This window comes from Phyllobates terribilis, unplaced genomic scaffold, assembly GCF_046119375.1.
Source record: "Phyllobates terribilis strain yellow unplaced genomic scaffold, ASM4611937v1 Scaffold_13__5_contigs__length_258822181, whole genome shotgun sequence".
NCBI lineage: Eukaryota > Metazoa > Chordata > Amphibia > Anura > Dendrobatidae > Phyllobates > Phyllobates terribilis.
In genome coordinates, this window is record NW_027362773.1 from 186,701,954 (window position 1) to 186,990,311 (window position 288,358).

General features: G+C 45.6%; 1 protein-coding gene across 2 annotated transcripts; it reads right to left on the bottom strand.

Annotated features, from left to right (window-relative positions):
* Positions 1-10,802: 10,802 nt before the first annotated feature.
* Positions 10,803-201,011, bottom strand: GNAO1 (G protein subunit alpha o1). Of its 2 annotated transcripts, none has more exons than XM_073659088.1 (8): positions 200,519-201,005; positions 196,155-196,197; positions 126,724-126,865; positions 71,738-71,898; positions 54,496-54,624; positions 46,437-46,566; positions 29,654-29,807; positions 10,803-12,860 (listed from the first exon to the last, which is right to left on the bottom strand). In XM_073659088.1, the coding sequence occupies exons 1-8, from the start codon at positions 200,634-200,636 to the stop codon at positions 12,673-12,675; spliced, it is 1,065 nt and encodes a 354-aa protein (XP_073515189.1). In that variant the 5' UTR covers positions 200,637-201,005; the 3' UTR covers positions 10,803-12,672. The 2 variants fall into 2 exon arrangements, with proteins under 2 accessions (XP_073515189.1, XP_073515190.1); XM_073659089.1 differs by lacking the exons at positions 10,803-12,860; positions 29,654-29,807 and adding exons at positions 36,114-37,201; positions 38,635-38,788 and having other exon boundaries at positions 200,519-201,011.
* Between the last annotated feature and the right edge of the window lie 87,347 nt (positions 201,012-288,358).

A 288,358-nucleotide genomic window follows, 5' to 3' on the forward strand; every position in this document is an offset into this window, starting at 1 on the left:
TAACATTTTTTTTTTTTATTTCATTAAAATACTTTATTCTGGCCGTGTCTTGTATTGAAAAGGCGGCGATAACTTTACTACGTAGTTAGTAATGGGGGCGTCTTCTAGACGCCCTCCAATACTAACCTGGGCTTCACGTCAGCCACCAATACAAGGCTGACATGAACCCCAACCCCATTCGTCACCGCTACAGGGCATAGAGAAGAGCGGAGGCTAAGCGCTAGATTTGGCGCATCTTTTGGATGAGCCATTTCTTGGACTGCTGAGGGGTGATATTCATGGCCCCTTCCCTGGCTATTAATATCAGCTCGCAGATGTCTGTTTAGATTTTATAAGGAGACCCCACGTCGGTTTTTTTTCTGGGGTCCCTCTGTAATCTAGCCAGTAAAGGCTAAACAAACAGCTGGTTATAAAAATGACGCGGGAGCCCACGCCATTTTTTTTTTAAATTTTAGGCTCTGTGCCCACGATCCGGACGTAGCAGCGCTTTGGATGCATATTTTGTGCTGCGTCCAAAACTTTACATTTTATTAAACGCAGGTAAATACGCATGGTTTAGTGAACACATGTGGATTTACCGCATTTGATACATTCTAGTGGTCAAATGTCTGTTGCAGAGACTAGCGACTCCGCAAGAGAATTTGACATGCTGCGGTCCTGAAAGACGCGCTGCATGTCAGTGTCCACGGGTGATTCGCAGCCTCTGATGCACGCATAGTGGACATGGGAGTTCTAGAAATCCCATCCATGATACTGTACCATCTGGACACTGCGGGTTTGACGCTATATAAACACGCAGAGTCAAACATGCAGCGGCTCCTGATTGTGGCCACATACCCAAACTCACCTGCAGCATATCAATTTCTGTAGCGGACACGCTAGTCTCCGCTGCAGATTTTGACTGATTGAAGTGTCATTATAGGCGGTGGATTCACATGTACCGACAACAAGTGTGGCATTAGAACACCGCATTTTGGACGCAGCAAAAATACACTATCCAAAGCGCTGTTGGGTGCTGATCGTGGGAACGTAGTGGCTGAGCTGTTAATAATGGCCATGGACCATGTTTGCAAATGGCACCTTCCTAGGCTAAAAATAGCAGCTCACAGCTGCCCCAGAAATTACATGAATGGAAATGCTAATGACATTGGGCGAGTGGGATTAGCTGACACCTAGCTCTTTTGTTTGGTGATGACAAGGTGTCAATCAGACCCTTTAATCACCAAACCGAATGAAAGTAAAGAGTTAAATAAACACACACAGAGCAAACACTTTATTTGAAGTACAACAAACACTTTAATCATTTAAATTAACCAATATACTCACCCCAGTTCTGACGGTAATCCAAGGGTTTAAGCAATGTTCCACCAAATAACTTTATTTAGCTCCAAAAAGCATTCATTGATGTACAAAAACGCTTCAAAAACCGCATTAAAAAACACGTAAAAACCGTGCGGCTTTTCCTGCCAAGGAGATGCAGAAACGCTCAGGAAATTTCTGCTTCAAATCCTGACCGTGTGCACATAGCCTGAAACATTCTTTCTTTCTCTCTCATTAATCTGGCAAAAAATATGGTAATCCTAATTGACCTAATAAGGCTACGTATTAAAGAATTTGTCTGTTGTATTTCAAATAAAGTGTTTGCTCTGTGTCTGTGTTTATTTAACTCTTTAATTAGGTTTGGTGATGAAAGGGTCTGACCTTGTCATCACCAAACAAAAGAGCTAGGTGTCAGCTAATCCCATTCGCCCAATGTCATTGGCATTTCCATTCATGTAATTTCTGGAGCAGCTGTGAGCTGCTATTTTTAGCCTAGGAAGGAGCCATTAGGCAAACATGGTCCCTGGTAATTATTAACAGCTCACAGCTGTTTCGTTAGCCGCTATGTCCCCACGAACAGCAAAAAGCAGCGCTTTGGACATAGCGTATTTTTGCTGCGTCCAAAACGCTGTGTTCTAATGCCGCACTTTTGTTGTCGATACATGTGAATCCACCGCATATAATGACACTTTAATCGGTGAAAATCTGCAGCGGAGACTAGCGTGTCTGCTACAGAAATTGACATGCTGCGGGTGAGTTTGGGTACGTCGCCACGATCAGGAGCCGCTGCAGGTTTGACGCTGTGTGATTATACAGCGTCAAACTCACAGCGTCCAGATGTTACAGCATAGTGGATGGAATCTCTAGAAATCCCATGTCCAATATGTGTGCATCAGAGGCTGCGGATCACCCGTGGACACTAACATGCAGCGCGTCTTTCAGGACCGCAGCAGAAATTTGACCACTAGAATGTATTGAATGCAGTAAATATGCATGGTTTAGTGAACACATGTGGATTTACCTGCATTCAATAGGATGCAACATTTTGGACGCAGCAAAAAATATGCGTCAAAAGCGCTGCTACGTCCAGATCGTGGGCACAGAGCCTAAAATTTAAAAAAAAAAAAAAAAAAAATGGTGTGGCCTCCCGCATCATTTTTATAACCAGCAGAGGGAAAGCCAACCGCTGTCGGCTGATGTTAGCCGGGGAAGGAGCCATTAGCCCAAGATGTTCCCTGGCTCTTAATATCAGTCCACAGCTGTTTGTTTAGCCTTTACTGGCTAGATTACAGGGGACCCCAGAAAAAAAATTGACGTGGGTTCCCCATAGAAAATCTAACCAGAAAAGGCTAAACAGACAGCTGCAGGCTGATATTAATAGCCAGGGAAGGGGCCATGGATACTAGCCCCCTCCACGGCTTTTAATATCACCCCTCAGCAGTCCCAGAAATAGTTCATCCATAAGATGCGCTAACTCTGGTGCTTAGCCTCCGCTCTTCCCACTGCCCTTTAGCGGTGACGAGTGGGGTAATGGGGTTTGGGTTCACGTCAGCCTTGTATTGGCAGCTGACGTGAAGCCCAGGTTAGTGATGGAGGGTATCTAGAAGTCGTCGCCATTGCTAATCACGTTGTAAAGTTATCGCCGCCTTTTCAATAAATACACAGCCAGAATAAAGTATTTTAATGAAATAAAAACACACGGTTTAAAAAAAATAAATAAATTATTGCGCAGTCAGTCCCCGAAGCCTTCGATCTTCTGAAAAAAAAAAAAAGTAAAATAACAAACAACCATATCCCTCACATGTCCACCATCATGACGCAGTCCACGATTACCGCGAGCGTGCTCCCAGCAGTGTACCGCCGGCTGCGGGGCTAAAGATATCACCAGGGACCGAGAACCAGGACACCAGAGGGCGCCGGACAGGTGAGTATAGTGTTTTTGTTTTTTTTTGCCTTTTTTAACTGTGTGGCATCGGGCTCAGCTGAGGAGACTACTTCTCCCCCCAGCTGTGTCGCTCTCGCTGTTATCAGCGGGAGCGGCGGTCGGATGAGAGGAGTAGTAGTCCTCTGCCGACCTGGGTACCACCCTCAGCGCGTTTCCGCTGCAAATTCGCGCCCATTGCCTTTAATTGAAACGCAGCAAATCCACAGGCATAGATATTATACCTGCGGATTTGCTGCGGTTCAATTCAAGTCAATGGGCGCAAATTTGCGGAACAAACACGTGCACAATTGACATGCTGCGTTTTTTTTCACAAAAATTTCTGCATCATGTGCACAGCACATCAGGATTACCATTGCAATACCTGGCAGACTGATTACATAGCGTTTCTGCGAGGAGAAAACGCATCAAAAACGCTATGTGTGCACATAGCCCAAAACAGGAAAGGTTTATTCTGATTTCATGTCAGATATTGAGAAAAACATGTATATGTGTCTTTTTATATAGTGTACAGTACAAACCAAAAGTTTGGACACACCTCATTTAAAGATTTTTCTGTATTTTCATGACTATGAAAATTGTACATTCACACTGAAGGCATCAAAACTATGAATTAACACATGTGGAATTATATACTTAACAAAAAAAGTGTGAAACAACTGAAAATATGTCTTATATTCTAGGTTCTTCAAAGTAGCCACCTTTTGCTTTGATGACTGCTTTGCACACTCTTGGCATTCTCTTGATGAGCTTCAAGAGGTAGTCACCGGAAATGGTTTTCACTTCACAGGTGTGCCCTGTCAGGTTTAATAAGTGGGATTTCTTGCCTTATAAATGGGGTTGGGACCATCAGTTGTGTTGTGCAGAAGTCTGGTGGATACACAGCTGATAGTCCTACTGAATAGACTGTTAGCTGCTTTTTTCTTGCCATAATACAAATTCTAACAGTCTATTCAGTAGGACTATCAGCTGTGTATCCACCAGACTTCTGCACAACACAACTGATGGTCCCAACCCCATTTATAAGGCAAGAAATCCCACTTATTAAACCTGACAGGGCACACCTGTGAAGTGAAAACCATTTCCGGTGACTACCTCTTGAAGCTCATCAAGAGAATGCCAAGAGTGTGCAAAGCAGTCATCAAAGCAAAAGGTGGCTACTTTTAAGAACCTAGAATATAAGACATATTTTCAGTTGTTTCACACTTTTTTGTTAAGTATATAATTCCACATGTGTTAATTCAGTTTTGATGCCTTCAGTGTGAATGTACAATTTTCATAGTCATGAAAATACAGAAAAATCTTTAAATGAGAAGGTGTGTCCAAACTTTTGGTCTGTACTGTATGTAAACTTCTGGTTTCAACTGTATGCATGGTGTTACAGATCTTGTTCTTAGTCTGTTATTTCTGTCTGACTGTAATGTGGCCTCCTCACAGCGGTCACGCTCCTAACCAGCGCATGCCTGCAATCATGGAGGGCATCGCACATGAACACGGAGAACTTGCTTGTTTGCACTGCAGACTTTGTGACAGCGTCGTGACGTGTATTATTAAATAGAAGGTTGTTATATTCGGGGGGAAACCCCTTTACCTTACCTTGACATGGTATCCAGCAGCTAGGATTCTGACAAGTATCTTCTATGCATGTCTTATATCTTAATTAAAGAACAATATCAGGAGTGGTACAAAATACACATTCAAAATGTAACGATGATATATATATATATATATATATGATACTCAATATGTGTCTATATGTAGGGAGAAGTCCCCATTATAAAAGTGCATGTGCGGATTATATTATATAGTGAACGATCGGAAAAAATACATGAAAGACCAAACCGAAGAAAAATACGACAAAAAGGTCAATAGTAATGGTGCAATATATTAAATATTTGGTCAAAAAAATGGTGGACAAGGGTGGGAAAGAACCAGAAGATAAGCGAGTGCATAATCCCCTAGTGGCATATAGATCTAAAAAATCAAATTAGTAATCTTATATGCCACTAGGGGATTATGCGCTCGCTCTTCTTCTGGTTCTTTCCCACCCTTGTACACTATTTTTTTGACCAATCAAATCTACTATATAATCAGTTTATCCCGTCTGTCTGTCCGTCCAGGAAATCCCGCGTCGCTGATTGGTCCGGCCACGGCCAATCAGTGACGCGGGATTTCAGAACAAGATGGCGGCCGTTAGCGGCTCATCTGCCGCACGGAAGTCAGCGGCGATGCAGCCGGGAGATGACGACGCTAAACGGTCATCTCCCGGCTGCTCGCAGCGGAAGGACCTGCACAAGCAGCGCCGCTCCCCGGTCCTCACTAACACGGTTCGCTGATTGCGGCCGCGACCAATCAGCGATATTGGCGCGAACTTTAAAACACCGCTTCTCTGATTGGTCGCCGCATACATATTCTTGAATACCCGATGCGTTAGAATCAGGCCACCATCTAGTATTTCATATTTTGCACCATTACTATTAACCTTTTTGTCATTTTTTTCTTCTGTTTGGTCTTTAATGTCTAATATCTTAATATCCAGCGGGGTCTAAGCACCTGCAAAGTCAAAGACAGGTGTTTAAGATTCTCCATGAGTCTATGTAGGTTGTCCTAAAAGCATAACCTTTCAGAGTTGCCAACACTACTTTTTTAAACTCTTTAGAGTAGCGCAGTCAACTATTTTATTTTATTTTTTTTTAGGGATGGATCTCCAAATAACAAAACGTAGGTCTTTAAAATTTTCCATGTACAGTTATATGAAAAAGTTTGGGCACCCCTATTAATCTTAAGCTTATTGTTTTATAAAAATTGGTGTTTTTGCAACAGCTATTTCAGTTTGATATATGTAATAACTGTTGGACACAGTAATGTTTCTGCCTTGAAATGAGGTTTATTGTACTAACAGAAAATGTGCAATCTGCATTCAAACAAAATTTGACAGGTGCATAAGTATGGGCACCTCACCAGAAAAGTGACATTAATATTTAGTAGATCCTCCTTTTGCAAAAATAACAGCCTCTAGTCGCTTCCTGTAGCTTTTAATGATTTCCTGGATCCTGGATGAAGGTATTTTTGACCATTCCTCTTTACAAAACAATTCCAGTTCAGTTAAGTTTGATGGTCGCCCAGCATGGACAGCCCTCTTCATATGATCCCACAGATGTTCAATGATATTCAGGTCTGGGGACTGGGATGGCCATTCCAGAACATTGGAATTGTTCCTCTGCATGAATGCCTGAGTAGATTTGGAGCGGTGTTTTGGATCATTGTCTTGCTGAAAGATCCATCCCCTGCGTAACTTCAACTTTATCACTGATTCTTGAACATTATTGTCAAGAATCTGCTGATACTGAGTGGAATCCATGCGTCCCTCAACTTTAACAAGATTCCCGGTGCCGGCATTGGCCACACAGCCCCAAAGCATGATGGAACCTCCACCAAATTTTACTGTGGGTAGCAAGTGTTTTTCTTGGAATGCTGTGTTTTTTTGCCGCCATGCATAACACCTTTTTGTATGACCAAACAACTCAATCTTGGTTTCATCAGTCCACAGGACCTTCTTCCAAAAAGAAATTGGCTTCTCCAAATGTGCTTTTGCATACCTCAGCCGACTTTGTGGGGTGCTTGCAGAAACGGCTTCTTTCGCATCACTCTCCCATACAGCTTCTCCTTGTGCAAAGTGTGTTGTATAGTTGACCGATGCACAGTGACACCATCTGCAGCAAGTTGATGCTGCAGCTCTCTGGAGGTGGTCTGAGGATTGTCCTTGACTGATCTCACCATTCTTCTTCTCTGCCTTTCTGATGTTTTTCTTGGCCTGCCACTTCTGGCCTTAACAAGAACTGTCCCTGTGTTCTTCCATTTCTTTACTATGTTCCTCACAGTGGAAACTAACAGGTTAAATCTCTGAGACAGCTTTTCGTATCCTTCCCCTGAACAACTATGTTGAATAATCTTTGTTTTCAGATAATTTTGACAGTTGTTTGGAGGAGCCCATGATGCCACTCTTCAGAGGAGATTCAAACAGGAGAACAACTTGCAAGTGGCCACTTTAAGTAGCTTTTCTCATGATTGCATACACCTGGCTCTGAAGTTCAAAGCTCAATGAGGTTACAAAACCAAAAAAAGTGCTTTAGTAAGTCAGTAAAAAGTAGGTAGGAGTATTTAAAACAAGAAAATGATAAGGGTGCCCATACTTATGCACCTGTCAAATTTTGTTTGAATGCAGATTGCACATTTTCTGTTAGTACAATAAACCCCATTTCAAGGCAGAAACATTACTGTGTCCAACAGTTATTACATATATCAAACTGAAATAGCTGTTGCAAAAACACCAATTTTTATAAAACATTAAGCTTTAGATTAATAGGGGTGCCCAAACTTTTTCATATAACTGTATACTACTATATGCCTGTACATTCTTTTATGTAGTTGGTTTCTGCAAAAGACTTGCATCAGAAGTATATCCCGAGAAATGCCGCAAACACAAGGACTATATTCTCGATTTAAGGCAATTGAAAAGTATGAGGAAGACATGGCTATGTTCTTACACAAACAGCATCACACTAGTAGAAGGCTTGTGTCCGGTATCGCGGCTCAACCCCATAACTTCTCCGCAGCTGATCTGCAAAACTGGACACAGACTAGAGGCAGGTGAGAAGCCATGTTCACCAATTCTGGACAGCTCTTTAGGGTACAGCATCCGTTTAAGGGTTAAACAATGACGACATGGTTAGGTTGGCCTTAAGTTAAGACTGTTCGCCCCCCTCCATACACAGGAACGATCAGCGAGCCGAGTGGCAGTAAATTCTAATGGCAGCAGCTGATCTCCGCCCCCAAGAAAAGGAAATTCAGCAGGAGGGATCCTGCTCTTCTCCAACATCTGGTAGGAGATTCTGAAGGCCCCAATACACAGTAGCTGGATGGACTATTCTGAAATCGGCGAGTTTTGACAACTTTTATCTAATGTGTATGGTGGTTAAAGTAAACTAACCCCGTGATCAATATTGGTTACTTTTGACTAGTCTGGATCAGGTGTGTACACACTTTTTTTTTTTTCAAACTACGATTATTAAAAAAAAACAATAACAAAGGGCTGTTTGCAAAGGTTCAGCACCTCCTCTGTCTGATCAGTGAAGGGCAGGGGAGCAAGGCCAAGGCTCCTTCATCGTGCTGATCAGCAGGGGTTTCTGACGTAGACTCCTACCAATCCAACTTAACCCCCAGAATAGGCCATCAATAAACCTATCACCATAGTTTAAGCACCAAAAACTGCCACCATAACTTTATACCAAATGGTAAGATGCCCCTGTATAACACGGCCATTACAAAGACAGCAAGTTGTCATCTATGCAAACAAACTGCATTAAGATGCCGATCACTAATCACAATTCCTTAAGACTACATGCTCTAGTCTTTTCCATTTTATGGACAGGAATAGTGTATGCTGCATCCTCCAAGCCCAAACACATAAGCTAGTGTGAACAAGGCATTTAGCAGGAGAGAAAATTGTATATATAGATAAGATAAAATATAACTTTTAATCATATGTATTAAAAGGCAACATCAAAAAATCAAGGACTTATAAAGTGCACGTGCTCAAAAACACAACCAGTGCTCAAATAAAAAATGGTTTGATCTCACCACTAGTAGTACACTTCGGGGAATAGATAACCAGATGTCCAGGAGAAGAGATTTGTATATCATCTGCTATGCTTCTCATGCCCCTGTCGAAAGGGCAGTCCCCAAGTTTAAAGCTATATACAAAAAAGCCCACCAAAATGAGATTGTCCCATATGTAGGAGTAATCCCTATGCGTTTCCTCCTCTGTATAGAGGATTCCTCAGGGGATAAGAAATCATGGGTAATGGTTCCTGCAGTGGCAAATGAAGGCCCTTTGTGCACTGGAAAAGGATCCATCCATCATCATAAAACCCTCTGATAAAGGGGGGGAACATTGTGATGACGGATATACAACAATACAGAACCATATGTGTCTCTTTACTTAATGACCAATCTACGTACGCCCGGGTTAGAGATAACCCTACGGGCAGATCTATTGAAACTCTCAAGACTATTCTCAAGGCAAAAGATGATGAATTGATTAGTAAGGAGGAACTCTCTTTCTTGTTCCTTCTGCATCCGGTCTACCTTTTACAGATTACCCAAACATCATAAAGGTCATACTCCCCTTAAAGGTAGGCCCATTGTGTCAGGTATTGGAAGTGTGGGACATAACGTGGGGATCTATTTAGATGAAATCCGTAGACCAGAACACTTCCATCATACATCAGAGACACGCTGGACCTCCAGAGGAAGTTGGATGGTATTCCTATTGACCCGCAGGTGATCCTTGCCAGTATCGACATCGAGGCATTGTACTCATCTATACCGCATGACCAGAGTATTAAGAGTATCAAACACTTTCTTGAAGCTAGAGGTCAACAATATAGACTGCACAATGAGTTGGTGGTAAATTTTTTGGGGGGTTTATTCTTAATAACTTTTTCACTTTTGATTGCAAGATCCTCCACCAGCTCAGGGGCACGGCTATGGGCAGCCTGTGTGCGCCCAGCTATGCCAACCTGTTCCTGGGCTGGTGGGAGGATACCATCGTGTTCATTGAAGAATTCAAGGAGTATACTGGGTCTATTGACCTATGGGTTAGGTTCATAGATTGTTTTTATACTTTGGAAAGGGACAGAGGACACTTTTCGGTCCTTCATCGGACGATTGAATGAGAATACTATCGGACTGCGGTTCACTTTTGAAATTAACCTAACCAAACTATCTTTCCTTAATATTCTGATCACAAAATCTGATAAGAGTGGACTCTTTATAAACAACAGTGTATCTTAAACTGACATCCACCAACTCTTTGCTAAGATGAGATAGCAATCATCCATACACTCCCAAAAAAAAAAAAAAAAAGGGTATTCCAAAAGGACTTGGGCGCCGTTGTTCAGGAATCAAAGATTTTAAAACCAAAGCGAATGATTCACGCCAAAGATTCCTGAATAGGGGTTACCCTGACCAGGTGATGAGGGAGGCTTTCCAGCATGCTTTGAGACAGGATAGAGAGAAATTATTGGTGCCAAAAAAGAAAATGATTCTCTCCTACTGAATACTCTGATACTTTTCAGAGTTACCTCAAGGTTGGTTATATCACCGTACCCTATTGCGGTATTGTGTGCAGTGTGAACAAGGTCATGGTGGGCGATTGCTAAATGCTAGCTATGATGTGGTTAGGATATGCGAGCACTTTACTCCCAGTGAGATCTGCCAGCCATGGACCAGTACGGTAAATGTTGGGAGTGTTGGAGTGGCTTCCCAGAATGGCGCAGGTTTGGTAAAAGAGCAGAATAGTGGAGACAGATCTGTACAGACAAACATTCTCTTTATTTAGCTACATACGAGTTTCCATTAGTTAACGAGAGTGGCTGGCAGCACCAAACTGAGCGCTCGTCAATACAAAGAACACACTCCAGCTTCATTTCTCGCTCATTTATTGAATCATTTAAGTTTTTTTGTTTTTTTTTAATCATTGTTTTTTTTCCTTTTAACATCTGTGACCGCTCTTCTTCAGTTTTGCAAGTGAAATGGTGAAGAAGTCTGACTTCTAATCAATAAAAGTAGAAATGACAAAAAGGTTTGGTCATGAAAACTGTGGATTTAATGTAAACACTACATTCGATTAAATTTGTTTTTTTTTTTTGTGTTTTTTTTTTTATTTTTTTTTGTTTTTTCCACTTTTTTTTTTTTCCATTTTTTTTTTTCCGCAGCACAAACATCCCACATGAGAGGAAAAACACCATTCACTAAAAAGGAAGGGGGGATTTGGGAGGAATGAGAATGGGGGGGTTGCGAGAGAAGCAGCACTAAGCATTCACTTGGGAACATAAAAAAGGAGACTGAAATTAAAGAAGCCTATTTGTCATACATGGAATTGAGAGCAAAATATCCCTATGTCGGCAGCTGGAGGTTTAGTGAGAGCTGTGCTTTTTCTATACAAACCCAGAGAGTTCATGGTACACAGTCCAGAGCAAGGAAACTTTCACAGACATCAAATCTGTACATTTCTATTACCCCGGAAAGTTCTTCATATTTCCGGTATTTATATATATAATTTTTTTCTTATTATTATTTTTCTACATAGGGCTTTAAAGTCCTGAAATTAACCCAATTTCATCTAAAACAACATGGATTCCATGATCCCCATTCGTTGCCGGAGGCTGAGCAGACCTCTCTGGCAGTGAAGGGGTCGTAGACGATTAAAAAAATGCCTCTTTACAATTTCGGTGCAAGAACAAAAAAAAAAAAAAAATCATCAATAAGATAAGGGGGGTGTCATTAAGCTACAAGCACGTGGGAAAAATAATAAGAACAGGTTAGATTCTTCTAAAATGTACAGACTCAGCTAAACCAGATTTACAGCATCCTATGCAGCCACTAATTCAGTGATAACATTACACATCAACTTTAAGGAAGGCTGTGGTTTTTTTTTTTCTGTTTGTTTTTGTTTTTTTTAAATGTTTTTGTACATTTTTTTTCTATTTTTTTTTTTTTTTTTTTACAAAGGCCAAAAGGTCATGCTACCAGCAGAACGTCAATTTCGAGGGTCCGTAGAGCAGTGCGGAGAAAGGAGGGGACGGTGGAGGGGGGGAGAGGTATGGTCCCCTCTTGAAAATTGCAGACTATTCCCCCCCTACTCCGCAGTTTGGGTTGGCACTGAAACCTTTTTCAAGACAAATAAGGGGCCCGCTACTTTGCTTTGTACAGACTAGAGGGGGCAATCCCTGATCCCTCACAGACCCTCATACAGTTACAGCACCCACACAAAAAAAAAAGAAAAAAGCTGAGCGCACTGTCCTGCAAGTGTCACAAACACTTCTACCTGGTTTGGAAAATCTTGATTTTTTTTGTATTTTTTTTGCATTTTTGCTGTTTTGTTATCCAAGAGCTGAACAGAAAGGATATACCAGTGATATTTTAATTAAAGGAGGTGCGGAGTGCGTCCGTACAGAAACACACAAATCCTTAAAAAAAGGATGAAAATGGATGAAGTTCCCTTTATCAATGATCGACTCCAAACCGCTGCAGTTCTGGAGAGAGATTGAAATTGCAACTCAGACTCTCCCAAAAATGAAGGGTTTTTAATATTGTTATTATTATTATTTTTTTTTTTTTTAAGAGGGCCCTGAAGAGTCTTACAAATTAAAGACTCCTTTTTTTAGGGGGTCGGATGTGCAGAGCTGTCGGGAGATCCGTTCTGTTGACAGCTCTTTGAGACAAACTAAAAAGATTGGTTTTATATATATATTTATATATATATATATTTGTCATGTTGCCTTCTCAGTTAACCAACTTGCATTTATTTTCGTTTCACCAGCAGATAATTTGCTTTTACAGAGGAATCAGTACAAGCCGCAGCCTCTGAGGTTGTTGGCAATGATGATATCGGTGACGGCGTCAAATACCACCTGGATGTTATTCGTATCTGTGGCGCAGGTCATGTGGCAGTAGATCTCCTTGTTAGGCGAGCGGTTCTTGCTCTCAAATTGTGCTTGGATGTAAGCGGCTGCATCGTCATATGTGTTGGGACCTGAACGAAAGAGAAAATAGGAGAAAATCAGAAACTGGAATTGTATCCAATATCCAGATATTAAATATACCATATATCATAGTCTATATCCACATCAGACTGCTCTATAGTCCTGCAAGTGAAATGAGATAAATCTGTCTACCTGTAGCCACCACTAGGGGGAGCTTACTGTCTACAGTTGTATTCACATGCAGGAAACTGGGGGGGGGGGATTGCAAAGGGAAAAAATATATTTCTTTTATTGGGGATGAGCTTGTGTAAACTTGCAATCAAAATTTTTCAACCTCCAATGCAAATTAGGTTTTATTAAAAAAGTTAAGACACTTTGTTCTTGTTCAGTTGGTTTATTGCAAACAGCAGAAACTTTGCACATTTTGCTAATACACTGAACATCCTGTACAAATGAAATCATTTTGATTGCAACTGTGCTTAGCTAAGGCTTGGTTCGCACTGGATGTATACACTCGAATTGAAAAATCTATATTCACAGAACAAAATCACACCAAGGATCATTTCAGAACCTTTTCCACTTTTATCATCTCCCAAAATCTGTACAAATCCATTGAAAAACATTTTTTTGGGATGTTGAATGAAAAATAAAGAACTAAACTAATATTGTTTCGAAACACTAAAATGCTCGGGTACTCGTTACTCGGGTCAAGGAAATCGTAATGTTCGACCCTAGTACAATGTATGTCAATGGGAATCCCGAGCATTTTTCTGGTGCCCCCCCTTCCCCGGCGGTCTGCAGAGAGCCTAAAAATTGGTCAATTCGATGAAAACCGTACTGAAATGACATGGGAACAGCATGGGGAAGACCCCTGGAAGCATCTCTGACTCACAGGTCACTGCTGTGAACAATGTTGTCAGAGGTATTACTCCACTTTTAGGGACTCACAAAAAATATACAAAAACAAAGCTAAAATGGATTTTCCTGGAAAAAATGTTAAGAAACATTCTTTCCAGGGTAATAAGTTGTATAGAAGGCAAAATAAATAACCAAAAACAAAAATGCTCCTCCACACCTTGGGCTATGTTCACACGTAGTGTTTGTCATGCGTTTTTGTACTTCTGCATTGCTTTCACCAGTAAATGTAATTTTAACATTTCATAACTATCTGGCCATGTGGTGTGTGAGGCATGATCAAACACAGCCTGTTTCATTTATGAAAGAGGGACTCTGAAAGTCACAAAGCCAATTTTTACAGGGTCATTAAGCGGCCCTACTATTGTTAGAGGGCCATCAGGCAGTCCTTACTATTGTTAGAGGGCCATCAGCCAGATATGCTTTGCATATCCGTATATTGCTATTGCAATATAATATATCCATCTGAGGTGGTCAAATTTACTTTTTTTTGTATATATTCTGTACTGTTTGAAACTTAGATGTCCAGCAGGCGGCCCTCACAATTTATAAAGTGCCAGCAGACGGCCTCCACTATTTTTAGAGGGCGAGCAGGTGTCTTGAGGACAAATGAGACCCAGATAGAGTTTTTTGGTAATGCACATCATTCAACTTTTTACTGTAAATGGAATGAGCCCTACAAATAAAAGAACACAGTACTTTTAGTCAAATATGGTGGAGGTTCAAAGATATTTAGGGGTGGTTTTGCTGACTCTGGCACAGGGTGCCTTGACTGTGTGCAAAGCATCATGAAATGTGAAGATTCCCAAAGAATTTTGGGTTGCAATGTAGTGCCCAGTGTCATAAAGCTGGGTTTGCATCCTAGGGCATGGGTCTTCCAGCAGGCCAATGACTCCAAACATACTTTAAGAAGCACCCAGAAATGGATGGAAACAAAACACTGGAGAGTTCTGAAGTCGTAATTCCAGCTCCAGTAGCGTCAAGTCTCCCACCACTTCCTCTTACATACAAAAGCTACAAAGAAACAGAAATTAATCAAACTTAAAAAAAATGTCCTGATTTAATGTGTCCATTTTCTATCAAATTTGAAAAATTTCTGCCAACTTCGATGAATTTCTGTCAACTTTGATTAATTTATGAGTGCAGATTACCGTAAAAATTATGAATCAGTCAATGAGTGCATGGAAAACATCAATCAAGTTATGTACTGGGGAAGATATGTATGTGACCACAATATGAACATTCATTTCCAGCTGATGATACCTAGCTCCTGTCCCTATTCTAAAAGCAGCCAACAGCGGTATCAATAGGGAACAGAATTTTTTATTTTTTTTTGCAGCACACAGTATAAGGCAATAATCACTGGGTGGATCCGTGCAATACGCTATCCATATTGCAATAGCTCACCCGTACACGTATTTCAGATAAGAGAGGTAATATTGTAGAATAAAAAATAGACTTTACTCAGCTAAGAAAAAAGGTGTTTTTGGGCCGTTGCAGCACCAAACTGCAGGACCTCAAGCAACTCTGCCTGTTTTGATGAATTTCTGAGTGTAGATTTTATTAAAAAAACCTGAATCTGTCAATGATTTTTGGAAAAAAAAATCAAGTTAGTAGACCGTGTAAGAGATGTATGCAACTAGAATGAACACTCATTTATAGCTGATGATAGCTGCATTTAGAATAAGGACAGGTGCTAGGTAACAGCAGTATCAATAGGGAACAGATTTCTGTTTTTCTTTGCTTGCAGCAGCAAGAGTATAAGGCAATAATCCCTCTCTGGATGTGTGTAATACGCTATCCATAGTGTGAGTCATAGTAGAGGGCCTCAATAAAAAAATATTTTCCATTATTAAGGAGTGGGTTTCCTAGACTGGTAATGCCCATGCACTAAGTGCATGGGCTGAAAAAAATTTACCCCTGGTGGGGTATACATATACATTATATAGAATGTTAGAGGTAGGCCTCTAAAACTAGTTCCTATGGGCATCATAAACACCCTTAAAAAAAAATATTATGTGGGCATTGCATGATGGTTACCATGGTGATATGGTGGAGGAGGATGAGGAGAAGGACAACATAAAATAGACGAAATTCTGTGAAAGGGTGTGAAGGGTTGCATGGGAATAGACCCTCCAAAAATACCACTGGATTTGAGTTTAGGTTCCGCTGCTATAATCCGGTGGTGTTGAGAAGTTAGGCCCAATCCAGCCCTTGTTCATTTTGGTAAGAGTCAACCTGTCAGCATTTTCAGTTGACAGGCGGATGTGCCTATCAGTTATAATACCCCTGGCGGCACTAAAAAAACTGCTATGACAAAATGCTAGCGGCAGGGCAGGCCAGGCCCTCCAAGGCGTAGAGAGACAGTTCATGCCACGTGTCCCGCTTGAATACCCAATAGTTGTAAGGCACAGAGGAATCAAAGAGGATGCTGGTACGGTCGCCAAGGTACTCTTTCCGCATCTTCAAAAACGTTTCATTCCTTGTCAGAATACACCGTGCACCAGGGCCTGGGCGCTGGGAGGGTCTGAGAAAACTGTCCCAGACCTTTGGCAGTGTTCCACTGCCTCTGCTGCATCTGGTTTGTGTCTCTCTCGCCTGTACTTCTTTGTTGTCCAAGGAACTGTGACCTCTGCCGCCAGCGTTCTCAGATAGGAATTTTTTTTAATAATTCTTCAACAATGGCCTTCTGGTATGGCATCATTTTATTAGACCTCTCCGCCACTGGAAGGAGAGATAGAAAGATCTCCTTGTAGCGTGGGTCTAGAAGTGTGACCAATCAGTAATTACTGTTGCCCAAAATGCGTATAATGTGAGGGTCACAGGAAAGCCAGCAGAACATAAACTCAGCCATGTGTGCCAGACTACCAACAACCAAGACTTTGATGTCCCCACCAAGAGGACAACGGTCCATGTTCTCATCCTCGTCCTCCCCCTCTTCAGACCATCCACGCTGAACAGACGGTATGAATGTGGTGTGGGCAGTACCGTCTATAGAGCCAGAAACCAGCTCCTGTTCCTCCTCATCACCCAATTCGCGTTGAGATGAGAGGAGGCTGGACTGTGTAGCATCACCCTGTATAGTTCCTTGCTCCATCTCATCATGCTCGGCCTGCAATGCCTCCTCTTTGTGAGCAGCGAGCTTTTCAGTAGACAGGGAAGCGGTGTGGTGATGCTAATTATGGCGTCATCGCCGCTCACCATCTTGGTAGAGTCCTCAAAATCTTGGAGAACGGCACAGATGTCTGACATCCATGCCCGCTCATCAGCTCTTAAGTGCGAAGGATGACCGGAATACCAACGGGTGTTGAAGCTGGTACTCAACAACTGCCCTCTGCTGCTCACAATTCCTTTCCAACATAAGCAACCTTATGAGATGAAAGCTGCAAATGCTGCTGAAGTACTGCCAGGGAGGCAGAAGCTGTAGCTGTCTTTCCTAAATGGGCACACACGCGGCATACTTTCACAAGCAGCTCAGGCATATCTGGGTAGGTTTTGAGAAATCGCTGAACCACTAAGTTGAGCACATGGGCCAGGCATGGTACATGTGCGAGGTTGCCAATCTTCAGAGCCGCCAGCAGGTTCCGGCCATTGTCACACACAACCATGCCTGGCTGTAGGTTCAGTGGTGAAAGCCACAGATCTGCCTGATCTGTTACAGCTTTCAACAACTCTGCAGCAGTGTACGTTTTTTCACCTAAGCAGATAAGCTTCAGCAGAGCCTGTTGCCGCTTGGCCAAAACAGTGATGCAGTGCTTCCACCTTGCGACTGATGTGGTCATTTCGGAGATGGAGGCTGAAGAGGAGGAGGTGGTGCAGGAGCTGTAGAATGTGGGGGCAACCCTGATTGACCCAGGGCCCGCAATCCTCGGCGTTGGGAGGACGTGTTGCATCTCAGGGTCCAACTGGGTCCTGGCTTCCACAATATTAACCCAGTGTGCCGTCAGGGAAATGTACTGTACCTGGCCACAAGCACTTGTCCACATGTCCGTGGTTAGGTGGACCTTCCCAGTAACTGCGTTGGTGAGGTCACGTGCTTGTGTAAGGAGGGGATGGCACACCGGGAGAAATAGTGGCGGCTGGGGACAGAGTACCGAGAGACAGCTGCTGCAATAAAGTTTCGGAATGCTTCCGTCTCCACGAGCCTAAAAGGCAACATTTCCAGTGCAAGCAGTCGAGAAATGTGGCAGTTTAGTATTGTGGCCTGTGGGTGGGTGGCTGCGTATTTGCGCTTGCGTTCCAAGGACTGGGGTAGGGACAACTAAACGCTGCGCTAGGATAAGAATGTGGACGCTGGCAGTGATGGTTCAAGTGTGCAATGACAAGTGCAGGGTGGGAGGCATCTTCGCCTGCGCCATGAACAAAGGATTGGCGTGCACGCAAAGCAGTGGTGTCACCCGCCGACACAGTCTCTGGACCCTGGCTTTAAGCCCAATTAGTCGGGTGCTTTGCTATCATGTGCCTGAGCATGCTGGTGGTGGTCAGGCTGGTAGTTTTGCTGCCCCTGCTGATGCAGGCTTGGTCAATCTTGCAAATGGCCTTTTTTGGGTTAACCGGATAGTCTTTAAAAAAAAAGGTCTTCCCGAGTCTGGCTCTAACAGTTGGACTGGCAACTTCCCTCGTATTGGTGTTTTGGATAACAATTGTCAGCCTTGTGTCTGGCCACCCCACTGCTTCTTCCTGCCTGTTGTGGTGCTACGCATCTCTCCCCCCTCTGCGCTGCTGTCCTTGCTATGCGTATCCCCTTGCCAGGTTGGGTCAGACCGACTGGAAGCATTATCTTCTATCCAACCAACAACCTTTTCAGACTGCTCTAGCTTCAAAATTGGTGTTTCGCGGCCCCCTGGACAGTGGGACAGAAAGGTAGGGTGACATGATGTGGGTGCTTTTTGTGCACCCTCAGCAGGCACAGTTTCATCTTGCCCACAGCCTCGGCCCTTTCGTGCACCATCAGCATCAGGTCCACTTCCCCGTCCCTTACCACGCGACTTGCTCATTTTAAATGGAGTTTAATATTTTGCAGCTTGAAAAAAAATTTCACGGTTATTACTGCAGTAATATTTGATCACGTCTGATGACAATTTCTTTTAGGCAGTGAGGGTATAGCGATGCTGTTGGTCACCGACCACATGTGAATATGTTTTCAACGCACGACTGCCACACTTTAAATGGAGTATAATATTTGTCAGCTTCCAAAAAATTCAGGATTAATACTGCAGTAATATTTGACCACCTAAAATGATGAACCCTATTCTATACTATACTAGGACTTTACAAACTCTGCCTAACTAGTGCTATCAGCAGGATTAATATTCACCAGAATGAGCCCTTACAAGGACTGTTAGAGTAGATTATTATTAGTGGTGTGGAATCCTTGTTTAAAAAAAGCGCCAATTCTCTCCCTGACTCAGAAGCAGCTCTCCCTACGCTGCCTGTTTCCGGGTTAGACTGTGACGAGCATAGGGTTCCGGGTCTTATATAGACACGATGATGCTTTGCAGCCAGCCAATCACTGTAATGCCACAACCAACATGGCTACGGCATTACAGTGACTGTCACGCAATCCCTGCATATTAATTGGCTGCCTAAAATGCACCCAACATGCAGGGCAGGGACCCGAGCTCCTGCCCGAGAATTTCAAAGTTACTCGCCGAGTAACATCTTGAGCACTGTGATGCTCGGGCAAGTCACAAGTAGTGACGAGCGCACGCTCTCATCACTAATGCACACCCTTTGAGAGTAACAGTTATTTTAATTTTTATTTCATATATTAATAGTACACATGAAAATAAGAAACTTTATAATACACAGTTAGGTCCATATATATTTGGACAGATACAACATTTTTCTAATTTTGGTTCTAGACATTACCACAATGAATTTTAAACAAAACAATTCAGATGTAGTTGAAGTTCAGACTTTCAGCTTTCATTTGAGGGTATCCACATTAAAATTGGATGAAGGGTTTAGGAGTTTCAGCTCCTTAACATGTGCCACCCTGTTTTTAAAGGGACCAAAAGTAATTGGACAGATTAAATAATTGTAAATAACATGTTCATTTCTAGTACTTGTGTGAAAACCCTTTGTTGGCAATGACTGCCTGAAGTCTTGAACTCATGGACACCACCAGACGCTGTGTTTCCTCCTTTTTGTTGCTCTGTCAGGCCTTCACTGAGGTGGTTTTCAGTTGCTGTTTGTTTGTGGGCCTTTCTATCTGGAGTTTAGTCTTTAACAAGTGAAATGCATGCTCAATTGGGTTGAGATCAGGTGACTGACTTGGCCATTCAAGAATATTCCACTTCTTTGCTTTAATAAACTCCTGGGTTGCTTTGGCTTTATGTTTTGGGTCATTGTCCATCTGTAGTATGAAACGACGACCAATCAGTTTGGCTGCATTTGGCTGGATCTGAGCACACAGTATGGCTCTGAATACATCAGAATTCATTCGGCTGCTTCTGTCCTGTGTCACATCATCAATAAACACTAGTGACCCAGTGCCACTGGCAGCCATGCATGCCCAAGCCATCACACTGCCTCCGCCGTGTTTTACAGATGATGTGGTATGCTTTGGATCATGAGCTGTACCACGCCTTCACCATACTTTTCTCTTTCCATCATTCTGGTAGAGGTTGATCTTGGCTTCATCTGTCCAAAGAATGTTCTTCCAGAACTGTGCTGGCTTTTTTAGATGATTTTAGCAAAGTCCAGTCTAGCCTTTTTATTCTTGATGCTTATGAGTGGCTTGCACCGTGCAGTGAACCCTCTGTATCTACTTTCATGCAGTCTTCTCTTTATGGTAGATCTGGATATTGATACGCCTACCTCCTGTAGAGTGTTGTTCACTTGGTTGGCTGTTGTGAAGGGGTTTTTTCTTCACCATGGAGATTATTCTGCGATCATCCACCACTGTTGTCTTCCGTGGGCGCCAAGGTCTTTTTGCATTGATGAGTTCACCAGTGCTTTCTTTCTTTCTCAGGATGTACCAAACTGTAGATTTTGCCACTCCTAATATTGTAGCAATTTCTCGGATGTTTTTTTTTTGTTTTTGCAGCTTAAGGATGGCTTGTTTCACCTGCATGGAGAGCGCCTTTGACCGCATGTTTACTTCACAGCAAAACCTACCAAAAGCAAGCACCACACCTCAAATCAACTCCAGGCCTTTTATCTGCTTAATTGAGAATGACATAACGAAGGGATTGTCCACACCTGTCCATGAAATAGCCTTGGAGTCAATTGTCCAATTACTTTTGGTTCCTTTAAAAACAGGGCGGCACATGTTAAGGAACTGAAACTCCTAAACCCTTCATCCAATTTTAATGTGGATACCCTCAAATGAAAGCTGAAAGTCTGAACTTCAACTGCATCTGAATTGTTTTGTTTAAAATTCATTGTGGTAATGTCTAGAAGCAAAATTAGAAAAATGTTGTCTCCGTCCAAATATATATGGACCTAACTGTATGTTATCAAAGGAATCTGCTTCTTTCTCAGCCAGGACTGATCACTAATTTTCAAAATTCTAAATTTACAGGTAAAATCTGTATTCAGTGAAGACAGATTACTACATTACTTAGAAAGAAAACAGTTGCTATGATAAGATTCTATGTAGACTGTAGGGGGAAGGAATTATAAGCAGCGTTCTTCCCTCCTTCCTCACTCCTTTATTATACATAGTCTTATCAGTTCCAACTTTCATCTCCGATCTCAGTAATGTAAAAATCTATCTACAGTGAGTACAGATTTTACCCGTAAATATCATAATGACAGTTGTTCTTTAAACTAATAGTTTGTTGAAGTCCCCTTTGAATTTATATCATCATTCAGTCTTTTTGGGTAGGAGTCCATGAGGATGCCACATCTAGAATTGGCAATCTTTGCCCACTCTTCTTTGCAGTAGCTGCACATCTGTCAGATTCCGGGGGCATCTCCTGTGTACAGCGCCCTCTTCAGGTCACCCACAGATTATCAAATACTATATAACATGAGTGTAAATGTGATTGGCTAATTCAGAACACAACATCATCCCCAATTATAAGAGGGTGTTCACACTTATCCAACCAAATTATTATTATTTTTTTTCTCTTGTCAAAATGATTTGTTTGTTTCTCAGTGAATATGAGTGCCATTAAAAGGTGGAAAAAGCTAACGAAAACCTGTCATTTGAACCACTGTACACCTAAAACATACATTTTCCTGTCTGTATCATTAAAACCTAATTGAAATAAATAAAAAAAAATACTTTTTGCTTATATATATATATAATTTAGAGTCAGTGATATAATATACATTGAATTTCAGATGTAACTCGTATGGCACGTGCTTGCATATGTTTATGACATATACATTATACGTCTGCACATATCGAAGTGTGAACCTGGCCCAATACTGGTTGATCAGGCAGCAATATCTGCAGGTACATAGTATATATCACACTCAAAGCCTCTATTAAGAGTAAACTTTAGAAGAAGACAATAAGAAAATATGAAACTTAAGTTGAATGTTGATTTTTGTCCTTTTCAAGGACGATTAAGATCTTATCCAACCATTCATCATCAGATGATTAACAAGCATTAAACTGTGACATTAATAAATTAGGATTAATTACAACGCAGAGTAATTGGAACGATAATATGGGTTTAAAAAAAAAGGTAGAGATAAGATTTCCAAGACAGCACTGCTGAAACCTCCTTATAATCATGTAACAGTAACTAGCTGTTCCTGCCCCTTCTCTGATGTATGAAGTGCATTGGGGCCGATTTATCAAAGGGTTTGAGACAGTTTTCTGGTGTAAAACACTATAAAAATATTAGCAGTTGCGACTTTTGATGTTTTCACGCCAGTCCTGGTAGGCTCCACCAAAGTGGGGGAGCATGGGTGGACAAGGTGTGGCTACGCCCGCCAACCAAACTCATCCGGAGAAATCCACATTTGTCTTAATATGTAAATGAGAAGTTAAGATCTATGGGCCGGACATAGATCTCCCTAGGCATCTGCATCCAGAGGTTATTTCAAATGAAAAGGGGAGTTACCAGTGTGAGACATGTAGATCAGGTGAGCAGACTGTCAGTCATTACATGTCTCACACTGGTAACGCCCCTTTCATTTAAAATAAGCTCTGGAAGCAGATTCTTGGGGAGATCTACGCCCAACCCCTAGGCAGTGTCTCAATATCTCAAAGACCGTGAAAATTAGCACTAAATAAAAAAGCTGGGTAGGTGGAGCATTAAATGGCAAATGAGGTTTAACGAGGAGAAATGTAAGGTCATACATATGGGAAGGAAAAATGGAAGTCACCAGTACTCACTGAATGGGAAATCATTGGGGAATTCAGAGATGGAGAAGGACTTGGGCATCTTGATTGATAGCAAACTAAATTGGAGTGCCCAAAGTCAGGCCGCTGCTGTAAGGGCAAACAGGGTAATGGGATGTATCAGAAGAGGTATAGCTGCAAAGGATGAGAACATTGTTCTTCCACTGTACAAAGCACTGGTCAGACCACACTTGGAATACTGTGCTCAGTTATGGGCCCCAATATATAGAAAGGATATAAATGAGCTTGAAAAGGTACAAAGGAGGGCAACAAAATTAATAAAGGGAATGGAGGGACTGCAATACCCAGAGAGGTTGGCAAAACTACGACTATTCAGCCTGGAAAAGAGAAGGTTGAGGGGGGACATAATAAATGTGTACAAATATGTTAGGGGACAGTATAGAGATCTTGCCCGGGATTTGTTCAAAAGGAGGGATATTACGGTAACAAGAGGGCACTCACTAAGACTGGAAGAGAAAAGGTTTCAGCACCAGCATAGGAAGGGGTTCTTTACGGTAAGAGCAGTGAGAATATGGAATTCACTGAGTGAGGAGACGGTAATGTCAGATTCACTACACCAGTTCAAGCGGGGACTGGATGCATTTCTAGATACCAGGCAGATTTCAGCATATACTTAAAAATAAAATAAAATAGTAGGTTGATACAGGGATTTATTCTGACTGCTGGTTTCAGAGTCGGGAGGGAATTTTTCCTCAGGTGAAGATTGGCCAAATCATTTGGGGTTTTTGCCCTCCTCTGGATCAACTTTAGCAATTACAGAACTAACAGGTCGAACTTGATGGACGCAAGTCTTTATTCGGCTTTACAAACTATGTTACTATATTTCTAGAAACGTATGGCGGATTAAAAAAAAATAGTAAAAATTCAGGGGGGTGAATAAGAGCCAAAAGAGAACTGCACACTTTTGTATGTGATAACAGGTTCTGTGTAAGGCCAACACCCATCTTGAGAGCAAAAGTAGAGGTGGCCCAGTTTATTTTCAGAAGTCCCATAGAAGTAAATAAAGAACCATGGGCGCCTCTCCATCCACAGCAGCACAAGATGGGACCCTGTTCTATTGGATGCAGGTCCCACCTCTATCATATATTTTTCGCATATTTTGTGAATACCTCATTAATGTCTGACTTGAAAATACCTTTATGCCAATTCATCTAAAATCTACGTCCAAAAATTATCGACATCAAAGAATTAGATTTTTTTTATAATTTAATTATATATTATCTTATAATTAATAATTCTTATTTTTTTTATTGCTGGAGAACATCATTCATTTTACCACGCAACTTAACGGGAAACAAATTCCAAGTGTGGTGAAATTGTGAAAAAAATGCAATTCTACCATTGTTTTGCTCTGGTATTGAAAAAAAAAAATGGCACCATTTTTTGAGACGTGTAATATTCTTTTTCCGTCCATTCAGCTGTGCAGGGGCTTGCTTTTTGTGTGCCGAACCAACATTTTTATTGATACCAATTGGGGCACAGGCATCATATTAATCAGTTTTTCTTATTTATTTAATTTTTTTTACGAGGAATTGCAGTGACTTAAAAAAAAAAAAAATCTGACTTTTAATTATTTTTTCTTTTAGGCCCTTAACGTATATTTTAAATAATTTTATATTTTGATAGTCCAGAATGTTATGAGCACAGCAGTACTAATTATATTTTGTCTTTTCTTTTTTTTATTTCTTTATTTAAAACTGTGAAAAGGTTGATCTAAACTTTATATTTTTAATTTTTAAAACAAACAGCACTGCAGTATATTGTGCCTGTGGCCGAGCTTCAGAGGGGTACCAAAATAGAAAAATGCAAATTCCACCTTTTTTTTTGCTTTCAGTGTGTGGTAAAAATGACGTGGAAACAAAATTAAGCAAAAAATGTGGTCACGATGCCCTGTTAAGGGGGAGGGGGCCTGCTGCTGACACTGTTATAGGGGTAATGTCCCCCAATTCTGATAATATCCCCCATCCTGGTATATATGCCCCCCCCTTCCTATTATACGTGGCCCCCATCCCCATCCTGATATGCATGGCACCCCTCCATCCTGATATGCACGCCACCTCTCCATCCTGATATGCACGGCACCCCTCCATCCTGATATGCACGGCACCCCTCCATCCTGATATGCACGGCACCCCTCCATCCTGATATGCACGGCACCCCGCCATCCTGTTATGCATGGCACCCCTCCATCCTGTTATGCATGGCACCCCTCCATCCTGATATACATGGCACCCCCATCCCCATCCTGGTATGCATGGCACCCCTCATCCCCATCCTGGTATGCATGGCACCCCTCATCCCATCCTGGTATGCATGGCACCCCTCATCCCCATCCTGGTATGCATGGCACCCCTCATCCTTATCCTGGTATGTATGGCCCCCTCCTTATCCTTATACTGGTAATCCCCATCACGCTGCACATAAAAAAAAATAAACACTCGTACTCACCTTTCTTCTTTCTCCTCCAGCGCTGCATCCTGTCTGCCCACACTGTTCTCGCCTTGTGAGCCGCGCATGGCGTCACTGCCATGCGCGGCTCACAAGAAGAGATCAGCTGCCAGAACTCACTGCTCCCCACGCCGGGACTGTGTGCGCGGGGAGCAGTGACTTCATGTTTCTTAATAGCCGGCACACAGCGTAGCTGCAGAGCTGCTCCTGCTGCTGCCGGGCAATCGCGTGTGCCCACTATTAAAGGGCATGAATATTCACCCCCTCTATACGCCCATGGGAGTGGAGAGGGGGTGAATATTCATGCCCTTTAATAGCGGGCACACGGGATTGCCTGGCAGCAGCAGGAGCCACACTGCGGATACACTGTGTGCCGCTATTAAGGAAAATGAATATTCACTGCTCCCCACGCCCATGGGTGTGGGGAGCATTGAATACTCATTTTCTTTAGCAGCGGGGACAGTGTAGGTTGCAGCAGGCAGCCTCCTGTGCCCCGCTCCTCCGCCGCTACTGCTCCCCCCCCACACACACACACACACACAGTGTATGTATATATGTATGTATGTATGTACAGTACAGACCAAAAGTTTGGACACACCTTCTCATTTAAAAAATTTTCTGTATTTTCATAACTATGAAAATTGTACATTCACACTGAAGGCATCAAAACTATGAATTAACACATGTGGAATTATATACTTAACAAAAAAGTGTGAAACAACTGAAAATATGTCTTATATTCTAGGTTCTTCAAAGTAGCCACCTTTTGCTTTGATGACTGCTTTGCACACTCTTGGCATTCTCTTGACGAGCTTCAAGAGGTAGTCACCGGAAATGGTCTTCCTAAAATCTTGAAGGAGTTCCCAGAGATGCTTAGCACTTGTTGGCCCTTTTGCCTTCACTCTGCAGTCCAGCTCACCCCAAACCATCTCGATTGGGTTCAGGTCTGGTGACTGTGGAGGCCAGGTCATCTGGCGTAGCACCCTATCACTCTCCTTCTCGGTTAAATAGCCCTTACACAGCCTGGAGGTGTGTTTGGGGTCATTGTCCTGTTGAAAAATAAATGATGGTCCAACTAAACGCAAACCGGATGGAATAGCATGCCGCTGCAAGATGCTGTGGTAGCCATGCTGGTTCAGTATGCCTTCAATTTTGAATAAATCCCCAACAGTGTCACCAGCAAAGCACCCCCACACCATCACACCTCCTCCTCCATGCTTCACGGTGGGAACCAGGCATGTAGAGTCCATCCGTTCACCTTTTCTGTGTCGCACAAAGACACGGTGGTTAGAACCAAAGATCTCAAATTTGGACTCATCAGACCAAAGCACAGATTTCCACTGGTCTAATGTCCATTCCTTGTGTTCTTTAGCCCAAATAAGTCTCTTCTGCTTGTTGCCTGTCCTTAGCAGTGGTTTCCTAGCAGCTATTTTACCATGAAGGCCTGCTGCACAAAGTCTCCTCTTAACAGTTGTTGAAGAGATGTGTCTGCTGCTAGAACTCTGTGTGGCATTGACCTGGTCTCTAATCTGAGCTGCTGTTAACCTGCGATTTCTGAGGCTGGTGACTCGGATAAGCTTATCCTCAGAAGCAGAGGTGACTCTTGGTCTTCCTTTCCTGGGGCGGTCATCATGTGAGCCAGTTTCTTTGTAGCGCTTGATGGTTTTTGGAACTGCACTTGGGGACACTTTCAAAGTTTGCCCAATTTTTCGGACTGACTGACTTTCATTTCTTAAAGTAATGATGGCCACTCGTTTTTCTTTACTTAGCTGCTTTTTTCTTGCCATAACACAAATTCTAACAGTCTATTCAGTAGGACTATCAGCTGTGTGTCCACCTGACTTCTGCACAACACAACTGATGGTCCCAACCCCATTTATAAGGCAAGAAATCCCACTTATTAAACCTGACAGGGCACACCTGTGAAGTGAAAACCATTTTCGGTGACTACCTCTTGAAGCTCATCAAGAGAATGCCAAGAGTGTGCAAAGCAGTCATCAAAGCAAAAGGTGGCTACTTTGAAGAACCTAGAATATAAGACATATTTTCAGTTGTTTCACACTTTTTTGTCAAGTATATAATTCCACATGTGTTAATTCATAGTTTTGATGCCTTCAGTGTCAATGTACAATTTTCAAAGTCATGAAAATACAGAAAAATCTTTAAATGAGAAGGTGTGTCCAAACTTTTGGTCTGTACTGTGTGTATCTATATCGATTATATATATATATATATATATATATATATATATAGATAGATATAGATATAGATAGATATATACACACACCCCCAACATTCGGACTATAAGACGCACCCCCCATTTTCCTCCAAAATTTTGGAGGAAAAAAGTGCGTATTATAGTCTGAAAAATACGGTTTGTATAGATATTTCACAGGTTTTAAAAATTTTGAACTTTGTTGGGGAAAAACAAAACAATGAATTGCTTTGTGTTACCATTTTCTATGAGCTTGTTTTTGCGTATTGATATTATTATGATATTTTTAGGTAAATACAACATTTTAATCACTTTTTAATGCATTTTGCAGGTCGTTGCAGTGATGAAAAGAACAGCAATTCTTAACTTTCAATTCTCAATCTTTACACCATTTATGTTATGGCCTAAGTACCATATTTTTTCGGACTAGGGGACGCACTTTTTTCCCAAAATATTTGGGAGGAAAATGGGAGGTGCGTATTATAATCCGATGCTTACCGGCAGGTTGCAGCAGCGGCGGAGCGGGATCACAAGAGACATGGTACGTTCCCCAGGAAGCTGGCGGCAGCAGAAGTGGGGCAATGCTGCGGACCCTGGGTGGGAGGAAGGGTTGTCCCAGAGGTGCGATGCTGCGGGCCCGGTGTTGGCGGGGAGGCAGAGCCAAGTGCATTGATTTCCCGGCGGTGGACTTCAGGAAACTGGCCGCTGGGAAAGCAGGAAAGGACCATGCCTCCTGAGCCTCACGCTCCACCGTCGTCGCCCACCAGGTAAGATACCTTAAATATGGACTATAAGACAGACCTCCATCTTATAAAAAACTTTTTTTTCCGATTTTCCTCCCCAAAATTTGGGGTGCGTCTCATGGTCTTATAGTCTGAAAAATAAGGTGATTTTATAATTTCATAGATCAGACTTTTTTGGATGTGGCTATGCCACTTTTTAGTCCCTGTAAGACACTTGAATCTGCAATTGGTTAATTGCTTCTATAAAGTACCACAATATACAGTATGATACTATATAATGAAATCACCAATCTCCTGGAAAGCACGGCCACAGGGAATCGGTAATCAATAAAATAAGAAATCCCTTTATTCTTGAAAATAGAGAAGATTTTTAATAACTAAATTACAAAGATGCGTGGTTTTAGAAAAACTATGTATATTACCTATTTATGATGAGATCGCCCCTTCAATGCAACATTCGCTCTAAAAATTGCTCTCTGCAGATGTATAATTGCACGGCAGCAATGTCTGCAGTAGAAATTATTGGCCAATAGTCTATCAAGTCTGTATAGAAGTTTTACTAAATCTTTAGCACTAGGCCTCGTCACAAATATCTTAGAATACAGATGTGCCCAATAAAAAAGACTAATACAGCACCAGTAAAGTAGATATACATAATAAATTACTTTAATGGAAAAAATCAGCAGTATATAACCAAGAGCAGAGAACCCCTTAAAGCAAATATGTCACAGTTTTTGCCACCTAATCTGACAGCAGCATAATGTAGGGGCAGAGATCTGGATTCCAGTGATGTATCACTTACTGGGCTGCTTGCTGTAGTTTTGATGAAATTACAGTTTTATCAGCAGAAAATTATCACAAGAGGACTAGTAAACCTGCTGCTGTGTAGTCCAACCCCGCCCCCACCACTGATTGTTAGCTTTCTGTTTATAGGCAAAAAGCCACCAATCAGTGGTGTGGGCGGGGTTATACACAACTCAGCGTTCAGAGCACTGCTAGATCTGCAGCAGATAAAACAGATTTTTATCAGAACTACAGCAAGCATACCAGTAAGTGACATATCGCTGGAATCAGCAACTCGGCCACTACATCATCCTACTCTCAGATTACATAGTATAAACCAGGTGAAAGATTTGCTTTAAAAGTATATCTCCCAGTCATAGTCTTCCCAAATAAAAGCAGTGTACTTCTCACCTGTGTATTCTGGGAAGCAGATGGTCAGAGGAGACTTCTTAATCTTCTCGGCAAACAGGTCTTTTTTGTTGAGGAAGAGGATGATTGATGTGTCAATGAAGAACTTGTTGTTACAAATGGAGTCGAAGAGCATTAGAGACTCGTGCATTCGGTTCTGCAGCAAAGAGGGAGGAGAGGCAGGAGGTGAAAGACAGAAAGAAAAGGAGAAAAGGAGTTAGGCTGAGGAGAGAGGAACGGTTACCAGCGTAAAACAAAGAAAAAGGGAAACATTATTAGAGAGTTTGTTTTTTTCAAGTTTATGCCAAGAATTTTGCATTTAGTGTGCGCAGGGTACAAGTGGAGACAACCCAATACACCGAGAGCAATAATTTACAAAAGAATGTAGTGATAGTCATAAAATAGAAACCAAGGAGGAGATACTGTACTTTGTAATGTAATAATAGTCATAAAATTATCAACCAAAGAGGAGAGCTAAGGTTAGTAATGTCTATAGACGTTAAGAGTCGCCGTAGACGCCGCAGCACATTGTTAGGAATTATCGGAATAGGACGTAAACAGGGTCAATAGTGGCTGTTCTCACGATGCCAAAGCACATAAAAGCCGCGGTGGCAGACAACACTGGACAATAGCAGATATGTTATAATCGGCGATTTCGACTCCTCTACACCTAAGTTTTTGATGTGTCTGTAATGAAGACAATGATAGAGATTACGAGAGTATAGGAATATCGCAAAGGTAAAAATACAATCTTTGGTGTCAGGTACCATCAAAATTCATCATTTTCTTGGTACAGAAAATATTAAAGGGAATTTATCACTTGATTTATACTGCGGTATAATACATACACTACCCATCCAATTCATGTCTTACTAGAACAAGAAGCTTATTAATAGCTATTCATTTTCCACTATAAAAGCACATAAAAGTGGAGGAAAGCCGAACAGGTGCCTACAATCAATATGAAACAGTCAATAAGGAAATGACATCCTAAAATAACCCATGTCAATAGGGGTGGAAACAAATAAGATGAGATGTTACTAAAAGAGGTGCATATTGCAGGTAGTCACTCTCACCTGACGCGCGTTTTGCAAAGGTGCTTCATCAGGGGGTGATTCAGAACCCAGTGGCTACCCCCAGACAAAGCACATACACTGTGTGCAGAATTATTAGGCAAGTTGTATTTTAGAGGATTATTTTTATTATTGATCAACAACTATGTTCTCAACCCAAAAGACTCAAATATCCAAGCTTAATATTTTTGGAAGTTGGAGTGTTTGTTTTTTTTAGATTTGGCCATCTTAGGAGGATATCAGTTTGTGCAGGTAACTATTACTGTGCAGAATTATTAGGCAACTTAATAAAAACCAAATATAATCCCATCTCACTTGTTTATTTTCACCAGGTAAACCAATATCAGTGCACAAAATTTAGAAATAAACATTTCTGACATGCAAAAACAAAAAACAAAAAAATTAGTGATCAATATAGCCACCTTGCTTTATGATGACACTCAACAGCCTTCCATCCATAGATACTGTGAGTTGCTTGATCTGGTTTCGATCAACATTGCGTGCAGCAGCCACCACAGCCTCCCAGACACTGTTCCGAGAGGTGTACTGTTTTCCCTCCCTGTAGATCTCACATTTTATGATGGACCACAGGTTCTCTATGGGGTTCAGATCAGGTGAACAAGGGGGCCATGTCATTATTTTTTCTTCTTTTAGACCCTTACTGGCCAGCCACGCTGTGGAGTAGTTGGATGCATGTGATGGAGCATTGTCCTGCATGAAAATCATGTTTTTCTTGCACGATACCGACTTCTTCCTGTACCACTGCTTGAAGAAGTTGTCTTCCAGAAACTGGCAGTAGGTCTGGGAGTTGAGCTTCACTCCATCCTCAACCCAAAAAGGTCCCACAAGTTCATCTTTGATGATACCAGTCCATACCAGTACCCCACCTCCACTTTGCTGGCGTCTGAGTCGGAGTGGAGCTCTCTGCCCTTTATTGATCCAGCCTCTGGCCCATCCATCTGGCCCATCAAGAGTCACGCTCATTTCATCAGTCCATAAAACCTTTGAAAAATCAGTCTTAAGATATTTCTTGACCCATTCTTCACGTTTTATCTTATGTTTCTTGTTCAAAGGTGGTTGTTTTTCAGCCTTCCTTACCTTGGCCATGTCCCTGAGTATTGCACACCTTGTGGTTTTTGATACTCCAGTAACGTTGCAGCTCTGATATATGGTAAAACTGGTGGCGAATGGCATCTTGGCAGCTTCACGCTTGATTTTCCTCAATTCATGGGCAGTTATTTTGCGCCTTTTTTGGCCAACACGCTTCTTGCGACCCTGTTGGCTATTTGCCATGAAACGCTTGATTGTTCGGTGATCACGCTTCAAAAGTTTGGAAATTTCAAGACTGCTGCGTCCCTCTGCAAGACATCTCACAATTTTGGACTTTTCAGAGCCCGTCAAATCTCTCTTCTGACCCATTTTGCCTAATAATTAAGCACACCTTATATAGGTTGTTGATGTCATTAGTCAACACCCCTCCTCATTACAGAGATGCACATCACCAGATTTACTTAATTGGTAGATGGCTCTCAAGCCTATGCAGCTTGGAGGAGGACAACATGTATAAAAAGTATCATGTGATCAAAATATTCATTTGCCTAATAATTCTGCACGGGGTGTATGTGAAAAGCGGTTCAGCTGAAAGTAGCTACATGGGTCTCACCTCTTATTATTACTTGTTTCCACACAGCTTGGCATGGGTTATTCTTTATTGACTGTACACTATTACTGAATCCCACTTAGGCATTGATTGTAGGCATATTTGTTTGGTCCCCTGGCAGCCACCTGTTCTGGTTTCCTCCATGTTTGTGTTTTTAACCTTTTCTATATTCATAGTGCTTTTATAGTGGAACATGAATAATTTGATTTTATTGCCCAGATCTGAGGTCAGCAGCACATCACCCCAGTTAAACAATACGTGCTGTGACAACATAATGCTGTATAGGGACAGAAGAGTCGCATTAATGACCGTTCTGTTCCCATTGGTTTTCGTCGGGGTTAACCTGGTGACAGATTCCCGTTAAATCTGATTTTTGGGGGTCGGGTCTGCAGTGTCATGAACTTATTATTGAGGTTTCTAGACCTTTCTTTCTCTAGATAGAAAGAACATATTAAAGTGAAGAGCTTTAAGTTAAATCTTTAAGGGGAGAAACCTTAAAAGAAGAATCAAATCTCCCTGAGACGGTATGAAATCCTCTCCCTGGAGCTGCCCCTATATAATCGCCCTGTTCTAGTCTAGTAAGGAGATATCACTGTGGGAGCCAAGACATCGCTGATTGATTAACATGCAGCATTCTGCAGCTTAGGACACTGTCAGCGTCTTGACCCGCTGCCCAGCGACGACTCGATATCAATGCAGCAATTGTGGATACGCCCAAACTAACCAAGCGAGAGCAGCTTCTGGGCAACATCAAGACTTCTCTATTAAGTAGATGGGATTTCCATTAATAAAATGCATCCTGCGAATGACGCGGGTCCTGGGCTGTGCTACTGAGAATTTTCTGGATTGCACATTCAGCTCTGGGTGCCATCAATGGCAGCTGCTTAAAAATAACCTGGCACTAGGACAGGGCTTTTTATGCATGCACTAAACATCAAAAATGACAAACGGCCTGATTCGGTGTGGTCATATGAGACTGCAACATGCACTTTATGACTTCTCAAAAACAGTAGTCACAGACTGCGTCACATGATGCAGTTCAGAACGGCCGATTGGCTGAGAGAAGTCACGTGACTCCACAGAATTAGGAATTTCTTTGCCACTATCATTTTTTTTAGAACTTTGAGGGGTTGTATAATGGTATCCCATCAATACCTATTAGGTTCTCTGACTTTCTGTTGGGTTGTCCCATTTCAAATATTAGTAGCCCATAGGCTCGGTCTGCATTGGCAGAGCTGCTGCGCTCAGTGATTGGCTGTAGTGCTGTTGCCATGATGTTGATGGTCTGCAGTAGCGTCAACAAGGTATCACTGGACCAGGAAGGGTAGGTAAAAACTCAGTTTATTTTATACATGTGAGCCAATGGGCTAAAAATATTTTAAAATGGACAACCCCTTTAAGCGCCATGGCCTGTTTTTCAGTTTTACTATTAAAATGTATAGTATTATTACACAGTACAGCGATTGCGGGGATGAAATATATGGGTTGTATTTTTGGGTATTTTACGCTCCACCCCCTCCCCTTTTCCCTTGCCCGGCATTAGGCATAACACAATATACAGTGGGTACGGAAAGTATTCAGACCCCTTTAAATGTTTCACTCTTTGTTTCATTGCAGCCATTTGGTAAATTCTAAAAAGTTCATTTTTTTCTCATTAAAGTACAGTCTGCACCCCATCTTGACTGAAAAAAACACAGAAATGTAGAAATTTTTGCAAATTTATTAAAAAGGAAAAACTGAAATATCACATGGTCATAAGTATTCAGACCTTTTGCTCAGACACTCATATTTAAGTCACATTCTGTCCATTTCCTTGTGATCCTCCTTGAGATGGTTCTACTCCTTCATTGGAGTCCAGCTGTGTTTAATTAAACTGATAGGACTTGATTTGGAAAGGCACACACCTGTCTACATAGGACCTCACAGCTCAGTGCATGTCAGACCAAATGAGAATTATGAGCTCAAAGGAACTGCCCAAGGAGCTCAGAGACAGAATTGTGACAAGGCACAGATCTGGCCAAGGTTACAAAAGAATTTCTGCATTACTCAAGGTTCCTACAAGCACAGTGGCCTCCATAATTCTTAAATGGAAGAAGTTTGGGACCACCAGAAGTCTTCCTAGACCTGGCAATCCAGCCAAACTGAGCAATCATGAGAGAAGAGCCTTGGTGAGAGAGGTAAAGAAGAACCCCAAGATCACTGTGGCTGAGCCCCAGAGATGGAGTAGGGAGATGGGAGAAAGTTCCACAAAGTCAAATATCATTGCAGCCCTCCACCAGTCGGGCCTTTATGGCAGAGTGGCCCGACGGAAGCCTCTGCTCAGTGCAAGACATATGAAAGCCCGCATAGAGTTTGCTCAAACACACATGATGGACTCCCAGACTATGAGAAATAAGAGTCTCTGGTCTGATGAGATGAAGATAGAACTTTTTTGTGATAATTCTAAGCGGTATGTGTGGAGAAAACCAGGCACTGCTCATCACCTGCCCAATACAATCCCAACAGTGAAACATGGTGGTGCCAGCATCATGCTATGGGGGTGTTTTTCAGCTGCAGGGACAGGACGATTGGTTGCAATTGAAGGAAACATGAATGTGGCCAAGAACAGAGATATCCTGGGTGAAAACCTCTTCCAGAATGCTCTGGACCTCAGACTTGGCCGAAGGTTCACCTTCCAACAAGACAATGACCCTAAGCACACAGCTAAAATAACAAAGGAGTGGCTTCAGAACAACTCTGTGACCATTCTTGACTGGCCCAGCCAGAGCCCTGACCTAAACCCAATTGAGCATCTCTGGAGAGACCTGAAAACGGCTGTCCACCAACGTTCACCATCCAACCTGACGGAACTGGAGAGGATCTGCAAGGAAGAATGGCAGAGGATCCCCAAATCCAGGTGTGAAAAACTTGTTGCATCATTCCCAAGAAGACTCATGGCTGTACTAGCTCAAAAGGGGGCTTCTACTCAATACTGAGCAAAGGGTCTGAATACTTATGACCATGTGATATTTCAGTTTTTCTTCTTTAATAAATTTGCAAAAATTTCTACATTTCTGTTTTTTTTCAATCAAGATGGGGTGCAAAGTGTACTTTAATGAGAAAAAAAATGAACTTTAGAATTTACTAAATGGCTGCAATGAAACAAAGAGTGAAAACTTTAAAGGGGTCTGAATACTTTCCATACCCACTGTATCTACTGTATTTTGTGTGCTCCTTTATTAAAGGGGTTGCTCCCTTCAGAAAAAGATGGTGGTAGTTATAACGAAACTATTACTTACCCTCCCCAGATCCAGTGTCGGCTCTCCACCGCTGCACAATCTCTGTGGTTGCTCTGCAGTGTTGACTTTACGTCAACAGAGCTGCGCCTAATCAGTGAGCTCAGTGATTGGCTGCAGTGCTGTTAACATGACGTTAGCGCTGCAGGCCAAAAACAAAGGGCAGTGGTGGAGAGCTGGTGCTGATTCTGAGGAGGGTAAATAGTTATAGCTCATTATTTTTCTGAAAGGGCACAATTAAGGGTTGTAGTTAATTAGGTGTTACAGAATAGTATCCTGCGTAGCCCCGAGGCTCATCTATCAGTACACAATATTTTACAAAGAAATAAAACATTACAGATTACACCCCCCAGTCCCTATAAAAACTAACAGTACAATCGGCAGAACATCCATCCATCACCAGAAACACCGGAGGGCGCCGCGACTATTACACACAGATCACTCTCTTCAAAGTGTAGTGTTTTAAAACTTTATTAACATACACAATGGCGGGAATTTCACAAGGGTCCTGAAATTCCGCACATTAAAATAAAATAAAAAAAAATTATAATAAAGTCATAATTGGCAGCAGTTTTAGAGGGGAGAGACGAGATCATCCATCCTAATCCTCTCGTAAATTTAGAAAAAGGGACGGAGATTTGTGCAAGCGCAGGTATCGATACGAACCACTAAAATTTATTAGATCACAACTCGCTGGAGCAAGAACCTAGGAATCGACAGAGCAGAACCCAATGGAGAATTTGGCACGTAATTTAAAAAAGGAAAAGGGATGGTTTATGGGACCGTGTGGCACAAATATTGAGGCCATATTTAACCCTCCCAAATATATAAATAGATGAATACAACTGTACAATTAAATACGAGGCCCATTTACGTGAAGACGTTCACAAGTAGCCATATTGTTATGATTATCAATCGTTCATTCTGCGCACTACAGGCAAAGCCATAAAGGTTTTTGTTTTGTTTTTTTAACACGTTATTGCCACATTGCATTTTTATGCTTTCGAAAACCGCTCAGTTTTGCAAAAACGCAACGTTTGAATGACAGTTATTTAAGGAGATCTTCATGACCGATTATCTCGGATTGAGATCTGGGCAGTAGTCGTTGCTTCTTGTGAACAGGCCTCTAGATAAAGTGGTTCTTGCATGGAGAGTATCTAAGTACAAGGCACAACGTCAACTCTGAATGACCAAGTGAATGGACGTGGCTGCAGCGACATGTCTGCGCAACAAGCCAACAAACACTGTGGGCATCTAAAGCATGTACGGATATGGCACCAAGGAGTCCAGAAAGGAAAAAAAGAAACCTCTCCATACATGAGCCCACCGGGCAATCATTTCATAGAAACCGCAGATCAGTACAAGCCACAACCACGCAAGTTATTGGCAATGATGACATCTGTTACGGCGTCAAACACAAACTGGATATTGTTGGTGTCGGTAGCGCAGGTGATGTGCGTATAAATCTCCTTGTTCGGAGACTTGTTCCGGCTCTCGTATTGATGCTGAATGTGGGCTACACCCTCAGTGAATGAATTAGGACCTGCAAGAGAGGAGAGAGCAGCAGGTTTCTTCATCAATAGGTTCCATCACACATAATCACGGAGCATATATAGATAGAATACACCATGCACAGCTAAGCGATGTGATCGGAGGAAGCTACAAATGTGCAAATAAATCATCTGTCCTAGGGGAAAGAGCTCATCTTTTACGTTGGCTCATTTATGAAAATCTCTAACTAACCAGCTAGAACTGCCATATTACTATGCATGAACACCTAGCACTTCCAGGATCTGGTCAAAATGGTCATTTCCGATGGGGTTGGAAAGTTTCTTCTATAGGGTGTTCTAAGGTGTTAAAATATTAAAGAGTAATTATTTTTTTTTAATATTTTTTTTTCCAGCATGGAAAGTTATGAAACTTTGCAAGTCACTTTATTAGAATTCTCTTCACTCCAGTAAAAAAAAAATTGCATACATGTCAAGTGGCTTCCAAACTCTGGCTCTATTTGCTGCCTTCAGCTGTACAGATATCAGATCATCCTCATATGGAGTACAGATGATGGCAGTGATGGGTCATCTCCTGTCTGCTGACCCATCACTGCTATCATCTGTACTCCTAATGTGTATGTTCTGATAAAAATGCAGCTGAAAGCAGCGTGAAACTGGGGTTTCGAAGCCAATTCTATGCATTTTTACAGGAATTAAGGCAGATCCCCTAATCAACCTTCCATCCTTGACATTTTTTTTTTTTTACAAAAAATACTTTGGTTACTCTATGTTTCTTGTTCTATGCAGCGGTCATCTAGTGGGAATCTACTCATAACCCCAGACCAGTATCATTAGCACCAGCTCAATCCCAGTGTGCTTGGTTAACCCCTACTGATTTAGATAATGTATATGGGGGCCACATAGTGATACACAAGGGCCCACTTACAGCTGGAGCTGACCCTATGATCAAGCAGGGGTGCCTGCAGCCTTGCAGGATGGCATATAGCTTACACCTGTGGATAAATCTGGCTTTTTAAGTTTCATGCAGTACTGTGGATCACATTTCTGTCTTGGCATGAGGTGCTTTTTGGTCTACCCTCAATGCTCTTTGCATGCGAGGTGCAATAGAGACAATCTTCAGAGAACTGGCCAAACCTGCATGCTATATACATAGACTGCACTCTGTGCATTTTGAAGTTTTGCACATTTGAAGACACAAGACTTATTGGCAATCACTTTTGTTGATTAGAAGATTGCAGCCAAGTAATTCTGCACCAAGCCTTCATGGGGGTGTAGGTTAAGGTTACAACGTGGCTGCCTTCGCTGTGCCCTAGAGGCAGGTGCACATTAAGGAAATACGTGACCTAGATTTAGATTTTCCATTTCAAGCTAATTCTTGTTAATTTTGTGGGCAGTAAAGGCTGCGATACATCAGCCGCGATGATTAACGTGATGCATGCTGACATTTCGGTGGGCGCGTGTGTACCTGTGTATTCCGGAAAGCAGATAGAAAGTGGAGATTTTCGGATTTTGTCCTGGAAGATATCTTTCTTATTCAGGAACAGGATGATGGAAGTGTCAGTGAACCACTTGTTGTTACAGATGGAGTCAAATAGTTTGAGGGATTCATGCATTCTGTTCTGTAACACAAACGAGAGGCGCGCGTCACACAGGCTCGAACAGGTCCGCTCCGACATCTGACCGCTACGGCTACACAGTATGAGGTGTCTGCTCCTCTGCAAGGACTCATGTCTGAAGCACATGCAACGTAGTGTCACCAGCGTGCCTACCGGGCAACGGGTGGTCTATCCCCTTCTATGCTAATGGTCTTCCTCCGCCGTATCTTTTTGCATACTCATGCTTCTAGGACCTAGTCATGCTTACTCTGCACTATGGGTGGTGTCCGGTGCTTTTGCGACCTTGTGCTCATGCTGTCCGGTGTATACAAACACTCAAGCACTCTTGTGAACTCTTCCACGCTCTTGCAATCCATTCCCATTCGGCCATAATATCATCCCATATTCAGCACACTGTACAATGTCCACTCCATCATAGACATGCCCACCTCGTGTTACGTCCTCACCCTTCTTCCTCTAACACTTGTTTGACTTTTTCTTCTCTTCGTCCAACACTCACTCGGCCTCCCACTTTAAGCTACTAGGTCAACTCTATGATCCCCTCCCCTTCGAGTCTCCTCTTCTTCCCATTACTCTGCATCTATTCACACTGGCTCTTCAAAAGTCATCATCCAGAAACTTGCCACCTTGTAGGTATCTACATTTCCATATTTCAGTATTTGGCATGTAATATCCACAATACCAGAGAAGGTTTCTATTGAGAAGCAGAAGGAGTAGCGTAGAGGACAACACGTAATGTTATGTGTCCTTCCAGATCACTGCATGCATCATGCAAAGTTGTGGTAAGGGATAGAAAGGCCAGGTAGATCCTAATGGTGCAAGAGGACTACGATCGATTTCACACATCCATGACAAAAGAGACGTGCTCTCGTCAGAAGGCCCGGCCTGACCGCTGGGTCTTGACGTAAGCCTTCTGCTTCATAGGCATGTAAGAAACAGTTAGCTAAGGTCGGTCTTCTGATCTGAGCAAGGTCGGTGTCAAACTGGTTTAATTTAGGACAATTTTATGTTCTGGCATTAATGGAGAATTAGACAGGTGTCAAGTGACCTGGGAAAAGCCTTGTCTTTAGGGCATGTTCACATTTGGCAGATAGACTGAGGATTTCTGCAGTAGTGTCACTGTAGAGAAGATTTTATCAAATGTTACATGCTGCAGATAAAATCCAGAAAAAGTGACATGAGGTGCATATTTATAGTCTGCAGCATGTCAATTTACACCACCTTTTCCAATGCAGAGGGTCAAATCATTTAGACTTTTTTGCTCCAAATTTGAACAAAAAAATTCAGCAACAATCTATGTTGCTTTTTTCCCTCTGAAAATACATCCCATGTGGACGTAGTATTCCCACAATGGACTGGAAGGTTCGCATGGTTTTGGGTTGAGCTTGGACATATGGTTGAAGCTCATACAATACCAGAGATGGAAGCAGAATTAAGACTATGAAGCCATCGGCTCCAAACACAAGACAAGACCCTTCTTCAGGACAGGACACCAACACCTGCGGCTAATGCACAGCTATGTAGACATGAAGCTTCGTACCTGCTGGATTTGAAGGCTCTCTCAGTGTCTGCAGGATAAGTAGCGGTGTTAGAAAGGGCTGGACGGCAGAAGAAGAAAAGTGCTGAAGACGCAGAGGTGTTTGGAGAAAGAGTACCGTGCAGGTGGTGCGAGTTACTCCCCAGCAGGACCATGAGAACAGAAAGCAAGTGAATAGAGGCACAAAGCAACCAAAAAGTCACAGAGTCAACACCTGGCGGAAGAGGCCACACCGGGAACAGAGACGGCGTGCGGTTAGTGACGAAAGGATCGGTTTACTTCTCAGCCACAGTATTTGTCACAGGGGAAGTAAGGTCAACATTACCCAAGAGAAACAGGATTAGAGGAGGGCAAAAGGAACCGGATGAAAAAAAAAAAAAGGTTGTTTTTTGTACATTTTATAAAACAGTTTGTTATAGATTATTCAAAACACAACACAAGTAAGAGTGAGGGGTTAATACAAAATATAGCAGATCACCAATACGAGGTGCTAAACCATAATCCGGTATAGCACATACACAACATGCTCGGTTTTGTTTGATGCCTTGGTTGGTTTGTAGGTATTCACCGTCAAGTGAAGGACTAGGATTTTGGAAGTCGACCGTCCATTCTTCATCAGCTTACTGGATGACCACCATGTAGACCCATGACTGGACATACAGACCATACACTTGGCACGAACAATGCACAACCAGGGCAAAGTGCATGAAGATTAAAGAGGTTGTCCACTGCTTCGTATTATTTTAAAAGTTAGCTTCTAGTGGTCTTGAAGTGGACGATCACTGTAAGGTGTATATTAATTTTCATTTTCATACCACTTGATACCATAAATTAAGAAAAAGTATTAGAGCAGCACATGCGTGGTTGACCAGGATATAAACGTATTAACCAATATCATATTTAAACCATTACCATTAGTAACGAGGACCAGTCACCTCTTCAGACAGGTCTGTTGCAAATATTTGTACTCTTAAATAATTCATTAGGATAGGTAAATCCAGCTTCCAAGAACAACCATTTAAAAATCCAAATTTAGTTTATAAGAAAAATTATTTTAAAAAGTCGCAACTACATTACAATTGTAAAAGCAGACGAGTTTCAGACGCAACCGTCTCTAGTCCCAAATAATTAATGAAGCATCTTTTCTTAGAACTCCAAGTTGTGCCATTCCTCTGTTACTCCACCTAAAAATGTATGACTACATTGACAACTGGGTTTTGCTGGTTGGGGCGTGTCCCCCACACGCCCTCTAGTTGGGGCGTGTCCCCCACACGCTCTCTAGTTGGGGCGTGTCCCCCACACGCTCTCTAGTTGGGGCGTGTCCCCCACACGCTCTCTAGTTGGGGCGTGTCCCCCACACGCTCTCTAGTTGGGGCGTGTCCCCCACACGCTCTCTAGTTGGGGCGTGTCCCCCTTATAATCTCTAGTTGGGGCGTGTCTCCCATAAGATCTCCATACTGTCCAATCAGTGCTGACTGTGTGTAATAGCCAGAACTACAACGAACGTGTCTCACTCTGCTCTACCCGACACGTCCATGAACTACATTGATTGCCCACTGTGATACTTAGTTTTCCCAAGTTAGAGCTGATTCCTGGGTGCCCCTGCATCATGACACTATGATCGAATTATTTCCAGGAGACCTTTCTAACAAAAATGGTATAGTTCAAAGAAGACAACTCCTTTAAAAATAAGGGTAGGTTCACACTTCGAGACGGTGTCTCGGCTGACTAGTCCGATGCGCTCCACTGTGGTGTCTCCCCGCCCTTCTTCCGTGATCTTTCCCCATGTACACACATTGGGAGAGACCGGTCAGATAACTGGGGAAAGGAGAAGCCGCCAAATGCCTTAGGATAAAAGACAAATCAGAATCTCAAATTGCAGACAGTGTGTTTCGGGGTGTTGGCCCTCACCAGTGCAAAGTGTGAGATCTCAGTTGGGTGGATGAGAGGCCTCTAACTGAGATCTAAAGGGTTATGTTTTCCTTTATGGAGAGTGGCAAGCCAAGCCTGGCATGTCCGAGTGGAGAGACTTATAAACCATGCTTGCTCATCTGGGAAATTAAATATGCAAATTGTCTCTTCAGAGAGGAAGAGGACTAGAACTCTAGAACCACCTATAGGAAGCAGCAATCCTAAAAGTCAATATCGACTCTTTAACAAGCCTTGCAATATGACTTAGGATAAAAGCCAAATAAGAATCTCAATTTGAAGACATGGTGTTTCGGGGTGTTTCCTCTCATCAGTGCAAAGTATGAGAACTGATTTGGCTACGTGAGAGGCTTATAAATCTCCTCACTCTGACATACCAGGCTTGGCTTGTCACCCTAGGTGTACTCAGAAACGTTGCAGCACTTCATAGCAAACCATACCTGACTGTAATCACACAGCCAGCATCTGATCTTTGCTGCCTGCGCTGTAGCATGAATCTGAAGACAGGTTTCATTTAAAGTGTTCTCCCACTGACTACATTGCTTACTTATGCCATCGCTCCTACAGAATTGGATTATAGCAGACCACCGGGCGGTCAAGGGATATGGAGGAACAGGGGACACATTATCCCGTCTTTACCGCATATCTTATGTGAGTTCTGCTGCAGATTTTACGCCCTCTACATTGAAAGTGGTGAAATCAATAGTGAAAATCCAAACAGGTTGAAAAATCTGCGCCAGAAGTCTATCCGCTGCATTTAGCCTATTGGGGGCATCGTTAGGGATGGTCTGAAGCAGAAGACCCCATTAATTTGTAATGCTTTTACAGATCAAGTAAAATCCCAACCTCCGGATCCACATTTTATGTCCCCTACCTCCCGTTCCAAGAGCCACTTCTATACACATTTGGCCTTTTAAACGATTGGTGCAGTATATAATCACAGTGTAATGATCCCATATCTCTGCAGAATTTACGTTTGTGCGCGCTGCTTGCCTTTATATTGGAGGAACATTAGGGTGCTATAGACAGGTGCTGTATCGTACCTCTGTAGTGATGCCTGGATTTTACCCGCGCATGATCAATAAATGATGAGAAAACGCTCCGTAATTTGACAGATTTGCGTTTGATCCTTTCTAGCTCGATTACAACCTGCTTTGTTTGACATCAATCCTCCGCAAGTAAAGAAGTACAGCGTGTGCAGACCTGGGAAAGTGCTGCAAGCAAATTAATGTGCCGCATTTGCATTTTCAACTAATGAGGTGTCTCACACTGAAATTTACAGGGCGTGAGACAATGCGTAGCAATGTGATCCTGGGCGAGGACAGACCCTGCACTAAAAATGGGGGAAAAACGGGCGACCGGCATCAATCAGATCCAGAATTGGAGTGTGGCCACGGACTCGCAAATTCCCCTGTTACTCCGTCACACATCACAAGCGCCTCCGCAGAATACCCCCAGATCAGTATGCAGGGCCCGTCCACAGTTTAATTCAAGGGATTTGCATAGCCTTTCGAGGGAATACAAAAACCTTTTCTTTCTAGGTAACCGGCCCTTTTCCAAGGTAATTTGGCACAAAAATGACGGCTATAATGTGGCCTCTGTTCTTTTAGATTTCCATCAGTGATTTGGATCTGATTTTCATTGTGGTGTCAGTTTTTACCATTCGTGTTTCATCATATGTTCCTCGTATACAAAAAGGCACTTTAAAAACTTCAGATGAGTGTGTCCAAGTTTTTCATAGTTTTGGACTTGACGAGGGAGCGGAGTGGAGTGCGAGGCGCCTGATTTTTTAAGTGGCGCCAAGTGGTATGAGCCTTCATGCACCTTGCCACAAATCTTACTCCAGTCTGGGACGGCGTCAGGAACACCATCGCTCGTTCTGAATTTGATGATGCCCCCGTCCCGCCCAAGCCCGTCTACTTTGAGTTGAGCGAAAAGGGCATGAAAACTCCAAAAGTTGCAAAGTTTTGGGTACAATTTTTGCAACTTGTCAAAGCGATTAACTCCAGAATTCGAGCATAAAAGCTTTGATGAATCGAGGCCTTAGACTTGTATGCACAACCCCAATTCCAAAAAAGTTGGGAAGCTTCATATATTGTAGAGGATACAAGAATGCAATAAATAGGAAATCTCTCAGACATATTTTTTACACAACAGAACATTGAACAAAGATCAAAAGTTGAAAGTCAATTTTTTTCAAATGAAATGGAAAAATGTCTCATATAGAAATAGATGAGACCAACACATCTCAATAAAGGGTTAACAAAAGGCTGGAAAGGTAAGTGGTAGGAATAAAAAAAAACAGCTGGAGGGTCAGTATTCAACCAAGTCACATGAATGTATAAAAAGAGCATGTTAGAGAGGCAGAGTCTCCCAGAAGCAAAGATGGTCGGAGGTCATTAATCTGTGAACAACAACTGGGTCTAAAAATTAGGGAAAAATTTCAGAAAAATGTTCCTCAGAGTAAAAAAAATTGCAAAGACTTTGAATATCCTACCATCTACAGCACAAAATGTCATCAAGAGATTCTGGAGACATCCACGTGCACAAGGGACAATGAACCGGCCGCCCATAGTCCAGACCTTTCACCAATAGAGAACATTTGGCGCACCATGAAACGAAAATTCGACAAAGACCCCGGACTGTGGAGAAGTGAGCATCCAACGTCAGACAAGAACGGGGCAACGTTCCTCTGCCAAACTCCAGCAATTGTCTCCTCACTTCCCAGACGTTTAGACTGTTTTAAGAAGAAGAGGGGACGCTACACCATGGTGGACGGCCCGGGAGCAACCGTTTGAGATGTGTCGCCGCCATCAATTTCTAAATGAGTTAGTCTTTTCAAATGAATTGGAGAAATGTCCAACATTCACCATCTGATCTGTAATCCATGTTCTGTTGTGAAAGATTTCCAGATCATTATATTCTTGTTTACTTTACATTTTAAGCTTTTTTTGGAATTGGGGTTGTAGGATTTTTATCAAGAATAAAGGGATCAAGAATAAAACACATATACATAACGTCCTGCTGTTGTCTTGATCTGGTATCTACTGGTGTGCCAAGGCTATAAAAAAAAAAAGGCAAAAAGCTCGCGACAACTGCAGGAAATCCATGAAAATTGCATCCTGTAGACACTGTATTATAAATCCAATTTATATTGAATTATTAAGTGACTGCTAAAGAGGTATTACCGGCAGAGCGAGTGTTTCTACAGCGATCACCTGTTCCCAGCACCTACTACCTATAGGTATCCTGAATAAGCATCAATGGAAACAATGCACCTCTGCTGAAAACATCAGTATTTTTGGCTCAGATTTCGGTGCTTTTTTTTTGCTAATAAACTCACCAGTACATTTGGAAAAAAAAATAAACTTAATGAAAATGGATTTTTTATTTTTTTTCACCAAAATTTAATAAATTAGTGTTAGTGCTAACACATTAGTGGTTATGTGGTCACTTTGCAGCCAACGTGCGACATGCCCACCATACAGGTAGTTTTAAAGACTCCAGGTGCATGAAAAGGAGACGCAATATTAAATATAGACGGCAAAGATTATTTCATTTTTCCTGATTTTATAGAAGCTGCACAAAAGCAAAATTTATTAGATGGACAAATGTGACCAAAAGTCATAAGGTCAAATCATTGGCACATGCAGGATCCAGACCATTGTCTCAGGCTTCTGAGTAGTATTTAAAGGGGCTGTTCCTGTTAGATTCCTAGGACCGCTGAGCTCACTGATTGGCTCTCGCGCTGACTGTGTCACTGCGAGACAGATTCCTAGGGCTGCTGAGCTCACTGATTGGCTCTCACGCTGACGGTGTCACTGCCAGACAGATTCCTAGGGCTGCTGAGCTCACTGATTGGCTCTCGCGCTGACGGTGTCACTGCCAGACAGATTCCTAGGGCTGCTGAGCTCACTGATTGGCTCTCACGCTGACGGTGTCACTGCCAGACAGATTCCTAGGGCTGCTGAGCTCACTGATTGGCTCTCACGCTGACGGTGTCACTGCCAGACACCCCGGGAAGGTAAGTACAGTGCGGTTTGTTTGTTATTTTGTATCAAACTGCAACCAGGGGAGAAATTTCATTGAAAGGGAACAACCCCTTTAAAGTCAATTCTTCAGCTGGTAACATATAAAAGTTTTTCATGAAAATATATATTCTTGTGTATAACGTCTAACACTTACCGTGGTCTCGTCTTCATGAAGGACCTGATCATACCCGCTGAGGGCCACACAAAAGATGATCGCTGTCACGTCTTCAAAACAGTGAATCCACTTCTTCCGTTCTGATCGCTGTCCCCCGACATCAAACAGCCTAAAGGGGAGATCAACAGGACACCAGTAAGTTAAAAAAAAAAAAAAAAATGACTTGAATCTTCCAGTAAAACGGTCTGTACACACTTTTTGATCCATCCGTCTGTCACACTGTTTATATAAGCAATCCGGCACAGATATAAAGGTTAGATCATGCGCTTTAAATCAAAGAACAGTACATAACACATAAGCAAAGCGGTAAATGATCTGCAAGAAATTGACTGATCTCGTTTCACTAGATAATGGCCAAAAAAAAAAAAAACTTTACAAAAACTCATTAAAAGAAAAATTAAAATAAAAAATATAACTTTTGGCCACAAGAGGGCGGCAGCGCCCATGGCCAGTGACGGTCAAGAGCAATCACACATCATACTTTGTTCCATCACTCACTACGATGGGTTAATCTCGCCTGCCTTTTTCTACATTGTGCGGAAGTGAAGATTATTTAGAAGACGTTTAAAAAGAACATTAGAATCAGTTAATGTCCCGGGCGAAGAAGATTACATCCAACTAATGACACTCGTACTTTGTCTGATGGCAGAAAGCCTGTTTGAAAAGCGCAGTCTCCAGTCCGCAAATGCTGCAATTATTAAAACAATGTTTTTTGCGGTGTGATCTGAGAACGGAATAATGTAGGGGCAGAGACTCTGATTCCAGTGATGTGTCGCTTACTGGGCTGTACGTTTTTGTTTCGATAAGATCAATGTTTTATCAGCAGGAGATTATCACTGCAGGACTAGGTGTCTCATGCCTCCTGGTCCAGCCACGCCCCCACCACTGATTGGCTGCTTTATGCACAGAGAACACAAAGTAGTTAGTGGTGTGGGCGGGGTTATAAAGGGCTCAGCATTCCGAGCAATCTTTCTCTTACATACACCGGGTTCCAAATGATTATGCAAATTAGATTTAGGTGTCATAAAGATGCCTTTTTTTTTAGTTTTTCCCATAACCTTATGGATGGTATAGTCTCAGGGTCTTTGGATCACTGAAATCAATCTCAAACACCTGTGATAATTTGTTTGCCAGGTGAGGGCCACTTAAAGTAAAACTACTTAAGAAGGATGATCCACATTGCTAAGCAGCCACAGGTTTCATGCAACATGGGAAAGAGAAAGGATCTCTCTGCTCCCGAAAAGCGTCAAATAGTGCTATGCCTTGAATAAAATATGAAAAAGTTAGATATTTCACGAAAACTTAAGTGTGATCATCGTACTGCGAAGAGATCTGTGGCTGATACAGAGCACAGATGGGTTCATGCAGATAAAGGCATAATGAGAAAGGCTCCTGCAGATAAAGGCATAATGAAGGTTTCTGCCAGACAAATTCATCGGATTAAAGAAAGCAGCTGCCAAAATGCCATTACAAAGCAGCAAACAGGTACTGGAAGCTGGAATCCCACAAACCTCAAGGTGTAGGATCCTCCAGAGGCTGCAGTTGCCCTACACCTACTTTTCGGCCACCCCCTAAACAATGCTCACAAGCAGAAACAGTTGCTGTGGGCCCAGGCGCACATGTAGACTAATTTTAAAACAGTCTTCTTTACTAACGAGTGCTGTGTAACCCTTGATGGTCCACATGGATGGGGTAGTGGATGGTTGGCGGATGGCCACCATGTCCCGACAAGGCTGCAACACCAGCAAGGAGGTGGCAGAGACATGTTTTGTGCCGGAATCATGGGGAGAGGAGCTAGCCGATGTGAAAATGACCTCAGCAAAGTATATAGAGTTTCTGATTGACCACTCTCTTCCATGGCACAAATAGAAGAACAGCGTCATCCATAGCAAAATCATCTTCATGCAGCAAAGAAATCCTGGAGTCATTTGGCTGCTATGGTCATAAAAGTAGAGAAACCCATGGTGTGGCCACCATCTACCCCTGACCTCAGCCTTATTGAGAACCTCTGGAGTATCCTCAAGCAAAAGATCTATGAGAGTGGGATTTCGTTCACATCAAAATAGAAGTTCTGGAAGGAAATTTGCTGCATTTTGAGTTTTTTTTTTTGTTTTGAAAAAAATACTATTATCATTGGGAGGTTTGTCCAATAAAATTGATTTTTAGAGTTGTTGATTTGAACATTGTACTGACTCATTTGCATTGATCATTTAGGAAAATCAGAGAAAAATAGCATTTGCATAATAATTTGGAACTTGAGTATAAAGCCTATATTTTCACTCCCCATGTGAATAAGGCCCAAATTTATTTTCGCCTGGCCGAAAGTGTCCTTCTGGAACTGCATGAGCCTCAAAAGGCGAAGAGATATGTTAGTTATTCTACAAGTGTGGCAACTTCCCTTGGCCCATAGTACGTGCGTCTCCCAGCAGCGCGGCCATCTTACTGTGCTGCTGCTACCCGTATAAAGGAAATGTATTGACTTCTATGGGAGAGGCATGCTCTCTACCCTGTGCAGCGGACACCGTGCAGAGAGGGGGATAAGGAAAGCTGTGACCTGTGCAGGGGATACCATGCAGAGAAGGGATGAAGTAAGCTGTGACTTGTGCAGGGGACACCGTGCAGAGAGGGGGATAAGGTAAGCTGTGACCTCTGCAAGGGACACTGTGCAGAGAGGGGGGTGAAGTAAACTGTGACCTGTGCAGGGGACACCGTGCAGAGAGGGGGATGAAGTAAGCTGTGACTCGAGCAGGGGATACCATGCAGAGAGGAGGATGAAGTAAGCTGTGACCTGTGCAGGGGACACCGTGCAGAGAGGAGAATGAAGTAAGATGTGACCTGTGCAGGGGATACCATGCAGAGAAGGTAATGAAGATGTGACCTGTGTAAGGGACACCTGTCACGGGTGTGTCAGAAGTGACAGACAGTCGTCCTGCAGTTGGTTGCAGGAGATCTCTTCGTTTGAAGCTGTCTGTCTAAGACCCAGCGGCTATCTTCCTCTGGCTAATTAACACCCTGGCCTGGGTGTATAAATACCTGCTGTGTGCCAGAGGGAGGTGCCGGCGATATTCACATTATCCCTTGTGAAGGCTTGAGCAAGAGCAGTACTTCTACCTCTCCGGTGCTAGAAGACGTGTGCACATTTGTCTAGAGTCATCTAAAGCTAAGCTATTTCCCCGTTTATCCCCCCTTGTTATCTGTAGTGGTCAGTGGGGATCAACTAGCACTCATCTTCTCCCTTCCCTAGCCAGGGCCCAACGTCAGGGAAAGACAAGGCGAGGTACGCGTGCGGCGATTGGTGAAGAACCAATATAGGGACGTTACTGGAGACAGGGTGAGATTAGCTCTACCTAGGAGGTCTCCACTCTCCCCTTTCCCTAGAGTCTGGGCTCCCTTTCGCTCTTCCCTTTGTGTTGCACTTAGTCTTTCCTTCACCTTCTGTGACATTATCGTAGGCCAAGCAAATTTTGAAAAGAAAAAAAAAAAAAAAAAAAAAAAAAACCTGACAACTTTGTTTTTTTCGTGTGTGTGTGTTTTTTGGGCGTGGACTTTTTTTTTTTCTCTTTTCTCCTTTGGTATGGTTTCAGTTGCAGAGCAGCTGCACAGGCTGTCTCTGGAGGTGAATGACCTCAGCTGTGAGGTTCAGCAACAACATCAGCGGATACATGTCGCTAATGTGGGGGTCTCTGCAGGTAGGCCTGCCAGCCTGAACACAAGGTTGCCCTAACGGACAGGTTTTCTGGAGGTAGGGACAAGTTTTTTGTATTCAAGGAGGCCTGAAAACTGTATTTTAAACTTCGTCCATACTCCTCCGGAAATGAGGAGCAACGGGTTGGCATTGTGATCTCTCTATAGCAGGGAGATCCTCAATCATGGGCGCTTTCTTTACCACAGGATTCGGTTTGTCTCCAATCTGTTAAGGGTTTTTTGGGCCTCTGGCCCTCATCAATGATGACCCTGACCGAGTCGCCTTGGCTGAGTCTAAGCTACGTCGCCTTCAGCAGGGGAATCGGTTCTTGGGAGACATACAGTTCTGAATTACGTAGATGGAGAACGGATTCCAAATGGAATGACTCAGCACTTAGAAGCCAATTTTTTGAGGGTCTTTCTGAAAGGTTGAAAGATGCCTTGGCAGTATATGATACCCCTCAGTCCTTGGAGGCTGCCATGTCTTTGGCCATACGTCTTGATAGACGCCTTCAGGATAGACGGGTGAGACCACCTTCCCCAGGGACTTCATGTCAGGGTTATGTACCTCTGCTGGGGGAGTGGTCTGGTGGTGATCCAGTGCTATGGGGAGGTGGAGGAACCCATGCAGTTAGGGGTGCCTTTACATCATCCATTCCCACAGAGATTCGCAAGAAAAAAGGTGTGTGGTTTATTTGTGGGGAAAAAGGGACATTTTATTGGGGCCTGTCCTTCAATTTCTAAACAAAAGGTGCTCTTGGTAGTCTGGAATTGGATAAGCAAGGGGTTCATTTGTTGCCAACCTGCAGTTCCCGGTTTGTCCTGACAGCAGAGTTAGTGCTAGAGAGCAAAACCGAGAAAATTTCTGTGTTAGTTGACAGTGGTGCTGGAGTCAGCATGACTGATGCTGAACTTGCGAAAGCTCAAGGCCTTGCTTGCTGTTCTTTAGCTAAGCCTATTTCCATCTTCGCCATCGACTCAGCGCCACTTGCACACAAAGCATTTACTCAGATTGTACATAATGTAAAACTGAGGGTGGGGTCAGTTCATTGTGAAATCATCCCTTGCTATGTCCTGGACAGTCTTCCCACTCTGATTTTACTGGGCATTCCGTGGCTGGTGAAACATAATCCATTAGTGGATTGGCAAGCCATGGAGATCATTGAATGGGGAGATTACTGCCATGAGAACTGTTAAGATATTTCCCTTGCTACTGTCTCTATGGAAATATTACCTGCTTTTCTGTCTGGTTTTGAAGAGGGAGTGGCAGGATTTGCCTCCTCATCGTGCATATGACTGTCCTATTAACCTGACCGCCGGAGCTAAACTACCCAAGTCCAGACTGTATAATCTTTCTGGCCTTGAGAGACAAGCCATGAAGGATTTCATTGCGGAAAGTCTGGAGAAGGGACACATTAGGCCCACATCTTCGCCTGTGGTGGCTGGGTTCTTCTTTGTGAAGAGAAAAGATGGCAGTCTACATCCCTGTTTAGATTTCCGGGAATTAAATCAAATTACCATCCGTGATCCATACCATCTGCCTCAGATTCCTGATTTGTTCAGCTAGGTTGTAGGAGCTAAGGTGTTCTCCAAGTTGGATTTAAGGGGGGCCTACAATCTGGTTAGAATCAGAGAAGGGAACAAATGGAAAACAGCGTTCAATACCCCGGAAGGACATTTCGAGAGTTTGGTTATGCCTTTTGGCTTGACCAATGCACCTGCGGTATTCCAGCATTTCATAAATGACATTTTCCATAATTTGGTGGGGAGGTTTGTGGTGGTCTATCTGGACGATATTTTGGTTTACTCCCCTGATTTGGAAACAGATCGGGGGCACGTTAAACAGGTGCGACAGATATTAAGGGATAACAAACTCTATGCCAAAGTGGAAAAATGTATTTTCGCCGTTCAGGAGGTGCAGTTTTGGGGTACTTGTTGTTTTCGGATGGATCCGGAGAAGATCCGTGCAGTCCTTGATTGGGAACGTCTCGGGGTTCAGTCCGATTTGGTGTCAGATCGGGGGAATCCGTTTGTTTCCAAGTTCTGGAAGGCATTCTGTTCTCGACTGGGGGTGCGGCTGTTCTTTTCCTGTCTTCCACCCTCAGTCGAATGGACAGACTGAGCGTGTCAACCAGAATTTGGAGACCTACCTCAGGTGTTTCGTCTCCGAAAATCAGGAGGATTGGGCATCCTACTTACCGCTGGCAGAATTTGCCATTAGTAATCATAGACAAGAATCCACTGGCAGGTCACCGTTCTTCGGTGCATACGGTTACCACCCATAATTTGGTACCTTTAGTGGGTGAGGAGCTTCAGGAGTCCCTGAGGAGGAACGGTTTGTTTCGTCGCTCTTCTCGGTATGGCAGGGTGTTCTGGGTAATTTAAAGATCATGGGTGACAGGTATAAACGTATGGCTGACAGAAAAAGCTTGCCAGGTCCGGACCTGAATGTGATTGACTTTGTGTGGTTGTCTACCAGGAATATAAGATTGAAAGTTCCTTCTTGGAAGCTGGGACCTAGGTTTATGGGTCCCTATAAAATAATCGCCTTCATTTACCCAGCAGCATCTAGTCCTGAACTTCCTCAGGCCCTTAGGTCCACAACGTGTTCCATAAGTCCTTACTCAAGAAGTATGTGGAACCTCTTGAGCCCTCACCTCTATCACCGCCCCCAGTAATGGTTGATGGTAATCTGGCTTTCTAGATTTCGAGGATTGTAGATTCTGGTCTCCAATGTCGTTCCCTACATTACTTGGTGCACTGGATGAGAGGATGTGGGTTTTTGCATCAGAGGTGAACACTCCCAGGTTGGTTCGCTAATTCCACACTTCTTATCCTGAGAAACCTTGTCCTGAGTGTCCGGAGGCCACTCGTAGAGGGGGGGTACTGTTACGGGTGTGTCAGAAGTGACAGACATTCGCCCTGCAGTTGGTTGCAGGAGATCTTTTTGTTTGGCATTACAGACAACTTCTTGAAGCTGTCTCTCTAAGACCCAGCAGCTACCTTCTTCTGACTAATTAACACCCTGGCCTGGGTGTATAAATACCTGCTATGTGCCAGAGGGAGGTGCCGGCGATATTCACATTATCCCTTGTGAAGGCCTGAGCAAGAGCAGTACTTCTACCTATCTGGTGCTAGAAGACGTGTGCGCATTTGTCTGGAGTCGTCTATAGATAAGCGATTTTCCCTTGTTTGTCCCTCCTTGTTCTCTGCAGTGGTCAGTGGGGATCAACTAGCGCTCATCTCCTCCCTTCCCTAGCAGGGCCCAAAGCCAGGGAAAGACAAGGCGAGGTACGTGTGCGGCGATTGGTGAAGAACCAATATAAGGACGTTACTGGAGACTGCGTGAGATTAGATCTACCTAGTAGGTCTCCACTCCCCCCTTTCCCTAGAGTCTAGGCTCCCTTTCCCTCTTCCCTTTGTATTGCACTTAGTCTTTCCGTCACCTTGCGTGACAATACCATGCAGAGAGGGGGATGAAGTAAGCTGTGACCTGTGCAGAGAACACCAGGCAGAAAGGGGGATGAAGTAAGCTGTGACATGTGCAGGGGGCACCGTGCAGAGAGGGAGATGAAGTATGCTGTGACATGTGCAGTGGATAGTATGCAGAGAGGGAGAAGAAGTAGGCTGTGACCTGTGCAGAGAACACTGTGCTGAGAGGGGGATGAAGTAAGCTGTGACCTGTGTAGGGGGTACCGTGCAGAGAGGGGAATGAAGTAAGCTGTGACATGTGCAGGGGATACCATGCAGAGAGGGAGATAAAGTAAGCTGTGATATCTGCAGAGAACACAGTGCAGAGAGGGGGATAACGTTAGCTGTGACATGTGCAGTAGACACTGTGCAGAGAGGGAGATGAAATAGGCTGTTACTTGTGGTGAGGTGCAGTGGGTACAGTGATAAATGCAAGATTTCAAGTTTTTTACATAGTGACAAAAAAAACAATTCTTTGATTAATCAGCTTTACAGAAGAACAGTCACAAGATTTCACAATAAAAATTGCACAAACAATAAATCAGATCTCAAACCTGATCAGTTTCTTACTTTGATAATTAAGAAATAAAAGGCTGAGGCTATAAGGCAACTCTTGGCTGCAACACCGGTCACATGGCCAAAGAAATCGCAGGTTAATGGGGTCACATTGCAACCCCTTACGGTACAGTGACAAGCAAGTCCCAAAAGCCAGACCCCATTGGATATTTTGCGTCTTGCTTATTGCAGTTGGGCACCCCAGGTGGCATTGTGACCCCATGCTTCTGCATTACGCTGCGATGTAGCAGCTGCACAGAGTGATATTAGGCAAAGTGACCGGGGTCGCTGTGTAGCCCCGTCCTTAATCTCTCATCACACCACTAACCTGAAGTGAAGGTTTTTGAAGGTGAAGTGGGTTTCTACAATGCCGGTGGTCTTCACTCTGGTCCGCAGAATGTCCTGCTCTGTAGGTTGGTAGTCGGCGGCTCCGATCCGATCTAAGCTGTCTAGGTAGCTGCAATGGGAACGTACATTTCCGTTAGGACGTGGTTCATAGGGGTATATAACAACAGACTAAATATCAGCATCGTCACTATTCTACTCTGCATCATGAATTAAATACACCCTGGGACGCCCTCATGTGATAGGATATAACATCTCCACTATGATTGCTGTATCCGACGGCACGGAGACAAATGTTTGCGGAGCAGGGATTGGATTTCCTCGGGTGTGATTCATCAATATCCAAATTCCCTTACCATACAAATAATCCTATTATTGGTCTCCAGGTGGCGCTGTTACTACTACTGTCCACAGGCTAACGCGGAGCTGTTTTATCAGGAGATGGGCGGGCGGCAGGCGCACAGATGTAGAGGAGCTGGATGTCTTTAGGCCTATGTTTTTCTGCGTGGTGAGAACACGGCAAATGTCCTTGCAGCCCTAAAAAAAATACATTTTACTCCCGCTGCCCCTCACAAGTTCTAGCGCTGCTTTCCAGTCCTCTGCTTGCTCGACCTCTACGTCCCTCCTGCTCCAGGTTTCTCTTCAGTCTTCAGAGTCTATGACACGGCTTAGGCCTCAAGTGACATCATGATAGAGATGAAAACCGGAACCAGAGGGAAAGGCCGCCACCCTACAACAAATGAGGGGCGAGGGGAGTATAATGTTTTGGGGTAGTTGTTTTTTTTTACCTTTTCCCGGCCCTAAATAGAATCAAGTAAATTAGTGGCGGATTCTAATTTTGCTTCATTTGCAAAAATCTAATTTTGAGTTCCTATAGATATTTATCTCCTCTCTACAGAATACGGGATAAATGTGTGATCACCGGCACTCCCACTTATAACTACACCAGGGTGACCAAGGCCTGGAGGGAGTCCAACTACACCGGGGTGACCAAGGCCTGGAGGGAGTCCAACTACACCGGGGTGACCAAGGCCTGGAGGGAGTCCAACCACACCAGGGTGACCAAGGCCTGGAGGGAGTCCAACTATACCAGGGTGACAAAGGCCTGGAGAGGTGTCCTGCCACTCCATTTAAACTCTAAAGGACAGAAGGAGGAAAGAAAGAACAGAATTCGACTGCTTCTATCAGCCCCATAGACATGGCAGTCATGCAGGAAGAACAGGAACTTCAAGACCCCCATTCTAGACAATCGTTAGGGTTCCAGAGAGATTTCATATACATACATACCCCTCGAAATCGTGAGACCAAGAAGGAAAAGTTGTGTCATTGTGGAAATCACAGGATGGATATATATTGCTGTGCAATGTTCATTTTATGGGGAGCTTTTTCAGGTGGATTTTGGGCGGTATCTGCCTGACAAAGACGCCATGTGCAAATTGCCTAGATAATCAAGATATTTCAAAACATCCAGATTTATTCATTATCAAATATGAACACCATGTGCAGAAATCCCCACACTTACAGCCTTAACTGCCATCAGTGAGGTATTAATGGTAGTCTGAGGAAGCTTCTGCAACATTGAATGCACTTTGGCAAATCATCAAGATCTGCTTGCTGGCAGCTCCTTTCGCAATAACCGACCAATGATGTTCCAGATGTGCTCGATAGGAGAAAAGTCCGGAGATGCTGCAGGCCATAATAAATCCTTTATCACCACACAGGCGGTTCACAGTAATACGAGCAACATGAGGCCTGGCATTGTGGTGTTAAAAACGGCTCCTGGAAAACTTTGGAAAAAAAGGCTGTATCATTGGTTACACAACCAAATCAAACGTAATGTGGAGCTGTTAGTGTAGCTAACAGACATTATGCCACCCACACCATGATATCGGAAGTGGGACCTGTGTCACATGCCCTCATGAAGGCCTCTACATGGCAGTGGCCGTGTGGTTTTCTCAGATTAGAACGGCACATAGTGATTTATTCTGTGCTGCAAGTGATATTAGACATCACACACCAAGTCTAAGGTGTCAAATAGTGTCTACACAAACCATCAGAAGGCATTAGCATCACATTGACGTCCAGCTACAGGTGTCCATTGACCTCCTGCCATCGATCTCGAAAGCCATCATGAGGCAGAGCAAGAAAGCAATGGAGGCTTGAAAGGAGGTCTGTCCTATTTTTGTCTTGGATAGCAGAAGTTTAGTCTGGAGATCACATGGGCAATGCCAAGAAGAGGCCTTCACCAGGGAATGTGAAAATGGTTCAGGAGCTGTTTTTCAAAACACCACCACCAGGCCATAAATTGCTCATGCTCCTGTGAACAGCCATGACCTGCAGCATCTCAGGACTTGTCTCCAATGGACCACATCTGGGATATCATTGGTCAACAATTCCAAAGGCAGCTGCCAGCAGTGGATATTTATGATTTGCCCAAGTGCATTTAGAGAGGCAGAACATTCCTCAAACAACCATTAATAACCTCAGTGATAGCAGCCAATCCTGTAAGTGCGGGGATTTCAGTGCATGGTGCTTATATTCCTTACTGAATAAATCGAGATGTTTTTAAAATTGTGTTTCCTGATGTGGCTTCGCCTGGGAAAACCCAGCGGGTGCACCAATGTGTAAAAGACGCTGTGTGCACATAGGCCTACATGTCTATTGATCATGTGATTTTCAAAATTATTAGAATTTGTCTTCTCGGTGTTGCAATTTCAGTGTTGAGGAGTGTTGCTCTATTTCACACATGAACCAACACCATTTACATCTGTCTTAAACACATTGTTCAATGTCAGCATTGCATGTAGCTACTCTCAGTAGTAGCTTGTGAGCTACAGAAAAAACTGCCCTTGCAGCCACATTAATGTCAATCGTGATGTGAATGCAAGGTCAGAGGCAGAAAAATCCTTCCATTTACTGTCCCCTCGTCAAGTGTCAGCGAGATGGTGACGACACTTGTAATGAAAGTACTGGCACTTTGACACGGAGAAGAAAATGGGTAATGATAAAAAAAAACATAGACCGGGAGGTCAATCTTTTTTTTTTTCTTAATACTCGCAAACTTGTATGCAATAAAGTAGCCAAAATAAGTGTAAATTATATATACACATATACATACACACACACATACACAGTGGGTACGGAACGTATTCAGACCCCTTTAAATTTTTCACTCTTTGTTTCATTGCAGCCATTTGGTAAATTATAAAAAGTTCATTTTTTTTTCTCATTAAAGTACACTCTGCACCCCATCTTGACTGAAAAAAACAGAAATGTAGAAATTCTTGCAAATTAAAAAAAAACTGAAATATCACATGGTCATAAGTATTCAGACCTTTTGCTCAGACACTCATATTTAAGTCACATGCTGTCCATTTCCTTCTGATCCTCCTTGAGATGGTTCTACTCCTTCATTGGAGTCCAGCTGTGTTTAATTAAACTGATAGGACTTGATTTGGAAAGGCACACACCTGTCTACATAGGACCTCACAGCTCAGTGCATGTCAGACCAAATGAGAATCATGAGCTTAAAGGAACTGCCCAAGGAGCTCAGAGACAGAATTGTGGCAAGGCACAGATCTGGCCAAGGTTACAAAAGAATTTCTGCATTACTCAAGGTTCCTAAGAGCACAGTGGCCTCCATAATTCTTAAATGGAAGAAGTTTGGGACCACCAGAAGTCTTCCTAGACCTGGCAATCCAGCCAAACTGAGCAATTGTGGGAGAAGAGCCTTGGAGAGAGAGGTAAAGAAGAACCCCAAGATCACTGTGGCTGAGCTCCAGAGATGCAGTAGGGAGATGGAAGAAAGTTCCACAAAGTCAACTATCACTGCAGCCCTCCACCAGTCGGGCCTTTATTGCAGAGTGGCCCGAAGGAAGCCTCTCATCAGTGCAAGACATATAAAAGCCCGCATAGAGTTTGCTCAAAAACACATGAAGGACTCCCAGAAATAAGCTTCTCTGGTCTGATGAGACGAAGATAGAACTTTTGGGTGATAATTCTAAGAGGTATGTGTGGAGAAAACCAGGCACTGCTCATCACCTGCCCAATACAATCCCAACAGTGAAACATGGTGGTGGCAGCATCATGCTATGGGGGTGTTTATCAGCTGCAGGGACAGGACGACTGGTTGCAACTGAAGGAAACATGAATGCGGCCAAGTACAGAGATATCCTGGATGAAAACCTCTTCCAGAGTGCAGTGGACCTCAGACTTGGCCGAAGGTTCACCTTCCAACAAGACAATGACCCTAAGCACTCAGCTAAAATAACAAAGGAGTGGCTTCAGAACAACTCTGTGACCATTCTTGACTGGCCCAGCCAGAGCCCTGACCTAAACCCAAGTGAGCATCTCTGGAGAGACCTGAAAATGGCTGTCCACCAACGTTCACCATCCAACCTGATGGAACTGGAGAGGATCTGCAAGGAAGAAGGGTAGAGGATAACCAAATCCAGGTGTGAAAAACTTGCTGCATCATTCCCAAGAAGACTCATGGCTGTACTAGCTCAAAAGGGGGCTTCTACTCAATACTGAGCAAAGGGTCTGAATACTTATGACCATGTGATATTTCAGTTTTTCTTTTTTAATAAATTTGCAAAAATTTCTACATTTCCGTTTTTTGTCAGTCAAGATGGGGTGCAGAGTGTACTTTAATGAGAAAAAAAATTAACTTTTAAGAATTTACCAAATGGCTGCAATGGAACAAAGAGTGAAAAATTTAAAGGGGTCTGAATACTTTCCATACCCACTGTGTATGTGTAAGTGTGTGTGTGTGTGTGTGTATATATATATTATATATATATATATATTATATATATATATATATATTTATATATATATTTTTTTTTTAACACTGAACACCATTTGCCCCTCTATACCTATACAGTGACATGCACTATATGGAAAAAGTATTGGACGCAAGTTTTTTTTCATCCAGCCCCATTGTCCCCAGCATATAACACCCAGCACTGTTGACCCCCGATGTATAACATCCAGCCCCCCGCCATGCCGTCTGCCTATACAGCGTGACATAATGGCTGGTGGTGCAGAGCTCAATGATAACAGTGCGGCCCTGTAATAGGAGTCACCGGTGTAACAAGTCCGTTCAGGACATTTCTTCCTCCTAAATTTTTCCCCATCTCCTGTGAGTGATATTATTGAGAAGTGGAAAGAGACCCCGTACCGTTACAGAGCGGGAGGCCGAGTGCTGAGGAGCAGAGGGCAGAAAAGTCACCAATGCTCTGCTGACCTCCTCTGGTATTAACACCAGTACAAACACTGCGCCCCCGCCGGGAGCTTCATGGCCGAGCAGCTGCATGCAGCCTTATATCACCAAGCACAATGCCGAGCGTTGGATATAGTGGTGTAAAGCCACCACCACTGGATTCTGGAGGATAAGTGTTCTGTGCAGTGATGGATCACACTTCTCTATCTGGCGTTACCCGCCTGACTGCATTGTGGCTATATCAGTAAGTCCCATAGATAAAGAACAGAGTAAGAGGCGACCACCGCTCCATTCAAACTTCTCCGGGGAGCTCAGAACCCTCCTTTTAAGAGATCTTGGGGCCCAGTTGATCATACATTTATCCCCATCCTATCTGTAGGTGATGTTCTGATATTATGTACAAAGAAGGAGCAGAGCTAAACCAGTCATCAGGCAAATGTGCAGTAATACATCGCACATCGATCCGGTGGTGGTAGGTAACACCGTACTCGGTGACCCATGGCGCCACACATCAGTTCATCCCCTCACATATTGTGGCTGTAGTTATTCTGATAAGATACTGTTATCTAATACCGAGATCCTGTAAATCAGATGACCGGGCTGCAGATTGGAGATAACATGTTTCGCAGACATTTTCCACCAACCTCACGTATGGAAACTACCTCACTAGGGTAGAGACGGCCATGCTGCCCTCAGCAACCAATGGGAGTTTGCTTTACATTTTCTAACATGCACTGGAAAAATTAAACATGGAATCAGATTGGTTGCTGTGGACATCAGACTTATTCCTTCTCAGCAATGCTCTAGTATGTGATCTGTGCAGGCTGGAAGTGTTGCCCTTAACAAATAATTAATAAAGAAAGAAAAAATGAGCAAATAGAGAAAAAATATGAATGATAACTATGGCTCATGCTGAGAGTTTCGCCACCAAGTGGGAGCTTCCTCAGGAGGTAACCAAGATGACTTTGCATCATTTCTCCTGCTGGTCTCATGCTGGTATTGTAATATTAGACTCTTCATATTTGTGTTTTTCTGCTGGTTACTGCGGTACTTTATGACATATGGTGTTTTCGGTGACTGATTTAGTTGTTATTTGTGGACTAAGTTCATTTATCACCCATTATTCCGGGGAGTGGACTGCATGTCACACACACACACTGCATGTCACGCTCGCACACACACACTGCATGTCGCGCGCGCGCACACACACACTGCATGTTACACACACTGCATGTTACACACACTGTATGCTACACACATACACACACACACTGCATGCCGCGCGCGCACGCACACTGCATGCTACACACACACACACTGCATGTCACACACACACACACTGCATGTCACACACACACACACACACACACTGCATGTCGCGGGCACACACGCTGCATGGCGGGCGCACACACGCTGCATGTCGTGCGCGCACACTGCATGCTACACACACACTATGTTAAACACACAGTACGTTACACACACACACTGCATGCCGCGCGCACACACACACTGCATGCTACACACACACACTGCATGTTACACACACACACACTGCATGTTACACACACACACTGCATGCTACACACACACACTGCATGTTACACACACACACACTGCATGTTACACACACACACACTGCATGTTACACACACATGCTGCATGTTACACACACACACGCTGCATGTTAGACTCTTCATATTTGTGTTTTTCTGCTGGTTACTGCGGTACTTTATGACATATGGTGTTTTCGGTGACTGATTTAGTTGTTATTTGTGGACTAAGTTCATTTATCACCCATTATTCCGGGGAGTGGACTGCATGTCACACACACACACTGCATGTCGCGCGCGCGCTCACACACACTGCATGTTACACACATACTGTATGTTACACACACACACTGTATGTTACACACACTGTATGTTACACACACTGTATGTCACACACACACATACACTGTATGTCACACACACACTGTATGTCACACACACACTGCATGCCGCGGCGCACACACACTGCATGCTACGCACACACACTGTATGCTACACACACACACACACTGCATGTCGCGGGCACACACGCTGCATGCTACACACACACTGCATGCTACACACACACACTATGTTAAACACACACTACGTTACACACACACACTGCATGCCGCGCGCACACACACACTCTGCATGCTACACACACACACGCTGCATGTTACACACACACGCTGCATGCCGCGCGCACACACACACGCTGCATGTTACCCACACACAGTCCCACACGCGCTGCATGTTACCCACACACAGTCCCACACGCGCTGCATGTTACCCACACACAGTCCCACACGCGCTGCATGTTACCCACACACAGTCCCACACGCGCTGCATGTTACCCACACACAGTCCCACACGCGCTGCATGTTACCCACACACAGTCCCACACGCGCTGCATGTTACCCACACACAGTCCCACACGCGCTGCATGTTACCCACACACAGTCCCACACGCGCTGCATGTTACCCACACACAGTCCCACACGCGCTGCATGTTACCCACACACAGTCCCACACGCGCTGCATGTTACCCACACACAGTCCCACACGCGCTGTATGTTACCCACACACAGTCCCACACGCGCTGTATGTTACCCACACACAGTCCCACACGCGCTGTATGTTACCCACACACAGTCCCACACGCACTGTATGTTACCCACACACAGTCCCACACGCACTGTATGTTACCCACACACAGTCCCACACGCACTGTATGTTACCCACACACAGTCCCACACGCACTGTATGTTACCCACACACAGTCCCACACGCACTGTATGTTACCCACACACAGTCCCACACGCACTGTATGTTACCCACACACAGTCCCACACGCACTGTATGTTACCCACACACAGTCCCACACGCACTGTATGTTACCCACACACAGTCCCACACGCACTGTATGTTACCCACACAGTCCCACACGCACTGTATGTTACCCACACACAGTCCCACACGCACTGTATGTTACCCACACACAGTCCCACACGCACTGTATGTTACCCACACACAGTCCCACACGCACTGTATGTTACCCACACACAGTCCCACACGCACTGTATGTTACCCACACACAGTCCCACACGCACTGTATGTTACCCACACACAGTCCCACACGCACTGTATGTTACCCACACACTGTATGTTACCCACACACACTGTATGTTACCCACACACTGTATGTTACCCACACACAGTCCCACACACACTGTATGTTACCCACACACACTGTATGTTACCCACACACAGTCCCACACACACTGTATGTTACCCACACACAGTCCCACACACACTGTATGTTACCCACACACAGTCCCACACACACTGTATGTTACCCACACACAGTCCCACACACACTGTATGTTACCCACACACAGTCCCACACACACTGTATGTTACCCACACACAGTCCCACACACACTGTATGTTACCCACACACACTCCCACACACACTGTATGTTACCCACACACACTCCCACACACACTGTATGTTACCCACACACAGTGTTACCCATACATACTCCCACACATTGTATGTTGCACACACTCACACACACACTCTGAATGCTACACACACACTGTATTCTACAGACACATACACACAGTTTGCTACACACAGGTACTTACACACACTGTATACTACACACACATACTCACACACACATTACATGCCATACACACACACAAAACCTGTTACACACATCAGTATAACACACACTCTGTGTTACACACATGCTCTCACAGTTTATATTATACACACACATTTCATGTTACACACTGAATGATGCACACACACACCAGTATATCAAACACACACACTATGTTACCCACACACACTGTATGTTACCCACACACACTGTATGTTACCCACACACACTGTATGTTACCCACACACACTGTATGTTACCCACACACACTGCATGTTACCCACACACACTGTATGTTACCCACACACACTGTATGTTACCCACACACACTGTATGTTACCCACACACACTGTATGTTACCCACACACACTGTATGTTACCCACACACACTGTATGTTACCCACACACACTGTATGTTACCCACACACAGTCCCACACACACTGTATGTTACCCACACGTACTCACACACATTGTAAGTTATATACACATTAAATTTTACATACTATACACACACAAAACCAGTACGTTACACACACATCAGTATAAACACACACACGTTATACACACATATACTTATGTCTTTGTGTCTAGCCTGTAACATGTAGTAACACACACATTGCATGTTACACATGTGCGCTCACACACAGTATATCACACACCAGTATATCAAACACACACACTTCTAACCTGGGAAATAACACGGATAATGCAGGACTGGTATGATCAATGTAGTTTGTGGCTTGAAAAAGTTGCTACAGGCAACTTTGTAGATGGAGGTCCAAGGGCAAATGGCCAGTATAGTTTGCCTCCCCTCCACTGGTCCTGCTTATATGTGCGGTATACATCACAGCTTGTTTCTTGTTTTACACATCAAAAGAACGCTAATAAAACTTTCAATGCAACTATCAGAATTTTATTTTGCTCTGTTATTCTCTACTTTAAAAGAAGCGTTTTCCCCCAGTGAGATCTACTGCTGTCGCTGGCTTGCTACGAATGACTGCAGATGCAGGAACTGGTTAATCCCATCAGCAGCATACAGGCGGTGACAGATCCAGCACATGCATTATTTCTATGTGCGCCCACTGTGCACCGGGTGATACGGCTCGCCAACATATGTGCACACAGATTCACATCATTTTTTTTTTCATATGATCTGCATCTCTCGGCAGCGGCAGAGCCAAGAGATCTCAGGGTTGCTATGGAAACCAGGGATTTATTGGGATGCTGAGGGATTGGCTCGGAGCAATGGGGCAGCCTCTAACATGGAGATATTACAGCTGGGCAGCCATTGCCTTTCTCCATGTTATTTGTATCACAGGAGGGGGAGAATGAGAAAGCGAGCCCCCAGCCCACCGCCCTCTCTCGCGGTGAATGCGGCTAGCTAAGTAACCCCTGCCTGTACTGGAGAGGGGCGAGGAGGAGAGGGCAGGAGAATGGGGGAGAGAGGAGGAGGAGAGGGCAGGAGAATGGGGGAGAGGGGAGGAGGAGAGGGCAGGAGAATGGAGGAGAGAGGAAGAGGAGATGGCAGGAGAATAGGGGAGAGAGGAAGAGGAGAGGGCAGGAGAATGGGGGAGAGAGGAAGAGGAGATGGCAGGAGTATGGAGGAGAGAGGAAGAGGAGATGGCAGGAGTATGGAGGAGAGAGGAAGAGGAGATGGCAGGAGAATAGGGGAGCGAGGAAGAGGAGAGGGCAGGAGAATGGGGGAGAGAGGAAGAGGAGATGGCAGGAGTATGGAGGAGAGAGGAAGAGGAGATGGCAGGAGTATGGAGGAGAGAGGAAGAGGAGATGGCAGGAGTATGGAGGAGAGAGGAAGAGGAGATGGCAGGAGTATGGAGGAGAGAGGAAGAGGAGATGGCAGGAGTATGGAGGAGAGAGGAAGAGGAGATGGCAGGAGTATGGAGGAGAGAGGAAGAGGAGATGGCAGGAGAATAGGGGAGAGAGGAAGATGAGATGGCAGGAGAATGGGGGAGAGAGGAAGATGAGATGGCAGGAGAATGGAGGAGAGAGGAAGAGGAGATGGCAGGAGTATGGAGGAGAGAGGAAGAGGAGATGGCAGGAGAATAGGGGAGAGAGGAAGATGAGATGGCAGGAGAATGGGGGAGAGAGGAAGATGAGATGGCAGGAGAATGGAGGAGAGAGGAAGAGGAGATGGCAGGAGTATGGAGGAGAGAGGAAGAGGAGATGGCAGGAGTATGGAGGAGAGAGGAAGAGGAGATGGCAGGAGTATGGAGGAGAGAGGAAGAGGAGATGGCAGGAGTATGGAGGAGAGAGGAAGAGGAGATGGCAGGAGTATGGAGGAGAGAGGAAGAGGAGATGGCAGGAGTATGGAGGAGAGAGGAAGAGGAGATGGCAGGAGTATGGAGGAGAGAGGAAGAGGAGATGGCAGGAGAATAGGGGAGAGAGGAAGATGAGATGGCAGGAGAATGGGGGAGAGAGGAAGATGAGATGGCAGGAGAATGGAGGAGAGAGGAAGAGGAGATGGCAGGAGTATGGAGGAGAGAGGAAGAGGAGATGGCAGGAGTATGGAGGAGAGAGGAAGAGGAGATGGCAGGAGAATAGGGGAGCGAGGAAGAGGAGAGGGCAGGAGAATGGGGGAGAGAGGAACAGGAGATGGCAGGAGTATGGAGGAGAGATGAAGAGGAGATGGCAGGAGTATGGAGGAGAGAGGAAGATGAGATGGCAGGAGTATGGAGGAGAGAGGAAGAGGAGATGGCAGGAGTATGGAGGAGAGAGGAAGAGGAGATGGCAGGAGAATAGGGGAGAGAGGAAGATGAGATGGCAGGAGAATGGGGGAGAGAGGAAGAGGAGATGGCAGGAGTATGGAGGAGAGAGGAAGAGGAGATGGCAGGAGTATGGAGGAGAGAGGAAGAGGAGATGGCAGGAGTATGGAGGAGAGAGGAAGAGGAGATGGCAGGAGAATAGGGGAGCGAGGAAGAGGAGAGGGCAGGAGAATGGGGGAGAGAGGAACAGGAGATGGCAGGAGTATGGAGGAGAGAGGAAGAGGAGATGGCAGGAGTATGGAGGAGAGAGGAAGATGAGATGGCAGGAGTATGGAGGAGAGAGGAAGAGGAGATGGCAGGAGTATGGAGGAGAGAGGAAGAGGAGAGGGCAGGAGAATGGAGGAGAGAGGAAGAGGAGAGGGCAGGAGAATGGAGGAGAGAGGAAGAGGAGAGGGCAGGAGAATGGAAGAGAGAGGAAGAGGAGAGGGCAGGAGAATGGAGGAGAGAGGAAGAGGAGAGGACAGGAGAATGGAGGAGAGAGGAAGAGGAGAGGGCAGGAGAATGGAGGAGAGAGGAAGAGGAGAGGGCAGGAGAATGGAGGAGAGAGGAAGAGGAGAGGGCAGGAGAATTGAGGAGAGAGGAAGAGGAGAGGGCAGGAGAATTGAGGAGAGAGGAAGAGGAGAGGGCAGGAGAATTGAGGAGAGAGGAAGAGGAGAGGGCAGGAGAATGGGGGAGAGAGGAAGAGGCGAGGACAGGAGAATGGAGGAGAGAGGAAGAGGAGAGGGCAGGAGAATGGAGGAGAGAGGAAGAGGAGAGGGCAGGAGAATGGAGGAGAGAGGAAGAGGAGAGGGCAGGAGAATGGAGGAGAGAGGAAGAGGAGAGGGCAGGAGAATGGAGGAGAGAGGAGGAGGGGGCAGCAGAGTGATTCAGGGAGAGTCGTGGGTGGTGTTCTGGGGAGTGGTAGGATGATGGAGGAGCTGTTATCTTCAGCTTGTAAGGATTACAGCGGGGGTCTCTCGCAGTACATTTACAATAAATAATGTCATCAGCATCCGAATACCTCTAGTCTTCCTTCTTCTAAGTCCGGGATGTCGAGCTCAAATACACAGAGGGAAAAAAAATCAAAAGCTTGGACAACGTCACGGGCGAACCTTGATATTTATTAAAAAAAATGTCTACAATTGAAAGTTTTTCCTTATCAAATATAATGATGACTCTTTCATATGGAAATAAACTTAAAGAGACAAAATACATTTTAATTAATATATATTAGAATGAAATTAGCACAATCACAAATGGGGCGTACTGGAATAGAAGAAGCATATTGCCCAATGGACTAATATAAATATGTAATAAAGGATAAAAAAAACCTTGAATTAATAAATACAGATAATAAAGTGTGATGCGAACAAAAAAGTGCCCCCAAAATACAGTACGACACCGCCACAGTGAATTCCTCCAAACGCACAGTATGATGACACAACTGTACCCCCCCAGCAAAGTATGGTGACCCATCACAGTATGATGCCCCAATGGTGATCCAAAACAGACCTCCACACAGTATAATGGGCCCCACATAGTTCTCCGTACAGAATAATGGGCCCCACATAGTCCTCCGTACAGAATAATTGGCCCCACATAGTCCTCCGTACAGAATAATGGGCCCCACATAGTCCTCCGTACAGAATAATGGGCCCCACATAGTTCTCCGCACAGAATAATGGCCTCACATAGTCGTCCATACAGTATAATGGCCCCACATAATCCTCCATACAGTATAATGGCCGCCACATAGTCCTCCATACAGTATAATGGCCCCCACCTAGTCCTCCATACAGTATAATGGCCCCCACATAGTCCTCCATACAGTATAATGGCCCCCACATAGTCCTTCATACAGTATAATGGGCCCCACATAGTCCTCCATACAGTATAATGGGACCCACATAGTCCTCCATACAGTATAATGGGTCCCACATAGTCCTCCATACAGTATAATGGGACCCACATAGTCCTCCATACAGTATAATGGGACCCACATAGTCCTCCATACAGTATAATGGGACCCACATAGTCCTCCATACAGTATAATGGGACCCACATAGTCCTCCATACAGTATAATGGGACCCACATAGTCCTCAATACAGAATAATGGGCCCACATAGTCCTCCATACAGAATAATGGGCCCCACATAGTCCTCCATACAGTATAATGGCCCCACATAGTCCTCCATACAGTATAATGGGCCTCACATAGTCCTCCATACAGTATAATGGGCCTCACATAGTCCTCCATACAGAATAATGGGACCCACATAGTCCTCAATACAGTATAATGAGACCCACATAGTCCTCAATACAGAATAATGGGCCCACATAGTCCTCCATACAGAATAATGGGCCCACATAGTCCTCCATTCAGTATAATGGCCCCCACATAGTCCTCCATTCAGTATAATGGCCCCCACATAGTCCCCGGCATCACGGGCCAAATATAATCACCATGATGGCCAGATTTGGCCCAAGGGCCAGAGTTTGACATGTGTGTTCTAAGGTAACTTTTGTATATCACATCTCTAGAAAGCAAATCATGACCCATTTTCATGCTTAGAACTAAAATACTGTGTGGTCTTAACGGCCCATTTACTGTAAGAGGTTTTGCAATAGGTCAAAAAACAAAGAATCCCCCAACAATCTCAGAATTACTATTGGTGCAAAATAAAAATTAAAAAAATACTAAAGAAATATAAGATTACAGTCTATGGATTCTGTGATGGGACGTTGATCCAGGGAACCAGTCGATGAGGAGTATGGAAGAAGTTTTTGCCCCTAAGGGGCAATTAGTATGTGCCTTATAGGATTTTTGCCTTCCTCTGGATCAATATATTCATTTAGATTGAACTTGATGGACTTGTGTCTACTTTCAACCTTAAAACTATAAGATTCCTGGTTGCACACACGAAGATGCTTCATAATCTGTATCAAGATTAACAATATCACATATTTCCTGACCACATCCTTGTAATGAAGGGGGGAAAAAACAAACAATATAAATGGGTCTGAACACACCCAATGACCCAGAGCATTACTACATTCAAAAGAACACTGTAATGAACGTGCTTCATAGCATAAATGTAAGTCGGACTGATCGTGTGGACACAACCAATTCCATTGACCGCACCATTCCCACTGTAAAAAGTGGAATGTAAAAAAATTTCTACCAAGCGGTCAACACCTTTACATATCATTGAGCGTACAGTACTCCACTACTCAATTTATTTCCTTATAGACTTAGTATATGGATTCCCTGTGTGCCACGTTATTTTGGACCAGGGGCACAATATGGCAAAAGTCAAACCATGTCTTTTAAGAGTGTTGTTATATGCTCAGACACCTCTTCTCCAAGAACTAGAGATGAGTGAATCCTTTGGCAGGACCTTGGTCTTCTGGACCAAAACCCTTTAAACGCTTCCTACCTGACAGCATTCAGGGCTCCTCTTTTGATTAGCTGGACTGGTGTGACTTCATCATTGAGACATTGTTTGAGGTCGGCTAAACAAAAGAGAATTTGCTCATCTCTACAAGGAACCAATTCCATTGGAGCCAAAGGAGGTCCTCAAGCATCCAATCTTGTACCGATCGGATCCATGCTGCTGCTTTTATTCAGTGTCTAAGCGACTAACGGAAACAGCTTAGCATGAAGTCCATCAAGTTCAACCTAATATCCTGCAGCCCTGATGAAGAAGAAAGCTGTCAGGATACATTTTTCGATTATGACCCATCTCCAGTAATCTAGTAACCAGAATCAGAAGAATAAGGGATTGCTGGACAAAATAAGCGCAACTGGTGTATACTGAAGTGTCCAATAGATATATACAAACTACTGTCTCTGTTCGACAAAGCTGCAGCCAATCATTGGTCGCAGTTGTGACCTCAGTGGTTTTGACTTTTCACTGTCTTTGCTGAAGCTGAGTGAGGGGAACCTGGGAAGTTTTACCTAGGCAACAGGAGGAGATTCCTAAAGAGAGTTGTCCTTTTGAAAAAAAAAAAATTGCAGAGTAAAAATCAAGTAAGCATTGCACAAAAAAAAAAACCCACTATACTCCAAAAGATACAAACAAACTGAATACCACCTTAACTTATAGGCTTGGTCCTAGTGTTGAAGAATAAGCAGGAAGAAAGGTCCAGGGTGGCAGGTATGTGTCACTGAGATGGTTTTAATCTTGATTGGATTTTGCGTCCGGGATTTAGGAGTGACCAAAAGAGCCTGGGTGGGAAAGGCCTCTCCCATACTTCAGCCCGGGTCTTCCAGCCCTAACAACAGGAAGCTGGGAATAGCTCAGCAGAGTGTGTTGTGTTAGAGCTGAAGAAAGACTGTTAATGGTGGAAAGTCTATGATAGAGACAACTGATTGTATATTTTTTTTCTTCTATTTTTTCCACTTTTATGATCTGAACCTTGACCTAGATATAATGGATAGCAAGATTTAAATGCCAGGTGTCGAGGTTTGTGATCTAGACCCTCAAAAGGCTTATGAGGTAAAATTGGTCAGGCTACATGCAACTGATGTTTTATTTGATTGGGCCAATTTTCACTATATATCCTGTAAGTTTCATATTAAAGTATGGAGAAGTAAATTTTAATCGGGATCTACTCAGTATTTCTGTCTCCCTATGTCCAGTATGGTCTTTATAATCCACGGCTATTCAAAATAAGGCTACCACACTTTGCAGAAGGTTTATTGCAGCCGTGGCAGAAGCCCCCTTTTTTGTTTTCTTTTTTAATTTAAGGAGCCTCCGTAGAAGTGGATTGGAGACAAGAGTGTATCTATCTGATGGTGCCAAGTTAGACTAGGAGGCAAGGAAATATTATAAGTCTAAAACAGTGTGGAGGGATGGAGATACCCAGTTAAAAGGTAAAAACTGTTGCTGGGGAAAGATTAATATACTTGCTCCTAGCCGATAAGTTAAATTGATATTTATTTCTTTTTTTAAACTTTTGAAGAGATCCGGTCACATTCTCAAGAAATCGAGTTACATAACTTGTAAAAATCCCTGTGCTCCCCCGATTCTGCTGCTCTTTTCCATTTTGCTCTATGTCACTCCATTGCAGAGATATTCATGTTTGTTGCTTTTGGAGAGCAGTATGTGAAATCTCTAACTGAGTGTTTCCTTAGAGTCTTCTGCAGGGGGTGTGTGTTTCTACCCCTTCCTTTCAGACATGGCCAATCACAGCTTGGCAACTGATCTAGCAACTCAGACACAGCTGAGCCGTGATTGGTAGCATTTGGGAGGTAGGAGCGAAAGTGCACGCCCCCAGAGAAGAATCTAAATAAAATGCCCATTTGGTCTGCTAGCAGAGATTTCATATATTGTGCTTCAAAAGCAACAAATGTAATATCTCTGCAAAGGAGCAACGCAGAGCAAAGCGGGAAAGTGTGTCAGAATCAGGGGAGCTTGGCGATTTCTACAAGTTCCTCTTTGAGGGTGAAAGATTCCTCATAGAAGGTCAAAATGCAATACGAAAAGCACAAGCTATATAAATGCAAGGTTTAGCTCTATAAGAAGAACAGGACATACTATTGAGCAGAGTCGTTAAGTTGATATTCCCTAGATCGGTTGAAGCACTCCTGGATTCCGGAATCTGCCCACAGTCTCATCATGGCTAAAAGCAGCTCAGGAGAAAAGGGTTCCGTGTCTTCCATGCGACTCACCACATCACAGACCATCTTGGCATCAGCCTATGACAAAAAAAGAGAAAACATTCAAATAAATAACGAGTAAAACAAAAAACGCAAACCCAATACAAGGGGAAACAAATCTATATTTTATCGATTTAGCAGAATGTGACCTAACCATCTACAGCAAGCGCGAATAAGCTGTAACCATGGCAGAATACTAGATAACCATCGTAAATGGAGACCAAACTAAAACGGCCATATCAACAAAGCCTGGAAAATAGATAATTGACCGGCAACAAACCATTGTAAAGGTTTTTCCATCATTAAATTATCCTCACGCAAACATGTTTGTAAGAGATGCAGTCTGAAAAAAATGTTGAACATTTATTAAAATTCAGCTGGGAAAACCGAAGATGGAAAATGTATGGGGAAGTCCACAGAAGTCGGGTAATTAGACCTAATTTTCCAAATGAATTGACAGTAAACCGCTATCTCCGGATTCTCGTAACCGCGCGGCGTTATGAGAAGTAGTCTTGTTTCCAATAAACTCGATCTCCGGTAGAACAGATCTTATTTGGACACAAGTGAGAACATTCATCTCCTTGCGGCCAGACGGTAGACAATGTCCCAGGGCATGGCAGCTGAGAAGGTCCACAGTCCAACCCTCACACTGTGCTGATGACGAGACCCAAAGGTCTATCTGAAAAAGTCACTGGCAAGAAAACCAGCGATTGTCCATACTTGAACATTACAGCTCAAATACCTTGGCGTGGTTCGAGAAGCCATGTCAATCCAGGTACATTATAAGAAAATATATGGACGAGGATATTACGCCAGGTGCGTTTTAGCCCTCCGTATAATTAAAATAGCAACCTGTACTTTAGGCTCAGTGCGACATTCAGCTCTCAACGCTGCAGTCCCACAGTGGGACAACTACATGGTACATTACAAGAGTCACGTGTGTGACATTTAAGTCCCGCTACTCTATATGTCAGGTAATGGAGGAAACCTTACTGATCGAGGTCAGGGTACAATAAAGTAGTTCTCAGGAGAGGTTTCTAAAATACTTTTAGCATGTAATATTGACTACCCATGCAATTCAAAATTTATAAAACGTTTATGCAGAATTAATATAGTCTTTTCTAGTCATACGCCATAATGTAATATTTAGTTTCTAGAAGGTTGTGAAAAGATTGGGGGTCACCTCCAACGCAACGTTAAGATGAGTATCTGGTACCTAGAAAGTAAAGCCCTCCACCCTAGACTTGTTCTAAAGTAGTCACCTGAAATATTGTTTGGCCGATCATTTGGCAGGCAGACATCTCACCCGACTCTCCCATAACCGGAGATATCGCTCAGCTGAGAGCTTATGTGTTCTCTATGAGACTCCTTTGGTGGTGGCTTATCTCAAGAGAACAATATGATCATTAGTCCAAAGAAGGACATGCTGGATCCTTATCTACCCCAAGAGTCAGGGGCCCCCATACAAATTAGATTGTTGGCCAAACCAGTCAATATCGGCCGACGTTAGTCTCATGTATAGTGTCTTTAAACCAAGACTTGAGATAGCAAGCCAGAGATTCAGGGTACAAGTCCGTTGATATCATGGCCTAACCGTGTGCTTGAGTTACATGAAACCCTGGAACAATCTCATCTTTACATTAATTTACCATTTAAAGAGGACCTGTCACCCAATTCATTACAAGCCAGTTTTTGTCCTTTTTTGATCCCTGAGTATTACACAGTTTTTCTTTTTGAAATCCGCCATACGGTTCCAGAGATATGGTTTTTTTCATTCATTAATTTTTATGGTCTTTGATAAGGCGTGGCTCACAGGATCCTCTGGGGCGTGTCCCTAGGCTGATCTGCATAATTACTTTGTGAGTCACGCCCCCTTAAAGACCAGAAAAATCAACACTAAGTAAAAAGGCCCATATCTCTGGAACCGTATGGAGGATCATGAAAAAGAACACAACATAATACTCAGAGGAACAGCAAGAATAAAATAAGGGAAAAAACTGGCCATTTTTGACCCAGTCAAAGGATCTCTTTAAGTAAATTGATGCCAACCATGGATATGATGTCTGTTTGTAATGTATTTTTTATTTTTTTTTTTCAAATACCCAAAGTCAGGGCTGTCCAGCAGTTTTAATCATCAGATACAGTCACCCTCTACTTGGGACACCCATAAATTATAACCTGGGACTCTATGAGTAATTTACAAAATTTCACACTAAATTCAACTACGGTACTTGTGACTAAAATGATTGTGGTGGCAACTGGACATTACATGAAAAATGGGATCATTAGGGACCTGTCCAACGATGTCTAGCTTTTTGCATCGACATACCGGACAGACCTTAAATGACCTCATTTTTCACAGCCTGTCCATCATAGACAAGCTGCAAATGACCCAATTTTTCACGCAGGCGACGAGTTGGCAACCTTAATGCTAAGCATGACCTCAGATTACACTAAACCCTAAAGTAGGAGATGGAAATCTATAATAACAGGTGTAATACACAGAAAACTGGAATATGAGGTATAAGGAGTGTCATTCTAGATGGGCATCATGCAGCTGATTGACAGCATACGTAGACCCTTTAAATATTTGCATTTCTGTGGACCTTTAATTGGAGGCAGGCAACCTTTGTGGCAGCGATGGGAGTTAAATGAAGTGACCCCAGCACCAATTCCCAGCACTGACACCTCAATGAGTGGCTTCATTAGATCCCAGAGTCCAATTAATTGTGTGCAAGCGGCACGGCTCAAACCCTTCTCTCTGCAGGGCAGAATCCATGCTGGGTCTAACCTTTAGCACAAATCCCCCCTCCCTGAGCGCACTGGGCAGAATTTACATTTGAAATATGTATCTTGCATTGGGCCTCATTTCCATCTTCCTGTCCCCCGTGTGCCATCACACCGCCCCTCCCGCGTTACACTGTGCCCTCGACATCTGTCTGCCAGCCTCTTCATATATGGGAGTAGGGGTCTGTTTAATGAAAAAGCTCAGAGGCAGCAAACGTGCATCAGAGGGGTAATTAGTCCTAGGAATGAAGCCTTTTTAGGGTACGCCGGAGCAGAAATGTCGCAGCAATATCCTCATTGCAAAGGCATCTGTAGCATAAATTGCCATGATGCAGCTCTCAAAAACGCCATTCTTGTCAATTTACGCTGCGGATATTTTTTGCAATAAGTGCATGAGGTTTCTTAAAATTTCATGCATTGTGATTGTCCAGTGTCAGCAGTCCATACAAATGTCCTCGGCGGGCCTGGCATGTAAAAGATAAAACAATTAGTGTAAACACCCTTTTAGGGATGAAAATTCATATTACCAAATTAACCAAGGAGGAAGCCTGTTGAGGCGAAACTTATTGGGGTGACTATGTCATTGTTTTAGTTAGCACCAGTGAAAAAATTTGCATTACCAAATTACCCAGGAGGAAGCCTGTTGAGGCAAAACTCGTTGGGGTGGCTATGTGATTGTTTTAGTTAGCACCAGTGAAAAAATTTGTATTACCAAATTAACCCAGGAGGAAGCCTGTTGAGGCGAAACTTGTTGGGATGGTAATTATTTTAGTTAGTACCAGTGAAACCTGTGTACATCCTACACTATAGCTACTCGGATTAAGCCATTTTAACCCATGGACATCTTGGTATAGACAGTATAGCCTTAGCAATGTATTTAGGTTGATCAGCAAAATGTATAGGCTCTAGGTATTATACTTTATATAGATATATCATAGGCTTACTAGTGTAATTTTAATCTGACTTTCATTATTCATTTAAAAAAAAAAAAAAAAAAAAAAACGTGGTAAATCATGTTTTAATACATCCCCTAATTGGGGTTTATTTACCCTCTGGGTAATTTGGCATATAAAAGGTCCCCAGGATGTGCCAATTCAAGAAAGTTCCCAGGTCCCTGGTCCTGCTAATCCATTTGCTCATCTCTATAAAACACAAAAATTGCAGATCTACAGGGGTAGTAAAAGTTAATAAAAGCAACTATTTTTCTCCCTCAAAGAAACAGCGCCACTTTGATTTACAGGCAGCATCTAGTACTGCAGCTCAGCCCTATTTATTTGAATGAGAATGAATCATAATAGTAAAAAAAGGATAATTTGAATAATCTACAACTCCTTTAAGAAAACTATGATGCAAGAATTTCATACTAATGACCTAATGCATCCATTATATAGTTATGGATAGTTATTACAGAGGGCGAGTGCAGCGCGAGAGGCAAAAGACAATGCGTCTAGAAAGTGGCATGACCGCGACTAAAGTGATATATGACATAATGGAAAGCAGAATAATGCACAGGATACATCCTCGCAGGAAGGCACGAGGCCACGGGAGCGCACAGCGCTGCAGCACGCGACCTGGATTCTTCCTTCGTGTGTCACATTCTTGGTAGGTGCGGTATTATTCCATACAGAGCACATCATTGAATTTATCACATCATTAAGTGCTAACGAGAGGGAAAAAAAACCTTCTCCAAGAGTATTTTTTTTTTAATCAGGCTTCCAGCTTTTTTTTTTTTTTAAATGACTGTTCAAACCAAGCCCAGGTTCCTCCTCTTTTCTTAATAGACTGGCTCTGCCTTGACAGGAGGCAAGAGACAGATGAAAAACATGGAGCACTTAACTATTTGGTCACCCAAAAGGGTGCAACTGAGAGCCTGTGCTTGGTTTGCACAGTCATTCAACACCAACGACCACTAATTTTGCAGCCAGGGCAGCTGAAGATATCAGTCAGGATATTCCCCGTGGCAGTGGGGAGCTCTGCCATAAGGGCAGCATCTGTGCTGCTGGCGTCATCTCTATCTGGGCAGGTAAAGGGTTTGTCCACTAGGGGCAGCGTTGTCTCGGCGCTCTTCATCTGTTTTCTTGCTCGCGTTCTGCCCTATTTTATCATGTAAAATTCCTAAGAATCGGAGATTTCTTTTCCGCTCCCCAATTACATCAACGCCCAGGGTGGAGAACATTTTCGGGGAGGCGTTTCTCCTGGAATTCCTGGGTGTACACCCGCAGCACAGGATGACATGTATAGAATTGGTTTTTAGAAGTGCGGGTGACGACTGGCCTCACACAGCCACACTGTGCACACATTACAAGGAGCTGAATACCAGGGCCTCTCTGTCCTCCTCGCCAGAAAGCACTTGGGTGCAGGCTCCGGAGAATCTCCATTAATGAGCTTCGTTTCCATGGCAACATTTCTATTTCATCTCCCGGCCGCCCGAGCCCAGCGGAAGATATGTGTGAAAAATGAATAGGAAAGGGAGGAAGAGGAAAAAAAACAGCAAAGAGGAATGATGCATAGAGAAAAGGCAAATGAAAACCACAAGCAGGGTGTGTGCCGGAGCTCCGCCGATATGGCGGCACATTCAGCACCGCACACTCTGTATCTCATAGCAAGGGGGGTTTTCGCACTAATCCATTTAACTGTATTATTTAAAGGGGACCTGTCACCATCTCCAGCAGTAAACCTTGAGAACCCCTTTCAGTTAGCACAAAATGACTGTTCAAACCAAGCACAGGAACTCGGTGCACCCCTACTTGTTTCCCATCTATCTGCACCCTTCTCTGACTCCTGTAAAGCCAGAGCTGTCAATCAAGGAAGAGGAGGGCGAAGATGGATGGAAAAGATGTAGCTGGGAAAGTGCAATGAACTGTTTGGCCACACCAAGGGTGCACTGAGCGCCTGTGCTTGGTTTGAACAGTCATTTTGCAGTGACAGACTTGATGTCAGCCATTCCATGTAGGCACGTCTGCTTGAAAAAGACCATACAGGTTGAAACGTTGCTGCTGTTGTCATTACTATATGGAGGAATAAAAGACTTTTATATGAACGTTCCTGATCAGCACCGTCATCAATTGGTTTTGTAGACTTGATGTCAGGGGCAGGAGAAGGCTAGGGCATGCTGTGTTTCAACATGCTTGGTTATTTTGTTCTTAGAGAGGATAAGCTGCTGCCGAAGGAATCTAGCACCGTTCTACTCTCTGCGTATGAAAAGGATTGGGGGGTATGGGTGGGAGTGGGGGAATCCTTCCAAAATAAAAATTTATTTGACTGTGTAGACACTTAAAATACAAGCCATTAAATACCTTTATCACCCAGAAGCACTGCTCCAACAGCAAGATATCCTTAGAGTTGTGTCTGGAAGTGCATTGGGCCATCAAGATGCAGTTCTAGCTTCTCAGCCTCACGCTCTAGTTCCTACCTATCAGCACCCTCCCCTGGATGATTGACAGGTCAGTGGCCGTGTAACAGAGCAATCGACCCATCAATCATCCAGGGGAGGGTGCTGCTAGGTAGGAACTAGAGCGTGAGGCTGAGAAGCTAGAACTGCATCTTGATGGCCCAATGCACTTACAGACACAACTCTAAGGATATCTTGCTGCTGGAGAAGTGCTTCTGGGTGATAAAGGGATTACCTGGCTTATATTTTAAAGGACTACACAATCATGTTTATGGAGTAAAAGTTTGACAAGTTCTCTTTAGGATGTATGAGCAACACGTTTCGGCATTTATGAAGGCAATGCAGTTCTATTTTCAAGGTATGCGTTAATGGTCTTGTTTGTGGTCCACGGCCAAAACCACACTCAATCTTCGTTAATTTTTTGGCAAAAATTCTAAACATGGATGTGTCCTAAATCCGAAATGAAGCAGAGGTCTATATGATCCTCATGGTAGAAAGTCTATGCACGCGACAAAACGACCGGTCTCATATCTACTTAGAGGAGCAGGCATACGATCCTACATAATGTGATCAATTTAAATCTCCTGAATCTAGGAAGTTATAGGAAGATCTAGGAAGCTATAGGAAGCTTTAGGAAGATCTAGGACGTTATAGGAAGATCTAGGACGTTATAGGAAGATCTAGGAAGCTTTAGGAAGATCTAGGAAGCGATAGGAAGATCTAGGAAGCGATAGGAAGATCTAGGAAGCGATAGGAAGATCTAGGAAGCGATAGGAAGATCTAGGAAGCGATAGGAAGATCTAGGAAGCGATAGGAAGATCTAGGAGGCGATAGGAAGATCTAGGAGGCGATAGGAAGATCTAGGAAGCGATAGGAAGATCTAGGAAGCGATAGGAAGATCTAGGAAGCGATAGGAAGATCTAGGAAGCGATAGGAAGATCTAGGAAGCGATAGGAAGATCTAGGAAGTGATAGGAATAGCACAGAAGAAGACAACTCAGTTCCTCATGTTAGAAAATGTCCTTTAAACTTAAAATCAAAACTCCAGGTTTCGCCTCATCATGGCAACCTTTCTTCTACAACCCTGAAGGCAAAAAAATCCATCATCGACCTGAAATGGAGGCTTTGAATGAAAACAGAAAGTCAGTGCTTCTGCTGTTTGAAGCTCGGCCCGCTCCCGCAGACGCTCGTCACTATGCATTTGCTTGGTTGGCTGGAGATTGAAGAAAACACTGCACCTGATGACCTGGTTCTCCGATTTTTCATCAAAAACATCAAACATTTATGTACACGGAAGGCTAGGCTACAATATATGCATGGGTGAAGAAGCAGGGAGGCAGGCGGATATAAAGGCTGGACCTAATAACTAATATCTGGAACTAAGGACTGCCCGGCGGTCGGGGCAGCTTGAGCACCAGGCTATGCATCACCTTACCACATACTGAATTTCCCATTTACTGTACTTGCGCATGCAGAGCTAAAAAACAAAATTGGATAGAAATGAGAGGATATCCTTGATTGCGAAAGATCGAGAAGAGGAGAAATGAAAGACCACCATGAAATGACTCTTCTTACCGCAGGATGCCGGAATCCACCACTATTACTCCACGGTTTCTTGGCTACTAAGATTTTTTTTTGTTGTTTTAGAGCCAAATCTGAAACGTCATAGTATAAGTGACCCCGAGTACCACAGTATACACAGAAGATACTAAAACCATCCACAAATGGAAGGGAATGACAACGGGTGACACCGGGACGCTATGCTCATTGGCATTAAACAGGATGTACCCCCTTGTTTAAAACTTAAAAAAAAAAAAGTGCCCTCCTTTACAGGCGCCATGGTGGGTCTGCCGAGGGTGAGGCATATCCTGTACGAGCAAACAAGGATGTCGTCAGGATGTATGCTTGGCAACAGAGCGAGGATCTTCTACTAGCCGAGAGGCCCCAGGAGAGGACGTTCAGTTCACTGGCAGATGAATAGTTGCCCTGTTTGACGGGCACATAGTAATTCTTTGTGAATGGCAGGCTGGTTAGTAATGCAAAGCTTACACATCGCCAAGAAAGATTCTGCTGTTCAGCACTTTCTCTTACCATTTCCAACACAGAGGTGTGGTGATATATACTGCTCAAAAAAATAAAGGGAACACTCAAATAACACATCCTAGATCTGAATGAATGAAATATTCTCATTCAATACTTTGTTCTGTACAAAGTTGAATGTGCTGACGACAAAATCACACAAAAATCATCAATGGAAATCAAATTTATTAACCAATGGAGGCCTGGATTTGGAGTCACCCCCAAAATTAAAGTGGAAAAACACACTACAGGCTGATCCAACCTTGATGTAATGTCCTTAAAACAAGTCAAAATGAGGCTCAGTATTGTGTGTGACCTCCCTACAACGCCTGGGCATGCTCCTGATGAGGTTGCGGATGGTCTCCTGTGGGATCTCCTCCAAGACCTGGACTAAAGCATCCGCCAACTCCTGGACAGTCTGTGGTGCAACGTGACGTTGGTGGATGGAGCGAGACATGATGTCCCAGATGTGCTCAATCGGATTCAGGTCTGGGGAACGGGCGAGACAGTCCATAGCTTCAATGCCTTCATCTTGCAGGAACTGCTGACACACTCCAGCCACATGAGGTCTGGCATTGTCCTGCATTAGGAGGAACCCAGGGCCAACCGCACCAGCATATGGTCTCACAAGGGGTCTGAGGATCTCATCTCGGTACCTAATGGCAGTCAGGCTACCTCTGGCAAACACATGGAGGGCTGTGCGGCCCTCCAAAGAAATGCCACCCCACACCATTACTGACCCACTGCCAAACCGGTCATAATGAAGGATGTCGCAGGCAGCAGATCGCTCTCCACGGCGTCTCCAGACTCAGTCACGTCTGTCACATGTGCTCAGTGTGAACCTGCTTTGATCTGTGAAGAGCACAGGGCGCCAGTGGAGACTTTGCCAATCCTGGTGTTCTGTGGCAAATGCCAAGCGTCCTGCACAGTGCTGGGCTGTGAGCACAACTCCCATCTGTGGACGTCGGGCCCTCATACCACCCTCATGGAGTCGGTTTCTAACCGTTTGTGCAGACACATGCACATTTGTGGCCTGCTGGAGGTCATTTTGCAGGGCTCTGGCAGTGCTCCTCTTCAGCAAAATGACGCCAGACAGCGCGGTATGGGCATGCGCGTACTCGGACGCCGCACTCCTCCCCGTCCTCCGGCAGAACGGGACACAGCGCTGGTGCACAGGGAAGAAAGGTGAGTATACGTGTTTATTTTTTTGTATGTGTGCAGCATGATGGGGATGAGCGCTGCTACACATACCAGGATTGGAGGGGGGGGGGGGGTGTCATGCATACCAGGATTGGGGGGGGAGGGGTGCCATGCATAACAGGATTGGTGGGTGAGGAGGTATTGTACATACCAGGATAGGGATGAGGGGGTACCATGCATATCAGGATTGGGGGAAGGTAAGGGGACCATGCATACCAGGATTGGGGGGTGAGGGGCCCATGCATACCAGGATTGGGGGGTATGCATACCAGGATTGGGGGGGTGAGGGGACCATGCATACCAGGATTGGGGGTTGAGGGGTGCCATGCATACCAGGATTGGGGGTTGAGGGGTGCCATGCATACCAGGATTGGGGGTTGAGGGGTGCCATGCATACCAGGATTGGGGGTTGAGGGGTGCCATGCATACCAGGATTGGGGGTTGAGGGGTGCCATGCATACCAGGATTGGGGGTTGAGGGGTGCCATGCATACCAGGATTGGGGGTTGAGAGGTGCTATGCATACCAGGATAGGGATGAGGGGTGCCATTTATACCAGAATAGGGATGAGGGGTGCCAGGCATACCAGGATATAATGGGGGCAGCACATAACAGGATGGGGGAACAGGATGGGGGAACAGGATGGGGGCAGCACAAATGCCAGGATGGGGGCAGCACAAATACCAGGGGATGGGGGTCCATATACCATTAAAAATGCTCGCCACCCGGGCTAGTGTATATATATATAAAATTTTGATTTCCTTTCTCTCTATTTTTTATATCCTCTTTTCTAATGTTCTAAATATATATGGGTTTTATAATCAAATATACAGTATAGACTAAAAGTTTGGACACACCTTCTCATTTAAAGATTTTTCTGTATTTTCATGACTTTGAAAATTGTACATTCACACTGAAGGCATCAAAATAATGAATTAACACATGTGGAATTATATACTTAACAAAAAATTGTGAAACAACTGAAAATATGTCTTATATTCTAGGTTCTTCAAAGTAGCCACCTTTTGCTTTGATGACTGCTTTGCACACTCTTGGCATTCTCTTGATGAGCTTCAAGAGGTAGTCACGAGAAATGGTCTTCCAACAATCTAGAAGGAGTTCCCAGAGATGCTTAGCACTTGTTGGCCATTTTGCCTTCACTCTGCGGTCCAGCTCACCCCAAACCATCTCGATTGGGTTCAGGTCTGGTGACTGTGGAGGCCAGGTCATCTGGCGTAGCACCCCATCACTCTCCTTCTTGGTCAAATAGCCCTTACACAGCCTGGAGGTGTGTTTGGGGTCATTGTCCTGTTGAAAAATAAATGATGGTCCAACTAAACGCAAACCGGATAGAATAGCATGCCGCTGCAAGATGCTGTGGTAGCCATGCTGGTTCAGTATGCCTTCAATTTTGAATAAATCCCCAACAGTGTCACCAGCAAAGCACCCCCACACCATCACACCTCCTCCTCCATGCTTCACGGTGGGAACCAGGCATGTAGAGTCCATCCGTTCACCTTTTCTGCGTCGCACAAAGACACGGTGGTTGCAACCAAAGATCTCAAATTTGGACTCATCAGACCAAAGCACAGATTTCCACTGGTCTAATGTCCATTCCTTGTGTTCTTTAGCCCAAACAAGTCTCTTCTGCTTGTTGCCTGTCCTTAGCAGTGGTTTCCTAGCAGCTATTTTACCATGAAGGCCTGCTGCACAAAGTCTCCTCTTAACAGTTGTTGTAGAGATGTGTCTGCTGCTAGAACTCTGTGTGGCATTGACCTGGTTTCTAATCTGAGCTGCTGTTAACCTGCGATTCCTGAGGCTGGTGACTCGGATAAACTTATCATCAGAAGCAGAGGTGACTCTTGGTCTTCCTTTCCTGGGGTGGTCCTCATGTGAGCCAGTTTCTTTGTAGCGCTTGATGGTTTTTGCAACTGCACTTGGGGTCACTTTCAAAGTTTCCCCAATTTTTTGGACTGACTGACCTTCATTTCTTAAAGTAATGATGGCCACTCGTTTTTCTTTACTTAGCTGCTTTTTTCTTGCCATAATACAAATTCTAACAGTCTATTCAGTAGGACTATCAGCTGTGTATCCACCAGACTTCTGCACAACACAACTGATGGTCCCAACCTCATTTATAAGGCAAGAAATCCCACTTATTAAACCTGACAGGGTACACCTGTGAAGTGAAAACCATTTCTGGTGGCTACCTCCTGAAGCTCATCAAGAGAATGCCAAGAGTTTGCAAAGCAGTCATCAAAGCAAAAGAAGAACCTAGAATATAAGACATATTTTCAGTTGTTTCACACTTTTTTGTTAAGTATATAATTCCACATGTGTTAATTCATAGTTTTGATGCCTTCAGTGTGAATGTACAATTTTCAAAGTCATGAAAATACAGAAAAATCTTTAAATGAGGTGTGTCCAAACTTTTGGTCTGTACTGTATAAATAAAATAGATTTAAATATAATATAAACCATTGGCCAAGACCTAGGTCACGTGACCTAAAATCACTGTATGACGCTACTACATTGGAGCATAATGCAAGCAAATGGGCTCGCATTAAACACCTTGACAGGGAAGTGGCAAAAAGTTGGATTTTTTTGCAACCTCGTTCACCTGCATTATGCTCCTACGAAGCGATCGATGGCCATGCAATCAGTGTCTCAGACAAAGTCGCCCTGTCGCCCCCGACCTAAAAGAATATATATAAATCAATTTCTATATATTATAAATCGCATCAACTCTATGTGAGCATTCCAAAAAATAACCAACACTGAACTCCAGCTTCTTGGAGAAGACGCCCTTCGATCCGCTTTGTTTTCTGACAACCTATACTCTGCAGCTTGTAAGACAAAAACTACAGGCTGCCATAAACAGCAGCAGGAATGACAATTCTGCGGTGCAGAGATCAAACACCCCCCAATTAAAAATTCTTCACAATGGTTCCAGGACTGGGCTGCAACTATTCCATCTCCTCTGTTGAAACGACATCATAAATGTTAAAAAGTGCTGAGGTGTAGATTTTCCTGCCAATGTTTTTAAACCTGGTAATGAAAGTGCTTGCCAATGACGGGTCCATTTCACAAGTCTTGACATAATATATTACGATGTATAAGTAATGCAGGGATTTGTTTAGGCGGCACTTCTCCGTTCTGTGTGTGCAGCAGGGTTTTGTAATTGATCTTGGTGCTGTAGAGAGATCCCTTAAGGTTCGGACCTTGTGTGCCAATCAAACCTTTTATTTGAGAGTCAGTGAAAAGCTGGCAACTCCAAGATTCTCCTTCAGTCCCTTCAAGGACACGGAGTAACCCTTTCATGCCTTTTTGTGGATGCTGCAAAATGCTGCATTCGTGGTAATCCTCCTAGCAAAACAGAACACAATCTACAGCGGCTGTAATGGGAAAAAGTGAAGATCTTCCCCCTCCGAGAATCCATGGATCACAATTATTTTTTCAATAGTTCAATGGGTGGTCCATGAAAGACTAATACCGCTGCAATCAGAATTATTTCACCTTTCGGTGCAAATTTGTTTTTTAGCAAAATTTACAAAATTTGCAAAAAGAGGAAGAGGTCACCGGCTGCCACCAGGTTCCTGAGAAGGCAGGTCCAAAACACCTGCAGCAAGATTTGGTTGCAGCAGACGCTGAGGTGTCAGTTTGCACAATAAGGTGCATACTAAAAGATTAAGGTCTCCTTGTCTGAACACCAAAACATAACGTCTACTGACCAAAAAGTATTAAAAAAAGAAGTCAACTCCAATATGCTTAAAATCACATAAGCCACAGAAGATTTGGGCCTCTGTTCTGTGGATCAATTAAACAAAACTAGAACTTTTGGTGCCTACAGATCAGAGGTGTGCTGGAGGATGATATATGAAGCATACACTGAAAAGAACACCCTGCCTACAGTAAAGCATGGCAGTGGCTCGGTGATGCCTACATTGAAGGTCGGTGGCTCAATGAGGTTTACAGCGAAGCACGGCAGTGGCTCTGTGACGCCTACAGCGAAGCACGGCAGTGGCTCTGGGACGCCTACAGCGAAGCACGGCAGTGGCTCTGGGACGCCTACAGCGAAGCACGGCAGTGGCTCTGGGACGCCTACAGCGAAGCACGGCAGTGGCTCTGGGACGCCTATAGCGAAGCACGGCAGTGGCTCTGGGACGCCTACAGCGAAGCACGGCAGTGGCTCTGGGACGCCTACAGCGAAGCACGGCAGTGGCTCTGGGACGCCTACAGCGAAGCACGGCAGTGGCTCTGGGACGCCTACAGCGAAGCACGGCAGTGGCTCTGGGACGCCTACAGCGAAGCACGGCAGTGGCTCTGGGACGCCTACAGCGAAGCACGGCAGTGGCTCTGGGACGCCTACAGCGAAGCACGGCAGTGGCTCTGGGACGCCTACAGCGAAGCACGGCAGTGGCTCTGGGAAGCCTACAGCGAAGCACGGCAGTGGCTCTGGGACGCCTGCAGCGAAGCACGGCAGTGGCTCTGGGACGCCTGCAGCGGCTCTGTGACGCCTGCAGCGAAGCACGGCAGTGGCTCTGGGTCGCCTGCAGCGGCTCTGTGACGCCTGCAGCGAAGCACGGCAGTGGCTCTGGGACGCCAGCAGTGGCTCTGGGACGCCTGCAGCGGCTCTGTGACGCCTACAGCGAAGCACGGCAGTGGCTCTGTGACGCCTACAGCGAAGCACGGCAGTGGCTCTGTGACGCCTACAGCGAAGCACGGCAGTGGCTCTGTGACGCCTACAGCGAAGCACGGCAGTGGCTCTGGGACGCCTACAGCGAAGCACGGCAGTGGCTCTGGGACGCCTACAGCGAAGCACGGCAGTGGCTCTGGGACGCCTACAGCGAAGCACGGCAGTGGCTCTTGGACGCCTACAGCGAAGCACGGCAGTGGCTCTGGGACGCCTACAGCGAAGCACGGCAGTGGCTCTGGGACGCCTACAGCGAAGCACGGCAGTGGCTCTGGGACGCCTACAGCGAAGCACGGCAGTGGCTCTGGGACGCCTACAGCGAAGCACGGCAGTGGCTCTGGGACGCCTACAGCGAAGCACGGCAGTGGCTCTGGGACGCCTACAGCGAAGCACGGCAGTGGCTCTGGGACGCCTACAGCGAAGCACGGCAGTGGCTCTGCGACGCCTACAGCGAAGCACGGCAGTGGCTCTGCGACGCCTACAGCGAAGCACGGCAGTGGCTCTGCGACGCCTACAGCGAAGCACGGCAGTGGCTCTGCGACGCCTACAGCGAAGCACGGCAGTGGCTCTGCGACGCCTACAGCGAAGCACGGCAGTGGCTCTGCGACGCCTACAGCGAAGCACGGCAGTGGCTCTGCGACGCCTACAGCGAAGCACGGCAGTGGCTCTGCGACGCCTACAGCGAAGCACGGCAGTGGCTCTGCGACGCCTACAGCGAAGCACGGCAGTGGCTCTGTGACGCCTACAGCGAAGCACGGCAGTGGCTCTGTGATGCCTATTGTAAAGCATGGCAGTGGCTCTGTGATGCCTACTGTAAAGCATGGCAGTGGCTCTGTGATGCCTACAGTGAAGCATGGCAGTGGCATGGTGATGCCTACAGCGAAGCATGGCAGTGGTATGGTGATGCATACAGTGAGTCACGGTGGTGGCTCGATGATGCCTACATTGAAGGTCGGTGGCTCGGTGAGGTTTACAGCGAAGCATGGTGGTGGCTTGTTGACGTCTACAGCTAAGTACGGCAGTGGCTCTGTGTTGCCTACAGTGAAGTATGGCAGTGGCTGTATGATGCCTACAGTGAAGCATGGCAGTGGCTCTGTGATGCCTACAGTGAAGCATGGCGTGGCTCAGTGATGCCTACAGTGAAGCATGGTGGTGGCTCAATAATGCTCTACAGCTGCTTTGCTTCTTCCTGGACACCTGCAGCATGTGGAGGAGCAAGATGGATTCAATTAAGTCTCAGAAAATCCTAGCAGAAAACATAATGTGAAGGTGAAGCTCGGGCGTCATTGGACCTTCCAACGAGCCAATAATCCCAAGCATATCTCACAGTCCACCAAAGATTGGTTTCAGTAGATGTCCTGGAAGGTTCTGGAGTTGCTGCCAGAAGCTGATATTTAGCTATGCATTACAATTGCAGCAGGTCATAATAGTCAAAGAGAGCTCTACCAAGTACTAAAGACACTTGCCATGAAAGGGTTATTAAAAGTGTCACTTTTAGTTGAATTTGGATAAACCACTTGTTATATTAGTTTTGTTATTTAAATTATCATAAATTTTGCTAATAAAAGTTATTCAACCCCAGTGCAATCAAAACCCATTCTGACTTGTATTTTTGCGTATAAAATACACTCTTGAAGGAAAGGACAGTTAACAAATGTCTGGTCTTAGAAGGCCATGAATCAACCGTAAATCTCATCATTCTAGATCGTTGTGCATTTCTGCCCGGACTACGGGAGACAAAACGGAACCTGCAATTTTGCAAATTGAGGCTTTACAAAATTGGTGCACGTCACCCGGAAAATGTCACACTTGATGGAAAAATGAGGAGGACACATTTTATGATGCTGTAGATGCAGAATCTAGGAATGAGGCCTGGAGACTCGCATCCACACATGCCTGCACTGGATAAGGCTGCTATTCTGAGTTAAACCCACGGGAGCCGGCGTAAGGACAGTCAGTTGCTAGGGAACTAGAAGAATTAAAATCACATCATACTACGTCACTTATGTTGGAACGGTGATCTGTGAGTGCAGCAGTTTTGGTGATCGGAGTCAGAGACAATGCACATAATGAGACGACTGCAGAAGCGCCCGGAGCAGAGAAGAGTGGATGCATGAAAAATGTACTGTGTTCATAGGAGACGAGTCACTAAGCGTTATAATATCGAGAAACACAAAAAAAATGGGCATGATGGATAGATTATGGTCCTAATATTGGTTAAGGACTCGAGTAAGGACAACTGCACTAGAAATTTGTGCTGCGGGTATCACCGCGGACCTGGTATATCCAAAGCGGATATGTTGCCGATGCAAATTTGCTGCAGAAATTCAACACCAAATACGTCTCATGGGAACATACCCGTAGGGTGCAGCATTGCGGCAATGTGTTATGTTGCAGTTTTTCACTGCAAAATCCACAATGAAATCCACATTGAGCCCAAAAGAATGGGTTTTTGTTGTACATTTTCACAAAGGAAATGCTTCGGATTTAGATGAACAGAAAAGTGGATTTTCTAGTGAAATGAATAAGACAAGTGTTCAAAGCAGTTTTTGATCAGGATTATAAAGCAGATCTGCGTCAAAAGCCTTCACAAAAATACTTGAGAATTGCAAAATTTAAATTAACAGTGAAAAACTGCATTAAAAAAACCCAGCACACACCTGTCAAAATCCAAAGCACAGGTCAATTTTCAACATTTTCATCCACTTCACTGGCACTGCAAATCTACAGCGGAAAATCTGATATATATCCATTCAGAAGAAACAAGAAGACAATAACAAGCTGCTCGTCCCGCAACCATGACGTTACCAATTGAGCAATCATTTATGGCCATCAAAAACTCCAAGACCGGACTGGAGTCAAAGCTATGTGATTTTTATTTTATTTTTTACTGAAAATCTGTTTTTTATGGAGTCTTTTTTTAATGCATTGATAAGCCAAGGTCATAATGGGCCTCTGGGGAGCCAGAACCAAAAAAAACAAAAAGGCTAACGCGGACCATCAGAAAAACATTAACGGCATAGTAATAGTAAACAAGAGGTCCTAGTATCATGGTAACGTTCTGTACAATACACTTATTGGTTTTCCTTCTAGATCAGGGAATCAAACTTATCGCAGAGGACTAAAATAAAAAACTTGGACAAAGTCACGGGCCTATCTTGATATGTATTAACAGCCGTCCACACAGTATAATAGTTCCACATAGTCCCACATAACGGGCTCCATATAGTATAATGGGCTCCACATAGTCCTCCATACAGTACAATGTGCCCCACATAGTCCTCCATACAGAATAATGGCCCCATATAGACCTCCATACAGAATAATGGGCCACACATAGTCCTCCATACAGTATAATGGGCCCCACAGAGTCCTTCATACAGAATAATGGGCCCCCACATAGTCCTCCATACAGTATAATGTGCCCCACATATTCCTCCATACAGTATAATGGGCCCCACATAGTCCTCCATACAGAATAATGGGCCCCACATAGTCCTCCATACAGAATGGGCCCCCACATAGTCTTCCATACAGTATAATGGGCCCCCACATAGTCCTCCATACAGAATAATAGCCCCACATAGTCCTCCATACAGAATAATGGGCCCCCACATAGTCCTCCATACAGAATAATGGCCCCACATAGTCCTCCATACAGTATAATGGGCCCCACATAGTCCTCCATACAGAATGGGCCCCCACATAGTCCTCCATACAGAATAATGGGCCCCCACATAGTCCTCCATACAGAATAATGGCCCTACATAGTCCTCCATACAGTATAATGGCCCCACATTGTGCTCCATACAGAATAATGGGCCCACCTAGTCCTCCATACAGAATAATGGGCCCACATAGTCCTCCATACAGTATAATGGGCCCCACATAGTCCTCTATATAGTTTAACATGTGTGTCTTAGATTAAGGGGGGGGGGGGACTCAGATGGTAGAAGGTGCTTTCGACAAAAGTCAAAGCGGAGGATAGCAGTAGGGTGACACACTTTAGATTGTAAGCTCCACCAGGGTAGGCGAGAATGTGAGTGATGTAGTCTTTAAGAAAAGCTGCCTAGCATGTTGGCGCTAAATAAAAAACAGATAATAACCATAATTAGCCGTTCCTCCAACGTCCTCACTCCGGCATGCCAATCACTTATGCTAATTACAAGCATCTAGCACTAATTTAGCACAGATTTTGTTGTGAGGGTTGACAGCACGGGTGAAGTGGGGCAGCTACTACGGCAAGACTGAAGACGACAGATTTAGTAGTCGAGTTTTCGCTAATCCAGCTGTATTCCCTAGTATCTAATTCCATCCTTGGGAGAAAAAAAAAGTACAAAAAAGGAAGTTAGAAAGAAAAAAAAAAAAAAAAGGTCAAGACTTTCTTAAACACCAAACATACCACATTTAAAGAACACCTGTCACTAGGTGGAAAGTGGCCAGTTTGTGCTCCTGTTTTATTCCTGCTGTTCTCCAGAGTATTCAGTTTTTTGTTTTTTTAAAATCCGCCATACGGTTCTATAGATATTGACCTTTTTATTCAGTGCTAATTTCTATGGTCCTTATTGAGATGGCATCGTCACAGGATCCTCGAGGGCGTGGTGACGGGATCCTCAAGGGCGTGGTCACAGGATGCTCGGGGGCATGTCTTTAGGCTGTGAGCCACGCCCCCTAGGTAAAGACTATTAGTTGCATTAAATTAAGAGGACCATATCTCTGTAACCGTATGGCGCATTTTAAAAATACAAAAACTGGTATACTCAGGGAAGCAGCGGGAATACAATAAAAGCAAAAATAAAAACTAGCCACTTTTCTCCTGGTGACAGGTTCTCTTTAAATCATCATATACAATCAAATACTAAACATTCCATGTATAAATCATCCCCTGACATAAAAAAAAAATCATCATGTGATAAAACCCAATATTGCCGTTCATGCAAAATGCTTTATTTACATGTTGGACGGCAACACAATTGACAGTCTGCTTTCTGTTGGTCTTGAGGATAAACATGCTGCCCGAGGGGTGTCAGACTTGTGGAACAGATGTAAGGTCTCCAGATTAATCAGCATACGCTCCTTTTGTAATTAATTTTTGCAATTTTACTTTGGTGATTAACCTTCCTACCCTGCCCAAGAGGTCATCTGGTGCTTAACCAAATCTCTGCTCCCCGGGGGGAAAAGAAGGGAAGCACTCCCAGCATGTATGCATATGAAAAACAGAAACTCCATATTTCAGTACAACTTAACCTTTCAATTGCATCTAATTCTTGATATGATTTAACGTTGGTAACAATTCAGATTACGCAGTGAATACTTTGTATATTTTAGTAACCCAATATCTCATATCTCCCTATAATATACAACTTACATTTAGATTTAGAGGGCTTGTCCAGGAATACTCTCCCATCCAATCTGGCAACGGTTAGGGAGCAACTGCATGCTGGGTAGTAAAGGTGCCAAGCGGGCCATCTGATGGCCAGTAATCATTCGGCACGGGACGCATTATTTAGAAAAGGGTTCATAAATAATATTTGCTGGTCCTCGGATGTTGTGTAGGAAACTTTACTGCCCAATGTGCAGTTCCGTTTCTTCACCCCTCTCCCCACGCCCCAAACAACTCTTTAAAGGAACCAAATCTTTTAAGAAGTTGTTGAGTCCTTCTAAAAAAAAAAAAAAAAATTAAAAGGGGTTGTCCAGCCACTTAAAACTTTTAAAAACTAAGCTGTAAACTCAAAAAGGCTGAAAACCTCAAAAGAACCATAATGCTTAACTCTCCAATTTCCACCACCTCCCATGCTAAAGTTTCACCTGGTAGCCCACTTTCATCTTCAGAGGCGACGTGTCTACAAAAGATTTGGTCAATGATAGGCTACGGTCACCAATACAAGAGATGGCTCGCAACGGTCAAGTATCAGGTCAACCTTGCATTTCCGGATAGAGAAGAAAAGAGAGTGGCAAGACACCAGCATGGGAAGTAAGGAAATTTTGTAGAATTCAAAGCAGTTAAAATAAAAATTAGGTGGCTGGACACCCCCTTTAGGCACAGGCAGAATTTGTCAAGCGATACCACCAAGCAGCAAATATCTCTGAAAGTAGATTATTGGTAGGAATCAGTCAATGCAAATTTAATAAAAATTCCAATAGCAGACAAGACTCGACTTGGGTTTACTAGGCCCATCAGAAGGAATTATTCTGCGGGACAACCTTCCATCTATACAGGACTTGTGCAGGTCTACTTTTAACTCCATTGTAATTTTTGTGGTTGTGAATGTAATTAAACACGGGATAAAAGGTTTAGAAGATCGAATAGGTTAATTGAAAATCAGCCTACAAGAAATAGACCATAGTGATTGGCTCCAAAACCATCTACCGATAAGGTGGCCTCCTGCTGAACCTTTGGGACCCATTATGGTTACCGAGCATGAGCACACCAAATGATCCTCTGGAGGGCCTGTCCGACCAAATGTCACTTTAACGAAAAGTTTGTGACAAACTGCAGATTTCTGGGTTTCGAAGGAATAAAACCATCTTGGAGAGGAATCCAAAAAGACCACCATGAATGAAGCAGGCTTATAATGATGAGCGCCGATCTTTCTGCTCAGAACATGGCACGTCAGTCACACCCAGCCCACAGCTTTGAAACCCGGCACAATCAGCTGGACCTCTAGGGATGAAAGGCAGGCAGACATTTTAAATAAGCAGCTATTTTTATTTTTTTTCCCCTACCAGCCAATTTTCTACATCCCTGAAGTAACAAAATGTCAGATGAGCCTTGCTTACAGATTGCAAAATCCACAGGAAGCGTTTGGTGAAAGCTTAACATTTATGTGCAGACATTGTGCTGTACAGATCTAACAGCGAGCCATACAAGAGTCTATACAAAAAAGAGCGGGGAATCAACTTGTAAATGGTGATAATCTCTGATGAGTCCTTCTCAAAGAAAACGCTACCACTTATCTATCACTTGTGGGAAAACACACATTTTATTCAATTGCACACAAAGTAATACAAACAGATGTATTGAAGACCCCCATAATCACTTGTCGCATTATACATATTAACCTCCAGGTCTATACACTCAAACTATAGCAGGGGTGCACAATATTTTTTGGTCCAAGGGCTAAAAAAAAAATGTAAAGAGGTACTTACATAAATACATAACTAGAACCACCATCAGTACATTAATACATCACCAGAACCAAGTTTTCAGTACTTGAGGAGGATTTGGAGAGTTTCTGCTCCAAAAGCAAAAATCGGTCTATAGTCTGTATATGTATGCAGTTTGACCACAGTCACTGCTATGCTCTAGCTATCAACACAAACATTGTATTCAGAAATGACTTATTTGGGCTCCCTGGGCCATTCATAGATCGTAAATGGCTTATAAGAGTAAAGAAGCTGGGTAGGGTCTTTGACTTATTATGTAGCTATGAATTCTATATGCAATTATGAATGAACCGTCTAAATTTACGCACGATGGGTATAAAATATACGAACACTCCGGCAAGTCCAGGAGATTGTGGGAAATCACAAGCCTGTGTCATCCTTCTGTTCTAACCGTCCGTCGATTGAATCCCAGAAACTTCTAAGTTGGAGATAGGGGCTGTTCTAAGAATAGCAATATAAAAAGGCATGGCCATCGCACAATAAAACTAATAATATATAAAAAGTTGATTTTCAATGACTGATTTACACCTTCTCTGATAGTGATCCTATAAGGATTGAGAAAATAACTGGTAGGCCCGGGATGAGTTGTGAGTCCATACAGTCTGGAGCACCATACTGGTTGCGCAACCAATAATCCATATTTATAAGAAGAAAAAAACTAGATATAAAAACCTATAAACACATTGTATTTCTTATAAAATTTCAGTATTGCATTTACAGTTCTGATCGTCATCATTGGAGACAGTCAACAAGTTGACACAGCCTAATCAGATCTCCTACACTGAAGTGGGACCACAGCAAGATCTTTGTAGGGCAGCAAGAAAACAATGAATGCTGGGAGATTTGAGCTCTGAAGCCTGCAGATGTATGAGTGCAGACTTGGACCTTACCACCGACGATAATTCATTAAAAGTCTATGAAAGTTCTTGTTGTCGATCCATAAAAACTGTCTCTAAAGAGGTCCAACTGGCTGCCGATCTCCTGTATTTTCTCCGGTATGATTCTTCTAGGTTTCTTTGGGGCCAGAAAGCATGTAAAAGATGGTAGATATCACAACTTTCCTTTAGTCCCGCAATTGTTTTACGTAAAGAACCAATATTTTGTTTACAAACATTGGCAGATCTAGGGATTCATCTTTTACCGCTACACAGATGATATTGATAATAGTTGATCGGTTTATTATTCTGAAATCTGGAAGGATGATATTTTCATATATACCCAATTAAGGGGATTAGTAAAGAAAGCCATTCCTAACTAACTGTTACAAAACATTTTATACATGGTTTAACCTTCTATTTTAGTCATTTTAAACATGTTCTGAAATAAAAAATATATATATTAGCGTATTACCAGGAGAGCAGTTGGGGTTTTTTTGGCTGTTGTTTTTTTTTTTTTTTTTTTTTGTATTATTGATCTATTTTTCGGTACAGGGTAATGTTAAAAATCTAACCAAAAAGTTGTCCATACATGCATGAAATTTAATAAAGATATACACAAAAAAACAAAAATGGAAATGCTAAGTTATAATCGAAAAAAATGTGTACATTTTTATTGGATATCTACAGTATGTTATAGGTTTCCAATAAAAAGTATAAATTATATTGTATATAAAAATAGAAAATGTTAATATTATTAATTAAATATAGTAAGCAAAAGAAATCCAGAAAACATAGGACAGGTTAGCAAGAAGGAGGCTCAAAATAGCACTAGAGGTACAAATGTAACAGCTAAAAATGAAGAAACTATAGGCGCAAACAACTTTAATAAATAGGTATAAGGAACAGGGAGGAATAATACTACGTTCCAGTGAAAAAGTAAGCTTTGATGCAAAACATGAATAGTCAGACCCTGACTATCAAACATCCAATAAGTGTAACTAAGAGCAAGTCACCTCGCTAAAAGACACTGTTCTGATGTACCAACCTGTGTTTCGCCACTACTTCCTCAGGAGTGGCATGGGGTGAAGAGAACCAGGAAAGTTTATATACTGTATAACTGAAAGAGAGGCCAACGTGACCTTGTTCTGATGCGTCAAATAAAGTTGTCCACCTTGTAAAATTACAGATACTAGCCTCCTGAATCGGCGGCATTCCTGGTCTGCTGGGGTGTTCGGGTGGCACTTTTATGCCGCATGAGCCCTCCAGTCAATCTGCTGTCGCTTTCGAGCTGCTGCGCTCTCACTCCTATCGAAAGAACCTCGGACATGCAGAAGAAGAAGTGAGGAGCCAAATAGTTGCTACTGATTGGCTGAAGGGCTCACATGCAATAACAATGCAATGTGAACTCCGGCAAAACCGATGCCGAAATCGCTAGAACAGCGCTGATGCAGGAAGTACAGTGTCATGTAAAAGTTTGGGCACCTCTGGTCAAAATTACTGTTATTGTGAACAATTAAGCAAGTTGAAGATGAAATGATCTCTAAAAGGGCTAAAGATGACACATTTCCTTTGTATTTTTGGCAAAAAAAAAACGTTTGGGCACCCTGTTTGGTTAGTACCTAGTAGCACCCCCTTTTGAAAGTATCACAGCTTGTAAATGCTTTTGGTAGCCAAACAAGAGTCTTTCAATTCTTGTTTGAGGGATTTTCATCCATTCTTCCTTGGAGAATTCTTCCAGTTCTGTGAGATTCCTGGGTCATCTTGCATGCTCTGCTATTTACAGGTCTAACCGCAAATTTTCAATGATGTTCAGATCAGGGGACTGTGAGGGCCATTGTAAAACCTTGAGCTTGTGCCTTCTGAGGTCGTCTATAGTGGATTTTGATGTGTGTTTAGGATAATTATCCTTTTTTACAGATGTTATGTTTGCATCAAGAATTTGTTGAAATTTTATTTAATCCATTCTTCTTTTTACCCGTGAAATGTTCCCCGTGCCATTGACTGCAACACAACCACAACACATGATTGATCCACCTCCATGCTTAATGGTTGGTGAGATGTTCTCTTCCTGAAGTTCTGTGCCCTTTTATCTCCACACATACCTTTGATCATTGTGGCCAAGGAGTTATATTTTAACCTCATCGGTCCACAGGACTAGTTTCCAAAAGGCATCAGGCTTGTTTAGATGTTCTTTTGCATACTTCTGACACTGAATTTTATGGTGAGGATGCAGGAGAGGTTTTCTTCTGTTGACTCTTCTATGAAGGCCATATTTGTGCAGGTGTCTCTGAACAGAAGAACAATGTACCACAACTCCAGAGTCTGCTAAATCTTTCTGAAGGTCTTTTGCAGTCAAGCGGGTGTTCTGATTTGCCTCTCTAGCAAATTCTATGAGCAGCTCTCACTGAAGTTTTACTTGGTCTTCCAGACCTTGTCTTGACCTCCACTATTCCTGTTAACTGCTATTTCTTAATTCAATTTCAAACTGAGGAAGGGGCACTTGAAAAAGCTTTGCGATCTTCTTGTAGCCTTCTCCTGGTTTGTGGGCCTCCACCATTTTCAGAGTGCTAGGCAGCTGATTAGGAGAACCCATGGCAGCTGTTTTTTGGCACAAGGTTAGAGGAGGCTGGGTTTTTATAAAGCTGGGACATTTTCATCACCTGCCATTTCCTAACAATAATGGCGAACAAGCCATACCCCTAACAGGCTAATAAGATCTGAAACCTTGGTCAAAGTTATCTGAGCACACAAATCTCCAAGGGTGCCCAAACTTTTGCATCTGCCTATTTTCCTTTTTGGAATTTTTAAAATGTAAAAAATGACTATTTTTTTGCCGAAAATACAAAGGAAATGTGTCATCTTTAACTTTAGCCCTTTTAGAGATCATTTCATCTTCAACTTGCTTAACTGTTCACAATAAAAGTAATTTTGACCAGGGGTGCCCAAACTTTTACATGCCACTGTATCTGTTATTTTTATTTTACAAGGTAAAACTACTTTATTTACGGCTTACACATATTACCGTTGTACGATGGTATTGTAGGACGAATGTTACCTAACACTTAGTGATTCGGATGGCACAGAGGATGGCAGTGCCACAGATTTTTCACGGGACTGCGAGAAGTTCAGTAGGAAGCAATTTCAACACTGAACTCCAAAGAATGTCGTCTTTCCTTGTAATCTAAAAAGCAGATTCCTGTGCCAGTTTCTTATGCCAAATCTGTATTTGGAGCGGGTACAATGACACTTGTTGCCCATTGGCCAAGAGAAACATCAACTATGTCACACGCCGAGGGTGGGGTGGGGGAGATCTCCCTGCTCAGAAAACAAGCACTGTGGGTAAACCTTTTACTCTAGGCAAATCTTGTTAAACCTCCTTAATCCTCCGTGTCTGGATACGCAGAGGTTTAGAAGGAAGCCTTCTGTGCACCAATAAAATGCTGGATTTGCTCTAATCTGTATAAAAAAAAAAAAAAAAATAAAAAAAATAAAGAATACTACAACTGTCAAGAACAAAAAAAAGATGCTTTGAAATTAGCCGCAGACTGTCTGTAGCAATATGGCGTACTAATGTTCGGCGGGTAACAGATGTATGGATAACGCTGATATTGCCTCCATCTGGAACTGGACCTAAACCAATAGGATGAAAGCACAAAGAACCAAAAGCAAAATGCACATGGGTTATAAAAAAAAAAAAAAAAAAAAAAAGAGTTAAAAATAAAATAAATTACAACATAGAATAGTAATTAAAAGGACTTTTTCACCAGGTTTTTGCTACCCCATGTTGGGGCCCTGATCCCAGCGACGTAACTTACCTTACTAGTTGCTGCAGTTTCAAAAAAATCCCTGTTTTCACTGCTGCAGATTTAGCACTTCTATTGAGCCCTGTATAACCCTGTCCACACCACTGATTGGCTGCTTTCTAAGTGCACAGGCAGAAAGCTGCCAATCAGTGGTGGCTGCGGAGTATACAGAGCTCATTCACTAGTCCACCAGTGATAATCTCCTGCTGATAAAACAGGGATTTTATCCAAACTACAGGAAGCAACCTAGTAAATTATACATCACTGCAATCAGGATCTCTGTCTCTACAATATGCTCCTCTCAGATTAGATGACAAAATCTGGTCACGGATTCCCTTTAAAGGATTCTGGGTAAAAGCCAAAAACTGTAATCCCATATTAGTCCACATTTTAAAAAATAAAGATACTAGGACACTGGACTCCCTTCATTAGCCCATTTGGGCAACTGCTTTAAAAAGGTGGCCAAGTATGTAGCTTTTCAGTTAAAAAGGACATTTCATAATACAATTTTTTTTCCTACAGCTTGATGTGGATCTCTGGGGGCTACAAGCTTGTTTAGCTAGTACAATCCCTTTAAGAAACATATGTTGTCATTAGGATAGAAACCTACAACGGTATTTTTTTTATTTTTTATGATGGGCTAAATCGGTGATGCGCGCTGTGGACATTAAAGCAAAAACACAGAGACCCAAGCAGCGCCGGGGAGCGGGCTTGGATCCAGGGCTGGACCCGGGGAGGGTGAGTGACTGCTCTGTTATTTTAGAGAGCATGGGGTCCACTTTCCTAAAAGTGGAAAACTCCTTTAAGCTGAGAAATCCGCTTTAAAGTTTACTCATTTACAGTAGGCCTTTTGGGTTGAGATATGGGACAGAAAAGGGAATGTGCATGTGCCTAAAAGAAAAATAGAAGGATAGCCAGCCAAAGAGCATGTCCGGACCACCCCAATTTTTATTTTATTTTTTTAGGTAAAAAAACTTTCTATATGACACTCAGGAATGTAAGCCCTTCATAAAAAAGGATCATCAATTATCGCTGGAGAAGCACAGCATGACACAGCGCACTACAAGACATGAGCTCTTCTCGGGTAAGAAGTGAGCTTTCTAAGAAGGAAGGAAGATGAGAAGAGTCTTATGTTTGAGACATTAAATCCCAATGATTTAGCCATTACTAGCAGGAGATCTTAAATGGTCACCGTATTTTCAAAAACGTAATCTTATTTGATAAACCTGCAAATTACTATTAAAAATAATGTTTGAACATTCCCTTTAAAGTGCCGGCCACCAAGTACCTCCCTTCTGTGTAACTTACTGTCTGCCGCCTGTTGTCAGGTGTCATCCGTCTCCAGCAACATAACAGAAGGATCCCACAAAGCAGACGGGATTTTGTCTCTCTGCTCAAGTCGCATTATGGCACTTGGAAGGCGGACGTTCAGTTTAAGGTAGGGCTAGCTACTGGGAGGCACAATGCATGCTGGGAAGTGACTGAAAGGATGCTTCAGCACCTTTGGTGCTGGCAGAATGCTGATGAAGAGGAATTGAAAAAGAGCGGACAGCAAATTACGAAACATAAGAAACTGGAAAGTGCCTGGACAATTTTTGTGTGAAAGGACAAACATGTTTTAAAGGGAATCTGTCCGTAGGATCAACCCTCCTAAGCCATCTATATGGGCATGTAGGTCATAGGAAGATGAATAAAATGATACCTTAATATTGGAGATCCGCTGTTTTATTCCTGAGAAATCCACTTTTTCCGTAATATGTAAATTAGCTGTTAAGATCTATGGGCAGGACATAGATCTCCCTGGGAATCTGCCTACAGAGCTTATTGAAAGGGGGAGTTACCAGTGAGACACGTAGATCAGGAGAGGAGACTGTCAGTCATTACATGTCTCACACGGGTAACACTCCCTTCCATTTATAATAAGCTCTGGAGATGGATTCTCGGAGAGATTTATGTCCAGACCATAGATCTTAACAGCTCATTTAAATATTAAGAAAAACATGGATTTCTCTGGAATAACATCAGATCATAGTTATCAAGGTATCATTTTATTCAGCTTTCTATGACCTACATGCCCATATAGACGGCTTAGGAGGGTTGATCCATCTGACAGATTCCCTTTAAATTCCCTGTTAGAACCCAGGCTGCATGTTACCAAGGTCTTAGAGAGCTTCATAGACTATATCCTTGCCATATAGTCACAAGTCTATAATGAGGTCACCAAACACTATCTAGAGCTGGCCATATATATTAAACATAGATGGTTTAAGCACAATTAAAAGGGGTTGTCTACCTTTAGGGACATTTTTTACTCAAATTTCAGGCTATAAATTATTTTTGCTATTAGGTTCTATTAAAAATGTAGCATCTTTGTTTCTCTGCACATTCATCTTTTGATGTGATCTATGGTCATAAATCAGAAAAAAAAATCAGACAGGAGTCACAAACTCTACAGTCAGAACGCGCTCACTGACTGATTCTCTGCTAACTCATTCTGCAGCCAGCAATAGACAATGCAATACAGAGGATATAGAAGGCTACCAGTGCAAAAATTTTAATTAAACCCAGTGGCAAAAATTATTTTTTAGCCTCAAATACATGAATTTAAGGGGAAAAAAATTTTCCCCAGAGGTGAACAACCCCTTTAAAGGAACAACTGGTAAATAATCGCTATGCCAAACAGCCATGCTAATGGCTGAAGCTCTGGACCCCATAGGGTTGTGATGTCCAGAGGTATCTAGGTCCTTTTCATCCATTTTTTACGTAGCCAGGTCAACGCGGTCATTTTTAATTGCAAGGAAATATAGCTAGTTGCTCCACATAGGAACCTTTAGACCGACAGTCATGGGCCAAATATGACCCTTCAACTCTTTATGGACAAACGCTCTCTAAAAGCTTTATACGTCGGTTTTGGACTAAATCACTTTTGACAAGTATGGATACAAACCAGCCACATGTACCATAATAATGACAAAAAGAAAAAGTATAGTGCATGAGAATGGATCCAAACTGTGTATGGGTGGTAACACCATCCCTGGGGTCTTTATTACCTTTACAGACGTTCCTTTCTTATTGCATTGATTTGGTTTAAATATTGATTCAGCTCTTAAAGTGCTTCAAACATTAATGCCCGATATATACTGTATGTATACTATACATACGTAATTGCCGCAAAGTGGGCATCCCAGGAGACTGTAAATGGACTCGATCCATTGTTTTTTATTTTTAATAATGGGATGTATAGAGTGCAAAATGCTGTGCGTTTAATCGTTAAAGAGTTCCAACTTTTTTAATTAAATATATATATATATATATACAGTACAGACCAAAAGTTTGGACACACCTTCTCATTTAAAGATTTTTCTGTATTTTCATGACTTTGAAAATTGTACATTCACACTGAAGGCATCAAAACTATGAATTAACACATGTGGAATTATATACTTGACAAAAAAGTGTGAAACAACTGAAAATATGTCTTATATTCTAGGTTCTTCAAAGTAGCCACCTTTTGCTTTGATGACTGCTTTGCACACTCTTGGCATTCTCTTGATGAGCTTCAAGAGGTAGTCACCGGAAATGGTTTTCACTTCACAGGTGTGCCCTGTCAGGTCTAATAAGTGGGATTTCTTGCCTTATAAATGGGGTTGGGACCATCAGTTGTGTTGTGCAGAAGTCTGGTGGATACACAGCTGATAGCCCTACTGAATAGACTGTTAGAATTTGTATTATGGCAAGAAAAAAGCAGCTAAGTAAAGAAAAACGAGTGGCCATCATTACTTTAAGAAATGGAGGTCAGTCAGGCTAAAAAATTGGGCAAACTTTGAAAGTGTCCCCAAGTGCAGTTGCAAAAACCATCAAGCGCTACAAAGAAACTGGCTCACATGAGGACCGCCCCAGGAAAGAAAGACCAAGAGTCACCTCTGCTTCTGAGGATAAGTTTATCCGAGTCACCAGCCTCAGAAATTGCAGGTTAACAGCAGCTCAGATTAGAGACCAGGTCAATGCCACACAGAGTTCTAGCAATAGACACATCTCTACAACAACTGTTAAGAGGAGACTTTGTGCAGCAGGCCTTCATGGTAAAATAGCTGCTAGGAAACCACTGCTAAGGACAGGCAACAAGCAGAAGAGACTTGTTTGGGCTAAAGAACACAAGGAATGGACATGAGACCAGTGGAAATCCGTGGTTTGGTCTGATGAGTCCAAATTTGAGATCTTTGGTTCCAAACACCGTGTCTTTGTGCGACGCAGAAAAGGTGAACGGATGGACTCTACATGCCTGGTTCCCACCGTGAAGCATGGAGGAGGAGGTGTGATGGTGTGGGGGTGCTTTGCTGGTGACACTGTTGGGCATTTATTCAAAATTGAAGGCATACTGAACCAGCATGGCTACCACAGCATCTTGCAGTGGCATGCTATTCCATCCGGTTTGCGTTTAGTTCGACCATCTTTTAGTTTTCAACAGGACAGTGACCACATATACACCTCCAGGCTGTGTAAGGGCTATTTGACCAAGAGGGAGAGTGATGGGGGGCTACGCCAGATGACCTGGCCTCCACAGTCACCAGACCTGAACCCAATCGAGATGGTTTGGGGTGAGCTGGTCCGCAGAGTGAAGGCAAAAGGTCCAAAAAGTGCAAAGCATCTCTGGGAACTCCTTCAAGATTGTTGGAAGACCATTTCCGGTGACTACCTCTTGAAGCTCATCAAGAGAATGCCAAGAGTGTGCAAAGCAGTCATCAAAGCAAAAGGTGGCTACTTTGAAGAACCTAGAATATAAGACATATTTTCAGTTGTTTCACACTTTTTTGTTAAGTATATAATTCCACATGTGTTAATTCATAGTTTTGATGCCTTCAGTGTGAATGTACAATTTTCATAGTCATGAAAATATAGAAAACTCTTTAAATGAGAAGGTGTGTCCAAACTTTTGGTCTGTACTGTATATATATATATATATATATATATATATATATATATATATATATATATATATATATATATATATATACACACATACATACATACATACATACAGTACAGACCAAAAGTTTGGACACACCTCATTTAAAGATTTTTCTGTATTTTCATGACTATGAAAATTGTACATTCACACTGAAGGCATCAAAACTATGAATTAACACATATATATACTTAACAAAAAAGTGTGAAACAACTGAAAATATGTCTTATATTCTAGGTTCTTCAAAGTAGCCACCTTTTGCTTTGATGACTGCTTTGCACACTCTTGGAATTCTCTTGATGAGCTTCAAGAGGTAGTCACTGGAAATGGTCTTCCAACAATCTTGAAGGAGTTCCCAGAGATGCTTAGCACTTGTTGGCCCTTTTGCCTTCAGTCTGCGGTCCAGCTCACCCCAAACCATCTCGATGGGGTTCTGGTCTGGTGACTGTGGAGGCCAGGTCATCTGGCGTAGCACCCCATCACTCTCCTTCTTGGTCAAATAACCCTTACACAGCCTGGAGGTCGGTTTGGGGTCATTGTCCTGATGAAAAATAAATGATGGTCCAACTAAACGCAAACCGGATGGAATAGTATGCCGCTGCAAGATGCTGTGATAGCCATGCTGGTTCAGTATGCCTTCAATTTTGAATAAATCCCCAATAGTGTCACCAGGAAAGCACCCCCACACCATCACACCCCCTCCTCCATGCTTCACGGTGGGAACCAGGCATGTAGAGTCCATCCGTTCACCTTTTCTGCGTCGCACAAAGACACGGTGGTTGGAACCAAAGATCTCAAATTTGGACTCATCAGACCAAAGCACAGATTTCCACTGGTCTAATGTCCATTCCTTGTGTTCTTTAACCCAAACAAGTCTCTTCTGCTTGTTGCCTGTCCTTAGCAGTGGTTTCCTAGCAGCTATTTTACCATGAAGGCCTGCTGCACAAAGTCTCCTCTTAACAGTTGTTGTAGAGATGTGTCTGCTGCTAGAACTCTGTGTGGCATTGACCTGGTCTCTAATCTGAGCTGCTGTCAACCTGCGATTTCTGAGGCTGGTGACGCGGATAAACTTATCATCAGAAGCAGAGGTGATTCTTGGTCTTCCTTTCCTGGGGCGGTCCTCATGTGAGCCAGTTTCTTTGTAGCACTTGATAGTTTTTGCAACTGCACTTGGGGACACTTTCAAAGTTTGCCCAATTTTTCGGACTGACTGACCTTCATTTCTTAAAGTAATGATGGCCACTCGTTTTTCTTTACTTAGCTGCTTTTTTCTTGCCATAATACAAATTCTAACAGTCTATTCAGTAGGACTATCAGCTGTGTATCCACCAGACTTCTGCACAACACAACTGATGGTCCCAACCTCATTTATAAGGCAAGAAATCCCACTTATTAAACCTGACAGTGCACACCTGTGAAGTGAAAACCATTTCCGGTGACTACCTCTTGAAGCTCATCAAGAGAATGCCAAGAGTGTGCAAAGCAGTCATCAAAGCAAAAGGTGGCTACTTTGAAGAACCTAGAATATAAGACATATTTTCAGCTGTTTCACACTTTTTTGTTAAGTATATAATTCCACATGTGTTAATTCATAGTTTTGATGCATTCAATGTGAGTGTACAATTTTCATAGTCATGAAAATACAGAAAAATCTTTAAATGAGAAGGTGTGTCCAAACTTTTGGTCTGTACTGTATACACTGCTCAAAAAAATAAAGGGAACACTTAAACAACAGAATATAACTCCAAGTAAATCAAACTTCTGTGAAATCAAACTGTCCACTTAGGAAGCAACACTGATTGACAATCAACTTCACATGATGTTGTGAAAATGGAATAGATGGAAATTATTGGCAATTATCAAGACACCCTCAATAAAGGAGTGGTTCTGCAGGTGGGGACCACAGACCACATCTCAGCACCAATGCTTTCTGGCTGATGTTTTGGTCACTTTTGAATGTTGGTTGTGCTTTCACACTCGTGGTAGCATGAGACGGACTTTACAACCCACAGAAGTTGCTTAGGTAGTGCAGCTCATCCAGGATGGCACATCAATGCGAGCTGTGGCAAGAAGGTTTGCTGTGTCTGTCAGCGTAGTGTCCAGAGGCTGGAGGCGCCACCAGGAGACAGGCCAGTACAGTAGGAGACGTGGAGGGGGCCGTATGAGGGCAACAACCCAGCAGCAGGACCGCTACCTCAGCCTTTTCAAAGGGAGGAACAGGAGAAGCACTGCCAGAGCCCTGCAAAATGACCTCTAGCAGGCCACAAATGTGCATGTGTCTGCACAAACGGTTAGAAACCGACTCCATGAGGGTGGTATGAGGGCCCGACGTCCACAGATGGGGGTTGTGCTCACAGCCCAACACCGTGTAGGACGCTTGGCATTTGCCACAGAACACCAGGATTGGCAAAGTCGTCACTGGCGCCCTGTGCTCTTCACAGATGAAAGCAGGTTCACACTGAGCAGATGTCACAGACATGACAGAGTCTGGAGACGCCATGGAGAGCGATCTGCTGCCTGCGACATCCTTCAGCATGACAGGTTTGGCAGTGGGTAAGTAATGGTGTGGGGTGGCATTTCTTTGGAGGACCGCACAGCCCTCCATGTGCTCGCCAGAGGTAGCTTGACTGCCATTAGGTACCGAGATGAGATCCTCAGACCCCTTGTGAGACCATATGCTGGTGCGGTTGGCCCTGGGTTCCTCCTAATGCAGGACAATGCCAGACCTCATGGGGCTGGAGTGTGTCAGCAGTTCCTGCAAGATGAAGGCATTGAAGCTATGGACTGGCTCGCCTGTTCCCCAGACCTGAATCCGATTGAGCACATCTGGGACATCATGTCTCGCTCCATCCACCAACGTCACGTTGCACCACAGACTGTCCAGGAGTTGGCGGATGCTTTAGTCCAGGTCTGGGAGGAGATCCCACAGGAGACCATCCGCAACCTCATCAGGAGCATGTCCAGGCGTTGTAGGGAGGTCATACAGGCACGTGGAGGCCACACACAATATTGAGCCTCATTTTGACTTGTTTTAAAGGACATTACATCAAAGTTGGATCAGCCTGTAGTGTGTTTTTCCACTTTAATTTTGGGGGTGACTCCAAATCCAGGCCTCCATTGGTTAACCCTAAAATGCATGACCATAAAAATCTACTTTTTCACATACCTGGGGCCTTTTAGGCCCGTGTGCAAATAACATGGAATAACTCAAACAAAAATGACAAACAACTATATACCTGAGGAATACCTAGAGTTTCAAAATTCTAACTAAAGAAATCTTGCAGAAAATAGAAAACAATTAACAGGGCGGGCCTGCGAGGCCCCAGGTATACGTTCTAGGGTTAATACATTTGATTTCCATTGATGATTTTTGTGTGATTTTGTTGTCAGCACATTCAACTTTGTACAGAACAAAGTATTCAATGAGAATATATACAGGGTGGTCCAAAAGTAGGTGGACAGAAAGTGTAATAAGGTTATGAAGGGGGAGATTTATCAAACACTAAATTGCAGCCGCCTGTCTGGATCATCCTCCAATAAACCATGAATTAGACGTGGACGATAAGCTTTCCACCCAATAGATTTCAGGATTCGCATGATAGAAGCTCGTGAAATTCCCAATTCCAAAGAGGCTCTTCTGGTGACTTTTTTGGACTCTGAACAAATGTTTCAGCAACAAGTTGCTTATTATCTTCTGTACAGACTGTTTTGGGTCGAGCAGTTTTTGGAGCATTAAGGATTGAGCCAGTGGCATTGAATTTATCACGAATGCAGTAAATGGTTTGTCTCTTTGGGGCTTGAGTACCAAATGTTTCAACCCAATTTGCTCTAACGGTTTCAGCATTTTGAGATTTCCAATACTCTGTTAAAATCCATTTTCTTTGATCTGTATTTAAATTATCTGCCATTATGTGTTATCTGAATTATCTGAAAAGAAAACAGATTTGGGGGAGATCTATCTGTGAAAACTAGATCTGTGAAACTGGCTTAGTTGCCCTTAGCAACCAATCAGATTCCACCTTTCATTTTCCAAAGTGTCTGTGAGGAATGAAAAGTGGAATCTGATTGGTTGCAAAGGGCAACTGAGCCAGTTTCACTTTACACCATGTTTGATAAATCTCCCCCTTCATAACCTTATTACACTTTCTGTCCACCTACTTTTGGACCACCTTATATATATATTATATATATATACATATACATACATACATATACATACATACACATATACTGCTCAAAAAAATGGAGCACTCAAATAACACATCCTAGATCTGAATTACTGAAATATTCTCATGTACATATACATACACACACATATATAATTTAAAAAAAGTTTTTACTGAACTGTTTAAAAACAGTTCCATTTTTTTTTTTTTTTAAATAACTACCAAAACTTATACCCAAAAGTTTTCTGAAAGTGGACAACCCTTAACTAATAAAACCCCGGCATTCACATTATTGCTTTCCTCCTGTGCCTCTTAATTGAGTGTATTTACGGCGTCACCTTTGACGCGCGTTGATCAGAATATGGACTTGCAAATACGTTGGAGTATGACATTTTCTTCTCCGTATTTCAAGAACTTTACAATTTAAAAAAAAATTATTGCAAAGAGAAAATTTGTGTAAAAAATTTTTTGGTGTGCACTTTTCCCCTCTATACAGGGCCTTACTGCACTTATACAAGGATATGACATAGTTGCCATCCATTTCCCTGTACAATGCTTCTGATAAAGGACAACAGAGAGGAGTTTGATGACTTGTGCATTAAATAATTTGACATTTCTAGAAGGCGAGATCCTGGAATGGTCACCGTATATATGAAATGATACGAGAGGATACGGGAAGTTTACATAAGGGTGGAGGGAAGAGACAACCTGCGGCGGCTACGGAAGGTTTAGCTGCTTCAACCTTAGAGCATCAGGCGTGATTTGACCTAATGGGTTTTGACTAGTGATTAAATCGCAGATGGCTGATAATGATTCAGGGGGTAGACGGAGCCCTCGCTCAGACCCGATTCAAGGTCACGAGTGAGGTCACAAAGCAAGTAAAGAGATCTAGAAAGAGCCATGCACCTACGGCGCCCAACACCAACGCCCAAGGAGGTTGATTACCATTGTTATCCAACGACCTGCCGGAGGTTTCAGCACATGTAAGGTTCTTCTGTTGACCACAGGTGCCATTTAAGGGTTACATACGCACCTTTTCCGGTTGTGGGCAAAGGCATGGGAGGAATCGCCTCCTCGCCTTCACCTAAGTCGCTGTAGTGCTCATCTGGCAGATGGCATAACGACAAGGAGGATGGAGGCATGACAGCTGGAGGGGAGGGAGGCAGAGGAACAGGAAAATCAGGAGAATAGGAGGTGCACATGTAGGAACGTGAACATGACCATGAGCTGAAGGTCTACAGAAAGGAAAGAGGATAGACTGCTACTGGCAATGAGACAAGAAAAACAGAGAAACAAGTAAGGGGGATAAGGACGATGTACAAATAAAGTGAGTCCGACACTCCCCCAAAATGGTAATGAAACTGCCTAAACACTTATATAGGGGGCTCAGCCCTTATTTAAGTCATACTGGGTAGGTGTAGCTTAACTTAATATTTAATTAAAAAAAATCAACTTTTATTTGATCTGCAAATGAGGGCGCTTCAGTGCACCCTAGGTGTGGCCTATGTCTTGGTGCACCATCACACCCCTCTATCTGCATAATGAAGCCGGTACTTCACATTGACTTGTCTCCAATGCCCAGAGCAAACACTGTATCTTCTCTCTGCGCCTGCGCACCAACACGGGATGATCACACACAAGGGCTGCGGGCGCCCAAGGCCAGGCAGAGGGCCGCGGGCGCCCAAGGCCAGGCAGAGGGCCGCGGGCGCCCAAGGCCAGGCAGAGGGCCGCGGGCGCCCAAGGCCAGGCAGAGGGCCGCGGGCGCCCAAGGCCAGGCAGAGGGCCGCGGGCGCCCAAGGCCAGGCAGAGGGCCGCGGGCGCCCAAGGCCAGGCAGAGGGCCGCGGGCGCCCAAGGCCAGGCAGAGGGCCCCGGGCGCCCAAGGCCAGGCAGAGGGCCCCGGGCGCCCAAGGCCAGGCAGAGGGCCCCGGGCGCCCAAGGCCAGGCAGAGGGCCCCAGGCAAGGCAGAGGGCCACAGGCAAGGCAGAGGGCCGCGGGCGCCCAAGGCGAGGCAGAGGGCCGCGGGCGCCCAAGGCGAGGCAGAGGGCCGCGGGCGCCCAAGGCAAGGCAGAGGGCCGCAGGCGCCCAAGGCAGAGGGCTGCGGGCGCCCAAGGCAGAGGGCTGCGGGCGCCCAAGGCAGAGGGCTGCGGGCGCCCAAGGCAGAGGGCTGCGGGCGCCCAAGGCAAAAGAACCTGCACTGACACTGAGTGCGCCACCACAATCATCCAGTGTCAGTGCACAGGTACAGATAAGAGACGCAATGTTCACTCTGGTCTGTTGTCTAGTCAAAGTTAATCAATGTAAGGTTCATCATGCAGATAGGAGGGAGCAACAGTGCACCAAAGCACCGGCCAATCCAAGAGTGCACTGAAGTTCCCTCATTTGCATATCAAATAATATTTAATTAAAAAAATTAAATTAAGCTCTACTTGCCAAGTATGATTTAATTATGGGCTAGATCCCCTATATAACTGTTTAGCCAGATTAACTGCCATTTTGCGGGTGAAAGACTCCACTTAAAATTACACAATGTAGAAAAAAGAAAAAAAAAAAAAAACACAACACAAAAATACAAACAGAACTATAAGAACAATGAATAAAGCAAAAACCTGCCCGAAAGGTACAAAAATAAGAAAAAAATATCTTTTTGTCTTTGGAATAACAATATGTATAGGAACCAGCATCCAAACTATACAGCCAAGAACATGGCTGCTTGAGATGATGTCAGCGACTTTGTGCATTTAGAAGGTTCTCCGGCCTGACGCCAGACATCGAAAAAGGAACGGCATTAGGAAAGTTTCAGAGAAATCTAATAATGCATGCAAGCCAGCCTGGACGCCCTGGTCAGAATGACACCTCATTACCAGGCACAGCTGGGATCTCATCTGACAGAGAAATGGATGTGGTGTCAGGGCCACATACAGTTCTGTCACCGCAGATCCACAATCCGCTCTCTCCCGGACGCTCATAGGACATATTGGGAATAAATTGGTAAAAAAAAAAACCAGCAGCTCCCATCACGCTTTGATCTCAAACATCAAATACAAGATACCTGGTTAAAGGGGCACTGGAAAAGAATGTGCTAGAACAGAGAACATGGAGTTGTCTGACATCTGAATATTGTGTCGCTCGAGATTTGGCCACTAAGTGATGAATTTTGGGACGAGATCAGGGTCACACATGGAAGAGAAAATACATAATAAATAAATACATTTGGTTTGAATGAGAAGCGTTATGATTGGAGAAAGAAAAACCCTGCGATACAGCATAAAGGCAACTCAAAGCAGACATGGCGGTCTACAAAAGAATGGCTGAAGAAACATAACGTTTTGGAATGGCCAAGCCACAGTCCTGACTTTAATCCAATGGGAAACCTTGTAGAAGGAACTGAAGCCAGAAGTTCATGGGAGAAAACCTCCCAATATCACAGAAGTGAAGCTGTTTTGTAGGGAGGAAGGGGCTAAAATTCCTCCATTCGATGTGCAGAACTAATTCACAATTACCAGAGCTAAACAAGGGGGTCACACAAGAGACTGAAAGCAAAGGTTCACATACTTTTGGCACTCACTGACTTTGTGATATTGGATCATTGTCATCAATAAAAAAAGAAAAAATTAAAGTCTGATATTTTTTTCTTGTTTTTGGAAGTGTGTGAAAATCTCATTTTAGGTCATATTTATGCAGAAATCTGGAAAATTTTGAAGGGTTCACAAACTTACAAGCACCACTGTATGTGAAATATAATATTCCCTGGAAGAACTACATCAGGGTTATCAAACACGTGACCCCCGGGTCCGAGACTCCATTGGGCGACCCCCGGGTCCGAGACTCCATTGGGCGACCCCCGGGTCCGAGACTCCATTGGGCGACCCCCGGGTCCGAGACTCCATTGGGCGACCCCCGGGTCCGAGACTCCATTGGGCGACCCCCGGGTCCGAGACTCCATTGGGCGACCCCCGGGTCCGAGACTCCATTGGGCGACCCCCGGGTCCGAGACTATCGCGGACCTATCCAGGGGCCGCCGATGTCAGAGTTTCTTTTCAACTGAATGTACATTCTCAGACGCACATTCAATTGAAATGTAATACAGCGCAGAGACGGGCTCTCTGCACAGCAATTCCAGTACCAGCCACCGGCCAATCAGAGACCGGCAGCTAACAACGGCATCTCCGGCGCGGTCGCGAATGAGGTCACTGCCATACACCACCCCGGCTGCACTGTTCGCTGAGGGAACGAGGTCATGTGAGAAGGATTTTTTTTGTGTACTAAAGAGTGACAAAATGTGGGACATTGTTATAAATACAAGATGGGGACATTACTACAAGATGGGGGACAAGGATGGGGACATTACTACAAGATGGGGGACAAGGATGGGGACATTACTACAAGATGGGGGACAAGGATGGGGACATTACTACAAGATGGGGGACAAGGATGGGGACATTACTACAAGATGGGGGACAAGGATGGGGACATTACTACAAGATGGGGGACAAGGATGGGGACATTACTACAAGATGGGGGACAAAGGATGGGGAAATTACTACAAGATGGGGACCAGGATGGGGACATTACTACAAGATGGGGAACAAGGATGGGGACATTACTACAAGATGAGGGACAAGGATGGGGACATTACTACAAGATGGGGGACAAGGATGGGGACATTACTACAAGATGGGGGACAAGGATGGGGACATTACTACAAGATGGGGGACAAGGATGGGGACATTACTACAAGATGGGGGACAAGGATGGGGACATTACTACAAAATGGGGACCAGGATGGGGACATTACTACAAGATGGGGACATTACTATAAGATGGGGACATTACTATAAGATGGGGACCAGGATGGGGACATTACTACAAGATGGAAACCAGGATGGGGACATTACTAAAAGATGGGGACATTACTAGAAGCTGGGGACCAGGATGGGGACCTTACTAGAAGATGGGGACTAGGGTGGGGACCATACTAGAAGATGGGGACCTAACTATAAGTTGAGGACCAGGATGGGGACATTATTATAAGACTGAGACCAGGATGGGGGCACTACTACAAGATGGGGATCAGGATGGGGACATTACTACAAGATGAGGACCAGAATGAGGATATTACTACAAGATGGAGGACCAGGATGGGGACATAACTAAAATGGGGACATTACTACAAGATGGGGACCATGATGGGAACATTACTACAAGATGGGAACCTCACTGTAAGATGGGGACCAGGATGGGGACCATACCATACGATGGGGACATTACTATAAGATGGGGACCAGGATGTGGGCACTACTACAAGATGGGGGACCAGGATGGGGACATTACTATAAGATGAGGACACTACTACAAGATTTGGGACATAACTATAAGATAAGGACCAGGATGGGAACATGACTACAAGAGGAGGACCATTATTACAGGACAAGGGACCATTACTACAGGACTAGAAACCATTATTACAGGATGAAGAACATTATTACAGGCTTGGGGACATTATTACAGGACAGGAGACCATTATTACAGGATGAGGGACAAAATTACTATAAGGGGCTAACTAAAAAAACAATAATAATGTATGGGCCCGATTGTGGGCAAAAAAGGGAAGACATTAAAAAATAAAATTCAAAATAAAGTATAAAAAAATAACGGAAAAATATTTGTCCACTAAAAATGCTGTTTGATGTCAAATCTGAAGTAAAAATGAAGACCTGTACTATAACCCATATGATAAACACCATTAAAAACAATAAAAACATGCCAAAAAAATGATGATCAAAAAGTCATAGAAAAATAATGATTTCACTGAAAACGTCATTTTCTCCCGTAAAGAAGGCAGCCCTTCATATTCAGACCTTTTTTTAATGTGTGACCCATTTACTTAGCAGAGTTTGAGACCCCTGTACTAGATCTTCCAAGTCTTTAAAAAAATCTGTGCATATGTTAAAATACAATTTATGTCTTTTGACCTGAAATTCCTTGATAGAGCCCTATCTATTGGAAAATAATTAATTGAGGCTACATATTCTGAAATTCCCTAAGGGTGGGAAATGTGGTTGATTTTATACCCTCTATGTACTTGGCATTATTTCATGGCCATGAACATTATAATCACAACAGTAACTCATTTTTTTTGTTCGTTTGTTGCTTCGATGCCGATCACTGCATAACGCGCTCTCTCGGTTGAGTGCACTACATCACTAGCGTGTTCTGAAGACATCATGCCCTTGAATCAGGTTCAGGCAGTAGGACACCATCTGAGTTTTCATGTAGTTGGCATTCCTACCTCTACTCCAACCTCAGCTCCATCTGGCTCCGCTACACCCAACCTCTGCTCCATCTGGCTCTGCTACACCCAACCTCTGCTCCATCTGGCTCAGCGACACCCAACCTCTGCTCCATCTGGCTCCACTACCCCAACCTCTGCTCCATTTGGCTCCGCTACACCCAACCTCTGCTCCATCTGGCTCCGCTACACCCAACCTCTGCTCCATCTGGCTCCGCTACACCCAACCTCTGCTCCATCTGGCTTCGCTACACCCAACCTCTGCTCCATCTGGCTTCGCTACACCCAACCTCTGCTCCATCTGGCTTCGCTACACCCAACCTCTGCTCCATCTGGCTCCACTACCCCAAAACTCTGCTCCTTCTGGCTCCACTACCCCAAAACTCTGCTCCTTCTGGCTCCACTACCCCAAAACTCTGCTCCTTCTGGCTCCACTACCCCAAAACTCTGCTCCTTCTGGCTCCACTACGCCATCTCTACTCCATATGGCTCCGCTACTCAAATTTCGCTGCTCAGCTCTGCCACATCCAAGTCTCCACTACTTTAGCTCTGCTGCTTATCTGTGCTACATCAGTCCGGCTTCACTAAATCAGCTCTGATACATCTTGGATATCAATACGTTACCAACTTATCCGCCTGATGTACCAGCGCCATCTTTCCATGCTGCTTAAGACCTGCTCTTTCAGACAAGAGGCTTCATTGATCTCCTTCAACAGGTGAGACAAGAGTATGTATGCACATTATGATCAAGGAGAAAAAAAAAAAAAAACACGAGGACCCAAAGCTTAAAAGACTAGGTGCACGTTTGCAGCCATTTTGCTCCAATCCCTTTATTTAAGAAAATAAAAACCAACTGTTTTGTGTCCACAGCTCCTATGCAGACTTCAGCATCTCCATGGTAACAGACAACAAACCCTATGTAGTCAGCTCATGAAGTCGTATTCCCTTCCCTTTGCTCCCTACTTGTGCACAAAAAGTACATTATGGGTAGCGGATAGGCAACTAGTCTGAGCCCTTTAAAAAATACTTTATCATCCACAAGACAACCGCTTTAATTCTCATGGTCTACGTGCAATACATTGGCATGGTTTCTAAGGACCCCTGGACGTCTTTATGGACATTTTATCGAAAAAAAACACAGCGATGGAATATACAACAGTCATCCCATTACAACCGGATAAAAATAGAAAGTACATTAGCAGTTGTCAATGTGAGATGCTAAAGGGAAAATAATTTAATTTTCATGCTCTCAGGTTTCAAGAATGTGCCTATTATTTGAGTTTATTAAAATAGAACTGCCCAGGCCGATCTTCTGGTATATACAGATTACACTCTCTTCCATTCAATATACTGGCCCCCTCCACCGCTAATCTGGCTGAAATAACATAATTGGGAAGGAAAGTTGTTTTAATATACTGCAATACAGTGTATGCTCAACAGAGTGTGGCGGTGTCACATGAGCGCAGGCGGATTTTTTTTATTTTTTATTTATTTTTTTTTATTTTTTTTAAATTAAGCATTTATACAGAAAAGCAAAAATGGCCAATGTGAAATATACTGACAGTGTAAAAAGGGTTAATGCTCTATATGGAGGGAGTCATTGACCGGGTGGCGAGAAAAACATCGCAAAAAAAAAAAAAAAGACCGGCATATTTACCAAAGCCAGGACGCAATTTTAATGCATTGCATGAATGGTCGGTGAGCATGCGGTTCTTTCATCTGTGTGTTGCACCTGTGCCACCTCCACCTTTATCTTGGGCGTCTGCTGCATCCTATAGTGCATTAAAGGGGCTGTCCGGATCCTTAGGATAGGTCATCAACGTTTGATCGACGGGGACGCGATATCTGGTACCCCACCAATCAGATGTTCCCGAGGTCGGCGACAGCCAAAACTGCTCAGTTATGGAGCTGCACAGATCCGTCAACTGTATAGTGGCCGCAGCTGAATACTGCGCATCCATACCCATTCAAATCTATAGGGGGCAGATGTGCAGTACATCTTATGTGGCAGATGAGCCTTTAAAGGGGTTGTCCAGGCTTGAGATTCAAGTCTGCAGTTACTCTACGAGAGCCGCTAGTGTGCCTACTGTCAGAATTTCCTGGCACGTGACAGCAAGTATGCAATTAGCATAAATGTGGTCACATGCTCACTAGACTTGCACAGGCTCGCTCAATGCAAGTGAATTGCACAAGGCCAGACACAGTCTAGTAGGAATGTGGCCGAAAGTATGCAAATCACATTCTTGCGGCCCTGGCACTGTAGAATCCTGGCAGCACGCACTGTGAGGACTCGCATAGAGTAACTGCAGACTTAAAGAAGTTATCCACTACTTTGACATTGATGCCCTATCCATAGGATAGGGCATCAATGTATGATCGGCCGGGGTCCTGCACGCGGCACCCCCGCCGATCAGCTGTATCGGTTCCGGCGGCGGCCACCAGCCGAAAGTCCTTACCTGCGGTGACTACAGATAGGGCATCAATGTCAAAGTAGTGGAGAACCCCTTCAAGCCCTAAGCCTGGACAACACCTTTAAGTCCCCCAGATAACCAGGACTACTACTTCATCCTAGGATAGATGCCAAGGACAAACAAAAAACATCTCAAACAATTAGCGCAAAAAACATATAAATTGGTGTACAATTTGGGCTTATTATGGTTGCCCTGACTGGCCCCCCTTCTTGTTGCAGCGTGTACCCCACTGTACTGGTAGCAATGTTTTATCAGATGATCTTTGTATTGTCATGGTATAGAGAACACAATAAGTGCTATTCAGAGAGGGACACAGATGTATCGTAGCTTATCAGACGACCGTTTGCACATACGTTTCCTGTGGTTAGAAGAAGCCGTGGGGCGAAATTACTGGAGCAAAAACCTTACTTGTAATCAACCTTATCGCATTATAGAGGCCATGCTGGAAGATCTCCAAAAAAGATAAGTCCCCATCACATGCGTCCACTCATAACGGAAGACACACGAGGTCTTATGTGGAGGAACCTCTCTAGGGATCGCCAGCAGCACATTACTAAGGGCAGTTAACGGGAATGTGTCGTCAAAAAAACTACCTATTGTATAAATCAGGTTTGTGTTTTACACGTATTTCTTTAAAAATGTTGGCAATGGGTTTTTTTTTCATATCATGATACGTATTAAGCAACATTGTTAATCAATTTTCAGACTCATCCAGTCATTTCAGAAAGAGTTTTCTTCAGTCTCATTATCATCAGAGGCAGGATTTACAATACACAGCTGATAACAAGGGATCCAGTATTCACAATAGGAGATGTCACAGCTTCCCCTCCCTTCATAATCACGTTTTCACACGCTCATTAGATGCTTCAATAAAAAAATGATTAAAAGTCAGAGTCCGTCTACTGCTGCTAATGTATATGTTGATTTCCTGAAAGAGCAGGAAGTAGGACACTAACAAAAAAGCCAGGGTGAAAATTCCACATCTATTTTTTTTGTTATTAGTAAAAAATAACGGCCAAAAATAAAGAAAAATAAATACACTGAACACAAAAAAATGATTTAAACAATAGGCCATTTTATGATGACACATTCCCTTTAAAGTAGATTTCAACAAGCCCAAATTTTTTTTCTTTTAATTCCTGAGGGAATGACTAGGGGTAGATATGCAGTACCCGCTGTGGCCACTGTACAGTTGACGGCGCTGTGCTGTTCCACAAATGATCACAGTTTGCCACCGGCGGCTGATTGACAGAGTTGCTGGGTGTCGCACCACCACCGATCTGATTTCCTAAGGATGGGCCATCGCTATAAAAGTAATAGACAACCCCTTTAATATAAATTCTCATGTAGAACTCTATTATTTAGGCCTCATTTACAAGTCACTTTTTATACTCACTGCTAGATTCCCCCTAGAAGATTAACGGATGATTTTTGGGGGGAACTAGAAAAGACATAGTCTAAGTCTGCGTTTACACATTGAGGCTGCATTGCAGGTTTTGTTTTTTTTTGTTGGTTTGGGGGTTTTTTTTGTTGGTTTGGGTTTTTTTTTTGTTGGTTTGGGTTTTTTTTTGCTGGTTTGGGGTTATTTTTGTTGGTTTGTTGTTATTTTTGTTGGTTTGGGTTTTTTTGCTGGTTTGTTGTTGTTTTTTATTGTTGGTTTGTTGTTGTTTTTTATTGTTGGTTTGTTGTTTGTTTTTTTTGTTGGTTTGGGGTTTTTTGCTGGTTTGGGTTTTTTTGTTGGTTTGTTGTTTTTTGTTGGCTTGGTTTTTTTTTGTTGGCTTGTTTTTATTTTGTTGGCTTGTTTTTATTTTTGTTGGCTTGGTTTTTTTTGTTTGGGGTTTTTTTGTTTATTTTTTATTTTATTTTTTTTTTAGAATAGTGACAAAATGATGATTGCATTAAAAAAATGCTGCAAAATGTTGCAATTCTAGTAAAACGCACTCCCCAATCTTAGTCGTTTGGCTGCCAAAATGTCACAGCGCTGCAGCCAATTATTAAGCCAAGCGCTCAAGCCATCTATATTGGTAGAGATGCTGAGCTCAGCATTTGGCTGCAGCCAAAACAACAGTGACCAGGGCAGCGGTGAAGACACTATGTTGGACCTGGGGAGGGCAGTTAAAGATTGGTTTGTACTGCTGTGGCCAAACAACAGAGACCGAGGCAGCGGTGGAGACACTGTGCTGGACTCAGGGAAGGTAAGTAAAGCTTGGTTTGTTGTTTTTTTTTTTACCCTGTGGGCAAACATTTTTGAAAGGGGACAACCCCTTTAAATATTTATATTGAGAAGTAGGTATTAAAAAGAAATACAGAAGAAGAATTACATTTTTCAGTAAGAAACAAGTTAAAAAAAAAATGGGCATAAGCTGAAAAGATAAGAGAAGAGGGGAAAAAAGCAGGATATAACATCACATGAATGATTCTCTTTGTGGAAACAGGATCTGCTGGTATTCACCAAGTTCCTGTTTTCTATGTGGCAGAGACCTCAGTGGGTTATTCTATTGTCTTATCCTTGGATGTGATCCGCAAGACATTTCTAGCCAGTCCTAGTAAAAGCAAAGGAATTACACACACGGGAAGGCTGGAAAAAGTCTCGTCATATAGTGCCGCCTGAATAAGCGTAGGTTTACAGATCGTTTTTCGGCACAGTGGTGGACCAGCCCTCATGCCGGGATGTAACCGTATTATTACATAACTACTATATATAATTGCTGGATCGTTAATAAACTCACAATTTTCCACAATAGTCATTGAAATTTCCCCAAATGAATGAGTCATCATCATGCAGCGAAACGCGTTTCTGCATCAATCCTCGCTCTGGTTCTTTCCATATTGAGAGATGAGCCACGTGTGCTACATACTGCACAGATCATTTCCTAAAATGTGACTTGTGACCTATCTACTAGTCAGAGGTAAAAGCTTTAATCAAATGGAAAAATAAGCACTGTAAAAAAAAATCTGCTAGATAAGCCAGACCTACACCCCAACGTTCTCAGTGATCTCGTACACCAGTACCATTAGGGCTTGTTCACACATTGCGTTTTTGGCGCAGGTTAAAAAAAAAAAAAAAAAAATGCAGCTTTTTATCAGCAATGTGAATGCGGCTTCTAAAACCTCATGCACATACTGCTTATTTTTTCCATCCAAGCATGGTTTTTTTTTCCAATCTGCAGCACATCAATTCTTTCAGCGGTTTTTTTTTTTACCCAAAGAAATGGTGAAAAAATGCATAAAAAATGCAGGCATATTCCTTCTCCCCATTCAGAGCACATTTGGCGGTGCGGAGCATTCAGGTGTATAAAAAATGGAGGGATAAGGAGAAATAACAGTTGGCTGAACAATCCTTCGACAGCGCTCATGTATATGGTCGGCCATTTAGTGTAAACTTTTTATTATTTTATTTTTATTTTATTTTTAATATAAAAGTCTTTGAAGCCAAAAATCATTTATGCAATTGGGTTTCATTACAAATGTAGCACAATTTGCCTTCTTTAGCCTCTTGGGTTTCACTGGCTGCAGATTGAGGTAACCAAGAATCTGTCAGTGAGCTTGTTAACGGCCTGACATGACAGTTTGATGCAATTATTTACGAAAACCCAATTGCAAACAAATCATTTTTAGCCTCGAAAAAGTATATAATAAAACATTAGACTTAGAAGGAAAACAAATAGGAGGGAAGCTGCATAAAACTGGTTAGCCTCGCCAACTCTCCACCGGGAGCATGTGCTTGGTTTGAACAGTCATTTTTTGGTGATAGACTACCTTTAAAATGTCTATACTCCTAAAAGTTGGCCGGACCTGACAATTTTGAGGGATCAGCTAACCATCTAATATGTATGGGCTGTCCTGACTCTCCCCCAAAGGCAGATGTTGGAGAAAATAAATTGTGCATGATTGATTTTAAACATGCCCAATCATTTAGAGGTGTGCCAGCCGAGGGTGCATAGGTACTGGCAAGAGGAATAAGTGTTAGGCCAACTGCTCTATGGACACCTTTACAAATATTCTAGAACCCAAATTCCTAATGAAAGTAAGTTGGTAGGTGTCTTGTTATGGGACTGGAAGAGGGGTAAATTCTAGGTTAAACTGGAGGTCCCATTACTACGCCCCGCACACCCTAAAGGCCTCTGACCCCAGTGGTGGCGCCTCAGGGCACCGCACCAGCCGAGGCTGCCTGGCATCCCATGACGTCCATCTTCTGGCACCTCGCAGGTATGCCTCCTCCGGACTGTAGGATCCCGTCAAGGACAGGAAACCAACTGATGCGGGAGAGAGGTAGCGCCCTTTTATCTGTAGGTTTGCTGTCCTTGAAGGGCGGATCCCCTCTCTCCGTGGTGCTGTCATTGGGGAAGGAGAAAGAAATAATAATAATGCTTATGGCAAGTGATAGGTCCTTTCTAATACCTTATCCAGAGGCATTGGCTTCCACCTTTTAGAATAATACCACTAGCACTAATCAAATAATCCACTAATTGCCTTTTTTCTTCTTTTTTTTTCTCTCATATTGTAAGTATAAAAACTAAAACAGTCATATGCAAAATAATAAATTTAGGGCACGTTGGCCTTGAACGATAGAAGATGTGAAAGCAACCTTAGCCAAGTACCCAGGTTTTTCTCTCGTCAGTCAAATACAAGAAGATGAGGCTGCGCTTCAATAAGTAACAATGATTAGCTATGAAAACGTAGGACTACTTTTCAGAGAAGGTAATGAGTTTCTGAGAAAATAATTTGCGGTTACAAGCTAGTCGGTACTCGTACGTACAGATCCATAGGTGGAAAATTCTGAAATGTGTGTAATGGTATAAATTGTATAGGGGATCCTGGCGCATTTTGCATTACGGCCTCTGGCGCTTCAAGTAACACCAATGAACGGGCGCTATTTTTCTTTTATGTTGGGTAAGGTTCGACCTCATGAGGCCAGAAGATTGGACACTTGGGTGACTTCAGTGCTTTTCTACAGCGGATGACCCTAATACTACTCCCACCGCACACAGTCTGATTACATTATATTTCAATGGGTATCTTTATGGGTGAATCGATCAAGACAATGCTCAACGCTAGAGTTGGCACAAAACGATTTGCACGACTGGGTCCATCAGCCACGACAGTAATCAGTGGAAGGAAGTGTGGGTAAACTGTGTTGCTAGTTGTGTGTTCACAAAAAATATGTCGTATGAAAAATATTGGTGCGGTTTATTCTTGACGCGTTTCGACGTTCTCAGACTTCTTCAGGAGAACCCCAAAGATTCAATCAAAAGATCAAGAACCTTCGTGGTTCTACTGAACAAATTTGAGAACTTCGAAACGTGGTTCTCTTGAAGAAGTTTGAGAACTTCGCAACATGTCTAAAATAAACTGCACATTGGACTTTTTCGTGGATAAAACAACCAGCAGCGCAGGTTACCCACATTTCCTACCACCATAATTTGGACAAAATGATAGATCTACCTCTGCCATGACTGTGGCTAGTCCGAGCTTCTTAGGATGCAGATCTGTCATTCAGCAACAATGGCTTTTTAATTACCAAACCCAGCATCAACATTTTAACAGGTTGGTCATTGGTCAACACCTGTCATGCTGGTTAGTGTCACAAAAAGGTACAAGGGTTGGCATAAAATTGGCCTTATCGGCAGTCCAAAATCTCTAGTGCCAGCTTTAGTGTCCTATTCTCCGCCAATCCGTCAGCTGCACATAAGGCGGTCAATAGTGGTGCTCATTTGCCTTGATAATTTTTGGCCAAGTCCTACACCCTTAACCTGATTCATTTTTGAAGTCTTCTGAATAACAGTTGCGCAATTTCCCAAATTTTCTTAAAAAGAAACCCTGAAATAATGTGATGCGAGATGTTGAGAGGTATCGCTTGTACCTTTTGAAGGGTCCATCAAGGTCCGGCAATCGTCTCAGCCACTTGTCATACCAAAAGCTTCATTGCTCTTTTTCTAAATCCCGACAGAGCCATTTTATTTTGCGTCGCTCATTGTGAGGATTGCCTTATTTTCGCATTAACTCGGGAGTATAAATATAGGAGCTGGAGCTGAATATATTTAGCAATCTTCGAGATTACCAAAGGACTCGGGAATAAAAAAAAACGCCCAGCCAACAGCTGCTGCGAAATGGCTATACACATGGTAAATTGTGAGATCGAGAGCAGGAGAAGGAAGGGATTGGATTTATGAGGAGGTACAGCGGTAATGTGCCATCGAGCCTAGAAGCTCTTCATTGCAGGATGGATATCATGGGATTGCGGATTCGACTTCATCGGAAGAATAGAACGGGAACTGGGTACTGGGAGGTCAAGTCTCGGCCAACCATTTATAAATCAGACAGAAAGCGAATGGTATATGCTTTCCTGGAGATCCATTAAAGTGACTGAGGCCTGGAGGTGAAGAACACTAGATGAGGTTAAGATGGGGAGAGGGCACATAAATACTATAGATGAAAAATAATATATTACTTCGATTATATGAATATTGTAACCAAAAATTAAAAAAAATAAAAACCACTGGGCTATAGAATAACACATTGGACATATATATATATATATATATATATACATACATATACACACACACACATATATATATATATATATATATATATATATATATATATATATATATATATATATACACACACACACACATATAATAAATATAAATATATATATATAATGACTTTTAACCCCTTCACGACTTTGGGATTTTCCATTTTCGTTTTTTGCTCCCCTTCTTCCCAGAGCCATAACTTTTTTATTTTTCCATCAATATGGCTATACGAGGGCTTGTTTTTCGGGGGACAAGTTGTACTTTTGACTGTCACTATTTATTTTACCATATCATGTACTGGAAAACGGGGGAAAAATTCCAAGTGCGGTGAAATTGCAAAAAAAAAGTACAATTCACAATAATTTTTTTTTTTTTTTTATTTTATTTACCATATTCACTAAATGCTAAAACTGACCTGCCATTATTATTCTCCAGGTCATTACCTGGAGAAACATGTATAGCTTCTTTGTTATTTAAGTGGTAACAAAAAATCCAACGTTTGTAAAAAATAAAGAATAAATGGAGCCATTTTCCGAGACCCGTAGCGTCTCGATTTTTTGGGATCTGGGGTCTGGTGAGGGCTTATTTTTTTGGTTAAAGGGCTATTGTCATCTCAGTCATCCATTACGGGAACAGAAGAGCAAGCTGTTTGTGTAACTCCCAAAGAAGAATATGGCTGTATGCAGAATCATGGCTGTTTCTGGTCGCCAGATATCAACAGGTATTCACATCTTCCCTATGAGTGGCTGAAATGGGAACACCCCTTTAAATGGCAGATTATGACTAAGTATCTGAGTGGATTTCCTAGTCCTCTACTGTAAGGATTTTTAAAAGGGAAATAGTACCCAGATTTCTGCTACTGAATCTGAGATGTAGGGGCTGAGACCTGGATTCCAGTGATGTATCATTTATTAGGCTGCTTGCTGTAGTTTTGATAAAATCACAGTTTTCTCAGCCTCAGATCTAGCAGTTCTCTAAATGCTGAGCCCTGTATAACTCCGCCCACACCACTGATTAGCAGAAAGCTGCCAATCAGTGGTGGGGGCGAGATTAAACAGAGCAGGAGGATTATATGGCACTTGACAACTAGTCCTCTAGTGATAATCTCCTGCTGATAAAACAAGGATTTTATTAAAACTACATCAAGCAGCCCAGTAAGCAACACATTGCCAGGATCAGGGTCTCTTTTCTTTGGGTACTCTCTGCCTTATGACTCCAGCATCCATTGACCAGGATAATTAATGACATGTCCACTTTACATGGATGCTATAGAGGTCATAACACCTAGCCAGTCCTGCTCCAATGTATATGTCCAGGTTCAAACACAGTTTATCTATGGAAGCGGCGTGCTGGCCGGAGTATATACCCAGGAACTACGCTGGCAAGCTGAATGGGATGTAGTGGACGGCACATGGCCAGCAATCAATACTGGAAATGCTGGTGGCCATGTCTAGCAGCAACGAGAATAAAACAAACAGGCTGCCATGGAATATACACTGCTCAAAAAAATAAAGGGAACAATCAAATAACACATCCTAGATCTGAATGAATGAAAGATTCTCATTGAATACTTTGTTCTGTACAAAGTTGAATGTGCTGACAACAAAATCACACAAAAATCATCAATGGAAATCAAATTTATTAACCAATGGAGGCCTGGATTTGGAGTCACCCCCAAAATTAAAGTGGAAAAACACACTACAGGCTGATCCAACTTTGATGTAATGTCCTTAAAACAAGTCACAATGAGGCTCAGTATTGTGTGTGGCCTCCACGTGCCTGTATGACCTCCCTACAACGCCTGGGCATGCTCCTGATGAGGTTGCGGATGGTCTCCTGTGGGATCTTCTCCCAGACCTGGACTAAAGCATCCGCCAACTCCTGGACAGTCTGTGGTGCAACGTGACGTTGGTGGATGGAGCGAGACATGATGTCCCAGATGTGCTCAATCGGATTCAGGTCTAGGGAACGGGAGGGCCAGTCCATAGCTTCTGTCACGTCTGTCACATGTGCTCAGTGTGAACCAGCTTTCATCTGTGAAGAGCACAGGGCGCCAGTGGCCACTTTGCCAATCCTGGTGATCTGTGGCAAATGCCAAGCGTCCTGCACGGTGTTGGGCTGTGAGCACAACCCCCATCTGTGGACGTCGGGCCCTCATACCACCCTCATGGAGTCGGTTTCTAACCGTTTGTGCAGACACATGCACATTTGTGGCCTGCTGGAGGTCATTTTGCAGGGCTCTGGCAGTGCTCCTCCTGTTCCTCCTTGCACAAAGGTGGAGGTAACGGTCCTGCTGCTGGGTTGTTGCCCTCCTATGGCCCCCTCCACGTCTCCTGGTGCACTGGCCTGTCTCCTGGTAGCGTCTCCAGCCTCTGGACACTACTCTGACAGACACAGCAAACCTTCTTGCCACAGCTCGCATTGATGTTCCATCCTGGATGAGCGGCACTACCTGAGCAACTTCTGTGGGTTGTAGAGTCCGTCTCATGCTACCACGAATGTGAAAGTACAACCAACATTCAAAAGTGACCAAAACATCAGCCAGACAGCATTGGTACTGAGATGTGGTCTGTGGTCCCCACCTGCAGAACCACTCCTTTATTGAGGGTGTCTCGATAATTGCCAATAATTTCCATCTATTGTCTATTCCATTTGCACAACAGCATGTGAAATTGATTGTCAATCAGTGTTGCTTCCTAAGTGGACAGTTTGATTTCACAGAAGTTTGATTTACTTGGAGTTATATTCTGTTGTTTAAGTGTTCCCTTTATTTTTTGAGCAGTGTATTTTGGTGACTATCCAGAAAATGGGTGAGCTGAGGAAGCTGATTTTTGCACTATTAAATAATCCCAAATAAGGCAAATTAACAGGAGTGAGACTATCCCCTGTAATGCATAATTAGTCATCGTTAAAGGGATTGAGTACTACTTTTATATACTCATGGCCTGTCCTTATCTGATCGGTGGGGGTGTGCCAACCGTCACCCGCGCCAATCACCTGTTGCCAGCACCGGCTGCAAGTTCTCGGATGCATCCGGAACACAGCTGCCCGGTCAAAACTATAGTGGCCACGGCTGAGTACTGCAAATCCACACCTTAATCACTTGTAAGCGGTGTCACATCTCCTGTGGGAATAAAGGATCAGGCATGTTGAAATCCAATACGTCTGATTATTTTTTTCCCTGAGCGCGGCCTTCAAGGGTCCGTTAGGCTGTCCCTATAGACATCAGATCTCTCTTAAGTCAGCCACCTTTATCCTATGGAATTATTATTAAAGCTTCTGCTTCCCCACTGCCCGCATTGCATAAAGGAGACAAGTATCTCAAATCGGTAATGTCTTAAAGGGCACCTGTCACATTGGATATGCAGTCAGATCTGTTGACAGCACGGTATAGGGATGGAGAAGCTGAGCAGAATGATATATAGGCTTGTAGGAAAATATTCAGTATAACACTGACTGAAATCCCTAGTGTTTGTATAAGAGTCCAGTGGGCAGTCCTACTCTGTAATTGACAGGTATCTACAGTACATGCAGTCACACAGGGAAGACTAGCAATCACTGACTAGGACCCCTATTGGACACATACAAACACCAGGGATTTCAATTAATAAAATAAAAGTATATAACAACCTGTCTTCAGATCAGAAACCAATTTGACAGGTTGCCTTTAACTAAGATTATATATTTGGCAAGAAGTTAAGAAAAAAAAATGCACGAATTAAAAATAAACTTAAAAAAAAGACACATAAAAGGGCATTGTAAGTTTAGTATTTGGCATAAGCAAGAAAGCTACATTCCAGGAGAGGAGTTGACTCCTAACATCCCAGCCACCTCTCTCAATTCCCCTCCCTCTCAGCTCCTGAGCTGTTATCAGTCCTGCAGAATGATCAGCCACCAGCCTTCACTAACAGCAGCTTCCAAAGCAGTTCTCCTAATCATCTGCTTGCTCAAAAGTAGTGTTATCTGCATTAATGTGTAGTGGCAGAACAAAGCTTCTCACCAGAACTGTCACTCAAGAAGGAGCACCGCCCCCCCCCCCAAGCAACCAGGAAGTAAGGAGACTGCATAGCTGTGAGCTGATTGAGACAAATTGAGAATACCTCATTAAATCTTTTCACGGATTAAAAAAAAGTAGCAATTTTTGGAAATAGAGATCATTGATGTAAATGCCGATAATTAACAGCCAGTATGTTACTTTTGCACATTACTGAGTATCTTATATACCGTGAACAACTTTAATCTCTACTAATGGGCTCCTTTAAAAGCGGCATAAAAACTGCAAAAAAAAAAGTGAAATAAATTCTAAAAGCAACAGACATGAACTAACATTTTAGTAACTTATTAGAGACTGCAATTACTAATCACTAACCAAAGGTTCAAGGCCCTAAATGAGTGAAATATAGATATAAAAAGGAATAAATAATGAAACTTACCCTTCGCTCCTTGTCGCCATATTCTATACCCAGGGTGTCCATGGCACGAACGATGGCTGCCAGGGATTGGATAGTGTTACTATAAACCACAGGCTTGTACTGCTTGACATCTTCACCTGAGAAGCCATCTTCATGGATAATTCTGCAAAAATCCAAAACAAAAATATAAAATTGGATTAAATATCAATATATATAAAATATCATAGTGCAGTAAATCCCAATGAAAGGAGTGGGATTCATGGCGCTGCCTCTCTGCACCAGCCATAATAAAGCTTTGTATGAATTATTAATTGCGGCAGACACCCCATTATACCAAGTACTGGAATGAAGAAGCTCAGATTACAGGAAGCTGGGTCCGACAGCATTATGGGTTAAGAGGTTTTATAAATATGGATTAATGGCCACCGTGTAAGTGCTCGGAAACCACTTAAAACGTCATGATGTATCAGGATTCGGAGACGTAGTAGTACTCGTCGTGGGACCTGTAAGACGGCAGGATGGTCTTCTCTTCTGGTGACTCCCATAGGAATAAAAGGATTGAGCATGTTGAAATTCGACATGCATGACCCTTCTTTCCCTCCCGACATCGGCCATCAGGGGGGGAGAGTTGGCACATCATATTGATAACATTAATTTAATGTTTATGGCCACCTTAACAGAAGCCATCACAATATTATTTAATTGTAAAGTGCTGCGGAATATGTTGGCGCTATATAAATTAAAATTATTATTATGTACATGAATAGATTAAGATTTATGTTTTATAGGTCACCTCACATATGTATGGGACACTTTTGATTAAACCTTTCTTAAGGAAGTATAATTGCAAAAGCTTCCCCCAATATAAAGGCCACGTCTTGTTACCCTTCACAATCAAGCTTTACACAACTGAAAATGCTCAACACAATCAGTCTGAAGTCTAATGGGATTGAGAAAAAAAGCCTTAAAAATGGAGGTCTTAGAAAAAGTATAAGACCATACACATCTGATAGGCCATACACAGCGATTTTATCTGGATGGGGTTGTCTCGACTCTCCTCGGATGTTGCAGCAAAGAAAGGTCGGGCATGTTGGAATTCAACATGCCTGATCCTTTTAGTTTCATAACCGATAAGCCACCGTCAGAGGTGTCTTATTACAGGCCTACACCCCTTTGCAATTAAGAACATGTGCACACTTGGTAAGAGGAGAATGTATTAAAAAAGTTGTCAGGAATTGCTTTTCAACCGACAGAAAAGTAATATACAAGAGGGACTGTACATGATCAACAACCTTAATAAATAGCGAAACATCATCACAATTGCATCATAAAATATAAAGGGGTCTTCAGAACCCCAACTCTTGGAATCAGTGGGGTTCCAAGTGGCCAGACTCTCAGCGATCAGGAAGTTATCCCCTATCCTATGACTAGGGGATAACTTCCAAACTTCAGAATCCTCCTTTAAGGGTCAATATTCTGGACCATGAATCAGAATTAGAAACAAATATTTTTAAAGTAAAATATTTGGAACTTTTAAAAATTGAGAACACCTTAAACAAATTGTTGAGAATGGCTCTGTTAGAGAGGACCTTATACCATTTTATTTTACCTCACCATTGCAGAAATATAGTATTTGGCGCTTAAACAGATAATACCCACTTGGACTTAATGAAAATTATCAGATGCTTTTCAGTAGTGGCGTGTACTTCTTCCCCTGCATGTGTTACTCCCAGCTTATGACTGGTCAAAGTCATACAGGTGGAAGAAGTACACGCCCACTCAGTGAAAACTATCTGATAACACCCACTTTGACTTAACTCATTAGGCGCCAATACTTTTATTGCTAAAATCTCCGAAATGGAGGCAAAATGTAAAAAAAAAAAAAAAAAATCATAGTTCAGCCACTATAAGATCAAGTGTCCAGTTCAACATGAAAATTTGGGTTAAAAGTGGAATGAAGACTGTGCAGAGGTCGTCAAAAGATATGCTCCACGGTTAGGGGTGGGAAGGACGGGCAAAGGATGGTCGTTTGGGTGATAGGCTGCAGATAATAGCATAACTGGGAGGGATTGATAGAGGAAAAGGTTTTAGAGGATTGATAGGGCTTGAATAGCATACCGCCAGAAAATTTGGAGCTGGATTAAGAAGACATGGATAGAAATCTCGCTGTAAGAAGGGAGCTGGGTTTATAGGCTTTTAGTTTTTGTTACAGAAAAGACATAGATAAGCTTTCCCAATCATCTGTCACCAGGAAAGTTCTAGCCAGAGCCTCCACAATACAAGCAAAAAAACATTAAAAAAAATATGTCGACATGTGCCATTGGAAGCCTAATGTATACGGGCACCTGCACGTAATCATTCTGGATTGACTGCATTTCAGATAATTAAACAACGATTAACATACACTGCTTTAATCTAAATGTTAATCCAGTAATCTAAAAAAAAAAAAACTGCCTGACTTCTTGTCTGCATCATGCAAATGTGACATAAATGATGCTCCCGCAACTCTCGCTTTAAGGACCTTGCTGGACAGAAGACTTAGGGATGATAAACAAGATGCTGGATCAATAGAAGAGATTTACTGCCTATGCGCTGGGCATTTGTTGGTGGAAATTTAAGACTGGGCTGGGGAAGTTTATAGCAAAAAATATGCTATGGAAAAGCTGTAGACACTATACAGAGAGCTCGTCAGCTTCTATATGGCGTCCGTTGAGGAATGCACTTATCAATATGGTGGACAGACTGTTCTACTTTTTCTATACCATGTCATGTATAGGTCTGACGTTCTTTTCCGATTAATTTTTTTATATATTGAGCCTAAAATATTTACAGGGAATCTGCCAGTAGGTTTTTGCTATTTGATCATAATGTTGGGGCTGAGAGCGTGATTCCAGTGATGTGTCACTTGCTCAGCTGATTGCTCTAGTTTAAATACAAATTAGCAGGAGATTATCACTACAGGACAAGGTGTCAGGTGCCAGGCAGTCCAGATAATTTGTGTAACCCCGCCCCCAGCACTGATTGGCAGTTTGTTGACTAATCACACGGGAAGCAACCAATCAGAGGTGTGGGCGGGGTTATACAGAGCTCCACATTCTGACCACTGCTACATCTACAGCAGAGAAAACAGGGATTGTATCAAAACTGCACCCATGAGTCCAGTAAGTGATACATTGCTGGAATCAAGCTCTCTGCCCTCTGCCCCTACATCATGCTGCTGTCAAATAGCATAGCCTCTTTAAAGATATCTTTTACAGAACAAAATTCTCTACATAGACAAATTTAAAGGGGTTGTCCAAAAAAAAGTGAAAGTATAAAAGTAACTCCGTATTCTCCTCTTCCTTGCCCCAATGCTCCAGTGGTCCCCGACGGTCTTTGTATACTTCCATACACGCATAGCATGACATACGATCATGTGACTGCTGCAGCCAATTACTTGCTTCAGGGGGTAAGGCATGCAGGGAAATAAAAACTGGAGGTGTCGCTGATGTCTTTACGCTGGGGCTGCAATAATTAGGCGATTATTGTTTTGAGTCTATTTTTGTCAGTTTGTTTTATATATACATATATAAATGTTATCATATTTAATTTCATGTTGTTTAAAGGGGTTTTACAAGCACAATATTGGTGGTGAATCCTTTATCAGACTGGTGGATGTGACTATGATCATTTTCTTCAATCATCTTAGTGTAGGGGTTCTGGCATTTGTGTGTTGAGTGCTGCAGCCTCTCCCCCAGTGGTGTGACTTGAAGCACGTGGGACCCAACTAAAAATCTCCCAACAGCGCCCCCAATCATCAGAGGTCTTTAATAGTACTGGTCTTTGGATATGGGCTAAAGAAACCTTCTGCTTTCTGTACTAGGCACCAAAACCCGTGAGCGACTGCCACCCCTGCCCCTGCTCTTTGGAGTTGGACCCCCTCCAATCTGATGTTGCAGTGTATTTGGAGCCGTTATATTCCCTCCTCAGATCTCATTGGGAAGAATTAAAGCAGGTTTCTAGTATAAAATTTTTTTGTTATTGCACCCCAAACAAGATTTTAATTCATGAGCCTCCTCATTCAGAGCCAGCGATATTGTAGCCAGTGAATTGAAGGCTGATTTGCTGCACAAATATAAGACAATGTAAAATGATTGCCGGAGAACAGAGGCGGCGGCGGCTCGGATCCTGCTGAACGATCACTTCTCATCCTCTGAGCTATTTCCTAAAACTTGCAGAAGATTTTACCAAACAAAGGGCCTATTTCTATATGTTACGGACCAACGAGCAGATCAGCAATAAAGGATCGTCAGCCGGCAGATATAGAATGAGGCTTCATCTTCTGGGGGCTTTCTTAATGTGTGGATTCCTGCACAGGGTGGCTGTTTAGACGTAGATCGTATAAAACATATATACAATTTTCCCTATTCAATTTTTACAAGAATGAAGCAGCTCGAAAAAAAGAAAAACAACAACTGTCCAACTGAAAATGCTACTTTGCAATCTTGGTTGCAATGAATGAAACATAACTACATAACCGTGTAAGAGGCAGACAATCTTGGGAGCTCTCCTACTTCTTTCAGGAAATCATACTATAAGGGTAGACCATGTAAATCTGCTCTAACGGTAGCAATTCAGATTATATGTCACCTATACCTGTCGTGTAGACGACCATCTAATGTTTATGCACGGCGTCCTGACTTCTTGATGAGACTTCAGGGGATAGGAAGATCAGGCATGTTGAATTTCAACATGCTTTACTCTCTGTTCATCAATGGTAGCTGGCAGCAGCCTATTCTTCTTCCCCTATTGAAATTACAAGCAGTTTTCACTCACCCAAGAATGCAGGCATGGGGGAGTTAGGAGGAATAACTTTCGTTCAATCATTAAATTGCCATCTAGAAGGTAAAAGCACCTTAAAGGCAACCAGTCAGGCCACCACCACAGCCATAGGTCATGAACATGAGATCATGGGGAGTCTGACACATGGCAGCCCTACTGATATCTACTTCAGTAGTAGCTGGATATAAGCAGTGTATGGAGAGGAACACCACAGCCCCATAGGGGCCACTATTGAGTATTGCAGTTTATCTCCTAAGAATAAGTCATCAATGTCAGTCCTGGACAGCCTCTTAAAAATGGAATCTGTCAGTAAGATCAAATCACATATCTGGGCATACAACTCTCTGAAAGTTAAATTTATCAGCACCTTTATATCTTCTATCTGCTGCTGCATTCCTAAGAAATCAGCTTTTTAAAACATATGCCAATGAGGTATTAAGTGCTTTGGACACTACCCGAACCTGTGCCTCATGAGATTTTTTTTCCAGCTAAGAATGAGCCTCTTTACCTTAACTGATAGTTCGTCGTCCGATTTCTTTTTTTGCCTGGTCCTAATGAGACACAGACAGCGAGCTATCTATTTTCTAAAGAGGCTGGTACTGGGCGGGGCAACACGGGAGGTAGAGGCATGGGAAGTGCTCTGTCACACCCAGAGCACTTAGTGCCTCATTTCCATATGAATTTAAAAGCCAATTTCTCGGGAATGCAGCAACAGATAAAAGATATAAATGTGTCAATGGATGTAGCTTTCAAATACTTGCATTCACAGATACAGTATGTGGGTGGGGATAAAACCATGAATTACTTATTATTTTTACATTGGTGGAGATGGCTCAGAACCATTTGTAAGCATCGTTAGTTTGTGAACCCCATCTAGAAAGGGTTAAACAAAAAGAAATAGCAGATGGAATCAAGCACAATAGCAAAGAGGGTGAAGAGAACCCACACGGAAGTAAATTTCCTCGAAGGGCTCATACACACATCTGTTCTTGAATGTATTCTGTCCGTAATTTTAATGGACAGAACACAGATATACCGTATTAATTTTAAGAAATAGATTCAAATAAAGGTTTTTTTTTTTGAGAAACTGTTGAAAAAACAGGTACAGGTTTTATTTTGGTCCAATTTACTGATTAAAGTTGCCAATTGAAATGACTGGGTCTGTGGGGAAAAAAAAAACACGTCCAAAAAAAAATCTTATAAAAACTTTTGTAATTTTTTTTTTTTTTTAAATCCGGGAAAAATGGCCACACAAATTATAAAAACTGAGACACAAAGCAAAAATGGATCCAGCAAATTTAAAACATAAAAAAGGGTAAATTTTTTACATATGAAAAAAAAAACATGGACATGTGAATGAGGCCTAAGAGTCATATAATTTACTTATCACCAGTTTTTTTCCCGCCTTCAGCTGCACGGATATCAGTACGTCCTCATTAGGAGTACAGATGATGGCAGTGATGGGTCAGCCTCTGTCTCCTCCTCTGAGTGTTCTGCTTCTCAGCTTATCCCCAGAATTAGTTAGTGAAAGAGGGGCTGAGCTGACCCATCACTGCCATCATCTGTACTCCATATGATATCAAGGCAGCTGAAGGCGGGGAAGCAGACTTGGGAATAGCTGGGGTTTGGAAGCCACTTACGTGCATTTTTTTTTTACAGGAATGAAGAAAAATCCTCTAACAAAGTGGTTTGGAAAATTTTATTACTTTCCATTATAGTCAAAATTATTAAAAATAACTAAATGTTTATTAGGTGCACACGTTGAGTATTCGCAGAAGATTTTTCTGCAGCAAAAAAAAAGTGTTGGCAGGAAAATCATTCTGTAAAATATGTGCTTTTCTTCCCCAATTCATATGAAAGGGGGAAAAACGCTGCAAAAACCTAGAAAGAATTGACATGCTGCAAATTTGCTAAACTACTTTGATGGTTCCAATCCGCAAGGAAAAAACAAAAAGCAGCGTGAAATTTCAGAAACTGCACTCATTTTGCTGGCACTGAATGCTGCAGCAAAAACACAGCATGTGAACAAGCCCTAGTCATTGTTGTTGATGAAATGTCACATCTTACAACAGAAAATAAATGTAATTTTACAAATAATATTTCCAATTTCCTGTTATTTATATTCTTTTTAGGCTATAGGTTCAGTGCAAGGCTATGTTCACACGTTGTGTTTTTTTCTGCAAGCAAAACCGGCTCTCTTGGCAGTAAAGAAGCTGCTTAGAAAAAGCAGGTTTTGGTGCGTTTTTCAGGATCCCAAAGTTGAGCTTTGCTTCCACCATAGAAGCATGGACACAGGTCACCAATGCAAGACATACAGTACAGACCAAAAGTTTGGACACACATTCTCATTGAAAGATTTTTCTGTATTTTCATGACTATGAAAATTGTACATTCAAACTATGAATTAACACATGTGGAATTATATACTTAACAAAAAAGTGTGAAACAACTGAAAATATGTCTTATATTCTAGGTTCTTCAAAGTGGCCACCTTTTGCTTTGATGACTGCTTTGCACACTCTTGGCATTCTCTTGATGAGCTTCAAGAGGTAGTCACCGGAAATGGTTTTCACTTCACAGGTGTGCCCTGTCAGGTTTAATAAGTGGGATTTCTTGCCTTATAAATGGGGTCGGGACCATCAGTTGTGTTGTGCAGAAGTCTGGTGGATACACAGCTGATAGTCCTACTGAATAGACTGTTAGAATTTGTATTACGGCAAGAAAAAAGCAGCTAAGTAAAGAAAAACGAGTGGCCATCATTACTTTAAGAAATGAAGGTCAGTCAGTCCGAAAAATTGGGCAAACTTTGAAAGTGTCCCCAAGTGCAGTTGCAAAAACCATCAAGCGCTGCAAAGAAACTGGCTCACATGAGGACCGCCCCAGGAAAGGAAGACCAAGAGTCACCTCTGATTCTGAGGATAAGTTTATCCGAGTCACCAGCCTCAGAAATCGCAGGTTAACAGCAGCTCAGATTAGAGACCAGGTCAATGCCACACAGAGTTCTAGCAGCAGACACATCTCTTCAACAACTGTTAAGAGGAGACTTTGTGCAGCAGGCCTTCATGGTAAAATAGCTGCTAGGAAACCACTGCTAAGGACAGGCAACAAGCAGAAGAGACTTGTTTGGGCTAAAGAACACAAGGAATGGACATTAGACCAGTGGAAATCTGTGCTTTGGTCTGATGAGTCCAAATTTGAGATCTTTGGTTCCAACCACCGTGTCTTTGTGCGACGCAGAAAAGGTGAACGGATGGACTCTACATGCCTGGTTCCCACCGTGAAGCATGGAGGAGGAGGTGTGATGGTGTGGGGGTGCTTTGCTGGTGACACTGTTGGGGATTTATTCAAAATTGAAGGCATACTGAACCAGCATGGCTACCACAGCACCTTGCAGTGGCATGCTATTCCATCCGGTTTGCGTTTTGTTGGACCATCATTTATTTTTCAACAGGACAATGACCCCAAACACACCTCCAGGCTGTGTAAGGGCTATTGGCCAAGAAGGAGAGTGATGGGGTGCTACGCCAGATGATCTGGCCTCCACAGTCACCAGACCTGAACCCAATCGAGATGGTTTGGGGTGAGCTGGACCGCAGAGTAAAGGCAAAAGGGCCAACAAGTGCTAAGCATCTCTGGGAACTCCTTCAAGATTGTTGGAAGACCATTTCCGGTGACTACCTCTTGAAGCTCATCAAGAAAATGCCAAGAGTGTGCAAAGCAGTCATCAAAGCAAAAGGTGACTACTTTGAAGAACCTAGAATATAAGACATATTTTCAGTTGTTTCACACTTTTTTGTTAAGTATATAATTCCACATGTGTTAATTCATAGTTTTGATGCCCTCAGGTGAATGTACAATTTTCATAGCCATGAAAATACAGAAAAATCTTTAAATGAGAAGGTGTGTCCAAACTTTTGGTCTGTACTGTATGTGAAACCATAAAACCATTTTTGGAAAAAAGGGCAATTGGATCAATTTATTTAGTGGGGAAAAAAAATTATGTCTGAAAAAATAGTGACTATTCTGAGCAAAAAAGTTCATACCAGTTCATGAAAAAATACACAATTACAAATGTAGCAGTTGGGGGAGGTGCACTGGTCGGGAATAGTTTGCCTAAGACATTAGCAAAGCATTGAGTTTGTAGAACACTGTTTACTTTCACACTTTGGTCAGCCCTTGAGTGGCTCAGATATTGTTCAATTTCATACCTTGGGCAGCCAATGTTTACTTTGTACACATCACTAATTTAATTAAACTGTACTAATCCTAACTGCCATTCTCAGGTGAGGACACCAAGACATTATGGTTTAAACTTGGGAAATCACAAAAATAAATTGAGTTTCACATACTGCTGTACCTGCTTGTTTTCACTAAAAACGCAGCAAAACCTGATACCTGTGTTTTTGCACTTACTCATTGCTTTGTATGGGTGAAAAAACGTTGCAAAAATGCTGAAATAAATGACATTTCCAATTCAGTCAAGAAAAAAAAGCAATGTATGTGCATGAGATTTCTGAAACCTCATAGCTTTTGCTGGTACTGTAAAACAGCTTTTAATTTAAATACATTTGCATTAAAAAATGCAGCAAAAAAAAAAAAAAACATGCAGCAAAATGCAGTGTGTGAACATAGCCTAAGAATGCTAGCACTGAATAATAAGATGTCAGGTGTCCTCTAGGTATGTCCACGCAGCCACATCAGGCATGGCTGCGGACAGGAGGTCGGCCGGCACGAGGTGGCTTTATCAAACTTGCACTTTGCCGAGGAATTCCGCGGGGCTATTTTTATGCCGCAATATATATAGTACAGGCAGATTAGATTCTCCAGTGCAATGTTTTCTCCTTAAACACATTATACAGATACTTCCGCAGTCTGCAGAACTGAAGCCTCAAGGTTTGAGATCATCAGGAGTGTCCGAGATGGGTTAAAATCCAGGTCGCTGACGTAGGTGTCACTGTAAGAAGGATGCAATTCATCCATTGCTGTAAAAAAATGTGTTCGTCACTAGTTCTCCACTGGAGACCTCAGGCCAGGTCAACATTTGCTCTAGATTTTCATGAGCAAAGTGATTCTCTACCATCTTAGGTCATAATGGAAACTTTCTCTTTTTTTTTTTTTGTAAATAGGATAGTTGACTTTCTGCCAAGTACTACATTAACCAAATCATCAGCGAAACGCAGAAAAAGAGTTGGGATAACCGCTACGCCTGCTACGCCGCATCGCTTACACGTCCCCTGCAAGAGGATTTTTCTTTGTATATTTCTTACAACCACAAATATATCGCAAAAAAAGCAGTTTCCAAATTTCCTACAGTAAAATCCGGTGATGAAAACCGAGGATTGAAATATTGATGACAGATCCTTAGGCTAGGACCTAAACAAGGGCTCATTCAGACGGGTCAGTGAGAAACAAATCGGACAGCGCTCGGATGCCATCGTGTGATGTCCGTTTTTCACAGACTGATGGATAAAAGATGTGGAGAAATTTCTTTTTATTTTTTTCTCATCCGAAAAAAAAAAAACTGATGAAGATCGAAAACACTGATGAAACTCGATCCGGGGCCCAGGTTGGGGGAATTATACAAGGAAAGGGCCCAGGATGGAGGGGCATTATACAAGGAAAGGGCTCCCAGGATGGAGGGGCATTATACAAGGAAGGGCTCCCAGGATGGAGGGGCATTATACAAGGAAGGGGCCCAGGATGGAGGACATTAGTCCTCCACGCAGTATAATGGGCCCCACACGGTCCTCCACGCAGTATAATGTGCCGCACACGATCCTCCACGCAGTATAATGGGCCCCACACGGTCCTCCACGCAGTATAATGGGCCCCACACGGTCCTCCACGCAGTATAATGGGCCCCACACGGTCCTCCACGCAGTATAGTGGGCCCCACACGGTCCTCCACGCAGTATAGTGGGCCCCACACGGTCCTCCACGCAGTATAGTGGGCCCCACACGGTCCTCCACGCAGAATAATGGGCTCCACACAGAATAATGGGCCCCACACAGTCCTCCGCACAGAATAATGGGCCCCACACAGTCCTCTGCACAGAATAATGGGCCCCACACAGTCCTCTGCACAGAATAATGGGCCCCACACAGTCCTCCGCACAGAATAATGGGCCCCACACAGTCCTCCGCACAGAATAATGGGCCCCACACAGTCCTCCGCACAGAATAATGGGCCCCACACAGTCCTCCGCACAGAATAATGGGCCCCACACAGTCCTCCGCACAGAATAATGGGCCCCACACAGTCCTCCGCACAGAATAATGGGCCCCACACAGTCCTCCGCACAGAATAATGGGCCCCACACAGTCCTCCGCACAGAATAATGGGCCCCACACAGTCCTCCGCACAGAATAATGGGCCCCACACAGTCCTCCGCACAGAATAATGGGCCCCACACAGTCCTCCGCACAGAATAATGGGCCCCACACAGTCCTCCGCACAGAATAATGGGCCCCACACAGTCCTCCGCACAGAATAATGGGCCCCACACAGTCCTCCGCACAGAATAATGGGCCCCACACAGTCCTCCACACAGAATAATGGGCCCCACACAGTCCTCCACACAGAATAATGGGCCCCACACAGTCCTCCACACAGAATAATGGGCCCCACACAGTCCTCCACACAGAATAATGGGCCCCACACAGTCCTCCACACAGAATAATGGGCCCCACACAGTCCTCCACACAGAATAATGGGCCCCACATAGTCCTCCACACAGAATAATGGGCCCCACATAGTCCTCCACACAGAATAATGGGCCCCACATAGTCCTCCACACAGAATAATGGGCCCCACATAGTCCCCCACACAGAATAATGGGCTCCACATAGTCCTCCATACAGAATAATGGGCTCCACATAGTCCTCCATACAGAATAATGGGCCCCACATAGTCCTTTTGGTGATGGTGCTACTGCTTCAAATACACAAAGCAATTGAGGCTCCCCCCATGTATCTCCCTAGAATGTCTGGAAACTGGGGTATCCCTGGCATGTAGCATGTCCCCAGTATGGTCGCTGACCCATCTTCTCAGCTCTCGTTCAGTTTTTCCCACTTAATTTAATGGGCAGTCACTTAATGAAGTAAATAACCCCCCATTGTCCTCCAAGTGGCAAAGTGACGGCATACATATCACCCACCTGTGGTCTCACTGGTAAATGTTTTTGTGACATTAAACTTACAAAATGCATTTTCCACATCTAAACGTACCCATCTGCTATCGAACCAGGTCCTAATTGTTGTTTTTTTCCCTGTAAAGGCCATTTACTAGCTGGTGTCCTATAGACCTCACCTTCTTAAAGGTAATAAATATACAGGGGGTGGTCAAGATACCAGTAAGGTCGGGGTCAGCCATCAGAATGCCCCTATGTCTCTTACGGGCTACTTTAATTTCCTCTGCTTTGTCATAAAAAATTCCAATCAATCTGGTCATCAATATCTGATCAGGGACTAGTCCTGAGGATAGATCATCAATATCTGATCAGGGACTAGTCCTGTGAATAGATCATCAATATCTGATCAAGGACTAGTCCTGAGGATAGATCATCAATATCTGATGATGGACTAGTCCTGAAGATAGATCATCAATATCTGATCAGAGACTACACTGTGTGCAGAATTATTAGGCAAGTTGTATTTTAGAGGATTATTTTTATTATTGACCAACAACTATGTTCTCAATCAACCCAAAAGACTCATAAATATCCAAGCTTAATATTTTTGGAAGTTGGAGTGGGGTTTTTTAGATTTGGCCATCTTAGGAGGATATCAGTTTGTGCAGGTAACTATTACTGTGCAGAATTATTAGGCAACTTAATAAAAACCAAATATAATCCCATCTCACTTGTTTATTTTCACCAGGTAAACCAATATCAGTGCACAAAATTTAGAAGTAAACATTTCTGACATGCAAAAACAAAAAAAATAGTGATCAATATAGCCACCTTGCTTTATGATGACACTCAGCATCCTTCCATCCATAGATTCTGTCAGTTGCTTGATCTGTTTTCGATCAGCATTGCGTGCAGCAGCCACCACAGCCTCCCAGACACTGTTCCCAGAGGTGTACTGTTTTCCCTCCCTGTAGATCTCACATTTTATGATGGACCACAGGTTCTCTATGGGGCTCAGATCAGGTGAACAAGGGGGCCATGTCATTATTTTTTCTTCTTTTAGACCTTTACTGGCCAGCCACCCTGTGAAGTAGTTGGATGCATGTGATGGAGCATTGTCCTGCATGAAAATCATGTTTTTCTTGAACGATACCGACTTCTTCCTGTACCACTGCTTGAAGAAGTTGTCTTCCAGAAACTGGCAGTAGGTCTGGGAGTTGAGCTTCACTCCATCCTCAACCCAAAAAGGTCCCACAAGCTCATCTTTGATGATACCAGCCCACACCAGTACCCCACCTCCACCTTGCTGGCGTCTGAGTCGGAGTGGAGCTCTCTGCCCTTTACTGATCCAGCCTCTGGACCATCCATCTGGCCCATCAAGAGTCACTCTCATTTTATCAGTCCATAAAACCTTTGAAAAATATGTCTTAAGATATTTCTTGGCCCATTCTTGATGTTTTATCTTATGTTTCTTGTTCAAAGGTGGTCGTTTTTCAGCCTTCCTTACCTTGGCCATGTCCCTGAGTATCGCACACCTTGTGATTTTTGATACTCCAGTAACGTTGCAGCTCTGAAATATGGCAAAACTGGTGGCGAATGGCATCTTGGCAGCTTCACGCTTGATTTTCCTCAATTCATGAGCAGTTATTTTGCGCCTTTTTTGGCCAACACGCTTCTTGCGACCCTGTTGGCTATTTGCCATGAAACGCTTGATTGTTCGGTGATCACGCTTCAAAAGTTTGGAAATTTCAAGACTGCTGCATCCCTCTGCAAGACATCTCACAATTTTGGACTTTTCAGAGCCAGTCAAATCTCTCTTCTGACCCATTTTGCCAAAGGAAAGGAAGTTGCCTAATAATTAAGCACACCTTATATAGGGTGTAGATGTCATTAGTCAACACCCCTCCTCATTACAGAGATGCACATCACCAGATTTACTTAATTGGTAGTTGGCTCTCAAGCCTATGCAGCTTGGAGGAGGACAACATGTATAAAAAGTATCATGTGATCAAAATACTCATTTGCCTAATAATTCTGCACACAGTGTAGTCCTGAGGATAGATCATCAATACCGGACCAGAGAGTAGTGCTGAGGATTTAAGGGTATGCGGATTCATAGCCTACTCTTTGAATTTTTATTAGAAGGTTATAAAGTCAACGTGTTTCGAAGTTTAAATGACTTCATCAGGACAGGACATAACCAAACTTCACACCAAAAATGTACTTTTCCTGCAAAGCAATGAATCACCCATCACCAGACTTTGAGGCGTGTTGACTTTATAACCTTTAATAAAAATCCTTTATTGAAATTTCTCATCTTGAGTTCATCCTTCCACGTGGACTTACCAGCAGTGCAGGGAAGAGCCGCTTTGAATAAGCATACTCTTCGAACCGGTCTGATGACCCGTGGTTCTGCAGCAACTCATACATGAGTTAACATTGTTGCGTACAAAAACTTTTCAAGGCGAGCGTGTAATCACTTTTACTTTACTTGTTTTTAATCAGCTAAAGCCCTATTTTGCACTTGTCTTGCTTTCCAGTTCTGTCTTATAGTCCTGAGGCTAGACCATCACTGTCTGATCAGGGACTAGTCCTGAGGCTGTCTGATCAGGGACTAGTCCTGAGGCTAGATCATCACTGTCTGATCAGGGACTAGTCCTGAGGCTAGAACATCACTGTCTGATCAGGGACTAGTCCTGAGGCTAGATCATCACTGTCTGATCAGGGACTAGTCCTGAGGCTAGATCATCACTGTCTGATCAGGGACTAGTCCTGAGGCTAGATCATCACTGTCTGATCAGGGACTAGTCCTGAGGATAGACGATCACTGTCTGAAAATTATATATTATACTAATATTGTCAGTGTGAAAACCGCAAAACTTCCAAGATATTTTTGAAGGGGTTGTCCCATTATTCGAATAGGGGCGGATCTGCAGTACCCCACTGCAACCACAAAACAGTAGACAGAGCTGTGTAGCTCCACTCCGCAGCTGAGCACACCCGTCAATGAAAACAGCTGATCGGCGGAGGGCGGGGTGTTGCACCCCCATCTATCTGATATTGATGACCTACCCTAAAGGATAGGTCATCAATATAAAGTACTACACAACCCCTTTAAATATTGATTCTGATATTGAAAATTGGGGAAAAAAACATGACCTAAAACATGTTTTAAAAAATTAATTTAACAAAAAATTTCACATCACGAGTGCAAGAGAAATCTGGTGATATAAATATTGTGTGTGTGTGTGTGTGTGGGGGGGGCACAAAGGACCCTTAGGAAACACTAATGTTGGCACCAGGGCCTGCCTACCCCATGACTCAATGTTTGTTTTAGTCTATGCCTGCTTCGGTATGTTATTTTTCTAGATGTCGGCATTGCGCATCCCTCTGTTATTCTTCCTGGAAAAATTGAATAAACTGACAACTGTGTTACTATTTATGGTACTAACAGGGAAGCCCCACACTACGAGATATGAGAAGTCCTCGGGACGTATCTTATTTATAAGGTGGACGGAAACAATGAATATATACATTTCCAGGAGGAGTAACAGAAGTACTGGCTAAAACAGACATGTCAGGAGAGCCAGCCGGCATATGCTGGGACAAGAAAGGCGATGGTCAATAGTAACTAAATATATGAATGTATTAAGTAAAAGCAATGGTGAGCCACAGGAAACTGGTAGCAACCTGGGCATGAAAGAGCCCATCCAGTAAGACGGTGCCATCTTGGTGTGAATTCTGCATAAAGCACATTATACAGACGTCCTACTAGCAGGCTATAGACCGTCGTCTCCTGTGCACTGGAGGAAATGCAGCACATCTGTGGGAAATATGACGTTCCCAGGGCTCTATATTTGGATTGCTCCCATAGCTTACAGGAGCAAATCAGTGCCTAAAATTATATGGAATTGCTATTTTTTAACATTTTCTGGAAACACCCTATATACATTATGTACAGTCTGTAATATGACAACCTAAAGGGAACAGTGGAAGAGGCGCAGATGTGCACAGCACCTAAATAGAGGGGAGTGCAACTATCACCTAGGGTGGCAGCACAGGGGCCGACGGCTCCAGTCTGGGCCACGAGAAAATGACAGGTAAAAAAAAGTCATAAGTTTACTACAATATAGCCCTATTATTAAAGAGCTGTTCAGTCTTCTGCTAAAAGTCTGAAGACACTTTATGTGACTGCAGACTTCTGAATCCTTGCAGCGTGCTCACTGCACGCTGTCAGGATTCTCCGATATTGCTGCAGAGACCAGGCGGTTGCATAACTGCATTTATGCAATTTGCAAACTTCCAGCCACATACTGAGAAACACGTTTAGCCAGAATATGCAGCTACATGACTACCTGGTCTCGGCAGCAATACCGCAGAATCCCGACAGAGTGCAATGTGCGCACTGTAAGGGTTCAGAAGTCTGCAGTCACAGTGGGACTGCAGACTTAGAAGCAGACCGGACAACCCCTATTATTTTTGGTCTTTTCAGGTCTAGTTTGGGAGCTGTGGCCTTTATACCAAGGGGGCAAGCCTTAGAATAGGCAGCCAATGTTTGATCAGCAGATTGAAGGTTCATTCGTTGTTACACGACCACGGTGCAGCATTAATCTGGGCAGTCGTCCCTGGTAAAGTCCCACCGAAATGAATAGGCTAAACTGCAGCTCAGGGCAAAGCCAAGCTCGTGTACGATTCTGTGCCCGGTTCTGTGACCGTGTACGGTTCTGTGCCCGTGTACGCAATTTGGATTAATCATGTAGACCATGACCATGTTATTGTGGAAAATCCAAGGAGAACTTCCACGCTGGGAAATTTTAAGGCAAATGTGATGGTCCACTGCTCAGGACCTTAACAAACCATAGCATGCATTATCCACAAAGGGCTACCTGTGCTCTGTCGGATTTGCGTATCTGGATATCCGGACCATAAAAAGGAGGCACTTCCACAGGTTTGGATAAAAAGGGAATTTCCAAGCAGTTTGGAGACTTGAGTTGGTTGAGGAACTCTGATATATTACATTAGTGACACGTCTTTAAAAAAAGGATTCCCTAAAGACTAACAAACAAAAAAACATACCTAAGGTTATGTACACAAGTCATGTTTTTTTCTGCGAAAAACACAGCATTTTACTGTCCCAGCAAAGTGATTTGAGATTTCTGATCTCATGCACATATTGCTTTTTTTTTTGTTTTGCAGATTTTTTGACAATTTTTTTTCAGCATTTTTGCATTATTTCTCACCTATTCTAATAAATGGGGAAAACAAACTGATCAAAAACACTTTGTGCAGCGCTTTTCTGGCGGCTATAAACTATGTTTTACGAGAACCACTTATAAAACAAGGACGTAGAAGTGCAGATATATAAAGAATTTTTTTTTTCACCCCCGGAAATGTTGAAAACGGGACGTAAATGTTACAGTCAAGGGTTACACAGGAGAAGACTCTCGGCACGCGGAGCCGATGTGGATATAGAGCGTCACACAGGACACGTCAGCCGTGGCACTCCCAGACTTCCAGATATAAAACCCGCTCATGCGGACGGCTCATTGTTTTGATTCTGCGAGGTAGTAAAAGTGTTTAATGCCTTCCTACCATAAAAAAAAAAAAATCCATGAAGAGGAAGAGATTTTGTCAGTGCTGGGAGGCTGATTTCAGAGTTTCCCGGTAATACTAAGAGACATTAAGCGAGCGGAGCAGACCGCAAAGCTTCCAGGCAGCCATTATATGGGAGCTTTTAGGATTCGGGCAGTTTATGGCATGTGATTATCACCCACACGCCTGCAGCCTACAGAGGGATAACAGAAGCATTTTGTGGCAAATCGCCAGGAAGCAGGAGAGCACTATTAATCTGAACGCAACGTCAACACATGTCATGTAGAAGAAGACCAAGAAACACAACAGGCAGAACCTCATGCTGATACTCCTCTATTGTTGTTCTGCTTTTATGAATAATCCCAAAGGTAAATTACGTAAAACCCAACTGAAAATCCATATGCTCGTCGTCTCAGATACACAGAACAAAATAAAAAAAAATACTATATTACAATTTTTTTGAGTTTTCAGCAGGCTCGCTATCATCAGAGGCAGGTTTACAATGACACGTAACACTGCTATACCCAGCTGATAACACAGGATCTCAATAGGCAATGACCCAGCTTCCCTTCAATCTATACACATGCTCATTAGATGCTTCAATACAAAAGATAAGGTCTGTGTCTGGTTCGTTGTGGCTAATGATCATGTGCCATTTCTAAAGAAGCCCCAGTAGCCAATGAGAAAAATGCAAGAGGTCTATTTTTTATTTTTAATACTGATTGTGATATGGGAAAAAGAAAAAAAAAACTACATTTTGCACAAAAAAAGAAACAAAACAATAGGTCACTTTCTGATGATCGCTTCCCTTTAAGAACAAAATATTGGGGCATAATTAAATCCAACATGTACCACCTTTTTTCCCCATGACATCTAGCATCAGAGGAAAGTTAACTCTATAGGTGCCAAATACTTGCATTGCTAATATTTCCATAACGGAGAGGCAAAATAAAAATAAAAAAGTGTTATTCCGCTCTGTCACCATTATTGCATCATGCGGCTTTTTTCACTGGCCTCGAGTCCTTACACAAGACCCACACTTACTGTTCTGTACAGAAGACTTCTCAGCAGTCTCATTATCATCACAGACAGGATTACAATGACAGGCAACACCACAGGATTCACCACTCACAGGAGGTGATGTCACAGCTCACTTCTTCCCCCTCCCTTCAAAATTACCTTAATTACCAAAAGAGTCTTAGATTATCCCTAGTGGCCAGTGTGAAAATTGCAATTTTTCCATTTTAAATTAGAGATTTGTAAAAAAAAATAAAATTAAAATATATAAAAAAAAAAAAAAAAAACCACTACAGAAACAAAGGTCATTTTCAGATGTCTAACTTTTAAGCTCAGGCATATGGTGTAAAGCTAAAATCTACCAATCTTAGAGCAATGCAGAAAACAATGTCATAATGAACAGCGCCGCCACCATAGTGTCTCACCAGCCTTAGTGCAATATGTCATTGGGATATTACATGGCTGTCCGTATCAAAATAATTCAATAAATGGGAACATGCATATGTGGAAAACCAATTGGTAAACTGGTTTAGCCATTGGTGATTTAATCTGCAGAATGATTGCGGTGTCGCCAGACAATGACCTATTGTTTAATTCAGATTTTTGCGCTACATGTATTGGCAACTTTTTTTGTTTTTTCCCTATCATCCTATTTATTTAAAAAAAGAATAGTAATCTTGCAATTTTCATACTAGCCACTACAGCTTAGACTTATACTTTCTGTTCTTTCAGGAAGAGTTTTCAGCAGGCTCCTTATCAGCAGAGGCAGGTAACACCTCTATACCCAGCTGATAACACAAGATCACTGTTTGTCTCACCTGTTGGACCCCTGGCAATCTATACATTACCCCCTGCCGAGTTGATAGGGGATAACATACAATCCTAGGAATAACCCATGGAAATGGTAATGTTAATCAGTCAGAAGTTACAGAAAGAAGGACATACTTAGAAGGGAAGCCATAATCAGAAACGTGCCTATTGTTGAAAACCATTTTTTGTGTTAAATGTATTTTTTTTTTTGCATTTTTTTTTTCTTTTCATTTAATATTATTTTTAATTTTATTTTTACAATATTTTTGGCAATAGTTTTCACATATTACAATCTGTATTAAAAAGAAAAAATATAATTTTTACAAATTTTCCTAATGACCACTGGGGATTTTTTAGACTAACTTCCTGGTGTTTCAGGAAACAACACATGTACATTAGCTGCAATGAACAAACCCTGAGCCGATCTATTGTATTTAAGCATCTAATGAGCGTGTGCATTGGAAAAAGAAAGGGGAGCTGTGACATCGCCTATTGTGATTGATGGATCCTGTGATATCAGCTGTCTATAGAGTGATTATCGCCCATTATAATACAATATAATAGGGTAAATGTATTTGTTAGGATCTGGTTAATTTTCTACCAGCAAAAGAAAGACCTTCAGCACTGAGCATGTGAAGAAAAATCCAATATAGTACTGGTTATGTTCATCTACCAGAAAAACCTTAAAGGGGTTGTCAAGGCTTGGGGCTCGAGTCTGCAGTCAATTTATGTGACTCAGCAGATAAAGTTACCTGCATGTGACTGCAGACTTGTGAATCCTCACAGCACACACAGGATGCGCTGTCAGGATTCTTTGCAGGCAGGCAATGGACAGTCATTTAATCACAAGTATGCACTTGTTATACTTCCGGTCACATTCAGACTAGACTTGTCCGCACTCACTCAATTGACTTGTATTCAGCGAGGCCACACACGTCTAGTCGGCACGTGACCATATGTATGCAATTTGCTGACTTCCAGTCACACACCCACCCGCTCCTTGCACCAGCACCGGAGAATCCTGACAGCACGCACTGTGAGGATTCACAAGTCTGCAGTCGTCATAGCAGCACGGTAGCTCAGTGGTTAGAACTGCAGCCTTGCAGCGCTGGGGTCCTGGGTTCAAATCCCACCAAGGACAACATCTGCAAGGAGTTTGTATGTTCTCCCCGTGTTTGTGTGGGTTTCCTCCAAAACTCCAAAAGACATACTGATAGGGAATCTGAATTATGAGCCCAATTGGGACAGTGACGATGATGTCTGTAAAGCGCTGCAGAATATTATGGCGCTATATAAGAAATGCATAATAAATATATAATAGACTTTAACCCCAAGGCCAGAAAACCCCTTTAAGTCATTCCCTGAAGATCACAGTGGTTCTTATTAATATGGATATTTTACACTTGCATAACGATCGACTGCTCCATGCCAGGTACACATAGAAAGAAGCAGAAAGGGTCCGACCACCTCTGCAATTTTCTTGTACAGTAGCGGCAAGACTAGGCATGTGTTGTTGATGTCATCTTAAAAGTCCCTCAAGATCTTGTGTATCTTGGACTCGGGCACCTTCTGAGCCTCTCCTGGGAAGATAAGAGTCCCTAATGACACCTCCCATGGTACCAAGAGGGACCCTGGGATCTGCATGGATGCTCCCCAGGTATAAGCAGGCAGGTGTCTCATAAAACAATAATGCACGTGCCCAAGTGGTATGATTGCACAGGTTCACTGTGGAGGGCAGGACCGGCACGGAAAACAACGGATCTTAAATATGACAACGCAAAAAAAAATTACAGGACAGTTGTAGTTTTTTTTTATTTTATTATCAGCAGCATAAATGTTGTAGGAACCTACTTAGATTTGCCCGGACAATGATTTCCTCTACTTGAACACATCCTCCTGTAAGTCACAATAAAGATGACCTTTTTATTATAAGAAATCGGTCAGCAGGATCTACCCTCCTAAGCCGTCTATATGGGCATGTAGGTAATAGGAAGATGAATAAAATGATACCATGATATCTGCGATCTGATGTCTTATTCCAGAGAAATCCATATTTCTCTTAATATGCAAATGAGTTGTTAAGATCTGTGGGCTGGACATAGATCTCCCTGAGAATCTGTCTCCAAGACTTATTTTATATGAAAAGGGGGAGTTACCAGTGTGAGACATGTAATGACTGACAGTCTGCTCTCCTGATCTACATGTCTCACACTGGTAACTCCCACTTTAATTTACAATAATCTCTGGAGGCAGATTCTCAGGGAGATCTATGTCCGGCTAATAGATCTTAACAGCTCATTTATATTATTTAAAAAAACGTATATTTCTCTGGAATAAAACAAACATCGGATCACACATATCAAGATATCATTTTATTCAACTTCCTATAACTAACATGCTCATATAGACGGCTTAGGAGAGTTGATTCCACTCACAGATTCCCTTTAAACACTCTCTCTCATTAATAAAGTTTGGAGTGTGACCTTACACAGCCAATACTCACACCATACTTCAGGACACACTTCTGACCAAGGAATCAAGAGAAACTCACCAGAAAATTAACTATTGTATAAACTAGTTTTTTGTGTAAAATGTAATGTTTGTTTTTTTTCTACTTAAAAAGAGAAAATAGAACTCTTGCAATTTTCACACTGGCCACTGGCTTTTTTTAAGACTTCCTATTGTTTCAGGAAACAATACATGTATATAACCACAAATCCTGACCTACCTTTCGCATTGAAGTATCAAATGTGAGGGTGCAAAGGTGATTCTGAGGGGAGGGGGAGCAGGGTCTGCTATTATATCGCCTATTATGATTAGTGGATCCCGTGTTATCAGCTGTGTATAGATGTGTTATCTGTCATTGTAATTCTGCCTCTGTTAATGAGTCTGCTGAAAACTCTTCCGCAAAGGACAGCAAGTATGAGTCTAAAGCCTCTGGGGCCAGTGTGAAAATTGCAAGATTTCTTTTTTTTTTTTCATAAAAATTGTGGTATGAAAAAGAAGAAAAAAAACTTTCCAAAATTTAAGAAAAACAGAAAAAACACAAATACCTGGTCATTTTCTGATGATTACTCCTCTTTAAGAGGCCTTCCAATAGATGTAACCAATGTATACTCCTGATTAGTTGAAGCCCATTAATGAAGCACCCATTTGTACCAGGCGCCAAGAGATTTCGATGCCATGCTGGAGCATTTTACGTATCAGACTACTTTTTACTGTAAATGGTCATTAGTAATCACTTAAGGAGAACATCAAGAAACTGGACAAATATTGTTACTGAAGGTCCAAGCACACAAGAAATGGGCAGTTTATATCGTCTTAAGGTCGTCAGACACAGATGAACTGTAGTCAGACAATTTTTGAGGGACCATTTGCCCATTTAATATTTGTAGGGGTGTCTCCAATGGCAGCTGTCATGAGAAAGGAAGAAAAGACATGCTGGCTTTCAACAGGACTAGTCCTTTGTTGTCGAGAAAAATGGGTTGTTGCCGGAGAAGTGAGTCCGGTAGAAGTTTTTCCCCTGTCCCCCGTTAACAACACATTTGACCAAGATGAAACTTCAAATGTAAAGGGGGTCAAACGGAATGGTGGTCAGCTTCATGCTCGTTCGGTCAATAGCTAGTTTGGGCACATGCCCACCTATATTTCGGTGGTGGTCAAACAAGACATTGTGATTTACCGGTAGGCCTCAAAGCTGGGAGAAGTAGACCTTGATGATGGGCCATCAGGCTGCTCCAGTTCTGGATGCCACCAAGGAGTAGGACAATTGCCTCCTTATAGGCTTGTGTTTACTTGTGTCGGTCTAGTGGAATGGTCAATCTGGGATCACGTAGAGACTGGTGAGTCTTGACCACTTTTATTTAATGGTGTGAATCTCACACATCTTCGAGATCCAACATACAATCTAGCAAACGTCAAGAGTCATATACGAAGCCGTCGTGGATGTGAATTGCCGTAAATCTAACAAGCATTGCAAATTATGGGGCTTTTGAAACCGTGGCCCTCAAAAATTTGCACCTGATAGATCCTCAAAATCAGGCTGTACATTATTTTTTCCAAGGGTAGCACCAAAGCTCTGTTGTGCCAACATGGAAGCATAAAACATGGAAGGACCCAATTAAAATCCACCATAGGCTCATCAGAGAGCAGAGGCGTAGATGTTGCTTTAGCAGTGGTTTGCCAAAGACCAGATGTACAACCGACGGGGAGCAGGTGCTGCTATACCCACTGAGCCCAAAAAAAATAGTATGTACGCTGTAATTCCCACCTGGGCAATGCGGAGTCGAGGCTGCAATCCCCAATGGGTTATTAAGGGACGGATGTGGATATGTCACAAGGTACCCAGAAAGCAGATGTTGCAGCAATCAGGAAAATAATGCTGCTATCCCATCAGATAATATTCCTAAATCAATAGGTCACTTATAGATTTTACACAGCACAGCCAATTTTATTATGGTGCTGGACACTGCTTTGCTATATTTTCCCAAAGAAAAGTATGAAAATGTTACATCATAGGCCTTTTTACTATTAAAACATTTTTATCAAATGGGAGTCCAAACTCGGCTCTGACAGCAGAAGATAATGTGAATCTGTCAAGTTTTTTGCTACGCCATCCGAGAGCAGCATGATGTATAGACAGAGACCCTGATTCCAGCAATTTGTCACTTACTGGGCTGCTTGCTGCAGATCTAGCAGTGCTCAAAATGCTGAGCCCTGTATAACTCCGCCCACATCACAGATTGACAGATTCAGGTGTACACTGTGCATAGGCAGAAAGCTGCCAATCAGTGGTGAGGGTGGGGGTTATTCATGAATATGGAGGAGGACTACCTGGCAGAAGGTTTACTAGCCCCTAAATGATAATTTACTGCTTTTAAAACAGTGATTTTAATAAAATCTACAGCAAGCAGTCCAGTAAGTGACATATCGCTGGAATCAGGGCCTCTTTCTCTACATTATTCTGATCTCAGGATAGGTGGCAAAAATCTGGTGACAGTTTCCCTTTAAAAGGAAAGAAGCATCTAATGTCAAAAAATAATGTTGGAGGATCCTTTTGTTTTCACCAAAAAGTAAGCCACCGGCAGATATGTCCATGGCTTATTCCATGGGCAAATTGTGCACTTACAATAGTCGCCAGCCATCTGAAATGCATGGCTTGGGTTTTTGGTGGAAAACCCTTTGTGCGTAAAAATGTTGGGAGGTTATATACCAGGCAGCCAATATTCCAGGCGTTCCTTTACCTTGCTTACTAATTCTCTATTTATGGGATCGGAACGTCTACATCTTCCATGGTCTGACTGCACGGTCTATTGGCATTAAGTAGAGTTTTCCTCCATTGTATATACCCTGACATATCCCAGCACAACAACCTCCTGGATAATTGCTTGGTGTGTGACCTGGATGCTTGACAGAAGTGAGGCGGACATTCCCTGGAATGCATCTGTGACATGTTCAAACATGAGTTTCCCCTGCTGTCCTCTTAATACCGCAGCCAAAATAAATTCTGGATAATTCGTTTGCGATCTGTTAAGCCCGCACCAGCCAGAAGGACAGAAGCCAATCTCTTTTTCTTTTTTTTTTTTTTTTTGCCAGGAACCTGCTGTGCCCAGCGCCCGAGGGGTTAACACGGCCATTAGCACGGCCATTCCCCTCCCATAGCTCCGGAGAGGGGAAGAGAAGGAGGAAAATAGGTCAGTGCAGACATATTGCACAGATACAATCTCAACAAGAGTCTGTTCTAATCCGGGCCTGGATCGCGTTTCACATGACACGAGAGCCGTTATAGGCTACGAGTCCATACTGGCAATTCTTAATATTACCCTCAACGGCCTACATCGTCTGCAATTGTAGATATATTATTCACAGGATTAATCAAGTGCTTTAGCTAGTGTCTTAATAAAAAATAAGTCACTAATTTACACTTTGAAAGGGTACAACATGGAAAGAGAAAACCAGTGCACGGTGCCTGGAAGGAAAAATATGGGCTATAATAAATGCTGCTCATCTAGAAAAGCATCATAAAAGGACAATTTATTAGAGTTGAGCAAAAAGATTTGCAGATCCCTGGTCCAGCAAACAAACAGGTACCATGGATGCTGGAAAATAACCCTGCAAACCTCCCTCCCAAGGGCCCCACGAACCTTCCTCCCAAGGCCCCCTAAAACCTCCCTCCCAAGGGCCCCGCAAACCTCCCTCCCAAGGGCCCCGCAAACCTCCCTCCCAAGGGCCCCGCGAACCTCCCTCCCAAGGGCCCCGCGAACCTCCCTCCCAAGAGCCCCGCGAACCTCCCTCCCAAGAGCCCCGCGAACCTCCCTCCCAAGAGCCCCGCGAACCTCCCTCCCAAGAGCCCCGCGAACCTCCCTCCCACTTCTTTCGAATCTGCTGACATCCCTGGCACATCTTCTGATTAGTATGCCTGGAGCAACGTGTTCATTATCCTGCCATGACATATGTATAACATATCTAACCAACTGATCAGAAGACCCATGAATGCCAGCAGATAGGAGAAGCTTCATACAGCACTGGACCAGCAACCACATACTACCAACATGGTCACTGGACCAGGCACCTGCAAAAATTTTTGCACAACTTAAGTATTGACTGAAGTTCTGGTGTGTCATTATCTCAAGAAAACAAAATCATGAGCCAGTGTAAAGCTCCCCCATACACTTTAAATAACTGTCGTCCAACCGAACGATGGTTCTGCCGACACCTATCTTGCCCCACTCTCCCATACACAAGAGCACTCGGTCAGCTAAGTGGTCCTGTATCCTCTATGAGGGAGTCACTGGCAGAATCCTCTGGTGGCATCTGATCTCCAGGAGAACAAATGAATCAGCAGTCCAATATTGGATGTGCTGGATCCTTATCTCCCTCAATATCAACTTTAGGGGAGAGTCCAGTGACCAATACACATTAGACTAAGTGTCTAATGATAATAACTGAGTATGAGTACAAACACCGTCAGATTTAATTTCATGGCAGTGAGTGTGAGGGGAAGGGATACAGCTGGGCGGAGTGCAATTATAAACACCATCAGATTTCTTGCATGGCAGCGGGTGTGAAGGGAAGGGATACAGCTGAGCGGAATGTGATTATAAACACCTTCAGATTTTATTGCCTGGCAGTGAGTGTGAAGGGAAGGGATACAGCTGAGGAGGGGGAAGGATACAGCTGAGCAGAGTGTGATTACAAACTCCTTCAGATTTCGTTGCATGACAGTGAGTGTGAAGGGAAGGGATACAACCGAGCGGAGTGTGATTATAAACACCTTCAGATTTTGTTGCATGGCAGTGAGTGTGAAGGGAAGGGATACAGCTGAGGAGGGGGAAGGGATACAGCTGAGCAGAGTGTGATTATAAACTCCTTCAGATTTCGTTGCATGACAGTAAGCGTGAAGGGAAGGGATACAGCCGAGCGGAGTGTGATTATAAACACCTTCAGATTTCCTTGCATGACAGTGAGTGTGAAGGGAAGGGAAGGGATACAGCTGAGGAGGGGGAAGGGATACAGCTGAGCGGAGTGTGATTATAAACGCCTTCAGATTTCGTTGCATGACAGTGAGTGTGAAGGAAGGGATACAGCCGAGTGGAGTGTGATTATAAACACCTTCAGATTTTGTTGCATGGCAGTGGAGTGTGAAGGGAAGAGATACAGCTGAGTGTGATTACAAACACTTTCAACTTTCATTTCATGGTAGTCAGTGTGAGGGGAGGTGGATATAGCTGTGCGGAGTGTCATTACACATTCAGTTTTCATCTTATGGCAGTCAGCATGGGGAGGAGGGTGTATACAGCTGAGCTGACAGTATTGTGAAAGGAGAGCTGCAGCTACAGACGTGTATGTAATCACACTTAGCTAAACTTCTCTTATTCTCCAACACACTGAATGTCATAAGATGAAATCTACAAGAGGTATTCGTAATCATAAGCTGCACTGCTCTACCCAATAGCTAAAAAGATAAAGACTGAGTGCCAGGTTGTCTATAATTGCATCTCACAGGAGAAAGTAGGTTCTTCTGACCTTAGGGGTGTGTTCTTCTTTCCCTGCAAGATGCCTCCTGCTTATGATTGGTCAAGCTCGTGCAGGGGAAAAAGTACACACCCCCAGAGACAAGTCTTCGACAATGCCCCCTTGAATTTATGACATGCTAACCTAAACTTTACATGCCAATATCTCCACAACAGAGATGAGAAATTAAAAAATAAAAACTATGTTTTATTCAGCTCTGAGGCTACTATTCCATGAGGTCAACAGTTTAACATGCTAAAACTGGTGAAAGGTTCTCATTAAGAGGTCCATGTAAAAAATAGAGACTGATGCAAATCTAGAATACTATAGAAGTGAAAATCATGGGTTAAAAAGATACAACTATGTTATGAAATTAGTATCAGGTTTCCTGATATTACACTGGTTTAATCCCTTATGGGCATCTTATAAAACCACCTTATTTCAAGCTTCAGTGCCCTGTGACAACGTCATTATAATGGCATCAACTGGCCCAGAGGGCAGTGAATGTAAGCAATTTTCTCATAGCATGCCACAGCAATTGGGAAAACAATTATGGGGTTCTGAAGAAGTTGTGGGTTTTTGGTTTTTTTTTGCAATGATGAGAAGTTTTGTCAGCACTTTCACATTAGTGTCCGAATTTCCCACAATCCACTGGGAGAACACTACCCTACTGAACATTGAAGGCGTTAAAAATAATAAAAGGGCTAATTAATTAATAAACTATACACATCTAAATTTATTCTAGATCCTGCTGATACCTGGCAGGCAAGGGATGGATGCTCCTCTCACCCCCCGATGCAGAAGTGAAAGGTGTTGTGCTTTAAATGGATTATACATTTTCTATATAGACAAGAAAAAAGGAAAATCGCGGTCACACCCGAGCCCTGACACCTATAGGCATTTAAATAATCCTTCTGCTCATATAAAGGGAGTAGATCCATAAATTACACAATAAGGGACTGATTCCACCTTTTTGAGGCTTTTTTTCTTTGCACCTATTTGTGCCTTTTTTAAGCTAAATTTATTCAAGTATTCACATACTAGTTTACGCAACGGGTGATAAACTCACATAGTGTCCCATTCATGGAAAATGTGGGGATTAAACCATATATCAATATATATAGACCTATAGCAAAGAAATGGTATACCCCTAGAAGAGTGCAATTAATGCAGACAAATAAATTTTAAAAGGTATAAATTTATTAGAATATGTTAAAAAATATATATATACTGCAAAATGTAAGATACATATCAAATAGGTACAAAGGTGAAGAATACATGAAAAGAACGATCACCAGGGGGCATAGGGGCTCAATAGACAATGCATGAAAAATCTACCATGTAAGTAAACACAAGAGAGACAGTGTATATCATTTAAGTATGCAAACATGCATTGGCCCATACAGCAGTACCAATGTACTACATATAAATGCCAGTGTCAATTGAGCTACTAGTATATGGGTATATTTATGCCAATGTAATCAGACATATAGATCAATATGAATCAGGCTTACCCATATCTGTCCGCTGTGATCGTGCCCCGACGCGCGTTTCGCGTGGTGGGCTTCCTCGGGGGGCGGTGTAAGTATACACTGTCTCTCTTGTGTTTACTTACATGGTAGATTTTTCATGCATTGTCTATTGAGCCCCTATGCCCCCTGGTGATCGTTCTTTTCATGTATTCTTCACCTTTGTACCTATTTGATATGTATCTTACATTTTGCAGTATATATATATTTTTTAACATATTCTAATAAATTTATACCTTTTAAAATTTATTTGTCTGCATTAATTGCACTCTTCTAGGGGTATACCATTTCTTTGCTATAGGTCTATATTATTCAAGTATTCACCTGTTCTGTTATTTTTTCCGTTTGTCATTGTAGGTGGGGGGGGTTACAGATATTTTCAGCTGATTCATCAATTGCGACTTTAAAAAGTTGTAGAATTTTTGAACAAATTGACTCCATTGTCTCCGGCAGAGTGGTTTTATGTACGTCCGAAATTTTGGAGCCAACTTTCTTTATAACACTTCAGTCGAAAATGAGGCTTTTTGCATTAAAAAGATGCAAAATACATTAAAGATAAAAAAAAAATAAAAATTTGTGCGCAAAAAAAAAAGTAAAAAAATACAACAAATAGAACAAAACAAAAAAAAAAAAAAGTGACTTAAATAGAAAAAAAACACAAGTAATGAATGGGGTCCAGAGCGTTCTGTAGAACGTGGCTAACATAGGCTGGTGGCCTGGGCTTCATTCACACTAAATTAATATTACCACTCTGATTCCTATCAGAAATGTTGTTTTTTTGTGGTCCTTTTACCTAAGGACCATGTAAAATGGGCCATGTGTGCAAATAAACACATATGTCCAAGATTAAATGGAAAATTCTAAATCAGTGCTGATTTTAGGAAGTGCGGAAGCTGAAATATTAGACAGATGTGCATATGGACCATCATAGTCCACGTACTACACAACAACTGCATAAAATAGAGCAGAGCTGTTCCCAAGATCCACTTGATCCACTGAACTTTAGTAAAAAGGCTATAAGGCTATGTGCAATCAGATTTTTGAGAAGGTTTTCGAAGCAGAAGGTGGCTATTTACAAGGAGCATTTTGAGGAGTTTTTGGAGCAGAAAAAGAGTGTATGAACTCCAGGAATCCTTGTTAATCCCCTTTCACACTTAAAGGGGTTGTCCACTACTTGGACAATCCTTTAAAGCTGTATTCTTCAGTATCAAATTAAAAAAAAAAAACCTGAAGGCTGCATTATGGGGAGGTCTGAAGACACGTCTGTTCAGGTTCTGCAAGGTCATGGAGACCTTGTACAGATTGGAATCATAAAATACTACTATATCTACTTCCTAAAATCTGGGAAAATGTGAAGTGTCCATTCAGGGACATCTTTGCACTGCATTTCAGGGACCAACACATGGTCTACAAGACACCACACCTGCCCAAACAGAGGAGAGGACAGAATTCATCTGATCCCACAGCAGTAGCTGCAGGTCTTGGGCCGATCATGTTAAGTAATCAGAGTGGAAGATGCGCATGGGTGTTGCAGCTTCATTCAGAGAGCACAGGACTGACTGATGAAGAAAAGAAAAATTGCTAAATCTTTAAAAAGTCTCAAACTTTGAATAGGTAAGTGATATCTCAGTTTTGAGCAGGTCTGCTAAGGGTCTGCAATTGTAAAGTGGTGTTTATAGTGAAGTCACCAGACAAGACCATGACTGGACATGGAGAAGACATGATGAAACTAACTAGTACATTTCCAGAAAAGACCATGACTGAACATGTAAAATACATGACATTGACCACTACATTTCCGGAGAAGACCATGACTGGACACGAAGACATAATGAGAGTAACCAATGTATTTCCAGACAAGACCATAACTAAACATGTAAAAGACATGATAACAGTAAGTAAATCTTACCAGTGTCTTCATCCCAACCCTAACCCACCTCTTCAACCTGTCACTAACAACTGGTGTCTTCCCTTCATGCTTCAAATATACCTCGATCACACCCATCCCTCAAAAAGTCCTCTCTTGACTCCTCTCTGTCTAGCTATCGCCCCATATCACTTCTCCCCTATGCCTCAAAACTACTGGAACAACACACTCATTTTGAACTGTCCTCCCACCTCCCCTCCTGCTCCATCTTTGACCGTTTCCAATCTGGCTTCCGACTGCGCCATTCTACTGAAACGGCACTGACTAAAGTCACCAACGACCTACTAACCGCCAAATCCAAGCGACACTACTCTGTCCTCCTCCTAAACCTGTAATCTGCCTTCGACACAGTGGACCATTCCCTCTTACTACAAACTTTCTGATCTCTTGGCATCACAGACTTGGCCCTATCTTGGATCTCCTCATACCTAACAGACCAGACATTCAGCATCTCCCACTCACACACCACCTCCTCATCTCGCCCCCTATCTGTCGGTGTCGCCCAAGGTTCAGTTCTAGGACTCCTGCTCTTCTCCATCTACGCCTACGGCCTGGAACAGCTTAGAGTCCCACGGCTTTCAGTATCATCTCTATGCTGATGACACACAGATCTACCTCTCCGGACCTGATATCACCTCCTTACTAACCAGAATCCCACAATGTCTGTCCGCTATTTCATCTTTCTTCTCTGCTAGATATCTAAAACGTAACATGGATAAAACTGAATTCATTATCTTTCCACCATCTCACTCAACCCCTCCCCCCATCCGACTTATCCATCAAAGTCAATGGCAGCCCACTCAACCCAGTTCCGCAAGCTCGCTGCCTCGGGGTAACCCTGAACTCTGATCTCTCTTTCAAACATCAGATTTAAGCCCTTTCAAATTCCTGCCGACTCCAACTCAAACATATCTCCCGGTTCCGCACATTCCTCAACCACAAATCTGCAAAAACACTAGTGTATGTGACGCGCCCCTGGGCCTGTGTCGCGCTGCGTTGCGCACGTGGGAGCTTACCCGGAGCCGGATCTCTTGAGGGTTGTAGTCTTGTGGCGGTGACCCGGTCCGTGCCCAGGGAGTCAAACTGAGCGGCGAGGTAACAGCGGTAGATGCAGGACGACTACGCCACCCGTTGAATGCAGCTATGGAGCTGCCGCTGCAGGACAGTCCGCTGAGGCCGGTGGATGGATGGTGCAGCGTAGATGGTATAACCCCCAACGGGAGGGGTATGGCCTCAGGGCAGCAGATGTGGATGATGGGGGTAGCAGGAACCACTCAGAGACGGTGCGGTGTAATTCAGGGTCTTTACTGGTAACAACGATAGACCCTCCCGGAGTACTTGCTAGTGAACGGGGCCTGGTCAGTCCTTGAGCAGATGGGATCTCCCCTGGCCAGGCGGAGTTGTAGGCCTCCCAAACTGACTGTACTCTTCTGGCTACCTTGCTAGAAGCGGATATAAGTAGCCCACGTCCCTGAGTGTACCGTGTGGTGCTCACCCGTATGGCCGGTGACTCGGGGCCTTCTAATGGCTTCCGCTCCACGATGGCGGTGCTGGTCCCACGCGTGTGACCGTGCCTTCGGGTTTCTGGGCCTGAGGACCTGAAATCCCCTGCCGGTCGGCTTCTGCTGCTGGGTAAGAGTTAGTCCCCACAGCCTCGGACGCCGGGTCCGGTAAGAAAGCTTCTCAGTCAGGGCGAGCTCTGCAGCTGCCAGCCCCTGACTCGTAGTAGTATTGCTCCCACTGAGCTTCTGCTGTTTCTTCCTGTGACTGTTTCTTGTCTCTACTCTCCTTGACTGACTAACCCTGCCTCAGCCCAGGGTTTATACAGGGGAAGTTCTTCCCCTCCCAAGACTGGGCAGGAGGTGTGGCATGCACAGGATCCCTGACCAAAGGACCTCCCACCTGCTCTCAGACATAACATTACATTACTGTGGAAAACCAGACCCCTGGGGTGCCACATATGTACTCCTCATCTCCCGCCTCAACTACTGCAACCTCCAGCTCTGTGGCCTTCCCTCTAACACTCTCGTACACCTCCAATCTATCCTAAACTCTGCTGCCCAACTAATCCATCTGTCCGCCCACTATTCCCCGGCCTCTCCCCTCTGTCAATCCCTTCACTGGTTCCCCATTGCCCAGAGACTCCAGTTCAAAACCCTAACCACGGCATACAAAGCCATCCACAACCTGTCTGCTCCATTCATCTGCGACCTAGTCTCCCGATACATACCTGCACGCAACCTCCGATCCTCACAAGATCTCCTTCTCTACTCCCCTCTTATCTCCTCTTCCCACAATCGCGTACAAGATTTCTCCCGTGCATCTCCCCTACTCTGGAACTCTCTACCCCAACACATCAGACTCTCGCCTACCGTGGAAACCTTCAAAAGGAACCTAAAGACCTACCTCTTCTGACAAGCCTACAACCTGCAGTAACCCTCGCTCCACCACACCGCTGCACGACCAGCTCTACCCTCACCTACTGCATCCTCACCACACATCCCTTGTAGATGGTTTGTGAGCCCTCACGGGCAGGGTCCTCTCTCCTCCTGTACCAGTTGGTGACTCGTTTTTGTTCAAGATTACTGTAATTGTTTTTGTATCTATACCTCTTTTTCACATGTAAAGTGCCATGGAATAAATGGCGCTATAATAATAAATAATAACTAATACATTTCCAGAGAAGACCATGACTGGACATGGAGAAGACGTGATGACAAAAACCAATACATTTCGGTTAACAATGTGGCTTTATTTCCACGTGTATTTATTTAAAGGAATATAACGAATGTAATTTTCTTATTATCTGGTGGCTGCTGTGTCTACTAAACCACTTAGGACCATTCCAGAATACAGCAGCCATCAATATGAAACACACAAAGCCTGGGTGCTAAACAGGGTCACTCTTAAGTGGCCGTAAGGGCCGGTTAGTATCAGGGAGACACCAGCTGTGCCTCTCAGCGCCATCCTTTCATTGAGATATACCAGACAAGAACAATCTGTGCTTCTGTGAGGGGACAAAGGAGAGACACACCCAACATCCAGACAAAGGGAGCGGAAAAAAGAGGCAGCAGACAAGTCAGGATGTGATGTGCGGCAGCAGCACGGAGCGATGCTGATCTACAGGGAACGTGATCGCTGCAGCAACCCAACAATAGGCAATTATTAAGTCAATTCATAAGACATCGTAGGATTCTTCTCCAGCGCTTTCTGTGCCGTTTCATATTTTACATCTGGCTGAGCAATAAGTATTAATGCAAATTCACATCATGGTAACATTGCATTTTATTGGATTTTTAGAGCACAGATGAGAAACCTTTTTATTTTTCATAGTATTAATAGGGGTAGCAAAAAAATAAGACGTTAATAAGATCTCAGGAAAGCAAATAAAACTTACTATATATGATAGAGGATTTCCCCTTAAAGGGATTGTCCGAAATCTCCAGAAAAAGGCAAAAGCGTGAGATAAACTGACAAAAAAGTCATACTCTACAGATGTAAGCCCCATCGCTAGGTCACAATGGTGGTCACCGAGACAGGGGTTTTCCAAAATTGCCAAACCATTTTAGGGTTTTGTTGCGGAAATGCTTTGCAAAAACTGAAATCCCCAACATAAAGTGCCGTGCCGGTGACTTCAATTCCGCATCGCTGGTCATTCAACATCGTACATTTTTTTTCCCATTCTGTAAGGATGAAATGTTCCTAAAAGTCTGGATGAAAGTCTGGATACATTATCTGCTGCCTTCCAGCCCTGTATGCATATACCCCGTAGACTCTGTTCACACTACTGCACAAAAATAAAGGTGGCTCGCAGTACTCCAATATTGAACAATGACAAAGAGCACATAGGCTCAAAAAGGACGCACCGTCAAAAAAGTTTCAAGGAGTCCACTTGGAAAAAATTCAATAGAACAGAGACAGCGTCCAATTTAGGTGAAAAAAACTTCAAGGTTCCATTAATTCTGCCATATATGAGACGTTGCGACCAGCCATAGGTCTTTTTTAAGCATGCTTGAAAAAGACCTATGGCTGGTAGAGATGTGGCATATATGGCAGAATATATGGAACCTTGAAGTTTTTGATCCACCTAAATTGGATGCTGTCTCTTTTTTCTGTTCACACTACTGTCAGGGGTTCCACATTTTTGCATATTTGGCAATAACTTACTTGACCTGATAAAAACGTGACAGGACCTCTTTACGTATGTAAACGCTGTGGAAAAGAAGGGCAAGACAAATCGGATTTTAACATGCCCCAGCTTTTTGTTTCTATGGGAGAAAAGCTTCCACCAGAGACTGGCTTTTCTTCACTCTCCCCATTGCTTGTGTAGCACCCCGAGGGCTCGGCTGCTACAGGAGTATTGCACCTCGAACCAGAGGTGTGGTATTCCACTCCCGGGTAAGGATGGAGTGTGGAACAGGGCTCAGTTAGCTGCATACACCACACACACCCCATTTCCGGGGGACAGATCAACGGTACTCCCACCAGATAGATGTGCAGGTACGACAGCGTCTGTCCCTGGCTGGAGTGGGGAGGGGGGAGGAATATCCCAGTGGTGTAGGAGCAGAGAGGGGAGGGACTCTGGGTATAGGTAGGAGCCCATTGGGTGCTGGTCACCTGGGCTCGGGTGTCAGAAGGGAGGTATATAAGGTGGGCACCATCTTAGATCGGTGTGCAGTCCGGTTAGTTCAGTTCAGAGAGGAGCTCAGCAGAGAGGGCTGACAGGGAGCTGTGGCTCAGTCCGGGCCCAGTTCCAGAGGCAGGCCTGAAGTGGAGGCCTGAGGCAGAGAGAGAGAGAAAAGGAAGAAGAAGAAGGAACCGAAACACAAGGAAAGGCCCAGAGACGCAAGCAAAGAGGGAACCCTAAGATCCCACGAGATAACGGGTGAAGGGTTGGCAGAGCAGGGTACCGGATCCCAAACTGGTGGAGGCCAATTATCCTTAGCCAGGAACCGGAGGTCGTGGTCAAGTCTTGGCGCGACCCCTCACCATATCCACCAGGAAGGCACGCCATATAGGGTCAGGGAAACCGGAGAGAGGTTTGACCAACAGAAGGCCCGAGGAAGCTGGACAAAGGTGGGTCCCTGGTGGGGACGGCCAGTAGAGAGGAAGAGAAGGGAGCCCTGGACCACGCTCTGAAATTGCCTGGGAGTTGGCCGAGTCCCGCACCTGGTGGGCGCAGCACGGCTCGGGTGGTCACTCTCGGCCGGGGGTGATCTGAACCAAAATCGTGAGTAAAGATTTGGAAACTGCAACACACGTCTCTGGGGTTCCTTGTCGCACCAGCACCATCAGTACTGGGACACTCGCACCATCACTCCCATCATTATCCACACTAGCTGCCCTGAGGCAATACTCCTCCCGTGGGGAGTCATCCCATACTAAGCTGCACGAACAACATCAGCCTCAGCGGTCTGCAGTGCAGCGGCGGTCCCCACCGACCGCAATCCACGGGTGGCGTAGTCGAACACTATAACAGCTTATACTAAATTCCGCCACTTAGTTTGACACCCTGGGCACGGACCGGGTCACCGCCACAAGGACTACTAACCCGATCGGATCCGGCTCCGGGTATTCCCCGCGTGCGCAACGTTCCCCGAACATGGCCCAGGGGGCGCGTCACTTGCATTTTTCTAATTAATGATGACAGACATAGGGATCTGTATTAACGCGTTTATCGTCTGGTACAGCTCTATATACCAATATTTTAAAACACTAAAACGAGCTTGTGGGTTGTAATAATCACCTAGGCAGGTTAACAATGCAACTATTTTTTATTCATTACATCCATGGTCTTACAGCAATTCCTGGTAGATGGTCACAATGCAATGTCCTCAATCCACAAGATCCCATCCTGGGGCCGATAGTTCCACTGACCCCGTACCAGGTGATACCCACTGTCTCCCAACTTTTGGTTGGCCCACAGCTTTTGTATCTTCCGCCAGTATAGTCTGTAGTCACAGTCCATGCTCCATACCATGACCGTAAACATGTCTCCCGCTCCAGCTGGTAACAACAGACCTTAAGATAGTTACTCACATCCAGATGATAGATATCACGACCGTAGCACGTGTATCAAGCTACAGCCGGCAACAGCTATTTCCTTGTCAATGTCTTAAATGCCCCAAGTCCCAACCCGGAATTAAGTCCGGCCTTAGAGAAACACCATCCCCTCCCCCCAAAGCTAACTGTGCATTGGTAGAGGTATTTTCTTCAGGCTGAGCCCCATCACCTAGGACTTCATGTGAGACCCCCTATGGTGACTGCTCCACTGGGTCTATTATCCCCCATCCACATAATGGGGACTAGTGAATGGGAGAACAATGGCTTGGGGCTCCTGAGACACTAACTAGAGTAATGGAATGATGGCTTTACCTGATTACCAACCTTGTGTATGGCCGTATGTATGCATAAGATCCAGCCCGCAAGTATTCCTCTGCTTACTGTTACTGAATGGAAACATTGATTCGTGAGGCTGAACTGACGAGCAAGCAAATCTCTAATAACACAACAAATAGATCGACGTAACCGGTGCTCCGTGCTGGAAAAAGTTGTGTATTCCGCTCTACGACCATTAGTCCAGTAGTTTTAAGTCTGTGGCCAGCTCCTCACAGAGCTCAAAAACAGCACCACTCTGGTCCATAGGCAGTGTGCGGTATTGCAGCTTGACTGAATTTATGGAGCTGAACTGCAATACCAGACAGCCTACAGACTAAAATGGTGCTGTGTCTGAAAGTAGGCAGTCGTGGGTATTTATTTTTTGGGGGGAGGTTGGTTGTTGACATCACTATTTTGGTCTTGGTTTTTTTGTGTGTGTGTGTGCTATGAAGCCTAAATACTATCATGAATGAACGCCTCCAGGCCGTGACTTGCAAGATTTGTTATTTAGTGAAGGGGCCTTAGTAAGTATAATCTCTCAGCCGTTAAACCAGTACAAAGTCTGTACGGTATTAAATCAGAGCAATCAGTCAGCAGAGCGTTGTACAGGCCGCTCCGCCACTGCTGTGCAGCCATGAATATTAACAAGCTCTCTGGCTGACTCTGTGCTTTCACGTCCCGGACCCGAGCTGAGGTTTGCCTCTACATCAGCAAGAAATTTAACTCACAAATCAATGTATTCCTAAACGTGGGAAATGATCTACATTCTTACTGCAGATTTCTTCAGCCATCATAACACAAGAAAAGCACAAGGCGGCCAAATCCTTTAATCAGCCAGGTCCACCCCCCATGGTGACCTGGAGTAAAATAACGATTTATGCCCAGGGCCTGCAACTGCGCTGCCCTAGTGAAAAGTACAAATTATACATATCTCCGCCCGCTGCCGGCAGACGTTCGACCAACTGATGCTTATGGGAGGTGATGTTAAAGGAGAAAGATGCCACCAACACCACTGGTACCAGCGGGATTCTGCAGACCGATCCCACCAATAAAACAGGACATTTTAAGAGGACCTGACACTTGCCAAATATATGTTATTTCTTTATCTGGTATTAATGCCGCTTTTTTTCCTGAATCTGCTATGGTTTATTTTTTGCTCCGGCACCTCTCGGTTCCTGAAATATGACCCCCTTTTCCCTGTATATAAATCTAGTCTTTTTAGCCAACCAGGCGTGGTCATCAAGAAGACTCCCAGAGAAGGTTGTTGACCAGCTCACAAGATTTATGTCACAATACTAAATAGTACAGTTATATGAAAAAGTTTGGGCACCCCTATTAATCTTAAGCTTAATGTTTTATAAAAATTGGTGTTTTTTGCAACAGCTATTTCAGTTTGATATATGTAATAACTGTTGGACACAGTAATGTTTCTGCCTTGAAATGAGGTTTATTGTACTAACAGAAAATGTGCAATCTGCATTCAAACAAAATTTGACAGGTGCATAAGTATGGGCACCTCACCAGAAAAGTGACAGTAATATTTAGTAGATCCTCCTTTTACAAAAATAACAGCCTCTAGTTGCTTCCTGTAGCTTTTAATGAGTTCCTGGATCCTGGATGAAGGTATTTTGACCATTCCTCTTTACAAAACAATTCCAGTTCAGTTAAGTTTGATGGTCGCCGAGCATGGACAGCCCTCTTCATATGATCCCACAGACGTTCAATGATATTCAGGTCTGGGGACTGGGATGGCCATTCCAGAACATTGTAATTGCTCCTCTGCATGAATGCCTGAGTAGATTTGGAGCGGTGTTTTGGATCATTGTCTTGCTGAAAGATCCATCCCCTGCGTAACTTCAACTTTATCACTGATTCTTGAACATTATTGTCAAGAATCTGCTGATACTGAGTGGAATCCATGCGTCCCTCAACTTTAACAAGATTCCCGGTGCCGGCATTGGCCACACAGCCCCAAAGCATGATGGAACCTCCACCAAATTTTACTGTGGGTAGCAAGTGTTTTTCTTGGAATGCTGTGTTTTTTTGCCGCCATGCATAACGCCTTTTTGTATGACCAAACAACTCAATCTTGGTTTCATCAGTCCACAGGACCTTCTTCCAAAAAGAAATTGGCTTCTCCAAATGTGCTTTTGCATACCTCAGCCGACTCTGTTTGTGGCGTGCTTGCAGAAACGGCTTCTTTCACATCACTCTCCCATATAGCTTCTCCTTGTGCAAAGTGCGTTGTATAGTTGACCGATGCACAGTGACACCATCTACAGCAAGTTGATGCTGCAGCTCTCTGGAGGTGGTCTGAGGATTGTCCTTGACTGATCTCACCATTCTTCTTCTCTGCCTTTCTGATGTTTTTCTTGGCCTGCCACTTCTGGCCTTAACAAGAACTGTCCCTGTGTTCTTCCATTTCCTTACTATGTTCCTCACAGTGGAAACTGACAGGTTAAATCTCTGAGACAGCTTTTTGTATCCTTCCCCTGAACAACTATGTTGAATAATCTTTGTTTTCAGATCATTTGACAGTTGTTTTGAGGAGCCCATGATGCCACTCTTCAGAGGAGATTCAAACAGGAGAACAACTTGCAAGTGGCCACTTTAAGTAGCTTTTCTCATGATTGTATACACCTGGCTATGAAGTTCAAAGCTCAATGAGGTTACAAAACCAAAAAAAGTGCTTTAGTAAGTCAGTAAAAAGTAGGTACGAGTATTTAAAACAAGAAAATGATAAGGGTGCCCATACTTATGCACCTGTCAAATTTTGTTTGAATGCAGATTGCACATTTTCTGTTAGTACAATAAACCTCATTTCAAGGCAGAAACATTACTGCGTCCAACAGTTATTACATATATCAAACTGAAATAGCTGTTGCAAAAACACCAATTTTTATAAAACATTAAGCTTAAGATTAATAGGGGTGCCCAAACTTTTTCATATAACTGTATATGACTTCAGTTAAGTCTTGGGACGATAATAATCTAGCAGTCGACAAAATATAAGAGAGGGCGATACTTGGCAAGGAAAAAACTCAAAAAAGACCAATCACTTGCTACAAATATGTATTTTTTTCTTAGCTGCTGTAGATGCCGCTGTTCTCCTGAATCCGATGTGGTTTCTCTTTTGTTCCTGCTCCTCTCCATTCCAGAGATATGACCCTCTCTTCCCTGTATATAAATCTAGTCTTATTACCCAAAGGGGAGTGGTCAGCCACTGTTCTCTGTGGGCGTCTGCTTGAGGGTCAAGCCCCCTTGACTAAAAAGACTAGATTCATTCATAAGGTAGAGAGGGCCATATCTCAGGAATGGAAAGGCGCAAGAGCAAAAGAAAAACAGCGCCGGATTCATGAGAACAGCAGCAATTACATCTAGTTAATAAAATTACATATTTATAAGAAATGAGAGGTCCTCTCTTTAAAAAAGAATTGTTCATCTTGAACAACCCTGGCAAGTATGGAATATACCCCTTAGTCAAAATTTGGTTTTACAGTCCCCGCAACAGATTCCTACATTCCTCTTCCCATTTGTGTTAAAAAAAAAAATACAATTAAATGTGTGAAAATAGTAACATATAAGGTTCCCGGATTTTCAGAATTCCCCTTCAGTTCCAGCTGCTCCACTGCCCTGTGCTCAATACAGGAGAGCGCGAATCAGCTGGTTGTCAGACCCTTGTGAGAAGGGGACAGGCTGACCTGATCATTTTAATAGGTATGCCAAACCTCTTCACTGGCACGGCTGATGCACAGACACAAAACGGGACTGGCTTAGTCATTAAAACAGTCAACCTGCCCCTTCATACAAAGTTCTGATGACAAGCGGGCATAGAAACCTCTGCTGTGAGAAACCTCGGTCTCAAGGAGATAAGAGAAGATCAGTACACCTGTGACAAATGATACATATAAAGTTGTTCAACTTAGTTGTACTGTTTTCGACACATTTAAAAATAAATATTTTTTATCTTAACGATTGTCCAGAATTGAAACACGGGGCCGTTTTCTTCCAAAAACAGTGGCACATGTATCTACGGGTTGCTGTATGTGGTGTTGCAACTTAGACCTATTCACTTAATTGAAGTTGAATTGCAATTCTAGACGGAGTCAGCGCCGCGGAGATTTGGCTTACCGACTCCACAGCCCTGGACACAGCCAATGGATAGGAGTGTGGAGCGGTTTTGGAAGATAGCAGCCATGCGGCTCACCAGGGCAGCTCAAAACTGATTGCAGATGAAAGCTAAAGATGCGGACGGAAGAGAGGAACAGCTGCATGTGCAGAATGCTCAACCCATGGCAGAAAAAAAAATAATAAATTGAGCATGCGTCGGTTCATTTTTGCACCACACAAGATTTAGAGAATGTCATCCAAGTCAATGGATGGACCAGGAACTGGCTTCAATCGAGAGGACACCCGAATGTCTAGTAAAGCATCTTGGACACTTGAGACCTAATTTGTATAAGACAGTGTTAGTGTGCAACAATAGCCACCACTTCATAAGTTGGGATGATTAATGACACATGATATAGGATATTTTTATGGTTTCAATGCATCATTACTGGTATCTTCCCGGGAAGACCAGGATCATCAAAGCAGCATTCAGTGATTCCTGTGGCTTCATCTTTGCTCAAAGTGAAGAGTTCATGGTGGATTATGGAGCAAACTCTTCTCTTCATTCACACCACACTTATCAGCACATGACAGTACTCTCTGCTCACAATCCTATACACACGGTATCTGGCGGAGAGCTGATTATGTGTTGCTCGAAAACTATGGGACATCAACAGAACATTGGAAAGTCTCCGGGCAGCTGGTGGATCCCTCGTCCTTCCTTTTATGGCCGGTGCCTGGGACTTAGATAACGGCTTTTCCTAACTTTAGATCTTTTCATCAAATGTCTTCTGCCGAAAAGGACAAGGGGCCGGGCCTTCAAATTTAAGTATGAGATGCGGATTCAGTCATCGTGTTTTACCGTTAAGCAAAAATCACAACTTAATACAAAAAAAAAATCTGAAAAGAGCAGCAAGTTTCACCCGCAAGAGACGCCATTCGTTTGAGGGATTTTTTAATGTTTTTTTTTTGTTTTATGCAGTTTTAGTAGAAGTCCTAGATGGAAAGCTTGCAGAATCAGTTGCCGATATGTTGTTCATTCATAAGAAAACCTGATTTATAAGTATATACTGCAATACTGTGGTAATGAATAGAATACAGAATAAGCGATCGCAGGTTCAAATTCCCTAAGGGGACCAAAAATTCAGGAAAAAAAAGTATTTAAAAAAATATAGGAAAAAAAAATGTAGAAAAATTCAAACAGTCCCCCTTTTACCTTACTAAAAAAAAATTATATAGATGAGGGAGAAAACCTCGTTAGTGCTACTCACGCCTCCTCTTTTAGCACTTTTTTGAATAAATATATATATTTTCCTATTTTTTTCATGCCTGGTGAATGCGGTTGTTCACAGCCGAAACGTGTTGTATTCTGAATAAAGGACAACCTTCTTTTACCTTATGACAAATAAGTTCTATTTTGGTAGCACTACATTGGGCCCTGACGAGGGGTTCGCTCCCTCATCTACCCAAATTTGGGAGCCTTGACAGGAGGACACCGTTCCCCGAAAAAGGGGCTTGTATATGAATAGTTCTATTTAGCATTCTTACAGCCTCTATGTGGAATTGCGCCCATTTCTTGTACAATGTCACAAAAAATATAATAAGCGATCAAAACCTCCTATTTACCCCAAAATGGTATCAATATAAAACTTCAGATCGCCACGCAATAAACTAGCCCTGACACAGCAGTATAGACCAAAAAATAAAAACGTTATGGATATTGGGAAATAGTGTACAGCTCGGTGCCGGGCCATGCCGCTTGTCCGAACTGCCAGTCTTCAAGAGCGCACCACCCCCTACAGAGCAGAAGTCAGGGGCAAGGAGCAGGGTGCTCCTGAAGAAAAGTAGAGGAGACAAACCCTTTAATGATAAATTTGCAGCAAATTCTGCCAGTAACGTTTTAAGCATGGCAGTACACTTCTCCATGTTAGACAAGAACTCAAGACCAATGTGTCAAATGTCTCAATTCAACGCAACTGCGCAAAAGTAAAGCCCCCAAGAACCTGAATGGCACAGGCAAAAACAATGTGTTGGTCGGACTATGATAAAATCTTACTTTTTTAAAAGTCAACTAGACTTTTAGCTCATCGAGCTCAATCATAAAATGTGGCTTCACATCATTAAAGGAGTTAAGAAGTTATTACCTATCAACAGGATTGATGGTTGACCGGTGGTGGGCTGACTGCTGTGACCCACACTGATCAGCAGGACAAGGAACTTTTATCCCAGTAAGCCTGGTGCAGCAGTGATCATGCTTGATCTGCCGCTCCACCCATCCCCTATCGGGCACAGCTTTTCTGGCAAACTCTCAGAGAATCAATGGATTGCCAGTCAGGTATCCGACCTGCCGCACCACCTGGTAACAGGGATAAAAGTTCCCTGAACTACTGATCGGTGCGGGTCACAGCAATTGGACAACTACCTATCAGGTAGTTATCACCAGAAAACCTCTTGGAGGTCATTTCTAAGATGGATCAGTGTTCAGTATAGTTTCCGCTGGGGTCCTGGGTTCAAATCCAACATCGGCATGGACTTTGTATACCCCATATTTGTGTGAGTTTCTGCCCATGTTCCAAAAAACATATGACTGGTAAATTGGTCCTTGTATGCTTATGTCTAAGAAAATTAGATTGTCAGCCACAATGGGGCGAGGACATTGAAGAATAATTGTTGTATAGAATACAAGGACACAGTATAAGCAACAAGAAATAAATTAGACAGAAAATGTCTTTTACTGACCAGGTGTATTGATAAAATACAGTCCATTGATTCTAATGGAAACCCTGTAATGCCCAATTTCTCCTGTGTTGGCGCTGCAGGGAAATTAAGAGACTTGCTGCTGTGTCCTCCACAGATTAAAAAACTAATCACCAGGTTTCCAGGGCAACCTGCAGCACAATAGTAATAATTGTGACCAGGTATTGGTAAGAATGGCTGATTTTTTTGCAGTGATCAGCAAGGCACCCTAAAATTAGGGGAATCCTTCTAATGAAAAAGATTGCCCGAAATGAATAATCCCTTCAAGGTAATAAAACATTTAAATGATACTATGACTCCATCTCCTTCATGAATGGTGAAGAAAACAGAAGAATGAATGAATGGGGAGCAGCAACCTAAGCAGCATGCCCCTTATCAGTCTATGAAGCAGGTAGTCCACTCACACCAAATTGGTTTAGCTAATGACTTCAATTCATTGTGTAAGACAAGCCTGATAAGGACTGAGAGATAAAAGCAAATCAGTATGGCTTGAGAAAAAGGAAACCCATTTATAGCATGTCAGGGCCTGGAGCAGCAGTGGAAATCAGCTGGGGCACAGAAGGAAAAAAAAGAAGGTCATTCACTTTGCTTCAAATACACGCAGAATATAAAGCGAGAACTAAACTGGGGCACAGATGACATAACAAAAATATACGTATCCCCCCTGAGGATCATAATATGTGACATAACAGGGCTGGAAAAAAAATGCTGCAAATTTGAGTAGACAGTTAAGGGCCCCATTCACATTAGATAAAAGTCAGCCAAAGCTGCTGGTGGGATCGGCCGACCATCTAATGTGTAAGGAGGCCTCCAGAAACCTTCAAATTTTTATAGACCTCATGGTCCAATTTTTCTAGGATATCATTACTAAACACCACTGAAAGGTAAGCTCGGATGTCACATTGACTACCTGGAGATTTTGACCTAACATTTGTTCAGGTCTGGTAACCTGCAGAGACCAGGTCCATGGTCTACCACTTGTTATCGATCTCAAAAAGGGGTTGTCTCACTCTTGGTCTTCAGGAGCGCATTGCTCCCCTGACTCCTGCTTGCTGAATGGCAGTGCGTTCCTGATGACTGACAGAATCAGCGGCAAAGCTCTCTGATAATTGGAAGTCACATTGACTTTCTGGAGATTTTGACCTAACCTTTGTTCAGGTCTGGTAACCTGCAGAGACCAGGTCCATGGTCTACCTCTCGTTATCAAATCCCAGGTGTAAAGGAAATCTCTCAAAAAGAGGTTGTCTCACTTTCGGTCTTCAGGAGCGCACTGCTCTCCTGACTCCTGCTTGCTAAAGGGTAGCGAATGCCTAATGACTGACAATTCAAATCAGCGGCATGGCTCTTCGATGCTGCAAGCAGAGGCGGCTTTGCATCTGCAGTATCATTGCATACCTAGACAGCTTTAGAGCAGCACTTGCAAGCTCTGTAGCAAAGAGCCTACAAGTCCTGGAATCCATGCCTAGCAGATAGACCACCGTAGATAGACTACAGAGGTGGCGAGTTACCTAAGCAAAGAGCAGTAAATTAGAACATTAAAAATTTTCTCCTTTCATGAGGACAGACATGATTTTTAATAATCAGTAAAACTGCAAAGTTGCTTGTGTTTTTTTTCCAAGTATTTTGCAATTTTACCCATTTAAGAAGATAAGACAACCCCTTTACCACCACCATAACTCTCACCACCTGGCTAGGAAAGATTTGCTCTACGTTGGTCCCCTGACCTTGTTGCCGTGATCACTGGTTGAATTCCCAACATAACAGTTACCAAAGAAAGGTTCTGCCCCCAAGGAAGGCCTGGGAATTACACCAAAATGCCAAAACTCCTGGGACTATTAGCAGGTATGTGGTTTGCTCGGGTTAAGAGACCAGTGGAGAGGGGATCCTTGCCAAAAATAAAAGGATGTAGCCAACCCATCTCCAAGAAACACCAAAAGTTTAAAAGAAAAACTTCAAAAAGTTTACTTGTCACCACTCCCTATTGCAGGAATGATACATTATAAGCTTTATCAGAAGAAAGTATCCCTCGAGGAAGTAAATGAGACGTTCAGCATTAAATCATTTCTCCATAATGGAACCGTTCCGATCATAGCGTTCCATCCGCACGATGAATGAACAGATATTGACTGCACACCTTATAATGTCTGACCAAAGGAGAGGAAACATTCATTCAATCCTTACTGTAGTAGACACTAGATAATCGTTTTTATAGACACCGGAAGACACCCATTATCCAGATGTTACAAGTCACCAAGGGGATGTATGCCCATATATATAAGGAGCGCGAGGCTCCAGGCCAAGCTTTTTTATAAGGAGCCTGTAACGCTAATGTACGCCATGATACTGCACTTACGCCGGGCTCATAATCGCACTTGCATAATTAATGCAATGTTAGTATATCATCAAGCAGGAACACTCGGTCTGTAAAACGCTGTTGCTGCAAAGCTGTCATCCAGTGCTGGAACACCAAAACCTATAGATGTTTTTTTCCCCCTTTTACTACTACCAACACCATCTATTTCAAGGCTGTCAATCACCTGCAGCGGCGCTGGGAAGAGCCGGAAAGATATACCTGGCTCCAATCATGCAAGCGAGGCTCCGATTCAGGCTCCAATTAGGTGACAGGTTCCTTTTAAATGGGTAAAAAATGCAAAGTGCTTGTAAAAACGAGTATATTTTTACATCCTAAAATGTGTTAGTACACACACTAAATGGAATTGACCATAGCGAGCCTCTGGCCACGGTTTTTTCTGCCTGCCTCGTGGTGCATTATTTGATATTGGTATACACATCTCCCCAATCCAGTGCTACCTCCCGAGGTCTCACTGGCATTCAGCATTGCTATGGCACATGGTGATTTTGTCAAAAGTTTGAGTTGGAGACCAGGCACAGATCAATTCTACAGATTGACGTTGATATTCCGACTGCTGAGCCACTTCATGAGACAGTTGTAGTTTTTTGACGATGTTACTTCTTTTAACCACTTCAGAGTTTACAAACCCTGAAGCGGTAAAAAGCAGTGACAGAAGGTGGAACATGTGCACAGCAATGTTGTTTTTACACAGATGTTCATTTTTTGTGGCACCCACCATGCAACGGTCACACATATTATGGACCTGCAGAGACTCGATCCAAGCTCTGTCCACATGGATCTCCCATGTGTATAAGGCCCAAGGACTCCATACACATTAGACTTAAACCTGCTTATGTCATCTAACAATGTACGGGGGCCCCCTACCTATCTCCCAACAGATGTTATCAGAGGATAAAGGGGTCAGGCACTTTCTTCAGAAGCACCTCGCTCCCCTGCCTCCTGCTTGCCAGTGTGCTCCTGAAGACTGACAGTTCAGACCAGAGGCATGGTCGCCTCACTAGTCTGATCTCAGATTTGTCCATGGAAGATCGTACTAGCACGGGGGCACTGAAGCTTGCTGGAACCACGATCCGGCAAGCTTAAGACCTGCACCTGCAAGCAACAAGCTTGTAAGCGCGCACTCCATGTCTAGGAAACCTGCCCTTTCTGATAGACTTCAGAGGTGGTCAGTAACCTAAACAACAAGTCATAAACTATAAACTTAAAAATCCCTCCTTTGAGAACAAAGGATTTTTAATAAGATGTAAATTGCAAAAACTGTGTGGCTTTTTTTTCAGAAGCCCTCCGCAATTTTAAGACGTTTAGAAAACCCTTTTAATATCACCTGTATGCACAAAAACATAACATTCCTTTATTCAGATTTTTATTATACATACATACATATAGACTTAATAGACTTCATAGACTTTAAAGGGGAGTTGTCTGGTGAAAAAAAGCCATCACCTATCCATAACGTATTGATCGGTCCAGGGCTGTGGAGTCGGAGTCGTGGAGTCGAAGTCGGAGCCCATTTTGGTGGAGTACAGTGGGGAACTCATCGGCCGGTGGGGAACTCATCGGCCGGTGGGGAACTCATCGGCCGGTGGGGAATTCCAACTAGGTGATAGCTTGATTTCACCAGACAACCCCCTTAATGGTCTGCAAAGAAAGACATTGTGAATGTCAAATGTCCATGTCTGGACAATGCAAATCGTGAAGTCAGCGTCCGTCAGCTCTTCCTTCTTTAATGCCTAATGCATTTCAATCAAGCAAAGGTGTCTGAAAACAGACTCATTGAGGAGTGTGGGAAGGACAAAAGACAAATTTATTGCTTATGTATTTAAACATGAAGGAGATCTGCAGAGGACGAGTCAGAGCTAAATAAAAAAAATGTATTAATCATTTTGTCTGTTCCGCCAATCTTTACTTGCATAGTACTGTACAAAGGAAGGGTACGTGCGCCTTTGAGGAGGCCGCGGCAATGGATTGGGATGCCATGGAGGCATGGAAGCTCCGGTTGGTTTCCTTGATTTTTCTCATTCAAGGTTCCCCCTCGGTTTTGCTTTTAAAACACCAGTTAAATCCATTTTGGATCAGTTTTGGAATGAACAAAATTACTATGTGGCTTCGTTTCAACAGAGACAAAATGTAAAGCTGACCACGTGGTCATCGCCATTAAAGTCCATAGGAGATGCATGGCTACATCTACATTTAGGCTGGAGACTGATCTGTGGCCGCACGACCTGCATCTCTCAGAAAGGTACAACGAAAAGCAAGTAAAAAACAATCCAACTAGTTTCAACTTTTTTTGACTTGCTTGCCAAAGTCGTGGGTCCACGCAAGCCAAAACGTGAACCTATTCTTCTGCAATGTAGAGAATATTACAAATGTACCACCTCGGAGAAACACAATGTACAACTTTTGACAGCAGGCACAATGTGATAAACTGTAGCAATTAATGGATGGTGGAAGATTTACATTATTAAAATTTGCATAAAGGTTATTATTCTCTGGTGATACATGGCCCCAGTATTGTGAAGAGAAACAATCTGCTCCTAGGAACACATTTTCCGATTAACGGTCTAAAGAGGTCAGCAATCGTCTAATAAGCAAAACGCTCATTTGTAGGGTAAAAGATTTTTAAGCTTGCTTAAAAATAATCGTACTCGGCAGCACATTTTAGACTTGCTTAAAAATAATCGTTATTGGCAGCACATTGTCCTGTGTAAACAGATGCTGTGCTGCTGAGAATAAGGATATTCTATGTGCACAGAGCAATCGTATTTCTGATCGTTCTGTGCCCAGTGATGGGCGGTCACACTTTCTAAGCAGGCTATCACATGACTGCCCATCGGTTTACGTGTACCCGATCTGTGGTTAACGCCTCCGATCAGGCTGTCTATATGAAGGATTAGCCTTATGGGGCCTTTAAGCTGACCATACACACTAAACTGATGTCAGAGGAATCTGCCGAAATCGACAGGTTCGGCCGATGGTCTTATGCGTTTGCGGGCCCCCGTCTGACTGATGGTCAGGAGAGATGTCGATCAGGCATGTAAGATTGCGGACTGCCGATTGTATTATTATCCCTGTTGCTCTTTCTTACTCCTTTACTGCATTCATAGGAAATATTTGGACACAGATGCCCATGTTTTAAATTAAGATCGCACAAAATGCAATAAAAAAAAAATGGCAGCATCAGGTTTAGGCTGGGGCGACATGTGTTGGGCAGCCAAAGTTCGTTAGGTATCGAAGCATAATACAAGTGAGTAGGGACGCATTGTGACCACAAGAGACAAACAAGTTGGAAGACGTCCAACCGAGTCAAATGTTTTGACTGTCGTAGTACCCTGGGGTCCAAACAGGACCCCATTCTCTCTAGCAAATGTTGGTCGCATGTCAGGTGTCGCGAACAACACCTGACGGGGACAGTAAACTGAAATTAGAGATACAAGTGGAGAACAATTTGCAGGACCCATGTCAATAGTCCATGGCCACCAGAATAGACCAGAGCTCTGCGAACATCCTACAACTTGCCACCATCATAGGCGCCTCTACTGATTAATATACCCCGCAATATAATGACGTCACTGGATCTACTAATCAGAAGACATCTAGGTTTCCTTGGAGAATTATGCAATGATACTATTTAAAGGAAATGACCATTTGTGTGCCCACAGGCCGACGTGAAGAAGTGTACCCACCACATCACTCCTACAACATGAAGAGACAGCATGGGACGCCTACAAGCCGACATCGACAGTCACTGAGTGGGTGTTCGGTGCTAGAGCATTGACATGTACGGTGATCGAACCGCCGAATGACACATAGAAGCAGTACGACACCTACACAGTCACCAGCCGTATACGCACCACGGGGACCGCTACTGCATCTGCCAGGGGAATATTATCCCCAAGTATCATTTACATCTCATCAACAGGAGAAACGTCTCCAAGAATTGCTGCCATCAGTGTATTAGAAAGGATAGAGTGTGACCTTCCTGCACACAGCGTCCTGCCACCCGAATACAGCGGTATATACAAAGATGAGAAATATTCAGACGCCAGTGCACAGCGGCGTATGGCAGAAGGGTATTAGCAGCTCACGTGGTGCAGAGCAATACATATTATCAGGAGAAGGACTGGGGGATTATATGTTATGGGATAATGTACTTCATACTGTAAATGATAAGTATTAGCAATCACGGAAAGAAAATAAAGACCATGTAAAAGCATAAAGCCGCAGGCGACGTGTATGATACTGGTAAAATATTCCTCATGACATACAATAGGGGGCACAATATGGCTGATAACACTCAATGCCGGAAAACCTTTTCCTTTAAGAGTGAGATGGTGCTTCCTTAGGAGCGGCCCGGGGTCCCAGTCATCCCCCAACGGAGCGGCCCGGGGTCCCAGTCATCCCCCAACGGAGCGGCCCGGGGTCCCAGTCATCCCCCAACGGAGCGGCCCGGGGTCCCAGTCATCCCCCAACGGAGCGGCCCGGGGTCCCAGTCATCCCCCAACGGAGCGGCCCGGGGTCCCAGTCATCCCCCAACGGAGCGGCCCGGGGTCCCAGTCATCCCCCAACGGAGCGGCCCGGGGTCCCAGTCATCCCCCAACGGAGCGGCCCGGGGTCCCAGTCATCCCCCAACGGAGCGGCCCGGGGTCCCAGTCATCCCCCCAACGGAGCGGCCCGGGGTCCCAGTCATCCCCCAACGGAGCGGCCCGGGGTCCCAGTCATCCCCCAACGGAGCGGCCTGGGGTCCCAGTCATCCCCCAACGGAGCGGCCCGGGGTCCCAGTCATCCCCCAACGGAGCGGCCCGGGGTCCCAGTCATCCCCCAAAGGAGCGGCCCGGGGTCCCAGTCATCCCCCAACGGAGCGGCCCGGGGTCCCAGTCATCCCCCCAACGGAGCGGGGCACGAGGTCATACCAAGGTATTTATTTTATTTAGTTTCTGTTTTGGGTTTTGTTCGTTTTGCGGCCAGTGTGAACGTGCTTTTATTTTGCATGCATACCAACTTGACTCCAGTTCATTTCTTTTGGTTTAATTCCAAGGGACTGTCCTGGGGTCCCAGTCATTCCAAGGGACTGGCCTAACATGTGAATTAATTTTAGGGAGTCCTAACTAATTTTAGGTGTCTGATCTTGGATCTAAATTATTTTCGGAGGTCTGCAGTGGAGTTTCAAAAAATATTTGATAGGTAAGTATATGAATAAATTGGAGTGGGGGGGGCTCAAGTACTTTTAGGGGTCTAGTCTGGGATCTGATTAAATGTAGGTGTCTAGTCTAGGTCTGAATTCATGTTGTGGTCTAGTTTTGAATTTGGATATATTTGGGAGGGAGGTGGGGTCTTAATTTTGGAGTCTGTTATTAATTTTATAGGGGTCTGGTCTAGATTTCCCACTAGCAAATAAAAAAAAATCTTAATGTAAATCCTTCTACATTAAGAAGACAACATCTGTTCTGCTGGTGTGGAGCTCGGACCTTCATCTGACTGCAGATGGACCTTTATAAAAACTATTTGGTGTCCTTGTCCTGCAGCATTGCATCAGTCGTGTCATTTGTAAATGGTAAGCAAATGTAATGCCCATCGATCTTTGACATTCGGCCCCCGTTTTGGTTGTATTGATCCGTTTTAATTGACCATAGTGTTTCCAATAGACATGTTGTTAATGCTTGGAACTGATCCCAGGTTTGGAGAATTGGGACTTCCTCTGTGTAATGATGCAAATATATTGTGCCGCTGAATACAGATTGCAGAGCGCTTCGCGTCACGTCATGGATCCATGGATTTTGTGGTTGGTTCTAATTACAATAATCAGACGTATAAAGATAAATGGCCGAGCCGACCATTGAAGGGATGAACATTTCTGGGGGTGGTGGGGGTTTCTCAAAGAAGCGGAAAGGCAATTCTTCATTGACAGAATATAGTAAACTCCTACATTAAAACTTTAATTTAGAAACAGAGTTGATAGTTTTGACTTTGTCTGGACCCTTTGGGCTTTCTATAATCTATTATTATCTGAAGTCCAATCTGTATACAACTCCAGAAAAAGAAATGGAAGAAAAAAGTTGTAAAAATTGAAAGAAAAACTTGGAAGAGCCGAATAGAGTCCTCCAAAAGGTCCCCATGCACATTAGATTAATGTTGGCTAAACCTGCCGATATCAATGTGTTTGGTCAGAGATCTAACGTGTATGGGGGCCCCCCCCCCCGACATTTGATTGGACTTTAGATAACTCCCTCGGCAATGTGTACACAACTCCAGAAGAAAATTAAAGGAAAAAAGTTGGAAAAGTTGAAAAACAAAAGTTAGAGACGATCAGATTCCTCCAAAAGGTCTCCATACACATTAGATGAATGTTGGATGAACCTGCCAATATCAATGTGTTTGGCCGACGGTCTAATATGTATAGGGACCCCCGACATTGGATTGTTGAGGGAGTTATCAAAAGTCCAATGTGTACACAACTCCAGAAAAAAAAAAGTTGAAAGAGCCAAACAGAGTCCTCCAAAGGGTCACCATACACATTAGACTAATGTTTGCTAAACCTGCCGATGTAGAGGTGTGTGGCCGACAGTCTAAAGTGTATCGGGGGCCCCGACATCTTATTGGACTTTAGATAACTCCCTTGACAATGTGTACGCAACTACAGAAAAAAATTGGAGAAAAAAAGTTGAAAAAAAAAAAGTTGGAGGAGCAGAACAGAGTCCTTCAAAAGGTCACCATGGACATTGAACCAATGCTGGCTGAGCCTGCCGATATCGATGTGTTTGGCCAACGGTCTAACGTGTATGGGGACACCCCGACATCTGATTGTTGAGGAAGTTAGGGATCCGGTATTTCCTATTTCAGACTGCCAATACTTTTGTTTTCAAGAGATAAACCGCCCCAGAGAGGTCTGGCAGTGGATCTCAAAAAGAACGGACGATCGCGTGCGCCTGTGTAAGGGAAAGCAGGACGAAATAGCCGTCAGCCCAAACATCGGTAATAGATATTACCGCCCCAACTAATCCTTCCCCAAACTGATAATTTGGGGCCATAGAAAGTTAGCCCTCATGGGTGGCAAAAATTGTTTACATGACCCCCAAATGGACGTGGCTTACATCTGGCACTGGAAAATAAGACATTTTTCAGATTTTCACTACTCCCTCAAATAGACCATAAAATAAAGGGTTCCCCATTTAGTCCCACTGTTTCCAAAGTAAGAATTACCCAAAGTGTCAATTTGTTCCAAAAAAAGTATTTGTTAGCAATTTTGCAAAGTGCTGAGATCACAGCTATATAAAATATATCATATTTTTAAGTGTGTCAAGGTCCGGACTAGGTTAGATAATGAAGTGGAAACCATTAACAAGAAAGCCCATGGACAATGAGAGCGTGTGCACACTGAGGTTGGTCTTGGAGCAAGTTTGCTTAAAAAAAATTAAATAAAAAACACTTTAGAAACACTTGAAATGCTCTTCCTATTCATTACTATTGGAAAACCTCTCTATTGTTCACATGTTCAGTCTTCTGAATTTTTTTTTTCCCACCTTGGGTTTTGAAAAAAATGTCTGGTGGGGAAAACGAAAGGGTATGGGTATGTGCGCACGCAGGCTTTCTCAGGAGTTTTCAGAGCAGAAACTCAAAGTTTTCGAAGGGTTCTGAGATTTGGAGAGTTTTTAACTCCGTTTCCACTCTATAAAGTCCTAGAAAAACTCTGAACATAGTCTAAGTCGCCTCTTTTGAAGCAGCTTTTAATGGACTCTGCTCCAAACTAGGCCCTGTGCAAAAACAAAAAACACTTCAGGAAATGAAAAACTTCTCCAAAAACTTCCCCAAAGCGGTTTCCACTTGAAAACTCAAGTTTGTTACACTCCCAACTATAGTACACCAAGGATAAAAGTAATGCCAGGCTTATGCACTGTACACACGCATGGAATTGGCCTCAAAGAAAGATCAGATCAATAACTTCAAGCATTATATTTTATCTATTGATGACATGTTTTCTAGAAGTCAGAAATAGATGTTCTCTTGATTGGTGACTGTTATTTTTTATGGTGTGAATTCTAGGAGATAAAGGTGTGTGCTCTGCCTTTTACAAGTACAAAGTGAGGCTTCCTTGAAATTCAGAATAATGGAGTAAACTTAAAAGGGTTGTTTCCCCTTTGTTCAGGAGCACACCGCTCCCCTGCAGCCATGCTTCCTGCTTGCCGGGAGCGTCGTGCTCCTGAAGACTGACAGTTCAGGACAGTGGCTTGGCTGAGCTGCTGGTCTGAACTGTGCGCTCTACCTTGTTGCAAGCAGAGGCAGCTTCGTCTTTGCAGCATCAGAAGGGCGCTGGGTCACTGGAGCTGGTCAGATCCAACCATAGCGAGAGACCCGTCAAATCACCTGGGAAGAGCAATCTGGAAAGATTCAGAGCAAAGACTGCAAGTTCTATGGCAAACCGCTTACAAGAGAGTTCTCCTTGCCTAACAGACCCAACCCCTAATCTTGGCAACCAGCTGTAAACTATAGAATTAAAGGGGTATTCACATCTCCAATATCCTATCCCAATATGTAGTAGGTGTAATAATTCTAATATTAGCAAATACCTCCAATTAAAAATGTAGTATAGTTCTTCTGATTCGCTATATGTCTCTTACCCCATGTGCAGGGCATTGCAGTAGCTTAGGTATCCATGGTTACAACCACTAGCAATTAACTTATTGTCACTATATGAGTGGTCGTAACCATTGATACCTAAGCTACTGCAATGCCTGCACATGGGGTAAGCGACATAGCTTATCAGAAGAACTATACTACATTTTTAATTGGAGGTATTTGCTAATATTACTATTACTACACCTACTACATATTGGGATAGGATCTTGGAGATGAGAAGGTATCAATCTACATTACGCCAATAGCATCCACATGTGCGAGGACACTGCCATCCATCAGAGGCCACGCACTAATCCTCTTACAATGAGTGTGCATTACAACAGTACTCCGACTGCTGGAACAATCTGGATGTATTACACAAAAGCTCTCACCAAGTATTACCCTGCATTAGTGCACGTTCACTAAATACCCCACGTCATGCCGTAATGCACACACCGATCAGAACGTACCACTAATGCACCGCCATCTAAGCCAGCCAAAGCGGGCGCGACGAATAACCTCATCCCCAGTGCAGCCATTAATGAATCTCTTATCATATACTAAAAAAAGAGGGACGCTTCCTGACTTCACAAGTACCAAAGGAAAGGAAGAGCAGAATTGACTCCGAGACAGAGCTGCGCTCCATACTTCAAGCACTGGCAAGAAGGCATATTAAACGTGCCGTCATCTAAGGGGGTTATCAAAAATATATATATTTTTTAGCCTTATGTAATCTGAGAGCAGCATAATGTAGGGGCAGAGACCCTGATTCCAGTAAGGTGTCACTTCCTGGGCCGCTTGCTGCAGTTTTGATAAAAAAAAATAAAAGTTTTCTATGCCGCTAATCAAGCAGAGCTCTGACTGCTGAGCTGTATATAACCCCGCCCACACCACTGATAGGAAGAAAGCCGCCAATCAGTGGTGGGGGAGAGTGGTTGGACCAGGAAGCACAAGACTTCTAGTCCTGCAGTGATAATCTGCTAATAAAACACTGATTTTATTGAAACAAAAACACAGGCCAGTACGAGACACAAATCAGGCTCTCTGCTCCTACATCATGCTGCTCTTGGATTACAAAAACTTGCTGACAGATTCTCTTTAAGTCTATGGAGAAATTGGAAAGGAAATACAGAGTTCATTTTTTGTATATTTTTTGGGTTTATGGCTTTTTTTTTCTCCAAAATGAAGCATGCCCACCGGCAAACACAGTGTTCAGCCAGCCTTGGATAATGAAAAGCCGTGCTGTGGACACCGGTAGGTAAGAGATCTGCGGGACTCCAGTCTAGCCGCCAGATACCGCTGACTTGGCTCAGAGTCCGGCGAATCGATCTGCTCATCTCTAGTGGTTGGGGATATCACTGCTCCCGGCCGAGACCATCGGAGTGGAAAGTGATGAGCAGGCGTTAGTATGCTGTATTTGGCCAACAAGTCTCCCCTCCAGAATATTTATCAATTACAGGACAGAAAGGTTTTCTTTGAAAATGTAAAACCTAGCGTGGACGTCCCCTTGAAGAGATCTTGATCAATACAAACCACAAGCAATACGGTGTGACTTCTCTGATAATTAAGAGGAGGGCGACCTTCATGGAGCCCCCCCAGAAGGTGCAGTTTAGGGGTCCAAAAAATAAACAATACATGCGGTGGCTTCAAAAATACATGCGGTGCCCAAATCACTGGCAAAGCGCCTGATCAGCGGAGCGCCCTCCGGACTATCCGGCAATGGATCGGGGTAGTAGTAAGATGACGGCATTGGAAGCCGTACGCTAAACGCCATCCTGAACACAAATCAATACCGCAACCCCCCCGTCTGCCACAATCAGCAGCCATTAACCCTTCAGCCACAGGGATGGAAATACATTGTTCTGTAAAGTACTGTTGTCCCTTCGGGGAAAACCTGAGCACTAAATAATACACTTAGAAGCGCCGGTGCTCGGGGACGTGGCGCCGCCCCATACAACCTGCCAGGCTCAGCGCATTCAGCACTACGTGCCAATAATAACATTAGGGTGACTCATGGGTCCTCCATGCCGAGGAAGCCCCCTCTCCAGTAAATGCTCCTGGAAACCAAGCGGCCGGTTACCTGGTCTCAAAGCATTTTAGGATCCGCAAAACGTCCGATCCTCTTAGCATCGATCATGTTCGGGCTTGTCACTAGATAATTGCGCAAATTGCACTTACAGGACTTAATTGTCACTGTGGATCACTAGAGAATTGATGAAAGTAGGTTCACCCAACTCTGTTAAGATGGACACGAGCTGCAATACACAAGAAAGGGTCCAATGTATAATAGCCACGTGATGCCCCAAGTTCATCCCTACCGGATCCTTGCATTTCCAATGGGGATAAGTGGTGCCAGACTGGACGGGATGGGGGCCACTCGTCTACTAATCAGTCAAATAATGTGCACTTCAGATGATTGACAACTTCTGGACTGATATCAATCAAAAGATCTAGGGCCCGATTCATTTTAATTTAGCTAAAAAAAATTAAGATGCACTTAATCACGCCAAAGGGAATGGGTTGTACTTGCGCAAAAAAAAAAAGCGACTTTTAAAAAAGCCAAAAACATCTGGAAACACCACGCCAACCCTCCTACCCCCTCACAATGAAGAGCATACATAAGTTAGACTTTTAAACAGAAGCAAATTTATAAAAGAATAGGGTTCAAAAATAGGCAAAAAAAAAAAAGATGCAATAATGAATTGTTCTCTTGAAGCTCATCAAGAGAATGCCAAGAGTGTGCAAAGCAGTCATCAAAGCAAAAGGTGGCTACTTTGAAGAACCTAGAATATAAGACATATTTTCAGTTGTTTCACACTTTTTTGTTAAGTATATAATTCCACATGTGTTAATTTATAGTTTTGATACCTTCAGTGTGAATGTACAATTTTCATAGTCAAGAAAATACAGAAAAATCTTTAAATGAGAAGGTGTGTCCAAACTTTTGGTCTGTACTGTATGTTCATAAAAAAATATACATTAAAAATGTAAGCGGAGGAGGTCAATTGTTCAGGAGTAGCTTACCTAAGACATTAGCAGAGTATTGAGTTTGTAGGACACTATTTACTTTCACAATTTGGTCTGCCATTGAGTTGTTCTGGCATTGTTCAATCTCACACCTAGGTAGGCCACAAGTATCGATCAATCTCACACCTTTAGCAGCCAATGTTTACTTTGTTATGCATCACTAATTTAATTAAACTGTACTAATCCAAACTGCCATCTCAGGTGACCAAGACAAGAAGGTAAACTTGGTGCAAAATTTACCAAAGATTTCCACCTCTGCATTGCATGAAATCAGTGGTAAAAATCTGCAGCATAAACTGACACAATGTCAAATCAGCAACCCAGTATCAAGGTGTTGTCCACTACTAGACAACCCCTTATTAATGTTCCCAGGGAGGTGAGACATGATGTTGATCCTACGCAGCTGCGAGTGCGGAGGAGCCGCGACGGTCAAGAAAGCGAGCATCACTATTAATAGGTAAAACCTATAATTTACAACTAAGACACTACCAAGTATATTATTAATTACCAGCTGGTCCGCGCACAGATGTATCCAAAGAGCAGGGAGAACTCGCATTGATTATTCATTCATAGGACGGCATGTATTAAAGAATAACTAAAGCTTTATAGATTTATTTTTTTTTATAATCAAGCAGATCAGGGTGGTCCGGGTACCGAACCGGGTGAGACTAGTCAGCACGTGACTGCAAGTATGCAAACGGTTCCCGTGAGACCACGTTTCTGCCCACACATGGAATACAGGGTGGGTACACACATGATTCGGCAGTCTGCAGTCACAGACTTTTCATTTCAGTCTGGACAATCCCTTTAAAGGGCATTTTTGATTAAGACCTCAAATACTGCTGCAGCTGAGCCATAGTTTTCCCCCATTGCCCACCGCGGTAACGGACATCTACACCGCCAGTCTCGTTACAATGTAGCGGACTCATAAGAATCAGGAATTACGTCTGTCTGAACGCTAGTTTCTGATTGGTTGTCGACAAAAACAAAACAAAAAAAAAACGATTTCCATCTTGACGAAACAAAGCTCAACTTGTCCCAGTTCCAGGATTGATCCTAGCGAGCCTCCCTATGGGAAATCCCCAGTAGGCGACCATACATACACATCAATAGGGATTGTTTATACATACCAACCATACCGAGAAAACATGGGAAGGAAACAGAGGAAGGAGGACATGTTCTTATAGAGCAGGAACTCTCATGTCGTCATCCCAAGATGAAAGCAACATCTTCAAGCATCTCCTGTTATTATTGTTTTACTAAAACGCAGACAAAGGTGGCACAACCTGTTCCAAAACGGCAACGACGTGACTGCGCGAGTTATTTCTACTGGGAATATACATTGCGCCCTTCCACAAAGCTCCGATAGATTACAAAAAGGGGGTGGCTAGAGGTACAACGTTGGCACAAACCCATCAATACAATTTATTAAAGGGTTTATTCCCATCTTCATAGATTGATGTTGTCGGCTAGTCCGTGTAAAAACAAGCACTTTTGCAATTTTCTGCTTGTTAACATTTGCAGCCGCTCTTGAGATATGAACACTTTTTTCTATTGTTTACAGCTTGTTACCTAGGAAACCGACCACCGATGTTATCCGGCTTGTAAACATCACGGTGCGTCCGGCCTGCATTAGGAGGTAACAACGAGATGCAATGATCCTGGTCAGCTTCAAAACAGCGCTTACAGATCAACAGAAGAGAGATTGTAAGAGTTGCGAATGTTATGCTGTCTAGAAGCGGTGGTCGGTCTCTAAGGCAACCAAAGAAAACTGGTAATATCTCAAGAACGGATGACAATTTCAATGAGCAGTAAATTGCAAAAGTGAATGTTTTTACAAGCTCTATCTGACAATACCCATTTGTGAAGATGGGAATGAGCACCAATAAGCCCCTTTAAATATCTACAGGCAAATTAAAGGCTGGATAACATAAATTGATGACAACTTCTGCTTTACAAGGGAATGCGATGAAAACCTAAAAAGCGCTGACAAACCATCCCCCTCCATATGTTATTCTGCAGACTCGCCATTAAGCGTCATTACATCCTCCTAACGTATGTATGCCCTTTTTATTACAGGACGTAGTAAACAGGCAGATCGTGTTTTAAATCAATCCCTTTATTAATATTAACGAGCTCGAATAGCAAACCTCAGTGTATTACAAAGCATCCGCAAGTCAACGGCACAAGGAGAAAATTGCTTTTCACGTCTCCTATTTGGAGGCTTAAAAATGGATGAATAATTACATGTAAACCCCCCTCCTGTGGGAGCGTAGTGAAAGGAGCGGCAGTAATGAGATACCCCAGAGAAGCAGCACCTCCTGAAATATCCAGGCCCGCTGCGGCTCACACACCCAACCAAGAGGAGGGATCTCAGCCCACAACCATTTCATAACTAGTTATAGAGGAGGTATGAAGGAGGAGAGAATAAGTCTCACAGGGAATCTGTAAGATCAACATATGGTGAATCCGTCAACACCTTTACATCTTCTACTTGTTGCTGCATTCCCAAGTAATTAGCATTTTAATTAATATGCAAATGAGGTGTTAAGTGCTCTGGGCGTGATAGAGCACTTTCCGAGAAGTCAACAAAAAAAAAAAACAGAAAATTTGCTATTTGGTTACTAAAATTTTACCAAAAAAATCATGAGAAAATGACTGAGGGGTGTACGGGCTCTACAGTAAGTCTTTGGGTCTTTACATCCACTCTCACGATGCGGTGTACGAACAGCTGGCTCCCTGTTGTCAAACTGCGGGGATCCAGCTGTCAATCAGCTTGACACCGGCAGTCACACCCCGTCAACAGAGCAAAGCGGAAGAGAAGCTGCAGAATAGTGGGCAAGAGCGTACTGTGACCGTTCTGTGCCAGCAGAGATCGCCACCCGGCAGAAGACAAAGGTAGTTACCAACTGTCTGTTAGTTCTTAGGCTCATAATAAAAAAATAAAATAGTCTCGGATCACCCCTTTAAAAGCGGTGTATTAACCACTGGACTCTGACCCCCCACTGATCAGCAAAACTATGCAATGACTATAATATATAAAAAGTTTTTTTTCAAACAATAGGTACATTTTGAAAAATTGAGAATCCTGGTGAATAAATAGAGCAGGGATGTCAAACTCAACCACACAGAGGGCCAAAATGAAAAACTAGTATAATGGGCCCCACATAGTCCTCCATACAGTATAATGGGCCCCACATAGTCCTCCATACAGAATAATGGGCCCCACATAGTCCTCCATACAGAATAATGGGCCCCACATAGTCCTCCATACAGAATAATGGGCCCCACATAGTCCTCCATACAGAATAATGGGCCCCACATAGTCCTCCATACAGAATAATGGGCCCCACATAGTCCTCCATACAGAATAATGGGCCCCACATAGTCCTCCATACAGAATAATGGGCCCCACATAGTCCTCCATACAGAATAATGGGCCCCACATAGTCCTCCATACAGAATAATGGGCCCCACATAGTCCTCCATACAGAATAATGGGCCCCACATAGTCCTCCATACAGAATAATGGGCCCCACATAGTCCTCCATACAGAATAATGGGCCCCACATAGTCCTCCATACAGAATAATGGGCCCCACATAGTCCTCCATACAGAATAATGGGCCCCACATAGTCCTCCATACAGAATAATGGGCCCCACATAGTCCTCCATACAGAATAATGGGCCCCACATAGTCCTCCATACAGAATAATGGGCCCCACATAGTCCTCCATACAGAATAATGGGCCCCACATAGTCCTCCATACAGAATAATGGGCCCCACATAGTCCTCCATACAGAATAATGGGCCCCACATAGTCCTCCATACAGAATAATGGGCCCCACATAGTCCTCCATACAGAATAATGGGCCCCACATAGTCCTCCATACAGAATAATGGGCCCCACATAGTCCTCCATACAGAATAATGGGCCCCACATAGTCCTCCATACAGAATAATGGGCCCCACATAGTCCTCCATACAGAATAATGGGCCCCACATAGTCCTCCATACAGAATAATGGGCCCCACATAGTCCTCCATACAGAATAATGGGCCCCACATAGTCCTCCATACAGAATAATGGGCCCCACATAGTCCTCCATACAGAATAATGGGCCCCACATAGTCCTCCATACAGAATAATGGGCCCCACATAGTCCTCCATACAGAATAATGGGCCCCACATAGTCCTCCATACAGAATAATGGGCCCCACATAGTCCTCCATACAGAATAATGGGCCCCACATAGTCCTCCATACAGAATAATGGGCCCCACATAGTCCTCCATACAGAATAATGGGCCCCACATAGTCCTCCATACAGAATAATGGGCCCCACATAGTCCTCCATACAGAATAATGGGCCCCACATAGTCCTCCATACAGAATAATGGGCCCCACATAGTCCTCCATACAGAATAATAGGCCCCACATAGTCCTCCATACAGAATAATAGGCCCCACATAGTCTTCCATACAGAATAATGGCCCCACATAGTCCTCCATACAGAATAATGGGCCCCACATAGTCCTCCATACAGAATAATGGGCCCCACATAGTCCTCCATACAGAATAATGGGCCCCACATAGTCCTCCATACAGAATAATAGGCCCCACATAGTCCTCCATACAGAATAATAGGCCCCACATAGTCTTCCATACAAAATAATGGGCCCCACATAGCCATCCATACAGAATAATAGGCCCCACATAGTCCTCCATACAGAATAATAGGCCCCACATAGTCTTCCATACAGAATAATGGCCCCACATAGCCCTTCATACAGTATAATGGGCCCCACATAGTCCTCCATACAGTATAATGGGCCCCACATAGTCCTCCATACAGAATAATAGGCCCCACATAGTCCTCCATACAAAATAATGGGCCCCACATAGTCCTCCATACAGAATAATAGGCCCCACATAGTCCTCCATACAAAATAATGGGCCCCACATAGTCCTCCATACAGAATAATAGGCCCCACATAGTCCTCCATACAGAATAATAGGCCCCACATAGTCTTCCATACAGAATAATGGGCCCCACATAGTCCTCCATACAGAATAATAGGCCCCACATAGTCCTCCATACAGAATAATAGGCCCCACATAGTCCTCCATACAGAATAATAGGCCCCACATAGTCTTCCATACAGAATAATGGCCCCACATAGTCCTCCATACAGAATAATGGGCCCCACATAGTCCTCCATACAGAATAATGGCCCCACATAGTCTTCCATACAGAATAATGGCCCCACATAGTCCTCCATACAGAATAATGGGCCCCACATAGTCTTCCATACAGAATAATGGGCCCCACATAGTCCTCCATACAGAATAATAGGCCCCACATAGTCCTCCATACAGAATAATAGGCCCCACATAGTCCTCCATACAGAATAATAGGCCCCACATAGTCTTCCATACAGAATAATGGCCCCACATAGTCCTCCATACAGAATAATGGGCCCCACATAGTCCTCCATACAGAATAATGGGCCCCACATAGTCCTCCATACAGAATAATAGGCCCCACATAGTCCTCCATACAGAATAATAGGCCCCACATAGTCTTCCATACAGAATAATGGCCCCACATAGTCCTCCATACAGAATAATGGGCCCCACATAGTCCTCCATACAGAATAATGGGCCCCACATAGTCCTCCATACAGAATAATGGGCCCCACATAGTCCTCCATACAGAATAATAGGCCCCACATAGTCCTCCATACAGAATAATAGGCCCCACATAGTCTTCCATACAAAATAATGGGCCCCACATAGCCATCCATACAGAATAATAGGCCCCACATAGTCTTCCATACAGAATAATAGGCCCCACATAGTCCTCCATACAGAATAATAGGCCCCACATAGTCTTCCATACAGAATAATGGCCCCACATAGCCCTTCATACAGTATAATGGGCCCCACATAGTCCTCCATACAGTATAATGGGCCCCACATAGTCCTCCATACAGAATAATAGGCCCCACATAGTCCTCCATACAAAATAATGGGCCCCACATAGTCCTCCATACAGAATAATAGGCCCCACATAGTCCTCCATACAAAATAATGGGCCCCACATAGTCCTCCATACAGAATAATAGGCCCCACATAGTCCTCCATACAAAATAATGGGCCCCACATAGTCCTCCATACAGAATAATAGGCCCCACATAGTCCTCCATACAGAATAATAGGCCCCACATAGTCCTCCATACAGAATAATAGGCCCCACATAGTCTTCCATACAGAATAATGGCCCCACATAGTCCTCCATACAGAATAATGGGCCCCACATAGTCCTCCATACAGAATAATGGCCCCACATAGTCTTCCATACAGAATAATGGCCCCACATAGTCCTCCATACAGAATAATGGGCCCCACATAGTCTTCCATACAGAATAATGGGCCCCACATAGTCCTCCATACAGAATAATGGCCCCACATAGTCCTCCATACAGTATAATGGGTCCCACATAGTCCTCCATACAGAATAATAGGCCCCACATAGTCTTCCATACAGAATAATGGCCCCACATAGTCCTCCATACAGAATAATAGGCCCCACATAGTCTTCCATACAGAATAATGGCCCCACATAGTCCTCCATACAGAATAATGGGCCCCACATAGTCCTCCATACAGAATAATGGCCCCACATAGCCCTTCATACAGTATAATGGCCCCACAGAGTCCATTGCTGCTAATATGCATGTGAATTCCCTGAAACAGGAAGTTAATGGCTAGAAAAGGCCCAGTGGCTTTGCTGGATGTCACTACTTATTATCCGTGAAGGGTCACACAGTGAGAATCCATCAGATCTGCTCACTCTCCTACACGCCGGGATACTGTGGGCTTCCAATGCCTCTTTATAGGACGTTTATCCTATGTTCTGCGCACACATTATATACATTCATTTCTACATTCATGCAAAAAAAAATAATCATCCTGATGTAATCAGATCCATCCTGGTATTTTTTTTAAATAAAAAAAATGTTTTAAAAAAAATGCAAAAGAAAATAAATAATTATATAAATAAATCAACAGAAAAAAATATAGCAAAAGATAAAAAAGCCAGGATCAGGAGTAAAAAGGCTGACAATTAAAAAAAAAAAACTGGAGTACTACAAATACCAGCAGCTTCTTTTAGGAAAGTGAACACACACACAAGCCTATAGTGCAGGGTTTTCCGACCCTATCCGGAAACAGCCGAAGCCTGTACGGAAATGCACGACAGCAGCCGAACACTCAGACTCCGCCCACAACGCTTCCGAGTCCCGGCTGGGCGCTGTCCACCTCCTGACCCGCGGGGAAGACGGAGAAATGCCGGAGAGCGGAGCTGCGGCACAGAGACCAGCGATGGTCGGCGGCGATGTCTGCACCCGATCTCCTCCCCACATGCGACTTGTTATCGGCTACGGATTCAGTCATATTTAGCAGATTGCTGAGCGATCGAGTTGTATCACAGCCCCGGCAGCTCCCCCGCCACATGCAATCATCTCTGCAGCAGCGCAAGGATTATCCTATGGCAGCCAGACCTGCGTGAGAGGAGGGATGAGGCGACGGGAGCAGGCGGCCATCTTTACTGAGGCCATCACATCACTGGGAGTCAGCAGGACTGCAGCAAATACCCCTACCCCGAGAGAGAGCAGGGGGCGCCGTACCCCGAGAGAGAGCAGGGGGCGCCGTACCCCGAGAGAGAGCAGGGGGCGCCGTACCCCGAGAGAGAGCAGGGGGCGCCATACCCCGAGAGAGAGCAGGGGGGCTCAGTACCCCTACCCCAAGAGAGAGCAGGGGGCGCCATACCCCGAGAGAGAGCAGGGGGGCTCAGTACCCCTACCCCAAGAGAGAGCAGGGGGGGCTCAGTACCCCTACCCCAAGAGAGCAGGGGGGCACGCCGTACCCCTACCCCAAGAGAGCAGGGGGGGCGCCATACCCCCTACCCCGAGAGAGAACAGGGGGGGGCGCCGTACCCCTACCCCAAGAGAGCAGGGGGGCGCGCCGTACCCCTACCCCAAGAGAGAGCAGGGGGCGCCATACCCCGAGAGAGAGCAGGGGGGGCTCAGTACCCCTACCACAAGAGAGAGCAGGGGGGCACGCCGTACCCCTACCCCGAGAGAGAGCAGGGGGGCGCGCCGTACCCCTACCCCAAGAGAGAGGGGGGCGCCATACCCCGAGAGAGAGCAGGGGGGGCGCCATACCCCGAGAGAGAGCAGGGGGGCGCGCCGTACCCCTACCCCAAGAGAGAGGGGGGCGCCATACCCCGAGAGAGAGCAGGGGGGGCTCAGTACCCCTACCCCAAGAGAGAGAAGGGGGGCACGCCGTACCCCTACCCCGAGAGAGAGCAGGGGGGGGGGCGCCATACCCCCTACCCCGAGAGAGAACAGGGGGGCGCGCCGTACCCCTACCCCAAGAGAGAGCAGGGGGGCGCGCCGAACCCCTACCCCAAGAGAGAGCATGGGGGCGAGCCGTACCCCTACCCCAAGAGAGAGCATGGGGGCGAGCCGTACCCCTACCCCAAGAGAGAGCATGGGGGCGAGCCGTACCCCTACCCCGAGAGAGAGGGGGGCGCGCCGTACCCCTACCCCGAGAAAGAGGGGGGTGCGCCGTACCCCTACCCCAAGAGAGAGGGGGGCGCGCCGTACCCCTACCCCAAGAGAGAGGGGGGCGCCATACCCCGAGAGAGCAGGGGGGGGGGCTCAGTACCCCTACCCCAAGAGAGAGCAGGGGGGCACGCCGTACCCCTACCCCAAGAGAGAGCAGGGGGGCGCGCTGTACCCCCAACCCCGAGAGAGAGCAGGGGAGTGCGCCGTACCCCTACCCCGAGAGAGAGCGGGGGGGGGCGCCATACCCCCTACCCCGAGAGAGAGCGGGGGGGGGGGGCGCCATACCCCCTACCCCGAGAGAGAGCAGGGGGGCGCGGCGCCATACCCCCTACCCCGAGAGAGAGCAGGGGGGGCGCGCCGTACCCCTACCCCAAGAGAGAGCAGGGGGGCACGCCGTACCCCTACCCCGAGAGAGAGGGGGGCGCGCCGTACCCCTACCCCAAGAGAGAGGGGGGCGCCATACCCCGAGAGAGAGCAGGGGGGGCTCAGTACCCCTACCCCAAGAGAGCAGGGGGGCACGCCGTACCCCTACCCCGAGAGAGAGCAGGGGGGCGCCATACCCCGAGAGAGAGCAGGGGGGGGCTCAGTACCCCTACCCCAAGAGAGAGCAGGGGGGCACGCCGCACCCCTACCCCGAGAGAGAGGGGGGCACCATACCCCGCGAGAGAGCAGGGGGGGGGCTCAGTACCCCTACCCCAAGAGAGCAGGGGGGCACGCCGTACCCCCTACCCCGAGAGAGAGCAGGGGGGAGGGGCGCCATACCCCCTACCCCGAGAGAGAGCAGGGGGGTGCGCCGTACCCCTACCCCGAGAGAGAGGGGGGGCGCCATACCCCGAGAGAGAGCGGGGGGGGGCACAATACCCCAACCCCGAGAGAGAGCAGGGGGCGCGCCGTACCCCTACCCCGAGAGAGAGCGGGGTGGGCCATACCCAGAGAGAGAGCAGGGGGGGCTCAGTACCCCTACCCCGAGAGAGAGCAGGGGGGGGGGCGCCGTACCCCTACCCCGAGAGAGAGCAGGGGAGCGCGCCGTACCCCCAACCCCGAGAGAGAGCAGGGGGGGGTGCCATACCCCGAGAGAGCAGGGGGGCGCCATACCCCCAACCCCGAGAGAGCAGGGGCGCACGCCGTACCCCCTACCCCGAGAGAGAGAGCAGGGTAGGGGGGTGCCATACCCCGAGAGAGCAGGGGGGCGCCATACCCCTACCCCGAGAGACAGGGAGGCGCCGTACCCCCTACCCCGAGAGAGAGCAGGGGTGTGCGCCGTACCCCCTACCCCGAGAGACAGGGAGGCGCCGTACCCCCTACCCCGAGAGAGAGCAGGGGTGTGCGCCGTACCCCCTACCCCGAGAGACAGGGAGGCGCCGTACCCCCTACCCCGAGAGACAGGGAGGCGCCGTACCCCCTACCCCGAGAGAGAGCAGGGGTGCGCGCCGTACCCCCTACCCCGAGAGAGAGCAGGGGGGCGCCATACCCCCTACCCCGAGAGAGCAGTGGGGCGCGCCGTACCCCCTACCCCGAGAGAGAGGGGGGCACCATACCCCCTACCCTGAGAGAGAGCAGGGGGCGCGCCATACCCCAAGAGAGAGAGGGGGGGGGCGCCATGCCCCTACCCCGAGGGCAGGGGGGGGAATCGTGCCCCTACCCCGAGAGCAGGGAGCGCTATAACCTTTTCCCCCAAGAGCAAGGGGGCGCCATACCCGTACCCCGAGAGAGAGCAGGGGGGAGGGCCGTGCCCCTACCCCGAGAGCAGGGGGCGCTATAACCTTTTCCCTGAGAGCAGGGGGCCACTGCAACCAATCTACAGGGCTGTAATATACACCCCATGTTATATAGACGGCTCTTCTCAGTACATTGTTAAAGACCAACCATCAAGTACAGGCCCCCAACATCATAGATCCCAACTAGATTGAAAAAAAATGTCATCGATACATCTAAACTAGATACAATCCCACCACCATAGATCCCAACTAGATATGATCCAATCACAACAGATTCAACTACATAGAAAGCCACAGAGACCCCAACTATAAATGATCCCACATCATACATCCCAATTTTACAGGATCCCCCCAGTGTTGTAAGACACCAGCAGCAATCTGTCATTTGCACAGATGACAGCCCAGACAGCGCAGCACACGGTAATGGCCGGTCAGTGTGTAACTATAATACATAAATCACAGCATTTGATACATAAGGTAAACGGATAACAAGGCCAAATTCACTGCAGACCCTTCATCATCACAAGATCACTCCGGTACATAACCCACTAATCATATCATCAATACAAACATCCTATAGTTCTCCATATACATCTATAGGGTGATCTCCATCCCATAACATAACCCCAGAGCTTCCCCACATTCCCTACCATGCATCCACCCAGCACTATCTCCCCCTGCTGGACACCCAGAGAATCAATGATGGCGCTGGAGGCTGCTCTGAGACCCTGGGAAGATGTAATTATGTCAGCCACCTTGTGCCAGCCATAGACAATCAGCGCCTGTACACACAGGTCACAACGTGCATCGGTGCCGGTAACATGCACGATCTGCTGCAGGGAGCAGAGGCCCCACCATGGGCCAGACACAGCCGCATCACCGAGATTCAGCACCACGAGCTGGGAACAGCTCCCTGCAATCAGTGCACAGGGCCAGGCACAAACATGGCGGCTCACACAGCATTACAGGGAGGAGGGGGAGGGAGGAGGAGGAAGAGGCCACTTACTTCATCTGCTTCACAATGGTGCTCTTCCCAGATTCCCCGGCCCCTGTAGGGTCAGAGAAAAAAAAGATGAATAGATGGAAGCAAGCAATGAATTAAGTGCTGGCAGGAAAAAAAGCAAATCGGCCACCAGTGTCAGGGATGAGGAGGGAGCTGCAGAAATCTGTGCACTCAGCAAGAGAGGGTGTTAAGATCCATGGTGTACAGTGGATGGTGCTATATAGAGATCCATGGTGCACAGTGCATGCTGATCTATAGAGATCCATGGTGTACAGTGCATGCTGATCTATAGAGCTCCATGGTGCACAGTGCATGCTGATCTATAGAGATCCATGGTGTACAGTGCATGCTGATCTATAGAGATCCATGGTGTACAGTGCATGCTGATCTATAGAGCTCCATGGTGTACAGTGCATGCTGATCTATAGAGCTCCATGGTGCACAGTGCATGCTGATCTATAGAGATCCATGGTGTACAGTGCATGCTGATCTATAGAGCTCCATGGTGTACAGTGCATGCTGATCTATAGAGCTCCATGGTGCACAGTGCATGGAGATATATAGAGCTCCATGGTGCACAGTGCATGGAGATATATAGAGCTCCATGGTGCACAGTGCATGGAGATCTATAGAGATCCATGGTGTACAGTGCATGCTGATCTATAGAGATCCATGGTGCACAGTGCATGGAGATCTATAGAGATCCATGGTGCACAGTGCATGGAGATCTATAGAGATCCATGGTGCACAGTGCATGCTGATCTATAGAGATCCATGGTGCACAGTGCATGCTGATCTATAGAGATCCATGGTGCACAGTGCATGCTGATCTATAGAGATCCATGGTGCACAGTGCATGCTGATCTATAGAGATCCATGGTGCACAGTGCATGCTGATCTATAGAGATCCATGGTGCACAGTGCATGGAGATATATAGAGATCCATGGTGCACAGTGCATGGAGATATATAGAGCTCCATGGTGCACAGTGCATGGAGATCTATAGAGATCCATGGTGTACAGTGCATGCTGATCTATAGAGATCCATGGTGCACAGTGCATGCTGATCTATAGAGATCCATGGTGCACAGTGCATGGAGATATATAGAGCTCCATGGTGCACAGTGCATGGAGATCTATAGAGATCCATGGTGCACAGTGCATGCTGATCTATAGAGATCCATGGTGCACAGTGCATGCTGGTCTATAGAGATCCATGGTGCACAGTGCATGCTGATCTATAGAGATCCATGGTGCACAGTGCATGGAGATATATAGAGATCCATGGTGCACAGTGCATGGAGATATATAGAGCTCCATGGTGCACAGTGCATGGAGATATATAGAGATCCATGGTGCACAGTGCATGGAGATCTATAGAGATCCATGGTGTACAGTGCATGCTGATCTATAGAGATCCATGGTGCACAGTGCATGGAGATCTATAGAGATCCATGGTGCACAGTGCATGCTGATCTATAGAGATCCATGGTGCACAGTGCATGCTGATCTATAGAGATCCATGGTGCACAGTGCATGCTGATCTATAGAGATCCATGGTGCACAGTGCATGGAGATATATAGAGCTCCATGGTGCACAGTGCATGCAGCTATATAGAGCTCCATGGTGCACAGTGCATGCTGATCTATAGAGATCCATGGTGCACAGTGCATGCTGATCTATATAGAGATCCATGGTGCACAGTGCATGCAGCTATATAGAGATCCATGGTGCACAGTGCATGGAGATATATAGAGCTCCATGGTGCACAGTGCATGCTGATCTATATAGAGCTCCATGGTGCACAGTGCATGGAGATATATAGAGATCCATGGTGCACAGCGCATGCTGATCTATAGAGATCCATGGTGCACAGTGCATGCTGATCTATATAGAGATCCATGGTGCACAGTGCATGCAGCTATATAGAGCTCCATGGTGCACAGTGCATGCTGATCTATATAGAGCTCCATGGTGCACAGTGCATGGAGATATATAGAGATCCATGGTGCACAGCGCATGCTGATCTATAGAGATCCATGGTGCACAGTGCATGCTGATCTATATAGAGATCCATGGTGCACAGTGCATGCTGATCTATAGAGATCCATGGTGCACAGTGCATGCTGATCTATATAGAGATCCATGGTGCACAGTGCATGGAGATATATAGAGATCCATGGTGCACAGTGCATGGAGATATATAGAGATCCATGGTGCACAGTGCATGGAGATATATAGAGATCCATGGTGCACAGTGCATGCTGATCTATAGAGATCCATGGTGCACAGTGCATGCTGATCTATAGAGATCCATGGTGCACAGTGCATGCTGATCTATAGAGATCCATGGTGCACAGTGCATGGAGATATATAGAGATCCATGGTGCACAGTGCATGCTGATCTATAGAGATCCATGGTGCACAGTGCATGCTGATCTATAGAGATCCATGGTGCACAGTGCATGCTGATCTATAGAGATCCATGGTGCACAGTGCATGCTGATCTATAGAGATCCATGGTGCACAGTGCATGCTGATCTATAGAGATCCATGGTGCACAGTGCATGCTGATCTATAGAGATCCATGGTGCACAGTGCATGCTGATCTATAGAGATCCATGGTGCACAGTGCATGCTGATCTATAGAGATCCATGGTGCACAGTGCATGCTGATCTATAGAGATCCATGGTGCACAGTGCATGCTGATCTATATAGAGATCCATGGTGCACAGTGCATGCTGATCTATATAGAGATCCATGGTGCACAGTGCATGCTGATCTATATAGAGATCCATGGTGCACAGTGCATGCTGATCTATATAGAGATCCATGGTGCACAGTGCATGCTGATCTATATAGAGATCCATGGTGCACAGTGCATGCTGATCTATATAGAGATCCATGGTGCACAGTGCATGCTGATCTATATAGAGATCCATGGTGCACAGTGCATGCTGATCTATATAGAGATCCATGGTGCACAGTGCATGCTGATCTATATAGAGATCCATGGTGCACAGTGCATGCTGATCTATATAGAGATCCATGGTGCACAGTGCATGCTGATCTATATAGAGATCCATGGTGCACAGTGCATGCTGATCTATATAGAGATCCATGGTGCACAGTGCATGCTGATCTATATAGAGATCCATGGTGCACAGTGCATGCTGATCTATATAGAGATCCATGGTGTACAGTGCATGCTGATTTATAGAGATCCATGGTGCACAGTGCATGGAGATATATAGAGATCCATGGTGCACAGCGCATGCTGATCTATAGAGCTCCATGGTGCACAGCGCATGCTGATCTATAGAGCTCCATGGTGCACAGCGCATGGAGATATATAGAGATCCATGGTGCACAGTGCATGCTGATCTATATAGAGATCCATGGTGCACAGTGCATGCAGCTATATAGAGATCCATGGTGCACAGTGCATGCTGATCTATATAGAGATCCATGGTGCACAGTGCATGCAGCTATATAGAGATCCATGGTGCACAGTGCATGGAGATATATAGAGATCCATGGTGCACAGTGCATGCTGATCTATATAGAGATCCATGGTGCACAGTGCATGCTGATCTATAGAGATCCATGGTGCACAGTGCATGCTGATCTATAGAGATCCATGGTGCACAGTGCATGCAGCTATATAGAGATCCATGGTGCACAGTGCATGCAGCTATATAGAGATAATATAGGGACAGGCATACAATGTATAGGGGGATATATACATGGTGCACAGCGCATGCTGATAGATTAGATGGATCTGGATATATAAATGGACGAATGGATAGATATGTAGATGTCCGATATTAAATAGATAGCACATATAGGGGCAGGGATACAATGTAGAGTGAGATAGATACACAGTGCATGGTCTGATATTTGCAGTGATACTGACATATATAGAGGGGGTGCACACAGATCAGGAATGGAGCTCACATAGGAGCAGGGGTACAATGTAGAGGAATTATAGATATATTGCACACAGTGCACGGTGAGATCTGATACACGGTATATGTTGCACACAGATCGAGGATGCAGCAGGGATACACTGTACAGGGGATGATACATTGCAGGGGGATAGATGATGAGACAATAGTCTGATGGGATACAATGAATAGATGTATGGAGTGTGCGCACAGATAGGGATGGAGCCACAGGGAGACCGTGGAGGATATGGAAGATGTCTTCCTGCTGTGATACAATGTATATGGATGCACGATGCATGACTATATATATATATATATATATATATATATATATATATATATATATATATATATATATATATACACAGGCAGAGTGCCGGCCGCCCCCGTGCCGGCTCCCTCCCCCGCTCCTCCTCACCCAGCAGCAGCAGCTTCACATCCTTGGCCGCGGTGATCCCGTCCTCCTTCAGGTTCTTCTCGATCTGTTTGCTTCTCTCCAGCGCAGCTCTCTCCTCCGCGCTCAGGGTGCAGCCCATGACTGCTGGGGGGTCCCGGGTCCGGCGGGAGCGGGCGGAGGGTCCCGGATCCTGTTTTTTTTCCTCCTGTACCCGGCGGTTGATAAGGGATGGGGGAGAGGAGGAGAGTGAGGAGGCGAGCTGCTCGTTTCCTGAGGAGCGGTTGGAGGGAGTAGGTCCCGCTCGGTGTCAGCGCCGCTGTCACTGTCAGTCCGCCGCCGTCCGTCAGTCGGTCCGTCTGTCGCTCGCTCACTCTCGGTGTATCCCTCCCGCTATCTTCCCGGCGCTCTGTGTCTCTCCGCTGCCGCTCTGACGTCACTGGGCGCGTGTCCGCGGGAGAGGCCAGACACGGGAGGAGGGCGGCGGGAGCGCGCAGTATCCCGGGAAGGCTACGCCCACTGTCCCAGCCCGTCGCGTCACGTGATGAGAACTGTCAGCGGATGAAAGGAGGAGGAGCCGACACCGGTACCGGTGACACTGCCGGTTGCTGCGGGCTCTGCTAACGTCACACAGCTGTGCATGGATCAGTGTACACGGTGCGGCTTCTGATCCCACTACACCGTCACTGCTCTGCTGAGACCCTCTCCTGGCGGGGATGGTCACATGACAGGACACGGGGGTACACATAGAAAGCATGGAGCCCCCTTACCGAAGCCCTAATTTGCCCCCCCCCCCCTCACAATACTCAGCGGATAAGCGGGGGTCACGGGAGAGTATACCGCCCCAATGGTAAAGACGGGGAGCAGGATTGGGGGGCTTACACAGGATTTTTTTGTCCCTTAGTGTTGTAGTGCCACCCACAACAACACCCCTCTCATGGCCTCCATAGAGTAATAGAGTATAATGCCCCCCAAGATGTATCCAACACACATTATGATGCCCCTCACACAATATGATGCCTCCCACATAGCATGATACCACCACAATCCCCTTGACAGTATGAACCCCCTACATAATATGATAACCCCCACATATAGTATGATACCCCCACAGCGCTTCACTGTATGATGCACCCATAGCCCCCCAGATAGTATGATGCCTTCCAGCCCCATGCCCAAAGTTTGATCCCCCCCACAGCCCTCCCAAACACAGTATGATTCCCCCCCACAGCCCTCCACACAGTATGATTCCCCCACAGCCCCCCACACAGTTTGATTCCCCCCACAACCCTCCTAAACACAGTATGATTCCCCCCACAGCCCTCCCAAACACATTATGATTCCCCCACAGCCCTCCCATACACAGTATGATTCCCTCACAGCCCCCCACACAGTATGATTCCCCCACAGCCCCCCACACAGTATGATTCCCACACAGTATGATTCCCCCACAGCCCTCCCATACACAGTATGATTCCCTCACAGCCCCCCACACAGTATGATTCCCCCATAGCCCCCCACACAGTATGATGGACCCCACATAGCATAATGCCCCCACAACCCCTACACAGTATGATAGCCCCCACACATAGTATGATGTCCCCACAGGTAGTAGGATGCTTTCCAGCCCTAGACACAGAGTATGAGTCCCTCGCAGCCCTCCCAAACACAATATGATCCCCCCACAGCCCCCCACACAATATGATGGACCCCACATAGAATAATGCCACCAGAGTCCCCTTCACAGTATGAGCCACCACATCCCCCTACACAGTATGAGCCACCACAGTCCTCGTCACAGTATGATAGCCCCCACACATAGGATGCTTTCCAGCCCCACACACAGAGTATGAGTCCCCCACAGCCCTCGCAAACACAGTATGATGCCCCCCACATAGCATGTTGAGATCACATCTCCCTTGTCACAGATAACAGCGGGGGGTCACACAGATCCCATCGCTGTCATCAGTTTGTCAGGGGACACAACTCTGCTGCCTCCAACCGTCAAGACAATTACGCAATTGGCTGCGAGTGACGGAGGAGGCCGCGGCTGCTTCTACTACTAGGCCGGTTATTGGGGAAATCACAGTGAGCGTATGGTATATACACCTCCAATTCCAATGCATGGAATATATATATACCCCGTTATGGTCACTGCCAGTTCCTCAACCACAAAAAGAACCACTAGCTGCCACCACAAATCGTTTATATAGACAGATTGGACACCCATTACAGGTTTGGCTTCAGGTTGCGGTATACAGAGCAAGAGGAACAGAGCTATTAAATTTTATATATTTAGTCCAGAAAGGTAGGCAGTGTTTATAAAAAATATACAAAGATGATACAAAAATGGGAACAAAACAATACGGTATACACAGTTACATAAAATAAAAAGAAATAACGAAAGAGAAGTACTAAACCTGATGTTGCAAGAATGGCTTTTATCTATATGAAGGGAAGCGCTCCGATTAGGAAAATTGACCACCCTTACAGTGAACTATGTCTGCCTGAATGACAATGACAGCCCCCCAATTTCTGTTTTTTATTAGATCAAGGTTACGCCCTCATACCTCACCTTCGTGCACTCATATCGGGGCTGATTGTGGGATGTGCTAGGTGTTTCAGAATTTTATGAGGTCCCCAACTTATAGAATATCTTCACTCCTGGAGGTCCCAGGTGGTAGATATTGTCATCATGTTTCTTATCGCGATTTTATCTGCCTGTATGTATAGTGATGAAACATGGCATCATCCATTGGATAGATATTAAGTTGGAAGGTTTAGAATGGCCTTACAGTGATGTGAGTGAAGGCGTTATGTTCGTCCCTTCAATACGACGCCGAAAATATATCTCCCATAAATATCGGATCGATGTAAACCCCAATATTCATCGCTGACCACTGGCTCCAGCTGGTCTGCGATCAGTTGTCTGATCAGAGGAAGCTCTTTGGTTTGGAAGCGTTCTTCCTTGCCTCTGCGTAAAGGAATTTCAATCTTGGTGTCTTCTTCCCAGGAAATCTCCCTGCTGTTATTACCTGATCACTGCAGGAGGCCCCTGATTCAATGGAGATGGAAGCGTCAGCTCTCTCGCTCACTTCCCTACTTATAATTAGTTTCTCTCTTTCTCAGCCACAATGAATCCCTTATGTTCAAAGTGGGGGTCATATAGTATGATGCCCCCACAGCCTCCCACACATAGTATGATACCCCCACAGCCTCCTACACATAGGATGATATCCCCACAGCCACACACACACAGTATGATGCCTCCACAGCCCTTCACAATATGATGTACCCATAGCCCCCAGATAGTATGATGCCTTCCAGCCACACGCACAAAGTATGATTCTCCCACAACCCTCCCAAACACAGTATGATGCTCCCATAGCCCCTCACACAGTATGATGGACCCTACGTAGCATAATGCCATGACAGTCCCCTTCACAGTATCAGCCCCCACATTCCTGAAGACAGTATGATAGCCCCTTACACACAGTATGATGCCCCCACAGCCTCCCACACAAAGTATGATACCTCCACAGCTGCAAAAAAAACAGTATGATGCCACATCCCTTCACAGTATGATGCACCCACAGCCCCAAAGATAGTATGGTGCCCTCCAGACCCACACACAAAGTATGATTCCCCCACTGACCTCCCAAACACAGTGTGATGCACCCACAGCCGCCCACACAAATACCCCCTGCAGCTCCCACACACGGTATGATGCCCTCCACATAGCATGATGCCATCACAGTCCCCTTCACAGTATGAGCCCCCACATCCCCCTACACAGTATAATGCCTCCCACACATAGTATGATACCCCCACAGCCGCGCACACACACTGTATGATGCCCCCACAGCCCTTCACAGTATTATGCATCCACAGCCATCGAGTTAATATGATGCTCTCCAGCCCCATACACAGAGTATGATTCACCAAAGCCCCCTACACAGATACCCCCTGCAACCCACACACACACAGTATGATGCTCCCAAAGCCCTCCACACAGTATGATGCCCTCACAGACCCCCTCATACAGTATGATGCTCCATAGCCCTCCCCCTCAAGTACTCAATGATAAAAAATATATATTCTACTCACTTCACCCCAATGTATTGCTACGCTCTGTGCTGTGTGTGGACTGAGGTGCCGCACAGCGAGCATGAACTTATGGCGTTACCGCACCTGCAGCGCTGAGACTCGGACACACCGGCAGAATAGTAGATGAGAGAGCTGAAGGCTCCCTAATCCATCATCACATTCAGCTATATCTGCCTCCTGAGGACGCAGATACCATGAAAATTGTGATGATGGGAGACAGGCGCCCGACTCATGGCCCCCCATTGCAGCCGTGTGGTCTCCCGCTATTAGCAGTACATCACTAGCACGTGACCACTGCAGTCAATCATTGACTGTAGTGTGACCAGTGCACAACTGTTGCAGCCATTGATTGGTTGTAGTGATCACATGCTCTTTCTAAAAGGGATTATATTAAAATTGCAAGTTAGTTGTATGGTTGTATAGGCCCTTGTTCCCCCAATAAAAATGAGACCTTATTTGAAGAGACGGTATCAATGTGAATGAGATTTTGAAACAAAATCTTGACCTGTGAAATGGATTTTTTAATCTGCAACGTGTCAATCTGTTGTGCAGAGAAAATCCACACATTTTTCTCCTGCAATTTTTTCTTTGTGTTGAAAATCTGTTGCATTTTACACTTCAAGCAAAGAGGATGTGATGTTCATAGTGTATGAAAACAAAGTGGTTTTAGTTCTCTTTTGTCCCCATAGACTTCTATGGGCAGCATGTAAAATTGCTATTGTGCTTTTAAAGGAAATGTGACGGCGGCATTTTCAGCGCGCGACTCTGGGAACGCACTATTCTAACCTCTCATTGGTGCCCCTGCAATGCGGTCGAGACCCCCATATGTGTCATGATACTGGTGTTCATAGAAGATTATGATTGCTATATAAAGCACTACTGTGGTATTGCGGTATATACGGTACGAAAAGAGATCAGACGGTGGCAGGTTCAAGTCAGGTTCCTAAGCCAACTATAAAAATACAATAAAAAGTGAACAAAAATATGAAAAAAATAAAAATATAAAAGTTTGACTTTTCGACCACATCTGACAAGTGGGTGTGGCTTGATAAAGACAACAATGTGCATAAAAAAAGCTGCAACATTTCAGTTCAAATTTCTAGCACAATGTAAGACAACTAATTGGTGGTATAAAGTAATACTAGGCAGTCTAAAGATGCGCCAAACTTATCAAATGGCATAAGCTTGAGAGTGACACATTTGGTGCAGTCTATTCTAGAATCTTAGAATGTTCTCGTTGGAAGGGACCTCCAGGGTCATCGTGTCCAACCCTTTGCTCAATGCAGGAGTCACTAAACCATCTCAGACAGATGTCTGTCCAGCTTCTGAAGACTTCCATTGAAGGAGAACTCACCACCTCTCGTGGCCGCCTGTTCCACTCATTGATCTCCCTCACTGTCAAAAAGGTTTTTCTAATATCTAATCTGTGTCTTCTCCCTTTCAGTTTCATCCCTTTGCTTCTCGTGTTTCCATGTGCAAATGAGAATAGGGATGATCCCTCTACACTGTGACAGCCCTTCAGATATTTGTAGACAGCTATTAAGTCTCCTCTCAGTCTTCTGTTTTGCAAGCTAAACCTTCCCAGATCCTTTAACCGTTCCAAGTAGGACATAGTTTGCAGTCCTCTCACCATCCTTGTAGCTCTTCTCTGAACTTGCTCCATGTCTTTTTTTAAATGTGGTGTCCAGAACTGTACACAGTATTCCAGATGGGGTCTGACCAAGGAGGAGTAGAGGGGGATAATTACTTCACATGATCTAGACTCTATGCTTCTCCTAATACATCCCAGGATGGTTTGCCTTTTTTGTAGCTGCATCACACTGTTGACTCATGTTTAGTCTGTGATCTATTAGTATACCCAAGTCTTTTTCACACGTGCTGTTGCTTAGTTCTATTCCTCCCATTCTATAGATGTCATTTTCATTTTTCTTGCCCTGATGTAGAATCTTGCATTTCTCCCTCTAAATACCATTCTATTAGTCTCTGCCCATTGCTCAAGCTTATATAGATCCTTCTGAATCCTTTCTCTGTCTTCTCTAGTGTTAGCTATTCTTCCTAAGTTTATAATGTCTAACAATTAGTCAGTTTAAGGTAAATCTTACCCAGAGTTGGTTGCACAGATGAATAGAGAATCCAAGTGCTCCAGGATGAGCACCAGCAGTTCCACATGTGTACTCTGACTTATGGTGTCCTAAACTAGATCCTATGTTCTGGTTTTGCTGACAATAGATCCTGTGTTCTGCCATTGCAGATACTAGATTCTGTGTTCTGCTGTTGTTGAAACTAGATCCTGTGTTCTGCTGTTGCTCCAACTATATCCTGTGTTCTGCGGTTGCTCAAACTTGTTCCTGTGTTCTGTTGTTGCTCAAATTAGATCCTGTGTTCTGCTGTTGCAGATACTAAATCCTGTGTTCTGCTGTTGCTGATACTAGATCCTGTGTTCTGCTGTTGCAAATACTAGATCCTGTGTTTTGCTGTTGCAGATACTTGATCATGTGTTCTGCTGTTGAAAATACTAGATCCTGTGTTCTGCTGTTGCAGATACTAGATCCTGTGTTCTGCTGTTGCAGATACTAGATCCTGTGTTCTGCTGTTGCAGATTCTAGATCCTATGTTCTGCTGTTGAAAATACTAGATCCTGTGTTCTGCTGTTGCAGATACTAGATCCTGTGTTCTGCTGTTGCAGATTCTAGATCCTATGTTCTGCTGTTGAAAATACTAGATCCTATGTTCTGCTGTTGCAGATACTAGATCCTGTGTTCTGCTGTTGAAAATACTAGATCCTATGTTCTGCTGTTGCAGATACTAGATCCTGTGTTCTCCTCTTGCAGATACTAGATCCTGTGTTCTGCTGTTGCAGATTCTAGATCATGTGTTCTGTTGTTGCAGATGCTAGATCCTGTGTTCTGCTGTTGCAAATACTAGATCCTGTGTTCTGCTTTTGCAAATACTAGATCCTGTGTTCTGCTTTTGCTCAAATTAGATCCTGTGTTCTCCTCTTGCAGATACTAGATCCTGTGTTCTGCTGTTGCAGATACTAGATCCTGTGTTCTGCTGTTGCAGATGCTAGATCCTGTGTTCTGCTGTTGCAAATACTAGATCCTGTGTTCTGCTGTTGTAGATGCTAGATCCTGTGTTCTGCTGTTGAAAATACTAGATCATATGTTCTACTGTTGTAGATACTAGATCCTGTGTTCTGCTGTTGAAAATACTAGATCCTACGTTCTGCTGTTGCAGATACTAGATCCTGTGTTCTCCTCTTGCAGATACTTGATCATGTGTTCTGCTGTTGAAAATACTAGATCCTATGTTCTGCTGTTGCAGATACTAGATCCTGTGTTCTCCTCTTGCAGATACTAGATCTTGTGTTCTCCTCTTGCAGATACTAGATCCTGTGTTCTGCTGTTGAAAATACTAGATCCTATGTTCTGCTGTTGCAGATACTAGATCCTGTGTTCTCCTCTTGCAGATACTAGATCCTGTGTTCTTCTCTTGCAGATACTAGATCGTGTGTTCTGCTGTTGCAGATTCTAGATCCTGTGTTCTGCTGTTGCAGATGCTAGATCCTGTGTTCTGCTGTTGCAAATACTAGATCCTGTGTTCAGCTTTTGCAAATACTAGATCCTGTGTTCTGCTTTTGCTCAAATTAGATCCTGTGTTCTCCTCTTGCAGATACTAGATCCTGTGTTCTGCTGTTGCAGATACTAGATCCTGTGTTCTGCTGTTGCAGATACTAGATCCTGTGTTCTGCTGTTGCAGATGCTAGATCCTGTGTTCTGCTGTTGAAAATACTAGATCCTATGTTCTGCTGTTGCAGATACTAGATCCTGTGTTCTCCTCTTGCAGATACTTGATCATGTGTTCTGCTGTTGAAAATACTAGATCCTATGTTCTGCTGTTGCAGATACTAGATCCTGTGTTCTCCTCTTGCAGATACTAGATCCTGTGTTCTGCTGTTGCAGATGCTAGATCCTGTGTTCTGCTGTTGCAGATACTAGATCCTGTGTTCTGCTGTTGCAGATACTAGATCCTGTGTTCTGCTGTTGCAGATACTAGATCATGTGTTCTGCTGTTGCAGATGCTAGATCCTGTGTTCTGCTGTTGCAGATACTAGATCCTGTGTTCTGCTGTTGCAGATGCTAGATCCTGTGTTCTGCTGTTGCAGATACTAGATCCTGTGTTCTGCTGTTGAAAATACTAGATCCTATGTTCTGCTGTTGCAGATACTAGATCCTGTGTTCTGCTGTTGCAGATACTAGATCCTGTGTTCTGCTGTTGCAGATGCTAGATCCTGTGTTCTGCTGTTGCAGATACTAGATCCTGTGTTCTGCTGTTGCAGATACTAGATCCTGTGTTCTGCTGTTGCAGATGCTAGATCATGTGTTCTGCTGTTGCAGATACTAGATCCTGTGTTCTGCTGTTGCAGATGCTAGATCCTGTGTTCTGCTGTTGCAGATGCTAGATCCTGTGTTCTGCTGTTGCAGATACTAGATCCTGTGTTCTGCTGTTGCAGATACTAGATCCTGTGTTCTGCTGTTGTAGATACTAGATCCTGTGTTCTGCTGTTGCAGATACTAGATCCTGTGTTCTGCTGTTGCAGATACTAGATCCTGTGTTCTGCTGTTGCAGATGCTAGATCCTGTGTTCTGCTGTTGCAGATGCTAGATCCTGTGTTCTGCTGTTGCAGATACTAGATCCTGTGTTCTGCTGTTGCAGATGCTAGATCCTGTGTTCTGCTGTTGCAGATACTAGATCCTGTGTTCTGCTGTTGCAGATACTAGATCCTGTGTTCTGCTGTTGCAGATGCTAGATCCTGTGTTCTGCTGTTGCAGATGCTAGATCCTGTGTTCTGCTGTTGCAGATACTAGATCCTGTGTTCTGCTGTTGCAGATACTAGATCCTGTGTTCTGCTGTTGCAGATGCTAGATCATGTGTTCTGCTGTTGCAGATACTAGATCCTGTGTTCTGCTGTTGCAGATACTAGATCCTGTGTTCTGCTGTTGCAGATACTAGATCCTGTGTTCTGCTGTTGCAGATACTAGATCCTGTGTTCTGCTGTTGCAGATGCTAGATCCCGTGTTCTGCTGTTGCAGATACTAGATCCTGTGTTCTGCTGTTGCAGATGCTAGATCCCGTGTTCTGCTGTTGCAGATACTAGATCCTGTGTTCTGCTGTTGCAGATACTAGATCCTGTGTTTTGCTGTTGCAGATGCTAGATCCCGTGTTCTGCTGTTGCAGATACTAGATCCTGTGTTCTGCTGTTGCAGATACTAGATCCTGTGTTCTGCTATTGCAGACGCTAGATCCCGTGTTCTGCTGTTGCAGACACTAGATCCTGTGTTCTGCTGTTGCAGATACTAGATCCTGTGTTCTGCTGTTGCAGATGCTAGATCTCGTGTTCTGCTGTTGCAGATACTAGATCCTGTGTTCTGCTGTTGCAGATGCTAGATCCCGTGTTCTGCTGTTGCAGATACTAGATCCTGTGTTCTGCTGTTGCAGATACTAGATCCTGTGTTCTGCTGTTGCAGATGCTAGATCCCGTGTTCTGCTGTTGCAGATACTAGATCCTGTGTTCTGCTGTTGCAGATACTAGATCCTGTGTTCTGCTATTGCAGACGCTAGATCCCGTGTTCTGCTGTTGCAGATACTAGATCCTGTGTTCTGCTGTTGCAGATGCTAGATCCCGTGTTCTGCTGTTGCAGACACTAGATCCTGTGTTCTGCTGTTGCAGATACTAGATTATGTGTTTCCCTGTCAGCCACATTTTAAGATATAAAAGAGCAGACTGTACGGTTTACCTTGTTATACATGCAATGCTCATCGTATAGGAATCAACTATTGTAGTTTACCTCTGTTCAGTACCATGGACAGTGTTCTTGGTGTTGTCATCCTGTATTCTGGGACAGGAAAGCCTTCATGGGGAGTGTAAATCCTCTTTTGCAAATGTGAAGTCCTGTGCACCAGACACTGGTTTCTAGTAGAAGCCACCTCCCTGATTTCACTAAGTAAGTAGTAACCAAGAGTAACTGCTGGGGTCCGATAATCTGCATTCTTAATATCACACTTTTTAAGATTTATGTCATTAAAGTATTTCCCTGAAACAATGGACTATGGATTGCATAGGTGATAGATAAAGAAATGACTATTAATGATTCTGCTCTAACTGGGCCCAATGGCATGAGCGCCAGTGTATCATCCAGTGTCCATACTGACTGTTTGTTCAGTAAGTGCCCATTTTGCCAGCCTCCGTTTTGATCATATTGTTCATAGTGTAAACTCAATAGAAGTGCCCAAACTTGCCGTTCTTAGTTGAGGTATTTAGTTGTGGACTGTGACACTTTTTTCTACATGCTATCTATTGCCCTACATTTAAAAAAAACATCAATTGACCCTTTGGGTTGCATACGGATTTCATGATAGATTACATTGAAAAGGTGAGTATATAAATTGTGAGTTCTCTGCCTTAAAGGAAACCAGTCACTAGGTTTTTTGCCTCCTAATCGAGAGCAGCATGATGTAGGGACAGAGACCCTGATTCCAGCCATGTATCACTTACTGGGCTGCTTGCTGTAGTTTTGATAAAATCACAGTTTTATTTACAGGAGATTATCATCAGAGGACTAGTAAACCTGCTGCCATGTAGTCGTCCATACTCATGAGCTCTGTATAATCCCGCTCCCAATACTGATTGGCAGCCTCCTGCCTATGCACAGTGCACACAGAAAGCAGCCAATCAGTGGTGTGGGCGGGGTTATACAGAGCTCAACATTCAGAGAACTGGCAGATTTGCAGCAGAGTAAACAGGGATTGTATCAAAACTGCAGCAAGCAGCCCAGTAAGTGATACATCGCTGGAATTGGGGTATCTGCCCCTACATCTTTCCCCTCTCAGATGGGATAGCAAAAACTTGGTGACAAATTCCCTTTAACTCTTGCAAGGAGGTGTGAACTTTTCCACATTTATGAATCCCTGTGTCAAAATCAGCGATAGCTGCCAAATGGAAGGACTGAGGACTATAATTTGTAGTAGCAAGGAAGTGAGAGCAGAAAACAAGGTCAGATGAGCAGATTTAAAGGCAGGAGTTCAGACATGAGAGGCAAGATAAGGTCAGGATGGGCGACGGACATTAGCCATGGTCAGAAAATCAACTGGATCAATGCCAAAAGAACCAGAAAGCAATGCACTTCTGTGGAGTTCTGGTACCTAATGGGCCTTTTTGCTCCAGTCTAGAGCAATTGGATTGTAGGAAAACAGAAAAATTTGGTGCTACCTACTCTTCAGGGGCTGAAAGCCGCACATGAGCTGTAAAGGAATAACGTAAAAAAGGGATAATCTCAAAGACAATGCCAAGCAGGGAAAACAGCTTGGCGTAGGATATCAATATCGGATTGGTGGGTGTCCCTGATACCTGGCACCCCTATGTAGCCAGATGTACACAATATGCGGAGCTGGGGCAGCACTGCTCCATACACTGTACGGTGGCCATTCTTGGGTACTGCAGCTTCAACAAGAGCTGAGCTGCAGTTCCCGTGAACGACCACTACATGTTGTATGGAGGTGTGGTGGTCACACGGGTTCCCCTCCATTCTGATAGTGATGACCAACCTCTTTACTGAAACACATATTTATGTAGACTGGAAGAAAAGACCATGGTGTGCCATTCCCAGACTGATATGGTAGCTTATACACTTATTGTCATAATATTTCCACGCAAAATTAGTTATTAACACTTAGGGCAAATCTATATGTTGTCGGAGTTTTTTGTTGGCATCCATAAAAAGGCAACAATTTTCATCCATGGTGCTAATACAAATTTCATTGTTTTGATCTGTGAAAGATGCTTCGGCCGATCGTTTAGCCGACAGCTGCCTTGGCTGTCTCTCCTCTACACAGGAGCACTCACTCTGCTGAGCGCTAGTGGTCTCTCTATGAGAGATCCACTGCCAGACATCTCTGGTGGCGACTTATCTCAAAGAGAACAAAAAGATCGGCAGCCCAAAATGAGACATACCGGATCTTTATCTCCCCTGATAATCATCTCTCGGAACAAAACCCCATACAGACTAGACTGTCGATATCAGCAGGTTCAGACAAAGTTTAGTCTAGTGTGTATGGGACACTTTAACATCAAGTGTAAGAAGGTATTTCTTAGAAAAAATCCCATAGGCATAATTAATTAGTCTAAGTAGGATCCTTGTACAGTACAGACCAAAAGTTTGGACACATCTTCTCATTTAAAGATTTTTCTGTATTTTCATGACTATGAAAATTGTACATTCACACTGAAGGCATCAAAACTATGAATTAACACATGTGGAATTATATACTTAACAAAAAAGTGTGAAACAACTGAAAATATGTCTTATATTCTTGGTTCTTCAAAGTAGCTACCTTTCCCTTTGATGACTGCTTTGCACACTCTTGGCAAACACACCTCCAGGCTGTGTAAGGGCTATTTGACCAAGGAGGAGAGTGATAGGGTGCTACGCCAGATGACCTGGCCTCCACAGTCACCAGACCTGAACCTAATCGAGATGGTTTGGGGTGAGCTGGACCGCAGAGTGAAGGCAAAAGGGCCAACAAGTGCTAAGCATCTCTGGGAACTCCTTCAAGATTGTTAGAAGACCATTTCCGGTGACTACCTCTTGAAGCTCATCAAGAGAATGCCAAGAGTGTGCAAAGCAGTCATCAAAGCAAAAGGTGGCTACTTTGAAGAACCTAGAATATAAGACATATTTTCAGTTGTTTCACACTTTTTTGTTAAGTATATAATTCCACATGTGTTAATTCATAGTTTTGATGCCTTCAGTGTGAATGTACAATTTTTATAGTCATGAAAATACAGAAAAATCTTTAAATGAGAAGGTGTGTCCAAACTTTTGGTCTGTACTGTATATTGATGATTTATTTTTTCTTTGGAAGGGCACGGTGAAGCAGCTCGACCAGTTCATGGCTCGTCTTATTGTTAATTCATTTAACATCAAATTAACATATAAGGCAGACAAGAGGAAATTGGATTTCCTGGATATAAAATTTGAGGTGGATGATGATGCATTCATGCAGACTGACGTATTCAGGAAGTCCACCTCTGTCAATGCACTTATATACATGCATCATCTGCACATTGTGCGGCGACTATTCGAGCCGTTCCAGTGGACCAGTTCCTCAGGATGAGGCGGATCAGCTCGTCCGATGCAAGTTTTGAAGAACAGGCAAGGGACTTGAGATCTCGGTTCAAGGATAGGGGCTACAGTCAGAGGTGCATCAAGGCAGGTTATAGTCGGGCGAAAAATGCTACGCGTAATTCGCTCCTCTATACATCAAAGAAACGACAGGGTTGCGATGGGAGGACCCATTTTATCTCGACATATAATCATGAATGGTGTAACATGAGAGCTATATTAGAAAAACATTGGCCCATTCTTAAGACAGAGCCCTCTCTTCAGTCGAGCCTTCCCCCCGCACCCCTGATGACATCAAGACTCTTTAGAAATCTAAAAGATTTACTCGTCAAAAGCCACTATACACCTCCTGTGGAAAATTTGTTCGAGAGTAGAGGTCCCACTTTGTTTTTTTTTCCATGTGGCCGCTGCCTGGCCTGCAGCAATGTCATCCGTAGTTCCTCATTTTCTTCAGCGGATGGACTCCACCATTTTGAAATAAAACATCATATCACATGCACTAGAATGAAAGTAATTTATTACGCAACTTGTGGATGTTCTAAAATTTACATCGGACTTACGTCCCGGGAATTAAGAATACGCGTGAGGGAACACGGGAGGGACATTGTTGCGGCCAGATCAGTGTCCGACATGTCGGAATTAAAAACGATTCCCCGACATTTCAAGATGCACCATGACTGTAGCCCCAAATCCTTTCGGGTGAGAGGAATTGATCTCATCCATACTGGTATACGGGGAGGAGATATAGGTAAACGCCTGGCACAATGCGAGACCAGATGGATTGTCACTTTGGGGACGTTGGCACCATCTGGTCTCAATGAGTCACTTAGTTTTTCGTCCTTTTTATAAATTGATACATTTGCCCCCACTACCATTTGGCTTCATAGCTATCCGCTATTTATTCTTGTTTTTAACATCTATTTTAACATTCTATATTCTTTTGTGATTATTTATATTTATGATTTTTTCTGTTGATTTACCTGCAGTTCCCCCCTTTTTTGCTCTATATCATATTTTCTGACCAACCCTCGTATGGTATTGGCTGCATGTTCTGGTGAATTATGGACCTATACGAGTATACATGATGATATCTACATGGAGGATATATGGATGATGAGTCGGGACGGACACCAGCGGCATTTGTACTAATTTATATATATTGTTATTGACACAGCAGGCATGTTGAATCAGCAATTATATATATTTTTTGCTTGATGTGATGTATTTATATTCTCAACTTGTCTATCCGCTGTTTTTTGTAGTTTCTTATCCTTTTTCCCTCTTGTCCTCCTTTTCTCTTTGTTTTCATGGTGGCCTATGACTTTAGGGCTTGATAATGTCTTGGATTCCTCCCGGCGTCTACATGCTGGTCCTGGCAGGCGCGGGCGTCCACAGGACTCCGGGCCTGCTGTGATTGGCTTGACGGCCGGGGGTGGGCGTGTCGCGGGTGCGGCGATCGGCGCACGCGCCGGACAGCTACTCCTATTGGTGAATGGGTGACTATGTGGTATGGTCACATGGTATTAAGGTCCTGCAGGTAATTCTTCTCTTCACTTCCCCTTGAGAAAGCGTGCGGGCGGCACGCGAAACGTGCGTTGGGGCGCAATACTTTTTAGCCTTTTGCACTCCGGGCCGGGCCAGACTTCCCCTGACTAATGGGTAAGGTCATTTATTTATGAGCATTTTAGGATTTTTTGGGGGCGCAATTCTCATAACTAGATACAAGATAAATTACTTATATCTATTACATAAATTTCCACTTGTGTTATTTTGCTCCCTATCTCAGATTGCTAGTCATTTGATGACCAAACTTTTGGTCATTTAGGCCTGTACCCGGAACATTTATTGTATCACCATTCTGTCCATCATGTTTATTTTCAATGTGGTTTTTAAATGAATTTTTTCAATAAAAACATGTATATTTTTTTAAATTAAAAAAAAAGAGATACTCCTTTTTTTCTCCTGTTTGATATCAGAAGGTATTTCTTGTAGCTATCAGAATTATTATTTCGGGAAGTTCTTCTTTCATTTTGAAGGATTTACCTTTTTAATATCTTTGGGATTTGGGCAGGGCTTTTATATTCCATCTATATCCTCCTACTGAGACTGTGTAGGTAGATGAGAGCAAAACATGATACATGGTAGACACGAGCGGCAGCAAAAAGACCCCATTGATTTATAACAGGCTCCATCAGGGACCTCCTTCTCAGATTGTTTTGTTTGTTTTTTCAAACGTATATTTTATTAATTTCGAGTAAGTACAGAAAACATTTACAATGTCCGAAAGTAGAAATGACATAGACTCGATCTAATTTTTCCCGATACACTCAATAAATAACCTCCCATTACAATACCCTGCTCCAAGTGGTTCCCATAAACGTCCTGCTTGAAGACGCGGAAGGGCAACTTCCATTGTTTTTAAAGGCAGTAAAAACTACTGCACGTCGTTATGAAGGACACCTCTGTCAAGTCTAGTCTATGAGGTCCACCAGGCATCACTATTGACACCAGAGACAATCAAAATTATGCTCAGAACCATAGTCCGTGGCCATTGAACAAGAGCCCTCCTATCTGCCGGCCTTCCTGGTGCTTCTTCTGACTACCAGTTCCCACGCAAGGTCATGCATTGAGGTTCTCATGACTCTGGTTCAGCAACCATGGACTAACAATGTGGCCACTGGACTAGGGTCAACAAATCTTTTTGAACATCCCTAGTTGACATATATTTGTCACGGCTCATCACCGGAAAAGCAGCAGCAGGGATTGGGACTGAAAAAGCACCAGAAGTAAAAGAACTGCATTAGGAAGTTATATATTTTACTACTTAGATTTTTTTTTTACCTTTTTCTCCTTCTTTATCTCCTTCTTTATTGTCTTCCCATTGCTGCCAGTTTTATTTTTGCACTCTCATCTTTTCCTCCCCTTCTTCCAAGAGCCATAACTTTTTTCTTTTTTGTCTACACAGCCATATGAGGGCTTGTTTTTTGAGAGACGAGTTGAAGCATTGAATGACACTGTTCACTTTACCTTCTAATTTACTGAAAAACAGGGAAAACAATCTCAATTTGTATTATAGAAAGCATAAAAGCATCAAGAAAGCAAGCCCAGCTCTTAAACACAATTCTGGATTTTTAACTCATAGATGGAAGTCACTCACTTGGTAAGGGTTTTTTATGGTATGTAGTTTATGGTAAAAATGGCCATTCTATGTGATTTTCTTAGGTCACTATGATTCAGGCAATACCAAATTTGTGTAGTAACTTTTATATTTTAGTAGCTATAAAAAAAAGAAAATTTTAAAAAAATTTTGTTTGTGTCAAATTTTTTTGAGCACCATAACTTTTTTTTCTGTCAGTGGAGCTGGGTAGGGGCTTTTCTGGGGGTTTTGATTTTTTTTATGTTGTCACGGCACTGTTGTCAGATATCTTGGGGCTAGGGGCTCCTTTCCTATCCCTAAAGCTAGTGGTCTCCTAGCTATCCCTGTTTCCCGGATTACTTCTAATGGTGAAGATGCCAGGGCCATGTGCCTTGCAGAGCTCCTAAATCAGCCCTTATCTGTCCCCTTCCCCTCCCAGGGAAGTGGGAGGTTGTAGTGTATAAGAATACACAAACCAGACTAACAAGGGAGGACGTACAGGGATAAATGAAAATACCAATCATACAAATATCCACTCACAAACAACAGAGTGGAACACCAGGAAGTAAGGAAGGAAAAACCCAATAGGAGAGGATTAGGATAAGCACACAGGCAAATCACCAAGCAACAGTCTTAAGAACAACACTCCAAACTCCTCTTCAAACAACCTCCAACTCCAGAACCAGGCAGTATGAAACTAACACTGGCAATCCCTGATTTCCAGAGGTGAGTATATATAGCATAGAGGAGTGGCCAACACTGAACAGCTGAGCCCACCAAAGCAGGAAAGCTCCAGAAGTTTTCAACTGAACAGATTAACCCCTGCACTGCTAGCAGAAACCTGCACTGTTTAATGTGATGATAAAGTGCTTCTAATCAGTGCAGGATACGTGAAATCAGACACCGCAATCTTCTGGCCCCTCTCTGTCACAATAAACCTGTGACAGTTGTGCTCCAAATAGGGTTTTCTTCTGCTGGGCCTCTAAGGCTTATTATTATGTCAGCACCAAAGCCCACCAGAGGATCCTCTGGTCAAGGCTAACTGTGAGAATATTCTTGGAGTGTGGGAGATAGCTTATATTTCATCATAAGTCCTGCAAAGAACACATTTATAACATTGTGAATATTTTATGTCTCCAGGTAAATCATAAGAGAGATCATTAGTTCAACTGTATTCAATCTCCGTCCACCCAGCCAGCCTGACATCTCCTGCTTGTAGTGAGCAGTGTGAGATTTTGGCTGCAGCTGGGAAGGGAGATTCTGAGGAGCTGTCACTAAGGCTTGGTGGGTGGAGATTTGTGTTTACAAATTCATAAACGGTTATACAGCCATCTTGATGTTATGCTCACGCCTGGAGTGTTTGGCATGTTAGTGGTCCCACTGGGCCACGAACCAAGGAGTGCCTGGAGGGGCGTGACTAGGGGCCTCGCCAGATCCAAACATGGATGCACGGCGACTCCGTGGTCCGAGGAGGGATGTGGGAGGTGGCCCAGGTGCTACTCCAGGTCAGACCCCGGTCACAGCTGTTGACTCACATCGGGGAATGCAAGAACGGGCAGGTTTGGCTAGTATGCAGACAGGCGGGTACTGGCAGGCAAGGCTGGAATGCAGACAGGCAGGTACTGGCAGGTAAGTAAACAGGCTGGATAGGGACCAGTACAGACTGGGATACAGGAACAGAGCCGCAGGTGCGGAGGGCAAGTGGAGCAGGGCAGAGCAGAGCCGCAGGTGCGGAGGGCAAGCAGAGCAGGGCAGAGCAGAGCCGCAGGTGCGGAGGGCAAGCAGAGCCGCAGGTGCAGCAGGCAAGCGGAGCAGAGCCGCAGGTGCGGAGGGCAAGTAGAGCTGCAGGTGCGAAAGGCAAGCGGAGCAGGGCAGAGCAGAGCCGCAGGTGCGGAGGGCAAGTGGAGCAGGGCTGAGCAGAGCCGCAGGTGCGGAGGGCAAGCGGAGCAGGGCAGAGCAGAGCCGCAGGTGCGGAGGGCAAGCGGAGTAGAGCAGAGCCGCAGGTGCGGAGGGCAAGCAGAGCAGAGCCGCAGGTGCGGAGGGTAAGAAGAGCAGAGCCGCAGGTGCGGAGGGCAAGCGGAGTAGGGCAGAGCCGCAGGTGCGGAGGGCAAGTGGAGTAGAGCAGAGCAGTGCCGCAGGAGCGGACAGACAGGACAGGGCTCTGTTCACATGGAACAGACAGGGACTGGGAAACACAGGAAGATAGCCAGAATACTGGAAGTAGATACAGAGGCAGGGAAACGGGACAAGCAGAACCAGATACACACAAGGTACTTGCTATGAAGTAGCGAGTGGACACAAAACTCACAAACAGAAGTACAGAGACAACAAGTAGGAGTTAGGTACTGGTTCAGACACTGCAGAAAAAGGGAAGGATCGGACATAGAGACAAACAGGTAACGGGGTAGGACACAGTTCAGACAGGAACTGACACAGGAACGAGATACAGGAACAAGCCTGGGCATTCAGTCCCCAAGGTGGCGGAAACAGACTAGATTCAGGACAGGACCTGGCAACTCAGTTCCACAGAACACACTGTAAGAAAGTGTTGCTCTGGCACCTCCCACTGGGTGGAGGAGGTTTAAGTATCCAGTGACTCACAGCAATAGGCTGGGGACGCATTAAGACTGCGCACACTGTAACTTTAAGAATCAGGAAGCTCCAGCGCCGCCGCCCTAAGCCAGCAGACAAGAGACATGCACACAGCAAGTAGGGGAGTATAGTGCACAGCCTGGACTGGTAGGTAAGTTGGCGGTTTTGCATGGTGGGAGATGGTAAGCCATGTCAGCACGCCGCCAGGGATGTTACACTTGACATTGATTTTCTTGATTGTTAAAGTAAGATCACCGACCTCATCAGGTCTAAGCGATCTATTTAATATTGTATGGAATTTATACTGTGAAATCTGGTGACAGATCCACTTTAATATGAGTTTTGTGATCAGATCTACAGTATCAGTAAAAAATTTGGACACACCTGTTCATGTTTTTATTGGAATGTACACATTATACACTGCTCAAAAAAATAAAGGGAACACTCAAATAACACATCCTAGATCTGAATGAATGAAATATTCTCATTGAATACTTTGTTCTGTACAAAGTTGAATGTGCTAACAACAAAATCACACAAAAATCATCAATGGAAATCAAATTTATTAACCAATGGAGGCCTGGATTTGGAGTAACCCCCAAAATTAAAGTGTAAAAACACACTACAGGCTGATCCAACTTTGATGTAATGTCCTTAAAACAAGTCAAAATGAAGCTCAGTATTGTGTGTGGCCTCCACGTGCCTGTATGACCTCCCTACAATGCCTGGGCATGCTCCTGATGAGGTTGGGGATGGTCTCCTGTGGGATCTCCTCCCAGACCTGGAATAAAGCATCCGCCAACTCCTGGACAGTCTGTGGTGCAACGTGACGTAGGTGGATGGAGTGAGACATGATGTCCCAGATATGCTCAATCGGATTCAAGTCTGGGGAACGGGCGGGCCAGTCCATAGCTTCAATGCCTTCATCTTGGAGGAACTGCTGACACACTCCAGCCACATGAGGTCTGGCATTGCCCTGCATTAGGAGGAACCCAGGGCCAACCGCACCAGCATATGGTCTCACAAGGGGTCTGAGGATCTCATCTCGGTACCTAATGACAGTCAGGCTACCTTTGGCGAGCACATGGAGGGCTGTGTTAATTGACTGGAAAATTACAATGACTGCAATTCATATAGGTAATTTGGGAAAATCTGAGAAAATATTATTTGCATAATAATTTGGAACACAGTGTAGTCTAGTTTGGACTTGTGATGAGGTCAAATTTGATAGAAAAGGAGAGACTACTTAGAATGGATAGTGGTAAAAGGAAACAGGGGACACCAAAGTCCCGTGGGCTGGATACCATAAAAAATGACACGGGAATGAAGATCAAGAAATTTATAGAAGCTGTGAATTAGAGTATTGCGAAAACTAGCCTACACCTACATTATTACAAGAACTAGCCTACACCTACAGAGTATCCAAGGGTCGGACACAATAGAGTCAGAATTAGGTTTTCTGGAATCAATGTTTTCTGATGCAGCTTCTATCCCTCTCCCTCATGGCCACATAGCCCTTATAGTTAGAGATGTGTTTTGGGTCTTTGTCCTGTTGCAACACAAATGATGGTCCCACTAAGTGCAAACCAGATGGGATGGTGTAGCACTGGCATCCCTGCACGCCTCCTCTCTTCCCCGGCAGGGACGCCAGTCTACTCACCGCCACAGTCCCTGTCCCACAATTCCTTCTTCCCCGGCGTTCGCTGTCGCCCAGGGTGCGCACAGATCCCTGGGCACTATACTTAGGGCACCTGCTCCCTCCTTTTTAACGGGGCCGCGTGCGCCATCCTAAGGTGTCCGCAGCCAATAGCTGGGTGACACCTTCTATTTAAGGCACCTTCTTAAATATGGAAGTGCCTGAGCAATGTTGTTCATATGTGCTCTAGAAAACACACTTGCTAGTTCTCAGGTCCCAGTGCTTGTATCCTGTATACCTGCCTGTCCATCAGCTGTGCCTGCCTGTCCATCAGCCAAGCCACCCCTGCCTGTCCGTCAGTCGTGCCAGCCTGCTCATCCATCTGCCATGCCATTCTGCCTATCAGTCGTGCCAGCCTGCTTTTCCATCAGCCATGCCCAACAGCACCAGCCTGCCTGTGTCATGCCAGTCTACCATCTAGGCCGCTCCTGCCTCTTGTCCCTTATGGGTCAGCTGCCATTCACCTGAGGTCAGTTCCAGAGTAGCACCTGGTTCCACCTCCCTCGTCCGTACTCGGATTGCGGTGTCGTCAGCTGTTCTGCAGCTGAGGTTGGACCTGGTCAGGTACCTAGTTACGCCCGTTTGGGCTTTCCTCGGATCACGGCACAGTGATTCCACCACCTGGTTCGTAACAGATGGCATATCATTGCAGAATGCTATGGTAACTGTAGTGCCGGCGTCCCTGCCCTCTGCTAGGCAGGGACGCTGTTCCCCTCACCGCTCTGCTCCGTGCCCGGCGTCCCTCTCCCGCTCTGCTGGCAGCGCGCGCTCCTTCCCGGCCACTGTGCTTAGGGCGCGCGCGCGCGCCCTCCCTCCCTCTTAAAGGGGCCGCGCGCGCCGTCCTAAGGAGTCCCCGGCCAATGGCCGGAGGACTTTACCATATATAAGGCACCTCCTCCAAAATGGAGGTGCCCGAGCAATGTTGTTGCACCGTTCTACTCTGCTTCAGCCCTCAGGTCCCGTTGCCAGTTACCTGCCAGATTCCTGCCAGCTTGCTGTCCTAATCCTGCCTGATTTCCTGTTACCTGCCTGCCTGCCTGAGGTCCGACGGTCTGCCTTACAACTCCGGTCAGTCTGTCTAAGGACCAACTTGCCCGCTCACCTGGGAGCGCACATCAGCTACCTGCCTGCCTGCCTGAGGTCCGACGGTCTGCCTTACAACTCCGGTCAGTCTGTCTAAGGACCAACTTGCCCGCTCACCTGGGAGCGCACATCAGCTACCTGCCTGCTTGCCTGAGGTCCGACGGTCTGCCTTACAACTCCGGTCAGTCTGTCTATGGACCAGCTTGCCCGCTCACCTGGGAGCGCTTCTCCGCTACCTGCCTGCTTGCCTGCCCGGAGGCTCCGCTGTCACGTGCTGTGACCACCAGCTATTCCAGACTCTTGCCCGCTCACCTGGGAGCGCTTCTCCGCTACCTGCCTGCTTGCCTGCCCGGGGGTTCCGCTGTCACGTACTGGGACCACCAGCTATTCCAGAGACTCTTGCCCGCTCACCTGGGAGCGCTTCTCCGCTACCTGCCTGCTTGCCTACCTGGAGGCTCCGCCGTCACGTGCTGTGACCACCTGCTATTCCAGAGACTCTCGCTTGCTCACCTGGGAGCACACATTCTCCATCTGCCTTGCTAGCCTACCTGGAGGTTCAGCCATCACAGGTCGTACCTACCCTTTACCTAGAGACTGCCCCGGTCACTTGCCGTGACCTCCAGCCCGTTCTTCCAGAGACTGCCCCGGTCACTTGCCGTGACCTCCAGCCCGTTCTTCCAGAGACTGCCCTGATCACTTGCCGTGACCTCCTGCCCGTACACCCAGAGACTGTCCCGGTCACCTGCTGTGACTGCCTGCCTGGTCGCCACCCGCTCCCTTACAAGGACCGCTCCCTTGTATAGTAGCCCAGAGGTTCCGCCTCCCAGACCCGTTACAGTTTGCTCGGGCCATGGAACCCGGTGGCACCCAAGCTCCCTCGCTCTCGGACCTGTGTCATGAACTGTCCCGTCAAAGGTCCCAACAGGAGTCCATCCTGGGTCACCTGCGGAATGTCAATACTCGCCTGGACACTCTGACTGTTCCACCAACAACCTCCGCCAGTGCCATGTCTCGCAATCCGGCAGCTCCGCTGTCCACTAACACCATGATATCCTACCCCGGACCTCGGCTTTCTGCACCTCCTCGCTTCGGAGGCGACTCAGCCCAGGCTCGGGGCTTCATAAATCAGTGCACCCTGCACTTTGAACTATTGTCCCACCAGTTTAACTCCGACCGAGCCAAAATTGCATTCATCATGTCCCATCTCACCGGGGAGGCCCTGGCCTGGCTAAATCCTCTATGGGAGAGAGGAGACCCCCTGGTGTCCAACTTGCCTGCTTTTCTCACGGCTTTCCGGAAAGTCTTCGACGAACCCGGACGGAAGACCTCATCCGCATCATCGTTGCTACGCCTCCGTCAGGAAAGTCTCACCGTGGGCCAATATGCCATACGGTTCCGTACCCTTGCCTCGGAGCTGGCCTGGGATAACGACGCTCTGGTTTCCGTCTTCTGGGAGGGTCTGTCCGGCCGTATTAAAGATGAACTTGCCGGTCGGGACATTCCTACCACTCTCGATGACTTAATAACTCTTGCCACCCGGATTGACCTACGGTTCCAGGAGCGTGCCAGAGAGGTCACCCGTGAGAGGAGGTTACCACGTCTAGCTCCTACTTTTCAGAAACCCGTCACTCCTTCTGTCTCTAACCAGGTACACCCTCCTGAGCCTATGCAGGTCGACCAGACCAAGATGGTCAAGACCCGTCAGGACTTACGCCGTGCCGAGGGGACCTGCTTCTACTGTGGCAGTAAGGAGCACCGGATCCGTGCCTGCCCAGAGAGGTCGGGAAACGCCTGTGTCTAGGTTCGTTCAGAGAGGTCCACCTAGACAAGAATAAATCCTCTCCATCCCTGCTGTTGTCAGTTTCAATCGTCTACGGGGAGAACCGTTATTTCGAACTAGCCCAACTGGACTCTGGAGCAGCCGGGAATCTTATTTCACAGTCCCTGGTAGAGAAATACCGCATCCCCACCAAACCTCTGGCTGTACCCTTGTCTGTTGCTGCCGTGGATGGGGGGCTCTTACCACGCCCCATCCAACTCATCACCGAATCCATTACTCTGCAGGTGGGAATGCTGCATTCTGAAAGTATCTCCTTCCATGTTCTGCCTGGACTCTCTCACGCCCTCTTGCTAGGCCTACCTTGGCTCCAGAAACATGCACCCGTTCTTGACTGGCAGACCGGAGAAGTCCTTCGCTGGGGACAGGGCTGCCATAAGACCTGTCTGGTTCCCGTTCATCCCGTCCGTCCTTCTCCTACCCCAGCTAATCTACCTGGACTTCCGATTCCTTATTGGTCTTATGCTGATGTCTTTAATAAAAAGGAGGCAGAGACACTACCCCCTCATAGACCATACGACTGCCCTATCGACCTGTTACCTGGTACTTCTCCTCCCCGTGGGCGTATTTATCCATTATCCGCTGCTGAGACCCGGTCGATGTCCGAATATATTGAGGAGAATCTGGCCAGGGGATTCATCCGGAAATCTACCTCCCCGGCGGGAGCAGGCTTCTTTTTCGTCAAAAAGAAGGACGGCTCTCTCCGTCCCTGTATAGACTATAGAGGCCTTAACCAGATCACGGTGAAGAATAAGTACCCCCTTCCGCTCATTCCGGAGTTATTTGATCGTCTGAGGGGGGCTAGAATCTTCACCAAACTGGACCTCCGTGGGGCGTACAACCTGGTTCGTATCCGTCAGGGGGATGAATGGAAGACGGCATTCAACACCCGGGACGGCCACTATGAATATCTGGTAATGCCCTTTGGCCTCTGTAACGCTCCTGCCGTCTTTCAAGAGTTGGTCAATGACATCTTCCGGGACCTTCTCTACTCCTGCGTAGTGGTGTACCTGGACGACATCTTGGTCTTCTCTCCGGATCTCCAGACTCACCGGAGGGATGTTCGTCAGGTCCTGCTCAGGCTCAGGCAGAACCATCTCTACGCTAAATATGAGAAGTGCCTCTTTGAGCAGACCTCGCTTCCGTTTCTGGGCTACATTATCTCTCAGACCGGCCTACAAATGGATCCTGAGAAACTGTCTGCCATCGAGAAATGGCCCCGACCAGAGGGGTTGAAGGCTATTCAACGGTTCCTGGGCTTCGCCAACTATTACCGCCTCTTCATCCCGCACTTCTCTTCCCGGACTGCCCCAATTTCCGCGCTCACCCTTAAGGGTACTAATCCCAAAGAGTGGCCGCCCGAAGCAGAGGAGGCCTTTCTTTCCCTAAAACAGGCCTTCTCTTCCGCCCCGGTGCTGCATCGCCCAGACGGCAACAAGCAGTTCTTCCTGGAAGTTGACGCCTCCTCCTCTGGAGCCGGAGCGGTACTTACTCAAAAATCATCTTCCGGGAGAATGGTAACTTGTGGCTTCTTCTCCAAACTCTTCTCCTCTTCTGAGCGCAACTATTCCATAGGAGACCGAGAGTTATTGGCCATCAAGCTGGCGTTGGAGGAGTGGCGTTACCTACTCGAGGGGGCTCTTCATCCGGTAATAATTTACACTGACCACAAGAACTTGGCTTACCTCCAGCATGCCCAGAGACTTAACCCGCGCCAAGCCCGGTGGTCCTTGTTTTTTGCTCGCTTTGATTTTGTTCTTCATTTTCGCCCGGCTGACAAAAACGTCAAAGCAGACGCCTTGTCCCGATCCTTTCTGGTGTCCGATCTCGAGGAAGAACCTAAACATATCATCGATCCCGCCAGAGTAATGCAGGTGGCTCCCGTGAGTCTAAATCGTCTCCCTCCCGGTAAGACGTTTGTTTCAGTACCTGATCGGGAGAAGATCCTACACTGGGGCCATTCGTCTAAACTAGCTGGCCACGCCGGTCAGAAAAAGACCCTCCAGCTTATTGCCCGGCACTATTGGTGGCCTACCCTGCACAAGGACATAATAGACTTTGTTTCTGCCTGTGTGTCCTGCGCCCGCAACAAAGTCCCGAGACATCTGCCAGCCGGACGCCTCCTTCCGCTTCCTGTACCTGCTGCCCCCTGGCAGCATATAGCAGTGGACTTTATAACTGATCTCCCCGTCTCTGCCGGTTGTACGGTCATTTGGGTGGTCGCTGACCGCTTTTCCAAGATGGCTCACTTTATTCCCCTGCCAGGCCTTCCGTCTGCACCCGAGCTGGCTAAAGACTTTATCCGCCACATCTTCCGTCTTCATGGCCTGCCCCTCCACATCGTGTCGGATCGTGGGGTACAGTTCACCTCACGTTTCTGGAGAGCCACTTGTAAACTACTAGACGTCACCCTGGACTTCTCTTCCGCTTACCACCCACAGTCCAATGGTCAAGTGGAGCGGATCAATCAGAACCTGACCAGTTACCTCCGGCACTTCGTTAATGCCCACCATTCTGACTGGGTGGATCTCCTACCATGGGCCGAGTTCTCTTATAATAATCACGAGAGCGAATCCTCCTCCAAATCCCCGTTTTTTGTAGTCTTTGGTCAGCATCCTCGGATTCCTTTTCCTGTCTCCACCTCTGTGGACAACCCGGCTGCGGAATCTCTCATTAGCAAATTTTCCTCCATATGGGAGAGTACCCGGTCCGCACTCCTTCTGTCATCCGAGCGTATGAAAAGACACGCTGACAAAAAACGCCTGGATCCTCCACAATTTCGTCCAGGAGATAAAGTCTGGCTCTCATCTAAATATGTTCGACTCAAGATACCTTCTTACAAGTTAGGGCCTCGGTTCATCGGTCCTCTGGAGGTCATCAGTCAGATCAACCCGGTGGCCTATAAATTGAAACTCCCGGCCAACTTACGGATCCCTAACTCCTTCCATGTATCTCTCCTCAAACCCGTGGTGCTTAACTCTTTTTCCAAGTCTACAGGTACGCCTCCTGCTCCGGTTTCGGCTGAGGACGAGTTTGAGGTAGAGAACATTCTTGCCACCAAAAGGGTAAGAGGAAAGACCTTTTTTCTGGTAGATTGGAAGGGGTTTGGTCCTGAGGAGAGAACGTGGGAGCCCCGGGAGAACATCCATGCCCCTCTCATCCTAGCTAAATTTCTATCTGGCCTAAAAAAGGGGGGGCCTAAAGGGGGAGGTACTGTAGTGCCGGCGTCCCTGCCCTCTGCTAGGCAGGGACGCTGTTCCCCTCACCGCTCTGCTCCGTGCCCGGCGTCCCTCTCCCGCTCTGCTGGCAGCGCGCGCTCCTTCCCGGCCACTGTGCTTAGGGCGCGCGCGCGCGCCCTCCCTCCCTCTTAAAGGGGCCGCGCGCGCCGTCCTAAGGAGTCCCCGGCCAATGGCCGGAGGACTTTACCATATATAAGGCACCTCCTCCAAAATGGAGGTGCCCGAGCAATGTTGTTGCACCGTTCTACTCTGCTTCAGCCCTCAGGTCCCGTTGCCAGTTACCTGCCAGTTACCTGCCACATTCCTGCCAGCTTGCTGTCCTAATCCTGCCTGATTTCCTGTTACCTGCCTGCCTGCCTGAGGTCCGACGGTCTGCCTTACAACTCCGGTCAGTCTGTCTAAGGACCAACTTGCCCGCTCACCTAGGAGCGCACATCAGCTACCTGCCTGCTTGCCTGAGATCCGACGGTCTGCCTTACAACTCCGGTCAGTCTGTCTATGGACCAGCTTGCCCGCTCACCTGGGAGCGCTTCTCCGCTACCTGCCTGCTTGCCTGCCCGGAGGCTCCGCTGTCACGTGCTGTGACCACCAGCTATTCCAGACTCTTGCCCGCTCACCTGGGAGCGCTTCTCCGCTACCTGCCTGCTTGCCTGCCCGGGGGTTCCGCTGTCACGTACTGGGACCACCAGCTATTCCAGAGACTCTTGCCCGCTCACCTGGGAGCGCTTCTCCGCTACCTGCCTGCTTGCCTACCTGGAGGCTCCGCCGTCACGTGCTGTGACCACCTGCTATTCCAGAGACTCTCGCTTGCTCACCTGGGAGCACACATTCTCCATCTGCCTTGCTAGCCTACCTGGAGGTTCAGCCATCACAGGTCGTACCTACCCTTTACCTAGAGACTGCCCCGGTCACTTGCCGTGACCTCCAGCCCGTTCTTCCAGAGACTGCCCCGGTCACTTGCCGTGACCTCCAGCCCGTTCTTCCAGAGACTGCCCTGATCACTTGCCGTGACCTCCTGCCCGTACACCCAGAGACTGTCCCGGTCACCTGCTGTGACTGCCTGCCTGGTCGCCACCCGCTCCCTTACAAGGACCGCTCCCTTGTATAGTAGCCCAGAGGTTCCGCCTCCCAGACCCGTTACAGTAACCATGCTGGGTAAGTGTGCCTTGGATTTGTAATAAATCACCAACATTGTCACCAGCAAAGCACCTCCACACATCATGACCTTCCCTCCTTGCTTAAGAGTGGGCACCACACATGTAGAAACCATCCACTCACATTTTCTGCATCTCACAAAGACCAGTTGGTACCAAAAATCTTAAATTGTGACTCATCAAACCACAGTGCAGTTTTCCATTCATCTAACATCCCGCCCTTGTGTTGCTTCGATCAAACATGTCTCTTTTTGTTTGTGGTCTTCAGTAGCGGCTTTTGCAGAAGCAATTCAACCATAAAGTCCTGCTTTTAGCAGTCTCCTCTGGACAGCTGATGTTGAGATTTGCCTTCTACTTGATGTAGGCGGTTATCTGAGGTGCTGTCAATTTGCATTTTCTGAGGCTGGTAACTCTGATGAACTTATCCCCTGCAGCAGAGGTAATTCTTGGTCTTCCATTCACTGGGCGATCCTCTTGAGAGACAATTTCATCATAGCGATTGATGGCTTTCATGACAGCACTTGAAGATAACTACAAAGTTGTAGCAATTTTCCCTATTGACTTTCCATCTTGTCTTTAAGTAATGATGGACCTTATTTTCTCTTTCCTTAGTTGAGTGGTTCTTGCCATAATCTGGCTTAGAACTTTTGTAGAATAGGGCTTGGCACAGTATGGAGCTGGGTTCCAATACTGCCTTTGCAAAACACACCTGATGGTCACGAACACTTTCTGAAGGTCGGTGATTCCACAAGTGAACTCTAGACAAGGCGACCCATTCACCAGAACCATTCCAGGTGAAGACCTGATGAAGCTGCTAGAGAGAACGCCAAGGGGGAGTAAAGCCATCATCAGAGTAAAAAAATGGGTACTTTGAGGAATCTAAAGTTTAGCATACATTCTGGTTGGTGTTACGGGTCCGGGTGGTGGAACCTCTGTGCTTCAGTGCAAGGAGGGACCAGAGGGGCGTGACTAAGTGCGTATTCGGCCTGACCCAGGTCACACGGCGGCTTATTCGACTCCGTGAACCAGGGAGGGACCGGGCAGGTGAACCAGGTGCCACTCTGGGACCAACCTTGTGAGAGAGCAGGTGACTCCCACGGGTCAGATGACAGGAACTGACCGGTACAGCGGATGAGCATGGCAGGAAGGCAGACGGGTGGTCCGGATAGATCTGTTAGAACCCTCCTATTAGTTTTTTCTGTCATGTGTTTTGCGGTCACGTGACCATCTGCCTTTATATTCCAGCTTCGCCCTTCTGGCTTTGCTGGACTTCAGTGTTGTTTGACTGTTTTGCTAGCCTGGTGCTTCGGTGCCTGTCTCTGTCAGTTCGCTTGGTCCTCTGGGACCTCTAGTACATTTTTGTCAGTTTGTCTTTTGTGTTCTACAACAACGTCTGTTTAGGAGGTGTCCCATTTTTGTCCCAGTCCTTAGTTCTTTTAGGGACCCCTCCCTTAATTCTATAGGTCTTCGTTCAGACTAGCCGAGGACTAAGGCGGGTCTGTTCACTAGCAATAGGCAGCCCGCTACATCGTAGGGATTCAGCTTAGTCTTACTGTAGGGACAGCTTTCCCCTATCTTTCCTTAGTTCATGTTGCAGATCATAACAGTAAGTCCAGCCCAAAAAACTTAAAGGAAAGAAATTCAGGGATCAGTATGGCTTCTGTCCAGGATTTGGCTCAACGCTTGCAGGGATTGTCTCTGGAGGTGGCCGAGCTCCAGCAACACGTGAGTAGCTGTTCTGGAGCGCATTTTGTCGAACCTAAGGTAGGACTATATGATGTTTTTTATGGTAAACAGCAAGATTTTTTTTCCTTTAAAAATGCTTGTTTGTTATATTTTCGTTTGAGACCAAGATCCTCTGGGAATGAATCACAGCGCATTGGTTTTATTATGTCACTGTTGCGCAAAGAACCACAGGGGTGGGCCTTTTCTCTCCAACCTAATGATCCGTGTTTAAGGTCTGTTGAAGAATTTTTTTCTGCTATGGGGCTATTATATAACGATCCTGATCGAATCTCATCTGCTGAATCAGAACTTAGACGTTTGAATCAGGGGTCAGATGATGTTGAAAATTATTGCACACACTTCAGGAGATGGGCCTCAGAAGTTAAATGGAATGATTCTGCGCTGAAATTTTTATTTCTTGCTGGTCTGAGTGAAAGGGTTAAGGATTTGCTAATTGCATTTCCTGCACCTGAGACTCTGCTGGAAGCTATGCAGTTAGCTGTTCGTGTGGACAGGAGACTGAGGTCCAGGGTGAATGATGTAAAAACTCCTGTAACGTCAGGTCCTAGTTCCCAGAAAATCTGCTCTGACAGCGGAGAACCAATGGAGGTGGGGGCAATGTCACTCCGCTCTCAAGAAAGAGACTGGAGATTCGCCGAGGGTTTGTGTCTTTATTGTGGTAAAGCTGACCATTTGATTAAGTATTGTGAGCGTAGTTTAAGTAAAGAAAAAAAAGGTCAGTTACGCCCGTATAGCTTGTTTAAGCTCTGCAGGAGTATTTCTTTCTGGGAGTACTACTCTGCAGGGACATTTGATTGAATTTCAGGTATTTGTGGATTGTGGTTCAACACTTAATGTGATTGATAAAGGGTTTTTGGAAAACCTTAAATTGAAATCCAGACCTTTGTCATCACCTATTTCTGTGGTTTCAATTGATAACACTCCTTTAAAATGTATTACTCAAAAGACTGCTGCATTTCCCCTCACTATCAATGGAGTTCACCAAGATATTTTGGACTTGGTTGTTTTGGATAATTTGCCTTCTCCAGTTGTTCTAGGATTGCCTTGGTTAAAACTGCACAATCCTTTATTGGACTGGTCTACTAATGTGATTAAGTCTTGGAGTCCGAAGTGCTATGATAAATGTTGTAATAGTCGCATTGCGGCTGTGGAAAAAGGGGAATTACCTGTACCTATTCAAGATTTTTGGAGGGTTTTTTCGGAGGAGGAGTCGCAAGTTTTACCTCCTCATAGGGATTATGATTGCGCCATTGAGTTTGTTCCGGGTGCTACTCTTCCCAAAAGTCGCTTGTTTTATCTGACTATCTCTGAAAGAAAGGCTTTGGAGGAGTACATAGAGACTAGCCTGGCTGCTGGTCACATTAGACCTTCTAAGTCACCTGTGGCAGTTGGATTTTTCTTTGTTAAAAAAAAGGACGGGTGTTTACGTCCTTGTCTGGATTTTCGTGAAATTAATAAGATTACCGTATGCAGTTCCTACCCATTGCCTTAATTCCTGACTTGTTTAACCAGTTAGTGGGAGCCAAGTGGTTCTCCAAAATTGATCTCCGGGGGGCATACAATTTGTTACGAGTGAAGGAGGGTGATGAGACCAAGCCTTTTTTTGGTCGAGGTCAATGCTTCATCGGTGGGGGTCGGAGCAGTTTTGTCTCAGGAGAACAAGGGTGGAGTACATCCTTGTGCCTTCTTTTCGAGGAAATTTTCGGAAACCGAACTGAATTATGATGTTGGAAATCGGGAGTTGCTGGCTATTAAACTTGCGTTTGAACATTGGCGTCATGTTTTGGAAGGCGCTAGATTTCCTATTCAGGTTTTCACAGATCATAAGAATCTGATCTATCTGGATGCTGCCAAGCGCTTGAATGCCCGTCAAGCTAGGTGGGCACTTTTTTTTTCTCGGTTTCATTTTTCTGTTACCTATATCCCTGGTACTAAGAATGTTAAAGCCGATGCTTTGTCTCGCAGTTTCTCTCCTACAGTCGGTGCCGAGGAGGAGGAGAGCATTTTACAGAAAGGAGTTGTGCTGGTGGCTTTGGACTCCGTTTTGGAGAATGGGATTCTGAAAGCTCAAGATGATGCTCCATCTAACACTCCCCATGGGAGGTTGTTCGTGCCTAGAGCCTTTAGGAGAGATTTGTTTGTGGAGTGTCATGAGTCTCGGTTGGCAGGTCATCCAGGAATTTCGAAAACTAAGAGACTTATCAGTCGCAGTTTTTGGTGGCCTGGATGGCAGAAGGAAGTCATCACGTGGGTGCGTCAATGTACTGTGTGTGCTAGGTCAAAGGCTTCACATACTCCTGCTGCGGGGTTGCTTTGCTCTCTGGAAGTTCCTAGTGCGCCTTGGACGCATCTCACAATGGATTTTATTACTGATCTTCCTGTGTCCAAGGGTTTTACTGTCATCTGGGTGGTCGTGGACCGTTTTAGTAAGATGTGTCACTTGGTTCCATTCATTAAGTTGCCCTGCGCCAAGACACTCGCTAAGGCGTTTGTTAAGGAGATTGTCAAACTCCATGGCGTTCCCACAGATATTGTTTCTGATAGAGGACCTCAGTTTGTGGCTCGCTTTTGGCATGCTTTTTGTGACAGGTTGGGAGTCCATTTGTCATTTTTGTCTGTTATCATCCTGAGTCTAATGGACAGACTGAAAGAAAGAACCAGGATGTTGAACAGTTTTTGTGTTGTTTTGTGGCGGACAATCAAGAGGTGTGGTCTGAGTTTCTGCCTCTCGCAGAATTTGCTCTTAACAATCATACATCCTCTGCTGGGTGTTCTTTTTTTTGTTGTACTGGGAGACATCCGTCTTTTGGTTCGTTCTGCAAATTAGGGTCGACGGTGCCGGAGGAGGAGAATTTTTCCGGTGATTTGGAGAGAGTTTGGACTAATGTACGTTGCAACCTTCAAAAGGCTAACAAGAAGTCCAAGAAGTATTTTGACAGAAAACGTAAAGAGGTTTTGTTTACTGTTGGTGACATGGTTTGGTTGTCCTCGAAGAACCTGCAGTTGAGGATGGCCTCTAAAAAACTGGGTCCTAAGTTTGTGGGTCCATTTAAAGTGCTTCAGGTTGTTAACCCGTCTGCTGTTAGGTTGGATGTCCCTACTTCCTGGAAGATTAATCCTGTGTTTCATGTTTCCTTGTTGAAAAAGGCTGATGTATCAGATAGGGATGCCACTGTCACAGTTCCTCCTGTGGTGGAAGATGGCGAATTTGAAATTTTGCGTATCTTGAATTCTAGATGGCATAGAGGGAGATTACAGTATCTTGTCTCCAGGAAGGGTTTCGGTCCCGAAGACAACTCCTGGGTAAGGACGGATGATGTCTCTGCTCCTAGGCTTGTTAAAGCTTTCCACAGGAGGTTTCCGGATAGGCCTGGGCCTGGAGGATCCGGAGGATCCTCATAAAAGAGGGGGTACTGTTAGAACCCTCCTGTTAGTTTTTTCTATCTTGTGTTTTGCGGTCACGTGACCATCTGCCTTTATATTCCAGCTCCGCCCTTCTGGCTTTGCTGGACTTCAGTGTTGTTTGACTATTTTGCTAGCCTGGTGCTTCGGTGCCTATCTCTGTCAGTTCGCTTGGTCCTCTGGGACCTCTAGTGCATTTTGGCAGTTTGTCTTTTGTGTTCTACAACAACTTCTGTTTAGGAGGTGTCCCATTTTTGTCCCAGTCCTTAGTTCTTTTAGGGACCTCTCCCTTAATTCTATAGATCTTTGTTCAGACTAGCCGAGGACTAAGGCGGGTCTGTTCTCTAGGAACAGGCAGCCTGCTACATCGTAGGGATTCAGCTTAATCTTACTGTAGGGACAGCTTTCCCCTATCTTTCCTTTGTTCATGTTGCAGATCATAACAAGATCAGCAGGCAGGTACGGCAGAAAGTCAGACAGGTGCTCCGGGTAGGCAAGCAGGCGGGTACGGCAGGTTACTGGGCGGTGCTCCAGGTAGGCAGGCTGGCAGGCACAGCAGGTAACTGACAGGTGCTCCAGGTAGGCAGGCTGGCGGGCACGGCAGGTAACTGGCAGGTGCTCCAGGTAGGCAGGCTGGCGGGCACGGCAGGTTACTGGCAGATGCTCCTGGTAGGCAAGCTGGTGGGCACGGCAGGTAACTGGCAGACTGGAGGGCAGAACTATTAGACAGACTGGCGAGCTGGACTGTAGAAAGACTGGCGTGCTGGACTGTTAGACAGACTGGCAGGCAGGACTGACAGGCAGCAGGACCTGAGGGCTGAAGCAAGTGTTAGCACACGGAACAACAACCTTGCACAAGCACCTCCATTTTGGAGGAAGTGCCTTATATAGGAGAAGTCCTCCCGCCATTGGCCGGGGACTCTTTAGGACGGCACGAGCGGCCCCTTTAAGAGGGAGGGAGCGCGCGCTCGCCCTAAGCACAGTGCCCGGTAAGCTGCACACAGTGCGCGCCACAGCAGCAGGAAAGCAGGAAGACGCCAGACCAGGACCGCGGCGGTGAGTGGAATGGCATCTCTGCCCGGCAGGAGGCAGAGACGCCGATGCTACAGTTGGTTTCACGCTTGTTTCTTTACTCCTTGTGTTCCTTTGTGGTTTTGCTGCTTTCAGTCTAAATCTATAATGTGCACATTCCAATAAGAACAATGAAAACAATTGCATAAACAAGTTCGTCCAAACTTTTGACTGGTTTTGTAAATAAAATAATATCTTAAAGTATACCTCTAGTACAAATATGGAAATGGAGAGATAGCAATGTGAACAATGTTGCAATGATGCTCACAGGGATACATTTTGTATATCTGATTTACATATATCCTAATCAATGGACGGATTGCTGGTCATGTCAATGATCAGTCTTAAACTTCTTCATGATATACCCTAGGGACTAACAGTCCTTGATTGGTTGTGCAGATTGTCAGACGTCAGACTGGAGAAGGGTTAAGGAGGGCAGTAGTTTTGTCAGCATTGTGCACTGACACTAACCCATAGTGACATATTTCAGCTGGGGGTTCTGCTATGACCTACTTTATTTGTTTGGTATATGTGACTTCACGTGGCCTTGCAAACCACTCTAAGAAAAGGACGTTGGGGCATCCGGTCACCGCCAGGAATGGGAGACCCCGGGCAGTGTACTAACAGTCATTACAAACACTCTGTATTCACAATGCCATGCTGTCTTTAGGCTCAGTGCTCGGTGTCTTGGGGGTAAATACAAAGATCTCATGAAAAAAAGCAGCACGCAATCCATACCAAGTGCATGCATGGATGTGGTATTGGTTAGATGTGTGCGCCCTGTAAAAATAATTAGGCTCAAACCCAATAACATCACAAAATGGAGATATAAAGACCTGCAGCCTCAAAAATATGAGCAGTATTTTAGGATCACATATTAAGCGCATTATTACCTAAAGGTGGTATGTCAAAAAATGCAGATTCTATAAGAAAATGCCAGGCTTCTGTTCTGCATTAGACTCAATGCATGTCAAATAAAAGGTCAGTTATGTAGCATTTCATAGACATATGACTTCAGGAAGCCAATAAGCCACATATAACGCTGTTTGAAATATCACCTTGTATAATAAATTTCATCTGTCTCCTAGCAATGCGCAAAGGCAATAGCAAAATGTCTGATTAAAGTCCACCTTCTACCAGTTTCTCTAATGAACTATAAACCTGTATGGATATGTTAAAGAATTGCATAACTGATTGGGTTATTCGTAAGATAGTATGATAGGGGCAGATGTGGGATTCAAATTTTTAATGTCAGGTTACCTGTTTGCATGCCTTTTTTGTAGACCGTGCCATTTTTGCAGACTACACCCAGTTTCATGCCCATGTCTCACCCACCATTTAGACCGTGCCATTTTTGCAGACTACACCTGTAACAAGTGTGTCAGAGGTGACAGACAGTCGCCCTGCAGTGGTTTGCAGGAGGTCTCCACGTTTGGCAATGCTGACAGCTGCCTAGATAGGAGGCTGTGTTTAGGACCCAGCGACTACCTCCCTTTAGTCTGGGTGTATATATACCTGGTGTGTCTAGGTGGGCATCACCGATTATACTCATTTCTACTTGGAACTTGACTGAAGCAGCATCACGTCCTCTTTAGAGTCTGGAGGCCGTGTGCCCTGTTGGAGTTCTTCTAAGGCTATGTGCCCACGATTCAGAAATGCTCCGGATTTTTTCCTGAGCGTTTCTGCATCTCCCTGGCAGAAAAGACGCATGCGGATTGTACATGTGGATTGTACATGCGGATTGTACATGCGGATTGTACACGCGGATTGTACATGCGGATTGTACATGCGTTTTTCCTGCCAGGGACATGCGGATGTGAAGCGTTCTTCACTTGCATTTCCGCATGCGGGTTGTCAACCGCTTTCCAAGCGATTTTAGCATCACTTGGAAAGTGCTTGAAAACTTGGTCACACTATATAAATCCATGCAACCGCCATGGATTTATATAGTGTGACCGAAAGAATGGTAAAAAATAAAGATATACTTACCTTCTGATGGCCCCCGGTGTCCTTGTCTTGGCTTGCCGGCAGCTCGCCGTCAACTAAAGGACCTGCCGATGTCAGCAGTCACGTGACCCGTCACATGACTAAATGACGTCACCGCAGGTCCTTTTAGTCTACGCGAGCAGCCGGCAAGCCGAAACAAGGACACCGGGGCCATCAGAAGGTAAGTATAATATTTATTTTTTATTTTATTCTTTTTTTAACAGGTACCATGGTACCCGGGTCAGGAGGAGAGTCTCCTCTTCTCCAAACCCGGGTACCATCTGCACATTGAAACACATGAAATCCGCATGTACAGATGCAGTGCTGCGGATTCATGCGGTCCAATGCAAGTCAATAGCAGCGAAAACGCCGCGATTCCGCAAAATAACTGGTAGTGCTTCGGATTTTTCCGCAATGATAATCCGTAGCAGAAATTCCCGCAGCATGTGCACAGCACATGCGGATTATCATTGGGGAACATGGCAGACCTTCTACCAAGCGTTTTTTAAGCATTTCTGCAGCGGAATTGCCGCTGCAGAAACGCTTAAAAAACGCATAGTGGGCACACAGCCTAAAGCTAAGTTATTATTTCCCTGTGTTGTCTTCCCCTTTTGTCTTTAGAGTGTTAGCGGAGGTTGACTAGTGCTCATCTCCTTCCTCCCCCAGCTTTAGCCTTACGCCAGGGATAGTAGGGTGAGGCATGTGATCGGCGACAGCTGCGGAGGCTGTAAAGGGATGTTAGGGGGAGACAGGGTGACACTAGTCCAGATTAGGAGGTCACCTCTTCCCCCTTTCCCTAGTGTCTGGGCTCCCTTTCCCTTTCCCCTCTATGTTGCGCACCGCTGTGAGGTTCAGCAGCAGTATCAGCAGTTACAGGCCAATGTGGGGGTCTCTGCAGGTAGGCCTGTGGAGCCTGAATACAAGGTTGCCCTCCCGGACACGTTTTTAGGAGGTAGGGACAGGTTTTTTGTGTTTAAGGAGGCATGCAAATTGTATTTCAAGCTTCATCCCTACTCCTCCGGTAATGAGGAGCAACGGGTTGGCATTGTGATCTCTCTACTACAGGGAGATCCTCAGTCGTGGGCGTTTTTGTTACCGCAGGATTTGGTTTGTCTCCAATCTGTGGAGGGTTTTTTTGGAACTCTTGCTCTCATCTATGATGACCGTGACCGAGTTGCCTTGGCTGAGTCTAAGCTACGTCGCCTTCAGAAGGGGATTCAGTCAGTGGAAACATACAGTTCGGAATTCTGTAGATGGGTAACGGATTCCAAATGGAATGACTCAGGCCTTGAAAGTCAATTTTGTGAGAGGCTAACAGAAAGGTTGAAAGATGCCTTGGCTGTATATGATACCCCTCAGTCCTTGGAGGCTGCCATGTCTTTGGCCATACTTCTGGATAGGCGCCTTCGGGATAGACGGGTGTGACCTCCTTCTCCGGGGCCTTTTTGTCGGGGTTATGTACCTTTGCCAAGGGAGCGGTCTGGGGTGAACCAGTACTGGGGGAGGTGGAGGAACCTATGCAGTTAGGGGGTGTCTTTACATCTTACATCTCCCCGGTGATTCGCAAGAAAAAAGGAGTATATTTTTTTTGTGGGAAAAAGAGACACTTTGTTGGGACCTGTTCTTCAATTGCTAAACAAAAAGAGACTCGATTAACTCTCGGTAGTCTAGAGTTGGATAAACAAGGGGTGCATTTGTGGCCAAACTGAAGTTCCTGCTTTGTCCTGAGTGCAGAGGTGGTGCTAGAGAGCAAAATCGAAAAAATTTATATGTTTGTTGACAGTGGAGCTGGGGTCAGCATGGTTGATGCTGAGTTTGTGAAAACTCATGGTCTTGCCTGCTGTGCTTTAGCTGAACATATTTCCATCTTTTCCATTGACTCGGTGCCACTTGCACAGAAAGCATTTACTCAGATTGTACATAATGTGAGACTGATGGTGGGGTCAGTTCATTGTGAAGTCATTCCTTGCTATGTTTTGGAGAATCTCCCTACTCCGATTGTTTTAGGTATCCCCTGGCTTGATAAACATAATCCATTGGTGGATTGGCAAACCGTGGAGATTATTGAATGGGGAGATTACTGCCATGAGAACTGTCTGAATGTTTCCATTGCTGCTGTCTCTGCGGAGATACTGCCTGCTTTTCTGTCTGGTTTTGAGGACGTTTTTTTCTGAGAAGGGGTGTCAGGATTTGCCTCCTTATCGTGCTTATGACTGTCCTAGTAACCTGACCCCGGAGCTAAACTACCCAAGTCCAGACTGTATAATCTTTCTGGCCCTGAGAGACAAGCCATGAAGGATTTCATTGCGGAAAGTCTGGAGAAGGGACATATCAGACCCTCATCTTCGCTCGTGGCGGCAGGGTTCTTCTTTGTGAAGAAAAACGATGGCGTTCTACGTCCCTGTTTAGATTTCCAGGAATTAAATCAAATTACCATCCATGATCCATACAATCTTCCTCTGATTCCTGATTTGTTCAGCCAGGTTGTGGGAGCTAAGGTATTCTCCAAGTTGGATTTAAGGGGAACCTACAATCTGGTTAGAATCAGAGAAGGGGATGAATGGAAGACAGCGTTCAATACCCCGGAAAGTCATTTTGAGAGTCTGGTTATGCCTTTTGGTTTGACCAATGCACCTGCGGTATTCCAGCATTTCATACATGATACTTTTCATCATTTGGTGGGGATGTTTGCGGTGGTCTATCTTGACCATATTTTGGTTTATTCACCTGATTTTGAGACCCATCTGAGGCATGTTAAGCAGGTGCTCCAGATATTAAGGGATAACAAACTCTGTGCCAAACTAGAGAAATGTGTTTTCACTGTTCAGGAGGTGCAGTTTTTGGGGTACTTGTTGTCATCTTCAGGTTTTCCAGAGAAGATCCATCCTATTACTGTTATTACTGACCATAAGAATCTGACATATCTCCAGTCAGCTAAACGTCTCAACCCTAGATGGTCCCTGTTTTTTACTAGGTTCAATTTTGTTGTCACTTTTCGTCCAGGGGTCAAAAACGTCAAGGCTGATGCTTTGTCCTGGAGCTTCCCTGGTGGTGGTGACCATGAGAACCCTGCCCCGGTATTACAGAAAGGGGTAGTTATTTCGGCTCTTTTTCCTGAACTGGAGGGTGAGGTGCTGGATGCTCAGGGGGACGCCCCTGCCTCCTGCCCTACAGGAAAGTTATTTGTGCCACCTGATCTGCGCCGTAAAGTAATCAAGGAACAGTAAACAAGGATCATAACTCTGTGCTTGCTGGGCATCCAGGTGGTAAGGCAACCGCGGACCTCCTTTCTGGTCATTTTTGGTGGCGGGGTTGCATCGGGATGTAATTGAACACCTAGCTGCTTGTAGTATTTGCGCGCATTCTAAGGTTTCACACACCCGTCCGTCTGGTACTCTTCTTCCACTACCTATCCCTAGCAGGCCATGGACACACTTGTCCGTGGATTTTATTACTGACCTACCGGTTTCTGCAGGCAAAACGGTGGTTTTGGTGGTAGTAGATAGGTTCAGTAAAATGGTTCACTTAGTCACTTTACCTGCACTTCCCAATGCTAAGACACTTGCTCAGGTGTTCATAAATGAGATTGTGAAGCTTCACGGGGTTCCCTCTGATGTGGTGTCTTATTGGGGGACCCAGTTTGTTTCCAAGTTCTGGAAGGAATTCTGTTCTCGACTGGGGGTGCAGCTGTCCTTTTCCTCAGCCTTTCACCCTCAGTCGAATGGTCCGACCGAGCAGGTCAATCAGAATTCGGAGACATACCTCAGATGTTTCGTCTCCGAAAATCAGGAGGTTTGGGCATCCTACTAACAGCTGACACAATTTGCCATCAATAATCATCGTCAAGAATCCACTGGCAGGTCACCGTTTTTCGGTGCATACGGTTATCATCCACAGTTTGGTACTTTCAGTGGGGGAGGAGCTTCAGGAGTTCCTGAAGAGGAACAGTTTGCTTCAGGTGTGGCAGGGTGTTCTGTGTAATTTGAAGACCATGGGTGACAGGTATAAACGTATGGCTGACAGAAAACGCTTGCCAGGTCTGGACCTGAACGTGAATGACTTTGTGTGGTTGTCTACCAAGAATATAAGATTAAAAGTTCCTTCTTGGAAGCTGGGACCTAGGTTTATTGGTCTCTACAAAATTACCGCCGTCATTAACCCAGCAGCGTTTCGTCTTGAACTTCCTCGGGCCCTTAAGGTTCACAATGTGTTCCACATGTGTAGTCCAGATTGGTAGGTCACCTCTTCCCCCTTTCCCTAGTGCCTGGGCTCCCTTTTCCCTCTGTATTGCACTCACACCTGGCGTGACAACACCCAGTTACATGTCCATCTCTCACCCACTTATGGCAACCAAACGTAAGGGCACATTTTCCCAGGTAAAGTTTCCTGTAGCCCTATGCAACACACAGATAACATTCTGCTAGTTTTTTTGAGTACTGATAATGAGATTACAGAATCTACACAGTTTACAAGAGGATGGACTTCCAGCCTTCTGCTCCAATCAAGTACAAAAGGTTAAATGCTCCTAACATAAATACAGATGTAAGAATCTTTAACTTGTCAGATAGCACACAACTTTATTAATATAGACACTTTTTCACATTATCTGACAGTGTATGGATTACTACATCTATACATGATGTATTCATGTACTGATGTTGGTTTACATCACCATAAGCAACATCTGACCATGAATACAGCCCCAGAACAATCATCAGTATATGAATACAACACCATAATCATCATCACTATAAGAAAACAAAATCAGAACCATCATCACTATATAAATACAAAACCAGAACTATCATTAGTACATACCATATTTTTCGGACTATAAGACGCACTTTTTTCCTCCAAAATTTTTGAGGAAAATGGTGGGTGCGTCTTATAATCCGAATGTTGGGGGGGGGTGTATATATATGTGGGGTGTGGGGGGAGCGGTAGCGGTGGAGGAGCGGGGCACAGGAGGCAGCAGCCGCCCGCTGCCGTCTACACTGTCCCCGCTGCTAAAAAAAATGAATATTCACTGCTCCCCACGCCCATGAGGCGTGGGGAGCACCGAATATTCATGCTCCTTAATAGCGGCACACAGTGTAGCAGTGCTGGGGCTCCTGCTTCTGCCGGAATCGCCTGTGCCCGCTGTTAAAGGGCATGAATATTCACCCCCTCCCCATGCCCTTTAATAAGTGGACACACGAGATAGCCGGCAGCAGCAGGAGCCGCAGCGCGGCTCCGCTGTGTGCTGGCTATGAAGGAGAGTGAAGTCACTGCTCCCCGCGCACACAGTCCCGGCGTGGGGAGCAGTGACTTCTGGCAGCTGATCTCTCCTTGTGAACCGCACATGGCAGTGACGTCATGCGCGACTCACATGGAGAGATCAGTGCAGGCAGACAGGACGCAGCGCTGGAGGAAAGAAGAAAGGTGAGTATGAGTGTTTATTTTTTTTATGTGCAGCATGATGGGGATTAGGGGGACCATGCATACTAGGATAAGGATGAGGGGTGCCATGCATACCAGGATAGGGATTAGGGTGTCATGCATACCAGGGTAAGGATTAGGGGGACCATGCATACTAGGATAAGGATGAGGGGGCCATACATACCAGGGTAAGGATGAGGGGTGTCATGCATACTAGGGTAAGGATGAGGGGTGCCATGCATACCAGGACAGGGATGAGGGGTGCCAATCATACTAGGATAGGGATTAAGGGTGCCATGCATACTAGGATAGGGATGAGGGGTGCCATGCATACCAGGACAGGGATGAGGGGTGCCATGCATACCAGGACAGGGATGAGGGGTACTATGCATACCAGGACAGGGATGAGGGGTGCCATGCATACCAGGACAGGGATGAGGGGTGCCATGCATACTAGGACAGAGATGAGGGAGTCATGCATATCAGGATAGGGATGAGGGGTGCCATGCATACCAGGATGGGGATTGCTGTGCCATGCATACCAGGATGGGAATTGCTGTGCCATGCATACCAGGATGGGAATTGCTGTGCCATGCATACCAGGATGGGGAATAGGGGTGCCATGCATACCAGGATAGGGATTAGGGGTGCCATGCATACCAGGATAGGGATGAGGGGTGCCATGCATACCAGGACAGGGATGAGGGGTGCCATGCATACCAGGACAGGGATGAGGGGTGCCATGCATACCAGTATAGGGATTAGGGGTGCCATGCATACCAGGGTAAGGATTAGGGGGACCATGCATACTAGGATAAGGATGAGGGGGCCATATATACCAGGGTAAGGATGAGGGGTGCCATGCATACCAGGATAGGGATTAGGGGTGCCATGCATACTAGGGTAAGGATGAGGGGTGCCATGCATACCAGGACAGGGATGAGGGGTGCCATGCATACTAGGATAGGAATTAGGGGTGCCATGCATACCAGTATAGGGATGAGGGGTGCCATGCATACCAGGACAGGGATGAGGGGTGCCATGCATACCAGGACAGGGATGAGGGGTACCATGCATACCAGGACAGGGGTGAGGGGTGCCATGCATACCAGGATAGGGATTAGGGGTGCCATGCATACTAGGGTAAGGATGAGGGGTGCCATGCATACCAGGACAGGGATGAGGGGTGCCATGCATACTAGGATAGAGATTAGGGGTGCCATGCATACCAGGATAGGGATGAGGGGTGCCATGCATACCAGGATAGGGATGAGGGGTGCCATGCATACCAGGACAGGGATGAGGGGTACCATGCATACCAGGACAGGGGTGAGGGGTGCCATGCATACCAGGACAGGGATGAGGGGTGCCATGCATACCAGGACAGGGATGAGGGGTACCATGCATACCAGGACAGGGGTGAGGGGTGCCATGCATATCAGGATAGGGATGAGGGGTGCCATGCATACCAGGATGGGGATTGCTGTGCCATGCATACCAGGATGGGGATTGCTGTGCCATGCATACCAGGATGGGGATTAGGGGTGCCATGCATACCAGGATAGGGATTAGGGGTGCCATGCATACCAGGATAGGGATGAGGGGTGCCATGCATACCAGGACAGGGATGAGGGGTGCCATGCATACCAGTATAGGGATGAGGGGTGCCATGCATACCAGGATGGAGGGGTTCCATGCATACCAGGATGGAGGGATGCCAGGCGTACCAGGATGGGGATGGGGACCACGTATAAAAGGAAGGGGGGGCATATATACCAGGATGGTGGATATTGTCAGAATTGGGGGGCATTACCCCTATACCAGTGTCAGCAGAAGACTCCCTCCCCCTTAAAAGTGCATCATGACCACATTTTTTGCTTACATTTTTTTGTTTATTTTCCTCCTCTAAAACCTAGGTGCGTCTTATGGTCTGGTGCGTCTTATAGTCCGAAAAATACGGTAGATATCTAAAAATATAAGGTGGTAGGAAAAAATATGTAGTAACTTATTTCAGAACAATGTGCTTAGAAAATGAAATCATTAAATCAGTATATCAGGTACTTAAAAAAACGTTTTTTTTGTAAGAATACGTATCTTAGGTTTATTGTTTATGTTACATATGCATCCATCATAAAACATAAAAAGACAGGACGCAGCGCTGGAGGAGAGAAGAAAGGTGAGTATGAGTGTTTATTTTTTTTTTATTTTTTAGGATAAGGATGAGGGGGCCATACATACCAGGGTAAGGATGAGGGGTGCCATGCATACCAGGATAGGGATTAGGGGTGCCATGCATACCAGGACAGGGATGAGGGGTGCCATGCATACTAGGACAGGGATGAGGGGTGCCAAGCATACTAGGATAGGGATTAGGGGTGCCATGCATACCAGGATAGGGATGAGGGGTGCCATGCATACCAGGACAGGGATGAGGGGTGCCATGTATACCAGAACAGGGATGAGGGGTACCATGCATACCAGGACAGGGATGAGGGGTGCCATGAATACCAGGACAGGGATGAGGGGTGCCATGCATACTAGGAAAGGGATGAGGGAGTCATGCATATCAGGATAGGGATGAGGGGTGCCATGCATACCAGGATGGGGATTGCTGTGCCATGCATACCAGGATGGGGATTGCTGTGCCATGCATACCAGGATAGGGATTATGTGTGCCATGCATACCAGGATAGGGATTAGGGGTGCCATGCATACCAGGATAGGGATGAGGGGGGCCATGCATACCAGGACAGGGATGAGGGGTGCCATGCATACCAGGACAGGGATGAGGGGTGCCATGCATACCAGGATAGGGATGAGGGGTGCCATGCATACCAGGATGGAGGGGTTCCATGCATACCAGGATGGAGGGGTTCCATGCATACCAGGATGGAGGGGTTCCATGCATACCAGGATGGAGGGGTTCCATGCATACCAGGATGGAGGGATGCCAGGCATACCAGGATGGGGATGGTGACCACGTATAAAAGGAAGGGGGGGCATATATACCAGGATGGGGGATATTGTCAGAATTGGGGGACATTACCCCTATACCAGTGTCAGCAGAAGACCCCATCCCCCTTAAAAGTGCATCATGACCACATTTTTTGCTTACATTTTTTTTTTTATTTTCCTAGGTGCGTCTTATGGTCCGGTGCGTCTTATAGTCCAAAAAATATGGTAAATACAGCACCAAAAACCTCAGTACATGAATGCATCACTGCAACCAAGATCACTACATGTCTACAACAACAGAACCATCATCAGTGTATATATATAGTACCAGAACCATTTTCTGTACATGAATACAGCCCAAGTCATTATCAGTACATTAATACGGCACCAGAATCATCATCAGTACAGAAATACATCTACAGAACCACTATTAGTGCATGAATAAATCACGAGAACCAACATCACTATATGAATACATCACTAGAACTAACTTCAATACATGAACATATCAACAGAACCAACATCAGTACATGAATTCAGCACTATAACACTCATCAGTACATGAATACAGTAACATAACCATCATCAGTACATGAATACAGTGCAAGAACCATTATTAGTACATGAATACCGCACCAGAACCACCACTAGTATATGAATACAGAACCAAGTTTAGCACAGACATGAACTGCAATATCAGTTCAGCGCCTGCCATTTTAAAATGTATAGTTATCACAGGAATCTACAAATCCCAACATGACCTTAAAGAGGTTGCCCACTACCTGGACAACCCCTTTTTAAATGAAGTAGGCCCCCTTGTAAAATAAAAAAATATGTACCCACCTCCCGTACCAGCGTTGTTCCAGCGATTTTGACACTGGGTCTGCTGTGGTTCATGTGCCATTGTTATGTCATATGAGCCCTACAGAAAATTAGCGGTAGCTATTGGGCTGCTGCGCACTCACTTCCCTCCGACAAATGTTGGACAAGCGGAAGAATGGCGCCGGTGCGGAAGGTGAGCATATGTATTTTTTTATTTTTCCAGGGGGACTACTTCATTTAAAAAGGGGTTGTTCAGGTAGTGCATGTGTGGCGCCCCTGAGGGTTGAGTCGCCACAGGGGTACTGCACCTCAGACCGAGGTGTGGTATCTCCTCTCCGAGGTAAGGTGGAGCACCTCTCAGGACTCAGCCATCCATCCAACACTACACCTCTCCCACCTGAGGGGGGCTTGTATGCACCAGGGTGCTGCCCCAGCCTGGATAAGAGGAGATGGGGGGGAACCAAAAGATAGGGGGAACCATGTAGTGGGAGAGGGTGGAAGACGCACTTTAAGTTACACCACAAAATTCATATTTAATAAACGGCCATCTTGGGCTTATGGTCCTTTGATTGTGGTCTTCATCACTGAACGTGGCTTTCTGTGTGAACCTGCAGCTGATTGAAGATACACGGTCCTCGTGCTCTGGCCTTGAGGCGAGGAGCGAACTAGAGTTAACGGCTGTCTCTACCCGGTCAAGGTCCCTACCTAAGAAGGCCTGGAGGGGAGCAGAGGAGACAAGCTCCGCAGGCAAAAGGATTCCAGGGGGATGCAGACGGAGCGGCATACGCCACCTGTCCTCACTATTCTGGCCTAGCCAGAGGGACTCCTGCTGCAAAAGGGGTACCGGCCCCCGATATCTGGCTTTGCTACTTCATGTCCTAGTCAGAAAAGCCCGGAGGCTTGGAGGATCCCACCGGGTAATGGACGGAGCGGAGTCGCCACCCGTACCCTTGTTCTGTGTATAGCCAGAGGGAGACCCAGTCTTGTAACACGCACCACATACGGACAGGAGAGGACCTAGTGGGAAAGTCTAGGAACACTCTGGTGCAGGGGGTCCTGATTGATACACCCGAACTACCCGGAGTGTGCTAAACCCCTTCCTGGTGGCCGCAGCACGCCGTGAGGAGCAAGGAGAAGCCTTGCAGCTGACACTTAACAACGTGAGTAAAGCTTGGAAGACTGCATCCATTGCCTCCGGTCCCTTATTTCAGCGCGACACCACACCGCACCACCCACTACGACCCCCCTGATCCGTCTTCTCTGCCCTGAGGCCCTGCTTCGCCTGTGGGGAGTAGTACCATCTTCTGCTGCCACTACATCCCGCCTCAGAGGACTGCCGCAGCGCTGGTGGCGATTCACCAGGCACCACAGGTGGCGTAGTCATTTAATCCACTTGATTACCACCGTCCCTCCTGGCCACAACTGCATCCACCGTACACCAGTAGGCCCGGTTCCGAGTAGCCCCCATCTCTCAGGGTAGGGCCAGCGAGAGGGAGCGAGGCTTCACAGAACTTGGCATAGTCGGCAGGATTGCGTGCCCGCAGCAAAGGAAGAAATTGTCCCCATTGCTACCGGGTAATGTGTGCCTTTACCAAAAGACTGTCGTTTCACATTCCATGTGGCGCCCACCTAAGAAGAACGGACGCCATTATGTGCAGAAAGGACAGCAACCCAGCACCTCCCATCGTGGGCCTGGCTCCCCAATGGCGCCAAAAATGCAGACCTCCCCCTCCAGCAGAGACAGTCTGCGCAGGGATGTCCGTCAAAACGGATGGGATGTCCCTGGGAGTGCCCATCAGCCAGCCACCCTGGAGCCGCCCCGAAAAGAGGAGGAGACGAAGGCAACAACGAGGTGTGGCCGCAACAATCCGAGACTCGACACACCCGGCAGCGAGAATGGATGCAGCGCAGGAGAGGAACTCCGATGCTGACCCACTAGCTGCTACCTTCCGTGGAATGGGAGGAATCCACTTGACCCCGGAGGAAGCCGAGTTCCTTCGCAAAGAAGCGCAGGACCTAAACTGGAGGGTCGCGGAGGCCCATCGGTCAGTGTCCGCGGCATGGCGGGAGGAAATGCTGCAAAAGATCCGGTCCTGCCGCCAAGGTGCTGCAAGCCAGTTTAGCGGAGCAGCAACCCAGGAGGACGAAACCCCGGAGGCCGCGTCCAGCCCAGGCTCGGGTAAGCTACAAGCCCCTGTCCAGGGCGCGAGGCGCACGGAGGCCCTCGTGGATCTGATGCCAGCGCCCCTGTCCCCGGGCGCCGTGGTATGGGAGCAGCTTCTAGCTCCAGAGCTGGAGGCCCAGGTTACCGCCACCACCGGAGGCCTGCTGTGTCTCCCGACTCCCGGCCAACCTCCTGCCCTTGCTGGGGATTCCACCAACCCCAACCCGGACTGGTCCGCGTCACCTGAGGACCTGCAGCAACCCCTACTGTCGCCACAGCCAGCGCCTCCGGTCGCCTGCTCGGCAGCAGAGGAGATGGCCTGGGACAACCAGGGGGGGGACCTGATAGGCTTCCCCCAGGAGACCCGGGCTGAAGCGCGGAGGAGGGAGGAGATGTGTAGAAAGCAGCTCCTCCAATTCGACAGGGAGCGACGGGAGAGGCGGATTCGCTGCGAGTGCCTGGAGGTGTGCGTGAAGGCCGCAAAGTCTAAGGCCCGCCAGGAGGAGGCCGCCCATCCAAGCCCCCAGGAGGAAGGGCTGATAGTCCGCTTCCACCAGGAGGCGGGATGGGGCTTCATACGGAGCCCTCAGTTTGCCCATGACGTCTTTGTAAGCCGTCGTGATGTGGAACCACAATTGAAGAAGGGACATCCTGGCCGGAACCTCTACTCGGGTGATCTGGTGACATATGACTCGCCCAGGGGGATGGGGACGAATTGGTACCCGGGCCTTTGCCTGGCCTTAGGGATGTCGCGGTGGTCGGCTCCCGGGCCCCTACCCTGGGGTCAGCTTTTAAAAGGGGATTGTTTGTTAATTTTATGGAAGCTCGTGACGCCACCTGTGGTTTCTGGTGAGAATCACCAGCGCTGCGGCAGTCCACTGAGGCCGGTGATAAGGCAGCTCGATGGTATAGCTCCCCACAGGTGGAGCTAGGCCTCAGGGCAACGTACGGAGAGGGGGATGCAGGACAGGCGAGACCCAGCCGAGTCAGAGCATGAACGGGGACGGACACGGTAGTCACTTCAGTACCTTTTACTGGTGGTAGTTCAGGCACATCCCGGAGCACTGTAGGGTGAAGGGTGTATATCAGGATTCTCCCCAATGAGCGGGTGTAGGGCCTCCTGTTTCTTGCCTCTGCGTAGTAAGTTTCTGACCTGCCTGAAGCTAGGCCTAACTTTATCTCTGTCCTGCACCAGCTGACATTGTGGTAGGGCCTTCCCTAGGAGTGCACGCTCCCAGCTTACGGGGCATATGTGTCTCCTGGCTCTGTTACGTATCAGCTCTCTGGTGAACCTGGGACCTGTAGTTCTCCAGGGATTCCAGTTATGCCTTACTGGGTCGTAGAGATCCCGGTAAGCTCGGACCCGGTGTCCAGTATATGTTTCGGGGTGAGCTGGGTAAGCTCCTCTGCCCCCACTGCTACTCACTTTCCACTCGCCTTCGGCCACGCTCGGGCCCTCACTAGGCTACTCACACTAACGGCAGCTTGCCGCTCTTCACCGATCTTATGGCGCCGGCACACCTTAAGCTCTAACTGAGCTCCCTGAATCTAGCTAGCAGGAGCCTCGTGCTCCACTGCTGAACTATTAGCTGAGTTCTCTAAACTAGACTGAGCTCCACTGTTGACTAACCTCTCTCAGGCTTTTCTCCTGCAGGAACTACCAGGCTAGACTCAACTGCCTAGCTCCACCTTCCCTATTTATATCCCTAACGGGCTCCCTCTGCTGGTCTGAGGTGGAAGGTGGAGATGTGTGAATGTTTATGGGGGCCTCTTGTGGAGGATTCCATTAATGCACTCTTATAGGATCTGTGGTACCAAGCGCAGCTGGGCGCCACACATACACCCGCCACCACGGGGTACGTGGCTGGTACGCCCTGGACGTTCACCGAGTGTTCAAGGGTGAGACCACCGCGCGCCTGCCGGTGGAGGACCGGTCAGGCTCCGTAGGGAGGAACGAGCCTTTTCCCCAGTGGAGATACCTGGACTGAGCAGCCCCGGAGGTTGCACCTCTAAGTTTGACATGTTGTCAGTTTCGTTTAATACATTAATTATGTTTTTCCTCCCAGTTTAGAGAGACATTTGTCCCTGCGGACATTGGCAGTAGACAGACTCACTTTGTAAATAGTTCTGCATCTTTTTAGGTGCTCCCTATTGGTTTTATGCAAAACCGCTCTACTACTACCTCAGACCTCAGCAACAAAACCTGTCTGGAGTGGCTCTCCTGGAGGTCCAACTCAGGATCTCCATGCCCTGCAGCCACCCCAGGGCCTACGTTGAGGGTTTTGGACAGGTCCCTCTTGCTGCTGAACTGACTCTTTTTCTATTTTTCTACTGAATTGTCTACGTGCATAATGTCTCTTTAATGTCTTCCATGCATGCATAATGTCACCTTAAAGTTTTATACATTTGTACTATTTAATCTGCAACGTTTAAGAAAGTACCTCCCATAAAGGGAAGATAGTTATATTGTTATAAAAGCATATAAAAAGTCTGTACCAATGCTTTGCTCTCTTTTCAGCCCGCGGACGTGCTGTGTTTCACCAGGGGGGAATGTGGCGCTCCGAGGGTTCAGTCGCCACAGGGGTACTGCACCTCAGACCGAGGTGTGGTATCTCATCTCCGAGGTAAGGGTGGAGCACCTCTCAGGACTCAGCCATCCATCCAACACTACACCTCTCCCACCTGAGGGGGGCTTATATGCACCAGGGTGCTGCCCCAGCCGGGATAAGAGGAGATGGGGGGGAACCAAAAGATAGGGGGAACCATGTAGTGGGAGAGGGTGGAGGACGCACTTTAGGTTACACCACAAAATTCATATTTAATAAACGGCCATCTTGGGCTTATGGTCCTTTGATTGTGGTCTTCATCACTGAACGTGGCTTTCTGTGTGAACCTGCAGCTGATTGAAGATACACGGTCCTCGTGCTCTGGCCTTGAGGCGAGGAGCGGGCTAGAGTTAATGGCTGTCTCTACCCGGTCAAGGTCCCTACCTAAGAAGGCCTGGAGGGGAGCAGAGGAGACAAGCTCCGCAGGCAAAAGGATCCCAGGGGGATGCAGATGGAGCGGCATACGCCACCTGTCCTCACTATTCTGGCCTAGCCAGAGGGACTCCTGCTGCAAAAGGGGTACCGGCCCCCGATATCTGGCTTTGCTACTTCATGTCCTAGTCAGAAAAGCCCGGAGGCTTGGAGGATCCCACCGGGTAACGGACGGAGCGGAGTCGCCACCCGTACCCTTGTTCTGTGTATAGCCAGAGGGAGACCCAGCCTTGTAACATGCACCACATACGGACAGGAGAGGACCTAGTGGGAAAGTCTAGGAACACTCTGGTGCAGGGGGTCCTGATTGATGCACCCGAACTACCCGGAGTGTACTGGTGCCCGCAGCACGCCGTGAGGAGCAAGGAGAAGCCTTGCAGCTGACACCTAAAAACGTGAGTAAAGCTTGGAAGACTGCATCCATTGCCTCCGGTCCCTTATTTCAGCGCGACACCACACCGCACCACCCACTACGACCCCCCTGATCCGTCTTCTCTGCCCTGAGGCCCTGCCCCGCCTGTGGGGAGTGGTACCATCTTCTGCTGCCACTACATCCCGCCTCAGAGGACTGCCGCAGCGCTGGTGGCGATTCACCAGGCACCACAGGTGGCGTAGTCATTTAATCCACTCGATTACCACCGTCCCTCCTGTCCCTCTTATTTTTACTGTGACGACCCTGGGCACGGGCCGGGCCTAGGCCACGACTGCATCCACCGTACACCAGTAGGCCCGGTTCCGAGTACCCCCCATCTCTCAGGGTAGGGCCAGCGAGCGGGGGCGAGGCGTCACAGACATGGCCACATTAATATTGCCAAAGAGGTGCTGGGAGATGTTGTTACAAGCCATCATGTCTGCAGAGTAGGTGTTAGGCTCACCTAGTGAGGTGGATCCACTAAGCCCTCAGGTCCAGGTGGGCACACGGACCCAGGGTGTTATAGCAGGAATGAAGGTGCGTGTGGCGCGAGGGCTTTTCACACTGGAGACCCCTGGAGGACAGATGAAGATAAGACGCAGGCAAGGCCGAAGCAACAAATGCAGTCGGAATGCATGGTCACAAGGCAGATGCAGGCCAGGAGCTGTCGGAGTTGCGCAGCAAACAAACAGAACACAGGACTAGGATTCTTAATACCAAGACACAGGTGTGGGTCTTAGTGGGCCTTCAAGAGGCCTAGGCAGATGATGTCATGGAGACACGCCAGGCCACTTGTAAAAACCCGACGTTCCTTTGAGCTCATGATTCTCATTTGGTCTGACATGCACTGTGAGCTGTGGGGTCTTATATAGACAGGTGTGTGCCTTTCCAAATCAAGTCCTATCAGTTTAATTAAACACAGCAGGACACCAATGAAGGAGTAGAATCATCTCAATGAGGATCACAAAGAAATGGACAGCATGTGACTTAAATATGAGTGTCTGAGCAAAGGGTCTGAATACTTATGTAGCACCCTGAGGATTCGGCTGCTACAGGGGTATTGCACCTCAACCCAGAGGTGTGGTATTCCACTCCCGGGTAAGGATGGAGTGTGGAACTGAGCTCAGTTAGCTGCATGCACTACACACATCCCATTTCCGAGGAACAGACCGATGGTACTCCCACTAGAGAAATGTGCAGGTACAACAGTGTCTGTTCCTGGCTGGAGTGGGAGGGGGGTGGAATATCCCAGTAGTGTAGGGGCAGATAGGGGGAGCAGCCTGGGTAAAGTTAGGAGCTCATTGGGTGCTGGTCACCTGAGCTCACACATAGAGGGAGTATATAAGGTGGGCACCATCTAAGATCAGGGTCAGTCAGTCAGCCACAGTCAGTCAGTCTGTGAGTCTTTGCAGAGGAAGAGAGCAGAAGAGCAGAGCAGCCCCAGCCCAAGAGTGAGAGAGGAGAGCAAGAAAGACCCAGAGGGGGAGAAAGAAGGAACTCTGAGACCCCAAATACAACCACTGGGTGAAGAGTTGGCAACAGGGTACCGGATCCCAAACTGGTGGGGGCTACAGCATACCTCAGCCAGAGACCGGAGGCCGTGGGCAGCATCTGCCACGGCCACCCACCATATCCACCCAGAAGGCAGACCACGCGTAGGGTCAGGGGACCCAGAGTCAAGGGTTACCAACAGAAGGCCCGAGGGAGCCGGACATAGGTGGATCCCTGGTGGGGAAGGCCAGAGACGAGGACAGGACAGAACGGGAGCTCAGAACCACGCTCCAGAACTACTTGGGGGTTGGCCGAGTCCAGGACCTGGTGGACGCAGCACGGCTCGGGTGGTCACTCAAGGCCGGAGTGACCGGAACATCTGCAGTAAGTAAAGAACCCTGAACTGCACAACCCGACTCTGACTCTCATTACCATCATCCCTGCACTTCCACAACCACCATCCTCTGCACCTGACCCCCTGAGGCTATACCCCTCCCGTTGGGGGTTATACTACCTAAGCTGCACAAACACCATCAGCCTCAGCGGACCCTGCTGCAGCGGCGGCCGTAGTGACCGCAATTCAACGGGTGGCGTAGTCGACATAAAGAACTTTAGTAACATCAGTAAGGACTGCCACACACTGAGTTTGACACCCTGGGCACGGACCGGGTCACAGCCACTCGGAGACTACAACCCCCATCTGATCCGGCTCCGGGTATTCCCCTAAAGAATATGGCCCAGGGGGCGCGTCAACTTTGGCGTAGTCGGCAGGATAACGTGCCCGCAACAACCGGGTACTGCGTGCCTGAAGAAAAGTACACCGTTACCTCAAAAAGAAGTCTCCTGCCGGTTCCGGAGGGTCCCCGCCATCGGATCCCATCACAGGTCGTTTCCCGCCGGTTGTCCGCCATTTGCAGCTTTTTCCCGCCATCCATGGAGTTTCCCGCCACTGGGAGACGATTCCCGCCATTTCCAAGGATTTCCCGCCTTGGGGGAGCGGACGCCATTATGGGCGTGCCAGAGGGTGGCAAGAGGTCACCTCCCATCGTGGGCCAGGTCGAAGAATGGCGCCAAAAGCGGAAACCGCGCCCACCAACAGAGACTGTGATGCTGGAAGTGTCCATCAGCGTGAGAGAACTGCCCCTGGAACTGAAGTTGCCCCGGGACCACCCTCGATGTGGGCGGAGACAGAACAAGAGAACAAAGATGGGTGTCGCCTGGAGCAGTCTGGAGAGAGCGCACCCGGAGACAAGACGTCTGGAAGAGAGTCCAGAGAGAGCCTACCCGGAGATGGAGGGAGAGCCAGGCAGCACCGACCCAGAGGTCAGGAGCCTGATGCGGGCCGCCACTCCAGGCAGCACCGACCCAGTGGTCAGGAGCCTGTTGCAGGTCGCCACTCCAGAAGGCCTGCTGGAAATCCTAACACAGCTCCCCCGAGATCGGGAGTGTGCACAGACTGCGCTGGAGGGCCTCGCACAGAGGTTGGCCCGGGTGCAACGAGAGACGTTGGCGGAGTGGAGCCGAGAGATGGCCCAGCAGACCGAGACTCGTCAGCGGAGCACGCCACCCGAGACGAGGAGACAGACCGCCTCTGAGGATGGCGCAGGAGGACTGAAGGCCGGAGACGGCGCCGAGAAGGGAGCCGAACGAATGGAGGCAGGTAAAGGGGACGTCACTACCCCGAGCCGGGAAACCGCGTGCCTGCCCCAGCTCCCCGTCGCAGAGCCCGAAGTACCCCCTGCCGTGCCCGTCGCTGCAACGTCACCGCCGCAGACTAGGCCTCAAACGGAAGCCGCGACCCCTGTGACGTCACACGCCTCGACCCCGAGCGTGGCCAAGCAGGAAGTACCATCGACCTGGTCGCAAGGCCTAGTACCCCCGGGCGACGCAATACCAACAGCGCCCCCTACCTCCGCGGAGCCCCCGGCCTGGTCGCAGGGCCAAGTAACACAGGGCGCCGCCGTTCTTACGGTGCCCTTTACTTTCAAGGTGCCCCAGGCCTGGTCGCAAGGCCTGGTTAACCCGGGCGCCGCTACCACCACGGCGCCCATAACACCTAAAGTACCGCACCTGGGTGAGGACCTGTTCGCCCAGCATACGTGCCCGGATGGGCAGCCCTTCGTATGGCCCCAGGAATACATCCAGCTGGAGCTGCAAAAAGCAAGGGCCATGTGCGAACCCCTGATCCCGGCTCCAAAGCCCATGAAGAGGATCTCGCCCCCGCTAGAAGAGACCCAGTTTGAGTGGGATCCCACCGGAGAAGACCTCATGGGGTTCACTCAGGAGACTCGGGCAGCCGCAGCGGAGCGTGCAGAGTGCTGCCGCCAGCAGCTCGAGGTCTTTGAGAGGGAGCGGAGAGAGAGGCGGGTCCGGGAACAAGAAGGGCCCAAATAAAGAGCGCGGAGCAGAAGAGCCGGGCCAGGAGGAGTCCCCGTGCAGCTCATGGTCCCCCTTCCACCGGGACTGTGATCAAGTTTAATATGCAGCACGGGTGGGGCTTCATCCGAGATCACCGCACCCCAGGCGACGTCTTCGTGACAAGAAGAGACGTTGAGTCCCACCTACCGGAGGGACACAGAGGACGTGACCTGTATATAGGGGACGAGGTCACCTTCACCCGGCACAAGTGTGCCAAAGGACCCTACGCCCTCCATGTGCATCGCCTGACGGAGGAGGAGCTGCGGTGTGAAGAGGAGCAAGAGGACCCGGACGGGTCTGAAGCTAAAGTTAATCACAAAGAAAGAGCAGGAGGACGTCGTCGTTGAGTACAGCAGAGTAGAAGCTGTATATAGTTGCCCGTCGGGGCACAGTGAACCGTTGCTGCTAATATAGTCCCCGTTGGGACCAGAGAATTGAACTGTTAACCCGTGTGTCCCTTAACCCCACTGACCGAGGACTGAGAGCGGTCATCCCTTTCCTAATACCTGGCCGAGGACTGAGAGCGGCCATAATCCCCTTGTATATAGTTGCGCTTCCTAAAGCGCCCCCTACTGGTTTTATAGGAAAACCGTGTTTTTCCAAGAGAGACTGTCGCACTTTACCCGGTCACAAGTTGCACCGTGACCGGAGGTACCAGAAGATAAGAAAGTTTATATGAAAAGTTTATGCTGATATATATATGATGTTTTATATGTTAATGTTTATAAAAAAAAAAATGTATGTTTTGGATGTTTTATATCTTGCAGCCCGAGGACGTGCTGTGATTTACCAGGGGGGAATGTAGCACCCTGAGGATTCGGCTGCTACAGGGGTATTGCACCTCAACCCAGAGGTGTGGTATTCCACTCCCGGGTAAGGATGGAGTGTGGAACTGAGCTCAGTTAGCTGCATGCACTACACACATCCCATTTCCGAGGAACAGACCGATGGTACTCCCACTAGAGAAATGTGCAGGTACAACAGTGTCTGTTCCTGGCTGGAGTGGGAGGGGGGTGGAATATCCCAGTAGTGTAGGGGCAGATAGGGGGAGCAGCCTGGGTAAAGTTAGGAGCTCATTGGGTGCTGGTCACCTGAGCTCACACATAGAGGGAGTATATAAGGTGGGCACCATCTAAGATCAGGGTCAGTCAGTCAGCCACAGTCAGTCAGTCTGTGAGTCTTTGCAGAGGAAGAGAGCAGAAGAGCAGAGCAGCCCCAGCCCAAGAGTGAGAGAGGAGAGCAAGAAAGACCCAGAGGGGGAGAAAGAAGGAACTCTGAGACCCCAAATACAACCACTGGGTGAAGAGTTGGCAACAGGGTACCGGATCCCAAACTGGTGGGGGCTACAGCATACCTCAGCCAGAGACCGGAGGCCGTGGGCAGCATCTGCCACGGCCACCCACCATATCCACCCAGAAGGCAGACCACGCGTAGGGTCAGGGGACCCAGAGTCAAGGGTTACCAACAGAAGGCCCGAGGGAGCCGGACATAGGTGGATCCCTGGTGGGGAAGGCCAGAGACGAGGACAGGACAGAACGGGAGCTCAGAACCACGCTCCAGAACTACTTGGGGGTTGGCCGAGTCCAGGACCTGGTGGACGCAGCACGGCTCGGGTGGTCACTCAAGGCCGGAGTGACCGGAACATCTGCAGTAAGTAAAGAACCCTGAACTGCACAACCCGACTCTGACTCTCATTACCATCATCCCTGCACTTCCACAACCACCATCCTCTGCACCTGACCCCCTGAGGCTATACCCCTCCCGTTGGGGGTTATACTACCTAAGCTGCACAAACACCATCAGCCTCAGCGGACCCTGCTGCAGCGGCGGCCGTAGTGACCGCAATTCAACGGGTGGCGTAGTCGACATAAAGAACTTTAGTAACATCAGTAAGGACTGCCACACACTGAGTTTGACACCCTGGGCACGGACCGGGTCACAGCCACTCGGAGACTACAACCCCCATCTGATCCGGCTCCGGGTATTCCCCTAAAGAATATGGCCCAGGGGGCGCGTCACTTACGACCATGTGATATTTCAGTTTTTCTTTTTTAATAAATTTGCAAAAAATTCTAAATTTCTGTTTTTTTCAGTCAAGATGGGGTGCAGAGAGTGCTTTAATGAGAAAAAAATGAACTTTTTAGAATTTACCAAATGGCTGCAATGAAACAAAGAGTGAAAAATTTAAAGGGGTCTGAATACTTTCTGTACCCACTATAGACCCTATATGGCCTGAACAGTTGTGTACTTAGCTTAATGGCGTCTTCTTCCAACGCTTTTTCTCCTCTTTTGGTCATTCAGGGATTCGTCAGGGAATTCCTCCAATCAGGACAAGAAAAGGAGACTATAAGCCGAACTGCAATGAGAATAACAGCTCACGGGCGCAGGAAATATTCCCCCACACAGGCCTCTACATACAATATGAGCCCCCATACAGCCCCCCCATATACAGTATGAACCCACACACAGCCCATTACATACAGTAGGAGCCCACACACAGCCCCCTAAATACAGTATTTGCCCCCCATAGCCCTGTACATACATTATGAGTCCACACACAGCCCCTACATACAGTATGAGTCCACACACAGTCCCACACGCGCGCTCCCTCCCTCTTAAAGGGGCCGCGCGCACCAACCTAAAGAGTCCCCGGCCAATGGCCGGAGGACTGCCCCTGTATTAAGCACCTCCTCCAAAATGGTATCTGCCCAAGCACCTGCCAGATTACCTGCCGTGCTCACCAGTTTGCCAACCCGGAGCACCTGCCAAGTTACCTGCCGTGCCCACCTGCCTGCCTACCCGGAGCACCTTCCAAGTTACCGGCCGTGTCCACCTGCTCATTCACCCAGAGTACCTGTCTGGCTATCCGCCATACCCGCCTGTGTTAGGAGGGCGGTTGCAGACAACTTTATTAAAATGGAACGCAACCGACCCCGGGGTCCGCAATGCAGCCTGGAGGGCTGCTGCCGAACACTTTCCGGGTGGAAAGTAAAGTAACAAACTTAAATGTTAAACCCTTCCGTCTTACAGCACACAGGAACGGGTATAGCGGTTCACTCTATCTCTGTTAACTGCACGGGAGAAGAGTGACCGGAATAGCACCTACTTAACTGAAGAACCACTCCATGTTAATGCACACGGAGCGGGTTTCAGCGGTTCACACAATCTCCAAGAACCGCAGGGAGACGTGCGACCGAGGGAAAAGCAGTAGCCCTGTCTTCGATACAGGGGCTACGCTGTAGGGATTGGCGCTAAGATGCGTGTGACTCACACCGACGGGTAAGTGCCCTCTGCCAGCGTGCTACCGGACAGAGGAGTGTTTCTCCACGTGGTCCTGCAGGCTGCTCGGGGTGTAAGGCGACCCCCACTGACAGAGCCAGTCTGCAAGGCGAAGCTACCTGCCTACTTTCACTAGCCTGCCTCTATGGAGCTAACCTGCCTGGCAGAAACTACACGTGGAGCACAGACGTCCACACACCAGCATCATGCTCTATGATCTGAGCGCGCCGCCATGTTTGTGGGCGGGCCTTTTAAAGATTAAGCCCTGCCCCACTGTCGCACCATTGGTGACGTCACCTTTGACCAATCAGGCGGTGCCAGGTCACCGGATCAGCTGGTTCCCGAACCACCAATCACGGTCCGCCATGTCACGGGAATGCTCAGTGTGATGCATCTTGGACTTAGGCTGCCGGAGCCCTGACTCCCTCCGCAACCTATACTTCATAGCGCTAGGCACAAACACCCGAGATACAACTTGCACATCTCGTGCATTGGCTAGGCGTTGGGACCGACGGTGATGCTGTGCAGCATCAGCCCCGGCTGGACCTGAATGGGAGAATCCACTGATGATTCTGAACCAATTTCAGATCCAGAAACCGCCCGGCGAATAACAGCCTGCTTGTCTACCCGGATCACCTGCCAGCCTACAAACCGTGCTCATCCGCTGTAACGATCAGCTCCTGTCATCTGACCCGTGGGAGTCTCCTGCTCTCACACAAGGTCAGTCCCAGAGTGGCACCTAGTTCACCTGCCCGGTCCCTCCTTGGTTCACAGAGTCGACTAAGCCGCCGTGTGACCTGGGTCGGTCTGAGTAGGCACTTAGTAACGCCCCTCTGGTCCCTCCTTGCATCAAAACACAGAGGTTCCACCACCCGGACCCGTAACAGTTTGCACAGGCCATGGAATCCGGTGGCTCCCAGGCTCCTTCGCTCTCTGACTTGTACTAGGAGGTCTCTCGTCAGAGATCCCAACAGGAGCCTATTCTGTCCTATCTGCGGATAGTCAACTCCCGCCTGGACACGCCGTCCACTCCGTCGGTGTCCGTCTCTAATCAAGCGGCACCCACTCCAGCGGTACCTCAACCCAGTGGTGCTGTGGCACCCGGCTTTGGACCCCGGCTTTCTGCGTCTCCACGTTTCGATGGTGACCCAGTCCTATGTCGGGGCTTCATAAATCAGTGCACGCTGCACTTTGAACTTCTGGCACACCAGTTCATCTCCGACCGGGCCAAGGTGGCATTCATCATGTCTGACGTCACCGGAGAGGTGTTGGCGTGGCTTAACCCTCTGTGAGAGAGAGGGGATCCTCTGGTGTCCGGTCTTCCTCGCGGCTTTCCAGAAGGTGTTCGATGAACTTGGACGAAGATCTTCTACTGCCTCCTCACTTCTCCGACTCCGTCAAGGGAGTCTCTCTGTGGGACAGTATGCCGTGCGTTTCCGCACCCTCGCATCTGAACTGACCTGGAATAATGAGGCACTGCTGTCCACCTTTTGGGAGGGCCTTTCCGAACGGATCAAGGATAAGCTAGTCGGCCAAGACATACCTCCTTCCCTGGATGACCTGGTGTCTTTACCTACCCGGATCGACATCCACTTTCTGGAACGAGCTAAGGAGACGACCCGGGAGAGAAGATCTCCGCGTCTCGCTCCAACCTTCCAAAGGCCTGTCTCGCAACCAGCAATTCCCCGGGTATGTTTTCCAGAGCCAATGCAAATTGACCAAACCAAGATGGTCAAGTCTCGTCAGGAAACACGCCACGCTGAGGGGAGTTGCTTTTACTGTGGCAGTAAAGAGCATCTGATCCGTTCCTGCCCGGTGAGACCGGGAAACTCCAGTGTCTAGGACCACTCAGAGAGGTCGTCCTAGGCAAGAGTTCTTCCTCTCTGTCCTTGACTCTGTCCGTTTCTGTCACCAGTGGTGAGACCCGCTTTTCGAGACTGCCTTTCTGGATTCCGGAGCCGCAGGGAATCTCATCCAACAGGCCGTTGTGCAGCGTTATCAGATTCCTACCATACGTCTGGCTGAACCTTTGGCAGTTTCCTCAGTGGATGGGAAGCTTCTCCCGGAAACCATCTTGCTGGTCACAGAGCCTGTAACTCTTCAGGTGGGAATGCTGCACTCGGAAAAGATCTCCTTTCATGTGCTGTTCGGTCTCTCTCCTCCCCTCTTGCTTGGCCTGCCCTGGTTACAGAGACATGAGCCCATCCTGAATTGGAGATCTGGTGAAGTGCTCTGTTGGGGGCAGGAATGCCATGAGTCCTGTCTGGTTCCGGTTCGTCCTGCTCGACCCCCCGTCTACGCCGGCTAACCTACCTGGCCTGCCGGCACCCTACTGGTCCTATGTGGACGTCTTTGACAAAAAAGAGGCTGAGACACTACCACCTCATAGGCCGTATGATTGCCCAATCGACCTAATACCTGGTGCTTCACCTCCTTGCGGGCGAATCTACCCCTTGTCGTTGGCCGAGACCCATGTCTGAGTACATTGAGGAGAATCTTGCTAGGGGATTTATCCGGAAATCCACCTCTCCGGCTGGAGCAGGATTCTTCTTCGTCAAGAAGAAAGACGGCTCGCTTCGTCCTTGTATAGACTATAGGGGTCTAAACCAGATTACCATCAAAAATAAGTACCCCCTGCCTCTCATCTCGGAGTTGTTTGACCGCCTAAAAGGCGCGAAGATCTTTACCAAGCTCGATTTTCGGGGGGCGTACAATCTGGTCTGGATTCATCAAGGAGACGAGTGGAAGACAGCATTCAACACCCGGGACGGTCACTACGAATACCGCGTGATGCCCTTCGGTCTCTGTAATGCCCCAGCCGTCTTCCAGGAGCTAGTTAACGACATCTTCCGAGATCTCTTGTATTCCTGAGTGGCAGTGTACCTGGATGACATCTTGGTGTTCTCCCTGGATCTGCCCTCACACCGGAGGGATGTTCGTCAGGTTCTGCTGAGGCTCCGAAAGAATCGCCTGCATGCTAAATACGAGAAATTCCTCTTTGAGCAGACCTCCTTGCCATTTCTTGGTTATATCATTTTTGAGACCGGTCTGCGGATGGATCCCAAGAAGGTGTCTGCCATCTTAAACTGGCCTCGACCGGAGGGATTGAAGGCAATTCAACGTTTTTTGGGTTTCACAAACTATTACCGCCTCTTCATTCCTCATTTTTCCTCCCGGACTGCTCCCATCTCTGCTCTCACCCGTAAAGAAGCAAATCCCAGGGAGTGGTCTTCCGAGGCGGAGAAAGCCTTCCTCTCCCTTAAACAAGCTTTCTCCTCCGCTCCAGTGCAACACCGTCTGGATTGTAACAAGCAGTTCTTCCTGGAAGTTGATGCCTCCTCCTCCGGGGCCGGAGCAGTCCTCACCCAGAAATCCTTATCCGGGAGAATGGTAACTTGCGGCTTCTTCTCCTCGTCCGAGCGCAACTACTCCATAGGAGATCGAGAGCTGCTGGCCATCAAATTAGCGCTGGAGGAGTGGCGCTACCTGCTGGAGAGGGTTCTGCACCCGGTGGTCATCTACACTGGCCATCCAGAATCCAGAATGGCCAAAGACTAAACCCGCGTCAGGCCAGATGGTCACTATTCTTTGCTCGATTCTGCTTTACTCTCCACTACTGCCCGGTAGACAAGAACATTAAAGCCGACGCTCTATCCCGTTCATTTTTGTCTGCCGACCAAGAGGAGGAGCCTCTACATATCAATGACCCCTCCAAAATAATGACTGTTGCTCCGTTTGACCTGTCTCATCTACCTCCCGGTAAGACCTTTGTAGTGGTTCAGGATCAGAAGGAGGTTTTACTGTGGGGTCATTCGTCCAAACTGGCTGGTCATGCCGGCCAGAGGAAGACATTTCTGCTCATTGCCCGACATTATTGGTGGCCCACCCTGCGCAAGGATGTTGCGGAATTTGTCAAGGCTTTTTCCTCTTGTGCCCGTAACAAGATCCCCAGGCACTTCCCTGCCGGCCGTCTCCTTCCTCTTCCTGTGCCTTCCGCTCCATGGCAACATATTGAAATGGACTTCGTTATGGATCTCCCTGTTTCTTCCGGTTGTACTGTCATTTGGGTGGTCACCGACCGCTTTTCTAAGATGGCTCACTTCATCCCCCTGCCTGGTCTTCCGTCTTCACCGGTGCTGGCAAAGGACTTTATCCAACACATCTTCTGTCTTCACAGCTTACCCCTCCACATTGTCTCGGATCGCGGAGTTCAATTCACTTCGCGCTTCTGGAGAGCCACATGCAAGCTGCTGGATGTCTCCCTGGATTTTTCTTCGGCTTATCATCCTCAGTCCAATGGCCAAGAGGAACGCATCAATCAAATCCTCACCAGTATTCTTCGACACTTTGTCAACGCTCACCATAGCGATTGGGTTGAGCTCCTGCACTGGGCCAAGTTATCCTATAACAACCACGTGAACGAGTCTTCAGCTAAAACTCCATTTGTTGTGGTCTACGGTCGACACCCCCAGATTCCGTCTCCCGTCTCTTCTTCAGTGGACAATCCTGCCGCGGAGTCTCTCGTCAGCGAATTTTCTGCAATTTGGGAAGACACTAGATCCGCGCTTTTTCAGTCCTCGGAGCGGATGAAGAAGCATGCTGATAAGAGTTGTTTGCATCCGCCTCTGTTCCGTCTGAGAGACAAGGTCTGGCTTTCTTCCAAATATGTTCGTCTCAAGATACCTTCTTACAAGTTGGGTCCGTGGTTCATCGGTCCATTCGAGGTTCTGAACCAAATTAATCCGGTGGTTTACAAGCTGAAACTCCCGGCCTCCTTACAGATTCCCAACTCCTTTCACGTGTCTCTCCTCAAACTGGTTGTCCTTAATTCTTTCTCTGACGATCCAGGTATCACCCCCGCTCCATTCTCCGCTGAGGATGTCTTTGAGGTAGAAAACATTTTGGCCACCAAGCAGGTAAGAGGAAAGACTTTCTTTCTTGTGGATTGGAAGTGGTTCGGTCCTGAGGAGAGGTCTTGGGAGCCCTGGGAGAACATTCATGCTCATCTTCTAGAAAAATTTCTTGCAGGCTTAAAAAAGAGGGGACGTAAAGGAGGGGGTACTGTAGCATCGGTGTCTTTGCCTCCTGCCGGGCAGAGACGCCGTACTCCTCACCGCCGCGGTCCCGGTCCGGTGTCTTCCCGCTCTCCTGCTGCTAAGGCGCGCACTGCGCGCAGCTTCCCGGGCTCTGTGCTTAGGGCGCGCGCGCTCCCTCCCTCTTAAAGGGGCCGCGCACATCGTCCTAAAGAGTCCTCGGCCAATGGCCGGAGGACTGCCCCTATATTAAGCACCTCCTCCAAAATGGAGGTGCCTGTGCAAGGTTGTGTTTTGTGTGCTAACACTCTTCTCAGCCCTCAGGTTCCTTGCCCGCCTGACTGTCTAACATTCCTGCCTGCCAGTCTGTCTATCAGCCGTGCCCGCTAGTCTGCCTATCTGCCGTGTCCGCCAGCCTGTCTACCCGGAGCACCTGCCAGATTACCTGCTGTGCCCGCCAGTCTGCCAAACCCGAGCACCTGCCAAGTTACCTGTCGTGCCCACCTGCCTGCCTACCCGGAGCACCTGCCAAGTTACCGGCCGTGTCCGCCTGCTCATTTACCCGGAGTACCTGTCTGGCTATCCGCCATACCCGCCTGCTTGTCTACCCGGATGACCCACTAGCCTACCAGCTGTGCTCATCCGCTGTGCCGGTCAGCTCCTGTCATCTGACCCGTGGGAGTCGCCTGCTCTCACACAAGGTCGGTCCCAGAGTGGCACCTGGTTCACCTGCCCGGTCTCTCTTTGGTTCACGGAGTAGAATAAGCCACCGTGTGACCTGGGTCGGTCCGAGTAGGCACTTAGTCATGCCCCTCTGGTCCCTTCTTGCATCAAAGCACAGAGGTTCCACCACCCGGACCCGTAACAAAAGGGTTCCCCTGCGACATGCTAGATGGAGTGGCATGCCTAAAGTATATCCATGTAAGACCTTTTAAGAGCTGCCAGCCTTCCACTAACAGAGCTCTGTTACAGAAACTCACGCCATGAAACTCCCAACTCACAGTTTTTGTGCTGATGCTTATAGCAGAGATGGTTTGGACGTTGACGTTATGGAGATAGCAGAGTGTTGGTGACTTTTTTGCCCTCTGCTCCTCATAACTAGCTGACCCGACCCTGTAACGTAACGATTTCTCCACTTTGTGGCTAAATTGCTGTGGTTCCTTCGAATTCACAATAATATCACTCAAAGGTGATGGTGAAATATTCAGGAGGAAAGAAAGTTCATGGACGGACTTGTTACAACGGCGGCTTTCGATTATTGGACACGCTTGAATTTAGTAAGCTCCGTAGAATATGTCATTCTTTCACAAGTATCGGTAAATTCAGGTGTGTGGGGGGTTGGATTTTATAAACCTGTCACAGTAGGACTGAATGAAAAACCTTATAGCAATGATTAAGACATGTATCTATACAGGTATGGATATCCCTATTTCTTTAGAGATCTAAAAAGATTGGATCTTCATAAAAGAGTGTTTTAGTCTCTTCTGCAAGAGAACTGGTTGAAGAAAAATTGAATTTTAAACAACAGTTAATCTCAGCTAGGGGCGTTCTGAAAAATTGTCAAAAACGTTTAAGACTCCCATACAAGGTAAAGTGCTGCACATGCCCGGTCACCTCTCCATCGCAGGAGTAAGACCTATATCTATGGGATCCATGGCCATCAGAAATTTATGACATATCGGAGAATAACATATGAGAATAACCCTTTACATCGCTGAATATTGGAAAAAAAGCTAAATAAACAATATTAAGTTAAGGAAATCCTGAAGCCAGACTTTCTTCCTGCACTGTTCTGATACATCACTGCAGACAGTAACATGGTATTCACTTCAGTGAAATGTTTTCAGCTCCATGTAGGACTTAAAACAGAGAACACCCACACAACTTCTGTTTAATATACCAAATTTGCTTCATGCCTTGTACTAATTTGCAAAGCCAACTCCATAAACTGCACGGATAGATATTTACAATACACTTCATGTCAGGAAAGCAAGACCAGAATGAAGATAGAAAACTAATATTCAACCTGGAAAGGAAATCTTGTGTGATTGAGAAGGTCGGGGTAAAGTGCTCAATGCGCCTTTGTGTGTTTGCATTGGGTTATTCTGATTATTCCTTGTGCAATCCGTTGCATGCCTCACACCATTGCCTATTATTGGGCCACAGTTTACTAAATATGTGTCCTAGCTCTTACCAAGACAGAACGGCCAGTGCTGGTTGCCCCTTTTGCTATCTCATTCTTTGTAGGTGAGATGGCAGAATTATTCTTTGCCATTTTCTTATTACCTGATTGCTAACATTGCAAAAGGGAATCCCTTATAAAGAGGATCTATCAGTAGGATCAACCCTCCTAAGCCATGCATATGGGCATGTAGGTCATAGGAAGCCGAATAAAATGATACCTTGATATCTGAGATCTGATGTCTTATTCCAGAGGAATTCACAATTTTCTTGATATGTAAATGAGCTGTTAAGATCTATGGGCCGGACATAGATCTCCCTGAGAATCTGCTTCCAGAGCTTATTTTAAAATAAGGGGGTGTTACCAGGGTGAGACATGTAATGACTGACAGTCTGCTCTCCTGATCTACATGTCTCACACTAGTAATGCTCCCTTTCATTTATAACAAGCTCTGGAGGCAGATTCCCAGAAAGATCTATGTCCGGCCCATAGATCTTAACAGCATATTAAGAAAAATGTTGATTCTTCTGGAATAAAACATAGGATTGCAGATATCAAGGTATCAATTTATCCAACTTTCTATGACATGCATGTCCATGTAGACGGCTTAGAAGGGCAGATCCTACTGATGGATTCCCTTTAAAGTCCACACATTCCCTCTTAAAAGGGGTTTAGGTTTAGGGGCCTTACTTCAGCTGGGGCCACTTTCCTCAATTTAAACAATTAAATGGATAAGCCAGGAGGCTCAGGGTGAGCAGTGATATTGATTAACCCCAAACAGGGTATTGTTCCAGTGTATGAATTTGTGGGGAAAAATTGTCTAAAATATTCAAAAAAATAATGATTGTGAAAAGCTGATATTAGAAGAACCTTGTTTTCAGGGATGCTTCCACCATGTATTGCAGTATGCAAGTTGTTTCTACTTGTATGTCTCCTGAATTATCCGGCTTCGGGCAATGTGCATTTAAAATTCAACTCAAACGCTAAACTGCTGAATTCAGATTTCACAAGACAAGGCTCATTGAACTCCCGGAGTCAGCTAACGTCTCAGTGTCAGGGAATGAGTTTATACCTCTCCTATGTTATCTAATTTCTGATGTGTTGCTAATTGTGGCCGGATGTAGCTAATAAAGGGAATTATTCATCTGGAGGACTGATCTGTTGGATAACACAGAGAACATACAGACTGGTTGCATGAGTTACAGAGTAACGGGGGAAATTGTGGTGCGGTGTTTTATTTAATGAAATGCAGGTTTGAAAAATGCTGACCGCATAGAGGCAAATGAAAGCTGCCTCCGATTTCCCTGGGTGTTCTGTAACCATTCTGTATGCCTTTCCTCATGGCTGATGTATGTGACAAGGACAGGATTGTGTACATCACATGCGTTCAGTAATCTGAGCACTTCCAATCTCTAATCCGATCTCAAAGCGGTTTTCATCAAATCATCACATAGGGGCCAAATAATTATTCTCATACTGCAAGCCAATAAGTCTGGTGTTTCTGCATTAAAGAGGATGAGAAATGGATATTTATTGGTGTGACGTCTGATCGACGGTTGTCAGTCCATTAACTGCTAGAGCAAAGTAGTGGCCGTGCTAGGAAAGCAACATACAACCCAATGTCTCCTACAGCTTCCACTGTATTTTTTTTTCAGGTACGCCATACAGTTGGCCACTATTGGGTCAATCAGAGAAAGCATAGCAGAGTCATCAGAAGACAAAGTAGCAAGATTTCATGATAGCACTGCTGCCACTTTGTTCTAGTGATCCCTGAAGATCACAGTGTAATATCCATGTCCTCTGTTTCTGTGTTGGTCACCTTTGCTGTGGGTGGTGTGAAGTGACAATATGACAGTGATGTTTAATTCTTTTAATTCTCTGCAACTTGTGGTGCTGTTCAGACCAGGAGCTTGGTGGTTAATTCCTTGCTATGGTTCTTAATTACCTCCTTCTGTGAGCCTTAGGCTATTTGCCCACGATGCAGAAAGGCTCCGGATTTTTCCTGAGCGTTTCTGCATCTCCCTGGCAGAAAAAACGCATGTGGATTTTACATGCGTTTTTTCAGCCAGGGACAAGCGTTTGTCACGCGTTTTTCACATGCGATTTCGCATGCGGGTTGTCAAGCGCTTTCGAAGCGATTTTAGCATCGCTTGGAAAGTGCTTGACAACTTGGTCACACTATATAAATCCATGCAACCGGCATTGATTTTATATAGTGTGACCAAGTTAGTTAAAAAAAAAGAATAAGAATGGTAAAAAAAAAACATTATACTCACCTTCCGATGGCCCCAGGTCTCCTTCTCCGGTCTTCCCTGTGTCTCACAGTGATGTAAAAGGACCTTCCATGACGTCATTTAGTTATGTGACAGGTCACACGACCGCCGACATCAGCGGTCGCGTGACCTGTCACATGTCTGAATGATGTCATGGAAGGTCCTTCTACTCCATCGCGAGCCACCGGGGAGCCAAGACGTACCGGATAGAAAACCGCGGGCCATCAGAAGGTGAGTATAATGTGTTTTTTTATTTTAAATTCTTTTTTTTTTTACAGGTACTATGGTACCCGGGTCTGGAGGAGAGTCTGCTCTTCTCCAGACCCGGGTACCATCCGCACATTGAATCACCTAATATCCGCATGTGCACATGTAGTCATGCGGATATTAAGCGATTCAATGCAAGACAATGTCGGCCAAATCGCCGCGATTCCGCAAAATAGTACTGCGGATTTTTCCGCAATGATAATCCGCAGCGGAAATTTTCGCGGCATGTGCATAGCACATGTCGATTATCATTGGGGAGCATAAACCTACTAACAAGCGTTTTTTAAGCGTTTTTGCGGCGGAATTGCCGCTGCGGAAACGCTTAAAAAATGCATAGTGGGCACACAGCCTTAGGCTCACTATAAAATGCTCCCTTGCCAGTTATAAGTTCTGTCCAACCTGGTACACACCATTGTTACTGCTCCTATTGTTCTAGTGATTCTTTGTAAAGCTTGTGGGCGTGGACCCACTGTGCTACAGGCCAGGCTTACCCTGGAGGGGCATGGCTAAGTGTCTACTGGGTCTTCACTAGAGCCCCTGATGGTGAGGATAGGATAGACTGCCAGTAGACACCAGGTATCACTCCAGGGCAGTCCCCGAGTCTTCTGCAGCGGGTACAAGGTACAAGAGGACAGAGGCAAATACGTGGTCAGACAATCGAGGGTCAGGGCAGGCAGAACATGGACAGGTTCAATATACATAGCCGAAGTCAGAAGTGGACCAGTCAGAAAAAACGGTAAACAGGCCGGGTCAATAGCAGGTGAGATATAACAAACATGTACTCACAGGATCCAGAGACAAGCAACTGGGAAAAACGATCAAGCTAGGAGTGGTGAGAGGAGCTGCCTAATAAATCTGCTGCTGCCTAGGGATAGGCTGGGGAAGGAAAACCCTGCAGGGTTACATTCCTGTAGGATGTGGTCGGGCCTCCCTATAGCCAGGTGTAGATTATCTAGGAGGAGAGCTGGCAGTGAGCATAAGGCAGCACATCTGATGTTGGTAAAGCAGAGTGGTGAATGCAGTGAGTTGGGTGGCGTTGAGAAGGCGTGCGAAAAGCCATCTTCTCTACTCGTTTTCTGACTATTTTTCTGCTTGACAATTTTGTCCCTTATCCATACCTCCTGGGTCTGACCCAGCTTTCTGGCCATTCCTGTCAGCCTGCTCCACCAGCCAGTAGCTATTCCGTGGACTCAACCCATTTTCCCCATACAAGTCCACATCCTTGTACAGCGGTTTAAGGCGAGGATTTCTGTGAGATCTGATAAACGAAGTAGCTAGTACAAAGCTAGATCTGCCAGGTGACCATGAACAAAGCCACTTTATACACAGCAGTTAGACCACCACCAACTAGGAATTGATACCATATCCTCGTAATATGCCGTGTCTCTCTGGAAACAGTCTTATTCAAGTGGATAAGGTTAATCTATTAAACTATGTTTGTTACAATTACCTCGTAAACTTCATGGACATACACATAAAACATGGTGTGAACAGAGCCCTATTAGTAGTCTCCACTTTATAATCATTCTGTGCCTCTGGAAATAAAAATCAGCACTCATTGATATCATTGATTCAGCCTTATGCTTGTCACAGCAGCACATCTGAAAAAGCAAAGCTGCAGGGGAAAGGACGGCAAGTAGCCTAAATCGATGAGAGAGCTGAATGTAGATATTTTGAGTCACACAAAGCCTTTTTTTATATATTTATAATTTAAGTATCATCCTGTTAGTGGATATGTTGGGTGCCAGTTTTGTTGACTTGGTGCTCACTTTTAAAGTGGCAGATTAACAAAATGGTACTTAGATGTAAAAAATTATTTAATGGGGTTCAGGATATCCACCTTCTGATATATCATTAATTAGCCCGGCTTCTTCAGATTGACTGCTGTATATAAGCATAAACCCATCAAAAATTACAAGAAAGTTAATCCATGGAGAGCTGATTTCTATTTCCATGGTGAAAGAATGATTATAAAGTACAGACGTCTAATAAGGCTCTGTTCACACCGCGTCTGGTGTGTATATCAATAAAGACTTACAGATAATTGCCACGCATATATTTTGGTAGATGAAACTTAATAAGGGGGAGTGGGTACCCAGATTTCCACTTCAAACGGATTGTTTGAAAATTCCTTATTTAAAAAACCTGTGTGATAGTATACTTAAAGGGGTTGTCCAGGCTTGGGGCTCAAGTCTGCAGTCACTCTATGTCACTTTAGACTTGTGAATCCTCACAGCTTGCACAGTGTGAGCGGTCAGGGTTCTTCGGTGCCAGGAGTGGGCAGGCACATGACCGCAAGTATGCAATTTGCATACATGCAGTCATATGCCGACTAGAAGACGTGTACGGCCTCACTCAATACAAGTGAATTAAGCAAGGCTAGATGCATCTAGTTGAAATTTTGCTGGAAGTATGCAAATCGTATATTTGCAGTCACATGACTGGCATCGGAGAATCCTGACAGTGCGCATAGTGCAAGCTATCAGGATTCACAAATCTGCAGTCACTTGGAGTGACTGCAGACTTGAGCCCCAAGCCTAGACAGCCCCTATAAAGTGCCTGTATACCTTAGTTTAGTTAGCTTTTAGCCTCATGTATTCCAATGAGGAAAAAGAGAGAAGAGAGAGAAGGGATAGAAAGAGAGAAGGTATAGAAAGAGAGAGAAAGAGAGAAGAGAGAGAGGAGAGAGAGAGAGAGAATAAAGAGAGACAGAAGTGAGACTAGAGAGAAGAGAGATAAAAGAGGGGAGAGAAAGAGAGAAAATAGAGAAGAGAGAGAAAAAAAGAGAGTGAAGAGAGAAGAGAATATTGTGGGGAAAAAAAGTATTTAGTCAGCCACCAATTGTGCAAGTTCTCCCACTTAAAACAATGAGAGAGGCCCGTAATTGACATCATAGGTAGACCTCAACTATTAGAGACAAAATGAGAAAACAAACCCTGAAAATCACATTGTCTGATTTGGAAAGAATTTTTTTCCAAATTTTGGTGGAAAATAAGTATTTGGTCAATTACAAAAGTTCATCTCAATACTCAAGTCTTCACAAGGTTGGCACACACTGTCGCTGGTATGTTGGCCCATTTCACCATGCAGATCTTATCTACAGCAGTGATGTTTTGGGGCTGTCACTTGGCAACATGGACTTTCAACTCCCTCCAAAGGTTTTCTATAGGGTTTAGATCTGGAGACTGGCTAGGCCACTCCAGGACCTTGAAATGCTTCTTACGAAGTCACTCCTTCGTTGCCCTGGCGGTGTGCTTGGGATAATTGTCATGCTGAAAGACCCAGCCTCGTTTCATCTTCAATGCCCTTGCTGATGGAAGGAGGTTTGCACTCAAAATCTCACGATACATGGCCCCATTCATTCTTTCATGTACACGGATCAGTCGTCCTGGTCCCTTGGCAGAGAAACAGCCCCAAAGCATGATGTTGCCACCCCCATGATTCACAGTAGGTATGGTGTTCTTTGGATGCAACTCAGCATTCTTTCTCCTCCAAACACGACAAGTTGTGTTTCTACCAAACAGTTCTACTTTAGTTTCATCTGACCATATGACATTCTCCCAATACTCTTCTGGATCATCCAAATGCTCTCTAGCAAGCTTCAGTTGAGCCCAGACATGTAATGGCTTAAGCAGGGGGACACATCTGGCACTGCAGGATCTGAGTCCCTGGCGGCGTAGTGTGTTACTGAAGGTAGCCTGTGTAACGTTGGTCCCAGCTCTCTGCAGGTCATTCACTAGGTCCCCCCATATGGTTCTGGGATTTTTGCTCACTGTTCTTGAGATCATTTTGACCCCACGGGGTGAGATCTTGTGTGGAGCTCCAGATTGAGGGAGATTATCAGTGGTCTTGCATGTCTTCCATTTTCTAATTATTACTCCCACAGTTGATTTCTTCACACCAAGCTGCTTGCCTATTGCATATTCAGTCTTCCCAGCCTGGTGCAGGGCTACAATTTTGTTTCTGGTGTCCTTCAACAGCTCTTTGGTCTTCACCATAGTGGAGTTTGGAGTGTGACTGTTTGAGGTTGTGGAGAGGTGTCTTTTATACTGATAACAAGTTCAAACAGGTGCCAGTACTACAGGTAATGAGTGGAGGACAGAGGAGCCTCTTAAAGAAGAAGTTACAGGTCTGTGAGAGCCAGAAACCTTGCTTGTTTGTAATTGACCAAATACTTATTTTCCACCAAAATCTTAAAAAAAACCTTTTCAAATCAGTCTCTTCTCTAGTCGGCCTGACTTCTCTGGTCCACTTCACTTGGCTCTTGCTCCCAGTCCTGGAGCCAGGAGCCTGGACCCTCTCACGCTGCTCTGCTGAGCCGCATCCAGCTCCGCTTTCCTCGTTTCTTCCTCCCTCTAGTCACACCAGGAGTCCCTCTGTCATCTGACCTCCCAGCTCTCTCTCTCGACACACCCCCTGCTTCCCTGTCACATGACTCCTCTGCTTGCAGTCTGTCTTCCCCCTGCAACACGAGGTACGGCCCCGGCAGTTCCGGATCCCTTGCTCTGAAAGTACTTACACCCCGGTCTTCCCCCTTACACTCCCGCTCTCCTTTAACTCGCCATTCCACGGGCGTGAGTTCCTTCATCAAACGTTCACATTCTTGGACTTCCTGGACGATACGGTACCATATGAATTGATCTTGTTCGTAACGGTGAGGAGGCACTCCTGCTGTTGTCCGTTCTGACCGGCGTAACTCAGTTTGACCAATGGGGGGTGCAGGATCACTCGGATTTCCAATCTCCGCCTGCCCGGTGGCTTCAACCGATGTTGTTCCCTCGCCGCCTGCACTGGGGACTGCAGGTAATCGAGTGCTGGGGCTCGGAGGTAGAATAAACAACTCTTCTTCGTCCACATCATGGCTTGGGGCAACTGTGACAGGTCCCTCTCTAGAAGCAGGTGATTCTTCTCCACCCTCGTCATCTTTAGAAAGACAGGGTCGCAGCATACTACAATGAATCACTCTGGTAGGGGCTCCTTCAGCCCCCTCGGGTTGAACTTCATACACAGGTCCTTCAGCGCCAATCTTGCGCTTCACTCGGTGCGGGGTCCGTTCCCACCGCCTACTCAATTTGCCCCGGGGCCGCTTGTCCCGAACCAACACCCGCTCAGAGCTGTCCCTCGAAGAGGCAATGTCTCATGATGTTTGAGCTCCTGAAACTTTTGTTGTACCAACCATCGGAGGGTCTGCAGTCGATGCCGATGTTCTCGGACCCAGGAAGACACCCCGGTCCATGGGTAGTCCTCCTCGGGGTCCAGCTCTAACTCGGTGATCTCTCGCCCCTTTCGTCCGAACAGCAAGGTATAAGGAGTAAACCCCGTCGTACTATTCACTCGGTTGTTGTAGACCCACACCAGCTCGACCACAAACTCAGGCCATCGTACCTTCCGATCTGCCTCCAACGTGCGGAGCATTTGGATCAGTGTCCGATTAAAGCTTTCACAGGCCCCATTTCCTTGAGGGTGGTAAGGAGTAGTCCGTGACTTCTCAGTCTTGTACAACCGGTGCAACTCTTCCATCACCCGGCCTTGGAAGCAGGCGCCTTGATCGGAATGAATCCTCTTTGGGCAGCCGTACACCTGAATGAAGTCTCGGCAGATGGCTTGCGCAGCTGACTCGGCGGTCTGGTCTCTGGTCGGGGTCACTACCGCAAACTTGGTGAAGTGGTCTGTCATTACCAGACAATGTTCATACCCGAGATGCGCCGTTACAACAGTCAAATAGTCGATCATCAGCACCTCCAAGGGGGCAGAAGTCACAATAGTTTGTATGGGGACCCGCTGCTTCGGGGGCTTTACCAGCTCACAGCTGCGACATCTTCAAGTGTCTTCTATTCTCCCAGCATTTTCAGTGCTCCCGAGGACAGGGTACGCCTCTCTTCTCGACTGGGGACTTGCCGCAAAGCCATCCATTGACGTAATTGAGCAACTTCTCTGTCAGTCTGTTGAAGTCGGATCCAGTCATCTCTTGGCCGTCCTAGCACTTGTTCTTCCGACGTCTCTCCCATCTGTCCCTGCCCGCAGCCAGCGGTCCCACGAAACTTCGGAAGCTAGGGGTCTCATCCGCCTCCAAATCTTCATCGCTGTCATGATCAGGCCGTTCATATGTCACTCTGGAGAGGGCGTCGGCGTGAGTACTCTCTGCCTTAGGCCGGTAGGCGATCTTATACCGGTATCTGGCCATGTGGGTGAAGTTCTTCACGAATCTTCGGTAGTACCCGGCAAGTCCCAGGAAGGCCCGAACGTCCTTCACTGTCTTCGGGGTAGGCCACTCCTGTACGGCGGCCACCTTTTCCTAGGTGGGCCTGACTCCTTCACCGGACACAGTATGACTGAGATATTCGATCTTTTTGCGGAACAGGTGGCACTTCTGGGGCTTCACCTTTAGGCCATGACTCTGTAGGTGACTCAGTACTTGCTCCAGTCGCTGGAGGTGCTCCTCGAAGGTGGCGGCATAGACAATTATGTCATCAAGGGAAATCAGCATCGCCTCAAAGTTCAAATCACCCAGGCACCTCTCCATCAGACGCTGGAACGTCCCGGGGGCGTTAGTCAGGCCGAAGGGCATCCGATTGAACTCGAACAGTCCCATGGGTAATATGAACGCTGTCTTTGCATGGTCACGTTCGGCCACGGGCACCTGCCAGTACTCACTGGCCAGATCCAAAGAGGAGAAGTATCTTGCCTTCCCTAAGGCCGACAGGGACTCTTCGATTCGGGGTAGTGGGTAAGAGTCCCGTACTGTACAGGCATTCAGCCATCTATAGTCCACATGGAACCGCGGGGTCCCATCTTTCTTCCGGACCAGGACAATCAGAGCCGCCCACGGACTCTGACTCTCCCATATCACACCATTCTGTAACATATGGGCTAGCATCTCCTTAACCTCTTTATACATCTGGGGAGGTATCTGCCAGTATCTCTCCCGCACTGGGGCAGCGCTCCCTGTGGGAATCTCGTGGGTAATGGCTTCGGTGCAACCAAAATCATCCTCATGGCGAGCAAAGACTTCCTGGTACTGCTCCAGCACCTCCTCAAGCTGCTGCACCTGTCGAGGTGTAAGTCCCGTCAATTCAGCCCGCATTCGTTCTAGGATTCTTTGTCCACCCTTTGCACTAGCCCGATGGGATTCTGGCGGCACGGTGACCGCCAGAGTCCAGGGGTCTCCTCGTACAGCAGACAGCTGTACCACATCAGGTCGCACCAACTTCTCTGGCATTCCCAGAATCTGGGCTATTTCCGCCCTGGGAGGGAGTGTGAGAGAGCAGGAGATGGGGGTGACGGCCCTGGCAGGGATGGTCCGGAGTAATGAGGTACCCACCCCGCCTGCAGCTGAACCAGAATGGGCTCAAGAGATGCGAAAGGAGATACAGGAGATACAAGATGAATGGTCCAGTCTCAAGAAGACCCCTGCCCCGACACCAGAGATACCCAGATCGATTGCCCCAGTTATGGAAAGAATTGAATTCAGGACCCCCCCTGCAGGAGAGTTCCGTAGAGAAGTGAGGCAGCCCTACACAGACAGAGACACGACCTGCTGGAAGTGTGGAGGCGCAGGACATTACGCCAGGGGCTGTGCTAGCCGAGGGCGGCCCCTGTCGCGGCAGCCGTTAAACTAGCGGGCTCCGTATTCGGGGGACACAGTACGGAGCCTGAGGAAGGGGAAAGAAAAAGAGGATGTCCCAAGGACCTAGTTTCCAGCAGCCCGACTGTCTGGGCCGAAATAAGCGGTCGGGCTGTTCACTGCCTGATTGACACGGGATCCCAGGTGACTACGATGACAGAAGCCTACTTCCAACAGCGATTTCCTGAGATAGCGCGGCCTGAATGCGGACCAGTAATTAGACTCACGGCAGCTAATCAATTACCCATCCCGGTCGCAGGGGTGGTGTGGATGAAGATCCGAGTGTGTGGAAAAGATGAGATGTGGGAAAAAAAGGAGTCGTCCTGGTCGCAAGGGGAACCAGAAGTGGACCCCCGGTGACCCTCGGAATGAATGTGCTGAAAGAGATCGGGCAAATCCTGCCGACTACGCCAAATGTAACACGGGCACTTTAGATGCAGCGACACAGAAACACAGAACAGCCAATACGGGGTTAATAAACAGGGGAAGTTTATAATAACAGGGTAAATCTCCACGCAGGGAATATCAGGGGAAAAACAAGGGAAAAGCAGGTAAAAGTCTGTCACTGACAGTTCACAGTTTAACTGGATGTAGCAGGGTCAAACCGGTTATAATCAACAATTTTTTTCACTTAGCTGACTCTCGCTCCTCACAAGGCAGATGCACGTTGATGCCGGTGTTGATTTTTCAGGTGTCCCCGCCCAAACAATACTCTGTCTTCTGGCGGCAGCGGGCGGTCTCCGGTTTTACCCGCTGGGCCCCTAGTCCATAACACGGCACCTCACGTGCCCGGCTCCACTGACCCTGCGTCTCTTCTCTAGTCGGCCTGACTCCTCCGGTCCACTGCACTCAGCTCTTGCTCCTAGTCCTGGAGCCAGGAGCCTGGACCCTCTCACGCTGCTCTGCTTAGCCGGATCCAGCTCCGCTTTCCCGCGCAAAACATACTCGTCTCTTCCTCCCTCTAGTCACACCAGGAGTCCCTCTGTCACCTGACCTCCCAGCTCTCTCTCTCGACACACCCCCTGCTTCCCTGTCACATGACTCCTCTGCTTGCAGGCTGTCTTCCCCCTGCAACAAGAGGTACTGCCCCGGCAGTTCCGGATCCCTTGCTCTGAAAGTACTTACACCCCGGTCTTCCCCCTTACACTCCCCGGTCTTCCCCCTTACATGTACACAGAGAGAGAGATAGAGAAAAGAGAGAAGAGATTGAAGAAAGACAAAAAAGAGAGAAAAAGACAAGAGAAAGAAAGAGAGACACAAGAGAAAAGAGAGATAAAAGAAGGAGGAGAAGAAAGAGAGAAAATAGAGAAGAGATAGAGAAAAGAGAAAGAAGAGTGGAAGGAAGAAAGAGAGAAGAGAGAGAAAAAAAAGATAGTGATGAGAGAGAAGAGAATATATATGTACATACAGTTAGGGAAATAATTATTTGATCCCCTGCTGTTTTTGTAAGTTTGTCCAGGGTAGGTTAATTTTAACATTGAGAGATAGAATATCCAAAAAAAATCAAGAAAATCACATTGTATAAATTAGATGTAAATACTTTTATGCCAAAAGTATTCTCGGAATGATACCTTTATTGGCTAACCAGGAAAAAAAATATATATATATAATAAAAAAAAACATATATATATATATATATATATATATATATATATATATATACAGTAGAGACCAAAAGTTTGGACACACCTTCTCATTTAAAGATTTTTCTGTATTTTCATGACTTTGAAAATTGTACATTCACACTGAAGGCATCAAAACTATGAATTAACACATGTGGAATTATATACTTAACAAAAAAGTGTGAAACAACTGAAAATATGTCTTATATTCTAGGTTCTTCAAAGTAGCCACCTTTTGCTTTGATGACTGCTTTGCACACTCTTGGCATTCTCTTGATCAGTCTATTCAGTAGGACTATCAGCTGTGTATCCACCTGACTTCTGCACAACACAACTGATGGTCCCAACCCCATTTATAAGGCAAGAAATCCCACTTATTAAACCTGACAGGGCACACCTGTGAAGTGAAAAACATTTCCGGTGACTACCTCTTGAAGCTCATCAAGAGAATGCCAAGAGTGTGCAAAGCAGTTGTAGCACCCTGAGGATTCGGCTGCTACAGGGGTATTACACCTCAAGCCAGAGGTGTGGTATTCCACTCCCGGGTAAGGATGGAGTGTGGGACTGAGCTCAGTAGGCTGCATGCACTACATACATCCCATTTCCGGGGGACAGAACTACGGTACTCCCACCAAGTATATGTGCAGGTACGACAGCGTCTGTCCCTGGCTGGAGTGGGAGGGGGGTGGAACATCCCAGTAGTGTAGGGGCAGATAGGGGGAGTACTCTGGGTAAAGCTAGGAGCTCATTGGGTGCTAGTCACCTGGGCTCACACATAGAGGGAGTATATATGGTGGGCACCATCTTAGGACAGGGACTTTTTAGCAGGGGAGCTCAGCCAGGAGGGCTGACATGGAGCTGTGGCTCCGGCTGGGCCCAGCTCCAGAGCCAAGCCTGCAGAGGAGAGAGGAGAAAGAAAGGCCCAGAGTGGAAGATCAGAGGGAACCCTAAGAACCTAGTCTAAAACCAAAAAGGGTGAAGGGTTGGCGGACATGGGTACCGGAACCCGAACTGGTGGAGGCCACTTATCCTCAGCCAGGAACCGGAGGTCGTGGTCAAGATTTGCCACAACCCTCACCAAATCCACCAGAAAGGCACACCAAGCATAGGGTCAGGGAACCCAGAGGAGGTTTGACCACTAAGAGACCCGAGGGAGCCGGCCAAAGGTGGATCCCTGGTGGGAATGGCCAGAGACAGAGAGGGAGAAGGGAGCTCAGGACTACGCTCCAGAATTGCCTGGGGGTTAGCCGAGTCCAGGACCTGGTGGACGCAGCACGGCTCGGGTGGTCACTCAAGGCCAGAGTGACTGAGAGAACACTTGTGAGTAAAACCCCTGAAACTGCATCTCCTGACTCTGACTCTTCTTACTGCACCGTCACAACCCCTATCATCTTCATCTGCTGCCCTGAGGCCATACCCCTCCCGTTGGGGGTTATCACATCATCGCTGCACCCATACCACTGGCCTCAGCGGACTGTTCTGCAGCGGCGGCTTCAAAGCCGCACTCAACGGGTGGCGTAGTCGACACATATTCTAACATCTACTGCCATAGACTGCCGCTTAGTTTGACACCCTGGGCACGGACCGGGTCACCGCCACAAGGACTACTACCCCTATCCAGATCCGGCTCCGGGTAATCCCTTGAACATGGCCCAGGGGGCGCGTCAACTTTGGCGTAGTCGGCAGGATTCCGTGCCCGCAACCACCGGGTACTGCGTGCCTGAAGAAAAGTTCACATTTACCTCAAAAAGAAGTCTCCCGCCAATTCCGGAGGGTCCCCGCCATCGGACGCCATCACGGGTCGTTTCCCGCCGGTTGCCCGCCATCTGCAGCTTTTTCCCGCCATCCACAGAGTTTCCCGCCACTGGGAGGCGATTCCCGCCATCTTGGACAGTTTCCCGCCCTGGCAGAGCGGACGCCATTATGGGCGTGCCAGAGGGTGGCAAGAGGCCACCTCCCATCGTGGGCCAGGACCAAGAATGGCGCCAAAAATGAAGACCGCCCCCACCAGCAGAGACTGCAATGATTGAGATGTCCATCAGCGTGGGGGGTCTGCCCCTGGAACTGACAATCACCAAGTTGCCCCGGAACCACCCTGAATGGGGGCGGGGAGAGAACAAAAGAGAGAAGATGGGAGCAGCTTGGAGGAGTCTAGAGAGAACACACCCGGAGATGGAGGGAGAGTCAGGCAGCACCGACCCTGTGGTCAGGAGCCTGTTGCAAGCTACCACTCCACAAGACCTGGTGGAGATCCTGGCACAGCTCCCCCGAGACCGGGAGCGTGCACAGACCGCGCTGGAGGGCCTCGCACGGAGGATGGCCCAGGTGCAGCGAGAAATGCTGACGGAGTGGAGCAGGGAGATGGCCCAGCAGGCTGGAACCCGCCAGCGAAGCACGTCACCCACGACAAGGAGCATGTCCGCCTCTGAGGAAGGTGCAGGAGGGACGACGGCCTGAGACGACGCCGCGGAGGGAGTTGAAGGAAAGGGAGCAGGTAATGGGGACGACAACACCCCGTGCCCGAGGGTCGCAAGCCTGCCCCAGCTCCCCGTCGCAGAGCCCGAGACCCCACTCACCACTCACGTTGCTGCATCGTCACCGCTCCGAGCTAGGCCTCAAGCGGCAGGAGCCGCGGCCACGCCCCCTGCTACGTCATGCGCCTCGACTCAGAGCGCGGCCAAGCAAGAAGCGCCCCCGGCCTGGTCGCAAGGCCAAGTACCCCCGGGCGCCGCCGTCTTCACAGCGCCCTCTACCTCCATCATGCCACCGGTCTGGTCGCAAGGCCTGGTAGACCCGGGCGCCGCAGCCTTTAAAGCGCCCTTTGTATTCAGACTACCTTCGGCCTGGACGCAAGGCCAGGAGCCCCTGGGCGCCGCAAACACCACAGCGCCCTCTGCCTCCACAGCACCCCGTCTGGGCGAAGACCGCTCCGCACAAAACACCACCCAGGACGGGCTGCTCTTCGTGTGGCCACCTGAATATATTCATCCTCGATTCCGGAGGGAACGGCCTCTGGATGAGCCTCTAATTCCGGCTCCTGCGCCCGCCAAACTCGATCCGCTTCCGTTGGAGGACGCCCAATTTGAGTGGGACCCTACCGGTGAGGACCTGATGGGATTCACCGAGGAGACCCGGGCAGCCGCAGCCCAGCGTACGGAGTGCTGCCGGCAACAATTGGAGGTTTTTGCTAAGGAGCGACGAGAGAGGCGGGTCCGCGAGGAGCGGCTCCAAGTCCAGAGCGCCGAGCAAAAGCGCCGGGCCCGCAGAAACCCCCGTACTGCCCACGGTCCCCGTGCCAGCGGGACTGTAATAAAATTCCAAATGGAGCACGGGTGGGGTTTTATACGGGACCACAGAACCCCCGGCGACGTCTTTGTCACCCGCAGAGACGTAGAAAGCCATCTGCCGGAGGGACACAGAGGTCGTGACCTTTACCTGGGAGATGAGGTCACCTTCACCCGGCACCAGTGTGCCAAAGGACCCTATGCCCTTCATGTACATCGCCTGACTGAGGAGGAGCTGCGGTGTGAGGAGGAACAAGAGGACCCGGACGGGTCTGAAGATTACCCTCAGGCAGGAGCAGGAGGGCGTCGCCACTGATGTACAGTAGGAGCACTGTAAATAGTTACCCGTGAAGGTACAATAACTGTTGCCAGTAAGATATAGTCCCCGTTGGGACCAGTGAACTGTTCCAGTGTGTCCCATCTCCCCACAGGCTGAGGACTGTGAGCAGCCATCCCTTTTCCCCACTGGCCGAGGACTGAGAGCGGCCATATCCCTTGTAAATAGTTGCGCTTCTTAAAGCGCCCCCTACTGGTTTTATAGGAAACTGTTTTTTCTACCAGAGACTGTGGCACTTATCTGGTCACAATTTGCACAAGTGGCCAGAGGTCAAAAATGTTTTATATGAAAAGTTTTATTATGATGAAAGAGTTAATATTATTTTATGATGTGTCCGTAACATTTTAAAAGAGAAGTACCTCCCATAAAGGGATGATTGAAGGTTACTGTTTATATATTTTATATGTAGTGCACTTTAAAAAGCTTGTATGTTTTATGTTTTTGCTCTTTTACAGCCCGAGGGCGTGCTGTGATTTACCAGGGGGGAATGTAGCACCCTGAGGATTCGGCTGCTACAGGGGTATTACACCTCAAGCCAGAGGTGTGGTATTCCACTCCCGGGTAAGGATGGAGTGTGGGACTGAGCTCAGTAGGCTGCATGCACTACATACATCCCATTTCCGGGGGACAGAACTACGGTACTCCCACCAAGTATATGTGCAGGTACGACAGCGTCTGTCCCTGGCTGGAGTGGGAGGGGGGTGGAACATCCCAGTAGTGTAGGGGCAGATAGGGGGAGTACTCTGGGTAAAGCTAGGAGCTCATTGGGTGCTAGTCACCTGGGCTCACACATAGAGGGAGTATATATGGTGGGCACCATCTTAGGACAGGGACTTTTTAGCAGGGGAGCTCAGCCAGGAGGGCTGACAGGGAGCTGTGGCTCCGGCTGGGCCCAGCTCCAGAGCCAAGCCTGCAGAGGAGAGAGGAGAAAGAAAGGCCCAGAGTGGAAGATCAGAGGGAACCCTAAGAACCTAGTCTAAAACCAAAAAGGGTGAAGGGTTGGCGGACATGGGTACCGGAACCCGAACTGGTGGAGGCCACTTATCCTCAGCCAGGAACCGGAGGTCGTGGTCAAGATTTGCCACGACCCTCACCAAATCCACCAGAAAGGCACACCAAGCATAGGGTCAGGGAACCCAGAGGAGGTTTGACCACTAAGAGACCCGAGGGAGCCGGCCAAAGGTGGATCCCTGGTGGGAATGGCCAGAGACAGAGAGGGAGAAGGGAGCTCAGGACTACGCTCCAGAACTGCCTGGGGGTTAGCCGAGTCCAGGACCTGGTGGACGCAGCACGGCTCGGGTGGTCACTCAAGGCCAGAGTGACTGAGAGAACACTTGTGAGTAAAACCCCTGAAACTGCATCTCCTGACTCTGACTCTTCTTACTGCACCGTCACAACCCCTATCATCTTCATCTGCTGCCCTGAGGCCATACCCCTCCCGTTGGGGGTTATCACATCATCGCTGCACCCATACCACCGGCCTCAGCGGACTGTTCTGCAGCGGCGGCTTCAAAGCCGCACTCAATGGGTCACCGCCACAAGGACTACTACCCCTATCCAGATCCGGGTAATCCCTTGAACATGGCCCAGGGGGCGCGTCACAGTCATCAAAGCAAACAGTGGCTACTTTGAAGAACCTAGAATATAAGACATATTTTCAGTTGTTTCACACTTTTTTGTTAAGTATATAATTCCACATGTGTTAATTCATAGTTTTTATGCCTTCAGTGTGAATGTACAATTTTCAAAGTCATGACAATAGAGAAAAATCTTTAAATGAGGCGTGTCCAAACTTTTGGTCTGTACTGTATATGAAAACTTTCAGAGCACAGAGGCTCCTTCGACAGGCAAGATTACAAAAAATAATATATCAATATACCTTTGTATTGTACGTCATGTATAAATTAGATACATTTATTTTCATTTTACAGTGAGAAATAAGTATTTGATCCCTCTGGCAAACCACACTTAGTACTTGGTGGCAAAACCCTTGTTGGCAAGCACAGCAGTCAGACGTTTTTTGTAGTTGATAATGAGGTTTGCGCACATGTCATGAGGAATTTTGGTCCACTCCTCCTTTAAGATCTAAAGCATTAAGATTTTGATGCCGTCGCTTGGCAACTCGGAGCTTCAACTCCCCCGATAAGGCTATGTGCCCACGATGCAGAAATGCTCAGGATTTTTCCTGAGTGTTTCTGCATCTCCCTGGCAGAAAAAACGCATGCAGATTTTACATGCGTTTTTCCTGCCAGGGAAAAGCGTAAGTGAAGCATTTTTCACATGCATTTCCGCATGCGGGTTGTCAAGCTCTTTCCAAGCGATTTTAGCATCACTTGGAAAGTGCTTGACAACTTGGTCACACTATATAAATCCATGCAACCGGCATGGATTTTATATAGTGTGACCAAGTTAGTTAAAAAAAAAGAATAAAAATGGTAAAAAATAGAAAAAACATTATACTCACCTTCCGATGGCCCCCGGTCTCCTTATCCGATGCGTCCGGTCTTCCCGGTGTCTCGCGGTTGTGTAATTGGATCTTCCATAATGTCATTTAATTATGTGACAGGTCACGCGACTGCCGACGTCAGCGGTCGCATGACCCATCATATGAGTAAATGACGTCATGGCAGGTCCTTTTAGACCATCGCGAGCTGCCGGGGAGCCTGGACGCATCGCTATGGAGATCGGGAGCCATCAGAAGGTAAGTATAATGTATATTTTTTATTTTAATTCTTTTTTTTACAGGTACTATGGTACCCGGGTCTGGAGGAGAGTCTCCTCTTCTCCAGACCCGGGTACCATCCGCACATTGAATCGCTTAATCGCTTACATGTGCACATGTAGTCATGCGGATATTAAGCAATTCAATGCAAGTCAATGGCGGTGGAAATGCCGCGATTACGCAAAATAATTGGTAGTGCTACAGATTTTTCCGCAATGATAATCCGCAGCGGAAATTTCCACAGCATGTGCACAGCACATGGATTATCATTGGGGAACGTTGCAGACCTTCTACCAAGCGTTTTTTAAGAGTTTCTGCAGCGGAATTGCCGCTGTGGAAACACTTAAAAAACGTATAGTGGGCACACAGTCTAAGTTTTCTATGGGATTAAGGTCTGGAGACTGGCTAGGCCACTCCATGACCTTAATGTGCTTCTTTTTGAGCCACTCGTTTGTTGCCTTGGCTGTATGTTTTGGGTCATTGTTTTGCTGGAAGTCCCAGCCATGACCCATCTTCAATGCATTTACTGAGAGAAGGAGGTTGTTGGCCAAAATTTCACGATACATGACCCCATCCATCTTCCCTTCAGTACGGTGCAGTCGACATGTCCCCTTTGCAGAAAAGCACCCCCAAAGTATGATGTTTCCCCCCACCATGTTTCACGGTTGGGACGATGTTCTTACGGTTGTACTCATCCTTCTTCTTCCTCCAAACACGGCGAGTTGAGTTAATGCCAAAGAGCTCAATTTTTGTCTCATCTGACCACAGCACCTTCTCACAATAACTCACAGAATCATCCAGGTGTTCATTGGAAAACTTCAGACGGGCCTGCACATGTGCCTTCTTGAGCAGGGGGACCTTGCGGGCACTGCAGGATTTTAAACCTTTAAGGCGTAATGTGTTACCAATGGTTTTCTTGATGACTGTGGTCCCAGCTGCCTTGACATCATTAACAAGTTCCCCCTGTGTAGTTTTAGGCTGATCTCTCACCTTCCTCATGATCAAGGATACCCCACGAGATGAGATTTTGCATGGTGCCCCAGATCGATGTCGATTGACAGTTATTTTGTATTTCTTCCATTTTCTTACTATTGCACCAACAGTTGTCTCCTTCTCACCCAGCGTCTTACTTATGGTTTTGTAGCCCATTCCAGCTTTGTGCAGGTCTATGATCTTGTCCCTGACATCCTTCGAAAGCTCTTTGGTCTTGCCCATGTTGTAGAGGTTAGAGTCTGACTGATTAATTGAGTCTGTGGACAGGGGTCTTTTATACAGGTGACTATGTAAGACACCTGTCTTTAATGCAGGTAACGAGTTGATTAGGAGCGTCTAACTGGTCTGTAGGAGCCAGAACTCATAATGGGATCAAATACTTATTTCTCACTGGAAAATGCAAAAAAAAATATTGAATTTATACAATGTGATTTTCTTGATTTTTTTGGGGGATAGTCTATCTCTCAATGTTAAAATTAACCTACCCTTAAAATTATAGACTGTTCATGTCTTTGTCAGTGGGCAAACTTACAAAAACAGCAAGGGATCAAATACTTATTTCCCCCGCAGTATATATGGAGAAGAAGACAGAGAGAGAGAGAAGAGATGGAGAGAAGAAAGAGAGAAAAGAGAGGGGAGAGAAAGAAAGACAGAGAAAACAGAGAAGAGATAGAGAAAATAGAGAGGAGAGAAGAGAATATATACGGTATGTACATACAGTATTTATATAGAGAGAGAGAGACAGGAACACAGAGAGAAAGAGTCTGGCTGATTCATTGAGTCTGTGGTCAGGAGTCTTTTATACAGGTGACTATGTAAGACGGCTGTCTTTAACGCAGGTAACGAGTTGATTTGGAGCGTCTAACTGGCGTCTAGAGCGTCTATAGAAAAGAGAGGGAAGAGAGAGGAGAGAAGAAAGAGAGAAGAGAGAAAAAAAAGAGAGGGAGAAGAGAGGAGAGAGTAGAGAGAGAGAATCAACAAAGAATGAATATACAATGTATTTGCTTCTGCCATAATGATGTACGGCAGTAACAGTCAGACCAAAGTCCACATGTCACTGAGAAATGATAAGCATCAGCCGCAGAGCTCAGCATGGTGACATGTGACTAATTTCTGAGTGATTTGTATGTGTTATTTCTAAAGAGAATATCATTAGCCCAAATAAAGGAAGTGAGGACGTTGCTACCCCTGGGATGTAACTGGGGATTCCCTCTCTGCTGAGTCATGCTTTCTGCTGATCTCTGTTTTTGCTTGAAAGGCAATTTATGCTCCTAACTAGTTCTGCCCATCCAAGGGTTAACCCCTTCCCTAATGGCGTGCTGCCAGTTTATATGCAGATGGCATCATTTAATCCTTATAATGCAGTATTAACAGCAAAGAACTGGCACATGGTGCGGGAGTTGCATGCAACGGGCATTATGAACACGAAGCAGGCACTTAACTGTGAGCACCATATATGCAAATAAACAAATGGGAGGAATGGCTGGCACACATTGTATAGGTTATATTGAGTTTTTACCATTTGAAAAGAGCGAATCATCCCAAAGTTTCGGATGACTCATAAGCTATTTCTGAGACCATTTCATTCAGTGGTTGACTTTAATTAGCACCAAATGTCACCAAATTAGCACTGAAGCACGGAAGCTCTTAAGGGGTTGGCTTATCAACACAAAGCTTCAGGAGCGCACCTCTCCCCTGCCTCCCGCCTAACAGGAGGCAGTGTGCTCCTGATGACTGACAGTCTGGACAAGTGGAATGGTTGAGCACTGGTCCGAACTGTGTGCTGGTCTTCGATGTTGCTATAAGAGGCTATATATAAGAAACGCGATGGCAATGAAGCTGTCCAGATCCAGTAATCTCTCCAGCTTCTTAGCAGAGAACTTACAAGAGCTACACACCTTGCCTAGGAGACTGACCACGGCTGATATCAGAGGTGGCTGGTAACCTTGGCAAAAAGCAGTAAACTATAGAATCAAAAATCCATTTTTTCTTGAGAACGGAAAGTACTTTTAATAAGGGTTTGATTGTAAAGTTGCTTGTTTTACAAGAACTTTGCCATTTTACCCATTTATGATGTCAAGAAAAGCCCTTTACGTTACACATAATTAGCTATTCTGCTTTCTCTCACCCTTTTAGAACAAATGCAACAATAAATACACAATGCATATTTTAATACTGGGCACTGTGCATTGCATCAGGCTGATTTTCTGAGGGCCAACTATAGAAGAGGCAATCATGAGCTACGCTGTCTTTAAAGAGTTGATTTAGAAGCACAAAGCAAAGTGTTGGCTAGTCTATGATCTAACCAAGGCGGGCATCCAGGGCTTAATCCAGAAGAATCATCAGGGATAAAGCCGGATCAGAACACTAGAACCCCAATTCAATAAAGTCACCAGGGTAGTGTAAACTACAATAATTGGAACCAATTACGTAACTTATTTTATGTGTGGAGTTTCCCTATCGAATTGCACTAGATGTAGAAAATCCACAGGAATAAAATCCATTTAATCCACACATGACTATCAATAAAATTTAGTCAAAGCCAAATACCAAGAAGTATCAAAAACAAAGCAGCTTTATTTAAAACATGACATACCAAAAGAGTCAAATACGCGATAAAGCGCATTGTGGTAGATCGGCTCACTTCGTTGCACGTAGAGGTATTCAGGATTCAGGAACACTATCTCTTTAAATTCTTCCCAGATTTATTAGGCAGCATATACCATGGGAAGTAGACAAACACGGCCCTTTGGGCAAAAACAGGAAAACAAAACAAAATGGTGATACCAAACACAGTCCCTGTGGTAGCGGGGATCCACTCGCTCAGAGTCCAGCAAACACAGGGTTCAGATTAGCACAGAGCCCACACATAAGATCCTCTCTGGAGTATGCTTCTTACAGACTCTGACCTCTGAATGCATCAGCTGGCCAAGTATTTAAACTCCCCCAGACCACACCCTGAGGCGGAAATATGGTGAATGACCTCCCAGCCATCACAATGGCCATTCACAAAAAACACTCCCTTTTACTATGAACTTAACCCCTCTCAACAAATAACATGCTGGAGGAAACTTAATGGTTTCAGTTCACTGAGGCCAACAGCCTCAGGGAAACATATCTCCCCTCCAGCAATTTACCAGTGACTTTGTCACAGCATGTAAAAAAAATGCAACAAATATGCACCTATTTTAGCTAATAGGTTCAGAAAATCTGCAACATCAAAAACTCACCAAATACTTATTGTGAGAATGTAGCCATCAGTAAATTTAGATAGGCGGTGAGGGGCATTGCACTTATGA

Excerpts from the sequence above, each read along its gene's own strand:
- GNAO1 (XM_073659088.1), bottom strand. The coding sequence starts at position 200,636 with ATGGGCTGCACCCTGAGCGCGGAGGAGAGAGCTGCGCTGGAGAGAAGC. Across the intron at positions 46,567-54,495 it reads TTCAAAAACCTTCACTTCAG|GCTGTTTGATGTCGGGGGAC; the intron begins GTTAGTGGTGTG and ends TCTCCCCTTTAG. Across the intron at positions 29,808-46,436 it reads TTCATGAAGACGAGACCACG|AACCGAATGCACGAGTCTCT; the intron begins GTAAGTGTTAGA and ends TCTTTGCTGCAG.